Source organism: Artibeus jamaicensis, unplaced genomic scaffold, assembly GCF_021234435.1.
Source record: "Artibeus jamaicensis isolate MK-2021 breed Jamaican fruit bat unplaced genomic scaffold, CSHL_Jam_final contig_3126, whole genome shotgun sequence".
Taxonomy (NCBI): domain Eukaryota; kingdom Metazoa; phylum Chordata; class Mammalia; order Chiroptera; family Phyllostomidae; genus Artibeus; species Artibeus jamaicensis.
Genome location: NW_026521723.1, coordinates 16,572,051 through 16,804,317, shown reverse-complemented (window position 1 = coordinate 16,804,317; position 232,267 = coordinate 16,572,051). Strand labels below are relative to the sequence as shown.

The 232,267-nt window shown below is 42.2% G+C and overlaps 4 protein-coding genes and 1 pseudogene across 5 annotated transcripts; 1 reads left to right on the top strand and 4 right to left on the bottom strand.

Moving 5' to 3' along the window:
• Positions 1–15,122: 15,122 nt before the first annotated feature.
• On the bottom strand, positions 15,123–41,509 carry TIMMDC1 (translocase of inner mitochondrial membrane domain containing 1). Of its 2 annotated transcripts, none has more exons than XM_037158819.2 (8): positions 41,410–41,509; positions 41,088–41,309; positions 38,538–38,703; positions 35,355–35,443; positions 34,784–34,851; positions 27,527–27,605; positions 20,653–20,763; positions 15,123–16,707 (listed from the first exon to the last, which is right to left on the bottom strand). In XM_037158819.2, exons 2-8 carry the CDS (start codon positions 41,294–41,296, stop codon positions 16,557–16,559), a joined length of 873 nt encoding a protein of 290 aa, XP_037014714.2. In that variant the 5' UTR covers positions 41,297–41,309; positions 41,410–41,509; the 3' UTR covers positions 15,123–16,556. The 2 variants fall into 2 exon arrangements, with proteins under 2 accessions (XP_037014714.2, XP_037014713.2); XM_037158818.2 differs by lacking the exon at positions 41,410–41,509 and adding an exon at positions 39,276–39,349 and having other exon boundaries at positions 41,088–41,166.
• Positions 41,510–45,187: 3,678 nt separating this feature from the next.
• On the bottom strand, positions 45,188–67,999 carry POGLUT1 (protein O-glucosyltransferase 1). Its single transcript, XM_037158767.2, has 11 exons — positions 67,834–67,999; positions 67,013–67,103; positions 65,593–65,736; positions 60,313–60,448; positions 57,974–58,095; positions 53,351–53,410; positions 51,965–52,064; positions 50,233–50,291; positions 49,025–49,192; positions 48,102–48,158; positions 45,188–47,356 (listed from the first exon to the last, which is right to left on the bottom strand). Exons 1-11 carry the CDS (start codon positions 67,982–67,984, stop codon positions 47,200–47,202), a joined length of 1,245 nt encoding a protein of 414 aa, XP_037014662.2. The 5' UTR covers positions 67,985–67,999; the 3' UTR covers positions 45,188–47,199.
• Positions 68,000–72,720: 4,721 nt separating this feature from the next.
• On the bottom strand, positions 72,721–74,024 carry LOC119059156 (serum response factor-binding protein 1-like; annotated as a pseudogene).
• Positions 74,025–76,170: 2,146 nt separating this feature from the next.
• TMEM39A (transmembrane protein 39A) lies at positions 76,171–105,367 on the top strand. Its single transcript, XM_037158747.2, has 9 exons — positions 76,171–76,479; positions 77,674–77,860; positions 84,230–84,452; positions 89,776–89,859; positions 93,828–93,982; positions 98,132–98,480; positions 99,253–99,440; positions 101,354–101,474; positions 104,296–105,367. Exons 2-9 carry the CDS (start codon positions 77,748–77,750, stop codon positions 104,527–104,529), a joined length of 1,467 nt encoding a protein of 488 aa, XP_037014642.1. The 5' UTR covers positions 76,171–76,479; positions 77,674–77,747; the 3' UTR covers positions 104,530–105,367.
• A 5,290-nt stretch (positions 105,368–110,657) lies between these two features.
• On the bottom strand, positions 110,658–211,831 carry ARHGAP31 (Rho GTPase activating protein 31). Its single transcript, XM_037158725.2, has 12 exons — positions 211,054–211,831; positions 156,688–156,790; positions 153,479–153,623; positions 144,168–144,250; positions 143,322–143,429; positions 142,326–142,468; positions 130,669–130,867; positions 128,448–128,572; positions 124,849–124,911; positions 122,004–122,579; positions 121,004–121,287; positions 110,658–117,550 (listed from the first exon to the last, which is right to left on the bottom strand). Exons 1-12 carry the CDS (start codon positions 211,151–211,153, stop codon positions 115,136–115,138), a joined length of 4,344 nt encoding a protein of 1,447 aa, XP_037014620.2. The 5' UTR covers positions 211,154–211,831; the 3' UTR covers positions 110,658–115,135.
• Positions 211,832–232,267: the final 20,436 nt, after the last annotated feature.

The window sequence follows — 232,267 nt, the reverse complement described above, 5'->3', positions numbered from 1 at the left end:
GTTTCCAACACTTGGCTATTGTAAATTGTGCTGCTATGAACATTAGGGTCCATAGGTTCTTTTGCAGTGATTTCAGGATTCTTAGGGTATAGTCCCAGCAGTGGGATTTCTGGCTCAAAAGGCAGTTCTGTCTTTAGTTTTTAAAGGAAATTTCATACTGTTGGCATGGGAAGCAAGACGGCAGAGGAATGAATGGAAGACACACTAACCTCCTCCCAGGACCAATATGGAATTACAACTAAATTGTGGAGAAATCACTTGGAACAAACAAGTGAACAATAGTGAGAGAGAATTCTGTCCTTATAACTTTGGACAAACAGAAGAATCAGCTTCGGCACTAACTGACTGCACCTGCACAACAGCATATAAGTTGTGGTGAGCAGAGTGACCCTCAGTCAACCAGCTGGAGGGAAGGTCCCACCAAAGAATGACCCAACAACAATCAAAACTCAGTTACATGCAGAGAGCCAACATAAACAGCATAAAAAGCTTCCTAATAGCATCAAGTTCAGGAGATAAAGGAGACTGCACCACTGAATTTCACAGGTCTCCTACCATAGAAGTTCACACCACAAAGTCAGGGAGTCAAAACAGATCAATTTAAGAAGCAGAGGCAAACAAGAAGGATCTCACAAATAATGGGAAGACAAAGAAACAAACCCTAAATGAAAGAAAAGGAGGAATCCTCAGGAAGAATGCTAAATGAAATAGAGGCAAGTCAACTATCAGATACTGAGTTCAAAACAATGCCCTTAAGGAAGCGCAATGAGCTCACCAAAAAACTGCAGGGAAACTATGAGGAATTCACTGCAAACTATATCAACATGAAGAAGGACATAGAAACTATCAACAAGAGCCAAGAGGAAATAAACAATATAACTTCTGAAAGAAAATGGTAGAAGGAATCAAAATCAGGCTAGATGAAGCAGAGGATTGAATCAGCAAGCTGAAGAACAAGGTAGGAAAAGACTCCCAGAAAGAGTAAGAAAAGAAAAAAAGACTAAAAAAAAAATCCAAAGAGGGGTTAAGAGAACTGCAGGACAATATGAAACATAATAATATCTGTATAATAGGGATACCAGAAGGAGAAGAGCAAGGGAAAGAAAGCCTGTTTGAAAAAGTAATGATGGAAAACTTCCCTAGTTTGATGAGAGAAAAAGTCATACAAATACAGGAGTCACAGAGGATCTCAATCAAGAGGAACCCAAAGAGGCCCACTTCAAGACACATCATAATTAAAATGGCAAAATTCCAAGACAAAGAGAATCTTAAAGGCAACAAGGGAGAAACAGGAAGTAACATACAAGGGAGCCCTGATAAGCCTAGTAGCTGACTTCTCAATGAAAATACTCCAAGCCAGAAGGGAATGGCAAGAAATATTCCAAGTAATGAGAACCAAAGACCTGCAACCAAGACTACTCTACCCAGCAAGGCCCTCATTTAAAATGGAAGGTGAAATAAGGAACTTCCCAGACAAAAGAAGGCTGAAAGAATACACTTCCAACAAACTAGCACTGCAATATATGCTAAAGGAATTGCTTCAAGAAGGGGAAGAAAAAGAGTGAGAGAGAGGAACACAAGTACAAAGGGAGGGGAGATGGATAACTACCTATCAATAATAACTTTAAATGTAAGTGGGTTACATGCTCCAATCAAAAGACATAGGGTAGCTAAGTAGATGAGGAAACACGACCCACATATATGCTGCCTACAAGAGACCCACATCAGAAAAAAAGACTTACACAGACTGAAAGTGAAAGGCTGGAAAAAAATATTCCAAGAAAATTGACGGGGGAAAAAAGCCAGGCTAGCAATAATTATATCATACAAAACAGACTTCAAAACAAAGGCCATAAAAAGAGACCCAGAAAGACACTTCATAATACTCAAGGGAAAAATTCATCGAGAAGACATAAACATTGTAAACATATATGCATCCAACATAGGAGCACCCAAATATATAAGCAGAATCTTTGAGGACTTCAAGAAAGATATTGACAGCAACACATGTACACTAGGGGATTTTAACACTCCACTGTCAAAAATGGACAGATCTTACAAACAAATTATCAACAAGGATATTGCAGCATTGAACAATGTCCTAAATAAAATGCACTTAACTGATTATATATATAAAACCTTTCATCCCAAAGAAGCCAAATACACATTCTTTTCAAATGCACATGGAACAATTTCAAAGATAGACTACATAATAGGGACCACAAATTCAAGAAACTTGATATCATATCAAGCATTTCCTCGGACCACAAAGCCCTAAAACTAGAAATCAACCTCAAAGAAAAACTCAAAAACACTCAAATTCATGGAGATTGAATACCATGAAATTAAACAATGAATGAGTTAAGAATGAGATCAAGGAAGATATCAAAAAGTTTCTGGAAACAAATGAAAATGAACTCACAACAGTCCAAAACTTATGGAACACAGCAAAGGCAGTCCTGAGAGGGAAGTTCATAGTGATACAGGCCTACCTACAAAAGATACAAACATTTCACCCTGCCTGGTGTGGTTCAGCAGATTGAGTGCCAGCCTGAAAACCAAAGGGTCACTGGTTCGATTCCCAGATCAGGGCACATGCCTGGGTTGCAGCCAGGTCCCCAATAGAGAGTGCACAAGAAGCAACCACACTTTGATGTTTCCCTCTCTTCCTCCCTCCCTTCCCTTCTGTCAAAAAATAAATAAAATCTTAAAAAAAAAAGACAGAAACATTTCAAATAAATTATATAACCCTACATCTACAAGAACTAGAGGAACAAGTTGCTCCTGGTGCAGATCTGCAAATTGCCCACTCTGGGAGGGGAGGGCTGGGAGGGGAGGGCGTTGTTAAGCTGCTATCATTGACCTGACTCTCCTCTGATGTCACCATGGCAGCCACAGTTTCTGGCACTACACCAGGGGACCTTCCCAGTTGGCCTATAAAAATTCCTTACCACCCATTTTGAAACATCCTCTGTACACTTTGGTTTCCAAACTTGAAATCAGCTAAGATTCTGTGGGCTGTTCACTTTGTTTTTTTGGAAGATCAGCTAAGTGTCCCAGTTGGGTGCACAAGCAAATGGGCTCAGCTCCCACCTACTTCACCACCATTTTCTCCAATGTGTACTTTTTTATTATTGATTTTAGAGAGAGAACAGAATAGAGAAAAAATAGGTGTGACAGAAAAGCATCAATTGGTTTTCCTCTCATAGACACCCCATATAAGGATTGAACCCATAAACTAGGTATGTGCTCTGACTGGAAATTGAATTCGCATCATTTTGGTTTATGGAATGACATTCCAACCAACTGAACTACTCATGCAGTGCTAAAATAAGATAGGTTTTTAAATTTTGTATACAGACATATGTTGTTTTATTGTACTTTGCTTTATTGCACTTTACAAATGTTGCATTTTAAAAAAGATTTTAGATAAAGAGCAAATATGCTTTTTAGTACAAGCATGTCTGAAACTTTGCAAGGGACATACTTATCCTAAAAAGTTTTTACTTTATTTTTAATTAAATATATTGACGTGATAGTTCAATAAGATTATATAGATTTCATGTGTACATTTCAGATATATTATTGGTATATTGAAGTGTGTGCCCACCACCAAAGTCAGATAATCTTCCATCACATTTGGCCTGCTATACCATTTACAATGACCTCCGCCCCCTTCTTTCTGGCAATCACCATACTGTTGTCTATATGTATGTTTCAGTTTTATATCCCACATATGAGTGAAATCATGTGGTTCTTAGTTTTTTTTTACTAACTTATTTTGCTTAGCACGATATTCTCAAGGTCCATCTGTGTTGTCACAAATGGCAGTATTTCACCATTTCTTATGGCTGAGTAGTATTCCATACTATTCAGGGGTACATGATACCCCATCTTCTTTATCCAGTCCTCTATCTAAGAACACTTTGGTTTTCTCCATGTCTTGGCCACGGCAAATAATGCTGCAGTGAACATAGAGGGGTACATGTCTTTATGGATGCGTGTTTTTGAGTTTTTCAATAGATACCCAGGAGAGGGATTGCTGGATCATGTGGTAACTCTATTCTTAATTTTTTGAGGAACCACCAGACTGTTTTCCATAGTTGCTGTACCAGTTTACATTCCCACCAGTAGTGAATGAGGGTTCCTTTTCCTCCACAGTCTCTCCTGCTTCTTTTTGCCTGTCTCGTTGATAACAGCCATTCTAACAGGTGTGACGTGGCATCTCATTGTAAGGTTTTTTTTTTAGATTTTATTTATTTTTAGAGAGAGGGGAAGAAAGAAAGAGATGGAGAGAAACACCAATGTCAGAGACAAACATCAATCAGTTGCCTCTTGTGTGAGCCCTGACCAAGGACTGAACCATCAATCCAGGCGTGTGCCCTGACCAGGAATCAAACCAGCAACATTTTGGTTTACAGAATCATACCCAACCAACCGAACCACATCAGTGAGGGCTCATTGTAGTTTTGATTTGCATTTCCCTGATAGCTAGTGAAGTTTAACATCTTTTCATATATCAGCTCACTGTTTGTACATCTTCTTGGGAGAGGTGTCTGTTCAGGTTCTCTGTCCATTTTTTAATTTGTTTGGTGTTGAGTTTTATGAGTTCTTTCTGTATTTTGGATAGTAACTTTTTGTCAGAGCTGTCGTTTGCAAATACTGTCTCCTTTTGTTGGCTGTTTCTTTTCCTGTGCAGAAGCTTTTTAGTTTGATATAGTCCTGTTCACTTATTTTTTTGCCTTCTGTTGCTTTGGGATCAAAGTCATAAAATGCTCTCTATGGCCAAGGTCCATATGTTTTCTTTTATGTAATTTATTGTTTTAGATCTTATATTTAGGTCTTTGATCTATTTTGAATTAACTTCTGTACATGGGGACATAGCGTAATCTAGTTTCATTCTTTGCATGTAGCCTTCCAATTTTCTCAGTATCATTTATTGAAAAGGCTTTCTTTTCTCTGATTGTATGGTTTTGGCTCTCTCAGTGTTCTCATCTTGTCAAAAAGAATTTCTACCTCAGAATGAATATTAAATGAAACTGCATTTAAAGCACAGAACAATGACCTGACACACAGGACATTATATAGCAAATATTAGTTATGGGGATATGACATCTGTACCAGTACAGTTTTTTTAATAGTAACTTTTTTCAATCCTCATCTGAGGATATGTTTGTCACCTTTAGAGAGAGACAGTGAGAGAGAAAGAAAGAAAGAGAGAGAAACACAGAGAATGATTGATTGCCTCCCACACAAGGCCCGACCAGGGATTAAATGCACAACCCAGGTATGTGCCCTGACTGGGAATTGAACCCACAACCTCCTGGTGTAAAGGAGATGCTCCAACTGGGGGCCAGGGCTGCACCAGTGTGTTTTCACCATGATCTACATGTTACTACCACACTGCATAAAGCATGTTTAATTATCTAATTCATTAATTGCTGACAAACTGGCAATTAGTCAATCTGTTCATGGTTTCATTCATACTCACATGTAAATTAAACCCCTCTACTAGAAAATACAAAATTAGATGGTTGGTTTTAAAATTAATTTTATTTTGTATCACAAAAATATTTATCAGAATAATAAAAGCAAAAATACTATTTTTTAAAAAAATAGTACTAACACATTTATGAAATGTAATAAGCAATGATAGTATAATTTATTTAAATATAAATAAGCTGTCCTGGCCCAGTATCTCAGTGGTTAGAGCATCATCCCTGACACACAGTGTGGAGGTTTGATCCCTGGTCAAGGCACATACAAGAAGGAGCCGATGAAAGTCCAAATAAGTGGAACAACAAGTCAATGTCTCTCTCTCTCCAAAAAAAATTAAAAAATAAGTAATCTGTCTTTTAGATTTTTCCTATTTTGTGGCTATTTCTTGAGATTTCCTTATGATCATGTAAAGATTATGAGTCTTAACTAAATGCAGCAGTTCTTATTTTTGTTGTTTGCTTTAAGTTTTATTAGTCTACTACCTTTATTTTCATTCTTTTAACTGCTTTTTTTCTTTTCAATTCTGTGTTGAGCTCAGAGGAATCCAAAAATACCAAGGAAAGCTACTTTAGGGATCTAAGGAAGCATGATGAAATGCTATTTTTAATGCTTCAATCAATTTCTTCTAAAGACAGCTTAGTGTTCAGTATACATGCATACCTTGGAAATATTGCAGGTTTAGTTTTAGCCTACTACAATAAATCTGGTATGACAATAAAGCAAGTCATATTGTTTTTGCTGGGGAAGGTTCTCGCATTCAATTTGTAAAAATGTAACATCTGAGTGACCTCAGAAGATTGGTGGCATGACAGATCACCTAGGTCTTTCCCCTTGAAGTTTCAACAATCTCAACAGCTATAATTCCACAAAGGATTACCTGCTCATACACATCAGAAAGATCCATGCTATGAAACATCTAAAGCAGGGCAAGTGGGAGCAAACTGGGGAAGTGAGAAAGGGAAAAAGCTCAGAGCAGCCATGGATGCAGCCCTGCAATCTAGCGCTTACCACAACCTCACCACCCTGGAGAGGGAAGGAGTAAGGTTGCGGCTGGAACTCCCTTCAGCAGATGGGGCAGATTTAATTATCATTCCTGCAGCAGTGGGCAGTATAGCTGTGGCTGAGCCCACATCCCTGTGGCTGGGCAGGGATGAAGCACAGAGGTGTGGCCACACTTCTGTGGCAATTGGCATTCCAGACAGAGAAACAAAGTCACAGTCCTCACCCACCCTCCCATAATTTGCCTCCCCAGGAATACTTGTCATGGTTCACACCCATCACAAACATGGGGGCATTCACAGAACAGATAGATAGGATGACCCTCTTGGCTCCTTCCTTCAGGTGAGCCCCAGCCTTCTGCAAAGTAATGAAGATACCAGTGGACTCCACAACATATTCAGCAGTAGCATCACTCCATTGTGGGGGCGACTTTCCTCGAAAGTCCCCCTATGTGCCACGGATGAGAGTAAATATGACTGAGACATAATGTGATCTGCTTAGGGAGAAGTGGCCATTCTCCCAGAGGAAAAAGGCCTTGAGCAGTAGCCAGTTTCTCAGGGGAAACAGGCCAGCAGCAGCCAGTTTCTCCGAGGAGAAAAAGGCCTCAAGCCCCCTCCTCCAGGACCTTTTATTGGGTTGTAATACACAGGAATATAGGGTGGCAAGGATCAAACAGTAGATAACATTTCAAAGAAATCTGAGGCCTTAGTATAGGTCAGAGTCTGTCAGGAACGGAGTCTTAGGGTTTCCTGCTTGAACCCTTAACATATGAATGAAAGCACTGTTAGCAGAGCAGATTTCACAGGTTTATCAGGAAGTCTTTGTGATGCCAGACTTTTCTCCAGGACACGCTCTAGCAAGGCAAGGAGCTGCACCTCTCCATATCAGGTATTCAGGCTTAAGGGAATTAGAGTCAAGAAGCGCTTCTCCCAGAAAACATGGAGACTCAGAGCTATGTCAAAGCCAGGCGGCGAGAGTCCCTTGCTCTTAGTTATAGCCCCGTCCAAGTCCTTCCACAAAGGCCTCCCAAGTGAACGTGTCTGGCTTAGGTTGCCCCCCACTATGAGGGGTCTTACCCATCACTGACTTCCAACCAAGCTCTGGGGGCAGGGAGAGGAAACTGAGGCAGCATTTGCTACCAGAGACAAGCTTTGTCTCCTGTGGCTTGCATTCCAAAGGTCATCCCTCACCCTTAGCCACAAGGGGTCAAGATAAAATTCCTAGAACCAGGCGGAGTGGTCTACAACACCCCATTTGATGTTGGTGGTATCTTGCTCCTGGAAGAGGAAGATGGACTTTCCATTGATGATAAGCTTCCCATTCTCAGCCCTGACTGTACATTTGAACTTGCCATCAGTAGAATCATACTGGAACATGCAGACCATGTAGTTCAGGTTAATAAAGGGATCACTGATGATAATATCCAGCTTGTCAGGGTTAAAAGGGCCCAGGTGATCAGGCCCCAATATGGCCAAATTGGTTCACTGCAACCTTTACCACTCTATCTTAGGATTGTGGCTGGCACTCAGCAGGAAGACAAGGCCATCTGTCTAAGGGTGGAAGCACAGAGCCTGAGCAAATAATTTTTGACAAAGGAGCAAAAAACACACAACTGGAGAAAGAAAAGCCTCTTTAATAAATGGTTCTGAGAAAACTGGAAAGCCACATGCAAAAGAATGATACTAGATGACGGTTTGTCCCCATATACAAAAGTTAATTCAGAATAGATCGAAGACCTAAATATAAGATCTGAAACAATAAATTACATAGAAGAAAACATAGGTACTAAATATATAGGCCTTGTTCATAAAGAACATTTTTTTTTAATTTGACCCCAAAAGTAAGGGAAGTAAAGGAAAAAATAAATGAGGGGTATAGGACACCTTTCTGCTTGGTGTGGGCCCAGACAGGACCCACGCCCAAGGACAGGTTCTCCCATGGGGAATCAGGCCTGCAATGTACCTAGGCCACTTTGAGACTTGCTTTTGCTAAAACTCCCTTACCCCGAATTGAGGCAAAAAGTGCTTACTGTAACTTCCTAAAGTCTGTGCTAAACCTCCCCATTATGGATTGTAACTGGTTCAACCACTTTTCCCTTTGCATTTGCAAATATCCTTCTTCTGTGATATGATTAACATCAGCTCCTCTGTTTTCTGTAAAAGGGAACCACCTAAATCGAACCTGTGCACAGTAAATGAGGACCATCATGTAATGTGCCCAGAAAAGCAATAAAGGCCTGTCAAGGCAAGGGCTGAGGCTTTTTCTCCTCTTGAGAGAGAAGCCATGCTGCCCCTTTTCCTTCACAGGACTTGGTAGTCTATGTGAATTTCTCATGCCTTATCCACAATGTGGTGGAGCCCATGAGCCAGGGTCGGCAACAGCCAGTGCCCAGGAACAGTGACCCAAGGCTGTGAGCAGTCATTGTGAACAACACAACTTGGTTGGAATACACACACATCAGCCCAAGTAAGGGCCAACAACACTGAGTGCTTTTCAGTTAGGACGTAGGGTGTGTTGAATTTCAGAGGAAAGGGGTTTTCTTCCTAGGTCGCCCTCTCCTGTGGCCACTTTGCAATTGTACCTTCTTCAGTAAGCAGGAGCCTTGCTCTCTTTCCCAACTATTTGCTGCCAACTCGCAGGCACAGGTCAAGCAGTTAAGAGCCACAAAGCACACTGTAAAAACACCCACAAGCCCATCCCCTCGGCACAACCCCCAACTAGGTCTAGGCTTGGGAGAAAGAGCAAAAATTTTCCCTTTAATCAGGTTAAAAAACATCAACTAGTTACAGGACAATTTACAAGCATCTCAGCAAATTCTTTCTTTTAAGCCGCCTCTTGTGATCCCTTCAGTTTTGCTTTTTCTCTCTGTCCACCGCATAAGGATTTAAAGGTGCAGGTGGAGAAAAGGAAAAATTGAGACTGGTTTTGTAATCGCTGTGTTTGCAGTGGCAGGAATTCCAGAAAAAGGTTCTTTTATTTGTTAAAAGATTTCTTTAAAGTTTTCTGCGAATCCTCAATTATGGGGAATGGACTCTCTAAGGAATAAGAGCAATGTTTTAAGCTAGGTCAGCAGCATTTTGGGGCTGCTGCTGAACGTCTCCCTGATAAGGGATCTTTAGACTTAGTTATTTAGGAAAAAGTTGCACAGAAGTTGAAATAACATGAGGTGGTGTGAGATAAGATTCTAGGTTAGTGTCTCACTCCCTCCTTTAGAGATTTTAATTTGAAAATACTGGTTTGCTTGAATTTTGTTTTTGTTTTGAAAGGAATGGCTCAGTCTCAAAACATTTTGCTAAACCTCTGGTAAATAAAATAAGATCTCTAATGTTGTTACATCATAAGGATTCTACTCAGAAAGAATTTAAATTGATTGTTTAAAGAAGGAAAAAGATCTCACTTCCCTCAGACAGTAAAAAGTGCAGGAAGAAAAATAATGAGAAAATGTGTCTATTAACCACTCTGAATCATCCTTCTGAAGGCCCAGGGACTGCTTCAGTCCTCAGAACAAGCTGTGCCAAGATTAGCATCCTCCCTTCCTCTTCTCCAGCCTCCCTAAAGTTGTCAAGGGCACTAGATAATGAGACAGCTCCCTTTTGAGCACACTCAAAGAATGCAGTAATAGATAAGAATTAACAAAAAATAAATAAATGTATCTGCCAGTGGAGAAAAAACTGTTTCTAAAAGTTATGAATGTGTTCATAAATTTGTCAATTTAAAGTATGCTATAAATGGGGTGGGGGTGTGTGATGTGTTTAAAAAATGTTAAGAATCCTCCGTGTTTATGCCAGAGCTGTGACCTTTATTGTAAAAATGAAACATAGGTATACTGTCTCCCGGGAAAAACTAGCCCTTCTCCACAGAAGACTAGGTACCGTTTTTTAACTCAGTACCTGTAAACACTGATCGTTTCCTTGGGGAAGAACTGGCTATTCTCCTGGAGGGAATGGTTAGTCGATCAAGTCACAAAAGGCCTTTGGCGTGCAACCATTTTTGTCTAAAACATATTTAGGTAGAGCACCCCATCCCCTGCATCTTTCCCACTTTCCTTAAAAACTCTGAACCTAGGAGTTACCAGGTTCTAAAAACAACAGGGCAATTAACTTGCTGTTCCAATTCATTGCAGCTTGCAGAAATAGCCAGGCATTCCACAAAAAAATTTAATATTATTGCTCCCAAGCAAATTATTTAAAAATGTCCTGATTGCCAAGCCCTTAGCAAGGTACCCACATCTACAGGAGTTAATCCTCAAGGACTAAGTTGTCAAATAATTTGGCAAACAGATGTCACTCATTATGCTCTTTGAAAAATTCAAATATGTTCATATTTCTATTGATACTCTGGTGTCCTCCATGCATCTGCTTTAACAGGAGAATCTGCTAAAAATATAAAAGCTCAATGGCTTGAGGCCTTTAGTCATTTAGGATGGCCTCAGCAAATTAAAACTGATAATGGCCCTGGAATGACCTTGCCCATTCTAATCAAGTTTTTTTTCAGCATTGGAATATCCAACATGAAACAGGAATACCTTACAATCCAACCAGTCAGGCATTTATAGAACGGGCTCATTATACTTTAAAAAACCTTCTTTAAAAAAAGGGGGATAGCCATGAATCCTCACCCCCAAATTTGATTATGTTAGCCATGTTTATCTATAATTTTCTAAATTGTGACGAATCACTCTGTACTCTAATTAAGAAACATTTTCAGAAGAATGAGCCAAAGTCATCTTATCCTCAGGTTTTATATAGAGATTCGCTGGGAGATGACTCTTGGCAAGGCCCTGCAGACCTTTTAACTTGGAGAAGAGAGTACACTTGTGTTTCCATCACTACAGGTCCTATCTGGCTATCAGCAGAAAGAATAAAGCCTCACATTGAGCGGGATATTTACCAAGCTCCACTACCTGCAGCCAAGAACTGATCGACTGACAGACCAGATGGCCCAGCTGACCCTGAATAACCAGAAGGAAATGGACACCCACAGCGCCACTCACAGTCCTGGGTCCACCAACACAGGAGGATGGGTCCGGCCCCAATGACAGGGGTCAGAGCTCAAGGGCCTCCTGCAGAGGGCAACAACCCCTTGGTGCCCCATAATGTTCCCTTTAGGTGTGTCCCTACCACATGAGGGTCATCAAGGCTCTTAGTGCTCGAGCAAAGGCCTTACTGAACAAAAAGAATTCCAGACCCTCCACAATAATCTACAATGGCTGAATCCTAAAAACTGGTTCAATAGACTAAATTTACGAGTTTGGGTACTAGCAGCTCTTGGGTGTCCCCTTGTCTTAATCCTTATTTGTGCTTTATGATGTATATGCAGGTTGTTTTCTTGAGACTGCATTCGGGAACAGCAAATGGTAGTATATTTGACAGGCTTAACAACTACAATTGCATTCACAAACAAAAAAAGGAAGAGATTAGATGTTGGGAACCACCCCACCTGGTTTCAGAAGCTGTAACCCCACCATGGCTAAGATTGAGTGAGAGACCTTGGGACCCTAAGCCACTACGACAAAGCTTATAGCTCTGGCAGGGGCACTGCCTTTGCCCACTATACTTTACCCTGCCTGGCACCCAGGGCATGATCAGTTAGCCAATGATGGGTAAGATTCCTCAAGGGAGGGACAACCTAAGACAGACATAATCATGAGGGGGCCCTCAGGGAAGGACTTGGGGGGCTATAGAAAAAGGGGGTGATGGACCCTCACCCCTCAGCTTTGACATAGCCTGAGTCCTCATTCTGTGAGAAGTCTCCTAATCTCTTGGCTGCTTTACTTCCCCTGCTCCACCTAAGCCCGAAACAATGCCAGTGGTGGGTGCAGCCCTGTGCTGGAAAGGGTGGGTTTCCCAGGGTGATCAGGCCTAAGAAACAATGCATAAAATCCTGTGAAACCTGCTTTGCTAATACCCTCAACTTAAATGATGATACAGGCCTGAAATGAGTTTGTTTCCCCAAAGTTTAATGGCCCTTTAGCTATCTGACCCTGACTCAATAGGCTCTCAGAGTTCTTCGAATGTTATCTATTTGATCATTACTGCCCGACAATGACTCTTGGGCTTAATCTGAAAATGTGGGTCTTTGCAACTGCTGGTTGCTTACTGATTATAGTAATGCTCTGTGCACTTTGACACATTTGCAAATTAGTTTCCCAGGGTCATGTGAGAGACCAGCAAGTAGCAAGCTTTGTAGGATCTATAGCAGTCCTAACTAAAAACAAGGGAGAAAATATAGGAGACCATTCTGTGTGATGTGGGCCCAGACAGGACTCATGCCCAAGGACAGGTTTTCCCATGGGGAATCAGGCCTGCAATGTACCTAGGCCACTTTGAGACTTGCTTTTGCTAAAACTCCTTTACCCCGAATTGAGGCAAAAAGTGCTTACTGTAACTTCCTGAAGTCTGTGCTAAACCTCCCCATTATGGATTGTAACTGGTTCAACCACTTTTCCCTTTGCATTTGCAAATATCCTTCTTCTGTGATATGATTAACATCAGCTCCTTTGTTTTCTGTAAAAGGGAACCACCTAAAGCGAACCTGTGCACTGTAAATGAGGACCATCATATAATGTGCCCAGAAAAGCAATAAAGGCTTGTCAAGGCAAGGGCTGAGGCTTTTTCTCCTCTTGAGAGAGAAGCCATGCTGCCCCTTTTCCTCCACACGACTCAGTAGTCTGTGTGAATTTCTTGTGCCTCATCCACAATGTGGTGGAGCCCACCAACCAGGGTCCACATCAGCAGGGGACTACATCAAACTGAAAAGCTTCTGCACACACACAAAAAACCCCAACAAAACAAAAAGGCAACCAACTGAATGGGAGAAGATATTTGCACACAACAACTGCAAAAAGGGGTTAATATTCAAGTTATGTAAAGAATTTATACAACTCAACACCAAACAAACAATTCAGTTAAAAATTGGTCAGAGGCCCTGGCAGGGAGTTTCAGTTGGTAGGAGCATCTTCCCATACACCAAAAGGTTGCAGGGTCTATTCCCAGTCAGGGCACATACCTACGTTGCAAGTTCTATCCCTGATTGGGGTGCAAATGGGAAGCAACCCATTGATGTTTCTCTCCCACATCGATGTTTCTCTTTCTTTCCTGCCCCCCTTCCTCTCTCTCCAAAACCAATAAACATATCCTTAGGTGAGGATTAAAAAATGGACAGAGGACCTGAACAGGCACTTCACCCAAGAAGACATACAAATGGCCAACACATATATGAAAAGACAGTCAACTTCACTATTTATTAGAGAAATGCAAATCAAAAGTACAATGAGATACCACCTCACACCTGTTAGAATGGCTGTTATCAAGACAGACAAAAAGAAGTGTAGGAAAGTGTGGAGCAAAGCGAACCCTCATTCACTACTGGTGGGAATGTAAACTGGTACAGCAACTATGGAAGTCTGGTGGTTCCTCAAGAAATTAAGAATAGCGTCCTGGCTGGTGTGGCTCAGTGGACTGAGGGCTGGCCTGTAAACCAAAAGGTTGCTGGTTGGATTCCCAGTCAGGGCGCATGCCTGGGTTGCAGGCCAGGTCTCCAGTTGAGGGCACTCGAGAGGCAACCACACATTGATGTTTCTCTCCCTCCCTTCCCCCCTCTCTAAAACTAAATAAATAAAATCTTAAAACAATAGATTATTGAGAATATTAAGTGAAATAAAGCAGTCAGGAAAAGCTCAGAACCATCTGATTTCAGTCAAATGTGGGATATAAGACTGAAACTTGTGGACAATGCAGCGTGGTGGTCACTAGAGGGTAGGGGGTGTGGGCTGTGCGGGCATGGAGGGAGCCTAATTCACGGTGATGGTTTGACTTCAGGTGGTGAAGTATACAGATCTGGTATAACAGAACTGTACACTTGAGGTCTACATGATCCTATTAACCAATGTCACCCCAATAATTTTATAAAATTTTAAAAATTAAGTAAAATTTGTTCCAGCTAAAATTTTAAGGCTTTGAAGCCACAGGGCTGGGATTCCAGGCCAGAGGTCTTCCAGAGCCAACTGTTTTATCCACCACACTCTCAGCTTCACAAACCTTGTTCCTGCAAACAGTATTTTCGAAGTAGGAACTATGAGGTCTAACATTGAAACAAAACACTGAGTTTTTTTTCCCTTTGATAGTTAATTCAGCCATCCCACCATCCCCCCTCATTTAGTAAAAGTCACAATCCACGGGACAGCTTCCTTCTGAAGCAGCAAACTCCTAGAGTGTAGAAACTGGATTATCAGATTTATGCTAAGTAACTCATAATACAGCATAGACACTTTGCCAGCAATACTGACAGAGCAAACCGGCTGTTTCTGTAATAACGCTTACCTACTTCCTTTTTGTGAAATTCACATTATTTCGAATGACAAAAATCATCTTTTATTTTTATGAAAACCAAACACTACTACACATTTAGGCCCATACTATTACTAGGACCCAAGGGCACCAGGATTTCACAGACCATTTGCCTTACCTGGTTCTTTTCTCTCCTCCTCCTCCTGATTCCCAGAGGACCCTTTTAAAGGGCTACGAGCATACACACATAACCTGTAGAGTTCCAAATTTGTGGGTGCAACTTTGCCCTCAAAGTACCCCCCATCTGCCACAGATGAAAGTGAAACTACCAAGACATGATCTGCTTGGGAAGGAGAGGTGGCCAATTTCTCAGAGAAAGGCCAGGAGCCCCTTTCTCAACGGCTTTTATTGGGCTGTAATACACAGGAATACACGTGGCAAGGATCAAACAGGAGATAACATTTCAAAGAAATCTGAGGGTGTAGTCTGAGTCAGTGTCTGTCAGGTGAGGAGGTTGCAGGAACTTTGGGAGACATACTCATTCCCTGCCCAGGCCCTTATCATATGAATGAAAACACTCTTAGCGAAGCAGGCTTCACAGGACTTTTAGGAACTCTCTCTTATGCCCAATCACCCTGGATCCCGCTCTAGCCAGCAAGGGGCTGCACCCCGCTCCCCCCATCATGGGTTTTCAGGCTTAAGTGGATTAGAGCCAGGAAATGCTTCTCCCAGAGGACATGGGGACTCGGGCTATGTCAGAATAGCCAGGGGGCGAGGGTCCATCACTCCCTCTTTGTTGTAGCCCCCCCGAGTCCTTACATGATGGCCTCCCGAGTGATCATGTCTGGCTTAGGTTGCCCTCCCTCTGAGGGGTCTTACCCATCTCTGACTAACCGACCAAGCATTGGGGGGCAAGGGCATGAAGCAGAGACAAGCTTTGTCTCCTTAGTGGCTCGCATTCCAGAGGTTGCTCACTCAGCCTTAGCCATGGGGGGCAGTTACAACTCCTGAAACCAGGCAGAATGGTTCCCAACACACATTAATCTTTTGGGAAATTTTTAATTTCCTGTTATAAAATTTAGGAAAAAATATTGATCGATCAATATAGATATGCCAAATATATAGATTGATCAATATAAATGTATGTATATATTTAAATTTAAGGATGAGTAAAGTGAGAGTACATTGGCCTAATTCTTGGTTTAAAAAACAGGTAAGAGTTCTTGTATTTTGGAGCTCAAACCCTTGTCTGAGGTGTCACTGGTAAATATGTTTTCCCATACAGTTGGTTCTCTTTTCATTTTAATGCTGTTTTCTTTAGCCATGCAGAAGCTTTTTATTTTGATGAGGTCCCATTTGTTTAACCAACAAAACAAACAAACAAACAAGCAAAACATAACAGAGACATTGAACCAATCTCTGTTTGAGATTAAGAACAATCTGACAGTAACCAGAGGGGAGGTGGGAGAAGATAATGGGGGAGGGGGAGGGTTTTCAGGAACATCTATTAAGGACATATGGTGGGATCAGGGGAGGGAGGTGGGGATGACTGAGGTGGGGAGGGGAGTGGCAGGGGTAAATGCAAACAACTTTACTTGAACAACAATAAAATAATAATAATTTTTAAAAAAACAAGTAAGAACAAGCACTGTCACTACAGGTGCTAGTGCTTACAGCTGTCATCAGGGCAACCGAGGAGTAGCTGGATCACCTGCATTCAGTGGACATGGCAACATCAACTCTCCAGTGAGTTTCAAGTCCACAACAACTTCAGTCCTTGTCTTGTTTATCTGTTGATGAGGGGTTTCTAGGAAGATTTAGTAGTGCTTCGATTTTCTCAGCATCTTCTTTCGATCGATTTTTCTGTAGGCTACTTTCAATTTCTTCAGGGAGGAGCTCAGTAAACTGTAGTCTGGCTTTCCTATAACAAAAGAATGAAAAGGATGTATCAAGTCCTGCTATGCTTTAGTTGGTAGAGAGATTTTTTTTTTAAAGACAGCATTTGTCTATTCTCCCTTCAACTTATGAGCAAACACTGCTCCTTGCACTTCAAATACAGTGACTTTCTTCTCTCTCCTAACCTGTTCCACTCACAAACCAACTAGAATTCTCATATTACAAAAATGGATATTGCTACCGTGGCAGCAGAGTTGTCATAGGGGTGACAAGATGCAGGATCTGAAGCACCCTGATCTAAGGCGTAGGCCTTGCAACGTGGCTATCCTCTTGCCTTCAGTCGGGGGGGGACATGAGTACCCAGCCACTCTGTTAAACTGTTTGTTGCCATACCTTGTAGAAACTTCACAGAAGCTTTAACAATGGTAACCTTGGTACAGAAATATCAGATGGAATGCTATAGATGTTTATATATGAGAAATTAAAATCTAATTTCCAAATAACAGATCAGTTCCTTTTCTAAATGAAGTGTTATTGCCTTCCTTTCTTTAAGTGATTATCAAGGTCACCTATGGCTTTCAACTCTTCACAACCAGATTTGAGTTCCTTTTCCATATCTCTATAGCCAGTTTTCTACATTTAGTGCTTACTGAACAATTTTTTAGATTCTAATTATGTTTTATTTCTCTACACTAAAGCAGGTAAAAGTTTCTTACCATTTAGTAAATTAATGCTTCTCAGAAATATCATTTATATATGTGTATGTGTGTGTGTATGTATATATATATATATATATATAGAGAGAGAGAGAGAGAGAGAGAGAGAGAGAGAGTCAGTCTCCAGAAAAAGTCAAAAGTCTAGGCCTTGTTAATATAACGAGAATGGTTTGTGAGACATTGATGTAAACTTCCAGCCAAGGAGAGTGGCCTGGAATACACATGTGTAAACAATGACGACTTCACTGTACTAGTCAGTTGGGGCAGTAGACGCCATTGAGTGAGCGTATGTACTGCGTGGCTCTCACATTCAAAATGACTTGAGTAGAGCAACACAACTGCATCAAATTTTGTGTTAAGCTTAAGCATCCCTCAGCGTAAACTATTTGGATGATTCAGGAGGCTACAGCTAGGGGCAACTAGAGATTGGCAGCTCCATCACAACAACCTGCCCACTCATGCATCACGTCTTGTGCAGAGTTTGTTGGCAAAATATCAAATCACCCAGGTAAATCAGCCCTCTGTAGCCCAGATTTGGTTTTTCCCAAAACTAAAATCACCTTTGAAAGGGAAAAGATTTCAGGCCACCAATAAGATGCAGAAAAATAAGACATGGCAGCTGATGGTACATGACTAGGAGGACTGTATGGGATCCCAAGGTACCTACTTTGAAGGGGACTGAGGTGTCACTGTCCTATGTACAATGTTTCTTATATATTCTTCATTAAATGTCTCTTTTTCATATTACATGGCTAGATACCTTCTAAACAAACCATATACATATGTATATATACTTTTCCATTCCATACTTTGATACTATTTCCTTCTGCCAAAGTATTCTTTCACTACGATAATTGTTTTTGTTTTTACCCATTTTCCATCACTAAATAACAATCAACTTCTCTAGTTTGCTTTTTCTGGTTTCCATTTTTTATCGAAAAAAAAATCATTATTTGTTCATATTTTTCCAAATGCTAATTCTTCCATACTTTTTATATCAGATTCAAATAGCCAATATAGTTTCTTTACCTTTCCAACTCCTTTCAAAAGGTTTTCTTTTAAGAAAAGAAGTCTCTTATGATACCTAAGAACTAGAAAGAAGGTAATGCTTTCATGTCTTAAATTCTAATATTAAATTTTATGCTGGTTACAGAATTGTAAGTGCCTTTGTTCTAGAACCTACATAACTGTATATCTCATCCACCTTCTTAGTATGGAGAAGAGAAAGAAACAAATAAGCAATATATTGAACATTGTGGTGTGATTCTGCCCTTAGAATGCCTGAGAAACTTAGACCTTAAAGTTAAGAAATATGTCTAAGGTGACAGTAATGAATAGTCTAGCTAGGATTTAAAGGCTGTTTTCAAGGTTTCATTGGCCCCAACAATCAATGCTTTTTCTCCTATAGCACCTAAGTCCTTGGACAACAGATCTACAGATATCAAGAATTCCCATGTCTGTGTTTGTTTAGCACAAACCAAAGTTTCAAGTAAAAACCTGGATAAAAAAAGACTATCTATTCAACTCTCAATGCAGCAGCTGCAGCAAATGTCACCTTAGGTACCCAGGAAGCTGAACTGTAGGAGTCATTTGTACCAGGAGCACCAGATGGCAGCCTGTTACATTGATCTTACAAAGAATCAGAATGAAGTCTGCTGTCAGTCTGACTACTGGTCCACAGGAAATGACTACATGGAATGGGTGAAAGTTTTCACCCTCCTCAGTGGCAACCAGTCCATGTCTAGCCACTATATCTACTTCATTCCTCTGCATCCACAACAAGAAATAGAATCTTTTTTTCTTTTTATCCTCACCCAAGCACATTTTTTTTCACTGCTTTTAGAGAGAGAGGAAAGAAGAGAAAAAAATCGATGTGACAAACACCCATCGATTGGTCACCTCTAGTATGTACCTGGGGCACCTGGACCAGGGATTGACCTGCAACCTAGCTAAGTGCCCAGACCTGAAACTGAACCTTCAACCTTTGGGTTATAGTCAGTGCTCCAACCAGCTGAGCCACACCAGTCAGGGCAAGAAGCAGAATCTCTGAATATGGACACTGAACATGTTCTGCATTGTTCACAGATGTTTGTGTAAACCATGATACTACCTTTTACATAAAGCCAAGTAAAGCTTACTCACTGCTGTGTATTTAATTTAGGTAACTTCCTTAAGCAGCTGAAAACATGGAAAAGAAAAAATATGCAACCAAGTGAAATTTACATTTTAACTGTTCAAAAGAAATGTACCTAAGGAAAGACACTCATCAGATTTAAAATAAAATTGGTGTCCTTCATTTTTCCATTCTCCTGATAAAAAGGATTAAAAGACCTGCTAGGGTACAAGTTGAAAGACTCAGTAAAAATAAACTCTTCTTGAAAAGAATGGCAGTTGCGAATACTTGGGTTTGGAGAATAATAGTATTGTAATGCAGAATGAATACACTATACTTATAAAAACCCACTCATATTAATCTTAGTAAATATTAAACCCAGCTTGTTACTCTAACCTGATTTTTATCTCAAAGTTAAGAGTTTACATGTTAAGTTTCTTTTTGAAGTAAATTTTACTAGAATCAACAGGTGGTTCCTGTATAAGTCTAAGAAACAGTCTGACCTCAGAGTCCTGCCACTCAAGGGTGCTGACCATTAAGTTCAAAATGAGGACCAGCAAAACCACTATCTGCATGTCCACAACTCCTCTTTGTTCTGCTTTCCCTCTCCTTCCTCCTTGCAAAAACCCCTGCCTACACTAAGATGTTAAAGTTGTAACCATGATTTAGCATCTTCCACTAATAATCAAAGTAATCAACCCCACCCTCCAGTCTTCATTGTAGTTGAGAGATATACTGGTGCCAATCATAAACCACATTTATGGTTTATGTTCCTCAGGGAAAGGGAGGAATGCTAATGCAAACAGAGAAGCTATGTGACTCCCCTTTCAGTACTCCCACCTCTACTCCCAAAAGAAACAGCAGGTCTGTACTCCCCCGAGGAATTTTCCCCTTCCTAAAATCCTACCAACTCTCTTAAGACTCACTGGCATGACCAGAGATGTTAAGATGGGTTTTTGAGGACAGAAATCCACCCGTCTTCTCAAGATGCTGGCGCTTGAATAAATCACTTTCCTCCTCACCAACACCTGTCTCATGAGTTCGGTTCTGTTGCAACAGGCAGCCGAGTTTGGGTTCAGTTATAGTACCCAAGGCCTGCTGCTAGGAAAGTCAGATACCCCAGGCTTAGCATGTTCCTTACCACTCTTCCAATTTCAGCTCACGGAGAGTTTTCTGATCCTTCTGTTTTCTTTCCTGAATTGTCTCACCGTAATACTTTTGAAGTGCCATCATCAGGCTTCCTATAGGAGTGCTGAGGAAGAAGCAGAGGGGAAGCTTAGAAAAAACACACCACTAGACGAGATGAGATGTGAGCATCTCTGTTAAAACGTGAGCAACACCAGCAGAGCCATTTGTTCACTGACAGGTACAGGAACACTTGACAATTAAAGTGTACTTGTTGAATAAAGAAAAAAAATCAAGGCAATTTCCATCCTGGTCTGAACAACAAACACTCACTGCAACTTCCTTAAGTAAGTGATATAAAAAACATGTCTATAATTTGGTATTTTTTAATCAAAAATCGACCAGGAAAATATATGTTTATAAAAAGTTCTAGTAAGTAGCTTTATATTGAAGGGTTCTCAAAAACAAAATGAATACCAGGAATGGTACCAGATCCCTACTTTTGGTTGAGGGAAGAATGCTACTGGCTTTTAGGGTTGGAGCCACCAATATATCCTAAACTCCAAAAGGTCAGCACAAAGGTCTCACCCACAAGGCCAAGAATTACCCATTAAAAAATTGATTTATATTACATTTATTATAATAAGAAAGAGGGTTTGTTCTTGTGTTCTCAGAGAAAAAAAGTTTTTTGGCTCTGATATAACTTAAATTTCCTCTGGCTACAACTTAAGTAAGCTTGTTTAAAAAATTATTGTTGCTAAGGGGAAATGTCCATAGACAGATGAATAATGAAAATATTAGTACAATGAAATGTTATTCAGCCTTAAAAAAGAGATCCTGTCACATGCAATATGGATAAACCTCAGGGACATTATGTTAAGAAAAATAAGCCAACTACAAAGGACACATATGATTCCACTCACATGAAGTATCTAAAGTGGTCAAAACCACTGAAACAGAAAATAGAAAGGTAGCTGCCAAGGGCTGAGGGAAAGGGAGAAGGAATACTACTGTTTAATGGGTACTGAGTTTTAGGTTTGCTGGATGAAAAAGTTCTGGAAATCTGTTGCACAACAATGTAAATATACTTAACACCTTGGAATTGTATGATTAAAAATGGTTAAGATGGTAGCTTTAATTTTTATTCCATAGTGAACAAAGTTTATTATTGTTGCTAACTTCAACAATTTTCCCTTCAAATCAACCTATTATTTTAATACAAAATGTCAGCAATAAATTAAGACATGCTAAAATTTTTTAAATTAGTTAAAAAAGGAGGGATCACAATATTTGAGATCAAATTTTATTACAAGGCAACTATAATCGAAACACTCTGGTATTAGCATAAAAACAGACACATAGATCAATGGAACAGAATAGAGAGCCCAGAAATATACCCATGTTTTTATGGTCAGTTAATATTTAACAAAGGGGGCAGAATCACAAAATGTAGTAAAAATAGCCGATCAACAAAATGTTCGGAGAGTTGGACAGCTACATGCAAAAAAATGAAATGAGACCACCAACTTACACCATACACCAAAATAAACTCAAGATGGATAAAAGAACTTAAATATAAGTCATGATACCATAAAGGTCCTAGAAGAAAACAGGGAGAAAAATTTCAGATATCCTACATAGCAATATCTTCACCGATATATCTCCTAGGGCAAGGGACACAAAGGAAAAAACAAATGAGGCTTCATCCAAATAAAAAGCTTCTGCACAGCTAAAGAAAGCATCAGCAAAATTAAAATGAAACCAACTGTATGTCAGAACATATATGCCAATGTACATTGGACAAGGGTTTGATCTCCAAAATACTTAAAGAACTCATATGACTCAACGCCAGGAAGACATATAATCCAATTAAAAAAATAAGCAATCATGCCTGGCTGGTGTAGCTCAGTAGATTGAGCACAGGCTGCAAAGCAAGGGATTGCTGGTTCGATTCCCAGTCAGGGCACATGCCAGGGCATGGGCCAGGTCTCCAGTGGGGGGCGTTCAAGAGGCAACCACACATTCATGTTTCTCTCCCTCTCTTTAGCAGGGCAGGGGGAAAAAAAGGCAAATGACCTGAACAGACACTGCTCCAAGAAGGACATACAGAAGGCCCAGAGACATATGAAAGAATGCTCAACATCATTAGTCATCACAGAGATGCAGATTAAAACCACAATGATACCACTTCATACCTGTCAGAAGGGCCATCATAAACAAATCAACAAACAAGTGCTGGTGAGGATTGGAGAAAAGGGACCCCTAGTGCACTGTTGGTGGGAATGTAGATTGGTACAGCCACTGTGGAAAAACCAGTATGGAATTGGTACAGCCAGTATAGAATTTTCTCAAAAAACTAAAGAGGGAACTGCCTTTTGATCCAGTGATCCCACTGCCGGGATTATACCCCAAGAATCCTTAAACACCAATTCAAAAGAACCTATGCACCCCAATGTTCTCGCAGCACAATTTACAATAGCCAAGTGCTGGAAACAGCCTAAGCGCCCACCAGGAAATGAGCGGATCAAAAAACTGTGGTATAAGTCCAGGCCAAGATGGAGGTACAGGTAGATATGCTTCTCCTCCTAATTCAGCAAAAATAAGGAAAAAAAAATTAAAAACAAAATCAGTCAGAACGGCCAGAAAATCCAATGGCATAGAAGTCTAATAACAAAGGAGTTAAAGAAGAAACATTCATCCAGACTAGTAAGAGGGATAAAGACAGGAAGCCGGGGTGGACAGGACGTGCAGCAAGGCGGCAGCTGGCAGACAGGCGGTACCACAATTTTGTGCGGGAGGAACAACTTGGGAGTGAGACAGACCATGCAACCCAGGGATTCTAGCATGGGCAAGATAAGGCCTCAGCACCTCTGGCTATAAAAACCTGTGGGGATTATGGCAGCAGAAGAAACTGCCAGTCTCTTGAAAGTGAGATGAGAGCCGAGTAACTGGCATTATTCCCTCCCTGACCCCTCCCCCACATACAGTGCCACAATGCAGTGATGTGGGTTGCCCTGGCCTAGCAAATACTTAAGGCTCTGCCCCTTACAATGTAACAGGTGCACTGAGACAAAGGAATATGGCCCAAGTAAAAGAACAAATCAAAACTCCAGAAAAAGAACTAAGCAACGAGGAGATAGCCAACCTATCAAATGCAAAGTTCTAAACACTAGTAATAAGAATGCTCACAGAACTGATTGAGCTTGGTCACAAAATGAGGAAAAAGTAAAGGCTATACAAAGTGAAATAAAGCAAAATATACAGGAAACCAGACTCAAATCAACAACTTGGAACAAAAGGAAGAAATAAACATTCGACTAGAACAGAATGAAGAAACAAGAATTTGAAAGAAATGAGGAGAGGCTTAGAAACTTCTTGGACAACTTTAAACATCCCAACATCTTAATCATAGGGGTGCCAGAAGGAGAAGAGGAAGACCAAGAAATGGAAAACTGATTTGAAAACATAATGAAGGAGAACTCCTTAATATGGCAAAGGAAACAGACTTCCAGGAAGCTCAGAGTCCTAAAGAGGTTGGACCCAAAGAGGAACATGCCAAGACACATCATAATTAAATTACCCAAGATTAAAGATAAGGAGAAAATCTTAAAAGCAGCAAGAGAAAAGAAAACAGTTACCTACAAAGGAGTGCCCATAAGACTATCAGCTGATTTCTCAAAAGAAACTTTGCAGGCAAGAAGGGGCTAGAAAGTATTCAAATTGATGAAAAGCAAGGACCTGCAACCAAGGTTACTCTATCCAGCAAAGCTATCATTTAAAATAGAAGGGCAGATAAAGTGCTTCCCAGATAAGGTCAAGTCAAAGGAGTTCATCATCACCAAGCCCTTATGTGAAATGTTAAAGGGACTTATCTAAGAAAAAGAAGATCAAAACTATGAACAGTAAAATGACAACAAACTCACAACTATCAACAGCTGAACCTAAAAAAAAACCCCAAACAAAAACAAACTAATCAAAAACTAGAACAGGAAAAGAATCACAGAAATGGAGATCATATGGAGGTGATCAGCAAGGAGGGGGAGAATAGGGGAAAAGGTACAGGGAATAAGAGCATAATTGGTAAGTGCAAAATACACATGGGAGGTTAACAATAGTATAGGCAATGGAGAAGCCAAAGAATTTATATGTATGACCCATGGACATAAACTAATGGGGGAAATGCTGAAGGGAGCTAGGGTAGCAGGTAGGGGGGAGAGAGAGGAGAAAGAAGGAATGGGACAACTGTAATAGCATAATCAATAAAATATACTTTTAAAAAAACTGGTACATTTACACAATGGAATATTATGCAGCAGAAAGAAAGAAGGAGCTCCTACCCTTTCGCAGCAGCATGGATGGAAGTGGACAGCATTATGCTGAGTGAAATAAGCCAGGTAGTGAAAAATAAATACCAGATAAGCTCACCTATATTAGGAATCTAATGAACAACACAAACAAATGAGAAAAATAGAAACAGAGACATAGAAATGAGGAACAAAATGACAGTGACAAGGGGGAGAATGGGGAAAGAACAGGAATGGTCTAGTTAAGGAACATGTATAAAAGACCCATGGTAATAGACAACAGGGTGGGGATTGACTGAGCAAGCGAGCTGGTGGGGGAGAGGTGGGGATGAGCAGGGCAGGGGAGAGCGATGGGGCAAAAATTGGGACAACTGCAGTTGAAGAATAAAAAATAAAATAAAAAAAATAAAGCTGAACTCAAAACTTAAATAAAAGGATCCATAAATCTACAGTGTTACCTTCTGAAGAGAGGATGGGAAAAGGGGGTGGGTAGATGGAGCGAAAGGGAAAACTCAGGTGAATGCCAATGAGAACAGAAGAAATGATAGAATAGCGAGTCAATGTTTTGCCTTTGTAATAACTGATTATATCATGTGTCATCAATGGATCATTAAAAAATCACTAGAAGATAGATGGAAAGCAGGCTACTCACAGACTTTTACCCTACAGATTACTAATTAATCATATTGGGAATAAGATACAACTGCAGCAGAGAAATCTGTGTGCAGGATTCAAAAATGTGCCCCCAAATTTTCCTGCCATTATATCTCAACTCTGAGTATGATGAGATATTACACCCATGATTATACTATGATACATGACAAATTGATTTTATATATGTAATTAAGGTTACTAATCAACTGAATTTGAGTCAATCAAAAAGGAGATTGGCCACTATGTTCCAACCAGCAACCAGCATGTTGAATTCTTTCTTTTTTTTAACAGACTATTTTTTAAATATTTTATTTATTTATCTTTAGAGGGGAAGGGAAGGAGAAAGGGAGAGAAATATCAATGTATGGTTGCCTCTCGTGTGTCTCCTGCTGGGAACTGGCCTGCAACCCAGGCATGTGCTCACCTGAGTTTTCCCTTTTGCTCCATCTACCCACTCCCTTCTCCCATCCTCTTCAGAAGGTAACACTGTAGATTTATGGATCCTTTTATTTAAGTTTTGAGTTCAGCTTTATGTTTTAAACTTTATTTTTATATCTGCCCAAACCCTTTCAAAGCAGGGTTTTCTCTGGCTAGTGTTAGAGTGAAAGTCAGAGAAATTTGATGCATGTAAAGAATTCAGCCCTGGCTGGTGTAGCTCAGTGGATTGAGCGCGGGCCCACAAACCAGAAGATTAAAGTTCGATTCCCAGTCAGGGCACATTCCTGGATTGCAGGCAAGTTCCCAGCAGGGGACACACGAGAGGCAACCATACATTGATATTTCTCTCCCTTTCTCCTTCCCTTCCCCTCTAAAGATAAATAAATAAAATATTTTAAAAATAGTCTGTTAAAAAAAAAAGAATTCAACATGCTGGTTGCTGGTGGGAACACAGGGGGATATTGTGAGGTGGATTGTGAATGCCCCTAGAAACAGAGTGATGCCTGGCTGACATCCAGCCAGGAAACAGGGACAAGGATTTTGTCAACAACTTGAGTGGTTTAGAAACAGATTGTTCCCCAGAGCTTCCGATAAGAGTCTTGCTGGCCAACACTGATTTTTGGCCTTGTGAAAGCTTGAGCAGAAAACCCATTCAAGACAACCCAGACTTCTGACCTACAGAACTAGGATATAATAAAGGGAACTGTTCTAGATGAAAGGAATCTAAAGAGAGACAATTACTAAATAAAACATACAACTGGGTCCTGGGCTTTAAACATTTTTTTGTACTCACATTATTGTAATAAATAAAGAATTTTGAATACAGACCCTACTTAAGACTGTTTTATTGAAATCAATGCTAAATTATTAATTGTGATAACTGTACTGTGATATCACTGGACAATGATCTTATCTTGGGAGATGCATACTCATGTAATTCAGGGTACAGAGTTATGAAGTCTCAAATGGTTTAACCAAAAAGAAAAAGAAATATACATATATCCTACATATATATACAGACATAGAAAATACATATGGCAAAATGTTAACAATTGGTGATTCTAACTGAATGGTAAATGGGTGCTGGATATATTCTTTCATTCAATGTATTTTTCTGTAAGTTCAGAGTTTTTCAGAGTAAAAGTTAGAAAATTGTTTTTCAATTTATTAAACCAAACAAAACCAAAACTTTTCAAAAATAGAAATGTGCTGAACTTGCTTATTCCTTTCTCTTGCTCCTTGTACCTTTGGTCAAACTACAAATAGTTTCAATTGTTACTAATATTTAAAGAGTTTTTAACACTGTGAAAACTGGAAGTAAATGAACAATTGAGGTAGAATTAGAATTGGACAAAGTTACTACCAATATGTTACTAGAGATCTTTTATAAGCTCTAAGTATTAAATTTGTTCTTTAGAAATGAATGAGATATTAAACAAGCAGAGCATTAATGAAAGTTGTATTAATTTAGAATCAAAACATGTTAACACTTACCCTAGCAAGGCTCCAATTATGCCACCAGCTACCAGGCCGGGCAGGCCTAAATTTATTCTAAAAAGACTTCCTGTGACAGCTATTTAAAAACAAACACAGAAAAACAGCAATATTAAGTCACCTTTAAGCACTAGAATTCCACTTTTAAGTTTTTCTTCTATAAAAAGGGCATAAATACCTAAGAAAGCTTTCTGAATCCAACCTTAATAATATACGATCACAACCAAGATTTCCTGGGTCTAAAATGCCAATAGAGCTAGCTTCTCTTCTATTCTGCTGGTTCAAAGGAAGAAATGTTCCTTTTACCAAACTAATCCCTCGATCTCTTTTTATTCTACTTCATTTTTACCCTTAAAAATCTGTAATTTCTTCACTTCCACCTCTTCCATTGTTTTCTTCTTCAAGGAAAGCTTTCCCCAAATAAACAACAAAAACATCTGCAGCTTACACCTTCACTCAGCCTTGGTTGGTCTCAGTCTTAGAGGAAAATCAACTTTTCACTATTCTATATTCCATTAGCTGTAGATTTTTCAATGATGATCTTTATCAGTTTAAAGAAGTTCCCCTTTATTCCTAATTGAGAGTTTTTATCATGAATGTTCAGTTTTTGTCAAATGCTTTTTCTTTTACACTAAACCTGAATTCCTTAAATTCTAGTCGGTCATGGTATATAATCCTGTCTGTTCCTAGATTTTGTTCACTATTTTAAGAGAATTTTTGTGTATATATTCTTGAGAAATAGTCATCTATAGTTTCCTTTGCTATCCTCATCTGGCTTTTGTATCAGTGTAATACTAGTCTAACAGAATAGAGTGAGTTATGAAGTGCTCCCTCATCCTCTGTTTTCTGCAAGAGTTTGCAAAGAAACTTTTCAAATAGCTAGGGAAGCCATTGGTCTTGGGATTTTTTTGTGAAAAAAATTTTAAATTAATTATTTATTAATTTGTTATATGGCTGTTCAGATTTTTATATTCCTTCTTGAGTAAATTTGGTAATTTGTGTCTTTTCCTCTTGGTTGGTCTTCCTAAAGAATTGCCTGGTTATTTTGTCAATCTTTTCAAAAAACCAACATTCAATTTAATTAATTTTCTCTATTGTTTTCCTTTCAACTTCATTGAATTTTGCTCTATTTCTATGTCAGTCTACTTACTTTATGTTTATTTTGCTTTTTAAATCTTAGTTTTTAAAGGTAAATGACAGATTATTCATCTGAGGTCTTTTTTCTTTTACAATATAGCTATTTATAGCTATAAATTTCCCTCAGTACTAATTTGGCTACATCTCATAAAATTTTTATATAATGTATTTCCATTTTCACTCAACTCAAAATATCTCTAATTTACTTTGTGATTCCTTTTTGGTTTATGGGTTACTTATAAATATGTGGTTTAACTGCCAAATATTTGTGGATTTCCCAAGTTTTTGTTGTTGAATTCCACTGACATCAGAGAACATAATTTGTATAATTTCAATCCTTTAAAATTTACCGAGACTCGTTTTGTGGTCTTATATATGGTTTAACCTGGAGACTGTCCCATGTGCACTTGAAAAGAACGTCTTTTCTGCTGTTGAGTGGACTGTTCTAGGATGTTGGGTCACACAGGCTGAGAGTGTTGTTCAAACCCTCTGTATCTTTGTTGGTTCCCCCTCTGTTCTATCCATTATTCAATGCAGGTACTAACGTCTTCCACTTCTTTTACTGAGGTGTCTGCTGTCATTTCAACTCGAAGTGCTTCATGTATTTTGGAGCTCTGTTGTTAAATGTATACATGTTTATAAATGTTTTATCTTCTTGGATTGGCCCTTTTGACATTATAAAATGCCCTTCCATTGCTAGTATTCTGTCTTAAAGTATATTTTGTCTGATATTAGTATAGTCACTTCAGCTCTTTTTCATAGTATATTGTTTTCCATCTTTCTACTTTCAACTTGTTTCTTTGAGCCTAAATCATGTCTCTTGTAGAATGCAAATTAGTTGGATTTTTTAAAATACAGTTGGACAATCTCTGGTTATTGATGAAAGTATGTAATCCACTTATATTTAATGTTATTACTGATATGGTTAGATTTAGGTCTACCATTTGCTATTTGTTTTCAATATATCTCATTTATTTCTCACCTTGTTACTATTTTTAAGTTACTTTCTTATTACTTGCTTTACAATGCATCTCAATTTATCACAATTACTTCAGATCAAAAAATAACTTAATTCCAGAAAACTGTTCTAATATAGCTCTATTACTCTCCCATCTTTGTGGTATACACGTACATACATACACACACACACACACACACAGCTCTGGCTGGTGTGGCTCTGTGGATTTAGTGCCAGCTTGTGAACCCAAGGGTTGCCAGTTTGATTCCCAGTCAGGGCACACGCCTGGGTTGCAGGCCAGTTCCACAGTTGGGAGGCATGTGGGAGGCAAGTGACCAATGTATCTCTCATACATCGATGTTCCTCTCCCTCTTTCTCCCTTCCTTCCCCTCTCTTTAAAAATAAAATCTTTTTTTAAAAAACCCTTGTTAAAAAATACTGATATATATGTATATATCTTTAAAAACAACAAGACAATGTTATCATCATTTTACACAACCATATGTATTTTTTTCAGTTAAGGGGAAAAAGAGAATATATTTACAAAGTCTTTTATAACCTATGTGATTACCATTTATAATACTTTTCATTCCTTTCTGTTCAGTCATTACTATTTCCATGTTCCAATAAATCTCCATTCTTTCCTCTTTTGTTCTATTAATGTCATATATATCTTTAAATGTCATATGATTAATTTTATCATTTCATGTACCTGATTTTATATTAAAGAAAAGTAATGTTTATGCTGCCTTTAATAACTACTTAAATACGCATTTATCAATGCTTTTAATTCTTCATGTAGATCCCAGTTATTATCTGGTATCACTTCCTTATACCCTGAATAACTTCCTCTAGTATTTATGTGAGAGGTGCTCTATCAACAAATTCTTTGTTTATCTGACGATGTCTTCATTTTTGCCTTCAGTATTGTAGGACTGTTTGCTAGATGTAGAATTCTTACAGACATCTGTAAGATACAGACATCTCATTCTTTTCAGCACTTTGTCATTCTACTGCCTCTGGCTTCATCATTCTCACATGGTGTCAGCTGTTAATCTTAATGGGTGTTCCTTATATGAGTTGGGGTTTTTTTTTTCCTTGCTACTTTCAAGATTTTTCCTTTTGCTGTCCAACAGTTTAACTATAGTGTGTCTAGATGTGAATATCTTCATGTTTATTCTTCTTGGAGCTGGTTGAGCTTCTTGGATACACAGATCAATGTTTTTATCAAAATTGGGAAGTTTGTGGTCATAATTTAATACTGTTTCTGCCTCTTTCTTTTTCTTCCATCTGGTATTTCCATCACATATACGTTAGCATTTTTTTTTTGTTTGTTTTCATATAGATTTCTTAGGCTCTGTTATTTTCTCTTCATTTTTTAAAATGCTGCCCTTTACAAAAGGCAATCAGTTCACTGATTCTCTTACGCTATCTCAAATCTGCTGAGCTCTTCTCCAGCAAAATTTTAATTTCCATTATATTTATCAACTCCAGAATTTTCACTTTAATAATTCCTCTTTATTGATAGTCTGTTTGATGAATCATTGCCATCATACTTTAATTCTTTAAAAATGGCTTGAAGTCTTTTGTGTGCTATGTCAAATAGATAGTTCCTCTCAGATACATTCCCAATGATTCCATTTTAATCCCATTTCTGCATGTCTTGTGACTTTGTTTTTGTTGATAAGTGGATATTTTAGGTAATAAATTATAGCAACTCTGGATTTGGAATATCTCCCTACCCATGGGCATGGCTGTGGTTCTTTGTTTACAGAATGACTTGCATGGACCAATTCTATGGAGTCTTTTTTTTTTCTACAGAGTACAGCCACTGATACGTCTGCTCAGGTTTTATTTTTATGTCTGGCTTCCTAAGAATCACACCAGCTTAGCAGTCAGCCAATGATTTGTCAGAAGTTATGCACAAACATCTTAAGCCAGTAAGACTTTCATCTTTTTTCAGTGGATCTGTCTGTGGCCTGAAGAATGTGTTTAAAGTTCAGGCAATTTATAAATCTTTTCTGGCTTTTACTTTCTGTGTTCACAAGGCCTCACAATTAACCAAAAATACGTAGCTCACGCTCACCAGTGTCTTCTGAGTATGCGTGGGATACTTATACATGTGTAGAACTCTCCAGAGTTCTGGGGATTAGTAGTATCTTTTTTTTTTTTTCAGATTTTATTAATTTATTCTTAGAGGGGAGATGGGAGGGAGAAAGAGAGGGAAACACCAATGTGTGGTTGCTTCTTCCGTGCCCCCTACTGGGGACCTGGCCCACAACCTAGGATGTGCCCTGACTGGGAATCAAACAAATGACCCTCTGGTTCACAAGCCCGTGTGCTCCATCCACTGAGCTACACCAGCCGGGGCAGCAGAATCTTATTATAACTCTGGTTAGCTATCTTGTCCCTGTTAAAATTCTGCCTCATCTGCCAGTCTGTTGCCCCAAAGAGCATCGAAACCTCAAATTAGCTATGTGATATTGTCCTTCCATGTTTCCAACTGTTTTCGGCAACATCTGAAGTCATGGAATTTTCTGTACTCTATTTCAAATAAGGTCAGCTACCTCGAGCAGCAGAACATTTGTCTTCTCAGCCTGCCCTGCTCTTGTAGAATTTCATTGTGGGGTTGGGCATTAGAAGGTGGGAGCAAACTTAGGCTGAAACACTACTGACTCCCAGTGTTTTTTAGAAATTCTTGAATAATTGCTTCTCAATTTGTTGTGTGCCCTCAATTTCCAACATCTTTAAATGTTTGTTTTTATTAATTTTGTCCAGTTTTATTGTTGCTTTTTGGGGAGATTTGCCAAGCTTCTCACTCAAACATTCTAAATGTCAAATATACTTTCATAAATGTCCAGATTAATGCCAAATAATAATGGTGATGGAAGTCATCCTTGACCTGATTCTGACTTCAAAGATATAACTTTAGTATTATACCATCAAGTTCAATGTTGGTTTGAAATAAAAATATGTATCATATTGAGTATATTTTTCCATTCTTATTTTACTAATATTTACAGTCAATCAAGGGACACTTGCTTTACTCCACAATATGTCAAAAAACTGTTATATAAAAGGAACATACTTTCTGTGAATTCAAGTAAGTCATCTAGTAGAGAAATGAAACAAATAAATGACTATAATACAGTGCTTTGATAAAACTATTTCTAGAGAATTGTGGGAACACAGGAGAAAGACACCTAAACAACCCTTAAGATAGGAAAACTGCAGCTGGGGAGGACTCTCTCGAGAAGCTGAAGCTGACAGACAAGGTAAACTCTGAAAGAAACATTAAGCAGCAGATGAAGAAAATTAGTTGTGGGAGTGCGAAGGTGGTTTCAAGAAGAGGGACCAATACACATAAAGCAAGAATATGCTGGGTTTGGGAAATCCAGGTGGATTTATAACCCTGGAACACAAGTGGTACATGGGGCCAGATCAATAATCAACACTGCTGTGATGGAAAACCATGGAAGAAAGTCAAGCAGGAAAGTATTATAATCATATTCTTATTTCAAAACAAAGACAACAGAAGGGGTGGAAGGAACCAAGAACAGAAATGGGGAAACCTGATAATAGCAGTAGGAATAAAGAGAAGATGAGAGAGGTCCATACATACTTAAAGAATATAAATATTCTTTAAGAACAGGACTAGGAGTTTGGCAAAAGGGAAATAAAGGAAAGAATCACATAATTACTTGGTTTCCAGTTTTGGAGTTTAACAGGGTAGGCAACAAAGAACAGAACAGTAGGACCAAGTACGAAAGCTGGGTGGAGAGAGACATGAATTTGGTTTGAATGAAAACATTTGAGCTTATAGAACATGTAGTAATGTTCACAACTCCAAAAAGGGCAAGTTCTAGCTGCTCCAATGATATTCATGTCTATTTCTAATCTCATATTTAAATTTTTTTCATTAGAATATTAAGTTCAAATTATGTACATGTGTTTGTACATGTACACATATACATAGAAAAAGAGAGAATGCACCCAAAATAGAGCACAAGTGATAGAGCTAATGGGCTAAAGTGTTAATAGCTGCATCTCTGTATTAAAAGGTACTGATCATGGTGTTCTTTGTATCACTTTTATTTTTGCAACTTTCTATACCTTTGAAATTATCTCCAAATAAAAAGTAAAAAAATAAAGTTATGCGCAGTATATGTGTTTTTATATGTAAAAGAATGTACATAAGTTAGTGTTTGAGTATATTAACTTCATCTACATTTCTGAAAATAACACTTTAATACAGTAAGCCCTCCCTATCCATGTAGTCCACAGCTGTAGAGTCGACCAACTGCAGATTTAAAATATTTGGGAAAATAATCCCAGGAAATTTCCAAAAGCAAAACTTGACTTTGCCACACCCCAAGCACTATGCTGAATCCACGTGAAGGAAGGGATGTGCAGTCGTACCCTGCTGCAGCCTATACGCAAACACTCTGCCATTTTATATAACGGACTTGAGCATTTGGGATTTGTGGTATCCATGGGAGGTGGTGGGACTTGAAGGGTGTGATGCTTGGAACCAGTCCCCCCATGGATACCGAGGGATGGCTGTACTTTCTTTTTTTAATGTTCATTTTAATTATCTACCAGAGGTAGAGAACTTTACAATAAAATCCAAAGTCTTATCATGAAAAACCTGGCCCCTTTCTACTTTACCTAACCAATTTTATCTTAAACCACTCTTATCTTGACTCACTATGTTCCAGTCATGTTATTTTTGAAAACCTTTCTTGCCTAGGAGCCTTCCCCTTTGATGTTCCCTCTGCTTAGGCTTCTCTTCTTCGCAAGGCCTGCTCCTTCCCATTCGGCAGGCATCAAATGTCAAAGCTTAAATGTCACCTTCTCAAACAGGTCTTCTGTGATCACCCTGTCCGCAGCAGATCCCACTGCCCTGCCAATTTGGTATATTCTATCATAACAAACTGTTTTTCCTATCCACATTAGACTGTAACACTCCCTGAAAGCAAAGACCTTTTTTCTGTTTTGTTCACCATGCATACCAAGGACTAAGCATAATAGTCTCCATACATTTGGCAGGAATGTTGAATAAGCCAACCAAAGAATTTACTAGCTATGACTTATACATCCTTACATATTTCTCAAATCATATTTGAGATTGAAAAACATAAGGAAAAACAAAAATGTCTTACCTCCTGCAATGACAAAATGGCTAAGGGCATCTTTATCTCGGTACACATTTAAACCAGTGTTCACCATGCTGTGAAGAAGGAAGAGGAAACCATAAAATTTAAAATATGTCCCATTTACCTTCTTGACCACAACCTTCACTGAAGAGATCTGTATTAGTTTAGAAGAGCCTATTATGTCAATCCCTGGTCCCACTCTATGTCCTTAAATGTCTTTCACATTATTAATATGCCTGTGGGTTCCTAGGTGGACCTACTCTTGCTGAAGAATGAACAAAAGAACAATCAAATTTCTGGAATAAATATTAATTTAAAAGTAGAAACATCAAGAACTTTGCAGAATTTCTCTTACTTAAAAACTCTGTATCTATTTTGATACTGGTTGGTAGACCTCCATTCATGAATGCCAACACTACGACTGGCCCAGTCTTTTACATAGATAGGCAACAGTTCTTAAGAAAAAGGTATTATGAAGCACTTTCGTGTGGGTGTTCAGTTTTCATAATCCCATTTGCTCAAAAGATGTGCTCATAAAAATACCAAGATGCTCTTTCACAATTCAGAGAGAACTTACTTGAATATAGTCACGAACACTGTTGTTCTCCAACTCCAGCGCCAGCCATACCGGATGAAGCCTCTCGTGGCAGCACGATGCGCTGATTGCTAAAGTTAATAAAAAGGCTGTGAGGTTCCAAGATACCTTGATAGTTTACTTACTCTAAAACTGTGGTGGAGGGACGTCAGTTATGGGTTAGGCAGGGAGACCTAAACAGATAGAAACCACAGAAAATCTCTAGAAATATCATTAAGTACTGAAGCTTAAGCAAAAGTCCCATGTGCATCCTATTCTATCAAGAGATAGAAAAGAAACTAAGAATTGCCAGTGTCAACCAAGTAATCCATTAATTAAATATCACTGGGATGGCAAATACCATGCCAGCTATAAAATCAGTATTCGACGTGATGCTTTTTCCCCCACCAAGAAACCTTGGGGAAAAGAAAAACATAAAATGAAGAACTGAGTAAACAGAAAATTAAAAGGTAAGAATTAAAGTAATACAGTGTGTAAAAAAGGAGCAGAGGAAGAAAGAGAGTAATTATTTACTGACCACATTCTAGGTAAAAGGTGTGTTAACATTTTACCCCATTTAATCTTTACATTTTTTCAGGCGGGTGTTTTAGTTTTAACTAAAGCACTGACAGTAAGTTTCTAACCAAGATCACTTAGCCAATAAGAATAAAGTCAGAAATGGAAGGTAGATTGTGTCTCCACAGCCCATTGTCACTAGACCACCATAAAAGCACATCCAGTATAATATTGTGGGGATAAACTCTGGGTTTTTAAAGAATCTGAGAGAATCCCTAACTGGATTCTAAACTACTATATAGTATTGGGCAAGTGAAAACCACTCTGAAAGGTATCAGTAGGAACTCACAGCTTTTAATAAGTAGGTAGATACACAAATAGATAGAGATGTATATAGGAATATGCATATGAATATCAATCATGTGCATGCACACACACTTCCGAACTCTGTCTGCCTAGGGCCTAGATGCTCTGACACCCCAGTAGCAATGACCATACGTAGCACCAGATCTCGGTTTTTAAATACCATTTTCTACCAAAAGAAATGGGAGTTCCTTGGTGAAATGGTCCATTCTAGCTTGAAAAGAAAAGGACGAGCTAGGAATACCTTACTGTGCCAAAAAGTAAAGGTGTGCTCAAAAAAATGATGAGGAAGTATCAAAAGGATCTACCTTGAAGGGCTCCAAGTGTTCATAGCTAGGCCGATTTGAGCATCAAAATAAATTATGATAATAATGGATTTATAAACATACAGAATAAAATAAGAAACCACGAGTCCACACTAAACAAATTAAATAGATAAATAAACAGAGGGAAAGTAAAAGCTCTTTCTGATAGCAGAATACTAACGAATAAATGCAGACAGAGTGACAGAATTAGCAAATGGTCATTTGGAAAACACCACAGTGATAACTGTTTTCACATAAGAATCATTATTGAATGCTAAAACTACAAGGTAGACATTTGATGAAAAATAGGATATTTGCATAGTCTATTAAGTATCCATAACGTTAGGGCAGCAATTTTCAACTTTTTTATTTCATGACACATAAAAACTAAAACTAAAATTCTGTGGCACACCAAAAAATGCATTTTTGGCCAATCTGACCAAAAAAAAAAAAAAGGTATAGTTTTGATGTGTTTTCATACTGGACAGCTGTTGTTGTACTGGCTGTTGTCGTGTTTTTTATCTGACCTCAAAGGGAAAAGAGGACAGTGCTCCTGACTACGCAGTCAGGTCTTGTGCTTTAAAAATTGTTGCGGCATTATCAGTGCGCTGTGGCACACCTTGAAAATTGCTGACATGGGAAAAACAGTAATTTTATGGTGGACAAACCTTGCAGTGATTATCTTAAACAAGTGACTAAAGTAAACTTCGTAAGTATAGTGAAAAATAGGTACCATGGACTGCTGATATAATATACTGAGGACACATCAACTCTAGGTGTCATCAATCCTGCTAAAACACATAACCAGAATCTAATCACATTTTTAAAAAATCAAACAAATCCAAATTAAGGGAAATTCTACAAAATAAATGGCCCATAATCTTCAAAAATGTCAAGGTCAAGAAAGACAGGGGACTTTCCAGATTAAAGGGGACTAGAGAGACATGACAGGCAAATTCAGTACCTGATTCAGTATCAGAATCTGAACCAGAAAATGTTTTCATTTAGTTGCTTTTCAAATAGATTATATTAGTGGGACAACTAGCAAAATTTACATAAAATCTATAGATAATATATACTCTATCAGTGTAATTTCCTGATCTGTATAATTATGTAAAAAAATGTCCCTTTTTTTAAGAAACAATGCTGAGGTATTCATCACGTGTATAACTTATACAGACATGATGAAGTAGTTCACACAAAAAAATAACAGTAGGTCATACACAGAAAAAAATGATAAAGCAAATATAAAATGTTAACATTTGGATAATCTGGGTGAAACATTTGGATAATCTGGGTAAAAGATATGTATCAATTCTTTGTACTTTTGAAACTTTTAAGTGATAATTTTTAAATAAAAAGCAAAAGCTCTGAGCTGTAACCTTCTCACTAGTGCAACAGAACTGATGCACAAACCTAACAAATGAATTAACACTCTGTAACTCTAAAGCACAGGTGGCAAACACGAGGCCCATGGGTTGAATCCAGTCCTCCACCTTGTTTTATCCAGCCCAGCACCTTGTTTCTACCCAGTGGCAGTGCCAAGTTCTCCCTTAACTGTTAAAGGAGTAGTTACATTTACACAGTCCTAAATTACATTCTGCCCTTTGAAGGCAACCGGGAGACTGATATGGCCCTCAGTGAAAATGAGTTTGACACCCTTGCTCTAAACTGATAAATTTTAATTATTGTTTGTGTGAGCTAGTGTACTCCACAGTGGCTTTGTGAATAGGGTAAATATGCCACAGCTAGTCTTGATAATTTAGCAGATTAGAAATATTTTCCAGAAGGGAGAGCTATAGTAATCTCTTCCAAAAGTCAGTGGTCTGATAGGCCATGTATACATAGTTTAGCATTAGTACTCCCATTGTTAGTAAGGATAGACCATTTCTTTACTCTTGACATCCTAAACCCTCCCAACCTACCACTTAATTGAATGATTAAGTGTAAAGTGAATTGCTATCGGCATGCCCTTAAGTACTTTTAGAACACCAGTACCTACCACAGCATCAAACCGGTTATGATAGATTTCCGCTTGGCTCTGCTCAATGTAGCGTTGTTTAGCATGAATAAAGGCTGGTATTCCCCCATATGCCCAGCCAATGATGCCTGCTGAAACTGCTGCCCTATAAATATTCTCAAGTTCTTTTGATGCTCTCTGCTGTTCACTAAAACACCAAAAACACAACGTTTGGGATTAGTATATGTATACTGCTCTCCAAAAAAATAGAATGGAAGAATTACCCCAAATGCTAATACGATCACATTTTTCATTATGGGCTGAACCAATTAAACCCTCTGATGAATTAAATAATGCAATTACAAGTAACTCAATTTTCAGCCCAAATTAATCTATGCTGTTAGGAAATTAGGCTAATGGTTAGTTACTCTTGGGAAAACAAACAAGGAGAGGTTCAGGTATGCTGGTAACAGACTCTTGGTATTGGGTTTCTGAAAACCCATCTACATTTTTCTACATGCATATTACATCTCAATAAAAAGGGTTTTTTTTTTAAAGGCACTTTCATTTAATGACTCTACTATAGCCTCTGGAAATAGGAAGAAATTTAGTTGGGTGTCGAGATCACGATTTTCCTTTTTGAATTTTAAGCTAACTTTTGAAAATTACACACTTATGGAATTTTAGGGCAATGTATGCAAGAATGAAATCTTAGCTGTAAAAAAAAAAAGACCCTATCTTTTTAAATTGTGAAAGACCCTCTTTTAAAAGACCCTTTACATTTCAACTGTGATGTCGTGCTCAGGTGGGCACTGAATGAGAATACTCATGATGCAGCAGACAGCACAGACAACCTAAATAACAAAGAAAAACGTTTTAATAATTCAACTTATTACTCTCAACAGCATACTCTAGAATTACTGAGATGTCCTCCAGATAGCTATTCAAGATGTGCTCCAGAAATTGCTCTAATGAATAGATACATTTGTTAGGTACTGAGTTACTATAAATAACGATCCTACCAGGTAAGTAAACTATTAAATGTTAATTGTTTACATTACTAACTTGCTTCTTCAGTGACTATACAAGTGTTTGTCTAATGGCCAATAACCACATTTCTGATATCAGAATCAGAATCTTTGGTTTCTGGATCTATGACTGAAATCTAAATCTCTTAGAAAACTGTCATTCTTATAACATGTCAACAGGAAAAACTGTAATGTGAACTTTATACTTCATCCTTTATAGTGAATAAGATCAACATCATTTACATAAAAAATGGCTTATGGTAGAACTCAGAAAAGAAAAAAATGTAAAACAGCTTAAGATTTAACATGCAGAAGTACATACTTTGTACTTTTTCAGCTTCTGAAAAATTCCATGACATAGGTGATATTTCTTTACATTTTACCAATATGGAAATAGAGGCTCTAAGAAATTATACGGTTGGCTCAACCTGCTAATGAATAGTGGAAAACAAACAGGGCACAATTGTTGGAAGGGCCTAGACTCCAAGTAATAACAATGGAGTTGTGGTTCTGGTTCTGTCACCCACTGCTAAGTGACCTGCAGCCAGATCACAATCTCTGTGAATCTTGCTTTTCTCATTTATGATGAAAGGGAGCATGGAAGTTATATCAGATTGTCTTTCACATTTCTTTTAGCTCTAACATTCTCTGGTTTATAAAGCTTATCAAAATAACCCTCTCCCACTACATAATACATAGGGTCTTTCACAAGAATCTCAACTGAACACTGGAAGGACCAATGAGAAAGGCTAACTCATCTTTAGAATAAAGATGATGAAATCTGAATAAATATAATTCTGCCAACTCCCTTGCCCCAACTATATGCCCCTCAGCAACATAAAAAATCTTCCACGTTAATTTATCCACTTTATAACACAGTATAGTATGATAAAGAACTTGATAAAAGGGCGAACTTTTCACCAGTAATTGATAGATAAAATGAATCAGAGTGAATGAAATATCCTCAGTTTTTCATTAAAGTTAATTCGATTCAAAGGATCATCTTTTATTCTGAAATATCCTCATCTGTTACCCAGCTAATATCTCTTATAAAATGATGAGACAATAGGTGCTATTTTTATATATTCCTTATTTGGAAGAATAAGAATTTTACAGCCCTCTACTCATCTCTCCAACTTCCAGTTTTTTGGAGGGTAGGGAAGTTATTGGTCATTAAATAGAGAAGTTTGGGATCAAGTGAAATCCGAAAAGGAATACTGGAATGGGATCCTGCAGATGTCGGCTCCAGAGTCAATTCTGAGACTAATTAATTCAGTCCAATTCTTCTCATCTGTAAAATCAGAGTATTACACTAAGACTGTATTCCCTAAATATCCCTAAAAGCTCTCATTCACGAGTCTCACCCTTATTATCTAAAAGGTGTCCTGTCATCAACACAATTATCACAGGGAATGAGAGGATGCAAGCTAGGGGCACGAATATTAGAAGCCCAGATCCCATTTAAAAATAAACCAAAACACCCTGGGGTCCTTTGCTTCAGGGTGACCCAGGTTTCAGGGTAGTTTCTTCGCAGTCCCTCCCCAGAGGCCCCAGGCACTTTTACTCTTTAACAAACAGCTCTCGGAGACGGTCCCATCCGGACTCCAGAGAACGAGGTTCCGAGAGGTAGGAAGGAAGCTTCTGGTCCTCCACAAGGACTTCCGAGTCAGCGGGCACCGAATTGACAGCCACACCTTCCGCAGCAAAGACCCGGGGGAAAGGACCGAGCGCCCGGTAGAGGAAGCTCCGTGGCGCCGGAGGTCGCACCTCCATGGCCCTCTGGAACCTGCGGACAGACACAAGTTTGGGTTCTCGGGGCTCCAAGGCCTCTCGGAGACGCCGTGGGAGAACGGCAAGGATAACTACAAGAACGAGTGGGTGAATACCCGTGCACTAGGTACGAACTTATCCACGGCCACAGATCTTGACACTCCAACCCCGAGCACTGCGCTTCACATTGGAGGCTCTGGGACAAAGGAGACAGGAAGTCCCGCCTCACCAGAGCAAAGACAGAGGGAGGGGGGAGGGCCGACCGGAAAACACTTCCGGATGGAGGCGGAACGACCGCAGCGGTAGTGCAGCGTGTGAGCACCAGGTGGCCCGGCTCCCTGGGCTTCCCGGGACACGTTGGGTCTGCGGCAGGGTTCCGTGCAGCAGGTGTAGTCACAGGCTGAAGTAATTAAGGTATTTAAAACGCCAGAAATCCCACAGAAATGAGTAAGAGAGTGCAATATTCAATGTAAGTGGAATATGGACAGCTTTGTGTAAATACAAGACTAACTCACCCTATCACGACACGAGGAGCCTCCTGGGCTGGTTTCGTTTGTACTTGTTCAAGTTTTGGTTTCCAGAAAGAACCGAGGCATTGAACTGGGGTCTTGGTTCCAGATACACTGAGATTCCCAGAACACTGCTTTGAATAATCAGTTTTGGGCAGTTTCTTACAAGTCGGGTTTTACGCCTCCCCCTCCACCCCCCAATCACTACTGTTTCTCAAAATGCCAGGACAGTTTCTGGAATGTATAGCTGGTGCGTGTTTAATAGTCCAGCAGTAATATCCCATCAGTGCAGCCTCTGCCAACAAGCTTCGAAATACAGCTTTTATTAAAACGCACGAATTTAAAAGTCTCAAACTGATTTGTGTACCTCAAATCCTCGCTAGCAACCAAGCATGATCTCTTATATTTGTCAATACCTACCCCTCCTTTACTCCTTTTTAGATGTAATTCAGAACTTAAACACTCTTTACTAAGTAGAATTCTGGAATATGATAGCTGGTGTATACAGCAAATGCAGAGCAGACTTCGGATGTTTTTCAAGAATCCAATATGGAATCACTGTCAGCCATGACAGTTACGTCAAGTGGCATGATGCTCAGAACTGAAGTAATGGAGTGTGACAGGAATGCCCTTAGGATGGTCCTGAAATACCAAAACCACAAGTCTGAACACGCAGGTTAGGACTTCACCTGGACACTGATATGACTGGGATGCTACCCATTGTGGGCTATAAAAATTCAGAGCTTCCACTATTTGTTTTTAAATCCTCACCTGAGTACGTTTATTGATTTTAGAGCAGAAGGGAGAGAGAAACATCAATGGGTTGCCTCCCTGACCCGGGACCAAAAATGGCAGTCTTTTTGGTGAATGGGTTGATGCTCCAACCAAAATCACCCAGCCAGAACAGAGCTTCCTCCATTTGATGCTTGAGCTTGGCTTTACCAGGATCCCAACAGGGATCCCAACACTTGGAACCCAACAGGGCTTTAGCTCCATTAGATACAAGCCACCAGTGTAGCCACCTGGCCTGAGATCAATGCCTGCTTCTCCACCCATAGACACCACCAGTGAACAGGACTTTGCACCTGATGCTTGCTCTGCTTGTTCTATCACACAAGCTCCCCCTTTTCAGCATGTCATCTACATGTAACTCTAATGGTTTGGGGGGAGGTCTCCCCAAATGAAGCTAGCACCACTGTAGAAAAACACAAATGTGTGACAACTTTGGGGGATGCTCTGTTGCTCACAACAGCTGGAATTTTATAGATAAGGCCAGAGAACTGACTAGACTAGCTGAATTACTGACAGTATGAGAAAGATTTCTCTGGTGCCTGGGAGACAGAATTAGCTTCATCTCCTTTACTTACTACACTGCATCACAACTTCCTGTCTGCTGTCTTAGTAGAGTAGCTTTGAGGTCAGACCATGTATATTCATCTTTATGTCCAGGACCTAGCACAATGTTTGGCATATATGCTGCTGAACAAAGAATTTAGATCCCCTGACTCCTGGCTCTGGCTCCAGGTGACTGCTTATGACATACAGGCTCAGGAGGGTATCAGGATAAAGCCACAAGAAAATGGCTATGCATTTTTTCTAGTCTATATGTGGAAAAAACTACATGCTTAAGATGATCCAAGAATCATCCTGGGAGGACTTGGCATTGTGAGGCAGGTGTGTTGGGCAGATACTAATGAAATAATTATATACACAACTCAAGTGTCCTGGAGACATTTGAGATATACACAACTCAAATGTTTCCAGGACTCAGTACCTTGTAGACACAAAGGTCATATTAACAGGCAAATTTCACTAACTCCATAGCTGCCTTTTCCTCTGGGTAACTGGAGCTTCAGTTGTAAGTTTCTGGTACAGAGCTTCAGTTGTCTGGTACTTTGCCAGACAGTACCTCAAGAAGATCCTAGACCCTTGGCCACTGCTCAATTATTTCATCACATCTCCTAAGACTGTCACATTCCCACACTCCAGCTTCTCCAAGCCGCTGGGTCTTTCCTTTTTTATCACTAAAGAAACACTCTCTCTATTCTGTGGTCTGCTTTTTGAAGGGTTTCAGAGCAATAAAAAAACAAAAAAAAATGTTATGAGGTTTACTTGGGCCACTCTGTTTAACATACAGCTCTCTCCTCCCACTATGTGCATTTGCCACCAGAATGAAGGAATCAGGGAAGGATTTTAGTACAGTCACATTGTGCTTGGAACCACCATGCTCCTCCCCTCAGCCCTCATTGCTGAGTTCTGCTCATAGAACTCAATAGCATCTTCTGGCATCATGAATTTTCTCCCAGGGGTCAAAAATTTCCCTGTCACTGCCATGTTCACCAGGCAATGCCCTTGTCACATTAGTTTATTATATTACATGTTATACAGACTATTTCCATAGGTAGAATGAATTTTGAGACCTCCCAAGAACCCCTTTATTTACCCACCCCTCAGAACATAATTCATTTTTTACCTCTGAAGTTTCCCATCTGCACTAGATGAAAATTGCTTCTTCCTCTAAATTTGAAATCCAGTGTCTCTGTGAATAACTGGCCTTATAATTAATCTCATGTCATTTTAATCACCTTCTGCTTATGAATGCCTCTAGTATTACAATCTCAACTACACAGCTCCTTCATGATAGTCTGTTGTAAACACCTTATATCCCACCGTTTGTGCATAGTAGATGCTCAAAAATATTTGATAAATATTAAATGAGAATTGTAATTTTACCCCTCTGCCTCGCACACCTTACTGCTAGATGCAGTAGGATTATCTTAAGCAAAAGCCATCTTTAGGTGCATGGGAAGATGATTTTTATACATGTGTGTATTCCTGTTCATTGTCAATATAGGGGTGAAGGATAAAGGATAGAGAACTATCCTCTTTGGAGATAACCCAAAGCAGCCCATTAGTTTTGTCTTCTCTTGGGAACATTAGGCTGAGAGTCTGGCAGACTCTGGAACTACACACAGTGGCATTCTATCATTTACCACTCTTGCTGAGTTACCACTCTTTCCAAGTTGCCTTGCTGTCTACCCTTCCAACTGATATGAAACTCATTTAGGTGCTTCAACATGCCTTCAAATCCTTCTAATAAGTTCTTTTGCTTAATCTAGCTAGGGGCAGCTTCTGTTCATAGTGACTAGGATGACCTGACCTAACAGCGGTATAAGGTGGGCCACTGACAACATCACACAGATGATACTCGCCAAATATGGAAAGGAAAAGCATAACTTTTGTTATCCAAATATCCCATTTCATTCAAAGAAACTAAATTATACTCTTTCCTTGAAAGAAAAAAGTGTGGCCTCTAGACCATGGAGGAGGAAGGGGCAAGTTTGAGACCCAGCTAGTATTAACAACAGCAAACAACCTCCAAAAGTTATGGGGATAAAAATTATTTTAAAAAACATACATTTTACATATTGTTACACAGCATCCTCATACTATCCACATCAAGGTAAACAGGTAAGTATAAAATCTGATGAACATTTTCTGTATTCAAATACAAAGATGTCCTTATTGACTTCGCAAAGGGCAGATGATAATTTGCATTGTGCCAATTGTTAGTCTTGAGCAGTCACCCATTGGAGCCAATGGCTATCCAGTCTATAAGTAGGATATAATTAAACCAGCTGTCTCCATCCATCCACCCATTCACCCATTGACCCTTCCAACAGTACTTTAGTGTCTACTCTGTGTGAGCATTCACTGTACCAGATAATGGAGGCTTCAGGAGTGAAATATGATTCCTACCCATCAAGAAGCTCATAGAACAGGAAAAATAGATAACTACACTACAATGTGATGTCATATAATACAGGCATGAGCAAAGTATTATGATGCCCCCTAACTGACTAGAGAAATAAAAGAAAGGCTTCAGGGCAAAGGTGAAGCTTGAGCTGGAACTTAAAGCAATATGGGAAATACTCCCAGGGAAATGTGTTTCAGCTCCTATTCCAAAGGATAGAAAATTTTGTCACTACTTAGTCAGAGAAGTAAAATAGAGAAATGACATCTATTAGGACCTCAAATTGACAAAGTAAAACCATAATATAACTCAGAAATCTGGACCTTTTATGCTAGACTTGTATCACCTAAGGACACAATCTTTAATAATTTTTAATACTCAAAAAATTCAACTTTAAATGCCTGCCTTATTCCATGCAATGATCTTACCAGGGGTATTTAACTCCTCTAAGAAGTTTCTTAGGCTTATATTTTTGTAGAAGGGAGTTCATAAGGCCATTTCCCACAAATGGAATAAAATCCTAAATTTATATGGCTGAGTCTCCCATTTACTAATTTTGAAACCAAGTAATACCAACCTGTTCTCAGGAATCAAAGGGAAAGAACTGATTTCTCTGTAGAAAGGCTGGGTTTGAAGGACAAGGATGGTTCTGAGTCCTTGAGTTTTCATGAGTTTTAGATTTCAACTCATCAGATTTCATGAGTTTTAATCCAACAATTTTTTACTTTTGACTATGTTAGCATGAGCATCCTGAGAGATTAAACTACTATCCAAATGTCTTTTCAAAAAGGGAAAAGCCAGACCCTGCAAAACTGTGAAAGGGTGGACTGCTGTCATTTGAAGGAGGAAAAATATTAAAGGTGTGCAAAGAGTGAAGAATTGGCTGTTCTATGCACAGTTCCTTTGAAGAGAAAGAGCTACTTCCTAAATTTATTGAGAGGTTTTTATTTTTTAAAGAGACCATAAAAAGAAGGGTGTGAAGGCACAAAAGGAATTTGAGATCCAATTGCAATTACTCATGCAACCGGCCCCTTTCTATACGGCATCATAAAAACCTCCTGAGTACTGAAGAGTTTATGTTTTTAAAAAAAGAGAACTCCTGTGTCATTGCATGGCACAACTACTGCTTCCTCAGACCTTTCAGGAAATAATCCCTAAGTATTTTTCACAAACCATATAGGGCTTCCTTACATTAAAATACAGCATCAAAGATCAAGCCTAGAATAACTGCAGAATTGCGGTGATGAGTTGTACTTTCAAATGACTGGGTGTCTGCTCCAAAGATGGGTCGAAGGACATCATCCCACGGACACAGTCAGTTTCACAGTGATGAACATACATAAGTGGATTATCTGAGGCACAAGCTGTGATTGGTCCTAAGAAAATGTAAGGTAGAATTGGGTTCGAAACCCACATTTCATAATTTCTGGTCCTTATTCAGCCAAAGTGTTGAGCTGCTTCATATCTGTATTATACAGATTTTGGATCTTTCTCAGGATTTGCTGTGTAGCATGATAAGGATAACCAGATACATGGTTTGATAACACTATTCAAGGCATAGATGCCACATTCACAGTAAGCTACCCCCACGGTGTTTCTCAGATCTGCTTGCTACAGTGAAAACTTTGGTCCAATGATGACTATTAGAGTTCAGTTTTCAAAATTGGGGGAATAATCTGATCATAGTCTTTCCTTCTTGTTACATTATAGGACAGGAATTTAGAATATTCAGTCAACAGGTTCTCCCAGTAACAGGTGATGTCATCCATCCTCAAGTGGTTCATAATAAACTGGCTTCCCCTAAAGACAAGATGAACAAAAGCTTTTAAAGCACAGCATTTAATAATACTAATAGCTCATGAGTGCTTACCTTGTGCCAAGCACTGTTCAGAGTACTTTATATGAATTAACTCTTTTTTTAAATTAATTTTATTTAGTTATTTTTCAAGTACAGTTTTTTGTCTATTTTTCCCATCCCAGCCTCCCCCGCCCCTTGCTCCCCACCTCCCTCCCATTTCCACCCCCCTTAGTTCTCGTCCCTGTGTCCTTCCTATTTGTTCCTCCAATGAATTAACTCTTTCTTTAACTCACCCAACAACACATATTGATTTGAGAAAGAAAGGAAGAAACATTGATCGGTTGCCTGGGAGTCAAACCTGCAACCTACTGGTGTATGGGACAATGCTCCAAGCAGCAGAGCAGCTTGCCAGGGCTGTGTGAATTAACTCTTTCGATCCTCAGAATACTCTAGCCATCATATCCACATATATGCTGTTAGTAATAGAACTTAATTTTTTTTCTTAAAAACACATAAACAGCCACTGCTCAGAAAAAGTACTTGATTAGTTATCTCAATGATTTTGGTCTACTTCTACACAGGATGGGCTTGGGACATCTGGCTTTCCCCCAAAACTGTTTTAATTCTGATTATCTCTGTACAATAAGGATCAAATCTAGGCAGTGCCACGGTAACAATATTCACATAACCCTAGCGACAGCAAAATGGGGAGGATAAAATGGAAAAGGAGAAATGAACAGAGCTTACCTTTCAGCGATTTCTTGAGCTATGTCATCATTTGCTTTTACAAACTGCAATAGCTCCCTAAAATGGAAAGAATGATTCAACTCTGAAATACAGAGCAAGTTATTAGCACTAAATCAGAAAGACCACAGACTGAGTTGTACGGTTAGTCTCTAGTTATGTTGCTGGTAGATTATTTCTTTTTTAAAGGAAAGATATCAGGGTCCCCACAGGAACAAAGCAACAACAACAAAATGTCCCCACACAGGCTAAAAGCAACATTTTGTGGTTTGGGGACATATATGAGAAAATAGATGTTCAATGATACCCATCAAAAATCAACAGTGCAGGCCCTGGCGTGGCTCAGTGGAGTGAGTGTGGGCCTACAAACCCAAAGGTTACGGATTTGGTTCCCAGTCAGGGCCCATGCCTGGGTTGCAGGCCAGCAGGGGGGTGTGAGAGGCAACCACACTTTGATGTTTCTCCCTCTCCCTCCCTTACCCTCTCTAAAAATAAATAAATATATTTTAAAAACCAATAGCACAGAAAAAACTTCTCTCTTATCTCCTGCTCTGGTCCCCTTATGTTTCTAGCCCCTTTCATCATGAGAGGAAATTTTCTTCAACTTCAGTGGGATAATTTCTCAAAATGTATCTGAGAGTTCCTTAAACAATATAACAACATTAAATAGTCCTTTCTTTAGTCTTTGAGAGTGTCTGAAGGGCGTCTGAAGAGTGTCTGAATGTCACATTTTGAACCAGCACTTTTTCAAATTAAATTGTATTTATAGCCTGGTTGGATAATAATGCAGTAATATCTATGTGTACAAAGTAAAGAAAAAGCTTTCAGTGGAAAAAGGCATCAGAAGTATATGCCTTGAAAGGCTGGGGACTTAGAGGCGGATTACAGGGGTCATTAGACTCTCTGCTTGGGAGAGAGTGGCTTACTGGACATTGGAGAGATCTGTTTTGACTGGAATATAATGAACCCATGGCTTCAGTTGTGGATAGAAGAATTCCAGCCACTCATCACCAACATGGAAAACAAGCGAACCACACAGGAAGAGGTGTTTGAACCGGAAACTTGCAGCTACACCTCGAAAATTAAACAGATACCTGAGAAAGAAAGAGCAGAATATACTTTATACATAATATATAGTTGTTCCCATAAATATGACCTTTTTTCCTTAATCCCTTTTCCCTTTTGACCCCTCTCCCTTCTCCTTCCTCTTCATTTTTCAAAGACACATCAGCATGTCACTGTGGCATTTCCATAAACTCCTTGCTTTTCCAGGGGCTGTAGGTTATTCCTGTAAATGTCAGGATGAGGTGGAAAGGGGGAAACTTTCTCCAGGCAGAGCTAGATAGAGCCAGGAGCTGGGTGCTAAGCAGAGAGGATTCAAGGCTCAGCTGGAAATGACGCCGCACCCTTTGCTATAAGCTATTACAGGCCTAATGTCTCCAATTTGTCATGCCTACCCCCCAAGGTTTGTTTTTCCCATAGGGTACCCCATCTGGTCAAAGGCATGCCCTGTTCTGTCTTCTGAAGTCTAGAGAGGACAGTCAGGCATACCTAATCAAGCTTCAAAGAAATACATCCTGGAAAAAAAAACTATCTTAAAAAGAACATTTTCTTTCCAACATGCCTCATGCACGCACCCCCATCTCCAATCAGAGATGCTTCTCCCTGTGGTTCCCACTGTGCACTGCAATCAGCATGCATCTCTCTGAGTCCTGCCGCTGTCCCCCTCCTGACCTGCTTCTACCTGTTCTGATTCTTAGTCCCGGTATTTAAATATAGTATTTCAATTACATATGCTTTATTCCTGTTGAACCTTAAACTGTTTTATAAACCTGATAAATAGTTCATCTAACTTTAGCTACGGACTCGATGAGGTGTGGAGAGAAGGAATCCCATCACTCTGATTAGCACACCAGCTCTAGGGAAGCAGGGACTATATTTCATCGTCTACACAGTTCCCACAGAAGTTATGACAGAGCCTTGTGCACATCAGATTTTCAGTAAACGACAGCTAAATGAATTGCTGTGACTTTCATAAACCCCAGCTGGGCCCTGGCATTAAAGTTCTCACCCAAAGTGCAGCTATTCCAAAAGCAATAGAGAAACTAAGAGTCAGGAGTCCAGGAAGTCTTACTTGTATTTGCAGTGATCCACAAGATGGACATCCTTAGCAGCTGGCTTTCCCAAGGTATCCTTTAAGTGAAAAGGAAGTTATTAATATCAGTGATAGCAGCATTTATTGAAGACCACTGTGCAACAAGCAAGGGAAACATTTCAATTACATGATCTCATTTAAGTCTCATAATAAATATACTCAGGAAGCATTATTACCTTATGCTTCATAGCATTATTACCTTATGCGTCATAGATGAAGCCAAGGCTTTGAGAATTTGGAAGATTTGCTCAGGGTCATATGGCCCTAAGTTGTAGGGCTACATTTTTAAACCTGGTCTGTCTGATTTGAGAGTTTACGCTTCCCCGGAGCCATATGAACCCTGAGGTCATGGCCTACGGAGCATTTCACTCTGTGTAAACTATACACACAGGAGGTCACGAGTGGACTCAGAGGTGTAGATCACCCACAAATTTTGTTGGCCCTGCATAGTGTTTGAAGTGAGTATTCAAACCACTGCCACCATTGATAGGTAGTACAATATTTCATACAAAAATCCAGATTTTCAACTTTCTTTGTAAAAGGAAAGGAGAGCTGGTAAATTGGGCTCCTATCCCCCTTGACAGCAATGACTGGACCTTTAGCACCCTCTCCTGCTTGCACCTGTGGCCCCCGGGGCATCTGCACTGGAGACACCCACACATGCATATTCCAGTCACCTAAGCAGGTCATACTCCTGGATGAGGGCGACAAGTCCTGTTTGTTTTTGCAGCCTCCCACAGTAGATGCTCCGCTGAATGGATACATTTTTTCATATCTTTATTATTAAGCAAAGTTTCTTAAAATTCATTTGCTCCTGTCTAATTAAAGCTATTATACAGTAAGTATGCCCATCTTAAAGATACGCTTAATTTTTCCCGCAAGAAGTTTAAATATTTTTTCTTGTATCATCCTCATATAGTACATGGAAATTTCAGATAAGTACATTTCGAGCTTAAAGTTCTTTGAATTAGGCAAGAAGTCATAGAGTTAAGAGGACAGACATAAGCTCCAAACCAAAGCCTACCAATGCTGGCTTTACCTTACAATAGAGTTTTAAACAAATGAAGATGCCTGGACCCTATCCCCAGAGATTCTGATTCATCTGAATCATTTGCAAGCTCTCTGGTTGGATTGTACAGTCACAGGGTTGAGAACCACTAGTTTAAACCAGGGGTTGGCAAACTACAGTCCATAGGCCAAATCCAGCCTACTGCTTGTTTTTTGCATATAACCCACTAACTAAGACTGTTTTCACCTTTCAAATGGTTGCAAAAAATCCAAAGGAGAATAGTTTGACATATGAAAATTACATAAAATTCAAATTTCAGAGCCATACGGTTTTCCTAGCACACAGCCAAGTTCAGACATTCATGTGTTGTTTATGCTGCTTTTGTGCTGAGACATCAGAGTCGAGTAACTGCGGCAGAGACCTCATGACCCACAAAGCCTAAAACATTTACCATCTGGCCCTTCACATAAACACTTTGTGACTTCTGGTTTACACCTTCAAAGTAGTATAAAATGCCACTCAGAATATGGATCAGAAAAGCAATGTAAGTTTGAAAAAGAATGCTAAAACTAGTTCATGCAACACTCTCTACATTCATCACTGACAGGAACCCTACTCTGAACTTCTACGCAGGTGGCGATCAATGTTCTTTGAGTGAGAATATTCATTGCTTTAGTTTCTATTCAGATGATTGGTGATTACTTTCATAGACTTCCAGGCCTGGTTTTTGGTGTACTCTGCATCAACAAGTTTTGGATTTTTCCGAGATAGGAGAATGAGAGGATCTCGCTCTGGACTTGTCCTATAAAAGAAACACATGACATAAAACTCTATGTCCTACACCACAATACCATTCCCAGTCTGGAAGGTAAGCAGTAATTGGACCCAATGCAATGATGATACACACAGGTGGACAACTCATTGGCTACTTTAATAGTGGAGGAAGATACCAGATACTTCGGCATCTAGTTTTTAAGATTATGTTGTTTCTGTCACTATAGCCATATTCCAGGAAATGACTTCCCTTTCAGGAGGGTTCATGTAGCCTCTATGATCAGTAGTACCCAGAACTGTGTGACTACATAATCACCACTCACCAAATAGCTACATGACCTTTGTTACGTATGCTCTGTAAAGTCTAGGATAATATTTAAATGAAAAAGAAAACTAAAAGGCTTAAAAACCTGAAGACTACTTGACATTTGTGGGGTCATAGGGACCCTCTGAGAATCTGATGAGAACTATGCACTCCCCTCTCTAGAAAAATGCACATGGCCCCCTATAAGTCCAAGAAAGTCCTGAAACCCTTGAAATCCACACATGGATCCCAAGTTGAGAATCTGTGATCTCAAGATGTGAGCAGCAGAGAAGTTGATACGAAACAGTAAGTAGCAGCTGTTCGGCCGTCTGCACTCTGAAGTCCACGGTTCAGGTAAACAGACTGTGGGGTCCCTGATAGGAACTCACCAAGAAAACTACAAAACCCTTCTCTCATCACAGTCTCTTTTGTATTCATCTGTTCAACACACACTCATCGTGTGTCTATATGGCAGATACTGACCTTGGCAGTGGGGATACGGAGCTGAACAACACAGATGCAGTCCTTCTCCACCTTTTCCCCCTTTCCTTCTTCCTCTCTTTCTTCCCTGATGCCCTCTCCATTTTTACCAGTCTCTGCCCGTGCTCTCTATCACTATTTGGCAGCCACGTGTCCAATAAAAAAGGTAGTCAGGAGATACTAACTAGCAGAGTGACTGGGCAAGATCATAAACTGCTCCCAGAAAACTAATCTCTCAGGTAGGAGGAAAACTCACCTGTCTGATGTTATGTAATTATTGCCCATCACACTCGTGGCACTCTGTAAATATCTGCTGAATTACTGAGTGAACTTCTTTGACTTTCAGTTCAATTAAGGGTAATTTGGGCAAGTAATTTGAGTTCTTCTGTAATCTAAAAACTCCATGATTCTACATGTATTTCTTAGTTAGCTTTCTTTGTAAGGTAGAGTTTGCTACATCCTCAAAATTACTTAGATTTTACACATTAATTGTAAGAATATCTTTGTAAAATGCCAGAAAATATAATCACCTTGATCCTCGGAAGTACGCTGTGGAATTTTTCTTTTTCCATGGCCACTGTGCTGCTGACCTAAAAATAAATTTTGATTAGTTTCTATGTTCTTTTTTTCATAACTATATAAGGATGTGTTTTAACCATTTTTGAGGATTAGTTCAGAGCTTTACATTTTGAAGTAAGTCTGAGCCAGGCTATTCCAAAGAAAAATCCCTAAACGAGCCCTGGCTGGTGTAGCTCAGTGGATTGAGCAAGGGCCTGCTGCTAACCAAAGGATCTGGTTCGATTCCCAGTCAGAGCACATGCCTGGGTTGCATGCCAGTTCCCAGCAGGGGACACATGAGAAGCAACCATACATTGATATTTCTCTCCCTCTCTCCTTCCCTTTCCTTCTAAAGATAAATAAATAAAATGTAAAATAAATAAAATTATTTTTAAAAATCCCTAAATGACATTGTGTTTCCTTTTGTTATTATTTCATTCCTCCAGAGGTATTAGCAAGTAGTATCTACACATCTACTGCTCCATTAAAAAGTTAACAACATTGAAAGAAAAGTTCCCAAACACTAAGTGACATGTTTATTAGGGCTCTATAATTCAGAGGGTTTCCTCTCTACTTCAAGTAGAGTGTTATTAATAAAATTAACATGCAAAGAGAACTGAAGAAAATATCAGAAGTTGAATTAAGGGCCAGAAAAAAAATCACTCCTTGACTTCATGTTTTGGACACACAAGGAGGTACCATCAGGTTCGGTCTGATTTTGCAAAGCACCCTGGTATCCTCAAAACTGTACTAAGTGCTCCATAAAGATGAAGTCCCTGCCACTCAGGTCTCAGAACACATTACCACGACCAGCTTTTCTTTTTTTTTTTTTTAAAGATTTTATTTATTTATCTGTAGAGGGGAAGGGAAGGAGAGAGGGAGAGAAACATCAATGTATGGTTGCCTTTGTGCGTCCCCTGCTGGGAACTGGCCTGCAGGGAACCAGCCTGCAACCCAGTATGTGCCCTAACTGGGAATCGAACCGCGATTGTCTGGTTCGCAGGCCCGCGCTCAATCCACCGAGCTACACCAGCTAGGACGACCAGCTTTTCTTGCTGAAACTACTAGCTCACCTTTCTTAACTTTCTTTGTAGGAACCCTGCACAGAAGTTTTCTCAATGATTTCTCTGAAAAAGGAGAGGAGGGCTCAGCTGGAGTTAATGGGGGACTGGTGGTCTATATTCCTGAAATGAGATTTAGGGTATAAACTTTGTAGGTAGAGATACTTTTCAGATGCACAGTGTCACACTGCTCATTTCTCTCAGCTGACAGCGCTGCTCCATTTTTCCTAGCTTATCTCCAGCGCTTTCTTGCTGGATCATCTTCAGCTGACTGTCCCGTTCAAAGCCAGCGCTCTCTTACACTCTGTCCCATATACCTTTCCGGCAAAATATAATCACTATAGCACTGGGGTTTTGTTTGATAAGTTTTCCAGTGGGAAATGATAAGTGCTAATTATATAAATGTAAAAACATAAAATAAAAGTGGAGGAAGCATTGTCTAATTTCCCTATGCACAAACGCTTTTAACAATTTAACATTTGTTTCAGTGAAGAATTTCCTCCCCATCATCTCTCCATATCAGGGTTCACAGCTAGAGGTGATTCTGCCCCTTTCCCTCAGGGGACACTTGGTCCATGTCTACAAACATTTCTGACTGTCACTACCTAGGGACTGCTACTGGCCGCTGCTGGTGGGTAGAGGCCAAAGCAGGTTGCTAAACATCCTATAATGCACAGGACAGGCCCCTGGAACAAAAAATGATCTGGCCCAAAAAGGTCAATAGCACCAAGATTGAGAAACCTTGTTCTATATACCAGAGATCATACCAGGCACACGGTTAGGCAACATTCTTATAATGACAAATATTATAGATAATGAGAGCCAATACCTACACAGTACTTTCTATGTTCTGGACACTGTTCTAAGTGATTTATACATTTAGGAACTTATCCTCACAAACTTATGAGGTGGGTTTTATTATTATTACTTTACAGCCTGGGCTCCTGAGTAGTTATGCAATTTGCACAGTCACACAGCTAAGAGCCAGGGTTTGAACCAAGACTCCCTGATTTTAAGTCCTATACTAATTTTATTTTACAGTCACACACAGTATTCTATTTGATAGCTATTTAATAATGTGTTTCTTATGGATGGGCTCTTAGGTAGTTCCCGACTTTTCTTTAAGAAACAACACTGTAGCAAATATCCTTATACACACATCTTTGCACACTTGTCTAATTAACACCTCAGGATAAATTGCAGAAGTGAAATAGCAGGATAAAAGGGTACACAGACTGTAAATTTTGATATATTTTGCCAAACTATCCAAAAAAGTTAATTTATACTCAAATTTTTAGTATAAATTTCCTTGGTCCCTGGGAAAGGTGTGTTTAATATACACAGACTTGAATGATGTATCATGTCTGTTTTCCCTCTCCCTCATTCTTCCTGCCCACCTCTCACAATACTTACCTTAGGACTTTTCCCTTCAGGCTCGTGCTAAGAGTGGCCACCACAGCCTGGTGTTGCCCCCACCCGCTTCAATTACCCTCTCCCCCATCCCTGACAGTAGAGAGTGCAATCTTTAAATGCACAATGACAGTTAATTCTTCTACAGAGTGGGAAGTAAGTCAATGAAGAGAAACTCCCAAAAGATGATAAAAACAGAAAAGTGGCAGGCCAATGCATTTGGATAAACAAACAGACTATTTAAGTTTCAAGGTAAAAAAAAATAAAATCACGTAGCTAGAGATTCTGAATGGAAGGCTCTAAGCTATAAAATGGCAATTCTATAATCATGAATAAATTCAACTGAAGAATATAAGGGGAAGATATCAAAACATTTTTCATATAAGATTTTAAAACATGTTCTATCTCCCTATAAACTGCTTATTAATTTACAAGGAGGAAAACAGTAACTACATAGTGAAGGAAATGGATAACACCTTGACCAGGTGATCAACACCAACATCACTAATGAGGGGCAGTGGGACAAAAAATCACTTATATAGTATATAAATATAGTATTTGGACCAACAATGCATACACTGAATCTGATCGTGAGAAATAGACAAATCCCAACTGAAGAACATTCTGTATTCTTCGAAACATCAATGTCATGAAAGAGAAGGATTCAAAAACTGTTCCAGATTAAAGGAAACATGACAAATGCATGTAATCTATGATCATGAACTGTGTCCTATACTTGTAAGGGAGAGTACTATATAGGATACTATTGAGACAAGTATTATATCAATATTGTGTTCTGAATTTGATCATTTTAGTGTAGTTATAGAAGAGAACACCCTTGCTTTTAGGAAATACACAGCTAAAGTACTAAAGGGTAAAGGATTATAAGGTATGCAACATACTCTCAAATGGTCCATTAAAAAACAAAGTATGCTTGTACTATTTTATATATATGCGGTCTAAATGTCTATCAAAAGACATAATTAAAAAATTATCACCCATGCAATAGAATACTATGCATCTGTTAAAGATAATGAGGTAGCTTTGTGTACACTGACACACATCGGTAAGTGGGGGAAAAGTTGGCTAGGTTAGACATATTTAAAATTTTCATGAGCATGTATAGGTTTCATAATAGAAAAAGTTATTTTTAAAGATTTAAAAAGTATGTGGATAGCAGGTAGAAAAAGAGCTACAAAAAGAGTATGAGAAGGGTATTCTTGAGCACCCCCTCAAAAAAAAGCATTAGAAAAATAAGGCCAACAAGTAACTTGTAGAACAAAAGGTTTAAGACCCTTTTATTTTTCCCTTCTCTTGAAATTATGTTCAAAATTAACAGATAAATAAGAGATGATGGCCCCAATGGCTGGAGAACAACGGTAACATTAACAGGTAAAGTAGAGAGAGTGATGCTCTCAGAAACCTGAACTTGAGGCCTAGACTGGTTCCTGATCTTGATCAAGCCACTTAACCCATCTGGGCCTTTTGTTCCTCATCCCTGAAACAAAGAGTTGGACAAGTACAATTTGCAGTCTCAGAGCTATGAAGTATGAGACCAGGTTATACTAAAAACTAATTTACAAAGTATACCTATGGATAGTAGACTCTTTTTTTCCTTTTTTACTCAAAGGCTTCTTACAGTCCCTGAGGACTATGGCCCCACATGGTTCTCCAGGGAAAGAACATGCACTTCATCCCCTTTGAATGTCCAGCCACACTTAGTACAGATGATAGATATTTGTGGAAGAAAGTTAAATTAAATTATTGCTTCCCCTATGCCTGAGAGAAGAACTATATAGACTGTGTTTCCAGAAGTTTGCTAAGTACCAATGTTGTTCGAATCATTGATGTAAAATGTAGCCAGGTAAGAATACCTATGGCTTAGACAACCTGAACAATATGAATTCTGAAACGATGGCAGGATGGGATGAAGACACCAGGCCAAGGCATGTCTTAATCGTGTATCAGAGATGATATGGAGTAAACCTGCCTTTGAGATGTCCAAAAAATAGTTTTTGTCTTTCATTTTTAACTTAAAAGTCATTTTAAAGTAATTGTTTATATGCTGTTTATTTGAAAAAGACCCATAAAGAGGGACAAACAAAACCTCTCTAAAGGACCTACCTTATCAGATCTTCTCTGAAGAGGTCCCACCGTCCAAGACCTGAAGGATATAGTGGCCAAACAGCGGGTCCCCCTTCCCAAAATGTCCAAGCAGGATACATGATATCATGGTACTCCGATGTCTTCAACAGAAACAGAAAGGTGGTTCTAAATCAGTGTCAGAACAGAGGGAAAGCAGCCAACTGCATTCATACAACTCGATCTGGACAAAGGCCTTGCAAGCCCTATTGCCAAAAACTTATCTTCCCTAGTATGCAAAGTCTAGACTCTAGGTGTTAAAAAGGCAAGGATTCAGTGAGTGTGTGCTCACTGAATCCTGGAATTTGAGAACCACCAATGCTCCAGCTTGGAATTTGAGATCCCATTAAAAGTCAACTTTTCCAGTCCCCCAAAGTTCTGTTTTTCTAGAGGACATACACCTAGGACATAAACTAGAGTTTCTAGTTTAAGGAAATAATGTATACAATTCTGAATGATCACATAGCTCTCTCATGTTTTAACTGCTCTTACACTTGGAGTGCATACTGTCTTACCAGTTCTTGGTTATTTCTTAGATGGGTTTTTTGAAAGCAAGAATTAAGAAATACAGTGCAGTGGTTAAGACTGTGGGCTCCTGAGACAGATCATTTGAATCTGAATGCTGACTCCATCTCTTTTCAGCTCAAGACAAATTAATCTTTTTATGCCTCAGTTTCCTTATCTTTATAATGGGAGAACTAACGTTGTCAATAACACTGTCTATGTGATAGGTTTGTTCTGAATATTAAATGAGCCATACAGTAAAACGCTCAGAGGAGCATCTGACACACATTACACATTCACTAACTGTTAGCACTTCCCGACACTGTGGCACTGTTGAGCTCACATTGGTTAGTCAATAAATTCTTGGTTATCTGTCTATCAGGTTTAGAAGTGCTGATGAGCAGAATGGGGTAAAGGGGGTGATCCCACATCTTTTGAAAAAAGTTTAAAACCATCTGTTCCCTTTTTATAGTTACTTCTGTCAAAACTCTGGCTCCTGAGAAACCTCTAACTCTACTGTTTCTTCTGTTGGAATTACATTCCCATATGCTATTTGCCTACTCTCTCAAATACTTGAAAAAAGGTATGTAATTTATCAAGCAGCTCAGACATAGCTTCTCAATGGAAGCTGCATAATTACTATAAAGTTGGCAGACTAAAATCTCTCCTTTGGAGACTAAGAGCCATTGATGTAAAAAAAAGAAGGGGAGTAAAACTGAAAAGAAAGTTAGTATAATGATGGTCATACTTTATTATCCACAGAAACAACAGATAAATAGCAAACAAAGTCCTTACTGACTTACATGGGAACCTCTATTTGTTCTCCAGGAAGGGTTTCATGACAAACAACAGGACCAAGCACTTTTGAGAAATGAGGCTAAATCATGGGAAATGCAACACAAATATGGCCTCAGCCCAACTGCAATACAGGAAATAAGTCTAGAGAGCAAGTAAACTGTGATAAAGAAAAAGTGGGGATAAAAGGTCCCTCTGCTTTGGAAAAACCAAATCAGAGATGATATTCTTTTCTCAAAGTTCATAGGGTTTTCCTAAACCCACTCTCCCTCCCACCCCCAAGAATCTTCCACCCACTCTCTTCTGGCCTGTCTCACCTCTGTCCACAGACGTGTTCATACTTAGTCTTTAGGGAACCAAGGCTCATCCCTGCCAATGCACCATTCACAAGAATCTGAGCGCTGGCAAGATATTAACTGTCCCAAGCTCTCCAAGCCCACCCATGTGTCCTAGTAATGCTATTCCTCCATAACTAGACCCAAAGATCACCCCCTCACAAGTCTCTCTTGGATACCCCAGGCCTATCCACTGGATGTGCTGCTTGGGCACAAGCTGGGCGGAGTTATCTAACACCTTCGGTTTTGCTGTTAGTGACGCTAGGCCCCTGGGATACAGTGACAGGCCAGATGACACCCAATACTGTGGCTTATTGTTGGAGCTCAACAAATATTTTGACTGAGTTCTCTAATTCCAAGCCCATGAGTTTTCTTGGGCTACTCCCTCTCAAGGATCTCTGAATACCCCTCCAGTGTCCTACAGATTACTCAGGCCTCTCTTTCCCTACACTCCACCCCTAGTCCTACAGACACTTAAGCAATCTCACATTACTTACAGGTCCTCGACCCTGTCTCCCCAGTCTTCCTGCTCAACTACCGTGAAGCCAACAGGGACCCAGACCCATTCCTAGATCTGAGGCCTCATCCTCGCCATTACCCATTAGATTCTTCCATAGGACAGTCCTTGCCTAGTCATACCCTAGAGGACCACCCTGCACCCTCTCATTTGGCTTTTCCTGTACTTACCTTGCTGAAGGAGAAGACTGGAATGGCAGGCTCCATCCATTTAGGAACCTGCGGATAATCTCGAACATTGATCACCATCTCCATGTCAGGGAGGCGTCCGATAACTTCCAAAATAAAGTGCTCCACACCACTACACCTGTCAAACAGAAACAATATCGGTTCACCAGAGCAGAGCCAGCTCTGGGACAAGCAAGTGTCCCAGGCACTTGTAAAGAAAAACAAGTCAGTGTTCACATTATCAGCCATAGCCAACTGCCCTGAAAGTAGTGCTCCTAAAGACTATCCCACTTTTTCATGCCATGTAAGTCATCTTTCCTAGCAAAGCTGCTCCAACTTCCAACACTTACTCTAATTTTCCAGCTGGGTCATCCTAAGTTTGAAGGGAGTATTATTGCTACTCCTACCACCACTTCTCTGTTCATTCCCTGTCTTTTTCTTCATTTCTCCAATAGGGAATCCTACAGTAAGCAAGACACAAATTCTGATTGAAACTGAAATGCCTAATTTTCTAAATGTATCCCTTGGGCTTGCTTCTCACAAGACTTTATTATTTTCTGCATAATTAATAAGTCTAACAGTTTATGAGGAAAGATAGGAAAACTTTCATTACCTTCACCCTGAAATGAAGAACACTATCCAAATTAGTTTTGCAAGCCAGAAAAAGAATGTTATATACACAATCACAAGCATTATAATATAATATTCTGACTAGACTCCCTACAAATCTTCACGGAATTTCTGGCAAGAAACAGGAGAGTGACAGCTTAGCTTTTCTGACCTGTCCTTCGAGGTCCTCACCAGTACTGTACTGGGAGCAGCATTCCAAGGTTTGACCAAAATTTTCTGGCAGCAAAAAAACAAATGATTGAAAACAGTGATTTATACATAAAGAGAAAACTGCAAAAAATATCAATGGTCCATTAACATAAGAAAAGTTGCTCGAGGACTTCCAGCCAAGATGGAGGCGTAGGTGAAAACACTGTGCCTCCTCGCACAACCAAATTTAAAGACAACAAAGCTTTAGTATCAAAAATGCAACCAAAGCACAGAAAACTGAACTGTACGGAAGTCTAACAACAATCAACCATTCAGCCAGACCGTATCGAAACCCAGTGACTGGGTCACCCACCCCCATGAACACCTAAGGCTCCGCCCCTCATACAGAACAGGTGAGAACAGGTGAGAACAGGTGAGAACAGGTGAGTTATGACTCAAGCAGAAGAACAGATCAAAGCCCCAGAGCCAATACTTCTAAGCAACCAAGAGATAGCCAACCTATCAGATGCACAGTTCAAAACACTGGTGATCAGGATGCTCACAGAACTGGTTGATTTTAGTCACAAATTAGATGAACAAATGAAGGCTAAATTAATTGAAATGAAGGGAAATGCACAGAAAACCAATAGTGATGGAAAGGAAACTGGGACTCAAATCAATGGAGTGGACCAGAAGAAAGAAAAAGTGACCAAATAGAAAAGAATGAAGAAACAAGAATTCAAAAAAATGAGGACAGGCTTAGGAACCTCCAGGACATCTTTAAACATTCCAACATCCGAATTATAGGGGTACCAGAAGGGGAAGAGGAAGAGCAACAAGTGGAAAACTTATTTGAACAAATAATAAAGAACTTCTTCAATCTGGCAAAGGAAATAAACTTCCAGGAAGTCCAGGAAGCTCAGAGAGTCCCAAAGAAGGTGGACCCAAGGAGGAACACACCAAGGCACGTCATTACACTACCCAAGATTTAAGATAAGGAGAGAATCCTAGAAGCAGCAAGAGAAAAGGAGACAGTCACCCACAAAGGAGTTCCCATCAGACTGTCAGCTGATTTCTCAAAAGAGACCTTGCAGACATGAAGCAGCTGGAAAGAAGTATTCCAAGTCATGAAAGGCAGATAATGTGCTTCTCAGATAAGGTCAAGTTAAAGGCATTCATCATCACAAAGCCCTTTTTTTATGAAATGTTAAAGAGACTTAGAAAAAGAAGATAAAAAACATGTATAGTAAAATGACAGCAAACTCACAATTATTAACAACCACACTTTAAACAAAAACAAACCAAGCAAACAACTAGAACAAGAACAGAACCACAGAAATGGAGATCACATGGAGGGTTAGCAACAGGGGAGTGGGAGGAGAGAGGGGGAGAAGGTACAGAGAATAAATAGCATAGATGGTAGGTAGAAAGTAGATGGGGGGAGGGCAAGAATGGTATGGGAAATATAGAATCTAAAGAACTTGTGACACATGGACATGAACTAAAGGAGGGGAATGTGGGTGGGAGAGGGTGTGCAGTGTGGAGGGGAATGAAGGGGAAAATGGGAGAACTGTAATAGCATAATCAATAAAATATATATTTAAAAAACTATGGTACATTTATACAGTGAAATTCTGTGCAGCAGAAAGAAAGAACTCCTACCCTTCGCCACAGCATGGATGGATCTGGAGAGCATTATGCTAAATGAAATAAGCCATGTGGTCAAAGACAAATACCATTTGATCTCACCATTAACAGGAACCTAATCAACAAAACAAACAAGCAAGCTAAATATAACCAAAGACACTGAAATAGAGAACAGGCTGACAGTCACCAGAGGGGTGAGGGGAGGGGATAATGGAGGAAGAGGGTGAAGGGTTTACAGGAACAATTACAATGGAGGAGAAGGGTTTACAGGACACAGGGACAATAACAAGAGGAGGTGGAAACAGGGGAGGTAGGCTGGGGTGGTGAGGAGGGGTGGGGGGAAAACTATACTTGAACAATAAAAAAATAAAATAAAATTGTAAAAAAGTACACACACACACAAAGAAATAATTTTACTATGTAGAATTTTTAAAATGACACATATTCTCATAAGATTTCTATATGTGTTATGCACAAAAGAATTTAAATTAAGTAATGTTTACATGAAAACTTTGTATAAAATAACGAAAACATCAAAGTCAAAAAAAGAACACTGGTCTGATCATTCTATTTCTGTTCTGTTTTCCTTAGCTATGTGTATACTTGGGATAGGGAACTTTCAATGCATTAGACATACACATTTTTTTTAAGATTTCATTTTATTGATTTTTTTTTTTTTAGACAGAATGGAAGGAAGAGAAACTTGTCCTGGAATTTAAATTCTTTTTTAAAAAGATTTTATTTATTTATTTATTTTTAGAGAGGGGATTGGAGGGAGAAAGAGTGGGAGAGAAATATCAATGTGTGGGTGGTTACCTTTCACGTACCTGGCCTGCAACCCAGGCATGTGCCCTGACTGGGAATTGAACCAGTGACCCTTTCATTTGCAGGCCAGCACTCAAACATTGAGCCACACCAGCCAGGGCAGAAATACAGACTATTTGATTATCAATGAAAGGTCTTATGCTTTTTAAAGAATACTTCTAAGAGCTCCTGATCCTGACCAAAAGGCTCTGAGGTCTGAAATAGAGTTTTGTACCTTTCAGAAACTTCAAAAATATTTCATTTCAACTGGAAATTGTTCAGCTAACTGTTAGACACTGGGTAAGCTTTCAAAGGCCAATAATGTATATATTCATATTTTCTTTCTCTATAGGAGAACATTCTATGTGGCATGGGCCCAGCTCCCACTCAAAAGCCAGTGAAAAGCAAGGTCCGGAACCCAGGACCATGCCCATGGATGGGTTCTCCAGTGGGGAATCACACCTGCATGTACCTGGGCTGCTTTAAGACTTGCTTTTGCTAAAACTTCCTCACCCTAAATTGAGATAGAAAATGTTTACTGCACATCTTTAAATTAACTTCCTAAATAAAGTCTATGCTAAACCTTCCAAGGACAAATGTAACCAGTTCAACCACTTTTCCCTTTGCATTTGCAAATATCCCTCTTCTGTGATGTGATTAGTGGCATCCTCTCCTTTGTTTTCTGTAAAAGGTAACCACTTAAAGTGAAGCTGTGCATAGTAAATGAGAACCATCCTCAATGTAATGTGCCCAGAAAAGCAATAAAAGCTTGTCAAAGCAAGGGTCAGCCTGCTCTCCCCTTGAGAGAGTGTCCATTCCATCCGTTTTCCTCCATAGGACTCAGTAGTCTGTATGAATTTATCTCAAATCTCATCCATAATGTTGTGTACCCCACAAGCTGGGGTCCACATCATTTCTCATTGTGGAAATTAGAAATTCCTATATGCTCTTAATTTGTACTTAGAGTCTCTGTTAGAGTCTCAGGTAATGAAACAAATGTCTGTTTAAAATACCTCAATGATTTTCCCACTACCTTATTTTCTCTTGATACTTGATAACCAAAAAGTAATTTTGATTATCTCAGTGTATAAAACACTAAGTGATCTTCATTTTCCTTTTTGTTGTTGTTTTTACATATTTTGACAATGAAAATGTACTAACTGGTAATAAAGTTGTTGTTATTAAGAACAAATAATATAAATTGTTATGTCCAAGTGGATACGTGTTTTTTGTAATACTGATCATTTATTTTACTTTTAATAACAGCATAGAGATTGTTTAGAAAGATGATCTCAGGTAAGGGAACGTCATGCCCTCTGAGTTTTATACTTTGTAATTTTATAAAGATGAGTTGTTTACTTAAATACGAGACTTCTACAAGGGAGGTCTATCATCCATTGTATATAATGCTGCCTAAACCCAACCTCCAGGCTCAGTCCGTGCCCCTCCTGCTCCCCAACCCCAGTCCTCAGCCCGCTGATTTGTTACCTTAGCTCCCACACCTAAAGTCCTGCACAGTCTGCAGCCTCAGTCACCCCTCCTGAGTCCCCACCACCTTACTTCAAATATCTGGTATGCACAACAATGCTTGGCCCTTGACAATCAATGCTTTTCCCCCACCTTCAGCCCACCTCACTCCTGGTAGGTCTCAGCTTGTGTTCTGCAGCTACAAGACAGGGCAGGAATATGCAGGAAAGAAGAGAAAGGGCAGAAGCACAGGCCAGGACAACCAGTGATATGCCCAAGCCTCACGAAGAGAGAGGAGAGAGGCTTTGGTAGGAGTTGGCAAGAAAAATTCCCAGGCGAAAAGTGCTTGTCACATTTTACAGTCCTCTGAAGCGTGAGGAGGGATTTTGCCTGTGGGTCCCTTTAATGGGCTTCTTTGTGTATTTATTTTATTTTATTTTATTTTTTATTGTTGTTCAAGCACAGTTTTCTGCCTTTTCCCCCCAGTCCTCCCTACCATCCCAGCCCTCCCCACCTCCTTCCCCTAACTGGCTTCTTTGTAAGAACAGAATCAAGTAAATTCATGTGTAGTAAGGTCAGAAGATAGCTTTACCTCGTAACTCTCACCTTGAGGGAAACATGCAGTCCTTTTCTCTGTATAATCTGTGCTTAATGATCTGATAGTGAGTTCCTAGCTTCCGTCTGACTACCTCTGCCATCATCTTCTTTGAGATACCTCCTCGGAAAAGATTCAGATCCTCTTCCATGACGCTAAGGAAAGAATGGGAATCATCAAGGAAAGCAGGCCAAGAGAGTGGTACCATTCCACCTACTTCCTTGGCTCTAGGTTTAGTGTTAAAGAACACAGTAAACTGAGGGGAAGAATAGAGGGCAGGAATGAGTACCTTTTGCCCCAGAGGCACCGTAGGCAATCTAAAACATCATCAACATCAAAGCCACCAAAAGGAAAAAGCAAGTCAATGTCTCTTCTTCCTCCCTCCATCTGGACTGCCCCTCCCTTGCCTGACGCATATTCAACGTCCCCTCCTGGTGCCACATCCGTGTCCTCCCATCATTGCAGTCCCACTGACTCCCCCTTCTCTGAATCCCACAGAAGGTGTGGTTTGTGCATGGTAGTCTGACATGGTCTGACTCCCTCGTTCTGGTTTGTCTGTAGGCTAAGAGCAATCACCAGAAATTACACTACTCTGTATCCCTTTAAAAAAAGTTCAGTACATAGTAAATTTTTAATGAGTATCATAAGCATCCAGTGAATTTTCTGAGAAGCCATGGAGTAACATAATGAAGAGCTAAAGGCCCCTGAAACTTATCGGATGGGAACTCTGAGACCCAGACAACTTAAGTGGCTTGTCACAGGAGTAATTAATGGGACATCTGGGACTAGAACCTGAGTATTGTTTCCCAAAAAACTTTCTTTGACACTCTGGCCCTAACTTGCATATGTTAAAACCATCAGGAAAGGTATAATTAGATTCATTTATAAATATCGTCATTCCTACAACATTTATTAAGACACAAACCTTGACCTCAAGAAGCTCTCAGTCCAGTGGGGAACACAGACAAGTGCACGTGCTGACTCTCACAAGGAGTTAGTGGTGAGGCTGAGGCCTCTCCTATCCCAGGGCATTTCTATGCCCAAGAACAGCAATTCTCAACCTTTCTTATCTTGTGATACACATAAACTAATTACTAAAATTCTGTGGCACACCACAAACATAGGTATAATTTAATTCATTCACACTGGACAACTATCATTGTGTTACCTGTTGTCATTTCTTTATTTGACAATCTAAAGGAAAAGAGGTCAGTGCCGCTGACTAAATGGTCAGGTGCTGCATGTTTTAAAAATTCTCGTGGCACACTGGTTGAGAATCGCTGCCCTAGAAATAGGAAACCACCTCAGGGACCCTGTCTGCATTCAAAACATGCTTGCCTCCCTGACCACTGAAACCAAGGTCCCTTGGAGATCTTAGGGGACTTCTTTGTGACAAGAACTAAATTCTCAAAGACAAATCAAAGAACTCACCCATGGTAGCAGCTGCAGCTTTGACTTGAACATGGTTCATAATTCTCCAAAGACCTGTTAATTTGGTCAATAAATACTTTCCATGTTGAACCTTCAAAAAGTGAAGTAAATAAAGGTTAACAAAAACCCGAGCATTCTTATTTACTAGTAGAACAAACAGAAGGCCAAAAGTTTTACACACCCCTTCCCATCCCACTGGTGGAAACGAAACGCCAGGAAGGCTTCATTCTGTAACTCCCCAGCACTAATGTCAAGCCCTAGGACTCTATTCAGGCCCTAAGGTAACCAAGAAACTGGAAATTTTACAAGCTTAATGCCTGGCACTCAGAAGGCTACGGATAAACTGGTAACACCCATTCCCACCTCTTACTAATCAAACTCAGTCCTACAAAGAGAATCAATTGACCCTCCTGGTAATGGCCTAAGAAAACACACACACACGCACACACGTACTTCCGTCCCCCCTCTCACCCCCGGGCGCGCGCACACACACGATTTATACCCCAGTGTGCTTTAGGGGGTGCAGGGCGCGGGCGATGCCCGCTATGCCCGAGCAGGGAAACTCTCTCTGCTCCCCACTCTCACTCCGAATTCTGGAGGATGGGTGATTCTCCAGGGTCCCGGGCCGGAGAAGCTGCTCCGCACAGCCCGACATTCACTTTCCGCTCCAAGGCGCCCGCCCCCACTTCCCCCTTCGCCCGGTGCCCCGCGCCCAACTCTGCGGTCGCAGCGTCAACCGGTGCAGCAGCCCCGGGGAGCTAGGGGGCGGGAGAGCGCCTCCGGACCGAGCCAGACCCCGGCTCGGCCCGCCCAGAGCCCACCTGACTCCTTCTGGCGGCCGGGCACTTGGGACAGGAGCAGCAATAGCAGCCACAGCCCCAGCTGGGAGCGCACGGGCTGCTCCATCCCCGGGAGCCTCTGCGGAGTCCCCGCTGCGGCTCCGCGGGCGGAAGCGCGGCCCCGCGCAAACATGGCGAGGGAGCCGCCCGCGTGCGCGCAGGCAGGGCCGCCGCACCGCAGTGGCTGGCTGCCGTTGTTCCCTCCACACAAGTCCCAACTTGGGGCTTAGCTTCCCTGGAAATGCTCGCCTGGAAGCTGGGGCTTCCCACCGCTCTGTCTGTTAATGCGCTGTTCCGCTGGGCGAGTGCAGTCCTGTTGGTTTGTTTAGAGCGAAGCCATAGGTGGGAGGACCCCCCGCCAAAACCGGAGTTGTCTTCTGGAGGGCAGCACCCTTGTGGTTCACGCAGCCCCCAGCCCCCAGCCAGATGAGTGTTCTGGGAACTCATCTGATTCAGTGTACTAGGTGGCATTGTTGTGTTTCAGTGAATTTTTTTTAAAGCTTTTTCAACTCATTTGCCCATTTCATGATGGGTGATTTGTGAGTGTACCTGCCCACACCAGATGAGTGTTTCTGACAAAAAAAAAAAAAAAAAACCGCCTGACCCCCATGCTCCACCCACCCTATTCACCTGATCTCTCCCCAAGTGACTTTTGGTTTCCATGGATGAAAAAAGTCCTCAAAAGGAAGCATTTTGCTAATGTGAAAGCAGTGAAACAACAGCAGAAGCACTAAAAGGCGTCAAAATCGCGTTCAAAAACTGGTTTGAGCAGTGAAAAAAAGTCTGAAGAGGTGTATTGCAACAAACGGAAAGTACTTGGAAGCTGTCTGAAGTTTAAACATGTAAGAATAAATATACAATTTTTTATTAATAAATTCTGGGTGTTTTGGGTCCCCCTCTTGACCACAAGCTTTGCCTTTGGAGACATCAAATTTTAAGCTGTTTATTAAGAAACAAAAGACACAGAAAGAACTTCCCCCCTTCCCCCGTCCCCCTCTCCCCTTCCCCCTTTCCCCTTCCCCCTTCCAGTTTAAGAGATTCAGATGGAAAAGGCTACTCCGGGCAGGGGATCTTAGGACATTCGCTTTACCCAAATTTCAATTAGGGATGGTAAATACAGGCCTTCGGGCGGGGGACTTTTAGGGAGCTGCCCACTGTGTCCGTGTTTCTGAGTTACCATGTAAGAATTTGCCTGCCTTGTATATTCCACTCTTCCTCAACTACTTGTAAATAGCCCATTCTCACTTTTGAAATCTAAGACCCTACCCACCGCCCCTTTTCTCATTTGTCCAAAATGTCACATATATCCAATGTTGCCTCACTGTCTTTGGAATTTTCACGCCTATGTGAACTCCCTACGTGCATGCATTACATACAATTTGAGTTTTTCCTGCTAATCAGTTTCTGTTAACTTAATTATTACCCAACTAGAAAAACTTAGAAGATGGGAGGAAAAGTATATATACACATTATATATAATATATGCAATATAATGTTTATATAATATACACATTATATAATGCATAAAATGTGTATATATGTATATAAAGATACATAGATATATAGGTGTGTATAGATATAGCCTCCACACTCTAGTGTACAGCACTGTTAGACCTAAAGGTCTTGCAATAGTGTAACATAGGTCTCCTTATAATAGAAATTTATAAAAGTTGGGGTGACTTAGATATGGAAAAATGTCAGTGGGCAACATTATACTACACAGTATATTTAGGTATATAGTGATCATACAACTGTTATGGTAGAAACTCCCAGAAACTCAGTTCTTCTCGCAGAGGCAGTAAGAATTGCAGATCTGCAAGTCTATTAGCCCACAAGCAGGTTTATTGGTGATATGTTCTCAGGGAAGAGAATAGGCCTTGTTGAGGTTTGGGGGTGGGTGGTGAAAGACATAGGTTCAAGGCAAAGAAGGGTAAGGGTGGCTAAAGTATGGAGTGGCAAGTGCCTGGGTGGCCAGAGATCAGAGAGGGGGTGGGGTGGGTGTGGGGGAAGTCCTTTGTTCTGAGGACTTCTGTAGTTGGCAGGGTGGGATAAAGAACTTATATTGATTGACAGGTAATAGCGATACCAGCTTTCCCAGGGGGATATGACTACCCAAACTTGGGTATATGTGGTGGGTCTGTTGGCCCGAATCCTTATCTTGCTCCAGACCACATTTGTTCATCTTGTTGTAAAAACAGATACGTGATGGGAGGCAGTTAATTGAAGTTGAGGTAGTTACCCAAAGTCATTTATGGGCTCTTTCTGTAAGCATCAGGGAATCCCTCCTAAAACATATAGTGTCCAGGCGCAGGCAATTAACCAAAGTTGTTTTACGGGCTTCTTATTTGAGCATTGTGGACCCTCTCCTGCCTTTCAGGCCTTGAGGCAAAATTACAGTTTCAAAGGCTTTCTTTACCAGAGAGTGGAAAAGATACGCAAAACTTCAAGGACTTCCCCTCTCCTGTGTTATCATGCTGTTTCCTGTGACGTTGGAACACCTGGCAATATTATCAGACCAGGCTCAGGACTGCTGAGTTACTGGATGAGACATGTCTCCCTCCTCCTCCCTGCCTTGGTTTACTATCTATTCTACCTAACACAACTACAAGTATTTATCCATTGTTAAAATGTGCATAGCGATATCTTAGGCTCTGTGGAAATACACGGAAGAACAAGATGAGCTCTTTGCCATGAAGGAGTTTAGAACTAGTGGGAAGACAAATAGCCTTCCCCAGAGATAACTAGCAACTTAAGGCAATATGTAAACATTCCTGGTTTCAGTGGAGGGAAAGATCAACATGAAATGGACATCTGGAGAAAGGGGTAAAAGGGATGTATTCCAGGCTGGGAAAAAAAAAAAGGAAAAGCTGTAGGTAGGGAATATTGTGCTAGAGACACTAAAAAAGGGGGAAGTCATGATTTGCAGAAGGAGGGGGTAGAACTTGGGATGATGATAGTGGAGGGCAGAACTTGGGGTGCATGTTAAGGAATGGTGAAAGACAAAATAATGTTCATTCGTTAAGGAACAGAGCATGTCACTCACTTTGGGTGAGTAGGCTAGAAGAGAAAAATGGATCTCCAACACTACGTCATACAAGACTTCTTTAGGAATCCAATGAAACGTTGAGGCAAAGTTTCTTTTATATTTAGGAAGGTCTGCAGTACTTCAAAATGAATGTTCATCAAAACACACAACAAGGCAGTGCACTACATAAATGAATACTGTGATAACTTTCATTTTCAAAGTTAGTCTAAAATGAATATAGTGAAGAATACTGTTTTAAACTTTAATAAAAGAGCTTTTCTTTTCCACAGTTAGTTCTCTGGGATCAGAAGAAAATGGAAATCACCTTGTGTTATAATGTCTTTGAAATAAAAATAGATCAGTATTTTTTTGCAATTTTGCAGTGTTTATCTGTGCGGAAGAAGAGCAACAAGACTGGGAGTTAAGTGGGCCCTAGACACAGGTGGAATAAGCTGCATGTGAATCCAAATAACAGTTTTATTTTCTTAACAGGTAAGATGTTTTATTCCAGTGGTTCCTAGCTGTGACAAAGTGCCAGAAACCTGGACTTTATGAAAACCACAGATTTCTAGATCCTATGCCAGCCACTATTTTAAAATGCAAACACTTTGTTGTAAAAGACCCCTCCATGTTCAAGCTTCAAACTCCTGGTTGTGTCTTTGAATTCATTTCATGACATTAACAAGAAAAGAATCCTCAGGTGTTTTAAGTGAAAATTACAGTGGCTGGAGAGTGAGACAGAGAGCAGTTAGCCTATTGGTAGCTGTGGGTCAGCTCTGGCAAAAGGCCTCTTATACTTTTGTATATCTGTTGAAAGTTAGGATTACTTTCCAGGTGGCTATTTCCATAGTTATCCACTTCCTTCCAATTACAGTCAACATTAAGTATTACTTTTATTAGTTTTAGGTGTACAGCATAGTGGTTAGACATTTATATGATTTACAAAGTGATTTCCCCCATAAGTTCAGTACCCACCAGACACCATACATCATTATTACAATATTATTGGCTATATTCCTTAGGCTGTGCTTTACATTTTTGTGACTATTTTGTAACTACCAATTTGTACTTCTTAATGCCTTTCCCCTTTTCATCCAAACTTCCAACCCTCTTCCCATCTGGCAACCATCAGTTTGTTCTCCATATCTATGAGTCTGTTTCTGTTTTCTTTGTTTGTTTATTTTGTTCTTTAAATTCCACATATAAGTGAAATGATATGGTATTCATCTTTCTCTACTCAGTTCACATAGCACAATACACTCTTGGTCCATCATGTTGTTGTAAATGGTTAAGATTTCATTCTTTTTTCTGACTAATATTTCATTGAATATATGTACAACCATCTTCTTTTTTTAGCATTTATTTGTATAATTTATTATCTGTATATTCATAATAAGCATTATTATATTAACCTTAGTTTTGCTAACAAGAATAACTTTTAGCAAAGGTGATCTATATTTTAAATAGCTACAATTTCCTCATATTTTTCCATTATTTTAAATCTATCTCAACATTTATTTTCAAGGCAAAGAAACACAGACCTAATCCAGTGAAGTACACTTAATGGTAAGCACAAATGAAGAAATCTGAGAGTTATAAACTCAAAATTCTTTTATAAAATGAACAGTCAGGGCATATTTTAAAAAACCAATTTATGTAGTTGATTTGGGGAAGGTTTATATAAACATAACTTAACACACTTAGAAAAGAAATAAAGACAACAATTAACTTATTTCTATGCCCCCTCCAAAGGACTTATTCAAATATGGGTTTTAAATAATGGGCTGGAAAAAAAAGAAAAAGAAAAAAATTTAGATGGAAAAGTTCACAGAAAGAGGTACTAATCAATCATCCAATGTCATTTTCTTCCCCTGAAACCCAGCAACTTCAGATTGCTGTTCCTTTCACCTCCTGCTTGCTTTCCACAAAGGATAAAGAGGCAGCTGTGCCTGCTGACTATGCTGTGTTTTGGGGCCCTCTGTGCACACTTAATAAACTGATTCTTCAGCTGAGGTTCATTTTGCTGAAAACCTGGGTGTTGCTTTTTGGAGCCTGTTCTCTATAATTTCTTCTAGAAATTAGGTTTTAGATCCAGATAAAGAAGGAAGAAACACTGATTCGAACTCCCTCTCTTCTGTACTTGGCTTGTTTTGGTCATTTCTTAACTTTGATGGGTTTCTAGTATATTCTCTTCAGGGGACACCTTTTGTGGGGATTTTTGTTCTACAACTGAAGAATGGCAATTATTTTCCTACTTTCCTGTTCAACTGCCTTTTCCAATGAAAAAGTCATCACCACTGTCATTATCCTCAGACATGGAGGACTGTTTGTAAAACCTTTCTTCTGTGCTGTCATCAAAATACTCCTCTTCTTCATGTAATTCTTCTCCATTGCTGTATTTACCAAGTAAGCTATTGGGTGCTTTCTTTCTTTGTTTTGTTTTGTTTTGTTTTGACATAAGTTTCATTTTTGGGTTAGCAGGTATCTTCCAGGGTTCAGAGGGAACCACAGAATTCTTTTCAGAAGGCTTTGATGGAGAATTCGGAATGTCCACTGTTTTGGGTCCATGTTGCATCTTGGCTACTTTTTCTTTTGAACCATTTATTGTTTTCTTTGCCAACATGTTGGCTACTTTGTCTTTTTGCTCACTGATAATAGCTCCTTCATGCTGTAACTTAATGGCATTATCACTTGAACCTGACGTGTCCTTGGAATAATTTTCTTCTGAAGCATTCTTTGATGGCTGAACTTCAGTGTCATTTTGTCTTGAATCTATAAAGGCTTTGACAGCAGCTTTTAACACATTTTTTTTCTTCTTCAGAAGAGGGTGTGTTGCTAATCTGGCAGTGGCTCTTTCAGTTGCAGTAGAATCAGGCTTTTTGCAGATTTTTTCAAAATTGATATCATCACCAAAAGCGGGTTTTGTTACTAGATCAGGTTTCAATTCATTCATGGCATGAATTCTTTCAAGTAATCGTTGTGCCTGTCTTTGTTTTTTTTTTAAAAGTGCATCTTCAGTACCCTTTTTTGACTTTAGTCTGCCAACACTCCTAACAAGTTTTTGGTTAACCAGAACTCGGATTCTCTTCACTTATTTTCTCATCTTGACAACCTCATTACTGAGGTTCAGAGTTGCAGGCTGAGCCATAGCAGATGTAGGAAAAGGATCCTCTGCTGCTGGCACATGAACTCCACCACCATCTTCTTTATCCACTCATGTATCGATGGACATTTAGGCTGCTTCCAAATCTTGGCTATTGTTAATAATGCTGCAATGAACATTTGCGTACATATATCCTTTCGAATTAGAGTTTTAGATATCTTCAGATAAATACCCAGAAGTGGAATTGTTGGGTCAAAATACAGTTCTATTTTTAATTTTTTGAGAATCCGCCATACTGTTTTCCATAATGGCTACACCAATTTGCCACAGTTACCCACTTATTAAGACATGAATTTTCCAGCCTCCTGTTCACAGCTAATGCACAGGAGCAGACACTTCTTCCTTGTGGACTCTGTTGAGCTTATTCCAGAACTAGCTCTGCTTCACCTTTTCCCACCTGCTTTATCTAAAGCTAATGTAAATCCTTTCATAACAGCTTACATCTTTCTCCCACCCCCCATTTGCTGTATAACTTGGAAAACTTTGGGATAATGGACATGTATGTTCTTTCTATCTAGCCATACTGGCTTGCAACATGAGTTGCAAAATTGATCTTCTTTTCAGATAGCATTTTTGGCTCAATAAAACTTTTCTTAAAAAAAAAAAAAAGGCTTTCAACTATGGAAGTTAAAACTTTTAACACCAGATTTCCCTTTGCTCACCATGATCTAGCTATACAACTTTGTGTTAAATTTCTCAAACACGCCAAGCTCTGACTCACCTTTGAATCTCTGCATAAGTTTTGTTTTCTATATGGATCACTTTTCTCTTCTATCTTTGCATGTCTGGTTCCTTTCCAACATCCAGTTTCCGCTGACATGTCATTCCCTCAGACAGATACCACCTCAAAATAGCACTCTCCTTACTGTGTCCTTCACCCCCTTATTTGTCTCTGTCACAACTTGCAATCTCTAATTATTCTATTTATTAAGCAAACGTTTCTCTCATTAGAATATAAGCTCCAGGGGGGCACAGAAATACCTTGCTTGTTCACCAACACTGTGCCTGGTGCATAGTAGTCACTAAATAACTGCTTGAATACAGGATAGATGCTGGGAAGCCAACAGAAAAGTGGCAAAGGAGTTTCAATATAGCAAGCTAGGAAACAGTTAACAAAGTAATTAAGAAAATGTGCAAAACTCCTTACACCTACAGGTGAATACAATGAAAATAATGAGTTAGATTATACATATTTACGTCTCCTAACTTCAGTTTTTTTTTTCTGTAAAATAGTAACGGTGGTAGTATCAAGCATTATGGGGTTTAAATGAAATATATAAAGCTACTAGTGTCTGGTGCCAAATAGAACTCTCAATAATGGTTAACTAATCATATACCCAATACAAAGAGCTTTCACTGACGGCTCTTAAAATCTATAGAGTGAGAGATCTCACCCAAGTGCTTCTTTTGATACTTTCGTTCTTCTAATACCAAACTGTTTACAGTTTCTGTTTTCCTCAAGATGAGCATTTCCTTATCATATTATCTGCCAATTCCTTTCCTAGAAAGCCATTCTATCAACCGCGTGTTCCTTCCTGTAGTCTTGGCTTTAAACCCCACGCTCTCTGTGAAGCTTTCCTTGGTATCAACACCACCACCATCTCACACAAATTTTTACGCTATCTTGTGTGCTACCTCCAGAACTTGGGTATAACTTTAACCTTCCATTTATTGTAACAAAGTGCAATTTGTTTGTTATTGTAATAAAATGTACTTCGTTACAATTTGTCTGTTCCACTAGACGGCGAGCTCTAGTCCTCCACAATAAGAAAGAGTACCACTGGTTGCTGAAGGAAGACTGCGTGAACTGGGCTCTTTTCCTTAGCAGTGACGTAACTTTACCTGACGTCTCCCAACCCCCCCCACCCAATCTGTAAAACGGGAGTGATAACTCGCATACAGTTGTTCCTTGCAGCCCATAAGATTACAACAAAGACTCTTGCGGGCTGGTTGGCTGAGGCAGGAGGAGGAAATAGGTTAGTCGGCGCTGGCCCAGAAGGTGGGACCACCAGTCCAACGGAGCAGGCGCGTCCCACTGCGCAGGTGCACGCAGGACGGGGCGGGGTACTTGCTTCCCAAGCTGATTGTGTAGTTCCGGGAACCAGCTGTGGCCGGGGACGCCGGCCGTCGCAGAGCTAACGTCATCACAGTGCGCTGCCACGTCTGCTCAGCTCCGCGGTAATGGAGGCTGAGGTTGAATGCTGACGGCTCTGGGGTCTGCATCTTGCATTAACTCTACCCCTGTGTCTGGCACTGACTCACAGTCTGAGAATCTGGCAACTTGAAGCTTGATCACCTTTTTTCGTCTCTCTGGGCTGGGCAGCCTACGGACAAGCAGCTGGCCCAACACGGGGTTGGAATTCTCTTGCTTGTGGTCCGGTCTGTAAAGCTGCCGCCTCCTCCCAGGGATCCCGCCCCACCGGCCGGGCTTCCTTCATGCGTGAGTTTTATTGAGCTGCGGGGTTGTCCCTGTCCGTCTGTCCAGGCTCTGTTTCGATTCTCGCGGTGGCGTGTTGGAGACGGCTTGTCGTCCCCCTTTTAGGGGCTGGTCTGTTAAAGCTTGTAGTCTCTCACCACCCACCTACCCCTACCCCATAATTTTGCCTCTTCCATCCCAGTCTTTTTTGCCTCACACTATTCTTTCCGTTCGAGCAAGGCCCAGCAATCCAACGGTTTGAATGCTTTGTCTCACCTGACATTTGTTAGTCTGCTGTCGGAAGCTGTGGGAATGGGGAACATCGATCAGTTTGCAGTACCGTTTCGAAAGCCACGGTTTTTTGTTTGTTCGTTTTGACAGGGTGTCATTCTTCAGTTTTTAAGTTGTATTATTTAGGAAATAGGTTTTGTTATCCATACGGGAGGAGCCATGGTTTTGCCAGATTGATACAGGCAGTGTCTTTTCAGCGGGGGTCTTCAACTGTGACTTATATTTTAATCCTTCAGTTTCAGCAATTTGTAAATGATTTTACATAAGTTTTTCTGGAGTGGGCATCCACTGGAGTTCCTTCCACTGTTTTCACTCAAACATATGGAGATACCACTTGAACCGTTTTACGGAGTTAAAAGGGTCTGCTAGTGTACTTCCGTTCATCACTTTCAGTCCTGGCAACAACCCCTGTAGGAGGGGGAACAAGTTGATGTTGTTTTTGTTTTTCCTGATAAAGAAACTCAAGGGTTAAACGCCTAGTTAAAGTCAGACAACATGTGACACATCTGATCTCAGAACCAGATCCCTTGATAATAAGACCTAACGTTTTGGGTAGTGCTGATTCTCCTGTATTTCAGGTGGCTTACTGTGAAAACATTACATTTGAGTTGGAAGTGTTTATATTAGGTGTTTCTTGTGAACTTCTACCTGATTATGTTTCATGTGCTATGACTAAACTGACAAAAAATGCAAATTGCGACTTCCCTAATGCTGAACAGACTTTAGATCAGAAGAACTTAAGCTTCTGACCTGACCCATTAGAATTTGAGTAGTCATTTCATTACAATAAAGTAGGTAATAGACACTAAGAGCATGTTTGAAAATCTGGTTTTACAAGCCCTGCTCACTCAGTTTTTCTGGTTGTTTTGTCACATTTCCTAGTTTAACAATAGTAAACTGATAACATTTTTTTTTGTTATTGTTCAGAGTTGAAACAGGTTAACAACCATTAACCTGGGTTGCAACTATAGGTGGCACTGGAAGCAGACTGGTTCCTGGACATGCCCGGTGGAAGGAGGGGCCCTAGTCGGCAGCAGCTAAGCCGTTCAGCTTTACCTTCTTTACAGACTTTGGTTGGTGGGGGCTGTGGCAATGGAACAGGCCTGAGAAACAGGTAAAGAAGAAATAAGATTATGAGTACTTTGTAATATCCTGTGATCAGTAAATGTAACATGGAAGTCATTATGCTACTCAGGTATTTGTTTATGAAGATTATTTCTTGACACTGAAGTAGAAATCCTTCTTTGAAAACCAAAAGCTCAGTATTTCAGAATACTTGGGAGGTAGGTAGTTGTGATATGGGGCCAACAAAGTCAAAATAGTCCAGTCCTTACTCATGGTTAATAATCCAGTTTCTAGTCATCATTTTTTTAGCTTTTAAAAGAAAAGAGGAGTGAATTGAGGTACAAGGCAAATGTGATAGTGTAATGATTTACTAGCATTTTTTTGAAGGGCAAATTAAAATTGACAGTTTACATGAGATTCTAAAATTATAAGTCATCTATCAAGGGTCTTGTAATTTTCAAACAGTTTTTTGAAGAAAATAATTTTTAAACTGTTAGCTGTAATCTAAACATCTTAAGAATTGTGTCATGTATGAGAATTAAATTGATTTTCTTAATAGAAATTTATCTGTTTCTAATTTGAAAAGTTAGGAAGAATTACTTCTTATCTAGAATAACTCACTTCATGAGGAGTTTTAATCATGTAACAGTGGAAAGAGATGACTTTTACTTGGTCAAAATAATATTTGCCAGCTAATTTCTGCTTCTTCCCTGCACAGAGTTTTCTGTTACTTTTATTCTAATTTTCAGATCTGGTGATCAGTATCACTGCTGTCTTTTCAGGCCCTTCTGATGTTATTTATGCACTGCTTTCTTCCTGGCCTGTTCTCCCTCTGTTTTTCTGACTTTCTAATATAAGTTCTACTTAGTCTTCCAAACCAGTTCTGATATTGTCATTTCATTGGGGGTCTCCCTGAAATTTCACTTTGGAAGGATTTTTCCAGTCCAATGCTCATACTAATTTTAAATTGAAATTTTATTTATGTATTCAGATTGCTTATCATTCATTCCAGAGTATTATTTTTACTCCGTTCTTTGGATTTTCATACTTTAAATTTTATTTTTCTTAAGATTCTATTTATTTTTAGAGAGAGGGGAAAAGGAGAGAGAAAGGGAGAGAAACATTGATGTGAGAGAAAAACATCAGTCAGCTGCCTCTTGCAGGCCCCCAGCTGGGAACCTGGCCCACAGCCCAGGCACATGCCCTGATTGGGGATGGAACAGGGATTGAACCAGTGACCTTTTGGTTCACAGGCTGATGCTCAATCTATTGAGCCACACCAGCCAGGGCTGGATTTTCATACATTAAAAACAGTGATACTCTCTGTATCATAGAATAATGTTGAAAATAAATGAAATGGTAACTTGCAGTAACTTTTTAAAACTTTACTCTGAATTTTCAAAAATTTCTACAAATAACATGTATTATATTTTTTTAAAATAAAGAAAAATAAAAAGAATGAGAACATGTGAAAATGCTTTTGAAGGAACATAGTATCTAACATGAATATTGAGCTAAAGGATGTTTTCTGTTGGAAATACAGGCCTTAATTTTATTAATACATACTGACCATCAACTTAGTGATTCAATACTTTCAAATTACAGTAGAAAATAGTAGCTGTATGTAGCTGGGATTTTAGATAGGTAAAAGAGTCTAACTTTGCCTCTATGTAAACTCCAGCTGTTCTTTGTTCATTTTCTTCTAATTGGGCTTCGACGATTCCCTAGATAATTATGTTCTCAAATTGTCCCACTCCCTCCTTCAGTGTCTCAGGGGCTGCTGTAGGACTGCTTAAAAGGAAGAAAGAGACAGTCCTAGCAGTCTAGGCATCAGGTTTCCTAGTTCTTAAACAGAGTAACTCCTCCTATGAGTCTTAAATATTGGGATACCAGGTACCATGTATTTTGGAGAGGTAAAATGAAGTGTTCTGCTATTTAAAAAGAGGTGAAAATCACATTCCTAGATGATTATGCTTGTCCTTAGTCTGCAAGTAGAATACTGGGAAAAATTAGGAACATTTGGAAATCATGTCTGCTCTTGGGTGGATTTAGTTAGCTATGATCATGTATTTTCTCTGCCTTTTTCATAGCTCTTTTTCCTGGCATTCAAGGTTCCAGCCATGGTTGCCTTGATTTACCATTCTCCACCCACAGTTCTCCTTTAACTTATATTTCTTTATCTGGTACAGGAGGGAGAAAAACATTTTTCAACAGATTAAAATAAAGTGAAAGATCATAGTTGTTTATGGTTTGAAAAGTCACTTATTTGAGTGATTATTTTGTGACATTTTTACCTAGAGAGGTTATTTTAGGAGAAGGTGATACCATATTTTGATGAGAAAGAAGGCATATAAGAAACAAGGATAAAAACCAGTGGTAGATGACCAAGAATGTAGTCAGGAAGGATGTATACAAAAAAGGACCGGGTCCAGATGGGAAGAATGCTCTTCTGGAGTGTCTAGCGTGCTGAAGAGAGAAACAGGTAATTGTGTAAGTGTGCTATGATGTTGGATGACATCTTTGATTCTGCAAGACAGGTTAGCTGGAGAAGCCAGCATTTGCCTTTGGTAGGTATTTATGGCATGATTTGAGGAAGTTAAACTTGAGACTGTCAAAGAGCTAATTAGTCTGGTGATAAAGTCCAGAATGAAATCCATAGTTCCCTGTCCTGTTTCCCACTTGTGGCGGGTATGTCGAACTCATCTTCATCGGGGCCACATCAGCCTCGAGGTTGCCTTCAAAGGGCCAAATGTAATGTTAGGACTGTATATATGTAACTACTCCTTAACGGTTAAGTGAGAGCTCGGTGCTGCTGATGGGTAGAAACAGGGTGCTGGGCCAGATTAGACAAGGTGGAGGGCTGAACTGGGCCCTCGGGCCTTGTGTTTGCCACCTGTGACCTATGGGGAACAGGGATTTGTTCTCGGGAAAGTGTGCTTAGATGATTGCCTTCTAAAGGAGGAGGATATGCTGTGAGTTTCTGAATTTCCTAGAGAGCTTTTAGTTGAGGGAGAATCTTACTTGAGGAGTAAGAGTGGTTTTTCGTTGCTTTGTCCTCGCAGGTGCTTTGTTAATAATATTGCCTGAGCATGTCCAAACGATCGCTGCTTTATCCCTTCTTATTCCTCATTATTCCTTTGAAGCCTCTTTGCTTTATCCATTTACTTAGCTAAATTCTGTTGCTTGCTGTCTCCATAAAAGCCAGTCTCGCACCTAGTGTGTTAATTCTTTTCTGCACACAAACTTTATATGCAAGGACAAAGCAGATGTTCAGCATAAACCACATTGTTTGCACAAATGCTATAGGCCTAGTGAACCACTTAATATTTTAGTGAAAGTTTTATATCAGTAAGGGGACTGTTTACCAGTCAAGTTCCCAGATGCCAGCTTTGCAAGCAGGCCATTCTAAGGATGGCTATGCTCTCCTTTTCGGGAGTCTGGAAATATTTGTCCTCGTAGGCAGAGAGTCCCTCAATGGCCAGCCCCCAATAAAAACTCTGAGTGCTGAGTCTATTAATAAACCCTCCTGGTAGACAGCACTGAACACATATTGTCACAAGTAGTTGCTGAGAGTTAAGTGCATCCCTTATGATTCCGTTGAGAAAGGACTCTTAGAAGTTTGTACCTGTTTTTTTTCGAGACTTTGCCCCATGTACCTTTTCTTTCTGCTGATTTGCATTTGTATCCTTTTGATGTAATAAATCTTAGTTGTGAACACAACTATATGTGGAATCCTATGAATCTTCCTAGCAAATCATCAAGCCTGGGCTTGGTCTTGGGAACTGCAACACAGTTTAAAAGATAATACTCAGTGTTAACATTGAGAAGAGTTCTCAAAGAGAATCTGTACCAACCCTTGTATGATAGACGAAGAAACTGAGGCTCAGAGATATAGTTACTTTATCAAAGACCACAGCTGGTAGTGGAAAATCTGGGATAACTGTCCCAAATTGTATCTCAAATATTTGTGTCATTTTGCTTTTCTTGAATCTACTTTTATATTCTATTAGGGGAATAATGCTTTTATTTTTTCTAAATAATACCCCTGTAATTTTCTTCGATGTATTGATCAAGTCTGTTTAAGTTAGCTCTTGGCTTTTGAGGAAGGAGGGGTAAAGAACTTTGGTCATATCTCCTCTCAAGCTTTCAATTTTTTCCTTATTTTCTTTTTCCTACTGATGCTATCGATCACTTTATTCGACCTTTGTCTCTTTGTCTTCTCTCTTGAAGTGTAATAGCCAAGGTGTGTAGAATATCACCAGTGTAGATCTTTTGTACTTTGTTTTGAATATCTTTCTTGAGGCCTAGCATTTTACTGACTTTGTTAACAGCAAAAGCACATTAGTCTTCCCTTGGAAAAAATTCTATGAGAACCTTTTAAACCTTTAAATCATAAATAATTTAGCATGCTTTCCCCCTTTCATATAGTTTTGACTAAAGAGGAATTCAAATTTTTATTTGATTTACAGTAGAGGTGCCTAATCTTGTAACTTCTCCTCAGAATTCTATATTTCCATCTCTTGTGATTAACTGGAGTGAAGGAATAGATTGGCTGCTGGTATTAATCACCTCCATTCAAGTTCACCACCTTGTGCAACTCCAGAGAGCACCTTTCATGTTGTGTTTTGTGTGAATGAGATCTCTAGGAATTGTGCAGTGCTGGGGCCCGTCTCCCAGACCAGATCAGGTGGCTGTGGTGTTCATGATTGGTTTATGATTGTGCAGGTAAGGTTGTAAAACTTTACTGGTATATCATCACCTATTCCTTGATAAGCTTGTTTTATTAGAGTACACTCTGGGGATGAGTGGAGGAAATTTGTATAATTTTTTCCCTCTCACTCTCCCATCCATGTTCTGTTCTTCTAGCTCCTCTGCTTTTCTGCCACGGTACTCTTAACTGTTCAGAGTGAGCAGAGCTCATATCCCTGGGAGTCACATAAAGTTCTGTGAATTTCACGTACTAATGCTAGAATTCTGTATTTGGAACTCTTAGAGTAGAATGGTAATGTTAATATTGTACCTTCCCTAGAGTCTTCTTTGATAAATACCCAAATGACCCCTCTTTTCTGTGGTCTGCAAGCAATAGTAGACTCTTAGATCTCTATAACTATTCCCAGGTGTATATATAATGGGAAATTTTATCATTTTAGATGGCCAGCTATTTCTGACCTAAAGAACAGCTTGGAAAAAGAATAACAAGGAGATAGGGATTAAAACCTGTTTATTTTAGTTCATGTTTTAAGGGATCACCCTCTTTTTCATGACTGTCTTCTTCTCAACCTGAAGGTATATATTTACAGTGATCTAGGAAAAGTATCTTCATGGTCTGATACACAAGACATAGATATATACAGACAATTATATAGTAGTACGAAAAGTGCAATGTTAAAAGCATGTGTTATGTGTCACTGAGTCCGCTCCAACTCCTAGTGAGCCTATGAATTAGTGATGTTCACAGTGCCCTGCACTCAACAATGTATTGTAGACTAGTGCCTTTGGCTTCTTGTATGGGGTCAATCCATCTCACCTGTGGTCTTCCCTTTTTTCTTGCTGCTTTTCTATTTTCCCAGCATAAAGGCATAGTTTAGATATAATGGTGACACCAAGGAGAGCTGAATCAGTTTTGATTGAGTAAATTGGAGTAAGCTTTATAGAGGATATGCTTGATCATTTTAAAAGTCTTGAAGGATTGTGTCAGTAAATGTGTATGTGAGGAGTTAAAGAGGGTGTTTTTGGAGATGAGGCTAGACTGATAAGCTTCATAGGATGTACTAAAATTTTTTATAGTATCCTGTTGTCAGTACAGAGGCATTAAAGGGACTATTTAAGAGAGTAACACTTTAGAAGGCTCTCTGAAGAAAGGTTGGAGGAGTTGATGAAATTGAAGTTGAATTTATGGCCATTACTTCAGTAGTTTAGATGAAAAATAGTAACTGCTTGAACTAAAGCAGTGGGGTTTAAAGAGAAGGAACAGTTTGGAAAAAGTTTTATAAAGTGGAATACATAAGATTTAGGAGTGATTAGGTATGAAGAGTCAGAAGGAAAGTTTGACTCTCAGGTTTCTGATTTGGGCAGCTAACTGGGTGAGCCATGAACTAGGGTCAGGACTACAGGTGGAGGAACACAGAGATGTTCAATGGACAGTTTCATAACATGGGTCTAAAACTCAGCAGTGAGCTCTCTGGAGAAAAATTTTTGTTTTCAGCATATAGGGGATAATGGAAGCCATGGCTGAATAATGTTATAGGACACTGAGACTGTGTGTGTGGAGGGAGAAGACAAGGGCCCAAGATCCTAGGGTAGAGTTTGGGGAAAGCCAACAGTTAAAGTCTAGGTGGAGAAGGAAGCAGGGGCTCTTTATGCTGTGTGACCCTGAGGAGTAATCACTATTTGAGCTAACCCTAGTTTTCTCTTTCAGGAATGGTAGTGCCATTGGCCTTCCGGTCCCACCTATCACAGCCTTAATCACCCCAGGTCCTGTTCGTCATTGCCAAATTCCTGATTTGCCTGTGGATGGGAGTCTGCTTTTTGAATTTCTCTTTTTCATCTACCTGCTGGTTGCACTGTTCATTCAGTACATCAATATCTATAAAACAGTGTGGTGGTACCCTTACAATCATCCCGCTTCTTGTACTTCGTTGGTAAGTCTTAATTGGCCTTGAAGTTCTTCATGTTACTTAGCCAAGAAACTAGTTGGAAAAACCTGTGTATAGAAATCATTTTTCTTCTAATAAAATGTTCTGTTAAACCACAGATTACTTTCAGAAATATAATGTCGTAAGATTGTTAAAATAGAAAATACCCTGCTTTGGTACATGACTGAAGGAAGTAAAAAATAAATAAAAATGTAGAAAACACTTAAATAATTTATTATAATATCATGGGAAGATTTTGATATTAACTTTCTCTATACCATGTTACTTATATTTGTTGGAAATTGAAGGTGGCAATATGATTAAATTCTAGGAGCTCTACCCTTTTAATGGCTGTACTGGAATAATGGAAGCTTCTATAAAAAATAAATCCAAAATTTGTGTAATGCTTCAAACACACAGCAGTCTGAGGCAGTCATCCTAGTTGGCAGGAGTAGCTTACATGCTGTGTGGTAAGTCAGGCCCAGGCTGATGCTGATGACTGTTGTCCACTGTGGGGCCTTCAAGGTGGCTGTGGTTCATCCTTGTCAGCCAGAAAGGGTAGATAGCAATGGGGAGTACAAAGGAGAGATTTTTTTATATGTGTCTTGCAGGGGAGGCTGGGAAGCAGTCCCTTTACTGAGTTCATTGTTACTCTGAATAAAATTGGGTTCTGTTACAAGAGTAAAGTTGAGACAAGAACTAGCTGTCTCTGCTACAGTACATCACAGTATATTGTAGGTTTCTTCTGCTTTTTTTCCAGTTATTTAGGGGGGCTGTGATGATCTTGATGCAGAGAATGTTCTCCCTAGAAGGGCTTGTAAAATAATGGTAAGGCTAGTCAGGTGACCTGACGTGTAAGTGGGTGGTGCCGGCAGATCTGGGTGGGTGGTGGCGATAGGCTCTGTAAGACAGAAGGGCATTTATTGTCCTGGTTAGTTTATGTATCTGTGACTTGTAAATGGTTAGAAAACCTCCCCGCCCTGGTGAATGTAGAAAGAAAATGCAGGCCAAAATCTTTAAGATAGTATGAGAAGGGAATAAACATTTTAAAAAGTGTATATATTTGTATCACTTGGCTGTTCCTGAATTCAGTATTAAGAATTTTCTTCCCAGGCCCTGGCTGGTGTAGCTCAGTGGATTGAGTGCGGGCCTGCGAACCATACAATCGCGGTTCGATTCCCAGTCAGGGCACATGCCTGGGTTGCAGGCCGGTTCCCTGCAGGCCAGTTCCCAGCAGGGGACGCACGAAAGGCAACCATACATTGATGTTTCTCTCCCTCTCTCCTTCCCCCCTTCCCCTCTAAAGATAAATAAATAAAGTCTTTTAAAAAAATCCCCAATTGTTTAAAAAAAAAAAAGAATTTTCTTCCCATATTGATCAATATTAGGTAAAGAGCAGTTCATTTTCTTTATTTAAAAATTATAATGATTTAGTGCCAAATTATATCCTTTATTTTTAATAGTTTTTTTCCCACCTGAAATTTGACGTTACTGAGTGTAGAAACTGTACTTCATCCATCCTTTTTTGGCCACAGACTTGTGGAATGAAGAGTTCGAATTAGATGAGCTTTAGGTCTTCTTCCAGTTATGTAGCTCTATAAATACTTCACCATCTTAGCAGTGATGTTAGCAGACACTATGTTCTTTGCAAGTATTATCTCATTTACTCTTTTGAAAACAGGTAGGTACTACTGTATGACTCCCATTGTATAAATGAGTTTTATGAGACCTAGAAATTATGAAACTGGCTCAAACTCACACAGTGACATGGTGAGCACTCAAATTCAAACATGTCTGCTGTGCTTGACTTCCTGTATTTATTCTATATTGACTGCTTAAGTACACTGTACAAGTTCTACTTTGACTGATATCCCATGAAAACTTCTCATTTGTTGAATTTTCAGACTAATTAAAGAGCTTTTCTCCCAGTCATCATTTCTGATGAGTTTTTTAAAAAGTCTCCTACAGATGTTGCCTGGAAACAGAGAGAGCCAGTGTCCCTGTGAGTCAGAAAGCTGCTGCTACAGCGCTGACTCTGGAACTCTGCTTCCTTTGCTCTGATGCAAACCACCCAGAATGGGTACCTTTCGCTTGCCCATCTCTCCACGTTACTCGGCTCTGAATTCAAGTTTTATGTGATACCTGTTTGACAGAAGCTAAATCAAATGTGGAATTTCAGTTGCAAGAAAGTCTGGAATGTAGATTTCAGCCTTCCAGTCTTTGCAGTAGAGACTCAGGCACACTTGAGGAGGTTATTATGTGGACTGGCTTACTTATCCATCACATATGATCCTTGCTCACACAAAGCTTAAAATTTAATTGTGAAGCTAGGAGTAACATATGTGGAATAGTAAGTGAGATTTCAGCCCATGAATCTGAAAGGGGCCTGAGTCAGTGAGTTGTTCAAAGATAGAGGGCTGCCAGAGACCTAGTTAATTCCTGTCGCTGAAGGTGTTCAAGCATGGCAGGTGGCGGCCTGGCAGGGATTTCTAGAAGGGGCATCATGCCACACTGAAAAGTTAGTCACATTTATGTATTAGGTTTTTCTTTTTCCATTTCAAGACCTTAATAATTATCAAAAAGAAAATGTGGACACCTAAATATGTAAAGTATCATTTTAGCTATCAAGAAATGAGGTAAATGACTTCTAACCCTAAGAAAACTATAAGTAGTATAGTAAATTATTCAGAATAGTCAGGAGTGGGGGGCTCTGATTAAACAAATATTCTGGTTTATAGAGAGTTAATCATAAACAAATAAGTTTTTAACTTACAAGTTTGTTTAACAATAAGTACATTAGGCACTTAAATTTTTTATATTACAAAGTCTTAGATGGACTTGTGATGCATAAATAAGACTCCCAGACATTAGCTAAGGAGTCTAGTAAATTTGTTTACATTATTTTGGACGAGTGAGGTGAACAAGGAGCAGTCTGAAAACTAAGAGGGAATAAGTATTGTTAGAGTCTACAATTCTAAGAGAGGGAAGATGTGATCTGGGGAATGTACAGTAAGCTGCTCTCTTGACATCCTGGCTGCTCTGCCTTTAAAATGTATCCCAGATCTCTCCACTCCATCTCCATTGCTACCAACAGCGTTCAGTCCACAGTCATTTCTCACCTGCATCAAAAGTAATAGCTTCTTAATTGATCTGGCCCCAGTGTAATATATTTGCCCTACAGCAATCAGTGTGAGCATATTTAAATACGAATAAAATCAAGGCATCCTTTGCCTGAAATACTTCTATGACTTCCCATTAGGGAATATATTTTCAATTTTTTTATTGCTCATTTCCACCTTCTTGCTGATTTCAAACACCCGGCGTATATTTTCCTGCCTTAGGGCCTTTGTGATGAGTACTTTTTCCTCTGCCTGGGGCTCTCGCTCCCCAGGTCTTGTCATTGCTGGTGCTCTTTTGTAATTCAGCACTCAGCCCAAATGCCACCTTCTCAGAAATATCCTCCTTTTGAAAAATTTTTATTTTATTTTATTTATTTATCTTTAGAGAGGAAGGGAAGGAGAGAAACATCAATGTATGATTGCCTCTTGTGTGTACCCTGCTGGGAACTGGCCTGCAACCCAGGCATGTGCCCTGACTGGGAATCGAACCACAATTGTGTGGTTCACGGGCCTGTACTCAATCCACTGAGCTATACCAGCCAGGGCAGAAATATCCTTCTTAACCACCAGTTTAAATTGGCTCTGTACCTCCCTTTCCAGTCATTATTTTTTAAATTTTACTTTACTTTTTAAGTTTTTAGTTACAGCTTATATTTAATATTATTTTGTACTGGGTTCAGGTGTACAACGTAGTGGTTAGATAACCACATACTTTATAAAATGGTCCCCTGGGTATTTCAGGCACCCATCTGGGACCTTACCTAATTATTCCAGTATGGTTGACTGTGTTCCCTGTGCTGTACTTTACATCCCCGTGACTATTTTGTGACTACCAATCTGTACTTCTTAATCTCTTCACCTTTTTCTCCCACTCCCTCAGCCCCCCACCAGTCATTGTTTATTACTGTTATATTTCTTATCAGCAGTTATAGCTATTAAAAATGCTTTTCCTTCTTAGCTTGTTATTGTCATTGCTCTTCTCCCTTAAACAAATTTTTAAAAATATGGGTTTAGGTGCTATAACAGAATGGCCAAAACAGAAAAGAAGCTTAATTCTCTTAAATAAAAATTAGGTTATATGAGGCCAGTGAGGCAACTCTTTGTATCTGTTGTTCTGCCACCCCATCACGCTTCTTCCAAACCATGATCCAAGGTAACTGCTCCAACTGCTGTCATCACACCTGGCCAGCAGGGAGGAGGAAAGGCACAGCTCCTTCCTTCGAGAGCACAGCTTAGAAGTAGAACACATCACTTTCCCTCACATCCCTTAGCTGCAAGTATGGTTTTCAAGGAAGGCTGGGGAATGAACCTTCAGTCAGCTAGGAGTTAGTGCCCAGTTAAATTCTACTGTGATGGCAGAAGAGATAGCTAGTAATCTCTGCTGTCCCCTCGCCCTGTCACATTGGAGGAATAAGGAGAATCCAGGGGAGCAGGAGACCTGCCTAGCATTCCTGAGCACGGATGCCCATGCCCAGTACATGTTTATTACAAGTATTAATTATGAAATTGAACTTTTCATTCTGGAAAGGGAATTGTGGAAATGTACAGACTGACCGTCAAAATGAAAATATATCCCGATTCTGTTTGTTGCTAATGACTTTTCATTTTGTTTATCACCGTTATATATACAGACTTAGAACCAGAAGGAATCATGTATAGAATCTAGGTAATACTATCATTTTATAGGAAGAAGAAATCAAGTGTAAGACATGTTTCTAAATCAAAGTAAGGAGAAAGACTAAAGGAATGTAATTGATGTATCAGCAAACGGGGAGTTTAGGCTAGTAGATGCCCAGTTAAGTAACCAAAGCTCTTAGATCCAAAGAGACCAGCAACAGTATATTCAAAAGACTGAGAATTCCAACTGATTCATTAAATTTAACACTCAAAAATATGGCATTTTAGATAAATTATTCTTGCCATAATTCTGCAAGTAGTCATTTGTTAACCCAAAGCTGTAATCTTTTCTTTTTAATACAGTAAACTTTCAAAAAAGGAGAGGAGTACATTCCAGATAGTTTAAAATAGTGTTTGAAAAGTTAAAGCAACTTGCCATGGAAGGAGAAGTAGAAGATAGGTGGTCTCTTCAAGATCTCTCAAATCCCCATGGTCTGTAAGGTGATGTAAGGAAGATCTTTTGAGGATGCAAACCTTTTCTAGTTCCAACTAGATATGCATATTTCTTTCTGATGAAGTTGTTTCTTTTATAGAATTTTCATCTCATTGATTACCATCTGGCAGCGTTCATCACAGTGATGCTTGCAAGGAGGCTTGTGTGGGCCCTCATCTCAGAGGTAACAGCTCATTCATATATTCTGTCACTTGTAGAGTTAGTTACTAGAATGGGTTCAGGTTGACATTTGAAATGTCTGAATCTAATTTAAGTGGAATTATAAATTTCTTTCTTCCCATGTGAATTATGTTCTTTTAAGAAGTTTTTCCTACAATATATTTAAAATTCAAGTACAACATAACTCAGAAGTACTGTTAGAAATCTCATTTGTCTAGTAGAAGCTCATTTCTAGCTTCCAAGTTCTTCAGTACAGTCTTTGTAATTTTAATAATTACAGTAAAAATAGGATGAATTTAGGTAACTATTGATATGAAGGGTTTTATATAAACAGTTGCAGCTAAAACATTGTTTAAAGTAACATTTACTTGAAATTAATTATATACCACTTGTGGAGTTGCTAGCAAGAGACACTTGTTTGAGTTAATTACAACTTGGAATTTTAAAATGACAGCATCCAAATTGGCGTAAGACTAATCTTGAAGAGTATTATCTAAGTTTAGTAGTCAGCGGAGGACAGATTGGGACATTATTAATATGGTCTTTTTTAAAATTAAAGTTGTTAATAGAATTGGCCACTGTTATTATTTTTATATATATTTATATACTCCAGTGAGGGAGGCAGGTAAATTTGTTTTTTTAAAATTTTGTTATCTTGTGCACTGTAAATGATTACAAAAGCAAAAAAAGTGTGAACTTAGCTAAAGTGTCTAATAATTTTAATCTTGGTGTTTATAATTCATTGTGAAATTTTAAACAAATAAATCATTGATAACCAAGTCAACTTTTTTCATCCAAAACATGGGAAGTCTTTATGTCTGTAAGCTCTAATTTTTAGGAGCCTTATTTCTACAAACATAGAATGACTGCAGATATTAAATCATAATCTAAAAGCCATTAACTGGAAAACAATAGTAGTAGGATGGTCTATTTTGCACAGTGGGAAAGGCTGTCTGTAACCTTTTCTTCCAAGTTTTTTTATTTAGGTCCTGAAAATACATGCTTACTTTTGGATATATATTGAGAAACTTTGTTCTTTCTTTAGAGGAGCTCAGTGGAGTTTTAGGTTCACATCTATTGAAACAAGCAGGGAATGATTTTGTTTCATCTCTTCATTTATTTAGAAATGATACTTGTGTGTATCAAATTAGTATATGCAGTTAGTGTGTAAAACCTTCATAACTGGGTTTCTACCTTAGAGCTACAAAGACTATGATTCAAAGTACTCTGAAATACTCTATTTTTCCTTTTTTCTAATGGCTTCACAATAGTTTAACAGCTTTTTCATAAGCTTAGTTGGAGAGTTCATTAGCTGTTTTCTAAAGAAACCTGTAATTCTTACTGGGAACAAAATACGTAAGCTGATTTTAAACAGATTTCTAGTCAAAGACTTAAACTTGTAGTGCCTTAGTGTCCATTAGAAAAGGAATGTTTAAATAATTATGGTATATCAATATAATGGAATAAATTGCACACAGCCTGCCATTAAAAGATGAAAATGTCTTCACTTACTGACCTTTAATATATTAAGTGAAAAAAGCAAAGTACAGAACAAAATATATTTGCTTATATATGACTAAGTTACCTCTAGAAGTACGTACAAACTAATAATGGGCTGCCTAGTTGGTGGCTGGGAGGCAAGACCAATAGGAGGGAAACTTAACTACAAACGCTGTTAAACGTTTTATATTTTGAGTAATGAGAATGTATTATCATTCAGAAATTTTTTTTTAAATATTTTATTTATTTATCTTTAGAGGGGAAGAGAAGGAGAGAGGGAGAGGGAGGAGTCAGGAAGCAGGGCCTTAGAAATTTAAATAAGAGCTATATAGCGATTCTCTTTCTAAAATATTTAAATTTGATGGGTAACACTCATCTTAAAGGACCTTCCCTTCCTTCTATTAAAATATGTTTGCCTTTTGTTTTGCTTATGTCCCCAGAAAGGATCCCTACTCTGAGAAAGACCAGTCATTTTTAAGGCGAGGCTGGAGGTAGTTAAGTCAGAAAGCGAAATACTGTTCTGGGCAGAATACCTTCCTCTCCAACTAGGCAGGTTCTGTTTATTCACCTCTCCGTGCTCCAGGAGACCCAGAGTTACTATACCGTTCATTCACCAGCCTGACGCAACTGTTATTTTCTTTAAATTGTTTTTCTAAATAAAAAAGTAGTACATTTTACTGAAGAAAACTTGGAAAACACTAAAATATAAAGCAGAACATTTAAAAATATTACCATACCATTAAGAGAACCACATTTTGGTATATTTCTCTCTAATCTTTATATGCTTATAGGGAATATGTACATTTAGGGGCTATTATCTATATATTATCTGGGTATTTGGGACATCATTCGTATAAAATTTTATATTCTATGTCTCTAACTTAACATAGTGTTAGGAATATTTTTCTATTTCTTACCTGGCTAAATCTTTCTTATTCTTTAGATCTCAGCTGAAATATCACTTCCTCAGGAAGTCTTCTGTAGGTTAGGGTCTCCTGTTAATTGTTCTCCACAGCAGCCTACTCTTGCACTGTAGTACTCATCACAGCTATGAAAATAATTACTTGTGTAAATCTAGGTTTAATATGTGTCTTTTTGCTTGGGCAGCTTTTATAGGTAGAGGTCTTGGTTACCACTGTGTCCCCAGGAGCTGGTATAGTATATGTCGCACAGAGCACACCAGTTAGGAGCTTGGACTCTGAAATAACGCAAAAATGACCAATGTATCCAAGCTTTGCAGCTCTGGTGACATTGGGCAGAGGCGGCCTTTTATTTCTAACTCCGAACTTTTGAGAATGGAGGCAATGGAGTTATTCCAGGGGATTAATTACCTTCCCTAGGCTTTGAAACATGAGTTACCTTGGCATGAGGTGTGTATCAGGGGAGTTCTATGCAACTGTTTACCCTGTTCTATGAGAACAGCTTGAATCTTTTTTAGTTTGGGGTGTAAGCAGTTCATTGTGATATTAATTCAGCTGTTTCTTTGCATTTGTAGGTAACTATATAAATAGTGTATATTGCATATATATATATATATTACGTGCAATATAGTATGTTGTGTAAAATAAGAAATGGATATATTGGAGGGACCTGAAAAGATCATTATCCAGACAGTTTGCCCTTTCTTGGTTTTGATACTGCTGTTGTAGAAGTTGTAGGAATACCATTTTTCTTCTGCATTTTGCTCATTCTCTCCTTCCTAGTTCACTCTGAAAGAAAATGGCATTGCAGATCTTCATGTTTAGACAAGTATGTTTTCTTATTATATTTAACCAGTTTTAAGGATTTGGGATTACAGAAGAATATTTGAACAGCTGTGATATAAAGAATTGGAAATGGTTACGCATTATTCCCATGTTTGCAAAAGTCAAAAAAGAAACTTAATTTATATAGGGATTTGGTGAAGAAGATCTGATTATTTTTTGCAGCTTTAGTAATTTATGAAACATTAATTCAGCAAACAGAACGGGGGGAAGGATTCAAAGAAAAATTAGAAGCTTGCTGCAGTTGAAGCCATTAGAATCTAGTCTGGAGTCAGATAAACTAATATCTTTATGTACCTAAAAATCACTTGGGGGATTGTTAAAATAGAGGTGACTTGCAGTTTTTTTCACCGTATCTTGTGAGGGAAGTCAGGAATTTTTGTGTTCTGTTAGCAGCCCAAATGTTCCTGATGAATGTAGTTCATGGACCATACTTGGATATGAGAACTTAAGGTCTCTATGAGGCACTGTGAGAATACAAGGAGGAAGCAACCAACTGCCTGGAGATGTCTGAAATGGGGGGGGGGCAGTAGCATTTCTTCTGCCTTCCTGTCCTCCTTTCCTTTATCCCTTCCTTCCTTCCTTTCTTTCTTTTTTTTTTTCGGCACAGTTTAACTTTCACTAAATCTACCAAGTTTTTACTTGAGGCACATTGTTTCTGTATAAGGTCATTTATAAAATGTTCCTTTTGGTGCTCCCACACTTGTAGGCCACTAAAGCGGGTGCAGCATCTATGATTCACTACATGGTTCTGATATCAGCTCGCTTGGTGCTGCTCACTTTGTGTGGATGGGTGCTTTGTTGGACACTCGTCAATCTCTTCCGAAGCCATTCAATCCTCAATCTCCTTTTCCTTGGCTACCCGTGAGTATCCAGTTTTCCCATTTTATTAGTAAGTCTTTTAAGACATTATTTGGGTCATGCGATTGATAGTATAAAAGAGAAGAAAATGAAATTTAAGTATAAACCAAGAGTTCAGAAAATTGGAAAAATCAGTGAGTAGGGTGACCCTATAGTTTATTTTCTAAATTGGGATACAATTAGACATAAACCAGGACTGTCCCAGGAAAGCAGAGGTATAGTTCTCCTGCCACTAGAGAATATATTTTAATTAGCTTCGGTCACCACATAAAGGCTCCTGGTTCTGACTGTATTGGCACAGAATGGTGGCTGATGTTAGGTGAATGAACTGGCTCAACCAGTTTTACCATTTTGGTCAAATTACTTTGAACTTTGGGTTCATGTAACAGAAGTACGCCATAATGAAACCCTATAAACTTTTTGACCAACATTTTATTATGAAACAAAATATGTCAGCATATGCATATCAGTAATTAGTTTGATATTTATAGTTTTCTTGAAGTAGAATTTTATACAGTGAAGTTCACAAGTTTTGTGTACATTTATGAGCTGTCATAGATACCTGTGTGACTCAAACCACTATCCCAATGTAGAACATCATCATTCCAAAGGTTCCTTTATTCCTCCTTCCGGTCACTTCCCACCTTTTGCCTCCCAAAGGCCACCATTGTTTTGATTTCTTTCTCCACCATAGATTAGTTTACCTGTTCTAGAATTTCATATAAAGGTATTATGCAGTATGTACACTCTTGTGTAAGGTGTCTTTTACTCAGCATATTGTTTTTCAGATTCATCTGTGTGGTTGCATGTGTCAGTAATATTTTTTTAAAGATTTTTATTTTATTTATTTTTAGAGGGGAAGGGAGGGAGAAAGAGGGAGAGAAACATTGTCTGGTTGCCTCTCATGCGCCCCCTACTGGGGACCTGGCCCACAACCTAGGCATGTGCCCTGACTGGGAATCCAACCAGCAACCCTTTGTTTTGCAGGCCCGCACTCAGTCCCCTGAGCCATATCAGCCAGCGTGTGTCAGTAATATTTTATTGTGTAAATATACCACAGTTTATTTTCCTAATTTTGGATGTGGGTTGCTTCCAGTTTGGGGGACTTTCATTAAAAATGAAACTGTTATGCACATATTACATGTCTTTTTTGTAAGGTTGTGTTTTCATTCTCTTGGGAGAAGTATCTAGGTGTGGCATTGCTAGGCTATAAGTTAGGTTTATGTTCAATTTTATAAGAATCTACCAGACCTTTTCCCAAAGAAGTTGTATCATTTTATCCTTCTACCAATTCTGTACGAGTTCTGGTTGCTCCACATTTTTGCCAACATTGATGTTTCCTGTTTTTCTAAATTTAACCTTTCTAATGGGTGTATAATGGTATCTCCTGATACATATTGGCTTATTAAACTAACTACTTTGCATGGTTTAGCTTATATACATTTGGCTAATACTTTCTTTATTGTACGTTAGTAGATAGCAAACATATATTGAGCTCTCTTTATGTGCTAAGTGCTGGGCTAGGTACTTAGAAACATCACCTCATGAAACCATCTCAATAACCCAGGAGACAGTATATTTAATCTGCTGTAACAGATTCAAAATATTAGTAATTTTAAAAGATTAGAAATTTATTCCTTTTACTGTACAGTGTGTGGAAATGATCTTGGGTATTGGTGGCAGTGCCCTGGTGTCTGGACCCTGCTACCTGAGTCTTTAGTAGGTACCTTTACCTCAGCTAAAGAGTCTGGTGCTGTGGAAGCTCAGAACAGTGGCTACTGGCAGTGAGCAGTCTTTGCCACAGGTAGAGGCAGAGTAAGAGATTTAAAAACTTTTCCATGGTCAGACAGTGAGAGAGAGAATATCAGGTCTTTTTTTTCCAGAGCCCTTGTTAATCATTACATACAAGGGAGAACCCCCCAAAACCCCAGAATTTATTTGTAAAAAACTTTGTGTTTATTCTTACATGTTTAAACTTCAGTTACCTTCAAAGTACTGTCCATCTGATGCAACACACCTATCGAGATGTTTTTTTCTACTGCTCAAAATGGTTTTTGAACTCATCGATTTTGATGCCTTTTAGTGCTTCTGCCTTTTTTTTCCACCTCTTCCACATCAGCAAAACATTTCCCTTTGAGGACTTTTTTCATCTGGAGAAATAAATTCATGTGGGGTAAGACTGGGTAAATACGGAGGGTGAAGCATGGGGGTAAGGGGTCATGCTCTTTTGGATCAAAGTCTGCTGAACACTCAGCACAGTGTGGGCAGCTGCACTCATAAATCACCTACCATGAAGTGGGCAAACACATTGAAAGAGTCTTCAAAAAAAATTCACTGAAGCCAAACACAGCCTCTTGAAACAACACCAGCTGGTACACTGATATAGATAGGTTCCTAGAACACTCACCTGGTGGGGGAAACCTGTACAAGAAGGTTTCTTCACCCTCCAGAAGATAATTCTGGGGTTTTTTGGGGTCCCCCTTGTACTCTATATTGAACAGTTCTCAAAGTGTGGTTCCCAGAACAGCAGCGTTCGCATCTCTTGACAGTTTGTTAGACATAGATATTGTCAGAATCCACCCCAAATCTACTGAACTGAACGGTGGGAAGTAGAGCCGAGCACTTTGTCTTTTAACATGCCTCCGGAGGATTCTGCTGCTTGTTCAAGTTTGACAATCATTGATGTCATTTATGGGTCTGAAGTATAAGCATGCATTTATATGGGTAGCCACATAGTATAAATCAAGGCATAATCAGATTTTATGGGACCATCATTTCAGTCTCCTCTCCTACCTGTACCCTACACTGCAGTTTGTGTTTCAGCAGTGTTGAACCTAGAGCCTTCTCCGGTCTTTGCAATTTTGTATAGGTGTGAGTTCTGCCTGAAGCTTCTGTGTTTACCTGCTCCCACCCTGCTGCCCCAGGGCACATTCACAGTGGATACCAGAGCTGCCGCTAACCTTTCTCTTACTAATTAAGCTCATCCTTTTTCCCTCTATAAAAAACTATAAACGAGCGACACTTGTTAATTTTTAAAATAAACTATATAACTAAATCTATTTTCATTTGCTATTTTCCACATCCGAGTTTTTGTCAGTAAAATGACCAGTTTATTTACAATACCTCAGTTACAATGTAGAAGTTACCTTAAGGACTTAGGGGAGGTATTTAAAATGTTTTTAAGGAACCAAAGTTTGGAGTAACTATAAGAAGTTATGAAAAGTCTCAAAAATATTCAGTTATTTAACCAGGTTTATATTTACTTATCATTCGTCTGGAATTTTTTCATTAGTCCATCAAATATTTATTGAGTGCCTAGAGCAGTTTCAGCCACTGCTCTAGGCATCAAGGATACAGCAGGGAATTAAGAGCAGACTAAAATCTCTGATTCACGCTGTTTACATTGTAGTGAGGGAAGGATAGGAAAAGGGGGGAAAACACAAAATAAAAAATCTAACGAACGTGAAAAATATGGAGTTGTAAGTTCTGTGGAGAAAAATAGCCTGGCAAGGGTTACTCCCACTCCTGTGGGAGTGGGGTGGGTGACGTTGTGGAGAGGCAGGGGAACCCCTGACTGAGAAGGAAAACTCAACACGAAGGGCAAGCCATTGAAAATTACCAGGTGTAGGCAAAGATCTGTGTAGGAAAGTGCTTATTCCATTAAAAGTTATGGTAGCTGGAAATAAACAGCCTAAGTTTCTAAAAAGAGAAAAATGGGTAAATTATGGTACATCTATCTGAAGATACTATGACATCTTTAAAAATTGTTACAAAAAATATGTAATAATAGAAAATGCTCAATATACCCAAAGTTAAAACAGCAGGCTACAAACCAGTTTATATGGTATGAGGCTTAACATACAAGAGAAAAAAATACACAGTTTGCACCTAGTTATAAAAAGTTATAAAAATGATTATTTCTAGGTAATTTATATTTGGCATTGTGATTTTGTATAGTTTTATTCATTCTACAGTGAATACGTATTACGTTTGTGGGAAGAAATTAAAGAGCTTCCCCCCAAATGAATTACCGTCAGTAAAGAAAGTCCCCATTACATTATGTTCACTCTGGTGACTCTTTTAACAACATACTTACAAGATCTGTCTTAGGTGGCATCTGTGGTCTCACTTCATGTTCACCTTTTTCTGCAGGTTTGGTGTTTATGTTCCTCTCTGCTGTTTCCACCAAGATAGTAGAGCTCATCTTCTTCTCACGGACTATAACTACGTCGTTCAGCACCAGGCGGTAGAGGAAAGTGCCTCAACTGTGGGTGGCTTGGCCAAATCCAAAGACTTCCTCTCCTTATTGTTGGAGTCTCTAAAAGAACAGTTTAATAACTGCACACCCATCCCCACCCACAGCTGCCCTCTATCTCCAGACCTCATTCGAAATGAAGTAGAATGTCTGAAAGCAGATTTCAACCACAGAATCAAGGAAGTTCTCTTCAACTCCCTCTTCAGTGCCTACTATGTTGCATTTCTTCCCCTGTGTTTTGTGAAGGTAAGTGGTTCCTGGCTTTTACGTGCTTCCTGGATTTGTGTGTGAATGACATAAACTGGGTGTTTCTTATTTAATTCCCCCTTTTCTCTGTCTCCCCTTTGGCAGCCTGGATGGTGGAGTTCGGCTGCATCTGGAGTGCACTAGTACCGCTCCTGGTTGGCGGATAGGTATTTCCATATATGTGATGCACCCGTGGTGGTCCCCTCCTTTTTTCTTTTCCTTCCTTTTTTTCCCCCAGTTTCCTGGGAGAATAAAATTTGTACTTATAATAGAGTCAGTATTTAGTAGGTTAAAAGAGTACTGAGATTTCAATATCATTTAGCCTACTGTGGTTGATCTTAACATGGTTATCAGGATTTCCTTGATTTTAATCTAACTTTTGTCTAAACTTCAGTTTACTTCAGTAGAAAAGAAAAATGGTCTGGATGTCACTTGGCCCAAAGTCTTTTGGGACATTTTAGTGCCCTTTCTTCACCCATTGAGAAGCACGTCTGCAGCCGGAGTGATCATTCACAGAGAGCCCTCACTTCTTCTAGAAAGGAAGCACTTAAAACATAATCGCCTCTCCCTCCCAGCCCTAACTCATACAGTCAGAAAGTCAGGTTGAAGCATTTGGAGGAGCCTGCTGGTGAACTTTCTGCACAGACAGCAGGACAACCAATGCATGTGTGACTCAGTGTGGCATTTGTCTGCAGGGCATACGTACACACACCCATCTCTGCCTTCTTGCTCACCAGTGCATGGATCATTTCTCTCTTCTGATCTCTTCCAGAGTACCCAGTACTATGACATGCGCTGGTCGTGCGAGCACCTCATTATGGTATGGATCAATGCTTTTGTCATGCTTACCACACAACTACTGCCATCCAAATACTGTGATTTGCTACATAAATCAGCCGCTCATCTGGGCAAGTGGCAGAAGCTCGAACATGGGTCCTACAGCAATGCTCCGCAGCACATGTGAGTAGGCCAGAGGGTAAAACCACGTAACACCTCTCCACATGCTGCTGGTCATGTTTATTTGCTTTGTATGTCATTCTTGTTCTTGGCTTTGAACATTTAGTTTTTGGTTTTTGTCTACATGGATGCTTGTCATCACTCTAAACTGAACACAGGGGACGTTAACTCATCTCCACCGCCATCCCTAGTGCCTCCTTAAATGCCTCCTACTTGTCAGCTGCCCAGTCACTCTAGAAGGCCTGAACTCTCGAAGGCCTAATTTGTTTCCCAGTCTATCATCTCGGAGTTTGCTTTTAGTCTTAACCCTTCGGCCAAATTCAGAGTCATGATCTATTTTTAATTCTCTTTAGGAGACTGTAAGATTCATCTTCTCATCTTCATTGCTGTAGCTAAATGGTTGCTAGCTTATCATCTCACACGTAGGCAGTTGGAATTTGCTTCTCTCATCTTTCCTTTCTAATAAATGCAGATTTGTTCTAGTCATTTTCCTGCATTTTTAATTTTTTTCCTTTATAAAATTGCTAATGAATATTTCTCTGCTTTTCTCATTTAAATGTAAACTGTCCCTGATTGCTTACTGAGTATTCCTCTCACTGTGTCCCCTTATCAGTCATTTCTCTGTCTGGTTCCTATGGTCCAAAATGGCTAACGTTAGAACCCTTTTATTCTCCCATTGCTGAGCCTTCATCATGCCTTTCTCTCAGATCTGGACCATCCTCATCTCCCCCCTTTTTATAATTTGAACATTTCACAAATTTCCTCACCTAGAAGTTCTTTCCTAATTAAGTGGGACAGATGGAGGTGACCTTCCCCTCCCTTCTCCTCCTCACAGTCCTCCCTTCAATTATCTGCCTTGATGTCTGATACAGATTAGCACAGGCCTTCAAGATCAGGAACTGAAAAGAGATTGGGCCAGGCTGAAAGAAACCCAACTGTGGGCAAAGGACAAATTTCAATAAAAATTGAACATACAATCCACAGTACTAGTACTGTACATCTTCAGGCTCCTGATGGCACATGGCCATGAGGTGTATCATCACTTTAATGCTGGTAAGTGTGAGCAAGGCTGATGGAACATTTTCTGAGCTGGGAAAGCTTCAGGGTGCTAGAATTTTTTAACATATCTAAAATGCTGTCCCAGTTCTTTCAGGAAACTAACTTTTCCAAAATCAGGAAGAGATGAATTAACTTAGATTTTTTTTTTAAAGCTTAACCTGAAAATTCCCATCCCTACCCCAACTACATTACATTGGTCCTGGAAAGAATGAAGCTTATTCCATAACTTCTTTTTCCTAGAGAAACCTCTATAACAATAAACCAAGAAAGCGGTAAAAAGAGAAGTCTGTGTCTGTACCTCGTGTGTGTCTGTGTTGTTCCATAGAGCTTCTTGCATATACGAAGCGTTAAAAGTATGTGATAAACTGATTTTCTGTATAGCTTTTTGGGTTGCAATTCTGCAGTAAATGTCACGCCAGCTTGACAACCTGTGATTTTCTCCCCTCCTCTTACAGCCTTCCACTTTCTCTTCGTTGTTTGTTCCCTCTAGCGTTGCCACTGGTAGACTCTGCTCACTTGAGATTGAGATGACAGTCTACTTGCTTACACTTGATTTTCTGGCTCATAGATACCTTACTTACGTTTTTAGTTCTGCCCATTCTCCTAAGCCTCTTAGTTCTTTGTCATTGATTTAACTGTATCACTTTGTAACCTCTCTCTACTGTATAGCAGTGAAGTTATAATAACAAATTCTTTTTAACTCTTTCCAGTTTGACCATAGGAGACTCTCTTTTCAGAATTCAGACAGATGAAGCTTTGAGTACTTAATCTCTTCTATAGAAATATAGCTGGCGTTGCCAGACACTATCTTATCTGTAATCGCCAATATGCTAACATTGCATTTCTTTCTCCCTTAGTTGGTCAGAAAATACAATATGGCCTCAAGGGGTGCTGGTGCGACACAGCAGATGCTTATATAGAGCCATGGGGCCTTACAACGTGGCAGTGCCTTCAGATGTGTCCCATGCCCGCTTCTATGCAAGTACCACTTATTTCTTTTGAAACATACACTTAGGGTTAAGTGTTAGAAGGCCATCATGTGTAAGCATCTAGCACAGTGTGAAGCACATATAGGAAATTACAGTGATATAATGTGATTATTGCTTCTATACTAATGGCCTTGGTTCTTTGGAAATGTCTTCTGAAAGGCAGTTTGAAGGTCAAATATCCAGCTTCAGTAGCTTGACTGGTCTAGTTACATTAGAAGTTATTGAGTCTAGTAGTATTACTTGATTTGAGTAGACAATTATTTAAGATTTTCCCTTTTATCTTATATTTTTTATGTTTAATAGTTTTCTTTAATGGTATCCTTATTATAATGTATCTGTATCCTTAAGCAGTATTTAGTACAGTAATGTAATATGATGCTTTGGGGTTGGCTTTTTTTTTGATATTTGTGATATGTATCATCTTAAAATACCTTGACTTCCTCTTTGAAAGTTAGACAAATGCCGTGATCAGCAGCCTAACTTTTACCTTTTCCTGAATTAAAAGGAAAAAAGGCTTAAAAGTTAAAAAGGAAAGCAATAGATACCTGCTAAAACCCAGCTTCTCACCCATTTGAGTTTATACCTTGGGTTATGTTCCATTTGATCTTCATTTTCCAGAAATTCTGACTCTAGGGGGCAGAAGTATTTACTTATAAGAGAAAGGCCAAGTGATCGGTGGGAGTGGGGGCAGCAAAGGTGCGTGCAGGGACCATTCTTACTAAAAATGCCGTAGTGCAGCACATTGCCCTTGAATGGAGGTCGTAGTCTAAGAGAATCGGAGATCGTTTTTTTTTTTAGATACTTTTTTTTTGACCCTTTCTCTCATGTTCCTTGTGAAGGTACATGAACTTTTGGTTCTACGGGTGTTCACTACTAAAGGCCTTTTAATTAAATACTGTGAACTTGCATCAGGGCAGGATGCTTGTAAATGCCATGAAGAGGGGGCGGGGTGAGTTGGGAGGAACATGTGGGAGGTAAAAGACCCTTTAGTGAGGAAACTACAAGCATCTCCTAGAGTCCTGTGGGGTTGTCTGAAGATGGAGGAGTAGACTTGAGTCATAACTGCTTGAGCATTTGGTTTCTGCACAGAATATTTAATTCATCCAGCTGACTTCCAGAAACCATTAATTACTTCTGTTGGTCCTTGCTGTCCCCTTGAAACCTATAATAACCAGATGTTTTATTAGCATTTTCTGCTTGAAAAATAAGTATTTTCCTTGCTAGCACTGGGCAGTTGAAGAATCAGGTGGAATCCAAAGAAGGAGGATTAGGGAAGTTAACTTAATACTGATTGTGCGAGACCAGACAAGTAAATCAGTACTTCTCAAAGTGGTCTTTGGGCCACTTGCATATGAGTCACCTGGTTCACTCTTTAAAACCAGTGATGGGGGTCCCAACCCCAGATTTCTGAATCAGAATCTGTGAAGCATCCAGGAATTTTCAGCATTGACATGTTTGGAAATGATTCTTAGGCACATTGATGTTTGGTAGCAGTCATTTAAAATGCGCCTCTGGCTTATGGCTCTTAGAATGTCAAGCTTGTTTTTTAAAATTATAATTGTTATAATTACCACACAATCTGAAATTGACTGAGTCCTTTTACAATAGGATATTAATTCTGAGCCAATTTTAGACATGATATTACTGGATATCATGTAATGAAGCCCAGATTAAACATTTTCTTCCTTCTCACAACAGAGCCTGAGGAGCGTTTTGCTGCCTTTCAGAGCTGTCGTAGTCATTTGGCTTTATCCTCAGATTAGAGCCTTCAGTTCTAAATGATTTCTTTTAGATGTGACATACTACCATTACCATAACTTGCAACCTGTGACCTCTCTCTTTTTATTCATAATACATTTTTATTAGTAAACCAGAATTTAGTTTCTTAGAGTGAAGAGTTTGGTTGGTGTGAAAGCAGTGAGACCTGTTTTTGGCCAAACTCCGTTTATGACTAGTTTCCCCTTTCTTTCTTATTGTCCTGTATTTCTGCACTCTGCTTTTCAGTATCCAGGAAAAACAAAACACCAGAACACTTGGTGTAGAGGATTTAAGTTAGTGATTATGGTGGGTAAAAATAGTTTTAAAGAAAAATTAGCCCTGGCTGGTGTAGCTCAGTGGATTGAGCAGAAGCCTGAGAACCAGATGGTCACTGGTTCAATTCCCAGTCAGGGCACAGGCCTGGGTTGCAGGTCAGGCGCCCAGTAGGGAGCATGTGAGAGGCAACCACATGTCAATATTTCTCTCCTTCTCTTTCTTCCTCCCTTCCCCTTTCTCTAAAAATAAATAAATAAAATCTTTTAAAAAAAGAAAAATTAATAAATTTCTGTCGTATATGTCAGTTTGGCTTGGATCAGCCCACAAAGTCACATTAGATTTTAAATGGTTACATCTTAAATGGCTGTGTAAGTACTGCCATCATGTCCTCAGTTTTTGCCTCTTGCAAAGTCTAAAATATTTTCCGTTTGGCCCTTTATCCAGCTGTTGTCTTAGATTGTTATACTGTTGGTTATCTCAAATAAAATAGATACCTAAAATCTAAGAAAAATCTTTAGAGGCACAGTTCTTACCAGTATGATCCCTTTTTGTATCTCAGGGGCATTGAAATAAAATTTATTTCATTATTCTTTGAGCAAAAAAGGAAAAGGTTTGGGTCTCTACTGTAAGAAAAAGCCTGGTTGATACTCAATAATCAGATCTGTCTGTTACTACATATCGGAACCTGCAAATATGAGATTGTTTTAGGAAAAAAGCGAGAATAACTGAAGTGTACTTCACTGTGAAATAACATTTGCTTTTTGATTTCCTTACAGTTCCTATTTCATCGTCCATTAAGGCTGTTAAATCTGCTTATCCTCATTGAGGGCAGTGTCGTCTTCTACCAGCTCTATTCCTTACTGAGGTCGGAGAAGTGGAACCACACGCTTTCCATGGCTCTCATACTCTTCTGCAACTACTATGTGTTATTTAAGCTCCTCCGGGACAGGATAGTGTTAGGCAGGGCGTACTCCTATCCACTCAACAGTTATGAACTCAAGGCGAACTAAGCTGCCTCTCAACGATGAGGGAGAACTCAGATAAAAATATTTTCATACGTTCTATTTTTTTCTCGCAATTTTTATAAATATTTAAGATATTTTATATTTTGTATACTATTATGTTTTGAAGGTGGGAAGGGTAAGGGATATTAAATGTATCCATAAACAAGGTGATGTGATCTTTCATGTGTTAGTATATTCAAATAATATACAGATGAGAGGTGTGCCTCTCCAGTAAAGAGATTGATTTGTTTGTATGGCTCCAGAATAGCTCATTCGTTTATGAACACAGCTCATATACCACTTGATGTAGTACCTTTGGTGTGTCTCCTTTGCTTTCAGTCCTTCTAGTTATCTTCAGTCCCCAGCTGACCTTATTCCTGCAGAAAGGAAGATCAGTGGAGTTGCCTGCCCGCACCCATTCTCTTTCTCCGGCCGGCAGATAGAATTGGAGTACACGGGGCAAGGAGTAAGCTACATGTAGTCCTAAGTGGGATTCTCTTTGTTGCCTACTGGGAAGAAGCATTTCTGGAATAGGAACTCAGTGATCTCTTCAGCGCTGTGCCATTTAAATGTACTTTTGAATAAGCTACTATCTGAAACTCAGGATATTGCTGTCATTTTCCCTGTTCCTTTATTTCTTTTTCCTCTAAAGATTAGCTTTTGATTTTTAGCTGTTTGAAATAATACTTTTTAAGACAGAAAGTCTTTATGAATATGCCCACCCTCATGAAGAAGATGGTGTATAGCCAGATCCATGGGAGAAGGTGGGGTGCAAATGCCACGTGGGCTGGAGTGTGGGCAGGTCAAAGACACTGAGTAACTGGAAGAATGGGCAAGTCCACTGATAGGCAACCAGGGATACGGTTTAGCGGCAGCCCAGCCACGGTGGCATGAGTGGAAGTAAATTATAAGAATTATAATTCTTATATTCTATGTCCTCTGGCAATTTGGTCTGTGCCCAAAATGTGTGTGTGTGTTTTTTAAATTTTTTAAATTTATTGATTTTTTAGAGGGGAAAAGAGAGAAACATCAATTTTTCCACCCACCGATATGTTCACTGTGCCCTGACCAGGGATCAAACCCGAAACCTTGGTATATCAAGGCAACCCTCTAAGCAACTGAGCTATCTGGCTAGGGCCAAAATGTGTTTTTAATTTCATACTTCAGAACCTTCGTGTGTGTGTGTGAGCGTTAACCTGTTTCAGTCCATGTTCTTGAGAGGTGATGTACTCAGTCAGTTGATGTCACTGGTCATCTAAGCTTCTGAGGCCTTGTTTTGAGAGCCTGAGTATATTCTTATATATTTCTGTGCTTGGTTGGCTTTTTCACACTGTGAAACTGGTGAAACACAGTATGACTTATGAAGTAAAAAGACCAGTCATGTAATTCATAACTGGATCCAAAAATAATTCTTGCAGAAAAACTCAGCAGATTTTTAGTGAAGGCAGCATTGTGAGTAGTAGGTATGTATACAGCTACCTAAGGTGACTGTGATGTTTAAATTAACAACTTTTTCCTTAAATATTTGGATGTGTATACTTTTTTTTTTTTTAAGTTAAACTGTTTGGCATTCAGTCTGAGTCTATTCAGCCATTTAAAAAATCTGTATCAGTGCTCTTGCTGGTGTGGTTCAGTGGACTGAGTGCCGGCCTGCAGACCAAAAGGTCGCCAGTCTGATTCCTGGTCAGGGCGCGTGCCTGGATTGCAGGCCAGGTCTCGAGTTGGGGGTGTGCGAGAGGCAGCTGGTCAACGAATCTCTCGTGCATTGATGTTTCTCTCTCTCTTTCTCTACCCCCTGCCAAAAAATTTTTTCCCCCACAAAATCTATATTGACTCCTAGGCACTATGTTCGGCGCTATGTGAATAAGCACTGCAAGACCCTACCCTCATAGTTTTCAGTATGGGAAGTAGGGGTGTAAATTGTGCCATAAATGAGTTTATAATATAATGTCTCCTGGTGGTGGTAGTAAGTGTGGTAAAGAGAAAATAAATCAGGGCAAGGAAATAGAAAGTGCAAAGAGTGGCATTGCTAGAAGGCATCTATAAAGAGATGATTTTGAGCAAAGTCCAGATGAAGCAAGGCTGAGCCAGATGAACCAGATGAGCCATATAAATAGCTTTGAGGAGAATCCCATGTTACAGTAACAGCAAGGGCAGGGCCCAGAGGTGGGAACAATTTCAGCATATTGGCAACATAGTGAGATAACCAGTGTGCTGGTTTTTATAAAGTATTTCAACCTAAATGTTGCTCTTGGAATGGGGGAATGTGGAAAATTGCCATCTTTATCATCTTTCCTTAGGATCTTGAAGGTATGCTCTTGACTAGCAAACATTTTGATGAGATTTCTTGATAGCTAAAACCAACTGGGTGGCCTGGGCACAAAGATGTTTCATAAAAATGGTTCCAAGTTGGATCTTTCACTGAAAAGCAGCCCAGGTAACTGATCAGAGATAGTAAGCGGACATGATTTTGACCTGTCTTGGCCATATCCTAAAGGAACAGCACAGGAGAACCAGAGGCCAGGTTGGCTAAACATATGACAGCATATAAGAAAAATAAAAATTTTGGTTAATGGAATTGCAAAGTGCTCCCCCCTCCTTCCAGATAGGACAGCATCAGGGAGGTGTTGCCCTTCAGTTAATCGTGCTCCTGTTCATTTACACTGTCTTCGTAGGTGCCGCATTCAGATGGGGGAGAGGAAAATTACTAGGTCACGTGAAAGGAAGGGCACCATCTTTACTTGGTGATAGTAGAAGACACATACCCATTAAAGAAGGGCCTTTTTTTTTTTTTTGGTAATTGTTAATATGCTGGGAAGTTAAATAGCGTGGCGGGGGGATAGTATAGCAAAAAAACCAATTGGGTGAATGTGGGATACTGAGAAAGGAAAGAAGATGCTTGACCAGTTGTCTGGGTGGCTTTAGGTGAGTAAACGTGTTAGGTACAAGCACAATGGAAATGTTTCTGAACCTTCTGTTTACCCTGGTTCCGTGTTGTATGCCCTGAGCTTCTGCTCCCCGTCAACCACCCCTGCCCCACTCCCCGTTTGTTTGCTGGGTGATTATGTGCCAGACACTGGGTGACAGTGATGTTCAGAGTTCATTAACTAATTAATGGAGGGCAGACAAGTCAACACAAAGCTGTTCAGTAAAGGAAGCATATCCAAGAAGTGAGGCAGAAAAGGGAGCAATCAACTGCTTGGACACCTTGTTTGCAGCAGTAACACGTGATGCATTTGGAGGAAGACTAGGTGTTTGCCATGTGGGTGAGGGAGGTGGGGTTTATGCAGTGAGAACAGTATATACAGAAAGTTAGGCATGGATTTGCACTACGTATTTAAATACATAGTTCGGTAATACTGGAGAGCTAGGTGAGGAATAGATTACAGAGAGCCTTGAATTCCACTTTAAGAGGTTTGGATTTTTGTGTCCTGTAGGTCACGGGTGGCCCTTGGACAGTGCGTCAGACCCACTAATTCAAAATTTTGAGGGTGAAGTCCAATAATATGCACCTCCCAAAAGTAATTCTTAAGCAGACAGCCCTGGGAACGTTTGTGGACAGAAGACAGCTAATGAAGATTTTAAACTGAAGGATTATGACCCAAAGGATTCTCAGGTCAAGGGTTCTCCAAGAGTAACCAGGAGCATCAGCATCATAAAATTGGGAACTCGTTAGAAATGGGAAATTTCAATCCCTGCTCTGAACCTACTGAGAACTCTGGGTGGAGTCTGTAAGCCTGTTTTAACAGTCTCCAGGTGATTTTGAAGAGAATCCCTATCCTATGTTAGACTTTGACAGCAATAAGTAGGGGAGGTTTGGAAAACGGGAGGATGCCGGTGAGACCGCAGAGACTGGTTAGCCAACCATTTAATGAGTCCAAGCGGGAGGCATTGGAAGGTGGGGTTTCACCACTGCATGGGTGATAGAAAAAGCCATGGGTGTGAATAGGAACGTAGGGAAAGTATGTGGAGTGGAAAGAGAAGGAAGGGTAGGATTCTGGTGAACATTTAGAGGAAGAGGCACCTTTCAAATGAACCAGACTAAGAAAAGGGAAGTAATCCAAAGAAGTGAACTAGTTTCAAGAAGAGGAACAGTAAGCAGTATCAAGTATTAGAAAAAAACTCTTGGATTTGGTGGTTAGACCACTGGTGACTTTAGCAAGAGAAATTTTAATGGAGCAATAGAAGTGGTGGTCAGGCTGCAACTGGTCCAGAGTAGAGAACTGGAATAAGTAATGAATGTGAAAGAGGGGTTCTGGGAACCCCAGAATTCCCCTCTTCTGGGAATGTGAAAGAGGGGAGCCCTTGGGAACAGTAAGAGCACTTCCTCTGAGCTAGAAGGGTTAGGTTCACACGTGGATAAGGGGAAGTGGCAGTGGGAGATGGAAGAAATACCTGATAGCGTCAACTTACGCTGAAGAAGCAGTAATCGGTTTGGGGGGTGGGGAGTCCACGTACGAAGGGATTGGAACAGCCTTTGTGAGGTTTGGGAATAAGGCCGCTGCTGAGGTGGTAAACCATAAATTTCCAAAGGCTCTTTTGTACCATGGTTTTATGATCAGTGTAACTCAAAAGGGAGAGTGAAAGAGTAGAGAAGATGGGCGGTAAGGGTCCTGGCTCTAATTTGGAGGTTTGCCAGGCGGGGATGGCTGAGGGATTAGCAGTGAAGGGAGTTAAGGGTTGAGATGAGAATAGTTGAGCTGATGCACCTCGGGGTCTGGGAAGGCTGGGGCGCAGTCTGGTGGGGCTATGTCTGTCAGAAAGAGCAGGAGTGGACCAGGCATCAGTGATCTTGAGCAAGTAAAAGCAAAAAAAAGGAGCAAGGATAGGAGAAGTTCTGAGAATGGAATATGACTATAATAGGACCACCAAGTTCTGGGTTGTGAAACAGTCCGGTGTGTGACCATGGAATAGCCAAAATGGAGTAGAAGCAAGAGCTGTTAGCAGTTGTGGCAAAGGTGTTGGGTGGGTTTTCCTCAGGAATATTGACGTCATGCAGAATGAAGGTGGGGCATGAGGTAGAGAGGAAACGGCCTGGTGCTGGGCCGTTGGAAAAGCTGGGACGGTGACCATGTCGTGGCCACAAAGAACGATAAAAGTTAAAATAGCTGGATGCCATTCGTTTCAGTAAAGGATTTTGTGTGAAAGGGAAAGACAATGGTGCAGAAGTGAGAAACTGGAAAACATCTCAACTCTTTGTAGTCTGTGTAACTTGGGGAAAATGTGCAGCCTTTTTGTTCAGGGAAAGAAATGGAGTGTCAAGTGTTACTGAAGCCCAGGAAGTGGAAGCAGCATTCAGTGAAGAGACTGTAAGGAGGAGTCCAGAACAACTGCTGGAAACATTAGGAGTGGCCCCAGTTGGGGTGGGAGAGGGCACTCGGGAGGGAGGAGCAGAGGACAGGGCACCTGGGAGTGTACAGGGGAGAAAGGCACGCAGGGCCATAGTGAAGGCTGACGGGAGCCGGCCTGCAGAGGTGTGAGGTTCTAAACAGAATACTGTAACCAAAATGTTGGTATTTTTATTCCCTTGGCTATGATATCCTTCACTGCCAATACAGCTGGCTCGTGAGCCTGGATTGCATAATTGTTTTTCTAAGTGTCCCGTTTCAACATACTGAGTACCGCTCTCCCTTTTTTGGTTGTAATATATGCCAAGATTACAATTTTTTGCTTTTTTTACCCCCCAGGCCATCAATAAATAGTCACTCAAATGAAAGAATAGCCCCTTTTGATTGATTCAAATAATAGAAAAACTCCAGTTCACTTCTGTGTAGGTGGACCTAAATTTCTCAAGCTCTGAAGCTGTGGAGTTTTGAGAAGCCATAGCTTGTTCGTTCTCTCATTTTTCCGTACAATATGCACTGATTTATGCTGCATATCTTGGGTGATGCGTGTGATCGCAACTGTAAGAGAGGAAGTTGCAAGTGTTTGACAATTACTAAGTGATAAAATGAAAACAAAAAAAATTTACTAAAGCAAATCATCAGGAATTTGGCTGTGAAACTAAACCCTGACGTTAAAAAAGAAAAAGCCCGACCTCAAAGAGAACAATAAGCCCGACGCACATAATACACCCCCGCTGTGGGTTTCAATGACCGCATGTCCTCCTCCAGTTCATAGCGCCATCATAAGCATTAATTTTATATCATTTATTAGAGTACATCTTAAAAAGCATAACAATCTGTTTTAATTACACTTAAATGTCTCTATGGATAGGTTTAATATTTATACTTTTTAATTAATAGAAAAACATTTTGATTATATCTTTGGAAACATCTGTTAAGCTCAACAAACAGCTGAAATCATTTGGCTTTCTAATCAACTCCTTTGAAAAAGTGCTTCTTTACCTTGTAGAGTTATACACCAGGAAGTACTGTGACATTAAGTTATTGCAAAGCATTGTGATTCCTCCAGTAAAATGCATGGCTATGTACTTCATGGCTTTCTCCTACTTAGTAACCACCTCCTTCAGCCTCGTAGAGAAGTGATCTCTGCCTTGCTCATAAATGTCCAAGCTACCAAGTGATCTGGGAGCCAGTCAGTCTCTGATGTTCCTCAGTTTTATCCTGTTGGGCTGACACTGATCTCAGGCAATTCGCCTCCTCCTGTCTCCCACTCCTCTTCATGCTTGGAAAGGTGTTCACTCCCTCTCCTGGCCTGTCTTTGCTGGAAAAGGTGCCGACGAGGACACATTCTTTGTTATTCCGCATTGTGAGCTGAGCTTCCTGTTGGAAGTGCCTGAAATTATGCTCCTGGCAACACTTAACCCCAAGATTTATATTGTCATCGGATAGGACAGACTGTGGTGGAGTCTGGCTCTAATCAATCCTGATGGGAATTGGACCTACTGGACCCTCTCCCATTGCAATCCCAGATAACTGAATCTTTGTTCCCCTGTCCCTCTTCAGGGAGGAACCCAAGGCCTGTGGTGCACAAATGACTGTCCCTTGCAGTTTTAGTCAAATGTGATTACCATGTGCTAAACATTAGACGTGAAAGTAATAGTTTACCTTGGACCTAAAATTCATCAACAGGAGTTAACCCCTTCTGTGATGGCGGGAGGCTCTGAAACCACTCAAGACGTATGGAACACTGGTATCACCTTGCAGATTTGCAGAGATCCAACAGGACTTCACAACCAAACCAGTTAAGACCATGCAAAACTATACTTACTTACTACTCTCTAATTTTTGTAATGATCAAAGCAAAAAATCTATCTCAGCACCTGAATGTCTCCCTAGCACTTTCTATTGGATTTGCGGTTGCCTTTAATTTGATCACAGTGACTTGAACACTAATAATCCTATTAAAAGATGCTAGTTGCTACATTTTCTCCCTTCCACGTTCATTTTCATAACTTAATGGTTTGAAATCTTGCTCCTGGTTCTTTACAGGCTGTTTCACTTGCTATCATCCCTTCTCCCCCTTTTCATTAGACTCTTCAAGAATTTAAGAATTCTTAAATACCCAGTGCAGTATTATTAAGCTCTTGATAAATATTTTCTGTTGAGGGGAATGATGTTTACATTTTTAATTTCCCCGGGATCCAGAATTTTGATGTAATCAATGTTTAGAATTTTAGGCTAACAGTTTAGAATTTTAGCCTAACCCCTTTGGGCTTAAAGGGGTTCTTGGTCAGATCTCTTCATATTCCATGTGAAACAAAATAAAATCCAATTCCCTCTATCTAGTCCATTTGGGGGAAAAAAAAAAAGGTTGGCCTGTAAAGGCCATTTTGTCAATAAATATAGGTTATTATCTTAAGCAACCATTGACGCTGACAGGAAACACTTCAAATCCAACATTTAATATCAGCCGCCACCCCCCACCCCATTTTGAGGACTGATGGTTGATTCGAAGTCGCCCTTAGAGAATGTGATTCTGCAGCCCTTTCTAGGGCGCTCCGTAGATCCTGCTAAAAACAGCAGCGCCTCCCCTGTCCTCTCCCTCCCCTGGGGGGCTCCGATTCCCAACCAGCCATTCTCATTTCAGTCCCAGGTGGGTGACCGGACAGGTAACCTCAGGACACTTGGAGGAACAATCTCAGGGGTGATATATAGTAGGTTTTCTTTGCATCGGAATGGAGTTCCCTCAGCGCCAGGCTGTGGGAAGCGCATGAGCACGTGTGTGAGAGCTGCCGGGCTGGGAGGCAGTCAGAGGAGAGGTGTGCACTCCAGCAGCGCCACACCCACTGCGGAGTGAGTCCGCTCCCTAGGCCTTCTGTACCGACTGCCCAGAAAGCTCGGAGTAGGAAGTATCTCCAGACAGCGGTCATTGTGTCACATGATGATGTCCACACCCCCACCACGCTCCTGAAGATGATGCCACAAACGAAAGATGCCAGTCTCAGGAACATGGTGGCCACTTAACAAATCAACATGGGCACCTCAAATTGGACTCACGTGTTAACATGTAAATAGTGGCTTCTCAGTCTATGCCCAAATAAAAACATTCTGTACATGTTACAAAGATTTAAAATAATAACAAAGTAGTTTAAATATTCCATTACTCAGCTCAGAGTTCTGATGGTGATGCAAAGTGCAGTTCCCTTCCTCTATCACATTCTAACTGGAACGTGACCCTCATCAAAGTGTAGACTCCACAGCCCACTGAGACTGATAGAAAGCCTGTCTGCCCACACTTGCTGATAAGGCCGGAATGTACTTTTCAAATCTCCAGAACATGGCCTTTCTCATCTGTCACCACTATATTTCTTCACTTTGCTTCCCCAGGGGGGAAAATGCTCTACTCCAGGACTTTTCTTAGGGGTTGACATCTCGTTGGCTGTTGGTCTGATGCCTTGCTCAGCTAATGAGAATGCAGAGACTCCGACCAACGGCCTCTTGATTGCTCCCCCTGCTCACTCACCTCAGTGCCTCTGAAAGCAGAACTCATCAGCTGGCCTGTCCCTGCCGGAGACGTGTACCCCTGTGATAGACAGTGGCTTAAAAGGTATAGGGTGAGATTTCAAAACCGTTTCTAAGGCTTATCAGGCAAGAAGGGAGAGAGGACTGTGTGTCTGTTGCAAGGCACCAGCTTCCAGTTTCTCACTGGAGGAGATAACTTTAGTTCACCTCCTACCCAGCCCAGCAGACCGCCTTGGTTGTGAGGTCTGCCCAGAGGTACTGCTGACTCTTCAGAGAAATTTCTGCAATGACTGAGCTTCTGTACAAAGTTCAACCAGACTTGAATCTGAGAGGAGGTGCACAGGGCTAAAAATAGGTCTACTTTTCTTTGTTTTTTTCCAAACAAGATAGCTATCTTAGAAGGTGAAATGTTGATAACCCTGATGGGGTGTGCTCCTGTGAGGCCCTTTATGGGGAAGCACCAAAAATCTGCCAGCAGGTTATTAGTTCTTTTTCCTCTCTGCAGCTGAAAAGGAAAGAGCCACTTGAGGTTCTAAATAACTGACATAAAAGCAGATTGGTTTATTGCTTCTGCTTTTAAACAGACAGGAGAAGGGCAAGTCTGAGTGCCTGGGGTGGGTGGGGGTGTGTGTGTGGAAGAAACAGAGCCTCAAATCTGTCCTTCGGCAATGCGGGGAGCAGGAGGGAGGGACGGGCCCACTGGCTAACACGAAATGCATGTTCAGCAGGAGAGCCAGGGGCCATCAAGTGGTGGGGAAGGCCGCCCTGCCAGGGCTCTTTCCCCACCCCTCCTGGAGCTCTTCCTTCTCTCTCCCCCACTCCCGTCCCAGCCTAGTGTGTAAGAAGAGGGAAGCTGACCTAGACGTGCTTTCTGCTAATGCCCCACCAACTGAACATTCACCTTGGAGAGTAGCTCTGCCTACTTGTGAGGCTTTTCTTTACGATGACACCGTTTTTGGCCTGTGATATTGGAATGAAAGCAGATCACTTCACTATTGTTTACATAAAGGAAGACTTGACACATTTCTCTAGGTAACCCTCAGCTCACCACCCACCCTGTCCAGGTGCTGGATTTATAAGTCAGAGGTCAGAATAGCGGCCGTTTGAGTCCCAAATTAATAAAAGCCAGAGCCAGAAATTCTTCATAAATTGTGCCAGTCTCAGAGTTTCCTCTTGCGTAGGGTTTTCTGATTTTCTAGGCCGGTACATGGAGCCATCTTGGGCAGGCCAGCGGGAATTTCAGGGAGGAGCAGGAGTAAATCTGCCCACTGGGAGATCTACGTGTACATTAGTTAGCTTTTCCAAATCTGCTTCTATTCCGGATACTACACTTTTACAAAGCTTATCAGAAAACTGGTCTAAAAGAACACATGCTTTAAAGAGCATTAAAAAGCACGAAGTAAAGAGGCTTTCAAACCTCAGTAGCAACATTTTTCAATAGACAAAGGATTTCTCTTTTCTTTCAAAAGTCATTATCACCTCCAGCTCAGCACAGTAATAGATAATGGCAAGGGGGGGAGTGATGCGACACCCAGACGAGCCCCAATTTTCTCACCGGAGGAAGCGTTTCATCCTCTTCCTTACCTGACTAATTAATAAGTGGCCAAAAGGCTGAAGAGAAGCAGCAGCCAAAATAAGCCCAAACGTGGATAACCTGTGTCTGGACTAATGCTAAGTTGGCCCTGTAATAAGTCCCAGACGAGTCATGGCTTTTTTTTTTTCAGACACCAGCAAATGACCTGGAATCATTCTATTTGCCTCCCACTTCTTCCATCCAGAATCACTGATCTCCGCTGAGGCTGGTAGAAACAGCTGGTTGAGGTCTCTAGTCTCTGGCCGTTCTTCGGAATGGTCATTTTATTCCTAAGCGTAACCCCTTCTGGCGTGACCCACGTGTTTTCTGCCAACTCCCCACAGAGAAGACCAGGGGAAACTGTCTGGGTGGGACTTCTGATAGGAGACAGCAGGACCTTGGAATCGGTCACTGTGGAAGAAGGAGGCGGATGGTCCATGATGGGGAAAGGAGGGCTGAATAAGATTAGGCTCTGAGGTCTTCCTGGCCTTGACCTGTGGAAAGGCTTAGAACTCCCTGACGGTCGCTCTATTTTGGAAGAAAGAAGGTTGTCCCCAGATGGCTCTGTCTCTGACATGCGCTTTCGGCACTGCACTGCTGCATCCTGGGTGGACAGCGGGTTAGCCAAACCTGGTTCTGGGGAAAGGGGTGCAGTGGCATCCGCTGGCAAGGACTCCATGGCTGCCGTGTCTTGCTTTGGTTTCTCTTCCTTTGGGCTTTGCAAGGAGGAGAGAGAATCATCTTTGGCAGGTTTCTGAAAAGTCCCACCAGCTGAGCTGGGTTCCTCCTGGCTCCCCTCCAGAGGCTGAGCACCCTCCTCCCCTGGGCTCTGAGAGGGCAGTGGCTGTGGGATCTGTGTGTACTGAATCTTGGGTGGGATGACTGGGACGGCCCTGGCCTGGCACATTTTGACCATGAAGGAGGTTCTCACGGCTGATACACTGACGGGAGCTGAGTTACGGCGGCCTGTCCGGGCATGAGCAACGATGTCCAGGTCTTGAGGGTCCTGGGAGTAAACCCTCCAGGGGTCTACTTTACAGTGAGGTGAAGTCATCCATGTGACCTTTGGGTCTTCTGGCTCAGGGACCTGCATTCCAGTTGAACCAAATGAGGGCACGTTCTCAAACTGGAAGAAGTCAGCGATGGGAACAGCAGCATCCAGGTTGAGGGAGGAAGGCCTATTTTTCCCTTTGGGGGGCCCACACTCAGTGCTGTTCAGCGGTAACTTTGGGGGATGCTCCCCACGTGAGGTGCTGTCCTGTGCACTAGGTGAGCTCTCCTTGCTGCTCTCTGGTCTAGGAACGCTACCCTGCTCAGTATGAGGGTCGCCATGTCCCAGGGGTGCCCCCAGGTCCTTTCCCTCTGCTGGGCTGACAGGGCTGGTTTCTGCTGGTTTAGGCTGCAAACTACCTGGTTCCTTCTGGCTGGGAAGAGCCTCTGTCCCTTTCAGGCCAGAGAACTCTCTGAAGGCTCTCAGGGCTTTCTCATGCCATCCAGTCAGCTCTCTCCTGGCCGCCAGGGGCTGCAGAGGGTCAGAATGCCTCTCTGCTTCAAGATTCACACAGCTGCTGGAGGAAGGAGCTTCAAGAGTCCACTGGCTCTTAGCCATGGTTTTGCTATCTAGAGAATGGCTCTGACGGAGGCCAGGCCTGTGGGAGAGCCTGTTCTCTAGTCGGGGGCCCTGAGGGCCCTGCACCTGGGCTTCTTGCACATTTTTCAGGGTAGGGGAATGAAGGGGACTCGTCACCCACTGGGGCTCCTCCCAGGGTTCCACCATCTCCAGGCCATGATGGGCAATATCTGTCACAGTGTCGTCTTCATCACAGTCTGAGGGCTCCTGTACTGAATGGGCTGCATCCCCTTCCCCTTGTGGGGACATCTCCACCTCCTTTGCTGGGCTTGGAAAGCCAGAGCCCTTTCCATCAGGAAGGGCATTCTTTGACTTTTGTTTCTCACTTTGTCCTGGAGAGGACTTGTCTCCCTGACAAAGACCAAGGATCCCAGGACCGCCTTTGGACTTTAGCTGGTTTATATATGGATTTGTCCTCACATTCTTTGATGAATCTTCCTTTTCAGGCTCATCCTTCAATTCCTGGACTTGAGGTGCCTCCTCCAGAGGAGTTGGAGGGGGTGGAGCAGGCGGGATCAGAGGAGACAGGTTCCCTGGGCTTCCCCCCTTGACCCTTGCTTGTGGAGAAGCCCTTTCAAATGGAACAATTTCCAGAGAAGCCAGGCTGGTGGGATCTGGGCGCTGGCCCTTCTCAGTCTCAGATCCATGGAGACTGCTAGTTGTCTCTGACTTTTCTCTATTGGCTGCTGTGGGAGCCCCCTGTGTGCTCTGATTGGCTGGATCCCTAGTCCACTCCTCCAGAGGAGTGGAGACTGGAGCTGGGGTGGAGACACACGGTAAACTCCCAGGTGGCTCGGGGGGAGCAAAAGGCCTTGGACTGGACTCAAAAATGGGTTGAGTTGGGCTGATGTTTTGAGCAGGTGGTGGCAATGAGGACAGCTCCTCCTCAGATTCAATGATTTTTAGCTCCTGTTGAATCTCAGGCCAGATCAGGGTGCTGGCCAGATCATCTTCATCCTGAAAAACATCAAGAAACTGATTGTTTTTTTGAACCAAAGACTCTCGGGGCTGTCATCCTCACTGTCTGCCAGGAGAGCGAAGGGAGTGAGCCGTGCCAGGCTATGCTAACTCAGCAAATAAAGGACACAGCACTAATAACGACTGGATATTTATTCAGTGCTTATCATGTGCCGTAACATACAGGCTGCCCTCCACGTGTGGGGTTCCACACCTACATCGGTCACCCAACCCCAGATCGGAAGTACTGGGGCTGGGTAAATGCTACCTTGTTGCTGACATGTACTACGTAGTTAGGCCTATGAGATCAGTAGTGAACACGTACAGATGTTTTTTCTGGTCATTATTTCCTAAGCAATACAGTATAACAGCTATTTACATAGCACTTACATTGTACTAGGCATTATGAGTGATCTAGAGATGATTTAAAGTACTGGAGGATGTGTACAGGTTATATGCAAGTACTACGCCATTTTATATAAGGGACGTGAACATACTGGATTTTTGTATACAAGGGGGTCCTGGAACCAACCCCATCTCAGGGTTACCATGGGACAACTGTATATTAACTGTATTTTCTTATTTAATTTCCCCATCAACCCTAAGAGATAACTCTACTAGAATGACTTCCATTTTAGAGATGAGGAACCTTCTGTTCAAACAGATTAAACACTTTGCCTAAATCACACAGGAGCAGACCACAATTGAAAGCCAGCTGTGTTGACACTGGATCATAAGCATGTAATCCCTGTCCAGTGAGGCCTTATACTATATTTTGCCGTGTATAATGCGTACTTTTTTGCCCAATTTTTCTATGGAAAAAATAAGGATGCACATTATACATGGGTAGTACTAATTCCCTATTTATATACTGTACAAATGAAAGCTTTTTTTTCCCCTGAAAGTTTGGGCCAAAAATGTGGACAGGCATTATACACAGCAAAACACAGTAAAATAAACAAAACCCCTGGTCTCTTTTATCCTCAGGTTTACTGAATGGCACACAAGAATTAGATTCTCCCAGTAGCATGAAAATGTGAACTCTTGTCCTGAAACCTGCTCTGCAAACATATATGTATATCTTTTCCCTTATTACCAAAAAAACTACGTATTTCCCATGGGAAAAAAACTTTAACACATATAAAAGAAAGAATACAAAAACAGCAAAATATTATATTCCTACCACGCACAGATAACCACTGGTCATGTGATGAGGTGCCTCCTCCCCCATCTTGCTCTCTATCCTCTGTCTCCCCTCAAGTCCAGCTGACTCCTCTGTTTTCCTACACAAAGCCCAGGCTGTAGACACGAACGGGTAATGGGAGGCCTGGTTGGCTCCAGCGGAACAAATTTCAGTTCCTTTCATTTCTTGCCTCAAGGTCAAATTCTATTCCAAGGAGAAGCATTGGGAGGTATCTCCACCCTGTGGGGGTGAAGGCCGTTCTGAGAAGTCTGACCTGCTGCCAACCCAACATCACTTCTCACCCGGCTCTGGTGATGTGTCATTTCATATGACAGTTAATTTGGTGCTTGTTTCCCTTTTCCTAATGGACCGTGAGTTCCGTGAGGTCAGGAATTGTGTTCTTTTTTGATTCCTCAAGGCCAAATGGCACTTGGTCTACTGTGAACAGTTGCCCAATAAAAAGGTCTGTTGAAATGAAATAGATTAACTGTTTTCTTTTGAATTATTTCTTACAAATAACTCTCCCGGACTGGATTACTTGGTCAAAAGTCAGGCATATTTTTGAGATCTGATTGTACTGTATTGCATTTATTTGTGTATATTTCTACTTCACTTACTAGACTGTGCTCTCCTTCAGGACAGGAGGACTTTTACTCATCTCTTTACTCTCCTCAGCACCTACATTAAGTGATCCCTTGCTGAGATCAATACATTTGTTTCATACATGAACATCTAAACTCCCACCTCTCTGTCAGGCCACCTCAGTGAGTGAACCACAGTGCACCTTTGTGCTCATATAAGGAACCTATGAGCTGTCCCTGACTCTTCCTTCTTCCTCACTCCCCATCCGATCACCGAGGCCTGTTTGCGCTGCCTTCTTTTTTTTTTTTTTTAAGATTTTATTTATTTATCTTTAGAGGGGAAGGGGAGAAGGAGAGAGGGAGAGAAACATCAATGTATGGTTGCCTTTCATGCATCCCCTGCTGGGAACTGGCCTGCAGGGAACCAGCCTGCAACCCTGGTATGTGCCCTGACTGGGAATTGAACCGCAATTGTCTGACTGGGAATCGAACCGCAATTGTCTGGTTCGCAGGCCCGCGCTCAATCCACTGAGCTACACCAGCCAGGGCTGCACTGCCTTCTAAATAGCCCTGAAAGCCTCCCATTTCCATCCCCAGTGCCTCCGTCTTTCACACCAGATCTGCATACACAAGCCTCCTAACTGCCACCCCTGCCTCCTCTCTGCCCGTTTCCACGCCATTCTCCTCACAGAATACACGTTTAAAAGATAAAATTCTGAACAAATCAGAAAAAGTTTCCATTGCCTTTAGGTTAATCTTCAAAGTCCTTCCGAGCAGCCCTGCCTGCTGTGGCCCCTGCTTCCCTAAGCCTCATTTTCTCTGGCCCTGTTCCTGGTCCTTACATTTTTTATGCTCTTGTCCCACCTCAGATTCATGGAGTGTCTTACTCTCTCTTCCTGGAAGTCTTTCTCTTTCTGTTCTGCCCCTACTCCTTTCTTCTAGCTAAGTTCTCAATCTAAACATCTGTTCTTCAGAAAAGACTCTCCTGACCCTCTGACCCTCCTCTTTCCTCTGACCAGGTCAGGTCCTCCTGTTCTATGCTCCCACCAAACTCCATGCTTCCAAAACCCTAGAAATTACTTCTTTGGTGACCTTTCACCTACGAAGCTGAAGAACAGACCAGCTCCATGAAGGGCCATCGCCTTTGGGACTGGGGTATGACAAGCAGATTTTGTGCTGCTCCTGGGACTGACTGTCATTACAACCTAAGGGCATATTGCTGGCTTCAGGTGACTGCAGGTCAGAAGTATTTACCCTGGCTGGTGTAGCTCAGTGGATTGAGCACGGGCCTGCGAACCAGACAATTGAGGTTCGATTCCCAGTCAGGGCACATGCCTGGGTTGCAGGCCGGTTCCCTGCAGGCCACTTCCCAGCAGGGGATGCACAAAAGGCAACCATACATTGATGTTTCTCTCCCTCTCTCCTTCCCTTCCCCTCTGAAGATAAATAAATAAAATTTAAAAAAAAAAAAGAAGTATTTAGAGTTGAATCTGTCCTAGGAAACCTAACCCATTATTGTAGACCTTTGTGAAAGAAAATCCTAGATCTGATTAGAAAGTTGTCTCCTAAAATCCCTGTCAGAAACTGGTTCCCACAACCCCCCCAAAAATCTACTAATGCAATGTGAAGAGCCCTTTGGGAAAAAAAAAAAGACCCTATTGGCTGGACCAGACAGTGGGTCCACTTTACCATCTCATGCAGAAACCCGGCCTCTGCCCTGGCCCTGGGGCTCTCCTGCAGCGCTCCTCCGGAATCCCCCTGGCCGGCCTCTCGACCCTCCTCCACCACCTTCTCGGGATCCTGCCTCTTGTCCGGTTCACTCGAATGTTGACTGCTCAGGGAGATTTCTGAGGTTTTCTTCTCCTCCAACTGGGCTCCTGTCTCCAGGGAAAGGCCTTTGCTGCATTCTACTGTCTTCACGGCTTCTGGTCCTGGCTTGGCATCCTCAAGAGCTGCCTTCTTAGATACAGAAGCTGCAATGAGGATGAGACTTATCAGTTGGAAGAGACCGATAACTCACTTGAAAAGAGGTCATTCCCAGCACAGTCACTGACCTGGGCTAGTCCTGCTTCACAAGGATGGAGGGAATTCTCCCAGCTCACTACCCTCGCACATCCTTTACCCTTTCCTCCTAGCAATGTACTGTCCTCAGATCCCAGAATCACGGAGTATCAGAGATGGAAGATCATCTAGTCCAGCGGTTCTCAGCTGGAGACCACCTTGCTCCTCCCATCCCCGGGGAATATTTGGCAATGTCTGGAGACATCCTTGGTTGTCACAAATGGGTGGTGGATGTGGTTACTGGCATCTAGTGGGTAGAAGCCACAGATGTTGCTAAATACTCTACAAAGCACAGGACAGTCCCCCACAAATAAGAATTACCCATGCCCAAATGTCAATAGTGCGGAGGTTGAGAAGCCTCTTGCTTAATCCAATCTTTCACTTCATACGTAAGTCAATTCAATGCTAAGAAGTCAAGCTTGTCGCCTCAGGTCACAGAGACCTGTTATTTACACCAAGCTGCAAAGATGTACCGTGACTGTGACCCACAGCTTCTTGACAGGCAGCCTGGCTCAGAGCCCACAGTCTTAACCACTTCACTACATTGTCCTGCAAACTCTGTTTAAGCAAACAGAGTCTGGTTTTTAATCTCCTGCAGTGGAAAAAGAACTTCTCTCCCCTCCTTTACCTGCAGGAGTCTCAGCTCCCAGTGGCTTCTCCTCTTCAGGCCAACCTCCACTCTCCGACCCCTGGAAAGAAAACTCCTCCAGGCTGGAAAGAGACTGCAGCTCTTTCGGGGGCGTTCTGCACGGGGTGCTGTTGGTGCTGATGACAGCTGACACGCGGAGAGGCACGGACACAGCAAAGGGCTCAGAGATGTTCAGGGCCTTGCGCTGGTGACGGGGCGAGGGCTCCATCTGGAAGAGACTGCTGGCGAAGACAGATTTGCCGGCGCTGTCGTTCGAGGTGTAGAACATACCCAGCATCTTTGGGGCTGTTTGCTCGCTCTCAGGATCCTCGATGGGCCGGAACACCTTCAGCTGCTCGGGTGGGAACCGGGCCTGACCACTCTGGAGTTGACCTCGGTCACTGCTCATGTCAAAGCCCCCCTCGGCCCCCGCCGGTGTCCCCTCCTGGCCCCAGTCACCCTCCTGCTTGCTGAGGTCACAAGAGCTGCCAGTGCTGGTTCCGTGCATTTTCGTCGCTGGAATAAAAAATCCACCAGTGGCGACTGTTCGATTGAAATTACCTTTGGTTTCTTTCCCTAGTGAAAAAGCAGACAAACACATGGTCAGCAGCCTGGGCACACGTTCCCCGCACAGAGCCTCACAGTGAGGCTGGCCTGCCATCCTTGAACAGCAAAAAGGTCTATCATTCTAACACGGCACAGCTGCCCTAATAAAGACAGGGTCCTAACACTCGGTTGACAAGATAGGAAGCATCTCTGCCTGTTCTGTTATGATGCCCCGATAGGGCCATTTACTACTGTGTCATAGGTATTTGTTTTCAGCTTTGCAGGTAGAGCAGTTTCCAAAAGAAGGCCCCTGCTAAGGTTGCTGAGTGGAGTAGTCAAGCGTAAAACGCAGGTCGTGAAAACATAAATGGATGGATGGGAGGTGACAGAAGAACGTTTGCTCGAAATGAAGAAGACACACAGGGCAAAAGAAGAGAATCTTATTTTACTTTAAAACTTAAAGTAAAGTTTTAAGCCTCCTCTGGCAGATGGACCCAAACGGGGGTTTGATTTCCAGGTGAGAAAACAAATGCTGTTCTCAGCTGGACCTCTCTCCCTTTTCCCAGGCTTCCGCCCACTGATTCGGAGGATGGGAAACCAGAAACGTTAGAAAGCCCAGTTGTGAGGTTCAAGTTCCTGACTGAGAAGTGAAGGCAAAGAAGAAAAAAATCTGTATGAGAAATAAATAAGCTGGGAGATGACAAGTGAGTTGCTGGAGGTCTGGACAGTAATTCCCCGGGAGGTTATTAAGTCTCTGCCACACAGGTGACGTCTCTCACGCCCACTCTGCCGGGGAGTGTACATATCTCTGACAGCAGAGGCGACTGAGACTCGAGAGGTTCCCTAACCTGCCCAGCGCCCGTGAAAGCGGACCTGGACTTTGCGGTATGCAATTCTGTAAAACTGGGCGGGAATTGCCCCCAGAGGTTTCAAAACCAAAGCAAATGGATGAATGTAAAGGTGAGAAAATGATAAAGGTATTGAGTCAGTTTTAAAAGAGTTCATTGCGTATTTTACAAGTTGAGAATTATTTTTAAAAGTTGTTCTAAAGATTTTCTGTGTTATTCAGGTTGCTTCATTTAGCACAGAGCAAAATGTCCTAAAGTTAAAGGGGCCAGGAAGCATGGGTGGTCTGCGGCCAGGGAACCCCTGTGCTTTGTTACCTGCAGCGGTGCTGTGGGTAGACAGAGGCACAGGCCAGTCGGCCCGGTAAGAACCAAGGTGGGGAGGTGTCCCTGTGATGACAGGTGCCACCTTGTTTGCAACCATGCACACATCCACCCCAGTGAGTGACGACCAGCTACATGGCAGGCTGCCTCCTACCCATGTTTCCTAATGAACAAATGGATGAGTCTACCAACGCGAAATCAGGACCTGACGAGTACGATGAAGCTGATGTCTATGGAAACACAAATTCAAGACGTACAAGTATCAAGGCACAAAATTGTGATGCCTATAAACCAGTGCCTGGCTCTTCTTTAAGAGCAAGGGAGAGAAGACTCTTTTCTGCCTTGGATTCTAGGTGTTGCCCCTTTAGCTGCTTCAGGTGTGAATGTGATACGGCTGTTGTCTCTGTGGTCGCAGGAAGGCCAGAGAAAGAGGATGGCATTTCGGGCCTCGCCCTGCCAAGGAGCAGGGGCAGCCCTACTCCAGGCAGCCTGTGGGGTAAGTGGAGGCAGGCTGGCTTCCTCGCCCAGGTGTCCGGGTCCCTAAGGGAAGTGGTGCTCCCACAGCCTTGGGACGGCCCGATAACCAGTGTTCTCACAGACTCAGTTCAATCAACTGTTCCCATAACATGAAGTGGGCTTGCATGCACAGAATTATGTTACGTTGTGTAATGTTCTGGCAGTTTTCCGTCTTTGTTCCCCTTTAATACGTAAACAGGTAAGGACCTCCTGCTGGGGATGATGATGATGAGAGACACACAAGGACACAGGTGCCACGCCGGGGAGCAAGGGCCTCGACCTGAGACACACAGATAGATAGGCAGCTTGCAGCATTTGTGGCTTTCCCACCCATGAATAAAGGCATGCCAGACACCTCAGCGGTTCCATGATTATTTTCCTGTCTGCAATAGATACCATGAACCTTCCTGGCCTTGAAGGGTGGCAATGTACAGCCCTAAGGGCTACATGAAACCCGAGTTCAGAAAGGGCCAGGGAGGGCTTTGGGCCTGGGGGATTATGGGTAATGTGGCTGGATTCGAGCGGGCCTGGTTGCTTACGACGGTGAGTCTGGTGCAGCACCTCTGGTCTCTGAGCTGTAACCCCCAGTCCCAGATACAAGGGTCCCATCTCACCTTCCACAGGCACGGAGCACAGCGAGTCCATGCTTTTAGCTGGTCGGATAGTAGCTTTTTCCACTAAAGAAAAAAAGAAACAAATATCCCTGTTGAATGCATAGTAAGAGGAAGCTTTCGGAGCAATAGATCTGAAAGTTCCTGTCAGCGCACAAGAAAACTATCTTTAGCAAAGTTTTTCAAATATTTATAGTTTTTCCTTTGGAAAACATCCCCCCACTCCACTTTGGATGTTCCCATTTTCTGATTGGGATAGACCTTAAAAAATGGGGTATCTGTAGATCAAAATTTTATTAATATTATACAGGGAAAGACAAATTATGCTTTTTTCAAATACTTGCTATTAGCAAGTGAGGAGTCCTGAGCCCAAAGTTACCACACAAGAGGGATTCAAACGTTCATCTGTGGAATAGAAGCCATGAGGCTCCAGGCAGGCCCGCCTACTTGGCAGGCCAGAGAGCAGGATTCTTGGCTACAGCCGCATCTCTCAGCACCGAGGAAGCTGCTGCAACCGGTGAGAAGGCCCAGGGAACAGCCACTCTCTCCCATGTGCAGCTCTGCTCCTTGAGCTCTCACACGACCTCGCCCGGGAGCAGATACCAAGCAAACAAACCTTTTCTGAGTACCTGCTTTGTGCCTGGTGGACCCCAAGCATCTTTATAAGCTACCTAAGCAGGTTTTTGGAAGAGTGCCACTTGACTCAGTGAAAGATTATATTCTGGGCACAGGGTTAGGCGCTCTGTTTTCAGGGAGCTGAATTAACTGGGAGGTAGTTCCTTCTCGGTCAGGGTTGCTAGGAGGGGAAAGAGGGCGCTTTGGAAGCTGAGCGGAAACCCCAGAACTTGTGGCATTATGGTGACTTGAATTCAAACAGACTGCACTTTGAGTCTCAGCACTGCCACTTTCTGGGCCCTGTGACTTCAGATAAGCAGCTTGTGTTTCCTAACCTTCTGTTTTTTCATGTAAAATGTAACATAGAGCTGTTGGGAGGATTAAAGGAGTAATGCATATAAAAGAAGTAGGCATGCTAACCTAGAATGGGGTAAATGCTTAATAAAAAGTAAGTACCGTTATTGTTGTTATTCAGGGTAGACCAGGGTTCAGCAATAAAAAGGGAAGCTGAGAGATGGTTCTAGAAGAAGTACTTGCATTCTGACGCAAGCTTTTCTCTGTTTCCAGAAGCCACACTCCTGGACTTCTGCTGGGTTTCACAGGTCAGCCTTTAGGGGCAGTGACCATGTGACCCCAAGTGTCCTGGGGGGTGAGCGACAGTTCTGTCTGTAGAGCCATCAGTGCTTACCTTTCACACTGGACCCTCTTTCTGATGGTGCAGCTCCTTGTGGCCTCGGTGGCCACAGCAGCTGCTTCTGGAAACAGTCACCAAGGATGTCCTGGTCTCTTAACTAAGCACTTGGGGCTCCTTGGCCCGTGATTATATTCAGATTATATTTTTCTGTCTGGGACCTTCCCCCGGTGATGGTGCACCCACCGGTTTCCATGGCTTTGGGGTTTTCCTGCTCAAAGGAGTTCACCTTCGAGGGCTCCCTGCAGCCGTCCTGTCGGCGACTCTCATTCAAGTGTAGCAGCTGACGCAGCCCCATTCCGTCAACACCCCAGCTTTTCTTATTTTTGTTCCATTCCTTCAGTATGCATAAACACCCCTTTACCTGCTGTTCCCCCACCAAAAAACAATTCCCAGTGCTACTTAAAATTTCCTTAGTTATGGAGTTTTGTTTTTTAAAAGCTTAAAATTTTATTTAAATATATTCATTTGCTGATTAACTTTTTTTCACATTCACATTTCAACAAATAGCCAGTCTGCATGCCAGGTATGGAGACCATGCTGGTGGGTCATGATCACAAGCTCCCCCCACCGCCCCCCCGGTCTCTAGGGTTCCAGCAGTGCCCCTGTGGTGAAAAGTGGCCACGCAGGCAACAGACCGGGTCACGGACAGCCACCTGTATTAACACTGATGGTTCTTTAATTTTAGCCCTGCGTCCTATCAAAATTCAGTCAGTCTGATGACCTGCCTACGCTTCGTTCGTTTATGAGATATAAATCCAGCCGTTTTCTGCCTGGGCTGCATATCAGAATCATCTGGGGAACTTTATAAATCACCAGTACTGGGACTTCGCCACAGACCTCCTGCGGCAAAGCTGGCTGGCCTCTAAATCCACTACCTGGTTGGTACAATGGCTGATAATTTTGCTTTGTATTTGTTTTATCTATATTTATACTTATATCTACCTACACACCTATACCTATATTTTGCTGAATCATTTGAAAGTGAATTTCAATACTGTGACACTTCCTTATAGACTTCAACTTTAGTGTGTGTTTTCTAAGAACCACTGGCACATGTGAAAATGACACTTCTAATACTCAATGTATTCTTTCCCCAAATTGTCTTTTGTAGCCTTTTCTTCTTCCAAACTAGGATCCAGTCAAGGTTTGCTCCTTGCATTCATACATTTACCTTTTACAACTTGTTTTTATAACTATTTTCCAATTTTTAAAAATCATACTTTCAATTTATAACACTAAAGGGTCATTAGGACAGACATCATTGGTCCACCTTTTCTGACATAATACTCACCCGGACAGGTTATATTCCCTGTTATAGTGGGTCCCTCAATTCGTTCCTGTATCAATTCCTATTCACTGCTCAGATGTAACTCCCATCTCTTTAAAAATCATGACTCTGACTCTGAGTCAGATCTGAGTCTCTTCCTTATGATAGAGTTCAACTAATAAATGTAGAAGGAATAATGAAAATAGAAAACGACCCTTGGACAGACATCACAGTAGCAACTGTGGTGTTGTAAGTGTTGTAGGCAGGACCCGTGATACCTGCTAACATTGTGGATGACAGTATAAGAAACAGGCTATGTGCACAGACTCAAACTATCTCCCACAAGATACTTATTAATTGCAAAGGAAAAAAAAACAGTAACTTTACAGGGACAAAACCTTGTAGACAGCGCTTTAACCAAGTGATCAAAGCTAACACCACCCACCAGAAGGTACTGACATCACCGGCCTCCCGACAGGAGGTGCTGAGGCAGGCACAGCACTCATAGCCTCTGTCTAATCACGAGGACATAGAGACGAACCCAAACTTAGATCTGTTCTACAAAACAAATGGCCAGTGCCCTTCCAAAATGTCCAGTCAGGCAGATTGACAAACTGTCTCGATTGGTGGAGATTAAGGAGGCCTAACCACTAAATGCAATGTGGGTTCCTGGACTGTATCCTGCACCAGAAAAAGGACATTCGTGGGACCATTGGCCAAATATGAGTGAAGTCTGTAATTTACTTAATAGTATTCTATTGATACCAATTTTCTGGCTTTGATCATTGTATTACGGTGATGTACTGCTAAAATTTGGGTAAGTTATATGAACAATATGCAGGTTGTGTACTATTTTTGCAACTTTTTTGTAGATCTAAAGTTGTCTAAAAAAAACAGAGAGACTCTTTAATTAATATATGAGTTTCTCTTTCAGGACCAGTGAGTTCAATGCGATCAAACCAAAGACTTACAGAGCAGAGTCACTGGGACAGGAATTTCATAAATGCAGCTGCTGCTGGTTCTTACCTGAGAGCCTCTGTCCTCTGACAAACACACTCCCATTTCTGCTCAGCTTTGATTTGGAGTCTGATCCAGAACGTCCCAGATTAAATATTGACTTCCACTTCTTTGACTTACTGGACAGCTTTCTTCTAAAAGAGCCAAGCCATAAAGGGTTAGTTTGGTAACTAGTCATTTCAGCGGGACTTTCAAACTGAGAAGGACTTCCCCAAACGTGTCCTAGTTATGAATGGCTCTGACATTTCAGGAAATTCCTCTCTAAATGCCAAGTTGAGCCTGACCCTCACCGTATCTGGGAAGCTCTAGTTAACCAAGCTAGGCTTTCATGAGTCAGAACAAAGGACTGAATTCCTCAGAGGGAGAGGCAAAGGCTTGCCATTAAAGGCAGTGGTGGGGCAAACAGAGGCCAGGATTGATGGGACACTCAGAGGTCACAAGCAACCACACAGTTCTGGGAATTCTGGTGGTAAGCACTTTAGTCCTGGGTTTTCAAAGGTGTGTGTGTGTATTTTTTTTACAGGAATAAACACTAAAGACCATAGACCTCAGTCCTGTTATGCTCCCAGCACTGTAGCCACACTGCTGTCCCATCCACAAGTGAGAACAGAGCTAGTGAAGACTTTCGGGGACTGCAAAAGGGATATGTGAGAAAGGAACTTGGAAAAGAGTGTGGCTGGGGGAGTGGCAGGCTGCTGGGTGTAGTCAGTGGTCACGGCAGAGAAGTGCCCTGGGTATTCAGTGTGTCTCTCATTTTCCTGATGCCTGGCAACCAGGCTGCCTCAGTAGGCGGCTAAGAAATTGGAGTGCTGGACTGAATCCCAGGAGCCTGGCACCACCAGAGGTCACCACCAGGGGTCCCCACAGAGGCTCTGCCCTGCCCTTGCTGGGTTCAGCGTTCAGACTTCATCAAGTTCCAGGATAAAACCCTGCAAATTGCGGGTTCCACAAAGAACCTTTTCTCTTCAGGGTTCTCACAGAACACCCAGATCTCAAGCCCTGCACGTTTTTACCATCAATCAGAGGAGATCTGCTGTTCTGGGTGGTTTCTTTGAATCCAGCCAGGTTTTTTCCAGCACTTGGCCTTGGGGTGGATTTCACAGGGTGGCATAATCTGGGGTATGGTGCACCTCAGGTGTGGTTGAAGGCACAGAGAAAATGCACTTGATGATCCTTCTGAGGTACGCTTCTTCCCGATTCCCGAGTGGAAGTCTTATTCTCCAGGGATTCAGGTGGAGGAGCGCTGGGGCTCAGTCTTGACAGCTCACCATCACGCACTCTAGGAAGTGGAGGGCTTCTCGGCAGGTCGGTTCCAGGTGTTCCATCCCCGTAACATGCAGTGTGACAGGTGCCCCCTGCAGTTGTGCAATGTGAAGAGCTCCTTTCCCCTTCCCCAAAGGGAAACAGTCCTGCCATCCAGGGGAGGACACTGACAAGAGTTCTGAGGTGTCTGTTTTCATATTGACCAAACAGCGAGGATGACACTCTCCAATGAGAAGATTGCCTTTCAGCCCCTGCACCTACTGTCTGCCTACAATTTATGACTCCAGCTACAATGGCTGCCTCCCTTTCACAGGGAGCATGAGGGTGACGCAGCAAAGGGATGTATTGAGAGTAGGCTTGCAACAGAGGAAGTGAGAGGGAGGAATGAGGAAAGGAAATACTCCATGATTTAAAATGATGTTTGGTGTGTTTTGGGGGAAGAGGACAGCTTTGGCAGGTATGAGAGGAGAATGGAAGCCAGAGATGGCGTCTCCAAGTCCCGCGTGCCCTGACCTCCCAGTCTAGAGTGGCACTATCTGTCAACGCGTCCTCCATTCATCTCTCTCTCTCTCTACCTTTTGTAAAGTTTTGTGGAGGTGAAGGGTGGGGGAAGAGAGTTTTTATTGCTTCGTTTTGGTTTTTAGCAAACTTTTGAAAATGTCAAGCGTGTTTTGTCTAAACTAAGGCCTAAGGGGTTTTCTTCACGACTCTTGATACCTCTGAGCCCCAGTTCCATCGCAGTACCAGGATCTCAGGTCTCGACAACCTTGGGGCAGTGAGTGAAGGCACCAACCACTGGTGAGAGCGAGTTGTGGAGACGGCTCCTTTCTCCTCTGGAAAGTGTCCTTGCACCCCACCCGGACTGCATCTCCAGTGCATGCTGTCGTCCTGGCCCTGAGACTGTTTCTCCCTCCTCTGTTGCCCCTCCACACAATCATCTCCCAGAATTGCACATAATGCCACTTACTTGTTGTCTGGTAACTCAAGGACAGTGTGGAAGAGGGTGCCCATGGGAGGGACGATCTCAGGCAGACTATTCTCCCTCCTTTCCTTTCGAGCAGGATGGTTAGTAGCCAAGCTCCGGGCCTGAGCTTCTTCCAGGCTCACCAGCTTCATGGGCAGGGAGAGGGCTGGCAAGGTCAGGCTCTTCATGATGGGCCGGTTTTCTGTACAGAGAAGAGAAGAGCTTATAGACTTCTGGGAGGAGGCCTGTGCACTGATCCATCCAGATTCCCCACCCACAGCTCCTCCCTTCCTGACCTCCTGACAGGGTCCTCCTCTTGGGTCTGGTGGGGACTGGGGTAGAGTCTGCACACAGGGCCATCAGTAGATAAAATGCACTAACTGTATTTTTCACAGAGGGATCATTCATTCATTCATATGACAAACATATATTGAGCACTTACCATGGCCCAGAGTAGCAGCGGTGGGTCTTTAACCCTGGGAACCACCCTGTGCTTTGGCCAGGTGGGAGGTAGCCTCACTCGACTAGGCCAAGGCAGGAGGTTGCCCCTTCTCTCCACAGCTGGAAAAAAGGGGCTCCGAGGCAATTTAAGGTTGGAGCCTATACTTTCCCTAGATCACCTAGGTTTATATCTCTGCAGGAAAAATGCATTTACAGCCTACACTATTCTCTAAAAGATAAGAGGCTGTTTACTCACTAACCAGTCATCGTCTAGTATATGTAAGCTAACTCTTTCTTTCTATAGTTGTGTTTTTTCTTAAATAGAAGTGATGACAGATCAGTGGAGTCCAGGTTACCTCTTCCCTCCAAGTCAGTGGTTCTCAACTTGGGGCAATTTTGCACCACTTCCCTGCAGTCAGGGGTATTTGGCAATGTCCGGAGACATTTTTGGTTGTCACAGGTACATGTGGGAGTGTTACACAGGCCACAGGCCTGTGCAGTGGACACAGGCCAGGGATGCCATAAAAAAAAGTCTAAGTCTGCCTCTAGTCAGTCTTTGTCAACTTCACCAGTTTTCCATAACTTTCGAAGGCACAGAGGGATTCAGAGATAGCTTGGACCAACTGAGACACAGAAATCATTTTTTTGGGTACAGGACTTGCCTGATTTTCAGAAAGCACAATTGATAGTACTATTTCTCTTGGCAGAGCATGGCCCTCTCTGGGTAGAGGAAAATAAAAGGATCCCTGGAAAAGGGCCTTGTGGAAAATGGGGACAGACAGTGATCCCAGGGCATTTCCAGGGAGGGCAGCAGGGAGGCCATCCAGTCGATTCAGTAACTCTGTGATCCCACAAACTCGTCAGTGATGTTTTTTACTTTAACTCACTTTTCCTACTTAATCCAAAAGAGGTTAAAATATTTAAATTTAATTTACTTTCAATATTTGTAGATTCTAGATTATTTAGTTGCTTAATTACTTATTTACTTAAAAAGACTGAGTCACTCTGGGAGCAACTGGAACAGGGGGAGAACATCTCAGCAGGGTCAGGAGACCTCTGTTGAGCACCTACCTCTCCCCACACTCCTGGGCTCCAGTATCTTAAGGCCTCCCCTCATCTCTGCTTAGACGTTCAGTAGGCATCTCTATATTTCATAACGGAGTTTGTGATTTCTGTCCTCACTGCTAGACCAGCACCTCCTCCCATCTCCAAATTGGCAAACGGTACCACGGATCACCCAGTTGTGTACTCCAAAACCAGTAGTAGTAACTTTCCAGTCATTCTTTTCCTTGATGCATCCCCTTCTCCCACATCTAGCCTATAATCAGGTCCTGTAACCCAGCCTCTGAAATATATCCTGAGCCCAGCCACTCTCCTCCACTCCCATTAACACACTGGTGCAGGCCACGATGATTTCCCTCCTGGTTTCTGCCATAGCTCCCGAACTGGTCTCTGCTTCCAGCCTTGTTGCCTGTATGTCGCCTCTTCACACAGCAGCTAGAATGCTCAGACCCTCGGATCACTCCCTGCTCCAAAGCCTCCAATGCTTTCCACGGCACTGGAAACACACCAGACTCTTAGCACGACTTGCAAGGACCTCCATCTCCTTCCCCTCTTTTCTTTGACCACTGACCCAGTGGTCTACACTCCTAATGGTCTATACTCCCACAATTTATATGTAAGTATTTGTAAATTATACAGACTTACCACTGTATTTGTATTAATAAAAACATTAAAAGTCATAGAAATTATGAAGTATACAATAAAAATAAGTGAAAAAAGAAATTGTAATAGTTTTTTCTAACTCCCATACTTCAGCACTGTGGTCTCTGGTGCCCCACAGGTGAAGCACCCCACTTTGGAGCCCACATTGGCTCTCGCCGCAGCGGCCAACTTCCTGCAGCTCTGTGAGCCCCTTCCCACCTCAGAGGTTTGACACTCCCTGTCCTCTGTGTGTGGGACATCCATCCCCCAGATTCTCACATGACTGGTTCCTTCGGTCATTCAGTTTCAGGCCACCGACCACCTCCTCAAAGACCATTACAACTCTGTACCCAAATAACACCCCAAGTCATTGCCCATTTCATCACCTTGCTGTCTGTTCTTCTCGGCACTTAAGGTTTTGAGGTGATAATATATTTATTTGTAAACTTATTTATTGCCAGTCCTTCCAACCAGACCATAGCTCTCTGTGCAGGGAAGTGTCTTTGCTGTGTGAGTAAGGACAGTGTCCTCAGTGTCTCCTGGCACACCAGAGGTGCTCAGGATGTACTTATGTTTTACGGAATCTCACTGCTCTCATTTATCAGTTAAAGGTACTGGACTCTATGGCTTCCAGTCATAGAGTCCAGTCTTTCCAGTCTGAAATAGATCACTATTTCCAAATCTAGAATTTCAGAGGACATGACTTATTTTATTTTGTGTATAAATTAACTGTTACCTTACCGGACTCAGTGCAAATTCATAATAAGAACATTTGAATAACATGTATTGAATAATAAGTATCAGAGGCAATCAAGAGTTGAAGGGCCAAGAGTAAACTGGATTTCACTATGCAGGACAAAAGATGATTAAGGCAATGGTCACAGAAAGAACCGGCATTTCCAAGTTAGAATTAGGAACGGCCTTAACACTAAACATGGATTGACTGTTTAGAAGAACACTATCCAACAGTCATTACTTATAAATAAACTACAGTGGTTTATTTATCTTTTTTCTTCTCAGAGGCAGCACAGACATAAGAAAAGAGCAAGACTGGAAGATCTTAGGTTCAATGTTCAGTCCCACCAGTTATTAGTCATGTGGATTTGGACAGTTACTAAGCTTTTCTGGTTCTCCGGCTCTTCACGTGTAAAATAAAGTTGATAACAACTTCATGATGGTTGTTGCGGTAAATCAGTGAGATGATGTATGTGCTTGCAATAGTTCTTGGCATAGAATAAGTCCATAATATATTACTGGTTGACTCAAAAGTATGAATGAATGAATGCATATTACTTCTCATTTACTTTCAAAAGGATTTATATAGCTTACAATAAATAAGACATCTATAATGGGGGACTTAAAAATAAAAGAAATGTCAGCCACTTATAAGTATATAATCAAGAGAATTGAAAACATATGTTCATGTAAAAATTTGTGCATGAATGTTCATAGAAGCATTACTCAAAAAAACCCCCAAAAAACAAACAAAACCCCCCAAAACCACAAATAAAACGAATCCCAAAATGTCCATCAGCTGATGAATGGATAAACAAAATGTAGTATATTCATACAACAGAATATTACTCCACCATAAAAAGAAATGAAATACTGACACGTGACAATATGTATCAATGTAAGTGAAGGAAGTCAGTCACAAAAGACCACATATTATATGATTCTATTTATACAAAAAGTCAGAAGAGGTAAATCCATGGAAACGGAAAGCAGATTAGCGGTTGCCTGGCTCTGGGAGGAGGGGAAAATGTGGAATGACTGCGTCATGGGTAGGAAACTCTTCAAAAAGAGAAATAGTTAAAATTTTTTTATTGATTTGAGAGAGAAACATTGAAACATCGATTTGTTTTTCCCCTTATTTATGTAAAAGGTGAAAGATTTATACAATTTAAAAAGAAACCAGACTATGCTCCCCTTATTTATGCATTCGTTGGTTGATTCTTGTACGTACCCTGACCAGGGATTGAACCTGCAACCTTAGCATACTGTGAGGACATTCTAACCAACTGATCTACCTGGCCAGGGCTGGGATTATTTTTTTTTGTTTGGAGTGGTGAAAATGTTCTGGAATCAGGTAGTGAGGATAGTTGCAAAATTCTCTGAATACATACAGTAAAAAGTGCTGAATTCTAGATTCTAAAATGATAAAATGATAAATTTTATAGTCTATTAATTTTATCTCAATAAAAAATTTAAAAGAAAGGTCATAAGCCATATAGAAGACAGGGTGAGATGGAAACATTATAAGGATTCAAAATTTGATCATAATTGCAACAGATTATTCTGATGAGCATACTGGTTTTTCTAAATATACCAGCTAAACTGGAAAAGGATGCTTTGTTCAGCTAAAACAAATGATGTGTACTATGGTCTTCACGCACCACTGGCTCTCCAAGTGTACATCCTGACCACTAGCAGCAGCATTACCTGGAAACATGTTAGACACATTTTCAAAAGCACTCCAGATATGCTGAACCAGAAACTTGGGGATGAGGCCCAATAATCTGTTTTAACAAGTCCTCTAGGTGGTACTGATGTGCACTAATGTTGGAAAACCACCGTCAAACACAAATGGCAGTTACCAGGTTTCTTTTTTGTTTAATGAGATATTTTTCCTTTTTGTTTTCCCAATTTTACTTGGTATTGGTTTCAGGTGTACATCTTAGTGGCCAGACAATCATATACTTTACATGGGGTACCCCTAGATATTTCTAGTACCCCAACTGGCACCATACATAATGACTGCAATACAATTCACTATATTCCCATGGTTTTCTTACATCCCTGAGACTAATTTGTAACTACCAATTTGTACTTAATCCCTTCACTTCCTTCACCCAGTTCCCCAAATTCTACTCCTCTGGCAACTACCAGTTTGTTCTCTGTCTATGAGTCTGGCTCAATTTTGTTTGTTCATTTATTTTGTTCTTTAGATTCCACATATAAATGAAATTATATGGTATCTGACTTTCTCTGATTGACTTATTTCAGCGATAATACCCTCTAGTTCCATTCATGCTGTCACAAATGGTAGGGTTTCATCTCTTTTTATGGCTGAGTAATATTCCATTGTAAATATATACCACCACTTTTTTATCCACTTGTCTACTAATGGGTACTTGGGCTACTTCCATATCTTGGCTATTGTAAATAATGCTGCAATGAACAGAAGGATGTTTATGTTCTTCTGAACCAGTGCTTGGGTTTCTATGAATAAATCCCCAGAAGTGGAATTATTAGGTCATAAGGTGGTTTCATTTTTAACTTTTTGAGGAAACTCCATACTGTTTTCCATATTGGCTGCACCAGTCTGCATTACTACCAACAGTGCATAAGAGTTCCCTTTTCTCACATTCTTACCAGCACTTGTCATTTGTGGATTTATTGATAATAGCCATTCCAACAGGTGTAAGATGGTATCTTATTGTGGCTTTAATGTTGAGCATCTATTCATATATCTATTGGCCATCTGTATGTGCTCTTTGGAGAACTGTCTGTTCACATCCTCTGCCCATTTTTTAAATTGGATTGTTTTGGTTTTTTGGTGTTGAGTAGTATGAGTTCTTTATAAATTTTGAATATTAACCCCTCAGCAGGTGCATCATTAGTGAATATGTTCTCCCATTTAGTAGGTTGTGCTTTCATTTTACTGATGGTTTCCTTTGCTGTGCAAAAATTTTTACTTCTTTTCCAATTTGGATGCCTTTTATTTCTTCTTCTTGTCTGACTACTGTGGTTAAGACTTCCAGTACTATGTTAAATGAAAGTGGTGAAAGTGGGCATTCCTGTCTTGTTCTTGATCTTAAAGAAAATGATTTTAGTTTTTCCCATTGAGTATAATGCTACATGTGGGTTTGTCATATACAGACTTCATTATGTTGAAGTATGAGTATATTCCCTCTATTCTCACCAGTTTTATCAGATATGGGTGTTCAATTTTGTCAAATGCTTTTTCTGCATCTGTTTATATGATCATGTGATTTTATCTTTCATTTTGTTTGTGTGGTGCTTCATGTTAATTGATTTGCAGATATTGTAACCACTTTGCAACCCAGGAATAAATCCCACTTGATCATGGTGTATGATTTGTTTGGTGTATTGCTAATATTTTGTTGAATATTTTTGCATCTACTTTCATCAGGGATATTGCCTTAGGATTTTCTTTGTAGTGTCTTTATCTGGTTTTGGAATTAGGAAAATGCTGGCCTCCTAAAAAGACTTGGGATTCTTCCCTCCCCTTGAATTTTTTGGAATAGTTTGAGAAGAAACAAGTATTAGTTCTTTAAATGTTTGGTAAAATTTGTCTGTGAAGCCATTTGGTCAGGGACTTCTGTTTGTTGGAAGTTTTTTTGAATACTGCTTCAATTTTATTACTTGTAATCAGTCTATTCAGATTTTCTGATTCTTACTGATTCAGTTTTAGAAGATTGTGTTTCTAGAATAGGAATTTATCCAGATTATCCAATTTGTTGGCATTTAGTTGTCTATAATATTTTCTTACAATTCTTTGTATTTCTGTGTTGTCAATTGTTACTCTCCCCCCCCCCCGATTTTATTTATTTGGGCCTTATCTCTTTTTTTCTTGATGAGTCTAGTTCAGGTTTATCAATTGTGTTTATCTTTTCAAACAACCAGCTCTTGATTTCACTAATCTTTTGAACTTTTTGGTTTTTGGTCTCTATGTCATTTATCTCTGCTCTGATCTTTATCACTTCCTTCCTTCTACTCACTTTGGGCTTTGTGTGTTGTTCTTTTTCTAGTTTTTTTTGGTGTAAGGCTAGATTGTTTATTTGAGACTTTTCTTGTTTTTTGTTTTTGTTTTTTTTGTGGTCGGCCTGTATTGCTACTCTGAAGATTGCTTTTGCTGTGCCCCACAGATTTTAAGTTGTTGTTTGTTCATCTTTGTTTCTCTCAAGATAAAATTTTGATTTCTTCCTTGATCTCATTGTTAACCCATTCATTGTTTAGTAACATGTTATTTAGCCTCCATTTGTTTGTGATTTTGTTTTTTTCTTGTAATTTATGTCTACTTTCATACCATCATGGTCAAAGAAGATGCTTGATACAATTTCAATCTTCTTAAATTTATTGAGACCTGTTTTGTGTCCTACTCTGTGGTATATCCTAGAAAATGTCCCGTGTGCACTTGAGAAGAATGAATATTTTGCTGTTTTTGTGTGAAGTGATCTTAAAATATCAATTAAATCCATCTGGTCTAGAGTGTCATTTAAGACTGCTGTTTCCTTGTTGATATTCTGTCTGGAAAATCTATCCATCAAAGTCAATGGGGTGTTAAAATCTCTGACTATGACTGTATTTCCATCAACCTCTCCCTTTGTGTCCATCAAGATCTGCTTTACATATTTAGGTGCTTCTATATTGGGTGCATAAATATTTACAAGGGTTATATCTTATTGTTGGATTGACTTTTTTATCATTATGTAATGTCTTTATCTCAGAGCCTCTGTTTTTAAAGTCTGTTTTGTCAGACATAAGTATTGCTACCCCAGCTATTTTTTTCCTTTCCATTTGCATGAAATATTTTTTTCCATTCTTTTACTTTTAGTCTGTGTATCTTTTATTATGAGGTGGGTCTCTGGTGGATAGTATATACATACAGGTCTTGTTTTCTTATCCATTCAGTTACCTATGTCTTTTGATTGGAGTATTTAAGCCACTTACATTTAAAGTGATTGTTGATAGGTACATATTTATTGCCATTTTATTCTTTATAACTATGTTCCTCTTTTTAAAAAATATGTCTTGCTCTTAAAGAAGACCCTCTAACATTTCTTGTAATACTAGTTTAGTGGTAATGAGTTTCTTTAGCTTTTTCTTATCTGGGAAGCTCTTTATTTCACCTTCAGTCTGAAATTATAGCCTTTCTGGGTAGAGCAGTCTTGGTTATAGGTCCTTGCTTTTCATTACTTTGAATATTTTATGCCAAGCCCTCCAGCCTGAAACATTTCTGTTGAGAAATAAGCGGACAGTCTTATGGGAGCTCCCTTGTAGTTAACTGTCTTTCTCTTGCTGCTTTTGAGATACTTTCTTTGTTTTAAACTTTTGCCATCTCCATTATGATGTGTCTTACTGTGGGCCTCTTTGGGTTCATCTTGTTTGGGACTCTGTGTTTCTTGGATCTTTGCGAAGTTTTCTTTCACCAGGGTAGGAAAGGTTTCAGCCATTATTTCTTCAAACAGGTTCTCAATTCCTTGCTCTCCCTCCTGTCCTTCTGGCACTCCTACAATGAGGATGTTGTTATACTTCATGCTGTCCTAGAGGACCCTTAGATTATCCTCATTTTTTAAAAATTCTTTTTTACCCCTACTCTGATTGCATGTTTTTTGTTACCTTGTCTTCCAAATCACTGATTTGATTCTCTGCTTCATCTAGCCTGCTGGTTGATTCCTTCTAGTGTATTATTGTTCATTTCAGATATTGTATTCTTCATTTTTGACTGTTTTTTTTTTTACGGCTTCTATGTCATTTTATAGTGTGTTACCTCTTGTTAAAGTTCTCACTGAGTTCCTTGAGCATCCTTATAACCACTGTTTTGAACTCTTTGTGTGAACTCCATTTCATTTAGTTTTTTCTTGGGATTTCTCTTGTACTCTCATTTGAGGCATGTTTCTTTGTCTCCTCATTTTGGCTGCCCTCTATATTTCTGTGTATCAGGTAGATCTGCTATGCTTTGGTATGGTGACCTTATACAATAGATGTTTGTGGGACACAGACGGGATATTTCTGTGATTCCCTGAGCTAGGTGCTCCAGGAATGTCCCTTGTGTGGGTTATGTGAGCCTTCCTGTTGTAGTTGAGTTTGAGTGCTCTTGGCCGTGGGTGGGACTGCCCCATCAGCTGGCGATAAGTATCTCTCCTGAGGGCAGTGTATGAGCTGCTGAGTTGGGGCTGGCTTCACAAGCTGAATTTGCCCCAACAGAGTCTGGTGTCTGCTGAGATCACACCCTCTGTGGTCTGAACAACTGGGTGTGTTAGGGCCCCTTGGGAGGGAATCCAGTGCAGGTTGAAGTCAGGTGCTGCCACTGATGGTTGCTGGGCTACCTGTTTGGAGCTACAAAGTGATCCACAGTTTGTGACTACCTACTCTGGGCCTGGATTTGTGCGGGAGGTGCCCAGGGGTGCACCAAGGTTGATTTCTGCTGGCACTGAATCCACGGACAGGTTAGCAAAAGGCCCAAGTCTCCTTGAGATCTGCCCTCACCTGTTAACTGTCTGGTAGGCTCAGTCAGTGTGTGAAAAAGCCTCTGGCAGTATGTGAGTTGTGTGATGGAGGCTCTCAGATGGAGGTGTTCATCAGATTGATACAGATTCAAACTTGACACCAGTGCTATGTTAGAGGCTAGTCAGCAGTGGTCTCAGGGTACACCAAGGTCAGCTCTACCCACCAAGTGCCTGTGGACCTTTGTGGTGGGGCAGGGTCTCAGTGATTTATTAGGGTGAGGCCAGCTGAGGCCCAAACAGACAGAGATGTGGCCTGTGAAAAGACAGTTCTGCATAGGAATGGTGGCGCTAGTCTGGTGTGTGAGGGAAAAATGGCCCCGCCCAAGAGTCAAACAACTCAGTTCTTTCCAGAGTCTACCCAGACCTCCTGGAGAGTCTTCTGTAATTGGGGACCAGGATGGCCACAGCCTGCCAACAATATTTCAGAGTGTAGCTAAGCAGGGCCAGCCACTGGCCGAGAGACTGGAGCTAGTGGCTTTCCCAAGGTGAGTTGGGATGCTACCACTCTGGCCCATGGGGTACAGGGTGCTGCCTCTCAGGCATTCTGATAATGTTCACAGCTACTCTGGCCCACAGTGGGGGTGGGGTGCAGGTACTCTGGTCCTCAGGGAGCAGGGCACTTCACATGCACTGGTGCTCTGGTGCACTGTGTGTGAGGGGGCAGGGTAAATGGTCTCTGACCCAGGGCCACACAACTCTGATTTTTTCTGAGTTCACTCTCAAGCTCCCTTCAAGAAAGTCTCTACCACAGGCTGATCAAGCAGTAGACTCCTGCACGTCATGAGCTTGGCTGGAGTGACAGGGGGATGGGAGGGTGGAGCTTGTGCAGTCTCTGCAGGCCAGGGCAGTTTGGAGGGGAGTGCTCAACCCAGGAAAGATGGTGTCTGTGGGCAGAATGGGAGAGGAACTCACCATAGGGACCCTGATGGCTGTCCCTTTAGCATTCTACCCAGAACCACACATCTCACTGTGTCCTCACAAGACTATATATAGTCTGCTCTGAGCTGCTCTTCCTCTGCTAGAGCCTGGGGTGAGTGGCAGTGAACAAGATTTCATGAGCTGGCCCTTTAAGAGGGCGCCTAGGTCTCTAACAGATGCCTGTCATTCCCTAGTGACCAAATCCCCAGATTTTTACAGCCGGACATTATGTGGGCTCCTCTTTCGGGCTCTGGTGCTCCAGGCTGGGGAGCTTGGCATGGGGTTGAGACCTCACATTCCTCACAGGGAGCCTTTGTAGCTGAGGTATTGCTCTAGATTTTCAGCTGCTGCATATGGGTTCAGGGTTAGACCTTTTCGTGTCTCCACCCTTCTTACTAGCCTAGATGTGGCTTCTTCTGTAAGTCCTTGGTTATAAGATTTCTGTTCTCCTAATCTTCAGTTGGCTGTGTAGGTTGATTTGTTCTGTAACTTAGTTGTAATTCCAGTTGTAATCTCCTCCTGGGAGGAGGTGAGTGTAGCTGCCACCTACTCCACAACCATCTTCTCCCAGGCTTCTTGATCAACTGGATTTCTGGTTTTTACAAATTGGATTTACATGAGTTCAAGCAACATTACCCAATTCATTCCTCGGGTTCACTGTCTATTATAAGACCTATAGGACTAAAGTATAATATTTTGCATCCCATAGTGCTCAGCCTGATATATCTTTCTTACCAATATGGCTACAGTGTATACTAACTAGTCTCTGTAAATTCACTTGCCTACAAACACACTCATTTTTCTATGGGTGGTGCCTGGTTTAGGGAAGGGCAAAGCAAGCACTCAGGAAAGGCTTGGGAAGAAAATGCAGTCTGAATACACATGTGAGTATGAACATGCTGCCTCTTAACTGATTCACTTAAGACTTCAAGATGAAAGCATGAGGGTATTCTGAAATTTATCACACTGGAAGTAAAGATGAAATCTAATAGTTAAAAGGAGGAATGTTGCCAGTGCCTCTAGATAATAACTCGAAGATTTTAAGAACTTAATAAAACCAATAGAACATTATTACAGTTTATCATACCATGTTCATGGGATAGTGCAAGTATGCAATTGACCAAAAAGATGCTACAGCCACCTGCAAACAGACCACATCTCTACTGCACACACACACACATGCACAATCCCCAGACACTGGCACACACACAGTAATCAGCATATACACAGTGCCAACGCTCAGAGTTAGAACCAGGGCCACCCTTACTTATTCTTGGGTCCCATGACTACGGCAAGAAAGGAGGATGGGCTAGTGGGGAGCAGGCCAGGAGGAACCATTACCATCGTTCTCTAGAGACCCGGGTGCACCATTGTTAAAGATTTGATCCACATGATTCAATATGAACTCGATCACCACCTGCTGGACCCGCACAGCAAGGAAGGCTGCATCTCCATTGCAACCGGTAGCTTCAATTTCTTTGGACCTAAATCGTGAAAGAAACACATTCAGTTCAGTGAGTCAACCCTGGAGCAGTAAGGGGGAGCCAGTGGGCCTTTTATACAAGCCCTGTCTCTTCAATGCATACAGTTTGTTAATCTGTAGAATATATGCATTCTTAATTCTCACCTGAAGATATGTTTAAGGATTTTAGAGAAAGAGGAAAGGGAGGGAGAGAGAGACAGAAACAGAGAGAGACAGTTTGACATGAGAGAGAAACATTGATCAGCTGCGTTCCAACCAGGTACTGAGCATGAGCCTTTGTGGTGTACAGGACGATGCTCCAAAGGACTGAGCCACCCCGCCAGGGACTAAAGGGACTCTCCACGTGCTGTGAAGCCCAACACACTGAACAAATTTAAAACAATTACCAGGAATTATATGTTGCAAGACTATAACACTATTATTAGTGAACATAGGAATTGATTTCTTTTCATAGGATCTGCCCCACCTGATCGTTCTGTGGGGCAGCTCATCATTTATAAACTCACATGAAGCAACTGATTCAGGTTACAGCCAGCTGTGACCCCACCAAAACCAACAAAAGCCAATGAGCTACATAGACAAGAAAGGCCTTTTCAAGAAATTATAACATACAGACCCATGACTTTAGTCACCTCCCGGTTCCAGCCATAGAACCAGAGTTTCTAGGTGAGCAGGCAAAAAAGTAAGGTTATTAAAATCACCTTTAATCTGTATGTGTTACAAAAGACAACTTAGCTACAGGTTTGTCTTCAAGGGTCTTCAGTTTTGAAGAACCCAATCTTCGTTTTCATCAGCGGGCTGTTCCAAGCCCACCGCAGGGATGGTGGGGTGAGGGGTGAGAGCGTGGTGGTTACCTGAGGAGGTTCGGCGCCCACACGAGGGCCAAGTTCCTGGCATGCATGTTGGTCTTGCTGCTGAAGGAGGCGATGTGGGCCAGGTGTCGAATCAGGTATTCCAAGGTCCTGTAATGGTTCGTTTTTTGTTTTTACAAAGTAAAAAACTTTAGGGCCTGTGTGAAGCTTGGAGATAATTTCTAAGTCTGGATTTGAGAGACTAAGTAAATATTTCTATCTTGTGAGTTTTGGAGGACTATCAGGAAGATACCAAGACTGATGGAAGTAATTTTCTAATTTTCTTGGCCCTCAGCATGTTGGCCTAGGGTGGGGAAGAGGGATATTCTTGGATGAAAAACATCTATTATTGCTGGGAAGTTCTATCCTACACCACATCAAAATCTGCCCCCGGTAACAGATGGGCAGGCTTAGGGAATAATGGGAGAAAGGTGGGAAGATTAGGGGCTGAAGTGGGAGAATGAAATGAAAGGATGGGATGATGCTTAACACTCAAGAGCTACAGTCAAACTCTGTTTTCAAACCCGAGCTTTCATCTTGGTTTTCACAGGTTTGGTTACTCTATGAGTCTGGGTAAGAATCTAGGATATCCCTGTGAGGATACCCTTGTGTGATCAGAATTAGAATGAGACCCCTGTGAGTAACCGGGACATGGGCTGCCCCTTCCCATCAGTGTCCCTTGTCAGACATCAACTCATTCTGATAAAAGTGACCTGTTCACTCACCTCAAAATGCCCCAGGAAAGCCACTGTCCGCTGAATTTGTTCCCTTTTATGATGACAGCCTGCATCTGTGGTGGTATTACACCCCCATGAGAGGCTGTGACTTTCTTTCACCAAGGATGCTTACCTATAATGGGATGGGGGAAGCTCCTGGATAACATGTTGGATCCGGGCCAACTGGCCTTCTTCTGGGCAACGCGACACTGCCTCCTGTAGAGAAGAACACAAACCCAGTGAGTGCCGAGCGGGTGGACACACACCTGCATCGCTGGTTCTATTTAGGCTCCTGGTCCTGCAGCCTTCCCAGCAGGCCTACAGATCATCCTTCCAAGAGGCATGCGTTTCTAGTAAAAACCACCGGAATCTCTGAGGGTTCATACGTGAAGCCTCTAGCACTGCACACACACAGAGGCCTGTGGATTGTTCCGTCTCTCTGCACTCTCAGATGGGTGTTAGGTATCTGGTAAAGAAGGTGTAGAATCTCAAGTGTGCCTTGTGTGGCAGAAAGAGTCACAGAGACTCTGGGAGAGATACAGAGACAGAGGAGGCGCAGATGACAGGGTGGCTCTGTGTTTACTCAGCCAGCTGTCTCCTTGGGTGCCAACAGCCACTTCCCATCCAGATTCAGACTATTCCATGCCCTTGCTACTACTCAGCAGCTGCACGTTGTAGATGCTGGGAAGCGGGGAAGACGTGCCTTCTCCAGCCAGATAAGAGCTCTTTCCCTGAGACCCAGTGGCCTTGCCAGGTCTTGCTCTCTGCTGTTTCCCGTGTGGGTATGCTGTCTGCGCCCTCCGGCCCGAGGCCCTTCCCGGAGGGGTTGCAGTAAAGGCAGTGCGATCACAGGCTTGTCCAGGAATTCTGAGCAGTGCAGGCGTCCCTGGGCAGATTCCCCCGCATCCCTGTCCTGAGAACCTATCCTGCCTGTGCCCAGGCTCCAGGGCCCTTCCCCGCACATGGCTGAGCGCTCCGGAGCTGCCATCATCGGAGCGCTTCCTAAATTCAAGGTCAACAGTAGCCACATCTTTCTTTTTTTCTGAGGTATAATTTATAGATAGTAAAAATGTACAAGTCTTAAGCTATAGCTCCATGAGTTATTTTATATGCACATACCCATATTACCCAACCAAGACTAAGGTATACTTCAGAAGGAGCTTCTGAGCTCACCTCACTCCTATGACCCTGAATCCATAGGCACATATGACTCACACAGTCTTGTATTCCTCCCTATGCTGGAAACTTGCTTCACATTTATGCAGAGGGTGGGCAAAAGTAGGTTTACAGCTGTTTATATGAAAAAAATGTATAATACAAGAATAAGTAATTATATAAGAATAAACACCTTATTTCATGTACTCACAACTGTAAGCCTACTTTTGCCCACCCCATATAGAAGGTCTGTCCAGAAGGTAATCAGCCCCGTAATATGAAAAAATAGGCAATTACTGAAAAAGATACAAGATACAGGAAACACTGTACATAGGACCATGATGCCTCAGTCCCCTTCAAAGTAGGCACTTGGGACCTCATATAGTTCTCCCAATTGCCGTCAGCTGCCTGTTGTATTTTCCCGAATCTCACTGATGGTCAGAAATCTCTTCCCTTTCAAAGGTGATTTTAGTTTTGAGAAAATCAAGAAGTCACGGGGCATCAAATCTGGGCTGTAAGGGGGCTGAGTCAGCTGGGCGGTTTGGCGTTTTGTCAAAAAACTCTGCAGGAGATGTGATGCACGAGTAGACGTGTTATTGTGATGAAGCTGACAATCAGCAGTTGCCCACAGCTGCAACTGAATCAGAAAAATAGTTCCCGCAGAGGAATGTTTAAGCTTAATGCAAAATCTGTTCCAGGTTTGTTGCTCTACTTGCTCAGTCATTTTGAATGCAATGGCCACGCGGTACACATGCTCACTCAACAGTGTCTTCCGCCCCACTGACTAGTACAGTAAAGTTGTCATTGTCCACATGCGTGCGTTTCAGTCCACTCTCTTTGACTGACAAGTTATATTGATGTTGCACAAGCCATTCTCATTATATTAACAATGGCTGGAATGTTTCTGGACAGATCTTGTATATTGTAAAATATAGTCTTTAATTTGATAAGTACTGCCCCCTGCAATACCACTAAAATAAGATCCTAACTATATTATTCACCTCTGCTCAGCACTTAGTTGTCATCTGCTTGCTGTGCATAAGGAGTGCAGTTCAAACGTGCAGTTATGAGAATTTTTATGCACAGAAAGGTAGAAGGAAGTTAACTTTATGGGGCACCTTCTGTTCGCCAGCCCTGGCGAGGGCTACACTTGCTGGGTCTGTTGTGTTCTAACCAGAGAGAACTAACTCCAAGGCGCTGCCCCAACCTTCCCAACCCCCTGACTAGTCTCCATTTTTTACCCACAACACTCACCACCTTTGCCTGTACTAAATAATGTGCTTATTTATCAGGTTTACTCTTTTGTCTATCTCCCTCTCTAGATGTAAGTTCTGTAAGTGCCAGGATGTGCCGAGTCCCAGTACCTGGCCCACAGATTTCTCTCCAGACTTATTCAATGACTGAGTACACTCCATTTCCCTCCATGCCAGGGCTTTATCTGTTAAGGTTTGGGGGGGGGGGTATTTTTTGTGCCTTTTAATTAATTGAAGTAAATTATATATACAGAAGTTTATCATTGTTAAAGGCAATCAAAATTCTCTACATGGAAAACTTGATATTTTGTTTTCTAAGCAGAAGTGGGGAAAAAGATGAGAGTGGGAGGGGCACAGTCACAGGTGCCTGCTGGTGGGTTTGCAAGCCTGAGAACAGAGCCAGCGTCAGCCGCGGCCTCCGACTCCATCCTTACTTTTTGAGACATGCAGGAGGAAAAGGGCGAGGACAGGAAGGGGGGCTGGAGCAAGCACCCTGACACCTCTGTTCTCTTTCCGGGAGTGGTCACTTAAAAAACATTTGTGGGGAGGACCCAGGCTGCCAAGGGAGAGTTTCATGGAAGGAGTAAAAGGAGAGAAACTCCGGGGGAGGGAGGGGCATGGAATGCAAAGTGGCGCCTCCCACAGTCTATCCTGCAAAGGGGGAGGGGCGGGAGGCCTCTCTTCCTCTCCCCACAAAGCTGGGATGAGCTTGGCAAAGCTTGCACACACTCACCCCCACCCTTTCTAAAAATGTATCTGGGGAATAAAGGTGTAGATGAATTTAACAGACCACATGGAAAGTTCCTTTAACATTTTAGGAAGCTGTTAGTCATCTTTGTTCTCTGAGAGGCAGGGCGGGCTCGTCCCCTGGTGCTTGTAGCTCCCATTTGGGACTGGCGTTTATTTTATTATTCACGGCCTCTCCCCATCACACCCCAACCCTGTTCAGAGGCTCTCCAGACCTTCGTTTCTCTCCTGGAACAGCCCAGTCACTGCAAACTTATTTTCGGCCCGTGCAGCCCCATCAGCAGTGTGGACAAACCATCTGGGGCTCCTCCTTCCAACGATACCCCCGCTGCAACTCGGCCCTTGCCTTGTGTTTTGCATTACTTATTTTAAAATTACAATTTTCATTTAAAATATTTACTCAATTAGATTAAAAGAAAGTACCTGGTACACATAATTTTGAAAATGCAAAGCAAACAAAGGAATACACGGAAGGAAGTTAGTGTTCTTTCAATAGTAGACCTCAGTCTCCAACGGCAACCACTGTGTGTCCTTCCCGACAGTCTCTTTGCCTCTCTGTCTTTGTCACATCATGGAGGCAAGCATGGCTATGGGATCTGGCCCGGCTGCAAAGTCCCTGTCTCCCATCATTTCCCCTTGCGTGCTCCACAACAACCAAGGTGGCCCCCACACATTCTCCCAAGCAACCAGGTAAGCCCCCCACAGCACCTTTGCACTTGCTGGTCCTTCGTGACATCTTCTCCCAGACGGTTGCCTAATGTGGTCCCTCACTTCCTCTATGTCTCTATTCACATATCACCTTACAGAGAGAGGTTTGATTTATCCTAACAAAAATATCAGTCCCCATCATTCTCTCCCCTGTACTTGCATAAATTCCCCTCATAATACTTATCTACAGTTCTCCTTACGTAATAATGAAATGCTTACTCTCTTTGACTCTATTTTAATTCTAGTCTGCATTTCTCCCCTGGCCTTCAGGGAATAGCTCTTGCTATAGATATGCTAATGTTAGAGGATTTCTGCTTGAGGCTTGAGCTTTTGGCCAAGATTTGCAGGCGCCTCAAGACTGGACTCAAAGGAAGGATGGGGGGACACGAAGAGATTTAGAGGTTTCCCTCCACTTCTGTGGGCACAGAGATGTCTGTGCTTGGTCATCCCACACACCTCTTGCCCAGCCTATCCTCCCTTCCCTGAACACAAAAGAAACCTGAATTCCGGGCTCTCTTAAGATGGATTCAAGGAAGCTCTAAGCGAGCCCGCCACCCATACCCCCTAGTCCCCAACCATCTCCAGTTTGACGCCTTCTCAATCAATAAATCTTTCCTTATTCCAAAATGTTTTCCCCGATGTTTCGAATATTCGCCTTTTGAAGCATTGGGCACATGTTACCTCTGGTAACACTTAGAGAATCACACTTTAAATTTGTTTATCACCTGTCTCTCATTAAAGTTGTACGAGAGCAAGGATTTTATAGGTCTTGCTCACTATGAATCCCCAGCACCCAGAACCATACTCCCCATACATAGTGTATGTAGTAGATGCCCAACAAATGTCTGATGAATAAAATGAGTAAGTGATTGAGTCCACATTTTGCTTTTCATTTGAAAATGCCAAACAGACGCACTTGTGCTACACTTCCAGGACACTGCTGAGGACCACACCTCCATCACAGGGAACACCAGCATTGCGGACTTCAACTTCATGTGGTCCCAGATATACTTAATAGAGGAAGGAAGAGGAAGATCCGACACACAGAGGAAAAGGCAATGTGATCACACAGGCAGAGATAGGAGTGAGGTGGCACCAAGCCAGAGAATGCCAGCAGCCACCAGAACTGGAAGAGGCAAGAAATGGGTTTTCCCTGAGGGCCTCTGGGACGGCCCTGCTGACACCTTAATTTCAGCCCAGGGAAACTGATTTCGGACTTCTGTACTCTCAGAATGTGACAGACGCAATTTCTCTTGTTTAAGCCACCAAGTGTGTGGTAATCTGTTACAGTAGCCACATGAAATGAATACATGTACTCAAAATTAATATGAAATATGAAAGGTAAAAACTTACTTCCTATCCTGCTCCCCAGGCGTAGCCACTACTCACTTCCTCACATGCAAAGCATGAAAGAAGCAACCTTCCCAGGCTTTCCAGTACCAAATACCAACACTGGTATCGTTTCCTATTTAGTTACATAGACTGCTTTATTCTGTTTTATTTTGTATTGTGGCCATTAAATACGCTTCAGAAATGTGACGTTTCACAGATACACAGGACTGAAAACAATAGATTGATTATCATTTATTTAACTTATCCCTTATTGATAGACACACCCATACTCCCCAAATTTTGATATTATAAATATTGCAATAAAATACTCATAAATCAATTATTTTTGCATATCTGATTATCTTGAATGGAATCCAAAAAATAAAGTTATTGTATAAAAAAATATGAGCTTTTTAAGACTTTCTGACAGTAATTTCAAGTGACTTTCTGGGTGCCCAGACAACTTACACTTCCAATAGGAAACTATGAAACGGTCAGTCTCACTGCAGTTATCCAATTTTTCTAGTATTATTGAATTGTTCCTTCATTAGTTTAGGATGCTTTCTTTACCTTACATTGAGTTATTTAGTACCTGAGCATATTTAAGAGCTGTTGAGTGTTATTTTTAAATAATGTGGTAGTTCTGAGACAAAATGTAAAATGTTTACTTCCATTTAACAGCTGTACCTTCATACAACCTCAAGCAAGAGCCTCTCTGAGCCTCAGTTTACTTATCATAAAAGAGACCAAATAAAAATTAACAAAATAATATTTGTAACAATAAATAGCAGCTATTAATCATTATTATTTTTCCAGTAATTTTTTCTAATTCTGTTATTCCATTGAGATATTATTCTACTTTAACTGTGTGAGTTGGGATTAAATCAATCATTGTAAGAATGTGAGACAATGTAATTGAGCTATTTCCAGGTCCCTGAAAAGGTCTGCTTATATGTTGGGGACCACCCTGCCTGGTTTCAGGAGCTGAAACCCCCCATGGCTAAGGCTGAGTGAGTGACCTTCAGACCATAAGCCACTAAGGAGACAAAGCTTATCTCTCTGGCAGGAGCATCGTTTCTGCTCCTTTTTCCATAACTGGCCCCCAGTGCTTGATCAGTCAGCCAATGACGGGTAAGATTCCCCAAGGGAGGATTGACCTAAGACAGGCACGATCATGTGGAGGCCCCGGGAAGGACTTGGGGGGCTATGGAGAAAGGGGGTGATGGACCCTTGCCCCTCAGCTTTGACGAAGCCCGAGTTCTCAGTCTGTCTGCTAGAAGTCTCCAAGAATTCCTTGGCTATCTGCCTCCTCTGCCTGACTTAAGCCTGAAAACAATGACAGAAGGTGGTGCAGCTCTGTGCTGGGAATGGCAGGCTCCCTGGGTGATCAGGCCTGAGAAAGAATATGTAAAACCTCGTAAAACCTGCTTTGCTGAGCATGCTTTTAGTTAAATGATAAAGGCCCGAGCAGAAAAAGAGTTTATGTTCCCATAGTTCTGTAGCCTTTTAGCTGACAGACCCTGATTTAGAAGAAGCCCTAATGGTTCTTTGTATACTATCTACTATTTACTGTTGTACCTGAACTCTTGTGCAAAAAACCCAGTAAAAGCCTGACTAGGCAAGGGTCAGCGCGCTCTCTCCTTGAGAGAGCTGCCGAGGCCGCTCCAAGCTGCTCTCCCCCTGAGAGGGTGGCCAGGCCGTTCTGAGGCTCTCCCCACTTGAGGGAGTAGCCGTGCCGTTCCTTTTCCTCCACAGGACTCAGGAGTCCGTCTGAATTTGTCTCATGTCTCATCCGTGACGCTGTGGACACTGGGAGACAGTGCACGCGTCGCTTATGGTATAATTCATTACTGTGCTCAAAGAACTCTATCCAATGATAAATTCTTAATGTAGTTAACTTCACTAGGTTCTACCTATGTAGACGTCAGCTGTTACAACAAAACATTCTTATTTTGTTGGTGTCAATAAACTGTTTAAACATAACATTAGATTTCCTTAAAGTTTGATGACTGGTTGACAATGATATTGCTTTGTCATTTTTCTGTTGCTCTGAGAGAACAGAATGTTAGCGGTGTTAGGGAACAGAAGCCGGGAGAGATAAGAAGACTTCTGTTCTGAAATTCCTAGACAAGACTTCTTATCTATGCCAACTGTCATAGAAAGAAATTTAGTTAAAACAAGTTAGATTAATTCAGTTCTTTAACTCGATGACATTCTCTCACAGTCAAGGGTGATACTATTGCACTGATAAGAGAATTAAAACAATGTAGAAAGCAAACAATAAAGTCTTATGTACTAATTAAAACAACAAGATATAATTTGACTCAAAATGGCAAATAATTTAGCAAACTGAAAATACCCAGTGTTGAGAGAGAGTGTGAGAGAGAGAGAGAGGGAGATCTGAAGGATGTCCCCTAAAATGTGAATAGCAGAAATACCTGGGTGTGGATTTCAGGTGATTATACTCTCTCCCTTATACTTTTCTGCATTGCTTTAATGTTTGAAATACAATTTTATTTTAATTTGGAAAAACAAAAACACCATGCCAACAGTAAATTTAAGAAAATGAAAGAAATATCCAGATGTTCATTATAGTTGTCTTTGGTCTATTAGATGAGAGACCAAAGGCATGTCTTCCTACTTTCTTCCATTTTCCAAATTGTCTTTCATCAAGTATGACTAGTTTTAAAATGGGGAAATACTTATATATGGTGATGGTGATGATGGTCTGGCAGACTCACCTGAGGCCTACACACAACCCTTCCTCCTGGTTCCCGGGAAAGACTCCTCTGTGGTCGGATGGACAGTCTGCCACTATTTATGACCTGGCCACTCAGAGTGGAGGCTCATTTGCCTCTGTCTTAGATCTCAAGGTTCCCTTGGATTTCTTAGGGCCCTCTGACCACTGTTACTTACACATCAATTGGTATATATTTTTAGAGGGTTTGGCCCAATTTTTTAATTAAAAATATGATGTATTTTTAGATACAATTTTGAAAGAAGCAAGGAAAACTATAATCCATCATTGAAATAAGTGATTATCAATCTTTTGAACATCTTTTTAATCATGTCTTAATATACAATTGTATATCTATTTTTTCTAGTTATCATTATGTTTTTTCCTCTATCATTAAAAACTCTTAAATATATTTTAATGGCCCAAGCCCAATTCTTAAAAAGCTTTTACTTATTCCATATCATTTCAAATTGAAGAACATTTTATATGCTCAAAATAAGTTTATTATAGGAGCCATGAGAGAGATTCCTTCCTATGGTTAGAGCGTACATCTGTCCTTAGCGACAACTGCAGCTCTTTCATAATCTTAACTTCGAACATCCCCTCTGACCACCCCACTCTAGCAATCTACTGACTTCACTGGATGATTAATCAACCCATTGATCTTTTTACTGCTGTACACCCGCTTTCTGCCCTCATTTCCTTTCTTATTCGGACAAAACTTCATGGTCAATGATTTCACTCACTTCTTTGGACACACCCTCCTCTTTCTCACCCCTCTTTTGCTGGCCAACACGCAACTTTGGTTAAACCCAACTCTCCTCCTCCACCCCTGCATCAAATGTTCAAGCCCTGTTTTTAACGCTGTCTTTGTAGACAACCTTTAAATATTTATTCTCTTCGCTACTTTCCCTGTGGGTGCCTTACTTGGTGACCACACAGCTGCTCTTTACGTGTTCCGCTCTTGCCCATCCACCCTCCACCAAGCCAGCTCCCAGTCTATCCTGTGCTCCTTCTGGGCCGCCTTTCCCAGATTCTTTTCTCTTCTTTGCTTTCTGATCTCTCTCTGGACTTCTGTCTGTTCTCTCTCCCCTCTCTACTTGCCAATCCCTTTTCCCAAACCTCAGAAGGAGTAACTTGATAAAAATAAAGTAGCAGTGGGTGCAGCAATTAGTCTTAGGTTCCTGTCCTGCTGTGTGACCTTGGGCCAGTCATTTCACTTCTCTGGCTCTTAGTTTCCTCCCTAAGCAATAAGATACACTTGGTTAAATAAACCTGGAGATAATTTAACCCAGCTCTTAGAACAAACGAACAAACATGATTCTGAACTAAAAGAAAAATTAGACAAACAGTTCCACTACCCTACTTTCTTCACTATACCATTCTATGTCCATCACCTGAGGTAATGTCATCCATCTGATGAGTATTATTATTATTATTTTCATGCTGAAACTCTCCTTGGCTCATCCACGCGTCCCGCCCAGGAACCGTAATGGAAATCCAAACACTTACCGTAAATTTCTCATAAAGCTCGTAGGTCAGCAGTGGGTTGGGCAGCTCCCTAAAGTAGAGCTTGCAGAGTGAGCCCACGCAGTGGATGTCCTGGAGGTACACTTCCCTTGTCAGATCTGGACATTGATCTGAGCCAAACTCTTGCCTGAAACAACACAGACAGAGACATAACAATCCCAGGAACCTGTGCTCCATGTCAGCAGCTTGGAGGTAAAAAGACCCTAAACTGCTGCTCTGACTGTGTATGACCCTGATACAAAAAGACCTTTTATTTCAGGCACAAGGAAGCTCTGGGAAAACTTCCACTTCAGGTCTGGATCTTCCCTGTGAAAGCCGCTGTCATTAGAAAGACAAGTCCATTTACAAATGGATTTCTCATGGCATTATGTTCACAGTCCCGGTTATGAGTGGTGGGGAAATATGAAATCAGCTTGCCAAAGAAAAGCCTGTAGAGATTTCGGTTTTTCCAAAATATTGTTCTAATGAAATCCTCTTTCTTGGAGGAGAGAACAAAGCCAGGATGAGTCAGACTGTTATCACTCATCCCCACATATTCCTTCCAACAAACTTGTTTTATCTGGAGTCTCAAACCTAATCAATGATCTCTTTGGTGCAGGATGGAACCTCCTGGGCTGCCGGACAGTGACTCCCACAGGACAGAAGAACTTACAAATCTCTTGTTGAACAGCCGATAGTGGGGTGTTTGGAAACATCGACAGAGTCCAGGCCTCGTTTCCAATGAAAAACAGTTCCTAACAAGGTTACACAAATACCCTGACTCAACTAATATATGCTTCCAATCAAAAATCTGTTTGAAAAAAGACAAGTTTAAGTTTTAACTCAGAAGTTAGGCTTCATGAGGGTACTGACTTGGTCAACCAAGCAGTCACAAGGACAACGGGATTCCTAGAGCCAGCATTTCCAATCAGCTGGCCCCTTCTCCTGCAGTTTGGTTCTGCCCTGTTAATAGGGGTAGGGAAATCCCTGATGCTGCAGAGCCCCCCAAAATTGAGTGGGACCCAGAAAAGAAAACCAATGGCCTCATATATTCATAGTCATGTGTTTTTCTAAGAGGGCAGAACAAGAACAATTGAAAGCTTTTTCATTTATTTAGCCAAAAGTTTCCCCTGTAAAGGTTAAGGTCAGTCCATAATTTAAAAAGGAATGACTATGGCCCAGGTGTCCTTCCATGGTATCAACTACTGCGTAGTATATTTTAGAACTAAGAGTAAACCATTAAAAAGTATTTGCTATTGAAAGTCTAAAAACTGTCACACTAGTCAGTTAATGAAATTATGTAAGCACACAGTTCTGTTAAAAATCGATGGTTGCAATTAACTGTTTTTTTTTAAAATATTTTATTTATTTATTTTTAGAGAGAGGGGAAGGGAAGGAGAAAGTGAGAGAGAAACATCAATGTGTGGTTGCCTCCCATGCGTCCCCCACTGGGGACCTGGTCTGCAACCCAGGCATGTGCCCTGACTGGGAACCGAACCGGTGACCCCCTGCTTCACAGGCCCGCACTCAATGTACTAAGCTGGGGCTAGTTACTTTTTTTATAGCCATCACTTCTCCAAAAATAAAAAGATTGTTTTATTCATTTAGTACAATTTTATTGCAATTGAGATTTGAGATTTGAAAAGGAGAGTCAGAAAAATCAAATAGATGAAAGAAGACAGAAAATGAATTATTTGCACAATCTCTAACTGTATATTTTGCTGTGTATAATGCATACTTTTTTGGACAAATTTTTGAGGGAAAAATTAAAATGTGGGTATATCCATGGGTATAATGATTACATATTATGGGTATAATAATCCTGTGTGTGACGTGCACCAAATATGGGTGCGCTTTATAGAAGCAAATATGGTAAATTTTCCATACTTACTCTGTAACAAGAATGTTTTCACTGTTTTAAAACTCTACATTTACAACTAAAAACATATAATAAGTACCTAAAAATAACATCTGATACAATATGTTCTTTCTCATGTTAAAGTACATAACCTATTGTTTTAGTCACAAAACAGTATATATATTATATAGTATATACGTGTTGTACATTATGTATATATGTGGTGGTACAAAAGTAGGTTTATAATTGTGAGCACACAAAACACAGAATTTATCCTTGTATTATTATTTATTAATTATTGTATTATTTTCCATACAAACTGTAAACCTCCTTTTGCCTCACCCTGTATACTGTATATATAGGAGGTATGTACTCCTTTTATTTTATAATTAATACATATAAAATATACACACACATATATCTGTAGGGGTTTTTTTTAATTCTCACCCAAGGACACTTTTCATTGCCTTTTTTTTTGAGAGAGAGAGAAAGGGAGAGGGGAAGGGAAAGACACAAAAACATCAATTCGAGAGAGGAGCACTGATTGGTTGCTTCCACCACGCGCCCAGACCAGGGATCAAACCTGCAACCTAGGCCTGTGCCCTGACCCGAAGTTGAACCCACAGCCTTTCTGTTATGGGACGACACTCCAACCAGCTGAGCCACACCAGCCAGGGCACACGTATCTGTGTTTTATGTGGATTATTATACTGTAAATTCAATGTGATGGAAATTTCTTCCAAAAAACTTGAGGATAAATTTTAGAATTGCTTAAGATAAGTTCATAGAATTAAGAATCATTCACTATTAAAATTAATGTTAATAATGAAATTTAATAATGAATGATTCTTAACCAACAATTTTTAAAACACCAGCTTCAGTTAGAGAAATGCACATTTATGCAGACTTCTGAGCTCTCCAGCTGATGAAATACCACACGTCGAGTGCACACCAACAGAAAAACTCACACCCGTCTCTGAGCTTTGAACACTATGTAATGGGATCTAACTGAGCTTTGGGTAAGCAAGTGAATTATAACCAATCATATTTCCCTAACTCATAAATTGAAATCATGAGCTCCAGCGAATCCACCCAAGGAGGGTAAATCTAGTATAAGATAAAGAAACAGATTAAGAGCCCTCAGGAGCTTTTGTTGGAACGAATTACTTTAGACTAGAGAATTTCCTGATTAGATTAAGAACAGGCCTCTGAAAACATCAGCACTGGATCTTCTGCCCCTCCACCCTTCCCTCATTCCCCTCAGGTTTTTAATACCCCCAACACCTGTGGGCAGAGATATGGACCTAGAAAGAATCCGGAGAGAATTCTTTTGGGGGCTATCCTTTTAGCTTGCCTTAGCCGTTGTATGTTTGAGGTGACTCCCGAAAGCCGGTAAATTCCATCCACGATGCCATGAGTCTCTATAAATTCTGCACAGCTCTTCAACACATATGGAACTGTGTAAAGGCAAAGAAAAAACAATAAAGTATTAGCTCTAAGTCTGACTGTTCTTTAAAGATATTCTTAAAAAAACAAAAACCCAGGTAGCTTCAAAGAGAAATAGGTGCGGAACACATATGAGCTACAAATGGAAACAATTACTTGTAAATGGTAGATGTTCTTTTATATTTTTAAAAAGCGCAGGGTTCTTTTAAAGTTCAGAAGAGTCATGTATTTTAAGAGCTGGCTTTTTAAACATTGTTGAAAAATATGCCAACACTTAAATTCTGAACCCAGCAGGAACCTTGGAAATCCCACAACTCGGTCTCCTTGTTTCACAGGTTCTCCAACACGGTTTCCTGGTCAGCAGCATCGCCTGGGAACTTGTTGGGAATGCAATTCCCAGTCCCCACTCCAGACCCACCGAATCAGAAATTCTGTGGATGGAGCCCAGCAATCTGCGCTGTAAAAAGCCTTCTCCATTCCTGGTTGGTGTGGCTCAGTGGGTTGAGCATCGTCCCACAAACTGAAAGGTCATCTGTTTGATTCGGGTGAGGGCACAGGCCAGGGTTGCAGGCCTGGGAACTGACTGGGGGTGCGTGAGAGGCAGCCAACTGATGTTTGTCTGTACCTCTACCTTTCTCTCCCTCCCTTCACCGCTCTCTAAAAATAAATATATAAAATCTTTTTAAAATGTTAAAGCCTTCAGGTGACTGTTGTGCAATAAAACTGGAGAACCATTGTTTATTCTACATGTGACGAAACCAAAGGGCAGGTAAATTTACTTACCTCGCTTGAGATTGCTATGTAAAAAAAAGTTGCGAAGGAAGACTGGAAAAATGTCTGCCAGAATGTGAAAGGGGATTGAAGGTTAAAGTGTTGCGTTTTTTTTAAAGGTGAGAGCCACCCCACCCCATTACCATCACCGCCACCAGATGTGGTCCATTCCACATAGTCATTAATGTTATTGAATGGATCACATAAAAGGGACCAACATGGCTTCCTGAGTTCCTGCCACTCCAGACGTTCAGCGCTTGTATAGAAGAGTATGGTGATGCTGCTCTCTCCTTGAGGCTGACCCTGATGCGCCCAGGTAGCTCAGTGACCCGGAATGGCAGCCATACCTTTCTGGACGGCATGAAGAGAATGGCAAGCCACTTGCCACGTTGCTCCTTGGACAGAGCCACCTGAGGCTCCTCCATGAAAGTGCTGTGGGTGGGGCTGGGGACGGAACTACCCAAGCCTCAGGCACTAAAGTCTTCAGGCATAGAGATGGTGTGGGAAGTCCATGAACCAGTGTTTGAGATAGCATGGCGCTTACTCCCTCTAAACATGTCCAGTCCACTAACGCCTTGGATTAGACAAACGCCAGACCATCAATGCTTAATGCACACGATCGTGCCTCCACACAGTTCCAAGCTGTACTAGACTTGTACCTGAGTAGACACCAGATGTTCAGACTCAACATTCTTCCTGGATTCGCCATCGCAATACTTTCTAAATGACTGCCTGCCATTCCCTTCAGCTACTAATTGTAATTTCTGGTACTGAGTAAAATTCATCATACTGAAAGTATTCTGCTCATCTCTCAAAGGCCATGTACCACCAGAACCATCCCCCTTTGGCACGCATGGCGTGTTTTGTTCCATCTTTCAGGACCAGAATGGGGGCTGGGGGAGCTTCTTATTCCCCCAGGTGGGAAGAGGGCAGGGAGTAGACTTGGGATTGGAAATACGGAGGCCAGAGACCACAGAGGTGGAGCCACTCCCTGTCAGTGATGCAGGGTGGGAGCAGAACGTGGTGGAGGAGGGGCTGCGAGAGTGGGCAGGGGTCCAGAGCCTCTGCTGCCTTCAACTGAAAGAGCTACACTTGGATCTGTTTTATAAAATAGGGCTCCTAGTCAGATTTTTGTTTCCTACCCTCGTGCCAATAAATAAATAAGCAAGCAAGCAAATAAAGTTCCAATGCTTTTTTAAAAAGTTGTCTGTTTTTTTTAATGCCTGTTGTGCACAATCATGGTAGACTTGTTCCCATCGCACCAAGCTGTTGCTCTGGAACCTGCCACACGTGGTCTACAGTTGAGAGCACAGGGCTGGATGCCAAACTGCCTTTGCAACCTTGGACAAAATATGTAAGGATTCTGTTTCTCAGTTTCCACATCTGTAAAACGAGGACAACAGTGATATTAACCTCACAGCTAGGATTAAAGTAATACCTATAAACATTTAGCACAGAGCCTGGCATATAATAAGCACTTGAAAGTGATAGTTATTATTTCTACTTTGAAGCTTATCTGCGATGTAAATTTATAATTTGTGAGACACAACTTTGGTGGGAACAGTTCGCCTTTCCCCGACCTGATGGGCAATTGGGGCAAAGCTGACCAAATTCCTACCAGTCAACACTCATCTCTACTGTTCAGAATGGCTTTTTGTGTCCTCCTTTGGTTAAATGTTTCTATTTGAAGGTAATCACTTCAATCGCTGTTGGTTTCCTCACTGTGCACTTCAGTGAACTCTTCCTAACACAAAGGCAAGAGAATCCAGGAGCGAACCATTCTGAGTTAGCAGTCCTGGAGTGTCCCACCTTGTGCGTCTGCACTGGTTACGTGCTTGTTGTGCCATGCAGGGAGTATTTCCGAGGAGGACTGGAGGAAAAAGCCTTGGACTCGAAGGGCCTTTCCAGAACACTCCATGAAAGGGGTGGTGCAGCGTCACCAACCTGTACCAGCCAGTTCTCAGAGAGGGCCCTCCTATTTCCACAACTCTGCTGCAGTGCCTCAGCCTCTGTTTGTTTTAAAGGTGGGAAAAACACATTCCCGGATGGAGCCTGTGCCATAAATTTACTCTGGCTTCAGTACAGAGGCCCTAGAACCTCTCATCCACAGCTCTGTTTAAACAGGGGGCAGTATTAAAACAGCCCAAGGCGAGAGGCCCTGCTCACAGGCCCTGAGGAGTGTTAGTTTTCCTGGATTCTCGTCTCAGGCCGAGTGGAAGGTGTAGGGCTTCTCCACCATATTCAGTAAATGGGAAAGGATCCACTTCATCTGTTCACTGGTCATCTGGCTGTGGAGCCCAGAGCAGAGGTTCTCAGACCATGGCCCCAGAGCAGGTCTAGCAGCAGCGGCTGCCTCCAGCAACCACCCATCTAGACCACAGTTTCTCATTCTTCAGTGTGCATATAAATTACTAGGATCTTGTTAACATGCAAATCCCAAGGTTGGGGGGCAGATTTCCCAGGTGGTTAGAGATACTGCCCATCTGCAACCCACACTTAGGGTAGCAGGGATCTAAAGGTACTAGTGGTGGGAGGTGTTGCAGGGGCTTCCAAGAGTTTAGTCAAGTCTCAGAATTCTTTTGACTATTGTCTCTGGGGTCCAATCCGATTAGAGACACCCATGATTTTGGACAGAGTAGAAGCTTGACACAAAATAGCTGAGTAGTTAGATAGGAAAGAAAGCTCCCATTGTCAAGTAGGCATAGGAGTGATGCTGGTTGGGGCCGGAGTCACAGAGCTGGTTCTGTGGGATTCATCCCGGACCCAGCGAACTCCGCCTCCTCCTACAGAGGTACACAGAGTTGCTTATTATGATGTTATAACGTCTTTGAATTGTTTCACTGATGGTTCTGTAAGTTCCTTTTTTGTTTAGTTTTTGTTTTTCCTGGATCAGCAATCTGAAACGTTACATTTTTATTTGAGCACAGAATAAATGTTGAGGTGGTTTCTGACGGAAAAGACAACCTTGCCTTTGGTTTATGCTTTACCATTTATAAACACTTTGAAGTCCTCTGTCTCATTTCACCCAACCTGGTACAAATATGATATTTTATGCTTATAAATACTGTGGGGCACTTCCTTCCTCAGTTCCTAATCTTGTCAAGGGTCTGGAGCAGAAAAGGCCAGCAGTCAAACCATTTCCCTGAGTCCCCCCAGCAGTGATGTCTGCCAGTCGGCCCCAGTTCCCTGTGTGGCCAGGACCCCATTAGAGCAGGAGACAGACTGGAACAAGCACCATTTTATTTGGTCGGTTATGTGGTCACGACAGTCGAGTTTTTTCATGTGCAAATTACATTTGTGTTGTAGGAAAATATGGCACTCCTCCCTCCCATTCTGGATTTTTGTGAAGGCCTCGTACTGGTTAGATTTCATTCCACCCCTACCCCCCGTCCTGCATTCCTGTGCTTCAAAGTAATGTCTAGTGGTGTATACACACAATGGAATACAACCTGAAATAAAGAGGCATGATATAACATATGGGTGATGGAAACCACAGTATAAAAGAGTACACAGAATATTCCATTTAGATAAAACTCTAGAAAATACAAACTAATTTATAGTGGGACAAAGCAGGGGAGAGGCAGAAGGTAGGAATTTTGAAGGGACTGAGGACACCTTTGAGTGTGATACACATTCATCATCTTGACTGAGGTGACGGAACGGACCAAGACCCACAGTGGGTAAAGGAGAATTGATACTTGTGGGGAGATGAGCCACAGCACATAAATCTTTCAAGAATCCGGTGCTGTGCACAGGGGAGAGACAAGGAATTCAGACGCTCTGCTGTGCTGTGAATACCCACTGCGTGGCATTTTTTTCAAGAGATGGAATAAAGATTTCAATTACTTTTCCATTATTCTTGATTGTCAGCTGAGAACTTCCTGGCTTTTCCCAGGGAATCTAAGCAATATTACAGTGGCTCCCCTAATTTCTCTCCCCCTCTGCCAGCCCCTGCTCTTCATTTCTGTCCCACCCTTCCTCTGCCTGCAACCCTCGCCCTCTCGTCTCACGCTGCTCCCTGGCCTCACGGAGTCTCAGCATGCCTGGAGGTCGCTGTCCCCCAAATTCTTCCTCTGATTCTCCTATTTTAACTTGTTTCTACTCTCTTCCTCCTGGCCTAATGCAGAATTAAAGAAGAGTTTGAAAGTGTGTGGTATTTATTTTAAAAGTATAAGTTTCTCTGCTCTATTAAAAAAGCTAATTAACTGCTTTTTAATTTTCTAAGGCAAAAAAATTTTAAATACGTTCAAGCTCTGGCTGTCTTTCACTGAGAAAAGCTTCTTTTCTTTTTTAAGATCTTTAGTTAAAAAATGAGATATAATTCAAATGCTATAAATTTCAGCCTTTTACAGTATACAATTAAGTGGTTTTTACTATACATATTTACAGTTAAACAACCATCTCATTTCAGAACATTTTCATCACCCTAATTACAGAACATTTTTATATGAACAAGACTATTCATTGTAGCAATTTTTGTAACAGTGCAAGATCGTCCACCAATAGGAAGCTGCTCGTATAAATAATGGTACAGCCACATGGTGGAACACTACATGATCGTTAAAAAGAGTGAGGAAACTTTCCTGAACTGATAAAGGATGGTCTCTAAGATATATTATTAAGCAAAAGAACAAGGTGCAAACCAACATAATGTTATGCTAGCATCTTTTTTTTTTAAAAGAGAGAATAAAAGATTAGATAAATAACTCACTGGCATATGTGTTAAATATCTGTGGAAGGATATAACTTTAGTTGTATCTCTACAGGAAGGGATCACTTTAGTTGCCCACAGGAAAAGGAACTGGGAGGCTGGGGCCAGGGCTATGAGTAATAAGGAAGATTGTATATTCTCATCGTATATTCTTTTTACTTTTGAATTTTGAACAATAAGAACATATTACATTTTCTAAAAATTTTTCATTAAAATTTCAATTCAACAATATTTATTGCAAGCCTCCTCTGATCCAGCACAAGGTACCTATGTCGTCTCCATGAGTAACTTGTGAGATCCCTGGGGACTTTGAGGACAGTTCTGTACTCATTTATCTAGAATAGACTTTAAAACGCAAAAACTTGAAGTGTGTTGCTGAACAGGAGATGGGTCACTTTTTTCCAGATGGGTTTTCATTGTTATCTGGGTCCCTCAAAGAACTTATGTGTCAGTACCGCATGAGGTCCTTTTTGTTTTTCTTTTAACAGTATTCTCCGTTCCATAATCATAGCAAATTTAAGAAACGAGTAAAATTCTCCATTTTGAAAATGTGAACGCTGATTCTCAGAGACGTTAGGTAAGTTACCCAACATCACGCAGTAAGTGCCAGGTTTGTCTGACTCCAAAGCCCACTTTTTTGTTTTGTTTTGTTTTTTTTCATGGTACCACAGTTAGGAGCCGTAGAAAAAGTGCCAAGCTACACACACCTGACTCAAACCCTCTCCATCAGAAGGGCAGGTCCCATGATTTGGTGGCCAAATATGGAGACACCATTTGAGGAGAACCAGTTGTTGCCTGGCCCTGGACTACTCAAGTGCCTGCAATTCTACCACCACAGGCCTTGCCTTATGGGGTGACGGCTTCTAAGTGTTTAACACCTACTGGTTAATATCTACTTTTAAATTCCTTTTTAAAAAGTTACAAAAGCAATATATGTTGATTAAAAAATGAAAAATACTTCTTGTTTTCAAACTATACTAGGGAGCTGTAGTAAACAAAACAGTATGGTACTGTTATAAAACCAGGCAAATAGATCAATGGAACAGAATTGAGAGCCTAGAAATAAACCCATCCATATAAAGTCAACTAATATTTGACAAGGTAGCCAAGAAAACTCAACAGAGAAAAGGCGGTTGCTTCAATAAAGAACGCTCAAAATACTGGATAGTCATTTGTCAAAGAATAAGACTAGACCTCTATCTTACACCACTTATAAAAAATAACTCAAAATAGAATAAAGACTTAAACATAAAACCTGAAACCATGAAACTCCTAGAAGAAGCCCTGGGGGAAAAGGTCCTGGACAAGGGTCTTGGTCAAGATGTTTGGATGTGACAACTAAAGCACAAGCAGCAAAATAAAAAAGAAACAAGTGGGGCTCCATCAATCTAAAAGAGCTTCTGCCCAGCAAGGGAAACACTCAACCAAGTGAGAAGACTACCTGTAGAATGGGGAAATATGCAAATCACATATCTGATACGGGGTTGATAACCAAAATGTATAAAGAATGCATAGAACACAATGGCACAAAAACAAACAATCCACTTTTAAAATAGGCAGAAAAGAACTAGGAAAGGCCAACAGGTACACGCAAAGCTGCTCACCTCATAGTAGCTCAGGAGGTCAAAACCGCACCACCTTGGGCCTGTTACAATGGCCTCAACGGAAAAGACAAGAGACAACAACTGCTGGAGCGGATGTGGAGGAAGGGAGACTCCCCAGGCACTGCTGGTGGGATTGCAAACTGGTGCAGCCCCGAGGAGAATGGTATGGAGGATCCTCGAAAATTAAAAACACAACTACTATAGGATCCAACGATTCCAATTCTGGGAATATATCCAAAAGAAATGAGAACACTAACTCAGAAAGATATCTGCGTGGATTCCCCCTGCCCCACCTCTGCCCTGTCTGTAGCAGCATTTTTACAGCAGCCAAACCTGGAAACAACCTAAGTGTCCATGGACAGGTGGGTGGATGAAGAAGTTGTGGTATATATACACATATATACACACACATGCATACGCGTATATACACACATATATGTATATATACTGTTGAAAAATAAGATTATTCTGCCATTTGTGACAACATGGATGGACCGTGACAGTGTTATGCTGAGTAAACTAGGTCTGACAAAGAAAGACAAATACCACATGATCTCACATATATGTGGAATCTACAAAAAACAAACAAACAAACAAAACGAAACTCAGACAAAAAGAGATCAGACTTGTGGTTCTGTGGTAACCAAAGGAAGGGGGAAGAGGAGGGAGAATTCCAGAAAGGCGAGCAAAAGGTACATGTTCCAGGTACAAGATAAATAAGTACCAGGGATTAATGTACAGCATGTTAATGATAGTTCAAACCACTGTATGATATATATGAAAGTTATTAATCCTATGAGTTCTCATCTCAGGGAGAAATGATTTTTTATTACTTTGCTTCCTTTTTTTATTGTATCAATATGAGTGATGGATATGAGCTAAAATTATTGTGGTAATCACTTAAAACATATGTAAGTCACACCATTATTCTGTATACCATAAGCTTACACAGTGATGCATGTCAATTATATCTCAAAACTAGAAAATTTAAAAGATTAAAGAGAAAAAAGATACACAGATATAAAGAATACAGAGTAACTGTCTCTGTTTTACTCCACCCTTTCCAATATCTTAAACGATAAAAAAAATGACATCCAGTGAAATGTCGATAGTAGTTACCTCTAGAAAAATAGAGGTAGAAAACGAATGATTTCTGCTTTTCTAATTTTTTTTGTAATGAAAATGTGGTACAAATCACTTTTAAAGAAAGAAATAGGTTTTTTGTAAAACGAGTTTCATTTAAAAAGCTGGAGGGTTTTCTGAAGTTAGATAGGCAACTTCTAAATGTTTGTTGAGGTCCTTTCCAATGACCCTGTTGAGATAATTACTCCTTGTTAAATACAAGTTTTCCTTAACCTGCTGGCCTGGTGTGGCCAAGGACTAGCTCTGCTTTGCTGCTGGTCGAGGCTCCTGAGAGTAAATTGCATCCTGGAGTCCCCTCCCCTCCTCACTTTCAGGGTCTCAGATGCCTAGTCCATCAGCTGTTTCCGGTGGAACTGGCCAGGTGCCCACTGTTGTCTATACCCTGACTTATCTCAGATGGGCCCTTAGGTCTCTGCTATCAATACCGCACTTCTTCCCAATGACAAAGATTCTCCTTATACCAAAGCAGACGTATTGAGGAACTGTGTAGCCCAAGGGACAAAAAGGAGAATCCTTGTCCTCAAAAAGCCAAGAAGGGAATGGACAGCAACTGTGCACCTGCTGTGTGCTGGTCCCTGAGTGCTGCACTGTCGTTCATGATTTGTACCTAATGTGATGCTCACAACCACCTTATGAGGGAAGTATTACCCCTTCTTTGTAAAGGAGGAAACTGAAGCTCAGCAGTATTAAGTAACTTGGCCAGTATGAAAACATCAAGCAAAATACTTAAAGGGCCCTAGAGAGGCACTAAAAATGTGATAGAAGTTCTTCCAAAAAGATTACATATGGTGGGGAAAGTCAGGCAAGGCTCTTAGAGGTTGAACAGGAACAGGAAATTGTATGCATTTATTGAGAACCAACTGTACAAGAGGACTGTGGTAGAAAGTGCTGAGACAGGACCCCCACCCTGCAGGGCTCACAGCATTGTGAGGTAAGTGGGGAAAAGGAAAAATCAAGGCGATGCAATAAGAACTCTGACAAGGGTTTGCAGTGTGATTGGTGATGCTAAGATGTGATGTCATATGATCCAGTGAAACACAATCCATCCTACAATACATGCAGAACTCTTGGTTAAGCACCTGGCACATGATAAAGCACTTCATAAAGATCATCCAGTTTCTGGTGGAGGCAAAACAGGGGTGGTATAAACAAGAGAGAAAGCAAGAAATAATGTGGTGAATTCTAGGAATGCTGACTAGACCAGTGTGGGGAAGAGAAGCATTTGTTCAGGTAAATTAGGGGAGTTTTTAATGATGGCCTAGGAAGACTTTGCTTTATCTTGATTTCTACTGCCAGACAAATCTTTCCCAAACTGCCTTGTTGATGAAGCTCTCCTACTCCAAAACATCCGTGGCTCCCCATTGCCTGTAGAATAATGTCCAATCCACACAACTCTAAAACTAGAGCTTCCGCTGCCTCATCAGGGCTAACCCTGGAGTCCTTTCCTTTAATGGAGTAGCCCTTTGATAAGGGTGGGTGGGGAAGAGGGGATGAGGGAAAAGACTTACCATAAACATCACTCCAAAAAGAAAACGTAAGGTACCCCTTTAGGGTCAGTGGAGAGGACCTCTTATGCTTTGTCAAGGATGAAAAGGAGGTGAGAAGTCTCACTCTTTTCTGGCTGTTGCCTGAAATTTCTTTAAGAAAGGTAGTGTCTTTCTGACTCCAAAATAAGAGGCTGGATGGGGGTGGAAATATGTGGAACCACATATCACCAGTGAGCTAATGAGCAAGTGGAAACAGCCAAGGAAGGACTGTCACAAGGGCTTCTGGGAGGGAGGGCATTGTGGCCTGGAGGGAGGGTGGTGCAGAATAGAGAAAAAGGGTGGATGTGATGCAACTTCAAACGTAGAAAACAGATCAGTCTCCCAGGAGCCCCCACGAGACCTTGGGCTTAGAGCTGGCCCTGTTGCCCTTGTATACGGGAACCATGCAGAAGGATTTTGTCCTGTTGCTAGAAATGTAGGCTGCTAGGTTTTGCATCACGTCTAAATCACCCATTTTTGGAGGGGGGAGGGCATTCTTCCTACTATCTGACTTTGTTCTCTAGGGATTTGCAGGGCACTCACCCAGGAAGCTGCTCATGGGTGTTGGGAAGACCCTCCAGTCATCCCCTGCACACTCCCAGGCCCCGATTATGAGCAGCAATATCCCTTCCTTTGCCACAAATCATTTAAATCCTCAATTTAACTGTATAAAGACCACAGTCAGCTTGCACCATCGGATCAAGACTTTATTTCCTGGACTAGCAGTCCCTCTCTTCCTCGCCACCCGCTCCTGGGGATGGCATGGACGGAGGCCCTTCCTCGGTGATGGATAGAGGGTGGCCACCTACGGCTCTAGAGAGGGTGCTACAGGAGAAGGCACAGGGGCCGAGCGGGTCAGTGAGAGTCCAACAAGGAAAATAAACCTGCTTCTTGAATGATATGCTTCACTAACACCAGCCATCTTAAGAATGAGGACAATGTAAGTTTTTTCCTTGTCTCAGGCATCCAGGACACCTACATTTTTTTTGCACGCCTAGTGGGTGATCCTGGGATGCACTAACCATGTACTGTGTGCTGTCCCATGCACAACAATCATTACTTCATTTATCTCTCACAACTCTGGTGTGTAGGAATTACTATTTCTATTTTGTAGATGGAAAACTAAGCTTTGATGTGGTTGGGTGACTTGTTAATGACGACACAGCTAATGGCAAAGCCTGGGTGCGATTCCAAGTCTGTCTGGATCTCAAGTTCATGCACTTTTCAGTACATTTTATAAGCAAAACCTCCACACTAGGGAAGCAGGCACATACCAGGCCCGGGGAAGACCAGGAAGCAGAGGTGATTTCATGTCTAAGGGCAACCTAATGAGGGAGAAGGCCTGAAGACAAACATTCAGAAACGTGGGCTCTAGTCCTAACCTCCAAGGTTCTACATTTCAGACCTCCGAGGAGCGCTTTAACTGTTCTCTTCACGTTCCCCCAGCCATTGCACAGGCAGAGGTGCTCTGTACGTATCAGTTAGAGCAACATGAACCACCTGTGTGTCCTCCAGCAAAAATTAGCCCACTCCCAGCCTCAGAGTTCTCTCTGTCCTAGGAGCAGGTTCTGGGTCTAGACGGTTGCTAAGGTTTCTTCAGAGCTAACATCTGATGACCTGTGGACTTCCTGGATGAAACTGGGGAAGAGAAGTTGGGCTAGAAATTTGGAGAGCAGACCTGACTTCTTGCAATGTTCAGGTCCTCCTCACTCCTACTGGTTCTGGTTTATATCTAGGTTTTCTAGAGCAAAACATTAGCATTATTTTTCTGTTTGTTAGTTTTGTTCTTCTCACTCGGACTGTTAAAATGACTCCCCAACTTGCCCCAGCCATGGGAGTGGAAATATGTGTTAAATAAATAGAGACTTCAACTTCAGAAAGTTTATATGTACCCTTTGGTATGGCTGGACTCTGGTTAACCCGAATGCTTTTTTTTTATGGAGGTTGGAGTCCTCTAGGACTTAGTTTTAAATGGGGCCGAGTTCATCTGAAGGTCCCTGACGGATGTGACTATGCCCAACAGCTAGAACTACCTCCTCTTGCTTTACTGTACCTTTGGTTTCCCAGGAGGCTCAGCTTCCTAATGGTTTCCAGACCCATGGCACCATGGGTTCTTTTCATTTCTGTGTTTTTTTTAAAAACCAATTTTGCTAATGAAAGATGAGGCACATTTAGAAAAAACACCCATCAGTGGCCCACTAGGTCTATGTGAAGAAGGGCCAGGTAGCGCTTATCAGCTCCTCCCGGGACACCCCCCTCCCAGCATCCTTTCATTTCCTGTCCAATATTCCCAAGCCACAGGCAGCCATTGTTTCCAGACCGCTTTGCTTGGAAGCCTGGGTACCGTGGCCTCCCAGCTCTTCCTGTTGTACAAGGCCTCTCTTTCCTGCTGAAAACAACAGCACTTCCCCGCTGAATGTAACCCTTTTGGGGCAATTCATTTCTTCCATGAGTTTGTTCAGCACTTGCAAATACTAAGTGCTCATTAATGTGGGTTTATTTAGCTTTTTTCCTAATTACACAAGTACTGTAAGTAGAAACTTTCTAAAATACAGATGAGCAAAAGAAAAAAGTCACCAACTCTTGTGCCCCCGCCCGGCTCCTCCGTCTTTCAGAACCCAGCTGAGAGAAGTCCTCTCCGCAGCCTTCCCTGTAACCTCAAACAGGATAAGTCACACACACACAAAAACAGGACACAAGACTCTGCTCTGTTGTTGAGAATTCCGGGCACTATTTTAGGATGTAAATTCTTAATAAGATATTCTAATTTTTATGAGTTTCTGTTGTGTGGTCCAGGGAACATAGTTGTGGGATATGATGTAGTGTATTTCTGGGACTAACACTCCCCACCACCCACAGGGGATGATACTATTCAAGCTTTTATTCTGAGATTTTGTGGCTCAAAAAGTATTTAGTATTCTCTGAAATGTCTCCTACAAGGAACCAACATTCATTCACGGGCAGCTATTGCAACTACTGGAACCTGCTCACTCCTCACCTCGCACACAGTGCTGTCTTTAGAAGTTATTTTCAGCAGATACATTTAGTATTAAGGCTCAGTGATAGAGATGGCGCAAAGGATTATGGTCAAATTCCTGAGCACCTCTAGGCGAGGAGGAACTCATAAATACCATATAAAGGGTGTAGACAACTAGTAAGGAACGTGTGTGTTTACCACTCAGAGTTCTAGAGTTAGAGAATCTAGTATTTAACAAACCTCTTTAATTTTTAATTTTTATTCCCCTCACCCTTTCCTAAACAGCTTCAGAACTGGCATTTTCTGCTGTTTGCAATAGAAAATGTCAGCAGTCATATGACACCAGTTGGATGCTGGAAGTGTCCAGGGGGAACAGTCTGTAAAGTATATAGGACTGTCTAACCACTATGCCGAACACCTGAAACTAACACAAAATAATTTCTAATGTAAACTGTAATTGAAAGATTAAAAAAGAAAAGAAAATGCCGGCAGATCTGATGCAAGTGCAGGGCAGGAATGGGCATCTTTTTTTTTTTTAAATCCTCACCCAAGGATATGTTTTTTATTGATTACGGAGAGAGAAAGGAAGGGGAAGAGAGGAGAGACAGAGAGATAGACAGAGATCGGTGTGAGAAAGAAACATCAATTGCTTACCTACAGTATGCGCCTTGACTGGGGATTGAACCCCCAACCTCACTATGTGTCCTGACTGGGAATCAAACCCACAACCTTCTGGTGCATAGCACAATGCTCCAACCAAGCAAGCCACTTAGCCAAGGCAGGAATGAGCAGCTTTTAAATGGTGAGGCTCAGGTCCTGATCTCTTTTCTCGGGTACACGGAAGGGGGTCAGGGATGCATCTGGGGAGCTCTGGACATCAGAGGCCAACAGTCCATCCTGTGAGCAGAAGTCCAGATGAGGCTCTGAATGAAGACGGAGTCTCTACTCAAGCTTACACACAAGGAGGTCGCTGCAAAGTTTCCATGAAGGAAATGATGGCAAGAAATCAGTATTTTCAAAGGTCTTCCAGGGTCAGTGATAGTAAGGAGAAATTAGGGGCAGAGAGACCTTCTGGGAAAAATCTAGGCACTGTGTGATTCACCTCTAGTCACTTCCTCTGGGAAGCCATCCCTGACCCCCCAAAGGAGGGAGTACTTGTTATATAGTTCCAGAGCAACCCATTCATAATTCATACTTATATGAGTGGTTTTTGTTTTTGTGTTTTAAAACATGTTTTTTTTTCCTATCCCATAAACTCCATGTGGAGCTATGTCTACCTTACCCAACTTTTAAGACACTGCCCACGACCTTAACTTGTGGTCCCGTAACTCTACTGTGCCTCCAACAGCACCTGGCACAAATGTGCGCACACAGACGAATGTGTGAAAGGGAGGCTGGGCCATGTGTGTGGGCACCATCTGGGCCCCACGCAGGACGTGGCGAGATGACCTGTCTTGGCGAGGACCAGATTAGACGCAACGTACACCTTTGTCTCCAGCACCTTCTCCCTTGCCACCTTTATGTGTATTTTCCCCTTCCCAGCCAACTCGTTCTCACCCCCAAGCACCCACTCTACACTCTGTCCTACTCTCCACGGGTTGGCCAACCAGAAGCCTGGAATTCTGGAATGTCGGAGATGGAAGGGACTTTCAGATCACCTGTAAGGCTGCTTGACTCAGTGTCAAAAACTGAGGCTGCAGGAAGTTTGGGGACTTATCCAAGGTCACCTGCTACACAGTGGTAAAGCCCTGGAGTTGGAGGAAGATGGAGGAGAGGGGACAGGAGTGTCGAAGTTGACTAGCATTTCTTTTGGTCCCAATTTTGAAGATCACAGTTTAAGTGTCTGCAAGGCCCCTCTTTGCCCCAGGACTAACTGACCCTTTGAGGTCAGAAGTAATGTAGGGTATTTAAATTTAGGTGCACCCCTAGCAGTCGAAGTGAATCAAGTATGTTTATTAGATCTCCACATGTAAAACACTGTGCCAGACTCCAGGGCTTCAAAGAAGTCTTTTATACTTATAAGACACTGCTCATGACCTCAGCTTACAGTTTAGTTAGTTCAATTACATGCAGTTCAGTTGTGGGTAGAACAAAAATGTCGGGAAGAGCCCTTTCTTCTTCATTCTACAGCTGTCAGGCAGGAGTCAGCTGGGTTTAATATCTTTCTGGAGAGAGAGGAAAGGGAGTCAGCTGCCAGAGGCTGTCCCTCCACCTCTACAAATTTGCTTTCTCTTCTTAAAAAGCGGGTGGCTGATCCTCCGCAAGGAGGAGGGGTTTGTTTATTATTTTAAAGACTCCTGATTTCTGTTTAAAGATAGTGTAGGCTTGCAGTGGATTGTTCTAGGCTTAAATTCCCTGAGGAGAGAGGGAAGTAGCAGGCTCTGCAGGGGTAGCCTTGGGCTAGGGGCTCCGGTGGGAACGCTGAGGAAAGTAGCATTAAAGTGGTTGAGGAAAGCAGGGACTTACAGGGACTCAGCTCTGCGGAGAGGACTGAGCAGCCCTCGTGCCAGAGAACCCAGTGGAGGGCATCGGACTGGTGAAGACCTAAGTGATATGACCCATTCTCAACCCAGGGGATCTGAGACAGCCAGCACAGGCAGTGGGCACCTGGGTGTTCATATAAAACAGGTGGGCAAGGGCTGAGAGAGCCCTTCGTGACTCCACCTGGAGTGCAGACTTTACCTTATTCAAGTCCCAACATTTTCATTGGGTGTCCCCTGTGTAGCTCACTTAGGGGCCCTCTCTCATTTCCCTTTCCCTAAGCATCTGGGAAGAGAGAGAGATCAAGGAACAGAACGGGGTCCCTGCCCTGGTCTTCTCCATCGCTCACACCACGCTCCTGTCCCACTCTCTCCACGAAGGCTTCCCACAGTCATTTCTCCATCTAGGGTTTCCTGGCACCCACTCCGTGCATGTGCGCCAGGTGCCAAGGACACAATGGAAAGCAAAATAAGAGGCCCCATCTTGAGGGATCTGAGTCTGCTGGGAGGGACTTCATATAAATAAATTCCTCCTCTAATGCTTGTGGTTAAGGGGACAAGTTCTGGAGCCATTCTGCCTGGGTTCAAATCCTCCCACTGCCACTTACTACCTACCCGTAAGACCTGGGCATTCCTCTTATAAGTCAGCGCCACAGTCCTGGTAACCTGGGTCAGCTCCAATTTGCACCTGTTATTCTGTATAATTACAGATAGTAATCCCTTTCACTTAAAAATGTTTCCCAATTTTTGGGGAAAAAAATTACATAGTTACCTTACTTATAATGTTCAGTTTCTTATTTATTTGGAGTTAGTAACAAAATCAACTTCATAGGGGAGTTAGTCGTGAGATTTAAATAAAATAATCTGCAAACTGCTTGGAACAGTATCTCAATAAACTTCCAATGAATATTGACCATTGCTATTGTTATTTTTATTGGAAGTGCTGTCCCATTGGACTTTGGCCCCCTAGAGTGAGTGGGTCCCTACGTCAGGGACTGTTTTATTCCTCTCTGTATTCCTAGCACCCAGCACTATGCCCTGTGCGAAGGAGATTCTGAGCTGATGTCTGCTCATGGGCACTGGGCCAAGGGCTTAGCCACACACAGTAGGCTGTGCGTGCGGAGAGGTGAGGGCCGACGGTCCTGGAGGCTGCTTCCCATCTGGTCTCGGACAGAAGCGCTGGGAAATGGAGGATGTTCTCCTAACTCCCTTTCTGAGTGGACTTGCCAGGGAAAATACAGAGTGCCCAAATATGAATTTCAGATAAAAACAACAAACCATTTTTAGTATAAGTATGTCCTCAATATTGCATGGAACATATATCAAAACATGATTTGTCTGTTTACCTGAAATTCAAATTCAGGTGAGTGTCTTGTTTGTATTTTTATTTGATAAACACAGCAACTTTATTTCTGTGTCTGTATCTCATTCTTTGCTGCCTGGTGCTCCATAGCAGTTTTCTCTTTCAGCCTCACACAAAGCTGTCACCACAAGCTTGCCCTGGGTCTTATTTGCCCTACTGGCCAAGCGTGGGCTTATCCAGGGCACACCTCTCACGACTCAGCTCCCTGCAGCAGAAGAGGAAGCGAAGGAAGGGGCAAGGCAGCAGAAGTGTGACTGTGTCGGGGAGCCAGAATCCTCATGGGGTCTGAGGCATCTGGGTGTCTAGACATGTCCAAGAACACACGTCACTGAAGAGAAAAGGGGAAGCTATTTCAGTTTTTAGAGAGTATCCGTGTTTGGAGTACAACCTCCCCCTGCTCCTCCATTGTCCTTAGCACAGTTACCACATGCCAGGCATTCAGTTAAGTACCTCATATACATTACTTCCTCCCATCCATTCAACCCTGCAAGCCAAGTATAACTGCGCTCATTTTAGAGAAGAGAGAAAGGGGCGGAGAGAGGCTTACTCCCTCGTTGAATGAACATCATTCAGTTTGCAAGTGGGGGAGCCAGTATTTAAGCTGAGTGCCTCTGACTCCAAATCCTACTCTTAACCAGCCTACGACTCTGCTCTTTTTCCAGAATTCACCCTGGCATCTTCTACTTGTTCACCAGCAAGTCCCTGAATGAACGTGTGCCTGGATGTATAGAGGAATGTACGTAGAACTGAGGGGCTGCATTTACCTCTGCAGACTTACTGGACAGTATCCATCAACAGAACGGCTTGTGATGAGGTGTCTGCATATTTTTTTTAAATTCATCAAAATATAATTTGTGGTCAAATATGTCATTACAGTACTTTGCGTATTTGTTTGTTTTTAAATGAAAATGTTTCAGTTGAATGTCCCGAGTTCCGAAGATCGTGATGCTCCTAGTTACATGTTGCATTTGATACACTGTTTTCGTGGAGCACGTTCCCAGTGTAGTTCAGGATTCACTGGCTTTTGGGGAAATCATCCTTGTGGGATTCTCAAATCACAGCCTCTGGCTGGTCCCTGCCTTTTTAAGAATTTTACTGAAATATGCTCTGACCTTCAATTGTATGTGAATCATCAGTAACCAACAGTCTCTGCATCACTCTGAGTATTCCATTGAGAAATTTATTTTTCTTTTGATCTCGATGTACATTTGGTATTAATTTTTTTTGGTGTGTTTCCATTTACACATGAATGACCTCAGTCTGTTTTTAGCAGAGCGCTGCTAGAGCTGGGTAAAGATGAGGGCTTATTAACAGAAAAATCCCTGAAGCTGCTGACCTAGAATAGAACTGCTTTTTCAAAGCATGTGCAGAATAAAACAGAATAAAAATTCTGTTTTATACACACACACAGTCACAGGACATCAGGCTGTGAGAGACGGAGTAACTTTACTTTGAGATATGTGACAATACATATGAAAAAGTGAAACAATCACCATCTTAAAAAAAGTGGTAGGGACCAGGCTGGGTACAAGCTGTGCTACGCGGGGCCTCGTATGGCTTAGAGCAACAGCCCAGGAGCACCCAGAGCCCCTAAGTCTCGTGTCAGAAAGTGAGAGGACAACTGGGAGACCCCTGAGAGGTAGCAGGAATGTCTTGCGTACAGATTTCTGGTTGCTACAGTGATGAGTTTTTCAATCGAGACACGTTCTTGGCCAAGCATTAGCATAGTTAAGAGAAGAGAGACACAGAATAATACATATGGGATTGTCTCAGATATCCTTGGCCGTATGGCTAACAACATTAAACTTCCCCAGAAAGAGAGTCACATAAATCCCTCCTAGACAATGCAGCCTCGGCTTGTGTGCAGAAATAATACCCACACCCATGAGAAGAACACGGCTGGGTACCTCCCATCCATGGGTTTTGATTTGATCTTCACAAGACCCCGCAAAGTAAGAATTATCATTCTCATCCAGAGGAGGAAACTCAGTCTCAAGAAAAGCCCCCCTTGTCACATCGCACGGCTGGTAAGTAGCCCAGGCTCTGTCCACCCGGCATAGCTGTTGCTATTTGACTGCCGATGGCAACAAATGGTGCCGATTTTCATAAACACGAAAGATACTCCTCTAACAAATTACTCCCTAAAGTCACTAAATCCTCCTGGAATTCCATACGGCATGTGTGAGCGGTGCCTCTGGAGACCTTTGTGGACCTCCAACTTGGGGGATATCATTAGAAAACCTAATTTACATGGTAAAATGAGAAGAGAACAAGTCACCTTAAGAGATGGTTGCCGCCCTGGCTGGCTATGGTGTAGCTGGTGTAGCTCAGTGGATTGAGCTCAGGCTTGCAAACCAGACAATTGCGGTTCGATTCCCAGTCAGGGCACATGCCTGGGTTGCAGGACGCATGAGAGGCAACCATACATTGATGTTTCTCTCCCTCTCTCCTTCCCTTCTCCTCTAAATAAAATCTTTAAAAAAAAAAAAAAAAAAGTAAAACTATAAATAAAAAAGCAAGAAAAAATTATTAAAAAAAAAAAAGAGAGATGGTTGCCGAGGTGGGCTAGGCTGTTTTGCTGGCTAATTACTAATTTCTACAGGCCAGACCCTCCATGCAGGCCATAAATGTGTGGCTCAGCAATATGAGAAATGACTGCACGACAGGCATCTCACTGAGGTTTTCATTTGCATTTCCCTAGTGGCTAAGGATGGCGATCATCTTTTCCTGGGCTTATCCATCTACATGTCCTCTTCAGAAGAACGTCTGCTTGTGTCTTTGCCCTACTTCCTAACCGGATTGAGTTGTTTTTTTTTTACTGCTAAAGTTTGAAAGTTCTTTAAACATTCTCTATACTAGTCCCTTGTCAGATATGTGGTTAGCAGACACTTTCTCCCCCTCTGTATCTTGACTTTTTACTTCTTAACCAGGGTCTTCGGCAGAGAAAAAAGTTTTAATTTTGTCGAGGTCCGATTCATCATTTTTGTTTTTATGAATCATACTTTTGGTGTCAAGCCTTAGAACTAACTCACTGCCTAGTATCAGATCCTGGAGCTTTTCTTTATGTTTTTTCAGAAAGTTTTATAGTTTTGCATTTTACATTTAAGTCCACAATCTATTTTTTGTATCCTTACCCAAAGACATGCTTATTGATTTCAGAGAGGGGCAGGGAGGGAGGGAAGGAGAAAGACAAAGAGAGAGAAACATCGTTTGGTTGCCTCCCCCAGGCGTCACCACTGGGGACCAGATGCGCAGCCTAGGTATGTGCCCTGACGGGAAATCAAACGCATGACCTTTTGGTTTATACAGGAAGACGCTCCAACCAACTGAGTCACACAAGCCAGGGCCATGATCTATTTTGAGTTTACTTTTGATAAGGCTTGGGTCAAGATTCATGTTTTGGCCTGTATATATCCAATTGTTTCAGCACCATCTTTTGAAAAGGCTATTCTTCCCACATGACATTGCTTTTGCACGTTTGTCAAAAATCAGTTGGGTGCATTTGCGTGAGCTATCACCGTGTTCTCAATTCTGGTCCACTGAACGACGTGTCTGTCCCTGTGCTAACACCGCACTGCCTCTGTGCTATAGCAAGCCCTGATACTGGGTAGACTGATTCTTCCCAAGTTTTCCTTCTTTGTCAGTATTGCTCTACCTATTTAAGGGCCTGTGCCTTTCCACCTAAATTCTGGAACAAGTTTGTCTATGTCTACAGAAAAACCTGGCTAGGATTTTGATAGGAAATGCATTAAACCTACAGGTCAATTTAAGGGGAAACTGGCATCTTTTCTATTTGAGTTAGTAAGATCCTTTGCATTTGTTCCTTCTCCATTCCTAACTACCACCCAAAGAAAAATGTCATTTGCTTGTATCTGAACTGCTTTACCAATGTTATAAAACACTTCTGGATGGTGGTCTACTGTTGTCCCCATTCATTCTGCATAATGCTTTCAAGATAATGGACCTCCAGCCTCCTCCACAAAGTTCTTGCTTAGGAGTCTCAGTGGCTTTCTCCCCCAGACCCAGGCCCAGCTTTACCCTCTTCTCCAAACTCCCCAAACTTCCCCGTCCCGTTCACTCTTGATGTACCCAGGTTCTCACGACTCTGACCCTTTCCCTGTTCTCTGAGTGCTCTTCCCTCTACAGCTTCCTCCTCTTGTGTCCCTCTTCCCCCACACTTCCAGTGCCACCAGCTCCACCTAATGAGGACGACACATTACCCCAGAGGTTCCCAGGCCTGCCTGGGCCTGGTCATCCACCTCCCAGCACCCCACCTGGCTGGAGGAGTTTCTGTCTCCTCCACTCTTGAGGGTCAGGGCTAGGGTTCTTGGAAACTTAAGCTGCCTTCTCCCAGTATCATCAATGGTGGTTAGTACCTTACCATTACAAGTGCTATTGTTTAAAGGACTTTTACATGCACATTATCTCCTATGAGTCTTGTAATGTTTACAGGCTAGATAGTTCCTTAATTTTGATGACAAAACTGAGCTCTGAGAAGTTAGGTAATTTGCCCCAAGTCACACAGCCAAGAAGTGAAAGAACTATGATACAAACCTAAGGTTTCTGCTTCCTATTCCAGTTCAGTATTACACAGAGGAGTAGAGCACAATGAAATGACAGTCTGCACAGACTTTTGTTGGTTGGTCTTGGAGCCTAACCGTCATTTTAGACCTTTCCTCCCCTGTGGGAAAAAGCATTTCAAATTCTAAGCCCCCAGTGCAAAAGTGTTCCTCTGGAGCGTAACTCATGTTTAATTAGGGGGCTTTCTCTATCGTCCCTCTGCCAAAGATTTCGTTTTTATTAATTCCACTGTTATACTAGTCAGAACCCAAACGGAGGATTGAAAACAATGGCTCTAAGTCAGGTTTGGGTCCACCACTTATTAGCTGTAATCTTAAACAAATCATTTAACCTTTTCAAGCTTCAGTTTCCTCCTCCATAAAATAAAGGCAACATTATGCATACAGGATTGTTGTATGAATTAAGTGAAGGAGGCATGGGTGTAAAGTGCCTGGTGTGGTACTAGGTGCAGAGCCCATCTGGGTCATGTGCAGTATTGTTTTAAGGGGAGAGTCAGGCTGACTGCAACTTGGAATATATCCCTAGTGGCCAGGGATGGCCCTTGTTTATCCTGCTGTACATGTGAAATTATTAATAGCACGCCCTTCCATTTTTAAGGTGTCCCAATGGGGATGATAAATTATATCACCCTACTGGGATGATAAATGAGTCACTACTTGCAGATGGCTAGCTGGCAGAGCCCGGGGGCTATGACGTTAGGGGATCACACAGCCCTGTGGCTGAAGCTCCCTAATTACAGGAAAGCCTGCCTTTGTCAAGAACACCTCACCTGGGAGCTAAGAGCTACTGTTTGGATGTTTCCAGAAGCAAAGTCTGGGTTCTGTTGAGGGTCTGAAGCCAGGAAGAGAGCTTGCAGGGATTAGGGAACCCAGCCAAAGGGACCAATAGTCACCAAAGGGACCAACAGTCACGCAAGTGTCTGGTCATCCAGGAGTGCTGCCAACGAGCCAGGCCACAGGGCAGGAGTCAGGCCACCGGCAGGAGCGGGGGCCTCGATGGCAAGCCAAACAGGAGGTCAGGGTGAGCCAGGGCACGAGGCGTCAGGGACACCAGTAAGGGAGGTCAGCAAGGTACCGGAAGGGCGACAGAACTTTGTGCATAGGAGGAGGTGCTGGGCAGCAGTCCCCCCACGGTGACTGGCTCCATCCTTCCTCGTCTCTAAAGGGGTTGCAGCACTGTCCAGGGCACATCCGGGTTGTGCCCTCCACGATGCCACACATGTGCCAGGGTTGCTCAGGGACTCTGAGAACTTTGCTCCTGATAACTAGGGTCAAATGTAATGTGGGCAGTGCCACTGAAACCTCCCAAGGCAATGTTTCCTCCATTGCTGGTGTCCATTAGTCAGGTTGAATACTAGAGTTGGCAGCTTATTCAGTTTTACCTGAGTACTCACTTAACTTCTCCCAAAGTGACTGTCATAAAACACGTCTCCTCAATGAGCTGCAATGATCGAAAGCCCTACTAATCAACATGCACACTGGGGAAAAGACAGGAGCAATGCGGTGGGAGTCAGAACCAGCCTACCTCCTAGCTCTGCTTCTTTGTAACTCTGAATCTTGAGATAAGTCACGTCACCTCCCTGAGCTCATTTTCATCGGTTGTCAATGATGATAAAGGTGGCTGTGAAGGTAAACAGAGCACAGGTGTGCAAGCATTCCAGACTGTGGAGTGCTCCACAAATATAAGCTAGACGGTAGCTCCAAGAAAATAATAAAGTGGCAGTATTTTCTAAAGCAAACATTTATCATTTGTGTTAAAAAAGATCACAAAAATAACACTATACTTTAAAAAATAGCATAGCTAGGCCGCCCTGGCTGGTATGGCTTAGTGGACTGAGTGCCAGCCTGCAAACCAAAGGTTGCCAATTTGATTCAAAGTCAGCATCTGCACGTGCTTGAGTTGCAAGCCAGGTCCCCAGTAGGGGGCGTGCAAGAGTCAACCACACACTGATGTTTCCCTTTCTTTCTCCCTCCGTTTCCCCTTTCCATCCCTCTAAAAATAAATAAATGAAATCTTTAAATAAACAAACAAACAAATAAATAAAAATAGCATAGCTGGGGCAAATGTAACAAACGAATTCTAGTATATTAAAACCAGGACAACTTTCAACACTAAGGAACACTTCTTGACATGTTCCTTGAATGTCAGTAGGAGGTGCTAACCTCACCTCCTTCTGGAAACACCCCCCAGTTAGAAAACATAACTATCTTCCAAAAAGGTTGGCTGATAGGCCCATACTAGAATATCAAAATTAACAGAAATTCAGAGTCCCCCTTTGAAGGAAGGACAATCTTTTTTTTTTTTCCCAACAATTTTCAAATCTCCTGATTCGAACCAGAATATTGAGGTGGGCTGTGTTTCCAACAGATGGAACTAACAGCACCTTGATCAAGGCAGCACAGTGTTATAGAAAACGCATGGGCTCCTTTCCAAGCCGGCCCTCACTGCTTCTCTCTGACTTTCGGCTGGTGATTCAGCCTCACCAAGCCCTGGTGCTCTCACCTGCAAAAGGCAGGTCAAGTTGCTCTAGTGACTGAATTAAATAACCCCTGCCACACTCCAAGTACAGTGCTTGGCACAGAGGAGGGGAATACATGGAGTTAATCTTATTTCTTACTCTGGAAGCACCTTGACCTCTGCCTCACACTGCCAGGAAGTCAGGGACAAAAACCATGGCAATTGTTTCAACTAGTTAATGTGAGTGGGCCTTGAGACAAGGCTGCCAAGAAGTTAACCCAGCCCAGGCCTGGAGAACAGAAGCAGAGGGTCTGGACCTTGCATGCGTGCACATGTGTGCATACTCCCTGTGCATTCTGCTCTAGTCAGACCACATCCGCCCGGAGCTCTAGGTTCAGCTTGTGGAAAGTCATCTTAAAATACAGGGAATCCAGAGGAGGTTGGAGAGGTGGCCTGAGGGCCTGAACACCACCACCAGCCGGAGAGCGGCTGAAGAAACTGGGGAGTCAACCTGGAAGAGAGAAGTCTTAGAACAAAGTTGGAACAGCTTCCAGATGGTTGAAGGGTTTCTTGCAGAAGTAAGTGAAGACATATTCTTTGTGGCTTTAGAAAGCAAATCAGGACCCACAGGCAGAGGTGGCCAGTGCTGTTGGGCTCAATAGCCGGGAGGACTATGAATCAGGTGATGCTCTTCACCTGGAGGAATGTCACTGCAGGCCACCTGGGTCCAGATTCCTGCCCTGGGCAGGGCTGAGATTAGCGGCCCCTGAGGTGAAGGCCCTTCTGAGTCAATTAACCCTTAACGAAGCCTTGGTCTTTAAATCCTGGTGCAATTTTTGGTTCACTATTAAATCGCATTTTGCAAATCTCAGTTTCTTCAAAATGGTAGATCAAGGCGATGATGCCTGAAAACGTTAAAAGCAGAGAAAACCGGGAGGCCATTGGAGCCGTGACCTTTTGTCATTAGGCTCAGAATGCTCCTGCTGATTTTCATTCCGGTCTGGAATTAAGGAGTATTTACTGCCATTCCCAGGCACCGAGTACATGCCTTCTCCGACTCCTCCCCGAACTCTCAAAATCCAGCCTGGAATCGAAGAGCCCTGTTTGTTAGTTTTGTTAGTGCTTTGTCTGAAGGTTAATGTTTGGGTTTTTTTTTTAAAGTCTAAAGATAGTTAATGATCACTTTCCTTAACCCCATCTATTTGTATTCTTTTCTCTCAAATTGTTCTGAAGAACATATTTGTGCAGAAATACCACACATACACAGAAGGAAACGAATTGAAAGGCCGAATCTTATCCTCTTTTTCCCTCCCAATACAACTGTGTAAATTACATTATTTATCTTGTCTCAAGTATGGAGCAGTACAGAATGTGATTCAATGCTCAAACAATGTTCAATTTCTCAGCATGGGGACCCTGGGGCTAAAGGAGATTTGAAGACCCCCAAGGCCCTAGCCAAGCACCCCTTGAACTCATCTGACCAAGGGCAGGCCATCCGTGGTCGAGGTTCGAAACAACTCAGCAGTTTCAGAGGCACACCCAGTGACATTTTATTCTGGAAAATTATAAACAGCCTCACTCCCACCAGCAGCCTTGCCACCTCCTGAGGAATGTGCAGCGTGGTGGATCTGAAGGAGCCACTGATAAGCAGAGGAGCTTTAAAGTGTCGTGGTGAGGCAAGAGCCTGACAGCAGAGATTATTTTCGATGCTTTCGGAGGCGCGCACTTTATAAATACATTACACACAGAGAGCATAGGTCTGTTTCTACACACGGCATGCCCGACTGTTTAAAAGCATCGCAAAACTCGCTCAGTAATGGCTCCTGCTGAGTGCTTCGGGGTGAAAGACAGAGATAAAGAGGCAAGGCCTCTTCCTACACAACCTAAAATTTCCTTTCTAACAGACACTTCCGGACAGTCTCCATTTCACTCATTGGACAGATGAAGACACGGGGATTCCACCATGAATGGTGACTTGCTTTAGGGCTGTCAGGAAGTTAGGCCTGGGACCCAGGTTTCTCGATTCCGAGGCTAGAGTTTACTATGTACTGGTGGAAAGAAAATCTCCACTCTGTAAACTACAAAACAGTTCTACAGACTGGCAAAGCCCCTGGGGGCCAGCAAGGAAGGCACGCCCTACTCCGCTTTTTTGGCTGCCACAACACAGACCATCGGATGCTCACACTGGGTCACAGAACAGTCACGCCGCTGGGGTGGAATGCAAGATGACTGGTCATTCCTACGGAGCCGGCAAGCTGGGCTGCTGGCACTACCGTGCTGGCAGTGAGGAGAAAACTCCATGCCACGCTTCGCCCTGGGGCAGCCCTGGTTCTCTCTAGTTGGTGTTTCAATCCACTAAGGATTTGAAGAGGAAAATGGGAAAATACACAAACCCTACTTCCTCCATTTCCCCGATGTGAAGCTCCTGCCTTTTGAGCCTGGTCAGCCCTTCTCCTGAAGGCTTTGATCACATATGAACTCAGACAATTAGATCAATACACATCAGTTGATTTTATGAAGCAACTGGCTGAGTTGCTAATGATAGTGGAAAAGCCCCTTTGCTTAGACATAGCCTTATTCTCTTCTTCACTCCCACTTCATCAGTGTCTCTGTTTACCCAGACAAGGTCTTCATTTACTGGTTTCTCAGGAGCAGTGAGGATCCACACAATGAAGCTGGGCTAACACTGCGGCGGGGATGCTACAGACGTGGCCTCTCAGTACCCTCACGGCTCACAGTACAGTCCGTCCTTTCACTGGCCACTGCGGAATGAGTGCAAGCTCTGTGAGCGGGCATGCAGGGGATCTTCTGTCTGAGGGCCAAGTCATGTTTCCAAGTTCCCCACTGTAACCCTGGATACAGCTGGATGGAGTAGGCAGGTCTGTGAGGGGCCTTTGTTTGTCACTGGAGACTCTCTGTAAGGAGGGTGTGGATAGCTGGGTTCTGGGCCTGGCAAAGAAGCAGGGAAAAGAACTGGAAAGAGGGAACAGAGCTGCTGCAGGCCCCCAAGGAAAGGAGCCAGGCCAGGCCAGATCCACTGCAGTAAGTTCTCCAGGTTTTCCAGCTCCCCTTCCACGCCTCCTGAATGTTTCCTTTTAGCTGCTCCCACTCACACAGGCTGCAAGGATTTCACACAGGAAGATGGGGGCCTGTCCTTGGCACATGCATGTGCTTCTGGTCCTGCAATGGCACCATCAAGCTGCCCTGGGTGACTCGATGCAGACTGTGCTGACATGTGGCTCCAGAGCATGAGCAATAGAGAAAGATGAGCTTGGTTACCATCTGCCACCAAGATGTCAAACGCAATGAAATGGCAGGGACCATGGCGCTAGCTCAGGGTAGCTCTTTGGGTCTCCACACACTGGACTCACTTATATTCTCAGACAGACTTCCTTCCTGTAGGATTTTAAGATTCCTTCCAAGGTACGTGAAGTGACTACAGGATCATGCCACGAAGTCCCATCATGGGTGATTTAAATTGTCCAGTAGATATTTCTTGGAATAATAATGATTATTATTTTTACAGAAGCTATCATTTAAAGCATCTGTTATATGCCAGACGCCTACTTACATGATTTCATTTCCTCTCCCCAACAATCCTGAAAAGGGTATTATTATCTCCTTTAATAAATGAGAACACAGAGGTTCAGAGGTTAAGGCTACACAACTGGAAAGGGACAGACAGCAGCTTTCAAATCTAGATCTGTCCGACCCCAAAGCTTGTAACTTTATCATAATAAATACAGGTGAGAAAGTAGTAAGCAAACACTGCATTGAGCTTTTAAATATTTAGTAAGTTTTACTGTAATATGCATTTAATTTTGAGTGCCACTTTTCATCTCTGAGGGCACGGCTCATTGTCCTGGTGATTGTTCTAGACGGGAAGACCACTGTGTTCAAAGTGTGCTGTGGCTGACAAGGACAGCGACATCTCTCCAGGTCCGTTACTGCATGCACAGTGTCCAGAAGGAGGGAGAACATACTCTGCACTCCTTAGTTAACACCTGGAATACTACATCCTGTTCTCAGGAGCACGGTTTAAGAGCACAGGCAAACTGAGCCCCGTTCAGAGGAGTGGGACCTTGAAGGCAAGTGAACTCTAAGCAATGTCCTTTGCAGAAAAATACAAAACCAAGGCCATGTGGCTTGGAGAATAGCTGGAGTTCCTGGAGACATGTCAGAGTTGAGGTGGGCGGGGAGAATATGGGATATAGTAGACGCCTTGGGAGTTTGAAATGCTGTCCAGAAGAAGAGTGAAAATCTCTAATGTGATGGTAATGAACAGTTCTATGGACTTATAAAATGAGTATAAAGATGTTGCTAATTGCTTAACAGATGGAAAGGTTTTCCAACACGTGGAACTGTTTGCAGATGAAATAGTCTGCTTTGTGAGGTGGTGAGTTCCCATCCCTGGAGAGACACAAACGGCAACAGGACTTGGTGTTTATGTGACAGAGACCAGTCGAGCATCAGGACTCCATGACCGTTCAAGTCCCTTCCAACCAAGAAATCTCAAGATTCACCAGTTAATTCACCATCCTGAGTGTCCTCTCTGATTCTACAGTCCTCCCTCCAGTATCTCATTTGCACTTAATCTGCTATACCTGGCGAGCTTTACATTTTCCCTTCAATTAAATCAATTTTATTTTTAAAATACTCCAAAATTAAGGTGATCATTGATGGTTTTATGAAGTTTTCTTGAAGACATTTTTTTAGATACTTAATCTTTTTGCTCACCGAACATCTGTCCTAGATTTCTAATACAGGGCATTTAGAAAAAATATCTTGTCCATTGGGAGGACAATTTATTTTTATGAACACGTTATTGCAAATTTTCCTACCTAGTGACCGAATACTGTCATCATTTCCTCTCCTAAAGTGAAACAGTAGCAAGATGGGTTCCTTGGGTTGCTCCTGCCCCTGAATGTTGAATTTACTTGTGTTGGCAACAGCACTGTATATACATTCAATCCAGTTCACGCATTCATGTGATAAATATCTGTGGAGTGTCCAGAATTGTTTTGGGAGCTGGAAAACAGCAGTGAATAACACAAAATTCTCTGCTCCTTTTAATGGAGAAGACAGAATGTAAGTAAGATAAAAAAGTAAATACAGGGTGGGGCAAAGTAGGTTTACAGTTCTGAATGTGTGAAACACAGACTGTATTCTAGTATTATTGTCCATTAATTATTGTATTAGTTTCCATACAAATAACTGTAAGCTTACTTTTGACCCACTTTGTATATACAAGGTAAACTTGTACATTAGATGGTGACTTGCACTAAAGAGAATAAAACAGGAAGGAGTGTGGGAGGGAAAGAAAGAGGATGTCTCTATTTGCATAAGGTGCTCAAGTCCCTTTACATTTTATTTAAACAGAAGCAGCCCCACTAAGAAGGTGACAGTTAAGGTTAAAGTCTTAAAGGAAGTAAGAGTAAGGAGGGGAGTAAGAAAAGTTGGTGCACATCAGAAGAACACCCCAGGCCTAGGGAACAGCAGGTGCGCATGCCCCTCTCCAGTCATGTTCTGAACACCTGCTGAGTGCTGGCACCCTGTGTGCCCAAAGGAAGTAAAACACAGGTCTCCGCACATACCATCTCAAAGAGGAAAGAACACACCTGCATCCAAAAACCAATAGGCAGTCAACTGCCAAGTGCTAAATTGTGTACGTCAGATTAATAGAGAACTTCTCTTCTTTAGTTATATCGGACCAGCCACTATCCCCCAGAGTACACCCGGCATGTCCACCACCCAGGCCATAGTGCTCTTCCCACACTTCTTCAGATAGATCTCGGGCAACCTTTCAAGCCCAGTCTATACTTGTCTTCCTTCAGGAAGCTCTTCCTGACCACCCAGTGGCTCCTCCATCTGAATCTGAACAGGAGCAAGCCTCGCCCTTCACCTACTGACTCAGAACCCACATCCTCGCAAGACCCACAGGCAAGTCATATGCACAGTGGCATCTGAGGCGCTCTAAGCCACTTGTTTTCAAGTGTGGCTTTTCACTGTAAAACCCTGGGAAGCCTTTCGTAATACAGTGCCTGATTCTACCTCCAGAGACTCTGGAACTCATAATTCAACGTTATAAGATTTGGGGGGAATCACATAGGATTACTAATTTTTTATTTTCCGGTGCGAGGACATCAACTAACAACAATAAGGACTATTAACATTTCATTATAGAGGAGGCAGTTTAAAATAAAATTATAAAGAACATCATCTCAGTATAAAGGGCTGTTCTTTTCAAGAAAGGACATCTGGACTCTTAAAATTGTGATGATATACACAAATAAATACACTACGTGATCCCTATCTCTCCTACGGTTCTGCGTTTGTGGGCCACTGTTCTGGGCAGGCAGGACTTGAAGTGAATGGAGAACGCTCAGTGCCCTGGAGATGGCAGGTGCTAAAGAAGATACATTCTAAAAAGGGGGCATGAAAGAAGAGAGACAGGCTGAGTCTACAGGAACAGTCCTGGCTCAGGATTACATGTGGTTACAGACCCGAGTCCTCCTCGTGCTGGACCTGAAGGGAGATTCATCCCTCGGTCATCAAGCAGGAATGACAGGAGCCCCACATTCCTCTGAAGGACCACTCACAGTGGCAAAGGGTCTCTGGTGCTAACTTTTCTTTTTCATTCAGGAGTACACACTCTCTATCTCCTTAGGCACCCATGTCCCCATTTCCTGGAGGGAAGGGCAAAAAACTTAAAGAAGAAAGATGGAAACTATACCAACAGCCTGAATAGACTAGACTGTAACTGAGATACGAGGAGGGGAGAAACAAGAACTCTCCCATTGTAGTTGAAGACCATCATGAGGAAACAAATCCTTCCCTCTGAAAGTAAGGATGTGAGCCACAAAAGCGACACAAACATTTTCTGTTAAAGAAGTACGCATTTCGCCTGAGAACCGCACCTCAGACCCGCCCAAGACCACCCTGCGGGTGAGATCTGGGGCCTCGCCCCGACCCCAGAAGGCAAGGCCGGGCCCCTCTGGTGTTTCCATAAGCTTCCCTCCCTCAACTGATTGTCACATGAGGCGATAAAACAATTTCCATAAGTTCTTATGTATCCTCTTTCTTCCTTTCCTGTGATCAGGCAGGTTTTCCTTCTTCCCGGACGTGGTTAAAAAACAAACGAACCCCTGGCTCGACGCTCAGGGCACCTTTCCCCTCCGTTCCCGCTCGGGGCCCAGACGGGTCTGCACCCTCCCCGGGGCACGCGGCCCCCGCCCTCTGGCAGGTGCCCGACCCCCCCGAACTGGGGGGTGCGGGGGGTGGAAACCTCCGGCCCCCCGGGGTCTCCCCACTCGCGGGAAAGCGGCGCGAGCAGAGCCCTGCGGGGACGGCGGGTGACTCAGAGCCGCCCGAGCCGTTCCGGGAAGCGGCGGGGGCGCAGGGCTTTCCCGCAGCCGCAGGGCGCACAGTTCCAGACGCCGAAACGGGGATCAGAAACCCGGAGGCGGAGACAGAGGGAGGAAGCCCGGGCCCCCGGGGAAGCGAGCGCCGCGGTCTCCGTGGGGAGGAATCGGCGGGAGGCGGCCTCCACTCCATCCAGGTCGCGGGCGCCACGACTCGGACGGGCAGGGCCCGTGCCCGCCCGGGGCCCAGGCGCGGGGACCGGGGACGCCGGGCCTCCCCGCGGGGAGGGAGGCGGCGGGGCCGGGAGCGGGCAGCGCGGGCGGTGGGGGGGGAGCCGCAGGCCGCGGGCGCCCGAAACCCGGGTCCCCGAGCGGAGGCCGCAGGGGCAGGCGGAGGCCCGCCCGGCGCGGAGGGACCCGAGGGAGGCGAAGGGCGGGCTCCGCGGAGGAGGAGGCCCCGGGCCCGTCTCAACCCCCCACTTCCCAGCCCAGCGGTTTCTCCCTCACTGCCCCCTTTGTTCTCCGCGTCGGCCTCCCCGGCGGGGGGGGGGGGGGAGGGGAGGGGGGGGGGAGGGGAGGGGGCGGGGCGTAAAGTGGGGGGAGGGGCGCGCGAGGAGACGCCCCCGGGGAACCCGCGGGGAACTCGGGCCGGGAGGAGGCCGGGTGCCTGGAGGGTAACGGGGTGAAAAGCTGAACCGCCCGGCAAGGCAAGTTAATAAACAAAGGCTTGCTTGTAAAAAAACTTGTGAGGCACTTTAACTGCATTATCGCTATTTGCATTTATCTCCGTAAGAGATAAATGGGTGCTCTCACCCATTCCAGAGACAAGGACAAATCAGAACGTTAAATTCCAATCTCTGGCCCCAGGTCGCTAAAAGACAGCCCGGGGCCGTTGCCTTTACCAAGGTTTGCTTATATGAACCAATAACCACCATTCTCTTTTTCTTTTTCTTATGTAGTTTGAGTTCCTTTACTCCCAAGCAAAAAAAAAAAAAAAAAGCCCTGACTAATCACTTTTTAATCCCATAATTTTACTTCTGGGAATCTACTCCGAAGAAATGTTCAATAATGGTTAGGAGTAAACTGGTATATTTATATGATAAAATATCACAAGGCCTTAAAATAATGTTACTTGTGGGGTTTGATAACTAGAAAAGCTTATATTATATAATGTTAAGTGAGAAAGCGACATTATATATACATATATAATCACAATTACGTGTAAAGTATAAATACAAAAAAACTTTGGAAGTAAATTACCTCTTCGTGGTAGAACAAAAGCGCTTTTTTCTTTCTAAAACATTTACATATTTTCCACTTTTTGTACAATGAGGATAAACATGTATTATTAATTAAAATACTAAAACATTTCAAAAATGTTACATATAATATATATTTTGTGATTTTATATACAATATGAAATTGCTCTCTGGGTGAAAGAAGATGTACTTGAGCAATTTTTCCATTAATTGAAATATTTTCCATAATTTAAAAGGGTATGTGGAAGTTAAAGGGAATGGGTCAGTTTCTGTACATCTAAAATATTAATGAAAGGGGAGGACATGTCTCAGTGGGCCAGAGGAGGGACACATATCTGAGTTTTAGAATACACAAAAAAGGAGACGATGAGATTGTAGCTGATTCCAGATTGGGAAGGACATGTTGATTTGCAGGTGGATGGGAAGAACATTGGAACGGAAATGTCAACAGCAAAGAAAAGAATATGTTCACGAACATAATTACTTAACATGTAATCGGTCCAAGGTTGTCGATAACAGCATTTTGGCATCTCAACCCAAGCAGATAACGGTTATGCTTAGTTTGGGTTGGACAATGCGTAGCAATGAAGTGGTCCCTTATTCGGGGCCCATTCTTCTTCTATAAAGAGGGAAGGGGAGAAAATCAAGTAAGCCTCATGTCTACGCACTGTATGTTCCTGAAGATCCTTATACAGCAGCAGAAAGTACACCCAAGAAGCAGGTTGTCTTTGGTTTGAGAACTCTAGTCTTATGTGAAGATCTGGTAGAATGAAGAATACAGCCTTCATTAATTCCTTCACGTAATTCTTACACTAGATACTGTTTGAAACTAACTGATGGAACATAGACTATGTCGAGAACCTGTATTATGGCAGAAGGCAAAGCCTAGATTCTGGGGTCAAAACCTAGATTTTCTAGTGGTGGATGTGGAATTTACCAAATCATTTGCAGAAAACCCTCCGTCTGGGCCTCTTGAGTGGTTCCACTTCCCCTCCCTGATTCTTCCCCCTGCCTGGGAGATCCCTTGGTGACCTCACCTCTCTTTCTGGTTTCACCATGTGTGGCCTTTTTCCTCACTTTCCACTCCAGCTCCCCAATCCCCAATTGAAAGCTGTACACCTTTTACTGGAAATGAGGTGGAGCATCCGCTAGGTTGAGGGCTAGATCCTGAACCTTTGTGGAGTCACTGCCTTCTCCTAACAACACTCTGGTCTTCCCAACATCATCACTTTCCAGTCTCCCAAACCTCATCACTGTTTTGCAATCACTGGAATAGATTATAGAAGGGGCAGGAGGAACCACTCATGGTTCTTCTCAGATTTTTAAAATTAAAGGCTACTAGAGCCAGGAGATAGGATGTTTCAGCACTAGGACAATGTTAGAATTTCTACAAATACTTGCTGGTTAAATAAAGAAATAAGGAGCATGATGTTTGCACATGACTTTGTACTGGTGACTAGATGGAAGGCGGGCACCGTCATGCTTGATACCCTGCAACTCTTGGAATGTAGCAAAACGTTATCTTCTTAAAGCACCTTATGCTACAATGTGCGATGATTTCTTAATACCTTTCCTCAAAAGCAAAGAAGGCGACAGAGAAACCATCTTATTTAAAAATTACAATAGCAGAACAGAGAGCATTTGTTTACTTTGACTAAAATCCAAGCACCAAACATCAGCATTTGTATGACACTTGGGCTCACAAAAAGGAAGAACTTTCTCACTCCACCCTTAAAAGGAAAAGAGCAAACAAACAAACAAAAAAACCCTCTACAACCCTCTAGAGGCTGCTTTATAAAAATATGTGATGAAACCCAGAAGGTGCTCTTATCTCGTAATACCCACAGCAGGAGATCAATCTCTGGGGTCGATGTCTTGTTCTGGTTGGGGTACGGTTGAGCCTGGCTTTGGAAACTTCTCAGTGAGAACATCTGTTCCACAGTTGTTAAACGTTTGTTTGGTACTGCCCAAAAGAAGGCTGGGGAAGGGAGGGATTTTTAACAATGAGTCCCAAGATAGACTATATCAGCAGCATTGCTTATTTGGAAAAGGCAGTTTTTTGGTGCAATGTGAACTGTATGTAAAATAAAGTGAGGTGCAGGTCACTGGACCAAGAGACAGATGGCCATTTCATTCTGGAATGTAGTTTAGCTTGTTTTCACCACTTCTCATTTTTTCCCCAGAAATACCTGTTTATTGAATACTTGTTCATGATTACTACATTCCACACTAGCCGGGCTTAGTTTTTGAATTTTTAGACAGTGACTTGAACGTTTAAGTCAAAATTATCGTAGGTGGGAATGATTCTACAGTATTCAATTTGGAGTAGGCAAGACTACACAGTTCTAGCTCTCTGAGGAAGTCTAAGTAAAATATGTAAATAGTATCTATCATTTGGAAATTTGTTCCCTTAGACAAGAAAAGAGGGAACTATCACTTCTTTAGGCTCCGTGCAACTGGGCTAAATTACTTGATCAGGAAGTGAAGTGTCTCCCCATTTTTTCTGAATAATGTGAGGTTCAAGAAAAATCAAGTACTGCTAACCTGCATTATACAGTGGTAGAGTCACATTTCAGGCAAAATTCAAATTATGAAACGATATTTGTAAAAAGAGATTAGAATACAAGTCCTCTGTCATTAGTGTTGTTTTCACGTTAGTCTTACTACACGAGTTATTACTCAAGGGTTCCAGTGGACGTAATTTGTATGGACTCGCAATCTTGGCCAGTGAAAAACCATTGAGACCTAGCATTTGAAGACTCTGTGGAAACAGCTGGGTTTAGTTTCAAAGCTTCAAAATTAAATTGAAAGAGGGAAAGATCCTAATCCCTCAAACCATCTGTTCAAGGAACAGGGGGAAGAAAATGAATCTTCAGCTGGAGAAACAACAATGACCCTAAGTCTATAAACCCCTTTCCTATTCACCGTTTCAACAGAGCTTCACAAAATCCCTGTGAAATCCATAAAGCAAATACTTCTATCCTCATATTACAGACAGGGAAACTGAGGCTCCCTACTCCCTGCCACACAAAACACCCTTTGCAAAGGTTGTTCCTTCAAAAATTCTAAAGTTACTTTACTGTACCAGCGTCTGATTGTGTTTTTTCTTTTTCTCCTCCTTCCTTTCTCTCCCCCCTCTCTTTTCTCTCTTCCCTTTCCTCCCACATTAATTGGGACGCATCAGTAGTGCCAGAAATTATGTTGCTAGTGTTCACATAAGTGTGTCTATCCGCAATGGCAAAAGGCTTAGAACTGATCATGGAAATGTCGCGAAGCTAATGCCAGCACTGAATCTCTGCCTTATTTCTTTACTGTTTCCATGGAAAATGGAAACTTCACATGTCATATCAAACTCACATAGAACATAAAACATCACATTGCATATGGGTGCTGACTTTTCTGTTTGTTTTTGGCGAAGGAACTGACTTCGTGTGCATATTCTGCAGGCTCTTTGTGAAATGTCTTATCCCCCCCAAACAAAACGAAACACAACACAACGCCTGAAACATCCACAGGACAGTTTCCAGGGCAAACCTAAGGGCAACAGGTGTGAGAAAGGAAATGTTAGGAGTTCAGGAGGAGGCACGGGAGATACATGGTTGGCTGGCTGCAAGACCCTACGACAAAAAAAAAGTATTGCTGATGTAGGCAGCAGTGGCTTTCAAACTTATTTTTTTAAGCATTAAGTGTTGTGTTCAGATACATTTCCCCGTGAAACATAAAACAAATAGCACGGAAGAAAGCAGACTGCTCCGGGTTAAGCAGGGGGGACGACCCTGCAGGCCCCTCCAGTGGTCCTGCCGTGGGAAAAGCACAGCACAGATTGAAGGCTGTTGGACTTTAAATACCTCTCAAAAATAGGCAGGCAATCCCAATTTCTTAGGATTAAGATACGTGTCCCAAAGAAACTATTTCAGGAAGAGCCCCTAACTGGAGCCCACTCCAACCCAGGGGGTTTCAACGAGAAGAGGCAGCTGGTCGAGACACCTCTCCTTCCAGGAAACCTGGTTAACTTCACTTGCAAAGCTGCCAATCTACCTGAATCTACGGGGGGTGTGAAAAGAGAAGGTTGCGTCTGCAGCGAACTGGCTGGGGTTGCTAGGTTGTTGTAGGCTGTACTAAGCTTATCCAATCCTAAAATAACAGTTCCGTTCAGAGAAAGTTATTCTCAAACACACTGTCTCTCAGCACTGTACTAGGAATTTAATCATATTTTATTTTGCTTTAGTGCTTCACTATTTTCAAAGCACACCTTTTCTGTGCACATTATCTTGTCAGATCTCCATCCCATGAGGCAAGCTGGACAGGTATTATATTATCTCCATTTTACAGATGAGGAAGTTAAGGCTCAGGAAGATGAGGGAATTACAGTTACATGACAAACACACAGGTCTTCTCATTCCCTAAGCCAGAGCTATAAACATGCAGACTATACAAAAATCATGCCTCCTGGTGAGCAGTAAGTAAAGGCCACAGATTTGGTATTACCAGTTCTGTGTCCCTGGAGAACATCAATGTCCTCATTGTACAGCAGGTGAAATAATTACCTGCTGCATCTAACTCACAGGACTGTGAAGGACAATTGAGATGACTTGGTGAGAACTCTTTATAAGTTCCACCGAAGGGTTAGTTACTCCCCGCTCCTGTCCCCCAGCCTTGGCAGGTTTTCTGTCTTTCGATTAACTTGGATTTCACTTTCACAAACCAAAATAAAATTTGTCTCACACTCTCTCGGTATTGTGTAAGTCTCTTATGAATATCAGCTGGTGGAGAGAGCAGCCAGCTAGACATAGTTTTGTACAACCCTCAAGCCCAAACAAGACCTCTCTCTCCTTCTCTCTCTTTGTCCATTTCAGAGATTCAAGGATGCATTACCAAAGATTCCCAAGACTGCCTTACCCTGAGTCCCAAGCAGTAGCCATAAAGGCTGTGGGTCCAGCTGAAGTGTTAAGGAGAATCTCAAGGGGTGTGTGCCTGGGGCAAGCTGGGCCTCCGTGCAGTCAGCACAGGCCAAGGGCTTGGTCTTCTCCTTGGCAGAATCAGAACCTGAGTTTGGCACGTATCTGAGAGTGATCTGTTCTCTGCAGCCAAGTTCCTAGGGGATGACTCTGTGAAGTCCAATGGCAATTTCATCATTTTTTAAATAGGGATTCACCACTGGGTCTAGGCACTGCACCGATAGGGCCTCACTCAGGAAACTAAGTTGTAGGTGACAAAAACCAATCCTTTTGTAGGAAAACAAAATCAGAGCAAAGAAAGTTGGAATGATTTAGGGAATACGTATGTTTTTACAAAATGAAAATACCTTTCTGTCCTTTTAAAGTAGAATCTTTATACGTGTTCATCATTTTTATAAAATTCAGCCAACACAGCAGAGTATGCACGAGAAAGAGAAAAGAGGTGTCCATTCAGAGAAAGCCATTGTTAGTGTTTTGAGTAGATTCTTCCAGACTTTTTCTTACATATATAGTTACCAAAATGGATTTATACTGTATGGGTTATTTTGCAAACTTTTTAATTCAAATTTTGTTGACCACATTTCTCTGCCAGTTAAGTATATGTTATCTTTTTAACCAGCTGCACTACACGATAAAGGATATTTTTCTCAAGCTGGGTGGCAGTCTTATGAATCCTCCTTCTGTCTTAAAGGCACTATCATCTGAGCCTCTTATCCCCTCTCAGAGATCCCTGATATGGGACGCTCCTGAGAAACACACTGACCTCTTATTTCAGGCCAACGCCACCAAGCAGCTGGAAGCATCACCTGGCCGCCTGCATCCTCTCAGGCAAATTAGTCTCCTCCCCAGGACCCCAGGCTCTCTCTGTGTTAAATGAGAGATTTGGCTAGCGATTTTCTAAGGTTCTTCCAATTCTAACATGACACATTAGCTTCTAGTTCCTTTATCTCTGTGTGTGCCTTTGGCATGGGATGTTCCTGGCACAGGAGTGAAGGGAGCAGCCTTGGGAGCCCCAGCTGTGCCCCCACCAGATGGACCTGGAGGCCCTGAAGAACCGTTGCTGGTAGTGGATGGTTGGAGCTGGCAGGGCTGGGGGAAGCACCAGGTTGTGTGGGTGGGTTACTTTAGGGAAACAGCTCTCCTGACTTCCTTCCAATGTGGTGGTTGGTAATGTCTACAAGGAGGCATCAGATTCACAGCAAATCAGTAAACACAGCCTTCAAGGCCATTCTGCCCTTCTTGAGATACGTGTTTACACTGCAGGATAATTATAGTAATTGTTTTCCATTTTAAAAGCTCCTTGCACATAGCAGCTCATCTAATTCTCATTCCTGCCTTTTTTGATGAGGAAATTGAGATTTGGAGAGTGTGATGACTTGTCTAAGACCAGATGACAATTATTTGCTGAGTGAGGACTCAATCCTAAACCCTACCAGTGGATTCGTCCTTTGCCTCCACAGTCTCCACACTGGATATACATTGACACGTGACAGAGGCACACACATGTGCAAAATATCCATGCATCACACACCCCTCTGTCTCCACTCCACCACCAGCACTGCCCTCCCCTGAATCCACCTACTCACTGAACACATTTTTAAGAGCATTTTGCGAGGCACCAGTGATAACAAGATGAAGCAGGAGACATAGCTCCTGATCTCACAGAGTTGACCCAGGGTCTACTCTGGAGAGTCTAGAGTGAGGCATTGACAGGGTGGGGGAGAGACTGGTGCATTCAGTGTGACAAGAGCAATAGTGAGAAGGAACAGGACAGAATGGGAACATGTAGGAGGGGCACCTAGCCCTGCATCATAGGGCTCAGGAAGGCGTCCTGAAGGATGAGACATCCAAACGGAGACCCAAGCAATGGGTTGGAGTTGGCAAGACCTGCTGTGGAGCTAAAAAAGGAGAGAGAGCGGGAGAGAGAGAGAGAGAGAGAGAGAGAGAGAGAGAGGAAGTGTTCTACACAGAGAGGGGAGCATGTGCCAATGCTCGGAAGTGAGAGGAACAGAGAGCTTTTGAGTAAAGTACGAAAGCACAGTGTGGCCAGGGAGGTGACCAGTGTGGAGGTGGTGTCCACTGAGGCTGCAGAGGAGGCAGGTGTCTGGGTGTGATGGGTCAGTAACCATGTTGCTATTTATGGAGTTGATTTTGTCTTGAGAGAACTGGGAAGCCATGGAAGGGTTTAGTGAGTGACACTGGTGACAACCTCTTTTTAAGACACTCTCTTTTGCCCACTATAAGAATCTATGGTCATAACTGACTTCTGATCCTACTTTAAGACATACTCAAGCTAATGTTTTTACAAAACTATAGATATATTCAACTTTTCATGTTCCAGTGCCACCTATGTTTCTTTGGCTTTTGCCGCTCACCCTGGGTGTCTGTGGTCTCTGCTGGGCTGTGGCTCAGATGACCAGGGCATTGTGGTCAAGACGCCAGGACTGTGCCAATGGGTGGACCAGGCAGCTTCTAACTGTTCTCTGCTCGCAGGCTCAGCCTTAACTGCGTCCTAGGTTCCAGCTGACGGAATATGGATCGACAGGCCAACATCCCTCCCACATGCTGGAAAACAGTTTAAGGTAGAATTAGAAGAATATGGGCTAGCAAGTTCCACCCTCGATCATAAGCAAAGGAAAACAGTGTTAATATTGAATACAGATAACAGTAATTGTCAATGAAAATGAGGTGTGGCTCATGACATATTCAATAAATACTAAATTAATTGATCAGTATTTGGATGAGAAGCCTTATGAAAAACTTATAAAAAGGGTAAGGTTCCTATAGAAAGAAATGTTTTAAAAATTACAGTAATTTATAAAAAGTATATATATATATGGTTGTATATGTACAGACTATCTATGAAAAGCTTAGAACATTAACATTAGTTGCTTCTGGCGTGAGGAACAGAAGCTAAAGATGCAGATAGTAGGGAAGTTGTTTTTATACATTTTGAACCTTGGGAATGTGCTATATGATTTAAAAGTTAAAATTACACTAAAACTATCAATTCATCAGAATCTCATGTGGTGATTAAAAAGAGATTGAGCTGTAATTACAAAAAGGGACAGTGCTCCAAGATCTCCTGTTATTTAAAACAGCACATGTCGGAACACATGTATGTTGTAACTTTATGAGAAAAACACAAAGAAAATCATTCTCTGTACGTATTTTTCAGTATATACACTGACAAAGTTCTCTGCGCTATTCAACACAGTGGCATTAGCCACATGCGGGAATGCAAATTTAAATTGATGAAAAGTTAAAGTTAAGTTCCTCAGTAGCACTAGTTGTATTCCAGTGCTAACAGCCACAGGTGGCAGAGGCCGCAGTACCGGACAGTGCAGACAGGGCGCACTTCCCTTGTTGCAGAAAGTTCCGCCAACAGACCTGGTCTCCAGGAGTCTGGCCCAGCTTGTTAACTGATGAACACGGCACTGCAAGGATGTGAGATGGGACGTAGCACTTTGCAAATCTCTGTATTGTTTGAAAAACTTTTTTACAATGACATTTTATTAGGGAAGAGAACAGCTTGTCCCTGTGGCAGGTGTTTTTTCCTTATTAAAACCTCATCCTGCATTTTTGTCATTACTCCGGCCAGTCCACTCAGGAGTCCAGGGTGGCAGAGTATTGGCAAAGGAGCTATTCTGGGGAGGGCAGTGGAGACGACCATGACCCTGGTGCGGCATGAACACAAGTCTGAGCGGAGCCCCTAGGGAGCAGCTGACCGCCTGCTAGTCTTACTCCCTTCTGGGCCTGCATTGCTCAGTCGCAATGGACAAAATCAGTTTGAGTGCCTGCCAGCAGAGGCTGAAGTATTTTTAGTTTTTGGAGTTTCGGAATCTGGCAGGGGCAAGGCAGGCACTGGATGGGGAGACCCACCTCCAAGGGACCCCAAGGTCTCCTCCTAGATGGGGACCTGGGAGGCTCGGGAGGACACTGGTCTGAGGGGACAGCCATCCCATAGTGGAATGAGAGCGTACAGGGCCATGCTCAGCAGAGCACCCAGGAGGGGAGTTAGTACGAATGATGGAGCTGGTATCTGCTTCATGGTTTCTTAAACTGCAGGAGTGACAAGAATGAAGCTCCAGGAACTCAGAAGAATAGGAGGCGGGACAGAGTAGACATGTGACCAGTGAGTGGGTGGGAAGAAACACTGTAAAATTTTTCATCTCAAATAAAACTTGGGTATAAAATGTTAAACGTTGCTCTGGTTATCATCCACAAGACAGAGAAAAATGGAATTTCCTAAGGTATGGAATAAGCTCAGAAACTCTGGGCTATAGCTGTTCAGGGCATCTCGTTTCTCTTCCACCTGCAGGAAGTTTATTCCTAGGCTGGGGTTCAGTTTTTTCTCAACAGCCACAGCAAACACAGCAGAAGGGACACAGTAGCTATAAATGTGGCTCAAGCTTCTTCCTCCTTTATCATTCTGTTATTTAAACTGGCACTTTTGTCTTCACCACTCTTTTTTTCCCTAGAAGACTTAAAATGGTCATTTAATAATTAGCCCATTGCTCCTATAAATCTAGTCCAGGCTTCACCCTTGTTCTCTTTGTTCTTTTAAGAATGCCGATCCTGCCATATTATTTTACACCCCAACACCTTTGCTTATACATTGTTTCTTCTGTCTGGAATATCTTCCCTTCAGGCAGAGATGACTCGGATTCCAATCATCTTAGATGACCCAGCTCCTCTGAGTCAGAATTAATGTCACCCTACAGATACCTAACACAGTTGAACATGGAATGGCCCCAGTCTTCAATGAGCTCATTTTCTTTCTACTCAAAGGAGGAGACAATTTAGGAAGAGGTGACAGTGGCTGTAGGTGAGAGGTAATGAAGTTCTAAACTTCACCATCCCGATCGCCTTCCTAAATAGACACATATGTCTGAGTACAAGCTCCTGTTTTCAAATGGAGCACTGAGAAATGAACACAGATTCAACCCTGAGAAATGTGGTGTGAATCCCTCAGTCCATATGCTCTGCCGCCTAAGACTGAGCCAGATCTGCCTCATTCAACCAACCGTCCAGATGATATTTGCAGAACAAAGAAATGGGCATTTGTGAAACATCGTACGGGCCAGTGAAAACCCAGGCCTTACTCTGTTCCATCAATGATGGAGACAGGCTCGTTTTCCAGATTTATAACTCTCCTGAAATACAGGTCGGAACTAGAAGTTTGGATGGCTGTCACTACAATGCTAACCTTTTCCCATAACTTTTTTTTTTCTTTTCAGTTTTGTGTTTAGGTTGTTTTCTTTTTCTAATTACTAAAAAAAGAAAAGAAGGAAGAAAAAAAGGTAAAACTTAGAAAGTTTGAAATAGTCCCACCCCAGAAATACTTATCAATAGATAAGAATCCTTAAAAAGGTAGCACAACTGTAACTGAACAACAATAAAAAATTTTTTTTAATTAAAAAATTTCTTGTTACCAGCCCTGGCTGGTGTGGCTCAGTGGACTGAGTACCAGCCTATGAATGAAAGGGTCACTGGTTCGATGCCCGATCAGGGCACGTGCCTGGGATGTGGGCCAGGTCCTCAGATGGGGGTGCACAAGAAGCAACCACATATTGATGTTTCTCACCCTCTCTTTTTCCTTCCCTTCTCCTCTCTCTAGAAATAAATAAAATCTTTAAAACAATGTTCTTATACCATAATATGTTAAAAAATAAATGCTAAAATCCCTTAATACAAAAAACAAGTACCTAAATATAAATAAATAAATCATTGAATTAAAAAATAAAAGAAAAAAAACTAGCATTTTATGCATTCAACCAAAGAAAATAAATAATTGTGTGTATGTAAGAGAATTTTTAAAAAGAGGAGAACTCTCCAGGGACATATGGGAGCCTTGGAATATCGTTCGCAGCTCTCTCAACCACCACATCGGCTACAGCAGTTCTCAGGACCCACATTCCGAGTGATGAGGCTGAAACCCCATAAGATTTCCAATTACTAAGAAAACGCGAACCACGATGAACACTTATGGAAGGTTTACTAAATTCCAGGCAGTGCACTGGTTCATTTAATCCTCAACCCCCATTCCATAGGTATTATTATTATCATAATCCCCACTTTACAGATGAGGAAGGTAAGGCACAGAGAGGTTTGGGAGCTTGTCCACGGTCACAAAGCTAGCATTTGGAAGAGCTGGGACTTGAGCCCCGGAAAACGGTCAGCAAAAAAAGCCACATGGCAACCATGTTATGCTGTTTCTCAGAGGAGAGGATAACTGATTTTCCCTAAACTGCATCTATTAAGGCAGAAAACTAACTGTACAGGCAGAAAAGCAAACTGACAGAACTGTACAGGTTTTTAAAAATAAGGATCAAAACAAAAGGGCTTTCTGAAAACTCAGTAAATTAAGACACCTCATTCCCATTAATAATTTTAACAGATTGTTTTCACTCTAAATAGGAAAAAAACACGTTCATTGTTGAAAATCTGGGCACTATACGGGGGTGGGCGAAAGAAGGTTTACAGTTGTAATACAAATAAGTACTAAAATAATTAAAAATAAATATACAAAAATGAACTGTTTTGCGTACTCACAAACTGTAAACTTGCTTTTGCCCACCCTTATAAAACAGTGTAACAAAGCCAATAAAAATCATGTCGTTTCCCTTCATTGCTTCTTTCTACGGGCTAACTCAATGTTTTACAAAGTAGCCAAAGTTAGAATCACTAGGAGCCCTCCTTAGAAACTGTGGATTCCTGGGCCCCCGGCTCAGCCCTGCAAAAGCAGAATCCCTGCGGGACTGGCCTCAGTGTTGCCCCGCAGTCGCACTGGACAGCCCGCAGCTCTGCCGACCGCAGAACCCATTCCAGGGAGAGGCGCTTTCTCCGCAGGTCCAGACGCTACAGGACCTGCGCACACGCCCATTCCGCACTTTTATCAGAGGCCCATTTCCTGTCAAGGAGTCTGACATGGAATTTAAAGAGTATTCCTAACACCGCACTCAATTCACCTACTATTTTTAAAAATAAAAACTACATTTTCAGTCGTTCTTCTGTCCAATAAAGTTGAGTATCACTGCCCAAGGCTGAGAAAGTGAGGTCCAGGACTCTTGGACCCAAAACTTAAAATTCGCACTCTCCCGCAGCCCCTCTCCCTGCAGGATGCCTCCCCCCTCCCCATCCTTTCATTTTGGAAACAAATGTCTTAAGGGACAGTAAAGAGAGAGGAACCGAGGAAATCAGGTCCCATTTGAAAGTCAGCCTTGGGGTGAGGGAAACCAGATTACTTGATGTGGACATTTTTCCTGACCTTCAGCTCCTCATTCTGCGCCCTGGGTCTAAACAGCTTTCTTGCGGCCCCCAAGGGCCCCTGAAAGATGGTTCGTCCTCAGCCCTGAGCCTGAGCCTGAGCCTGAGCCTGAGGCCCGCGTCTAGCTTTGCTTTTCCAGAAAGCAAAATGGCTCCTCTCCATTAACGCCAGGCCCACGTTCTAGCTATTAGCTAAACAAAGGGTTTTCCAAATATGGACCCAAAAGAGCATGTGCACTTTGAAGGCCACAGTGAAGCTTAAATAACTAAAACTCATTAAAAAGAAAGCCAACAATCAACGCCAAAAGCATGAATCCTTAAAGAACAGCACAGCAAGACAAAAGCCAGAAAGAGGAACAAAAATATGCATTGTAGGGGAGGGGTAGGCAGGGAGGTGTAGATTTATGTGGAAGAGCTGACATCATTGTTTCCCAATAACACTCAGCATGCCGGAAACAGATGGGAAAGAAGTGGTGGAAGGGACTACTTATGGTAACAGGGCATGGTCTCTGTTCAGAATCCTGCCATTTGGAACCTGAATATTCTACTTTGAAAAACTGGGGATGGGACACTCTATTGCCAGAGGTTTTATCCAAGTTTAACTAAATCCTACTGAACTTATCACTCTGGCAAAGCACAGTAAAACGGAGCTGTGCATATCAGACCCTGATTTACTACCAGCCTAGCTATGCACGTTTGGGGTCCAGAGGAGACAAAGCCATGGAAGGGGAATTCAATGTCAGACAGACATGGTTTGATTCCTGCATCTCCCATTTCCTGGCTGGACGCCATTAGGCAAGTTACTTAACCTCTCTGAATTGGTCTACATATATAAAATGGAGCACAAGACAGAAATTTCCTCAGGCAATGGGGAGAGGTCAAGGTTTCCCATTTATGCCATACAGCAAGATTTAATCAAGAAGCATAATTAGGGTCATCAGTTAACATCATTTTTTCAAGTGTTATCTTTTAACAGAATCCCCCATGCTCCTGCCCTGAGGCAGGGTACAGACTCGGTTAAACCAATTGCCACTTGTATTATCAGCTGTCCTGCCTGACAGCTTCTGTCACCCCAACCAGGGTCGCCCTAATGAAGCCTGGCCACTCTAAGTCAAATGTCTACCCTTCCCCCCACCCCTGTGCAAGAGGGTGTGACCAATTTCAAGTGTCAGGCAGAACCATCTGGTATCCTGTCTGCAGAAACCAACTACCCCATCTTCCCGTGTCTCTGTCATTCCTCACAGCCAGATGATGTGTGCTTATCATTTCACTGATTTTTCCCCCGTATAAACAACTGCCCTGTCTGCTGGCTCTTTCACTTGGCTGCCTCACGGGTTGACATCCCCTGCTTGCACACCTCCAGAACCCTCATTTCATTCTTCTTTCAGTTCTTTTTCCATCTTATGGCCCTGAGCACACTAGGCTGAGAGGAACTTGAGAGCATCTTTGGAACTCAACGGTGTCTAGCATATTGGAGTCCTGTTAAATATTTGTTGCATTGAATTTAAAGCTCTATACAAGATTATTTCCAAATAAAACAAGAACAGCCAGGGAGAGAAATTTGTGTAATTACACACATTAGCTCAGCTGCCTTTCCTGAAGGCTACAGATTTATTTACAGTTTGCCAGAATCCTACCTTACACGTCAAATAGTTTTCTGGTGTCTATCAGAGTAAGAGTTGCTGTATGTTGTTCTCTATGACATTCACCCCTCTCCCTCTGGGGGTGGGAGAGAGGGGGTCCCCAAAGGCGTCCTGGGCCAGCATCTGGCCATGGGTGTGGGACTAGGGCCTGGCATGCACCAGCCAAGCTTGCACTAGAAAAAAGAATGCCTGAGATGCGATCCCAGAAACTCAGTTGGTTCTGGGGCCCTGCCAAGAATGCAGTTCATACCAAGGAGTAACTGATGAGGCTCTAGGAAAAGGCAGTGTTTCTGGGGTGTCTTGTGCAAAGTTGAGCTCAGTTTCTATCAGGGAATAGCTATGAGCCTTCGAAGGGAATCTTAAACAATCTTAGATGCCTGATATTTCAGCACATCAGCAATGTCTCTGGGCTGAGATTCCTAGAAAGGATTTAACACCAGCTTCCTGAGCAGGAAATAGGGTCAATCAATCAACTGCAGTGTGCTGGCCACAGGCAGGGCTCACCCTGAGAGGCAGAGTGAGCTTCCAAATCTGTGTGAGCTGCCGAATGCCACCTGCCTTCAGTGGAGCTCACCACTGACTTGCACACACACAGCCAATTAGGAAACAGTAATAGGTAGAGGGAAGACCACATTGGGTGGCCCTGACTCTGAAGCAGCAGGTGTCCCAAGAGGGAAAGAGAATTGTGTTGTGGCAGCAGAGGGCAGGGAGGGCCCTGGGAGGAAAAGGAGGGATCTGGTAGGACTTCAAAGGTGGTAGGTTTAGAATGTATGTGTGGAAAGCACCTTGCAGAGGATAAAATGTTATGCAAGTATAAGTTGTTATTATTTCTATTAATGATTTACGTTGGGGGAAGGACAAAGGGAGAAAAAGCTATTTTTGCCTTTTCTTTTTTTCTTTTTACAAAACTGTAGAGTAAATGCCAAATTATGAAATATGCTATTCTGGGAGATTGTGTGTTCACATTGTGGCAGTCAGACGGATCTGGATTTACATTCTGCCTTTCCTCTCTCTGTATTTTTCTTGACAAGTAATTTAACTTCTTCCCTCTCAGTTTTCTCCTCTGTAAAATGGCAATAAAAGAGCCCAATTTTACAATGTTCAAAATACTACTTTTGTGTGTAAACCGGCTAGCACAGACAAAGCAATCAATGCAGATAGTAACTCTACCAATAAAAACAACAAGCAGACCTGATCTGGGGCCTTCATTTTGGAGGCCTCTTCCTCCTCTCACTGGAGCCATCCAGAAGCCTAATGTTGTTATCTTTCTCTATTAAAAGCTGCTCTTAGGAAAAAAGTCTAGTACCAGTGCCTATTCTCTCTCTCCTGACCTTCAATCAATGTATTTCTCCCAGGAGTCCTTTGTTCTAAATCCTAGCTAAAATTGCATACCTTGGGGAAGACTAGAGGGACACAGGGTGCTACCTGGACTCCTGAAGTCTCATCAGGCTGTGGCCCCACCTTAATAAGGACCCGAGGCCAGCCCACTGAGGGAGGCCAGACTAGTTAAACTCGACTAGTCTGACTAGTCGAGTCTGACTAGTCAGACTAGTGGCATTGCATTGGGGCATAGTGAGAAAGAGCTCAGGAAACTGGGTGGGACGTGCAGCCATTAGCAAAAAGAATATTAATTTGAAGGGTGGGGATAAGTGGGAAAATGCCACAATGGCTTAAATACATGGCAAGCAATGAGTGAAAAACAAAGCAAAGGAAAAAAGAAGTAGCTCCATGTTGCAGGGCTCCAGACTAGCATGAAGGAACCAGGCAGGGGGAAGCAGAGAAGTGGAATCCTGCCACGCCAGGCTGGTGGGGCACTCAGCTGGTCCATCGGTGCTGGAGGGAATGAACACAAAGCACCCTGGACCAGAGGGTCTATTGTTACTGTTTCAACAACACTCAGCTAGAAAATCTAATGGAGAAGGAGTGGGGGCCAGGGTGCTTTTTGACCCCAGACTGAGTCCTGGATCTTTCAGCCCCGCCCTGTTCTACCCACTGCTACAAAATCCCAGGAAACTTTCTGCAGTGAGGTGATTCCCTGAGACAAGCAAGTACTTCAGAACTGCCTCAGTCAATCAGCTGCTGAATTCAGAATGTATTCTCCCCTCTTCTCCACTCCCACAGAAAAGGTTCTCAGGCTAGTCCACAGATGTCTAATGGAACAGGGGAAAAACAAAAAGAATGCATGAAAAACTACAGCTTTAATGGCATCGGGGAGCTCATCCACCACTTACAGCACTGCCTGTGGAAAAACGTGTTCCTAGTTTCAACATTTCCCTCTGCCCAGCATAAGACCAGACCTCCAGCTCTCTCCTGCCCCAGCTTATAGTCCACTTGGCTTCAGGGCCGGTCTGGGGCAACAGGGGAGTGGGCTTCCTTAGCAGCCCCAACGACTGGGCCTCCTGAGGCTGGAAGGCGTTTGGGTGGCTGCCAGTGGTGTTGGGGAGGGGTGGAGGACGGGGGAGACCATGCCTGTGGTCAAGGAACTCTTGGCAGAGGTCTGGAGAGTGGGCAAGGAGGAGGGATGTGAGTAGGCGGAAGTGGCTGTTTCTGTTCTCTGTGTGGGTTATTTGTCATATCCAGGCTATACAGAGTAAGTTACAGTTTGGCTTTAGTTTGCTCCAGGTTTCAAGTCTTAATTCTCCTCTTTTGGTTTTTCCTGTTTCACTCTGGGAGCCCAGTTTTGGAGGTTCCCCTCCACACTCAAACACACGAGGTTGTTGTTCTGTCCCCGCAAACTCCACCTCCAGGCTCTATCTTCTTTTTCAGTTCCCTGTGGGTCCAGGAGTGGCTGGGCTTTTTTCTCAGATCTTTCTGAGGGCCCTGCAGTTTCAGATTGACATTTTGTTCTTCCCCTATCGTACGGCGATGGTCTATTCCCCATGGGCCTGTGTGAACTGCCCTCTCTATTCAGTGGGCAGCCCATCTGCTTTCCCTTGGTGACTGATTAACCCATCTGATCACATCATTTACTTACTTCTCTGGAGCTTTCATTCATTCAGTCATGAGTGGTAAGTAGTTATGCTAGAGCAAGCCCAGGGTGTCAGGATAATAAGAACTAATATTCAAAGCTTATTATATGCATGCCCTCTGCTAAGTGCTTTGCCCATATTAACTCACCTTCACATCAGTCCTCCTATCCCCATTTCACAAATGTGGAAACTGAGGCCCAGAGGGAGTAACTAACTTGCTCCAAGGTCCCTCAGCTGGAGGCAGGCAAAGTTGGGATACTATCCCAGGCAGTAAAGTTCTGGAACTTCTAACAGAAGTCCCCAGTGGGGGCACCTGACTTGGAAGGATCAGGGAAGGTTTCCAAAAGCAGCTGAGACTCAAAGGATGAAGACTTAGCCAGGGGAGGTGTGATGATGAAGCACCAGGTGAGATTCTGGGAAGCAAACAACTAAGCCAAAGAGAATGCGCACAGCCCTGGTTCTCCATTTGTTAAACCTTATCTTGAACAGAAAAATATTTACTTTCTTTGCTAAGATGTTGCTCCTGTTTATGTTTGGGTATCTCCTCTATTTAACTGTGGATAAAAGCTTTCACATTTTTCTCCTTTCCCAGTCATGACAGCCAATTTCAAAGCTCGATTAGTTTCTGAATGTTTGTTCCCATCCCTTAGACTGTAAATTTCTTGAATCTGGGGGGTACATGTTTCTCTCTCTCCCATACTAGCTAGCACAGTGCCTTAATACGTATCAGTTAAATAAGTGAATAAATGAAATGAAAAAATGATTTAGCCTCAGAAATGGAGAACAACTACATCTAAAAGTGCCCATTGTCTTACCCTTGTTTTCTGAACTTATGGGGCTATCTTACTTTCATCAAATTTAAAATGATACTTGTAATGAGCATTTATGTATTTGTTATGAACTTTCGGTTATCCCTCAAATCAAATGTTATTTTCTCTCTCTTTTTTTCCATTTTCAATCTGATAACAACTATAAAAAAATCTTCAGGAATATAAAGGCTCACAGTTCTCCCCTGGCTGGTGTGGCTCAGTGGGGTGAGCACTGGCCTGAGAACTGAGGGGTCCCTGGTTCAATTCCCAGTCAGGGCACATGCCTGGGTTGCAGGCCAGGTCCCTGGTTAGGGGTGTGTGAGAGGCAACCGATCAATGTTTCTCTTGCACAAGGATGTTTCTCTCATAGATGTTTCTCTCCTTCCCCCTCTCTCTAAAAAAATAAATAAAAACTTTAAAAAAATGGGAGCCCACAGTTCTTATCAAATGTTCAAAGGGTATATTTTGAATGTCCCAGGCTACTTATCTGAGGGGAAATGTTCTATAAACCTCTGCACTGCATCTAGCTTTTATTTTTTTAAGATTTTATACTTATTTATTTTTAGAGAAGGGAAAGGAGGGAGAAACAGAGGCAGAGAAACAACAATTTGTGGTTGCCTCTCGTGTGCCCCCTACTGGGGACCTGACCCATAACCCAGGTGTGTACCCTGACTGGGAATTGAACCAGTGACTCTTTGGTTCGCAGGCCAGCACACAATCCACTGAGCCACACCAGCAAGGGCAGAATAGCTAGCTTTTAAAACGTACCCATATCTGGGCACCAAGAGACTCTGATTTAATTGGTCTAAGCAGCGGGGCCTGGGCATCAACTGCTTTTTAGGTTCCCTACATCATTCTTTTAATGTGCCACCATCATGATGAACCACTGGGCCAGAGCAATATCACTTTTTACCAGGGTATTAGTAGAATGACAAAGATTGTTTCCAAGGATGAGAGAGTCCTCAGCCCTTAGAGCATGGAGGCAGAAGAGCTTTCCTGACAATGCTCTCTCACTGGTCCCTTGACATCACCCAGCGCAACTGGGTCAGAGGGGAGAGGTAGGAAATGCCTGTGAGTGCAATCTGGCCTTCACCCACAGCCTCCCAACCACAGGCAACAAAATGATGTTGTTTCCAGTACATGGCTGCAAGCATGGGCCTTCGTATACAGTGGTCAAAAATAAGAGAAAGAAAACTACTACTGTCAGCGTTAGCAGTGAGGAGGAGACAATCTTTCCCCTCTATTCCACACAGGAAAAGAAAGTTATCTGGTTCCTAGAGGAGAGCGGGGGGTTGGGGCAGCAGCCACCGTGTTGGAGGGGAAGTAAAAGAGGCTCCTGCCAAGTTGGCCAGGAGCAACTTCTTGCCATTCTTGGGTGTTCTCACCAGGCTGGAGAAAAGCGGCTAAATAAGCAAAAGGGCGATACTGTCATTCCCATCAGGCCTGTGTGCAGCTAGGGGTGAGCAACAGCAGGGCCTGCACGTGGCATCTATGTGAATGCCCACAAAAACTGTATACACAATCCGAGTGTGTGTGTTTTCCTAAGAAAAAGGAGTTCTGTTTTTCATCAGCTTCCTAAAGATTAGGGATGACAGCTGGCCCTGAGCAACATCCGCGCTAAGCTGAACACCTATTTGTCACCCACACACCCTGCCTTGTCAGACTTGTCCAGCTGAAGGTAGCAGAGCAGGGCCACAACGAATCACAAGAGTCGATGGCATTCATCCTCTATGCTCAGCCTCAGGGTTACCTGCGTGCAGCTAATTGTCACCAGCTTTGTCCTCCAGCAACTTGGCCTTCCCTTCCCTGTCCAAGCACAGGGCCTCTCTTGGTTTCTTTGCACTTCTGTCCTTCCTTTCTGCCTTGTTCTCCCAGACCCAAACCCATTCTTCTCTGTCTCTACCCACACCCATCACAGTACCCTTGCCCTGTAAGGTTAAGAAACCATGACGTAGTTTTCTGCAGACCTCCCCGGCCTTCTGGCTCCTGGTTACCATGGTGACTTGTCACCCTCAGGATTCTGGGCTGAACTTTCAAGGTGGTGAGCAAATCGACAGGGCCCAGGTCAGCTTGTCCTCACTAGAAGCAGAGTCCAGGCCTTGGACTTACTTGTCTATTAACCAATCCATGTTTCAGAAAACCCATAAGGAGGATACATTGTTTTAGAGAAAATATTATTAGCACTGACTTTGATGCTACACTGTAACAAAAAAAGAGACAACCACCTAACTAGATTTAGATCTGGGAACGAAGAAATCCTAATTACTTTTATTTATATAAGCACTTTATTATGTGTGCCTGATTCCCACATGGCACAATGACGGTGCATGGATGATTAAGTAGGTCAGTTTCCTTTCATTTCAAAGCTGAACTCTATTCAGGTATGTCAGTCAGTCTTGAAAGTTTGCTGATCCCGTGGCAGGGCTGTCTGCTTTCAATTTAGGGGGAAAAATCATTAGAGGGGAATGTTGGCCTAGACACGGAAGCCAGGGAGAGGAAAGGAGCCTGAGAGGCCAGGGCCCTCTGCATCCTTCATGATTAACTGTGTGACCTCAGGCAGGTCAGTGCGCCTCTCTGGGCTCCTCCCCTCCTCCCCAGAGCAGGGAACACTGGGAACTGCTTTTCAACTTTTTTCTTTGAGCAGTAACCCCATTCTTTTTTTCCCAAATGAAACATATATGGAACCCTAAAATATAAAGCAAATGAAAGAAAATCTGAGTAAGGCTGGCTTTGAGGTGTCTCCACAGAACCCTGGGTTCCTGGCTCATCCTGTGATCTATGACATTGTGAGAATCGGGGCAGGGCTGCCAATACCCCCATGCAATTGTCGCAGCTTTAGAGGGAAGGCCCAGCACAACACCCACAGTGCTGAAGGGGGCATCTCAGGAACACTGAGAGTGTACCTGGACGGTGACCTGAAGGCCCCTGCAAAAACAGGTGGAGGGAACATTCATTCTGAATTCCTGAGGGTAGCATTAAAATATATAGTTGTGCTCTCCCACCTTCAAAAAAGAAAGAAAGAAAGAAAAAAAACCCTCAATCCAAGCCATTTGATTTCAAAGTTCCTCTCCAGATTGTCAGAGAGGAGGAAATGAATTGATTCAGTTACGCCTCACTTTTAAAAGAGGCAGTTTTGAAACCTATGGTCCCCCAAGCTCTAAAATACTAAGCCATTTGTCCTAATGACACAGCAGGCTCTGAACTCCAGAACACCACAGGAATATCACACCACTGCAAATTACTAGGTGGTGCTCAATCTCTAAAAAAGAAGGAACCGAAACAAAAGCCTTGCACTGTTTTTGAGGTGCACATCTGATATGAGCTAATCACACCATTTTTGAGATTAGGTCCCTGGAGGCAGAATTATTCCGCACAGTTAAGCGGCCCTTCAGTTACCCCTTTTGTTGTACCTATGTGTGTGTAATAAACACACGGCCCACATAGTGGATGGCTTTCTCTCTCACCGAAGTTTCCCAAGACAAGGCCTTTTTGTCACGGTTAAATGCAGGGCCAGTCAACCTTACAAAAGGGCTCATTTAATGCTCAATTTCCCCAACTTTCCTATGATTAAACGCTTCTAACCTCAAGTGCTGTTATTGTATTTTGCATTATTTTCTTTCCCCTCCCCCAACAAACGTTTGAATTGTCTCTACTCTGCAGGATTCCCTCTATTTTCTTTTCCAATCTGACCTTGAAGACAGAGACCCTCTCCTTTTCTTTTACGTGCCCTATCTAAACTATTTTAAAATCAAGGCCCTCTGACCTTTTTCAACACCCTTCTTGTCTGACACACCAAATGCTGATCTGAAAGCCAGGAGGAGGTAGAGGGTCTGGGGGGCTGGGAAGAGGACGGAGGGAGGTAGTATTATATTTGGCATCAGTTCAGAAATTCAGAAAATGTTTGTGCAACCACTCCCCCAGCCAGGATCCACCGCACCCCTCGCCTTCCAGCACATTAATAAAAAAAGATGTGAGCAATGAAATTGGAGAGCCCGAGAAGGACACCCAAGGTGGTCACAACTGTGACTGCAGCGAGGCCCACTGATAACCACCCCACAGACCGAGCCCTTAGCCCTCCTCTCTGATATCCAAAGTTCGCAATCAAGACCTCTCCAGCTCCCACCCCCACCCCCAGAAATAGCCAGTTAAACGGGAGCAGCACCGCCCATTAACGGCAAAAGTGAGACCAACGGAAGGATTGACACTACCTCTGCACGTCGGGGAGGCAGCGCTGTGCACCTTAAGAATCATATTGTTCTTAAAAAAAAAAAATAGTAAAATGAGCACACAGGCCTGGAATACATTAACTTGTGAGCTGACTCTAACGCACCCCAGGAGAGTCCATCTCTCCCTCAAACAAAAAGAACGGGGTAGAGACGCGAAGGCACATTACCATCTTGTCCTGAGCTTTCCAGATACTCGGTCAAGTCACAGCCAAAGGCGCTGGTGGCTCCCTTTCGTTTCGGCTTCTGCTTGGCACCCTTGTTCTTCATGAGTTAGTCCCAAAGAGGCTGCCCCTCCGTGTCCCCCTCCCCTCTGCTTGGCACCGCGCCGAAGATTGTCTCCGGGGTTAGATCACCGGCTGCAGCGCGGCTCGAGGGGGCCGCATGGGCGTCCACCAGAAGCTGGGCCCGGGGCAGTGCGCACGGACCCCGCGGGGCGGCGCGGAGCCTGAAATCCCCCGCGCGCTCCTCCAGGGCCGCGGTGCCGGAGGCCGTGCAGAGCTGGCAGCTGCGGGCCGGCTCGCCAGGGAGTGTCACTTCCTCACTTGGAGTCCCAGGGACTTTCACAGGCTCCCGCGGTGTCTTCGGCTGTTTTCTCCGCTGGGGAGGAAGGGCGAGCTTGGCTTTCCGCCCTTCTGGACGCCCGGGGCGAGCGCGGGGAAGGCGGCGGCCGCGCGGGGCGGGAGACGGCGCGGGGTGGCGAGGGTCCTCCTCCCGGCGCCCGCGGTCGTGCCTTCAGACGGCCTCGGTAACGCGAAAAGCAAGCATCCTGTCTCCCTCGCCCGCCCTCGCGCCTTCCTTTTTTTCCTGTCTTACAAATCCTAGGATCATCCAGCTCAGGAAATGCTGGAAGGAAGTTAGCGAGGGAGGGGGGCGGAGGGTGGAAATTTTTGGCAGCTCTGTGCCTGCGAGAGGACGGAGCGGAGGAAGTAGGTGGGTGGGTTGCGCAGTGCGGGGTGTGGGGGGGTAACGCGCTCGGCGCGGACTCGCGCGGCGACTCCGGAGACGGCCGCGCAGCCCGGAGTTCGGAGGAAACCGCGGCTCCCCGAGCAGGACCCGCCGCCCGAGCCGCCGGCTTCCTGCGCCGCCGACTGCGCTTTGAAGAGGCAGGAGGCGGCGCGCGGACATTCTGGGTGGCGGGAGCAAGGTGGGACTGAAAAAAGTCCTGCCTTGTTGTCATCCTCCTCGTCACCGTCTCTGGGACACTTTCTATTTCGGTGCCTGCCCCCTCCCACACAAACCCCTAGAGAGTAATGACAGAAACAAAGGCAGGGATTCCAGCAGAGAAACTTGACAGGGCGCGGTTTCCACCGGCCACTCTTAGCCTCCTCTGCGCGCCCAGGTGCCCCCAACCCAGCCAGCGCTCCACCCACGTGAGGGAAGGGTCCGGTCTCAGATTCCAGCTCACACGCTCACACACACATGCATTATTGCAGTTTGCTAAATGGAAGTGATGGGGTCGGGGGAAGAATCTAGGAGTTAGGTTGACTCTGATTATTCGAATCTAGCATAATGTGAAGATAAGCAGTCTCCCAGGTTCCTTCGTAACTTTGTCGTTTTCAGGAGGGCATGGTTTTTCTTCCCCAGTTGGGTTTGAAATTCTTTGACTTCTGTGCACTCAGCACATAGTAAGCACTCCAGTTCTTGTGATTTAACCATTCGAGGTTTAGATGAAGCTTCCTGTATAAATTCAAATCCATATATAGACTTGAAGGGTAGGGACATTCATTCAGCTCAGATTCCTGGCAAGAGCTTTATGTACAGTATTTTAGTTACCGAGTACCTCTGCAGTCACTTATCCCACTATGTATCATCAAGACAGTTTATGAACTTTCACCCTTAACCTCCTCTCTTTGTCAGAGGTCACAGTTGATAGCCTGCCTGTAGAATCTGGCCCACAGATGTGTTTGGTTTGGCACACACCATGCTTCAATTTTTTTTTTAATTAATTGCCAACATTAAAGAGTTAAGAGCTTTCACGTAAGAGAGATGGACTTCTGGCTTCTCTTGCAAAAATGGAAGCTCTGGTAACACTGGAAGTGCATTCCCACATGGCAAGGACTCTGCTGGGAAGTTGTGGCAGCCCCCCTTGGAGGCACCTCTTTAGAGGTGAGTCTTCCAGTCTCACAAACCCTGTGGCCTGTCTAACCCCCTCTGCACCTGCCCAGCCTCTGGAGCCACGTGAGTTCTGCGGCCAAGCTCCGTGCATGGTGTCGCCTTCCTTCCATTTCCCAGCTGTCTCTCAGTGACATCACCACACTGCCCCAGTCTCAGTGAGACATCTTCAAGTAACCACTGACTCATTCATCTCTTTCCGCCCCCACCTCCAGGCTAGTTCTGCCCAGAGCCACGAGTTCTTCAAAATGCCTCTCCTCTGGATTTCTTCCTTTCAAGGTCCAGTCAGTGGGATTGTTCACTTCTCAGTTTTGGGAATAACTCATAGTGAAATTTGCCGAGTCTGGTCCCTTCCCACTTTATCGGCCCTATGGATGAGAGGCCTGATGAATCTTCCTGCAGTATTGCTGTTGTTAAAGGCCCGTTTTTCTCAAAACTGGCCACAATGCCCTGTTTCCTTCCACCAGGACAACAATCTCTAAGCATTCTGTAAGCCACCTGGAGAACATGGGTAGCCTGGTGTCCTAAATGGTATTTAGGATAATGGCTTGTTCCTCCTTTTATTTATAGAAAAGCACCTCCACCTGAGACCATAATTATTACCATTACCATTTGTTTAGGAGTTTCCTGTGGCAAAAGCGTTCATATTTGTTATTTCATCTGACAGATGGCAGATTTCATTTCTGTGGCAGCAAAGGAGAGAGGTTAAAGGGGTACTTGCGTTTCTGGGTCCAGGCCCCCAGAACCCAAATTCTGGGTAAATTGTTAAGTCCTGTGAATTTCCTTTTTAAATCTTTAAAAATATTCTTTTAACTTTTCATTTTGAAGTAATTTCAGCTCATAAAAATTTGCAAAAAATATACTCAAAGAATTCCCATATACCCTCATCCAATGTTGCCAAATATTACCTTATATAACCAGGATACATTATCAAAATGAGGAAATTCATATTGATACAACATTAACTAATCAACATACTTTATTCAAATGTGAATTAATTTGTAGTTACACACAGTTTTTACTAAATAAGGGTCTTTCTCACAATAAAGTTCACCAGTTAATTATGGAAACAGTTATTTGCAACTGATTCTCTAAACACTTCCTGTGTTTCCTATGTATAACACTAGCTGTGTACCAGACACCCTTAATCACCATCAAAACCCAGCCGGTGTGTGTGGTCATCACACGGGGCTGTCTAGATGAACCAGCAAAGCTTGTAACCTGGACACAGCCCTAAGATTCTTCTGTGCTTTACTGAGGATTCCCCAAAAGGACAATCATAGAATTTTCAGCCTGGAACTGCCTGATAACTTTTGGTCCCTGCTTCGTGGTCAGCTGGATTCCAGTTGTTTAGGGTTCAGGGTTGAGATAATACTGAGCACTGGGTAAAGCATCCCTTATGCTTGGGCCGATTGAACACACCTTTTTTGAAATGTGTACATGGTGGTTATTTGTCTCTGGTATTGCTCAATTGTCTACACCTTACGGTGGGAAGAACTCACAGTGCATCAAGCCTGAATGAAGCCCTGTGGTGACAGCCTCGTTCTGGGAGATGGAAAGCTGGCTCCTATGCATTTGCTCTGGCCCCTCGTTGCCCAGAATACCCTGAGATAGGTGCTGGACTTTGATCTTATTCTGGACACTTTTTCTATTTTTCTTTCTCTTTCTTACTCTAAGATTTGTATCTTTTTCTGGCTCTGTGGAAGAAAGTCAGATTTGAGTTCCAAAGGGTTTTTCCATTGGTTTGTGGATTTCCTAGGAAGCAAGATTTATAGAGATAGTGTATGATTGTTAATAGGAGGACTAATTAAGCTATTTGACAATAATATAAGTTATGCCTTTAGCAGATTATCATGGAGCAAAAAGCACCTCAGTCACGGAGCTCCTACCGAAGCGTTCTGTGATCGCCTGTGATTTATTTTATCTGCAACTGTTTCAGACTGATGCTTATCAAAATGTGCTTCCTGTGCTCACTAAGGATGGCAGCAATCATCTCTACCCCAAGTAAACAGATACAGAACACAGAGTGGGTACCAGTAAATTTTAATGTCATCTGTGACCTAGCCTTTTTTTTTTAACCCATTTGGTCCAGAGTTAGCAATCAGCAATTTTAGAGTTCTTTCCTCTTCTAGTGCCTAACAAATTAAGTGCTCACATATAATTCCTTGTCCATGAACTGTGACTAATATGTTCTGAATTTAGCTCACTTTCCCGCTGGGCACATTTTCTTTCCTTTTTTCCTCTCCCCTTCTCCCAGTTTGAAGATGCTAGTTTGTCACCGATTGTCAGGTGTTATGGGATGAACTGTGCCACCCCATTCACATACTGAAGTCCTAACCCTCAGTATCTCAGAATCTGACTGTATTTGGAGATGAGGCCTGCAAAGAGGTGACTCTGTAAAATGAGGCCATTAGGATGGGCCCTAATCCAATCTGACCAGTCTCCTTGTGACAAGAAGAGGTTAGGACACAGGGATGTGTACCTCGGAGACAAGAGCATATGAAGACACGGCCAGAAGGCGGCCACCATCTGGACTTGGAGAGAGGCCTCAGGAGAAACCAAACCTGCCATCAGCTGGGTCTTGGACTTCAGGCTCCAAAATTGTGTGAAAAGAATTTTGTATTGTTTAAGCCACCCAGTGGCTTCTATGAGAGACGCCTTGTGTCCCTGCCCCCCAGCCCAGGGCCAATACCCCGAGGGTTTGGAGCCAGTAAGGAATGAAAATGGCTAGAGCAAAGGGCTTCTGGAAAGTCCTGTATCCAACCCCACTCCATTATTGATGCTCCCTGTGCTGTGGGTTCCTCGATCTAGGTTATGCTACAAATTGTGGCTTCTAAGTGTCCAGATGAGAGTGAATAAGCATTCTTAGTGGGTTTGGGAGAGGTTCACATTACCACCCTCTAATCAATCAGAACAGAGTGGAGAAGAGGTCAACTTTGGTGGGAGAGAAGCAACGAGACCAGGATCAGTCTCCCTGTCTCAGAAGCCAGGGAAAGGGCCTGCCAGCGGTGCATTCTGAAACACGCCAGGGCACCCTTCAGTGCTCCACCGTCTCCGCAACCAGGAAAGCCAGTTTGGCTTCCAAATGCACTTCCAAGAACAAGCAGGTGCAGTAACAGAAATAGAGAAGGAGAAAGCTTGAAAGAGTCTCACTCCCTTCTTAAAAAGTTGAAGAACAGACACAGTTATTGTTATACATGATATGGTCTCTACCTCTCTCTTAAGCATTGTGTACTCTAGTTCCCTCTCAGTTCCTTGGGTTGCAAAACTGCATTACTCAGGGTGGGGGAGAAGCATTGGGAAACACGACTTTATAGCCTCGCATTCCCAGCTGAGAATGTGATTCATCTGGGTCACCATCAACCAGCCAGGCATTTTGGAGTAGAAAGGACAGAAAGTGAGAGAACAGAAAGAAAGAAAGAGACTTGGTTACAAAATATGAAGTCTCACTAACTTTTTATAATAAAATGGCGTTGATCAGTGCCTTGACCTGCTAATTCAGGATCTTAGACTTTTATTTAAATACAAATACAGAGATAGTAGGGTCCAAAATGACTCCAAGTTTATAAGATTGGGGGCTGGTAAGGGTAAAGACTATTTTTTAGAGAAAGATAACACATGCTTCTCTATAATTCAAGGTCTGTATCGGAGCTTTCAGGAGGAAATGTCTTTTGATAGCGTAAAACGCAGGACTGGAGAGAGGTGGAGAGGTTAAGATTAGAGATTAGATGAGATATCTGCACAGTGTTTGAAATTATTTGGGAAATATGTTTTAGCTTTAATATTTTAGCTTTACTGTAATTTTGCACTCAATGTTGCTAAAAGCAAGAGGTCTGGGAATCTTTGTGTTTTGTTTTAAAGACCCAGTTTTTTAGTTTACTGTATTTTACTAGAGGTTGGGATTTTGTTTGCAAGGCTTTTTAAAAACCGTAATGACATTTGACCCAAACTGCACAGTGTGGCATTAAACGAATCTTCGGAGTCTCAGAAACAGGGCACACTCCAGGCAGCACAAGACAACCCTCGCAGCCCACTCCACCTCAGGCACTGGATGCAGCCAAACGGCAGCGGGACACTTCCTTCCCAGAGTCACATGTAGAGAAGACACTTCACAAGGCCACAGGGAGAGCTAAGTGCCCTGGGTTGAATCACTATTGTACTCACATCTGAATCTGCCAGAACTTTCAAGTCTGAATTTGGATCCTTTTGGCAGGAGGCCTCTATTCAGTGGCCCAGGGGGAAGGGTGCCAGAGCTGTTCCTGTAGGTGGCAGCCCCCAGAGGCCTGGCTGGGTCTGCACGGAGGGCCCAGAAGTAGGTTCTGGGTCCCTCTCCCCTGCTGGGTTTGTTATCACTGCTCACACTCCTTCCTCTGTCTTTGGAGTTGCCAAGCTGAAGAGACTTTGGAAAGAAAAACTGCAGTTCCTCACAGAATTCGAGAATCCTCAGAATAGGAGGTGATTGGGGTGTTGACTGATTTCAGTTATCTTGGTATTTTGTTTGTTTTTTTTCACTGCCTCTTCCTCGCCTGCTTCCCGTTTCACTCTGCTCATCACCCCTGCAGGCATGCTGCCTTCTCTAAAAGAAGCCCAGGCCAGCGCCCAGCTCCAGCTGCCTCCCCCCGCGTCTCTGAGCTCTGCAGCGAGTGGCCTTCTTAGGTGGGTGGGGATCTGTCTCCGCCCCGTTCATTGTGTTCCAGAGTTTCCTGTGCATTGCCTGTAACCCTTTACCAATCTGCCAGGCGCCTTTTAACACAAAAGGGAGGAGATGAGGGAAGGGAGTACTGAGGAAAAACATACCTATAAATAGCTCTCTTGAACAAAATTGTTTTCCCAATACACACTTGTTGTTAGGCCTTGAAGCCCTGTGATCTACCTCCGCCCCCTCTCTCCGCCCACTCCCGCCTTCCTCATCGCCTCTGGGGTTCCTACTCAGTCTGGTTTAAGTTGGAAAACTTTTGGGTTCTCAGAGGCACCTCTCCAGCTCTGGACACACTGGCTTTGGGGTCACCTGGGTTTCATGCCTGCTTCTGCCACTTACTGGCCCCTGGGACGTGGTTAAACGGGTTACTTACCGCGTATGAGCTCCACTTGCCCCATCTGTTAAATCAAAGTGAAAATGCCTACATTGTAGGGTGGTACTGAGGATTAAATAAGGTCGGGAACCCGCCTAGCACTTCTGCTACCAAATCAAGTTTCGGGCAACCAACGCTTCAAGAAAAGGCCAGTATTCAAAATGTCAGTGTTTGGAGTAAGGAAACTTTTATTGATGGAGAAGGTGCCAGTTTGAGAAGATGGGGACTTTAAAGCTTCCACAAGCCCATCATAATAGAGCCAAGAATTCAGGCTTCTTTTATGTCAAGGGAAGGGAAGGGAAGGGAAAGTGGACTGCTGCAAACGTGCATGACACCTGGGGGCAACACGGGTCAAAGAAGAGTGAAATCTCTAAATCTTTTAGTCGCCCTGTGAATCCAATCCAGGCTCCTGCAAATCTTGGCCAAAAGCTCAAGCCTCAAGCAGAAATCCTCTAGTTAAATTAGTGTATGGATAGCCAGAGCTACTAGCCTGAAGGCCACTGGAGAAATGCAGGCTCAAGGTCAGATAGAGTCAGGAGAAGGGAGCGTTTCTGTGTTACACTTTGCCTGTACGTAGATCTGTGCTGAACACGTAAAAGAAAGTGATCTTTTATTTTCTCAACGAGCAATGCTTTTGTTTCCTCCATCTTTATCCACTTTCTCGGGGTCCTTCTCCCTTGTCCCATATAAAACACACTGATAAGACTTTAACCTTAAAAAAAAGATTTTTAATCTTATTTTTATTTATTTATTTATATCATTACCAGTTCCACCATGGTTTGAAATGATTCACTTTATGAGGTTTGTCCAGAAAAAATGCAGCCATTGTTAGTATAAGGAGAACGGTCTGTGTAATATTGATGTAACCTGGCAGCCAAGGAGAGTGGACTGAAATGTTCGTGTCTGAACAATGATGATGTCACTGTACTAGTCCATGGGGGCAGTAGATGCCATTTTATTTTAAATTTTTAATACATTTTATTGATTATGCTATTACAGTTATCCCATTTCCCCCTTCATTCCCTTCAATCCTGCATACCCCCTCCCACCCACATTCCCCCTCTATTAGTTCATGTCCATGTGTCATAAGTTCTTTAGCTTCCACATTCTCCATACTATTCTTGCCCTCCCCGTCTATTTTCTGCCTGCCATCTATACTACTTGTTCTCTGTACCTTTTCCCACTCTCTCCTCCTCCCACACCCCTGTTGCTAACCCTCCATGTGATCTCTAGTTCTCTGGTTCTGTTCCTGATCTGGCTGTCCTCTTAATTTGCTTTTGTTTTAGGTGTGGTTGTTAATAACTATGAGTTTGCTGTCCTTTCACTGTTCATGTTTTTTTTTCATCTTCTTTTTCTTAGATAAGTCGTTTAACATTTCATATAATAATGGCTTGGTGATGATGAACTCCTTGAACTTGACCTTATCTGAGAAGCATTTTATCTGCTCTTCCATTCTAAATGAAAGCTTGGCTGGATAGAGTAATCTGGGATGTAGGTCCTTGCCTTTCATGACTTGGAATACTTCTTTCCAGCCCCTTCTTGCCTGTAAGGTCTCTTTTGAGAAATCAGCTGACAGTTTGATGGAAACTCTTTTGTAGGTGACTGTCCCCTTAGCTCTTGCTGCTTCTAGAATTCTCTCCTTCATTTTTATCTTCAGTAATGTAATTATGATGTGCCTTGGTGTGTACTTCCTTGGGTCCAACTTCTTTGGGACCCTCTGAGCTTCCTGGATTTCCTGGAAGTCCATTTCTGTTGCCAGATTGGGGAAATTCTCCTTTATTATTTGTTCAAATAACTTTCCCACTTGTTACTCTTCCTCTTCCCCTTCTGATACCCCTATAATTCAGATGTTGGAATGTTTCAAGATATCCTGGAGGTTCCTTAGCCTCTCCTCATTTTTTTGAATTCTTGTTTCTTCATTCTTTTCTGTTTCATCATTTTTTTCTTCTTTCTGGCCCACTCAATTGATTTGAGTCCTAGTTTTCTTCCCATCACTGCTGGTTCCGTGTGCATTTTCCTTCATTTCACTTAGTGTAGCCTTCATTTTTTTCATCTAATTTGAGACCAAAATCAACCAATTCTGCGAGGATCCTGATCACCAGTGTTTTGAACTGTGCATCTGACAAGTTGGCTATCACTTGGTTGCTTAAAAGTATTGGCTCTGGGGTTTCAGTCTGTTCTTCCATTTGAGCCATTTTTTTCTTTTTTCTTTCTTTCTTTCTTTTTTTTTTTTGGTCTGGTCACATCTGTTACATATGAGGAGCAGAGCCTTAGGTGTTCAGCCTTAGGTGTTCAGGCTGGGGCAACCCAGTCACTTGGTTGTGACACTGTATGTGGGGGTGGGGTCAGAGAGGGAACAAAGGCACTTGCTCCACTCTCTCTGGGAGTTCAGTCCCTTCTGCCACTTCCCACAAGCAAATTGGGCCCTTCTGGTGCTGGTTTCCAGTGTGTGGGCTTGTGTAGTTCTAGGACCCTGTGGGTCTCTCCAACGAACTCTCCTGTGAGGCTGGGAGTCTCTCCTGGCACCTCAATCCCCACAAGTGTTTTCAATCGGTGCTTTTAGGCTTTATTTCCTGGAGCTGGGGCCCTGGTTTGCATGGTCCGTCTCGCTTCCCATTTTTGCCTGGTTTATCTGTGCTCAAATGTGTGACCATGGTCAGCTAGCAGCCTTGAGCGCCTCACTGGGTCTGCTCGTTGCCTCCGGGTGCCTGGAGTGTGCTTGCCTCCACCTACGTGCCTGGGTCCACCAGCCACTGCTTTTTCCTGCTGTGAGCCCTCTCCACCAGCTGCTGATTCTGCCACTCTTACTGATCTGGATGAATGGTTGTCAGATTTCCATACAGTTTAATTTTTTGTCAGTTCTAGTTTTTTGTTGTTGTTGTTTCTAAATTTTTGTTGTCCTTAATTTTGGTTGTGTGAGGAGGCACAGTGTGTCTACCTACGCTTCCATCTTGGCCAGAAGTCCTGATCTCTATTTCTGTGAATCTATTCCTGTTCTTGTTGTTTGCTTAGTTTGTGTTTGTGTTTGTTTTGTTAGATTTGGTTGTTGGTAGTTGTGAGTTTGTTGTCATTTTACTGTTTCATTTTTGGTCGTTTTCTTAGGTAAATCCCTTCACTGTTTATTATTATAAGGGCTTGGTGATGATGAACTCCTTTAACTTGACCTTATCTGGGAAGCACTTTATCTGCCTTTCCATTCTAAATGATAGCTTGCTGGATAGAGCAATCTTGGATGTAGGTACTTGCCTTTCATGACTTGGAATACTTCTTTCCAGCCCCTTCTTGCTTGCAAGATTTCTTTGAAGAGATCTGCTGGTAATCTTATGGGAATTCCTTTGTAGGTGACCCTCTCCTTTTCTCTTGCTGCTCTTAAGATTCTCTCGTTCTCTTTAATCTTGGGTAGTATAATTATGATGTGCCTTGGTGTGTGCTTTCTTGGGTTCAACTTTTTGGGGGCTTTCTGAGCTTCCTGGACTTCCTGGCAGTCTATTTTTGTTGCAAGATTGGGGAAGTTCCTCTTCATTATGTTTTCAATTTCTTGGTCTTCCTCTTCTCCTTCTCACACCCCTATGATTCGGATGTTGAAACGTTTGAAGTTATCCTGGAGGTTGTCCTAAGCCTCTCCTCATTTTTTTGAATTCTCGTTTCTTCATTCTGTTCTGGCTGAATTTTTATTTCTTTCTGCTCCAAACTGTTGACTTGAGTCTGTTTCCTTTCTTTCACTGTTGCTTCCCTGTACATTTTCCTCTATTTCACTTTGCATAGCCTTCACTTTTTCCTCTATTTTGCAACCATAGTCAACCAATTCTGTGAGCATCCTGATTACCAGTGTTTTGAACTGTGCATCTGATAGGTTGACTATCTCTCCATTACTTAATTGTACTTTTTTTGGAGCTTTGATCTGTTCTTTCATTTGGGCCATATTTTTGGTCTTGGTGCACCTGTTATGTGGTGAGGGGTGGAGCCTTAGGTATTTGCCAGGGCGAGGCAACCCATGTTGCCACATTGTGGTGCTATATGTGGGGGAGGGGTCCAAGAAGGAACAATGCTGCTTGCTCAGCTCTCAGCCTGCTTTCAGTCACTTCCTCTGCTACCCACAAGCAAATTGGGCCCTTCTGGTACTGATTCTAGGGTGAGTTCTTTTATGTATATTTTAGGATCCTGTGGGTCTCTCCAACAAACTCTCCTGTGAGTCTGGGAGGTTCTCCCACTGCCACAACCCCCACAGGTTTTTTCAGTCAGAGGTTTTGAGGCTTTATTTCCCCACGCTGAAACCCTGGGTTGTGTAGTCTATCTCACTCCCAGTTGTTCCTCCCAGTTAATCCGCATGCAAATATGGATCCGCCCACTCCATCAGCCACTGTCCTGTCTGCCCCAGTCCTCCAGCCACTGCCTTGCCTCAAGTCTTCTCCATCCCAGCTGCCCATCTCCACCCCTCTGACTGGTCTGGATGAATGTTTCTTCTTTAATTTCTTGGTTGTCAGACTTCCATGCAGTTTGATTTTCTGGCAGTTCTGGCTATTTTTTGTTTTGTTGTTGTCCTTTTTTTGGTAGAGGCAAAGTGTATCTACCTACACCTCCAACTTGGCTGGGCATGAAAATTGGCAGTAGATGCCACTGAGAGCATATGCACTGTATTGCCCTCATGTTCAAAACGACTGAGCAAGTAGAGCAATGAATCTGCATCAAATTTTGCATTAGGCTTGAATATTCTTCCATGGAAACTATTCAGATGATTCAGACAGGCACTGATGTGGGCAACTTGTGATTGGCAGCTTCATCGCGATAATTCACCTGCTCATGCATCACATCTTACACAGAGTTTTTTGGCAAAATATTAGATCACCCAGGTGACTCAGCCCTCCTCCTACAGCCCAGCTTTGATGCCCTGTGACTTCTGGGATTTCCCAAAACTAAAATTACCTTTGGAAGGGCAGAGATTTCAGACCACCAGTGAGATTCAGGAAAATGTGACAGGGCAGCTGATAACAATTGGGAGAACTGTGTGAGGTTCCAAGGTGCCTACTTTGAAGGGGAGTGAGGCATCATCGTCCTGTATACAATGTTTCTTGTATCTTGGATCTTTTTCAATAAATGCCTCTATTTGTTCATATTACATGACTGGTTATCTTCTGGACAAACCCTGTATATTAAGTGCTTAAAACCTGGAAAACTTTTCAGAAAGGATAAATTGGGTAAGAAAGGTAATACATCTTCTACCAGGGAAGATATATTGCCTAGGGTGGGCTATTTGGCAAGTGGTTCTTCCTGGTACTCCACTTTTCTTCCACCCCTGGTGTCCTGAGACTTGTGTGTATTCTTATTGTGAGAACACAGTATGCAGAAATTGGTTTGAGGATAGAAGTTACTATTAAGAGGTTATAAATATGTTGCTTTCAATGTATAATTTAACCCCCCAAATTGTGAATATTTTAAAGTTGGGTAATATATTCTTGTTGCTTTTTACTATACCTTTTGGACATACTAAAAATTTGTAGGAGTTGCTGGTGAAAAGGAAATGATACCAGTTGTAATAAAAATTACACTTGAAAAATCTTATATCTATTTCAGGAAACATTCTGTTTTTTTTTCAGTCCTCAATACACATGTATTTAATTCTCCATACTGATCTTTAAAGAAGCTGGTCAAATGCAAACAAATCTCGTTTACTTGCACAGTCCTTCAAAATAAGGAGTGTGACCCTGGTCGGGTTGCTCGGTTGATTGGATCATCCTGTGCACCAAAAAAGTTTGCGTGTTTGATACCCGGTCAGGGCACAGGCCTAGGTTGAAGGTTTAACCCCTTGTCAGGGAGTGTATGGGAGGCAACCAATCTTTCTTTCTTTTTTAAGATTTTACTTATTTATTTTTAAAGAGGGGAAGGAAGGGAGACAGAGAGGGATAGAAGCATCAATCTGTGGTTGCCTCTCATGTACATCCTACTGGGGACCTGGCCCACAACTCAAGCATGTGCCCTGACTGGGGATTGAACCAGCAACCCTTTGATTTGCAGGCCGGCACTCAATCCACTGAACCACACCAGCCAGTGCCAATGTTCCTTTCTCACACTGATGTTTCTCTCTCTTTCTCAATCAGTCAATAAAAATATATCCTCAGGTGAGGATTAAACATAATAATAAGGTGTGGGTGTGTAGGCAGGTATATTTATCCATCTCACATTGATTTGATTTCATGGGAAATTCCTCTCTGATTTCCTGGGACCTGATTATTTAGAATAACCGCAGGTTTCTGCTCTAATGCTAGGTATACAGAAGAACTTCTTCAGTTGGTCATCTTCCTAGGGATGTTTTAAAACCTTTTAGAGTAACATATTTATGCCTGGATTTACTCTTAAAAAATGATCCTCCCTAAAGCCCCACATTTCCCAGACAATCCTGATTTCAAACATTCTACCCCATTGTTAAGCCATATGCCAAAGCATGTGTCCTGATTTTTGCTTTAGAAAATATGGCCAATTTTATGAATTGGATGTGTCTCCCTCAAATTCATTGTTGAAATTTTAACCGTCAGTACTTCAGAATGTGATCTTTCTTTGGAAATGGGGTGGTCGTGATGTTGTGATGTGATTAAGTTAAGATGTTGTCAAACTGGAATAGGATGGGTCGCTGATGCAATAAGACTGGTGTCCTTATAAAAAGTTAGAAATTTGGTCAGGGACATACACACAGGGAGAATGTCGTAAGGCAGAGGATGGAGTAATGCTTCTATAAGCTAAGGAATGCCAGGGATTTCCAGGAAACCACCAGAAGCCAGGGAGGCGCATGGAACAGATTCTTCCTCACAGCTCTTAGAGAGAACCAACGCTGCCAACACCTTGATCTTGACTTCTAGCATCCATGATTGTGAGAGAATTGATTTCCGTTCTTTCAGACACCCAGTCTGTAGTACTTTGTTATGGCAGCCCTAGGAAACTAATGTAGCTGATATATTTAAGGAGCAAAGCTAGCCCTCAGTCCTGCATTGGAAACTATTGCTCTAATGGACAAATTAGTAACAGCCTAAGTAATCTCAGAAGAAGTCTCTGGATAGAGCCCCCAGAAAATAATTGTATCTCTAGCTGCCACTGGCATTAAGCAATTCTACAAAATGAATGCTCATTTCAGAAAGGGGGTCCAATGGAGAGCAAGGAAAATAGTTACAAAAACAGCTAGGGATTCCCCTGATTGTAGAAGATAGTGGGATATGAGATATTGGGGAGACTCCTTTTCACACACTTTAATGTTTTGAAGAACTGTTCTTAAAACACCAGAGAAAGGCGGCTTGGTGTGGTCACTGTGCAGCCCTGCAGCTTCCCTGAGTGGCCTTCTCTGGCTCTCGTCCCTTGCTCCTCCATCTCTTCCCACACCTCTGTAAGCATTAACTTCAGTGTAGATGTTAGATCCCTTCTACAATTTTTAAGAGTCTGCAAAGTCTGGCTATTTACAGTTAGCATTCATTCATTGATTCAGTCCATCAGATGTACTGTGTGTCTTCTATATGTCAGACACTGGGTTTGGCCCTGAGGACACCAAGTGGCAAGGACACCTTCTACACCCTCATGGAGTGCTCACTCTAGTGGCAAGAGAGTCAGGCACACTGTTGGTTGCCACATCATGAGGTAATTGGCATGGAGGGGTCACTGAAGTCAGAGAGCCCGATTGCCTGGCAAAGTCAGAGAGAGCATCTTAGAGGAGGTGACCGTGGTGGAGACTTGAAGAATAACTAGTCTGCAGATAACAGGAGAGAAGACTTTCAGGACAGCATTTCTAGAGACAGAGCTGTGTGAGTCCAGGACTTGTTCTGGGAAGGGGGAGTATGGGGAAGGGTTGGGTGTGGAAGAGATCGTGGCGTGTCTAGCTTGTGCGAGTCCGGAGTGGACCCTGCTGTGGTGAGCCACGGGAGAACCTGCAGCAGGGCAGTGCCAGCCAGGTCTAGCAGTGATGTGAGGTGAGGGGCGGCTGTGAAACTAGGGGGAAAGGACACTAGCACTTCTCCTCTCTCCTTACTTCTCACGCTGGGCAGGAGGCGGGTACGCCTCCTGTGTAATGCCTAACTTCTGGAGTTAAACTACTCGGGAGCAAATCCTGGCCTTGCCACTTCTTTAGTCCCGCAGTGAACTTGACCTGAAGCCTGAATACGAACTCAGAGGGTCTAGTAAGGTAATTTATCTGCATGAATGCTATATTTTGCGTGGAAAATAAGTCACAGTAGACTTTAGAAATTGTGGGGCTATAAGTTAAACCTGTATCCCTATAAATTATTTATAAGTGATCACCACAAAGTTAATTTGCATACTCCTTAAACTGTATACAATATCTTGGCCTCAAAGGAATTTGGCCTGAATTATTAAAATGCCCAGCAGGGGCATCCCAGTAATGGCTAATATTTGAGATGTGGGTTTGCCATCTAGTGGGCATCTTTGTGTGTATGCATTACACACATACAATACACACATGGTATGCACAGAGACACACATACAATGCACATGCGCAGTTTCCCCCATTCTCAACCCCCAACGGCCAAACCATTTTTTGGACATATCACTGTTTGTAAGTGTCCTAATTTGTATGTGTTAGGAGTGTTAGAGTGCTTTCTGATGTGTGTGCTTGCACATGCAGTTGGGAATAATAGCACCACATGGAGGGATCTGTCAAACTACCTGGGCACCTGCACAGCTGTCTTCCTGCTCCCGTTAGAGACTTACTGATCTGGAAAAGAGGGCAGAAAGGTGTATCTCCACCCCACAGGCGTAGTGTCCACTCCCTGGCTGCCACTCAGTCCACATCTGTTTCTTTCCTCTTCTTCTCCCCACTGACTCCCTTAAAAGCTGAATTCCAAGTTACAGTCCAACAGTTCAATGTGCATTTGCTGTGTGAAGCATCACTATGGGTGAAGCATCACTATGGGTGAAGCAAGTCCTTGGCTCAGTGAACACAAAGATGGATGGAACTTGGCTTCTACTTTCAGAGGCTTATAGGAGAGAAACTCACAGCTTTGTAACTAAATTCCAGCAGGTTACCATATGTGTCAAGGATTCGTTTGGGGTAGAGTGTTGGGAAATGAGAATTTGGTTTTCTTTAACTAATAACATGACAATAATGCTAGTTCTCCAGACTGAGAACGAAGGCCCTTGTGGTAAGGGATGAAATGGACATCAGGGGAAGCTTGACTTTATATTGGAACCAGTTGAGACTGAGAAGTGAATAGGCCCAGGAAGGAAAGTGTGAGTAGGGTGGGGAGTGCTTTGTGGAAGTTTGGGGAGAAGGAGGACAGAGATTTTGGGAGCAGCTACCACGTGCTGTGAGATATAGAGAGAGGTGAGGGGCAGAAGGTTTTAAGAGGTTTTGTTATGTATTATGAGTGGAATCCCCCTTCGATGTTTTCATGACATTGCAGTAAAGATTTAAATAGCCTCTCTGTTATTTTTGGATGTGAGTTAGTGTTTCCTTGGAAAATAAGATTGTGTGGAGACAGGCTATGGAGTTGGCTTGGCTTTATCTGGAAAACGTAAATGCATAGACCATAAAACTTTAAAAATAGATATATTATATCTTCCTTATGCATTAAGCCTTATGCATTAAGCCTAAAATTAACTAAAACTAAAAAGATAAATTACACAAGAAATATGTATTACAAAAGTAATACATGTACTTGGTTAAAAAATTGAAAAGTTATGTAATGGTATTAAATGGAAAAAAGAAAAAGATTCCTGTTTTATTTCTTAAACCTTTCCCTAACCTTTATGTCTTGCCACCCAAAGATAGTCACCTTAATGGGTTTGTTTTTAATTTGTTTGGTGGTTGTGCTGTAATTATAAATGCTATGCTTGCACCACTGTCTCCTGATTTATCCACACTCATGCACCTATTAACAATGGGGATGTGTTCTGAGATAGTTAGCCAGTGTCATTATTGTGCAAACATCGGAGACTGCACTTACACTCACCTGGACGGTGTAGCCTGCTGCTCCTCGGCTACAAGTCCGTACGGCATGTTACTGCACTGAACACTGCAGGCAACTTAACACAGTGGTATTTGTGTATCTACACCTATAAACCTAGAAAAGGCATAGTACAACATGGAATAAAAGATAAAAAATGGTATACCTGTGCAAGTACCTGTATAGGTATCACCATGAGTGCAGCCTGTGGGACTGGAAGTTGCTCTGGGTGAGTCATCGAGTGAGTGCGGAGTGAATGTGAAGGCCTCGTATATTACTATCCACTACTTTAGGCTTTATAAACACTGTACACTCAGGCTAATAACACGAGATTTCATCAAGCTCAAGAGAAATGATGCAATTAGTAGATCAGGTAAACAAGAGAAGTATGAGGCTGCTGTCGGAGTAACATGGCATACTGCTTTATAGCAAGCTTTTTTTTTTTTAAAGATTTTATTTTTTAGAGAGGGGAAGGGAAGGAAAAAGAGGGGAACATCAATGTGTGATTGCTTCTCGAGCGCCCCCTACTGGGCACCTGGCCAATAACCCAGGCATGTGCCCCTGACCAGGAATTCAACCATCAGTTTTCTGGTTCACAGGTGAGCCACACCTGCCAGGGTGCAAACTTTTTTTGTAAGTAAAGAGTACACTCCAAAATAACAATAAACGGTACAGTATAGTAAATACATAGACCAGTAGCATAGCCATTTACTATCATTATCAAGTGTTAAGAACTGTACATAATGGTACGTGCTATACTTTTATGTGACTGGCAGCACAGTAGGTTTCTTTATACCAGCACCACCACAAGCACATGGGTAGTAGTGTGTTGTGCTACGATGTCACTAGGCAGTTAGGTCTTTTCAGCTCCATTATAACTTCATGGGACCACTATTATACACATAGTATCATTGACCAAAATGTCATGTGGTGCATGACTGTATTTTTTTTCAGTGTCTGTTAACCCCATGCCATGAATAATGAGAAGTATAGCTCACTGAGACTCATCTCCATTTCTTTCCCTCCTCATGTGCTTTGTTATTTACATTATTTCCCATTTTTCTTTTGGTTGTCATTATAAATATAAATACTATGCTTAAACTTTGAATTCTTGATTAAGTTTTCTTACTGTCTTGTAGAAGACTTTTACACAAGGGATTTGATCCTTTTTCTGTAATTTGCATTATAGTTTCTCCAAATTTATTTGTCTTTTGACTTTTTAAATGCTTTTTTCATGCAAACTTTTAATGTATTTAATTTATCCATATATTCTTCTTCTAATTTCTGAGTATTGAATCATATTTATAAGATACTTCCTCCCCACAGTTAAAGATTGTAACAATATTTATTTATGTTTTTCTACAGTATTATTGACAACTTTATAAGTTCTGGCATATGTATACACATGTGAAATTATTGCCACAATCAAGATTTTGGCTATATCATGGCCAGGCTGGCATGGCTCAGTGGACTGAGAGCTGGCCTGTGAACCAAAGGGTCACACATTCGATTCCCAGTCAGGGCACATGCCTGGGCTGCAGGCCAGGTCCCCATTGTGGGTGTGCAACAGGCAGCCACACATTGACTTTTCTCTCCCTCTCTTTCTCCCTCCTTTCTCCTCTAAAAATAAATAAATAAATAAATCTTCTTTAAAAAGCTCTTGGATATATCCACCACCCCTAAAATGTTCCCCATTCCTCTTCATTATTCCTTCTTCCTGTATCTCTCAGGCCTCAAACCCCAAGCAAATGTCTGTTTTCCATTTGATGTGTTTTCTCTTACTGTGGATTAGTTTATGTAAATAAAATTATACAGTACGTGCTCTCCTTTTTTGGTTTGGCTTTTTTTCAACTCAGCATAATTTTCAGATTCCTCCATGTGGTTGCAATGATCATTAGTTTATTTCTTTTTATTGCTGACTAGCATTCCATTGTATGGATATATCACAATTTGTTTATCAATTAACCTGTTGATAGTCATTTGGGTTTTTTCTTGATTTTGGGTGATTACAGATAAAGATATTAAGAACATTTATGTACAATTCTTTGTATAAACATATATTTTCTTTTAGGTGAATATCTAGGAGTAAAATGGCTTGATCATATGGTAGGTGTATGTTTAGCTTTTTAAGAAATCGTTGGACTTTCCAAAAGTGTTGCGTACCATTTTGCATTCCACGGAAGTATATGAGAGTTCCAGTCACTCCATACCCATGCCATTAATTCATACGGTCAGCCCTTTCAATTTTACCCGTGCTAAACAGGTATGTCTGTCTCCCTGTGGTTCTCATTTGCATTTTTCTATTAACTGAACCTGTTGAGCATTTTTTTAAATAGGCTTATTTGCCATCCTACATCTTCTTTGGTGAAATGTCTTCTCAAATCTGTTGCTCATTAAAAAAAAACACCTCACCCAAGGACACAATCATTGATTTTAGAGAGAGGGAAAGGGAGGGAGAAACAAAAGGAGACAAACAGCGATGTGAGAGAAGAACATTGATTGGTTGCCTCTCATAGGTGCTCCAGCCAGGACTGAACCCTCAATCCAGGCAAGTGCCCCGATGGGGAATCTAACCAGGGCCCTCTGATTTATGAGATGGTGCTCCAACCAGCTGAGTCACACCAGCCAGAGCTGTTGCCATTTTTAAAAACTTGGGTTGTTTTCCTTGTGGTTGAGTTTTGAGAGTTCTTTATATATTTTGCATATAAGTCTTTTATCAGGCATATTTTCTGAAATATTTTTCTCCAAGTCTGTGGCTTATTTTTTCATTTTCTTAACAGAAGTTTTAATTTTTAAGTCCAGTTTAAAAGAATTTCTCCTGTTTCCTTGTAGACATTTTATGGATTTGGATTTTACATTTAGGTCTTTTTTGAGTTAGTTGTTATACATGGTGTGAGGTGAGATACTTTTTTTTAAAGGACTACCTAGTTGTTCAAGCATTAGTTATTGAAATGGCCATCCTTTCTTCACTGCACTGTATTTGTGCTTTTGTCAAAAATCCGTATATGTGTGGCTTGCTTCATTTCCAGAATGTTGACTATGTTTCATTAATCTGTCTGTCTTTATGCTTATACTACACTGTTTTCATTAGGGTAGCTTTATGATAATTCTTGAAATCATATAATATTGTTCTTTTTGTTGTTGCTGTTGTTTTCAGGAGTTCTAGATCCTTTGCATTTTCATATGACTTTTAGAATCAACTTGTCCATTTCTGAAGAAAAGCAACCTGCTGAGATTTTTAATGAAAATTCATTGAACTGAGAGATCAATTTGGGAAAATTAACATCTTGACTATATTGAGTCTTCTGACCCATGAACATGTATGTATGTATCTGTTTATTTAGGTCTCTTGAATTTCTCTCAGCAATGTTTTGTCATTTTCAATATAAGACCGTTCACATTTTTTGTCACAAATCTCTAAGTCTTTCATATTTTTGATGCTCTTGTAAGAAGTATACAAAATTTTTTATTTTCATTTGTTCATTGCTTATATACAGAAACTCAGTTTTTGTATATTGATATTGTATCTTGCAATCTCACTAAATTCATTTATTAGTTTTAGTAGCATTTTTGTATATTCCTGTTGGGAACTGCTCTGCCTGGTTTCAGAAGCTGTAACCCCGACATGCCTAAAGCTGAATGAGTGACCTTTGACCATAAACCCTAAGGAGACAAAGCTTATCTCCCTGGCAGGAGCCCGCTTCTGCTCCTTTTTTTATAACTGGCCCCCAATGCTTGATCAGTTAGCCGATGGCGGGTAAGATTCCCCAAGGGGGGAATGTCCTAAGACAGGCATGATCATGTGGAGGCCCCAGGGAAGGACTTGGTAGGGGGCTATGGAGAAAGGGGGTGATGGAACCTCACCCCTCAGCTTTGACAAAGCCTGAGTCCTCATTCTGTCTGTTAGAAGTCTCCTAATCTCTTGATCGCCTTACTTCCCTGCCTGACCTAAGCCTGAAACAATGACAGAGGGCGGTGTAGCCCTGTGCTGGAAAGGGCAAGGTCCCCAGGTGATCAGGCCTGAGAAAGAATACAGAAAATCCTATGAAACCTACCTTGTTAAGAATGTTCTCAATTAAATAGTAAGGGTCCGAGCAGGAAATGAGTTTGTTTCCCAAAGTTTTGTAGCTCTTTAGCTAACAGACCCTGACTCAGAATAGGCCCTTATAGTTCCTTATATGCTATCTGTTGTTTGATCCTTACTGCCCGACAGCAATTAATGAGCTTTACCTGTAATCCTGTGCTAATTGAACCCAATA

Coding starts and splice junctions, on each gene's coding strand:
- TIMMDC1 (XM_037158819.2), bottom strand. CDS start 41,296: ATGGAGGTGCGACCTCCGGCGCCACGGAGCTTCCTCTACCGGGCGCTC. Junction 34,852..35,354: donor GTGTTCGTGACTATATTCAA/GTAAGTTCTCTC, acceptor CCTTCTTCACAG/CATGGTGAACACTGGTTTAA. Junction 16,708..20,652: donor GAGCTGAAATTGGAAGAGTG/GTAAGGAACATG, acceptor CTTTTGTTATAG/GAAAGCCAGACTACAGTTTA.
- POGLUT1 (XM_037158767.2), bottom strand. CDS start 67,984: ATGTTTGCGCGGGGCCGCGCTTCCGCCCGCGGAGCCGCAGCGGGGACT. Junction 52,065..53,350: donor GCGTACTTCCGAGGATCAAG/GTGATTATATTT, acceptor TTTCTTTTATAG/GACAAGTCCAGAGCGAGATC. Junction 50,292..51,964: donor AGGCCTGGAAGTCTATGAAA/GTAATCACCAAT, acceptor TTTCACTTAAAG/GATACCTTGGGAAAGCCAGC.
- TMEM39A (XM_037158747.2), top strand. CDS start 77,748: ATGCCCGGTGGAAGGAGGGGCCCTAGTCGGCAGCAGCTAAGCCGTTCA. Junction 84,453..89,775: donor CCGCTTCTTGTACTTCGTTG/GTAAGTCTTAAT, acceptor TTTCTTTTATAG/AATTTTCATCTCATTGATTA. Junction 99,441..101,353: donor AGCAATGCTCCGCAGCACAT/GTGAGTAGGCCA, acceptor TTTCTCCCTTAG/TTGGTCAGAAAATACAATAT.
- ARHGAP31 (XM_037158725.2), bottom strand. CDS start 211,153: ATGAAGAACAAGGGTGCCAAGCAGAAGCCGAAACGAAAGGGAGCCACC. Junction 156,791..211,053: donor GGAAAGCTCAGGACAAGATG/GTAATGTGCCTT, acceptor GCCTTTACACAG/TTCCATATGTGTTGAAGAGC. Junction 144,251..153,478: donor AGCTTTATGAGAAATTTACG/GTAAGTGTTTGG, acceptor TCTTCTCTACAG/GAGGCAGTGTCGCGTTGCCC.